Source organism: Mya arenaria, chromosome 11 (assembly GCF_026914265.1).
Source record: "Mya arenaria isolate MELC-2E11 chromosome 11, ASM2691426v1".
Lineage (NCBI taxonomy): Eukaryota > Metazoa > Mollusca > Bivalvia > Myida > Myidae > Mya > Mya arenaria.
This window is the reverse complement of record NC_069132.1, coordinates 49526428-49772521: the sequence shown is the minus strand read 5'-3', so window position 1 is coordinate 49772521 and position 246094 is coordinate 49526428. Positions and strand designations below refer to the sequence as shown.

Sequence of the window (246094 nt, the reverse complement as noted above, 5' to 3'; positions counted from 1 at the left end):
AGTATAAAAAATGCTATTTTAAGCCAAGTCTACATGAGCGAAGTCTATTTTTAGCCAAGTTTACATGTAAAGTCACAATTGCTTGTGATGGTTTGTTCAAATTATGCCCCTGGGGTCATTACTGCCCCCCCCCCCCCTTAAATTGGGAAATGTTAAAAACCTTTTTGTCTGAAACCACTATGCAAATCCTTGCTATTTTGAACAAGGCTTTATTTAGTGGTCCACTACCATGGTTGTTCAAATTATGCCCCTTGGGTCAAACCACAAGGCCCATACCTTTGATATTTGTTGTGGAGCATCATATGATGCAATTGAAAACATTTGAAATAATGCCCCTTGCCAAATACTAAATATTTTCCATAAGTGAATTATTAAGTAAGTCGTTAAAGTGTTAACAGTCAAAGTATAGGTTTGTTATACATGTGTATGCATTGATATTGAATAAGTGTGTCAATTTAAACAGTTGCCATGGTAACAATAGTCTAGTTTTCTTAGGAAATTGTAATTGTTGTCTAAAAACCTAAGTATTTTCAATGAGATACTTTTTTAGCATGTCCGCTTCAGTCAGTGAAATATTTCTGTTATTTTTTATTCATTTGGTCATACTTTGTATACAATTACAATTATAATTTAACCTTAAAAAATTGCTGACAATCTCATACTTATATTAAAATATTTAGAATTGCTAGATGGGTTAACGTTCACCTTTTTTACAATTGTCAGGCAAATCAATGCATATCATAATTCTCCTTTTAAACAAAAAGCGGTTTCTTAGCATTTTTTTGTATTTTTATTGAATGGTTACCATGGCAACTAATTTTTTGTTTGCCTTTCATCTTCATATTTATTATACTATTAATTGTAAAATGCAACAGTCAAGCAGTGAATGGAAGAATGTAAATGTTCTTTGACTTTTACCTTATTGCTAGCTGATTCTTCAAAATATATGGCATTTTTTAAAATTTCTTAAAACTAGACATTTTTTCATCATTTTTTTTAACGTGAAATAAATTGCTTAAAACATTGTGTAAGCTCTGATATTTAGGAATGTGTATTAAATTGATAGAAAATAAACAAAATGTGTTGTTTTATATTATTTATTCCATTTAAATTCCGAAGTTTTGAATTTGACCTATTTTGGCAGAAAAATTGATAAAAATGTAAAATTAAAATGGCCATAATTCTGTCAAAAATTGATGGATTTTAAAAAAAATGTGCATATTTGAGTTTGTAATGACATAACTTTTAAAATGATATATCACTTTACTATACTGCATAAAATTAATTTTTTACGTTGTTATTGCTACCCTTGGGCAAAAGCTGGCCCCACCCCTTTTGACTTACTTATTAATTTTTAAAGCTACAGTTATGAAATTTTGACCATGTGAACAGTTTTGCAAACAAGCATTAATGTTGTCCTCGGATGTCTTTGACCTTTGACCGACTTTTTATTTTTAAAGCTACAGAAATGAAATTTTGACGATGAGTACAGTTTTGAAAGCAAATATGTTTTACCCTCAGATTACCTGTACTTGGCACATATTAAAATAGTTCATGCAACTAATCTGCTTACAACACTTCCTGTCCTCAGATGTTGAACGTGTAGCGTTTTCAGCTAACCCAAACACTAAAAGTGAACTATATATTTACTCAAACGTACATGCTCTGGATTGAAAATGACCACAAGAGCCATGCCAGTAGAGCATAGGCCCTTTTGGGCCTCTTGTTGTTGTTTTTAAACCTACCCGCCCGTTGAAGTAAAACAAAGGATCATAGAAATATGTTCCAAATGCATCACATACTAAATGCCCATCGTACTTCCAAAATGCTGTATGTACATTAATTAAAAATATAGAATCTTTAATCAATGTTTGTCTAATTCTTTTTATTTTATTAGTACAAAAGACAATTGTCCTTTAAACACTAACTTAAAGCCTCGTTACAGGCTTACGCGCGTGCACTCGGGTCGGATTTTTCTATCCATACCGGAAACACATGACAGATACTTATACTATTGGCCTTGTTCTGAGGTTGTGAATAAACTGATACTCGGTTCTGCACCTGAAATAAATACATTCCATTTAAAGAGTATTATTGCTTTAAAATTGCATTTATCAACTAAAAGACTTTATAATCACCTAGTACACATTATAAAACCTTGATGGTTGCTATTAAGCCCGTGACAGCAGGTATTACTGAAAAACGGTCACAGCTTCAATGTTTAAACTAATGGAATAAAGCACGCAGTGTGCTACGTATTGTTTCTTGCCAATCTATTGCAATGCTTTTCCAGGGCACATTCTTCCAAGAAGCCACTGTTGCCGGTGTTCATTTCAAAGTTCTCGTAGTCAAAAGCGCAGTGATACGTGAGACCCTCTGGGCACGCCTTCTCTGTAACATCTGCCATAGTCCCCATCACAGAGTAGGACAAGCCCATCTTCATCTGTATCAAACATGTTCAGTTACACCGAGTATCCACAGGTCGAGGTACTCCATTTCAACGGACCTAGAGAAAGTGAAAGAAATGTGTATACCAGTAGCATCCCTGTGCACTTATGTTATTTTAAAGAATCACTACGTTTTATTTCTTAAACTTTCTTTTTCAGAAAATAGTTAAATATACATATTACGACCTTTCACTGTTTTTCATAAAAAATACAGTTATTAAGGTATACAACAATTATATACATAACTAGAGCTTTCACTGATTGACATGTTCAATTACACCATTGAAAAACACCGTCACATTCTCTGCATAATAACTGAGGCTTATTAAAGTAAATCAACACTTCAACAAGTAAACCCCCAGATCATTTATACTTAAATCATCTCATTAATTATTTACACATACTAACAAAATATAGGGATATAGCTTTGTACCCACTTGGCTCAGCCAAACATGAAACACTAGGAGCACAATTGCACATGTACATGCTCATATATGATTTCCATCATATCTGACCAAAATCCACCGTTAATAAAACGTCGGACCAAAACGTTGGTTTAACACTGGGGCTCCAATGTTTATTCGATGTTGGATAGTGGTCGCCGTATGTTGCATACATTGTCTAAATTTTATTGCTATAGCTTTTAAAATAAGAAAGTACATACATGTTCAGTTACACCGAGTATCCACAGGTCGAGGTACTCCATTTCAACGGACCTAGAGAAAGTGAAAGAAATGTGTATACCAGTAGCATCCCTGTGCACTTATGTTATTTTAAAGAATCACTACGTTTTATTTCTTAAACTTTCTTTTTCAGAAAATAGTTAAATATACATATTACGACCTTTCACTGTTTTTCATAAAAAATACAGTTATTAAGGTATACAACAATTATATACATAACTAGAGCTTTCACTGATTGACCATTGATATTTGTTTTCAAAAATGTACACGTGGTCCAAAGTTAACTGCTGAAATTTCAAAAATAAGAAAGTAGGTCAAAAGGTCATTCAAGGACAACATTGATATTTGTTTTCAAAACTAATACATGGTCCATATTTCATTGTTTTAGCTTTCAAAATAAGAAAGTAAATCAAAAAGGTTGTGGCAAGTGTTGACCTAAAGGGCATAATTGGACAGAATTTGTAGAGGGCCATCATGGGATGCTCAATAACAAATATCAAAGGTCTATATCATGTGGTTTGAGAAAAGAAGAGTTTCAAGGATTTCCCTACATAAGGATATAGCGAAATGTGAGCCCAAGGGCGTGGCCAGTTTTACCCCCAGGGGCATGTTTTGAACAAACTTGGTGGAGAACCACTGTATGGTGCTACATACAACATTTCAAGGGTCTGGATCTAGCAGTTTATGACAAGAAGGTTTTTAAACGTTTCTAACATGTGTCTATAGAAAACCTATGACTCCGTGGCGGGGCCAGTTTTGGCCCCAAGGGACACGATTTGAACAAACTTGATAGGGAACTACTATATGATGCTACATACATAATATTAAGGGTATGGGCCTGAAGATTTCAGACAAGAACAGTTTCAAAGAGTTCTTAATATAAGTCTTTTGGAAACTTTCGAATCCCAAAACATGGCCAGTTTTGTCCCAATGGCCTTATTTTGACGACCTTGGTGGGGGACCACCGAATGATGATACACACAAACCATCAAGGGGCTGGGAGTAGCGGTTTTAGACAAGAAGATTTTCAAACATTTCCCAATATAAGTCTATAGGATGTGCGCGGGGCTAGTTTTGAGCCACCGGGCGAAATTTGAACACATTTTGTAGAGGGTCTCCAGACAATTTCACACATAAAATATCCAATTCTTGGCCTCGTAGTTTTTTATCAAGATTTTTTTCTAGTTGCCATGACAACTACAGTTCTACATGAAATTCGTTTCTTTGATCAATTTTGAAAGGGCACTGTCCATGAAATATTTCAGTGAAGTTTCATCTGAATTGGCGAGGCGTTTAAGGAGGAGGTGTCGTTTAAAGTTAGCGACGGATGTTCGCCCCACAGTGGGCGATGGGGAAAAGCTCACAAGGCTTCCGTTAAAGGAAATGTGGTAGTAAAATACTCATTCGAAATGGGCTTAAACTTCCAAAATTGATACCTTGGGAGTACAAAGATATAGTTTATCTAATACCCGAGGTTATTAAATACTTGAATAACTAAAATAAATCGGGGCTACTCATATTTGTTGATTTTGAGAAAACGTTCACAGCATTGATCACCAATTTCATAATTAAATTGTTTAGACACGTCAATTTAGGAGAAGAGCTTATAAATTGGGTAAAATTGTTCTATACAGACATAAAAGGAATTATTCTAAATAATGGTCATCTATCGGATAGTTTTACTATAGAACGAGTCGAAAAACAAGGGTATCCCTTGTCTTCTCTTTTTCTAATATGTATTGATATGATTTCATACTATATTGAACGTTGTCTTGTAATCGAAGGTATTAAAATACCAAACGGTCATTTTAAACAAACATTATTTGCAGACGATGCTACGTTTTTCAATTATGGAAATGAAAGGTCACATAAAGCTCTAATTTGTTCAATTTAAGATTTTGGAATAACGACTGGATTAAAAATTAATTACCCAACAACGATTGGTCTACAGATAGGTAGTTTAAATGGAAAAAAAGAATTAGTGAAGGAAGTTGTTTCATCTGAACCTGTATAAGTGCAAAGGCACTTGAAATTATCTTCACAAATAATAGAGACTCTTTTTTTTACCAATAATATTTTACCAAAAGTACAGGAAGTTAACAAATGTCTTTAACAATGGCAACATAGAAAATTAACCCTGCTTGGAAAAGTTCATGTAGTTAAAACATTCGCCATTCCCAAACTAATTTTTCTGTGTTTCCGAATTTTCCAGGTCAACGGATAAACGAAATAACCGTTATACCTCTCCCGTGAAAATGGGGGACTAGGTCATCCGAATTTAAGAACATTTATACAAGCTATTAAATCAAGCCGGATTAAATGATTAATTGATGAAAGCAATTATGGGAAATGGAAAATATATTTTAATAATTTACTATACAAGAAGTGTGGAAATAATATATTTGTATGAAAACGATATCAAACTTTTATTTGGTCAAAACACCTCTTTTAAAAAAAGATCCTTACATCTTGGAACATGTTTAAAAAGAAACAAACCCAAATACACATAAGAAAAGTCATAATCTGTAACAACTACGAATTAATGTATGTATTTCTTTAGACCTTGCGGTCAAGGATAACCCGTGAAAGTGCAAGCACTTATTTCCAACGGGGTCCTTTGTTTTTGCTGAAGGGACAGCACGATGAAGAGACAGTGGTGCGATACCCTAGCTCTTTTTTCGAAGAGACCCCTTGGTTCTTTTACGTGCTCGGTGTAAAGCACCGATGCTTAACCACTAGGCCACGGAGACGAAATAGTATTAAAAAAGATTACACAGTTTCTATATAACAAACATATTCAAAATAATATTATTGTTAATATTGATTATTGTATTGTACATGCCTAAATCTTGAATAATATTTCTATTAATCTGTCAGACTTGTTTTTCTTTATCTTATAAGTGATTCCACATATTTTTTTATATTTTTTAACATAATAGTTGAAACTAGTTGAACAAAATGCTGTGTTTGAGAGACTTAAACTTCTACATTCCAGTGAAAAAAATCCAATATTGATGGTAAGGAAGTTCATCCTTCCGGTTGCATATTCTTAATGGAAACCCTCGTTCGATACTGGTACTCAGCTAGCATTCGGAGCTCCTCGGCCATTTTTATCGAAAACAACCTCGGATGTATGCCAGTACATTATTTGTAGTTGAAGAATAGTTTGTAAATTTATGAATTATATTATTCATTAAATGTAGGGTTTTAGAGTTGTATTTATTGATCTAAGTTTAAATTGATTGTCTGTGAAGTGTTTTATTGCAAACATAATTAAGATTCCCAAGAGTTAAGTCATAAAGTTTAACTGCTAAATAAAATTACTACGCGATTTACTTGCAGCGGACTTAAACGTACCACTTTTTGAGTATACATGTAAACTGTCCAAATACATCCGAGGTAGTTTTCAATAAAAATGGCCGAGGAGCTCAGAATGACTCAGGTAGTAGATAAAACCAAGGGAGATAACCGGGCACCAGGACCGCGGGCAATCTGAGATGGAACGAGACTTCAGGCCAGGAGCATTCGTGCTGAAGTTTGTTTAGGTAATAAGCCACTTTCTTTGACGTGTTATGCAGATACCTTAGAAAAAGGTAATTGTCCCAAAGAACCTATGCATGTTGATGCCTTAAATTAAGCTGGAAAACACCGCAATGGTGGCAGCGGTTTTCGAAAATAACCGTTCGGATTTTTGTTTACTCGGAAGCTCTGTGACTCAGCTGTTCTGGCTGTGTCAACTTTTCATTTTTAGCTTGCTTTTCAAGATTCAATGCAACAAATCTCTAGATGATTTATCCCACGAGAATTGCTCTATTCAATTACTTTACCATTATAATTGCAATTTGTCAATTATTTGAATTTCTTCAAGTTTAATAAAAGCAAATTAAAACAAATTGTTTTCAAACCGGGCGCCATTTTGTTTCATCTATCTTATTTTTAACCTTTAATAGTGGCTTGGACTTTCCATATTCGTTTACAAAATGAGTTAAAATGCTCATGGGAAGTGCTGTCATCGAGTAAATAGGATGTAAAGCCAAGTCTGTCAACATCATTCCATAGAATTGTTTAACAAATTGGCCTCAACTTAATGTCTCCGGTACATTTTGCACCCAAATATGTCCATAGTTGCATTGACCCTCATGTCACTGCTACTTTGACTCTGTTTTGTAATAATAGGCACCAAACATTAATAAGATCCCTTCTAGAATTCCTTAATGATGATTTGATGGGAATTGGGGTTTAGTTATTCCAGGGTGAGGAATCACGTGACTTCAACGGGGTTCTCACATGTATCACCACGGTTCAAAACCAATGTAAACAAGCAAGAAAGTGACAGTAATTCACGGTAGGTAGAAATAACCCGTTGGGTACCACCTGAAGTGGTTTGGGCACAGTCGTGAGGTCTCTCCGGATGGTAGCTACAAACCAAGTTAGTTGCCTATTGAATGACTACCGATCATTTAAAACAGTCTCAGGTGGTTGACACATTTCCTGGAACCACAGGGCAACTGGTGAAAGGGCTTGAAGAGTTTTCAGTAAATATGTTTTGGAAGTACCATGCTGGCCGAGATCATGGATGTTGGAGCTCTTTCTCTGTTACTCTTAAATGAGTGCAAGGCGTGCCATGATGAGTTGACGGAGTTGCCTTGTTGTGGGGAAGGATTGCACAATGATTCAGGAAAGCTAGGTGAAGGGGCTTTCGTGGCCAGTCCAGACGAGTTGTGCCGTCAGTTCATGGAAATAGCAGTCTGCTATTGATCGACGGACAAGGACTGTTTTGGAAGGTCTGCATGGGGCCAGGAAACGGCCGTCTATAGGGACAAAGGCATGATTGCACATTCTTGGTTACACTTACATAGATAGTGCAAAGGTTGCTACGATGAGTAACAAAGTTACCTGGTAGTGTGTGTTATTATTGCGCAGATGTTAAGGGAAAATGGGGACTTTCCTGGCCAGTGTGGGCAAGATTTGGCCGTAAAAAGCCCGGTGTGTACAGTCTTTAACTGACAATGGTCAAGACATTTTTGGAGTTCTTCCGGACCCACTAGACGTGAAAGGAGTTCTGGAGCTCAGTAGTAACCAAGCCAGAATAATGTTTTCTGGTAGTGTAAGATAAATTTTAAGGTAGCACTGTATAAAGCCTTCAAGTAGTTCCAAGTTACACTTCTGTCTAACAATGTCAAATGTCTTACTATTGATAGTCACTGTTTTCTGACAGTACCTTCTCTGTATAATCAATATGGTAGTTGTGTTGGATCTTAAGAATGCCAAGACTCAGGCAATATGGATGCTGGCCGTCTCTTGGTGGAGACGGACTCTCAATACATGTATTTCAGTCGTGGGTCTAAGACGGGACACACCTCATCTCCCGGCTCCCTTGGGGTCACTGCGCAAAGCGTTGGTGTGGTCCTCATAATACCTTCGAGGGCTGTCCTCCAGATCTACAACTGAAACACGGATCAGCTGTATCTTGAGAGACAGTTGTAATGTGGGATCTGGAGTGGTGGTTGTACCATTACGTCTTGGATGGAAATTCTATGTCCACAGTAGTTTCAGTCATTTAAGAACAATATCTATATGAAGTTAAAGTAATTGGGAGATAACATTGTAAAAATGGGTCCAACAGGCTGAGTTTTGATTCTTACGCAGGTCACACTTTAACATTGTTATACCCTCATGTTTCATTTCCATAGTCTTTTCCATTTTGATTAAAAAAAATTGTGAAAAAAATCCAAGAACAAGTGAGATAATTTGCAATAGAAGGACACTTACCGCAAGAAATACCAAGACAATCAACAATTTAATTCACACGCTGTTTACAATTGCACAATGTAGTCAATCACTATTCACACTTTCCTTCAAATCCTTCCAGTAGTAAGATATGGCAATCTGTGTTTGATGAAAATCCAATTAGAAGGGCAGCTACTTATTCAGTTATTGCGTCGTGCACGATCTATCACTTAAAATAAATGTGTTATGGACAATTTCAAATTTGTTTATAGTGTAATGCAATTCCTTCAGTACTGTTTTTGACAATTTAAAAACAAGTCATCACTGTGTAATGCTAGCAATATAATAGTCTGTTCCCGGCTTTGTTACCATAGAAGCGTTGAGTTTAGATGATGTGCATACTTTCCTGAAGACATTCACAATAGTTGTTGTTATAGAATGTTTTATGTGTTAGTTATGCCAAGAAGTGTTGTTTTCATTCCTTTAGTTATTTGACAAAAAAAAAAAAAAAAAAAAAAAAACGTGCATAATTTACTAACGTAACATATTTCTACATTCCATGTTCCATGAATGTAGCTTTTATGTGTATGGACTAATGCCATGATTCAGTCAAAAGTAATATTTTCACTATTTCCATTGCCATAGTAACCAATTTCTATTTGGATGATTAATATAGATGGCGTGATTTTCTCTTACTTTTCTATGAACATATCAGGTTTCGTGAATGTAGCTTATATACTTTTTTGAGTTATATCAAGATTCTGTGAAGAAGCAAAATTTTCCTTGTCATAGGTACCGCAATGTTTGTCAGAATGAAATAATAAAACATGTCCTTTCATACCAAGTTTCATTAACCTCGCTTGCATACTTCTTGAGCTGTAGTAGGATCCAGTCAAAAGGTGGTAAATCACTAATTTAGTTGCCATAGCAATAGTCTGATTGTACAATGATGTGCATAATATCCTAATGGCATTTTATCCGCATACCAAGTTTCAAATAACCTAGCTTGCATACCTCTCGAGTTATTAAAGTGACCCTTTTTTCAAGACATACAAATAAACGGAGCGTGAAACCGGTAGGGAACAAATAAGTTCAAAGTATAAAATGAAATCATTCTTTCATTGTGCACAACTTTACATTGCCATCTATTATATTAATCATTTTCATCTATTCTTTGTAGTATTTTTTAAAGACAAACCTTTTTAAAAGAAATTCAAAGTACAAGAGTAAATAAGTCTGCAACTATGATGCCAGAAATAATGATTTTTTCACTGTGCACAATTTCACGTCAACTCTAGTACTTATATATTCAATTAACTTCAAGTTTTGTTATCAAAACTAAACATGAGTAGATAACTTTGCAACTTTGTTAAATACCTTGATAAAATCAAGTGGACAGTTTGGAATTCTTAGATATATCTGGAGTTATGACCCTTGATCAACTGCGAAGAAAGAAAAGATTACTTTATCATATTTTTCTCCTAGAAAATATAAACAAGAGGGCCCTGAAGCCCTGTATCGCTCACCTGATCCAATTCAAGTGTGAAATAAGTGTTTTCAGGGCGAGGGCAATTGAGACAAAACTCTTCCCTATCAGCCTTAGACCACAATTTGAAGGGTCATCTTCATTTCAGCTACTTTAGATCATATAAGGTAAAGTAAGATGGTGAATTGGTTATATGGGCTTTACCGCATACCAATTCAGGTTATATGGTGCAAAACAGGACTAAAGATTTGGGTTTCACATCTCATTCACATCCAAATATAATCATTAGGTATGGAATCAAAACATTTATACCTGCTTGAATTAAAAAAAATATATTACTTAGATCCTTCCTAGTGACCAAGTTGTTTTTTTAATATCACGGATGATTTTTTCAATATCACCGATGACCCAGTTGCAAATCTTACCTTGCTGTAATAAGTACATTCTGATCAGGTTTCATATAGATAAAGTAGAAAATATAGCCTCAACAGTGTTTTAACAATGTTTTCTATGATTTGACTACATGACCTAGTTTTTGAACTCGGGTTATCCAGTTTCAAACTTGACATAGACTTCATAAACACAAACATTCTGACATAGTTTCATGGTGATTAAAGAGAGAATGCAACCTCTACAGTGTTAACAAAGTTTTTCTATGATTTAACCTAATGGCCTGGTTTTTGACCTCTAATTACCCAGTTTCAAACTCTACCTAAAGATCATCATGAATAACATTCTGATGTTCCATGAACATATGGTCATAAATGTGACCTCTAAAGTGTTAACAAGCTTTTCCTTCAATTTAACCTGGTGACCTAGTATTTTACCGCACATGACTAAGATTCGAACTTGGCCTAGAGCTAATCAATAAATACATTCTGACTAAGTTTCATGAACATACAGTTATAAATGTGACAGTGTTAACAAGCTTTTCCTTTAATTAGACCTGGTGACCTAGTTTTTAACCCCAGATGACCCAATATCAAACTCGTCCAAGATTTTATTGAGGGTAACATTCTGACCAAGTTTCATTAAGATTGTGCCAAAATTGTGACCTCTAGAATGTTAACAGCAAATTGTTGACGACGGACACAGGGCGATCACAATAGCTCACCTTAAGCACTTTGTGCTCAGGTGAGCTAAAAACGCATCAATATGACGTTTTAAGCATGTACTTTTGTCTATGGAAATTTAGTTCCAGTTAATTTGAATACCTTGAACATTTTTTTTCAATTATTGCATAGGTTAACAAAACGACGACACCATATCTTTTATAATACTGTTATAGGCATAAAACCAAAAAAACGAGCTTAAAAATTGTTTGCATTCGTAAGAAGTGGTATATTTCTACTTGTGGATAAAAATTGGTATATGAAATAAGTGAAGAATAATAAGAGTTGTGTTCTGTGGTTCTATGTTTCTGGATTGTGATTGTTTTTTGTGTTCTATGGGATTATGTTTAATCTTTCAGCTACTGAGCTTATTTCTGTAATTTTTCATATAAATATTGCAACGACCTACCCAGCCAAGGCAAACTTCTAAAAAGCCAGGGAGATGTGAAAACACAATGAACACCGAGATAACGAGTAACAGTTTATAATGTATTCGTATATCTTCGAATCATGAACATCAAACACATGTATAGTCATCAGATAACAGATTTAAGTTACATGGACTCTCATGTTTTTATATTTGGTAACAATTAACTATCTATCGTTAAATCAACTTGTTCTTTATATAAGGTCAAACTACCAGACCTATCTGATTTACGGGTACTCTCAAGCCCTACCAAGCTATTCAACGTCAAAAGTCAAGCTAGCTAATCTGGGTGTGTAAGCTTATTTATACTCGCACTCGGGCTTTGCCCATTGGGTGAGTGCTCCGTTAAGATTGTTAGTAAATTTTAGGTTGTTGGAGCATAGTGCACTGACAGAATGTAACCCTGGTTAGAGCTACCTGGTTCTTTAACATGTATAGCACAGTCACACGGGACCCCCATTTTACGTCCCTCCCGGAAGACAAATTGTTTGGGTTTTTTAGTGATGCAACGGGAAATAGAACCTGCGACCCTTGGCTTGATAGTCATGTGTTACTACTAGACCACAGATCCGCCACAATATAGCTAATCTCGTTGTTGTTGTTGTTGTTGAGTTTATACAGGTCTGTCCGCGCACTATTATGGCTGCATTATGGCTTGACCCTGTCACATTCCAAAGTGTGACTTAAACAGGTTTTTGAAGCCAAAAGGGGAGTTTTACTTCCATCGGTTAATGGGAAATTCGCCAAAGGAGCAATTTCGTCTCTACGGGGCGGGAGGTCGTGGGTTCGATCCCGGCGGCCGCGTCATACCGAAAGACGTTAAAAGCTGGTACAAGTAGCTCCCTTGCCTGGCGCTTGGGATTTAAAAGGTAGTGCTTGGAAAAGTGGTGTACTCAGTACTGGGTCAACCCAGGAAAGTTGTATTCCGTGTATCGGTGCTTTACACCGAGCACGTTAAAGAACCAAGAGGTCTCTTCGCAAAGAGCTAGGGTATCGCACCCAGATCTCTTGTATCTCACTCTATATCTTCTAGTCTTCCAAAGTCTGGATTTGACTGCGAATTGCTGTCACTTCTATCTCATGTCACTTAAGGCATTAAACACAATTTAAGTCGTGATAGCGTCACGGCGGGGTCAAGCGATAATGCAGCCAATGGGCGCGGGCAGACCTTGATAAACTCATATAAACAAACAAACAGTACTACCAGTGCCCACCGGGCGGTCCGGCAGCCATGACAGTTTGTTCATAATATTAAAAATACATCTCCAAGACATTAAATGAATCAGAAACGAAGTGGCTCAATTTATATAAGGTCAACTATGAATAAATAATGATTATCTAATTAAAAGATGATGAAACAGTTATACATATACTTATCAATTCAAATACACTCAACACATACATGTACATGTAAGGTGGGTGGAGACCCCCTTGTATGCAGAAAGCAACAGAAATAAAATGATTGAATAAGATATTCATGACCCAAGATAAGGTAAACTTTAAATTATCAATTTATAAAACATATCATAGTCTTTTAATATATCTCAGTACTTTATATTAGTTCCACATAAGGATGTCAAGTAAATGGCCAAGTGAGTAGCCTGTATAATGATATGGTCATTTCACAAATGAATAAAGACCACTTCATTCGTTTAGAAAAGTCTCATCTCGACAACAACATTCTCATTCATTAGGTTAGATTATGATAAACTAACACATGTTGTACGCATAGAATCATCATTCTGATGTACATAATGAATGACCACATACATGTACTAAACATGTCAGTAAATAACTTTAATAATATGCAATCCAAAAGTACAAAATTTGATAACATAAATGTCTTTATTATTTATCAGTGAAATGATAATGAAACTTCACTGTTTCAATTTTTTTCGCTGTTTTCAATTTAAGCCTGCTCTCACATCCCAAATAAAGCCAGGGTTCACTGGGCTTATGCAGAAATAAAATTTGGCTTGCTTATTTAAAAAAAAAAACCACACTATTAAAAGTATTAAAATGCGTTCCTTTTTACGCATACAATAAAAAAGAAGAAAGTGATTCAGTATAAATAAATTTAACCCCTTGAACACGAAACGTAAGTATTTCACATGTGTCTATCCCTCTCGTAAATATAGCTTTAGGTGCTTACTAGGGGAAATATACCACGATTTTACACCCAAACAAACTATTATCCTCTTATAACATATCACTCAATTTTAAACAATGGCACAATATGATCCAATCTTCCACTGTCTCCACTAAAACTAGTCCAAAATATGTGAAGCTGCTGTCCACTTGTTGTCAGGCCTTCAATGATGGGAATCCAGGGTATGAAGCGCGTGTTCTTGACCAACTCGGTTGAGTAGAAGGACTCTATATTTCTTTGCAATGCACCACACAAAAAGTCGACATGGAAGGAACCTGGTAATAATACAAATTTTAACAATATTACATAACATGTAAAGCAGACTATAAAGCAAGTGTTTATTGATTTCATTAAGAGCAATTGCTGCTAAGAGAATGTGAGAAGATTTTGTTTCTTACTGCTATCGACACCCAGCTTTGGTGTTTCCTGTACTAAACAATTCATTCCAGCTGTAATACCCTCACTCGTGTTGGAATACTCTGAAGACTTCACTTGTATATTACTTTGCAGAAAATGCAGAACAACTTGTTCCTCTTTGTCCTCATCTATTTTGCTGTATTTTATCACCTGAACAAAAGAAAAGAATCAACAATGTAGACTTATATACTTTTCAAATCGCAGAGCTTAATTAAATTTTAAACCCTGGGGTTCATGTTTATTCCAACAAACACTTTCCATTAATCAAACTAAAATACAATAGATGTCATATTATACATGCATGTAAAATTCGGTATTCGTATACTGAGTATTTCTAAATAAACTGATAGACATACATAATTTAAGGAATGAATTGCGGGGTTGATGTCATTATCGGGGTATGAACGCAATTGGGTTGGTCAATGTATGTGGAGTCCAAAGGACTCCACGCGTACTTTGACCAACCCAATTGCGTTCATATCCCCGATAATGACATCAACCCTGCAATTCATTCCTTATATTTACACCAATAGATCAATATTTCATTCAAGAATTGTTAAAAAAATACTTCATTTCATTTAAGAAAACCTTTCAGTAATCTGTTCTTACCCATTCTGTAAATAGAACGACCCGACTATAACCGGAAACATATTTTTGAAATGACGTCACAATAACGCGGGAAAAGATCAACCACTTGAAATCACTTAAAAACGTAAAATTTCAACACTTCTGGTATCAATATATTTGAAATATAATAAACTAACACTTTTAAAAATGTTGATCTATATTTTACGGGACCTGCAGACACAATACAACCAATAACAGGACCAATAGCTTTCATGTATATTGTTATGTAATGAATTGCGATCCGAACATATCCGAAAATGTTGCGTTCATCGATTGATGAACGCAATTGCCGAAATGACGTTCATATAAGCAATGGAAGTTGAGGTGTAAATATAAATGGTTGGCATGCAGTTAAAATGAATATAAACAAAAAATATACATCAGAAGACTTACTTGTTGTACGTAGTCATTTACATTTTGTATAATGAAAACAAAGGCTGCTAATCGAAGCCTATACTGCAGACCCTCGTCTCCACACAGTAGGACACTAACACTCTGGTACAGGCAAGAGTTTTCATTCCCACTTGTCGTGTAGGCAGTGAACTGAGAAGGGACTCTGTACATAGAAAATAACAGATGATACAGCTTGATAAAGGTAAAATAATGTGTACCGGTAACTTAAATAAAACAATAGTTAAACATATTTGTACCATTTAAGAGTGTTTAATTTGTGTTCGTCTACTCCATGAACTCCCATATCAGAACAGTAACAAGCTTGAAGTAACTTAAAGCATGTTATGTGTGGTCAAATAACAACACTATTCATCTATATGCATGCTAGTTATTGTCTCGCTTGAAAACATGGTGCATAACACTGCTACTGCACTGTCCAAAGTGGTTTAAATTGAATATATGGGCAATGCGCTAGAGTATAATTTCATTTACTCGGTTCTTTGTGCAGTAACTATTACATTTCCAATTATATAAGACACGAAATTTCTCAAAAACAATAAAACATCCCTTTTAAATGGTTTATAACCAGCTTGTTATAGCTTTTAAAGTGACACTCTTTTTCAAAATAAATACAAACACATGAATTACAAACATAAATTTTGACTGATAACCCTTAAACTACTTACTTAAATAATGCATATACGAAAAATATTAACTACTGATGACAAGATTGTAACCGGGAATGTAATACTGGAGGCGCTAAAATATTAAATAATTGGTGAATGCTAAAAGTAGTGGTCTACTATAGTCTTATAAGGTAGAAATAACGTTGAAATACCGTTGATTTATGGTCATTTCTTTCAAATGAAACTCGGTTTCCTTCATTATAACCATTTTTTCTGACATTTATTAATCCATTTTGGAATATTGAAACAATATTAATTGTGGTAAATCTTATTTGAGAGTAAAAGTGCATCTTTAAGATGAAGCCTGTTTAGTTATAGGACGTTTCACAACAAAACAGGCATTGCTGTTTCATTAAAATAATTACATGATAAATCATTTAAGACCCTATGGTATAATGTTACATAGCTCTGCATTGGAGTAAATGAATTCTCATTAGTTACCCTGTGCAATCCTGGCGCTCTTGTTTTATCTGTGTATGAGAAACAATCTCAGTTGGGAACCTAAGCAATTCCAATAATTCCACTCCACGTGTTTGAGACGTTTCTTGTAACCATTTCAAAACTGCAGGCCAATTACATTGGTTATAACCTTGCTGCCGAATGACTTTCTGGAGGACATCTTTAGCGATTTGTTCCTATAACACAAAATTGATAATAAAATGTATCAAATATTACTGAATGATATTTGTTAACATATCTACTGGTGATTTTTTTAATATTTTTATTCTACTTGCTAACATTTCAATAAGAACATCATAAGGAAAGAGTCTTCAGAGGCAAAAGGTATATGAATAGTAGCAGTCTTTGTCTGGTTGTGTTTGATAGTAATGGGTGCAACACTGTAAACTAGCAAATGTCAATTATATTTGACAATGCAAGTTGCCAAATGGGGCTTAACGAAATAGGTGTTCCAGACACCATGAACAAAGGTTGCGAAAGGGTACCACTTTTAAAAGCGCTGTTTATTCTGTATTTTGAACACTTGTGCATTCCAGTTATTTTTTAATTTAGACTTAATATTTGGAGTAATATACATCATACATTCCAAAGCACACACATACCTTAACTTCATCTGTTATGGGTTCTGGTGTATCCTTCTGTATGTCCCTCTCCTGTGGTATGTCCGCTACAGGAGAAACTGTCTTTGACAGCCCACCTGCTACCCTGTGCATATTTCCCATCATCTCACCAACAGCAGGTTCATCTTCTTCACCGTGTTCAGTAACACCATGCCTTACTGCTTCTACATCAGTTTCTTTGCCTTCTGTATTTTTACGTTGTTTATTGGGTATGTATGTGGTTTGTTCATGAGAATTACTAGGATTTTCATCGCAATATTGCTCTTCATTTTCCAGTGTTTGTTTTCCAACTTCACTTTGATCATTCTGTATAGGCTTGGAAAAGATATCAAATTGTTCCGATTGTGTACTCAAGTCGTCTCCGCCACTCACATCAGATTCACTGTGTAAAGGTTTTCCTGGAATAGAGAATCAGAGCATCATATTGCTTTATTTGTTCCTTGAGTCCTCAAGTCCTATCATATCATTCACTTGATGCATGAATGGTAGCACTTGAATAATTGTCAGTGAAATGAACTGAAAAATGTAATAGCACTTTGTTCAGCATTTGATTAAATACATAAGGAATAACGTAACTTTCTGATTCCAATAATCAAATGGAAATAAAACTTTTTACGATATCTCCAAAAATATGACTATTAAACTATTACGATATCTCAATAATTACATCTGCTATGTGGCATTACAATGATATTGTAAATGATAAACACTGCTGTTATGGTCAACTTCCATAATGAGGCTTGAGGCAAAATGTAACACATACCTGAAGTAAATACTGAAGAAATTCAAAAGTCTGCATAACTAGTTGTAGGAATGATACAAAGTAACATATATACTTTTTTAACTCTAAGGCCACACCAAATTGATGTGTCGTTCTGCAGATTTACCGCACCTATTTCTTTAAAAACGTAAATGTCTTTTATGTGCGTCCACATATATAATTTTTAAGTGAACCAACGTTTTGTGTTAATAAGCTTTCTAGTCGAATGCAATATATTTGATTATAATTTTCCTATGCAGTTACATATCTTGTAAAAGAAAGTAACCGATGTGTTTTATACTGTATATCGACTGGTCTAGCATTGGTATTAATAACAAGAGGCCCATAAGGGCCTATGCTCTACTAGCATGACTCTTGTGGTCATTTTAATCCAGAGCATGTATGTATGGGTAAAAGGCAACAGACATATAGTTCACGTTTTGTGTCTGGGTTACCTGAAAACGTTGCACGTTCAACATCTGAGCCCAGAAAGTATTGTAAGCAGATTAGTTGCATAAACTATTTTAATATGTGCAAAGTAAAGGTCATCTGACAAAAAAAATGCTTTCAAAACTGTACTTATGGTAAAAATTTCTGAAGTTTGAAAAATTAAAAAAAGTTTGTCAAAAGGTCAAAGTCAAGGGTATCTGAGGAATACATTGATGCTCCTTTGCAAAACTGTAGACATGGTCTAAATATCATTGCTGAAGCTTCAAGAATAAAAAAGAAGGTCAAAAGGGGTGGGGCCAGCTTTGGCCCAAGGGGCATATTTTGAGCCTTGTGATGGCTTATTCAAAATAGCAAGTGTTTGCAAAGCTGGTTCCAACAAAAATATTTTCAAACATTCCCAATTTAAGTATACCAAACCTGTGAACCTGGGGTATGGCCAGTAATGACCCCAGGGGCATAATTTAAACAAACATTCACAAGCAATTGTGCTGAGGTGGATGCACAAACACACAAAACAGCTTTTCAAACCTTTCCCAATTTAAGTTTACCAAACATGGGAACCCTGGGCGTGGCATGTAATGACCCCAGGTGCATAACTTGAACATTAACATTCACAACCTGGAATTTTGTTAAGATTAATGCGCGAACTACAGACACTTAGAATAGAGCTAAAAATGGCTTTTGGGCTTTCAACGAGAACAAGGCACAGTAATTCACAAAATCAACTGCAGAACCAAAAAGCAAATTGTCTCCCTTAATCCTAGACTTGACTTTACATGTAAGTGTAAACTTGGCTAAAAATAGAGTTGGCTCATGCAAACCTGGCTAAAAATAGGTAACTAAAAATAGCATTTCTTTAAAACTTTCAAGGCCCATAATCTAGGCATGCATGGGCGGATATGGCTGGTTTTCGAAAGGAACCAAGCTCTAATTGATATCTAAATACTGTACAAGTTTCATCGAGATACAATCAAAATTGAAGACTGTATCGTGTTAACAAGAAATTGTTTACAGACGCACGGACGCACATACTACGTACACATTACCATCGCTAAATATCAAACAAAATGGCAGTATCTGGTATACATGTTTCGTAATTTGATAACTGAGGTGAAATGTTGTTTTCTCACTTCACCGAATTCATCTTGGAAGAAATTTTTCAAAAGACAACATTTGACTGTGAAATGTTTGTTATTATGTATGTGTACTATTTTGCTACAGAGGCCATAATCTGATTCAAGCCATGATACTTACGACTATGATTTGACCTGAAGACATTAATGATGTAGAATACATTATTTTCATTATTAAAAATGATATTTCAAATTTGTAATTTACCAAATACTGACAAAACCAACAATTGCCATAGGTAGACTTTGATATCTGTTTTCTTATATAACATAATCTGGGATCATGAATAATACAACTACCAGACCTTAATAGAATTCTGCAAATACTGTACATTTTGGTAAAAACAGACCATTGAATATTCAAGAAATTCAAAACAGAATTAAATGAAGTGTTTTTGTACTCATAAATTGGTTGATGCTGCCATGCTAACGGACTTGACCAATCTTCCCACCAAGGTTTAAGATCATAAGTCCAAACCTCTAAATATTGGTATGACGAGGTTTTTTTCTCTTTAAGGTTGCTGTGACCTTTAACCTACTGACCTCAAAACCAACAGGGACATGTGCTCATCATGAAAAACATGCTCATCAAGTTTGAGAACCTTAGGCCTAGGCATTCACGAGTTGTAAATCAGACAAGCTGTGTTCAAGATAACTGCGCCTGTAACATTTGACCTACTGACTTCAAAATTGAGAAAGGTCATATGCAGGTCTTAACCAACCACCATACTATGGTCTAAGGAACAAATGACCAAGTATCACAAGTTCTTTGTGTTCTAGTTTCCATGACCAAGATTTTTGGCCTACTGACCTGAAAATCAATAAGGGTCAGCCACTGGTCATGATCAACCTCCCTTCCATATTTAAGGACCTTAATCCAAAGCGTTTTCACTTATCACTTGGACATGGTTTGGTCTAGCAAAAAATGAGCCGACATGAGCAAAGCAATATACACCAAGTGTTTCACAGGGGGCATCCACTGGTCATAACCAACCTACACACCAATTTGAAGACCTTAGTCCCAAACATTCTGTAGATATCAATCTGACAAGGTTTCCGGATATACTGACTGACTGATGAACATGTGGAAAACAAAATTACTCTTTTTTCGAAAGGGGGCATGAATAGAGTATATTTTGAAGTATAATACAATGAAATTGTTCTGCACTGCGTTACCATGGTGATTTAAATGTTTACATTTCATTTCATGTTTATTATTTTATCTTTAAACTCTTATCAGTCTATGAAATAATTATTTTGGTTTACAATGACCATCTAATTACTTCTCCTAGGTTATTAAATGTTGGTTTTGCTAGATAAGTGTAGGCTATTTTGGATCACCCCTCATACTACCTAAAATTTCATGGATAGTCTCTTCCAGATCTACTCTCTGTACGCATTTTGCTACATCGATCAGCTTTTGTATCAGAGAGTCCCGGGATGTGCCTTTTTTCATTTCACGATTACGCCACCTTCAAATACAGACATGCACATAATAAGAATTTGGTTGACAACACATACTTTATAAAACAGTAACATTGCAGAAATCTTATTTCAAAAACTAAAAATATTGAACAAGAAATATATATCACAATGTCTTAATCAAAGTAAAAAAATTCTTCCACCATCTTATGCTTCACTGAGCATGGCGTTTATTTTACAATGTCAATGGAGCAATTATTACTATGATAAGATTGTGGGGCATAGTGGTCATAGAAAACAGACAGAATGTAAGCCTGGGTTTCTTTAAAGTGCATCAGTGAGACTGTTACCGGATCACTGTTTCACATTTGGAGCAGAGTTAGGGTTAGTATTTCTGTGGTGAGGCAGAGGGTCGTTCCTGTGACCTCTAGGTTGACACCACGGATAAACAACATTTTATTGAGCAAGGGTAAGTCCTGCATTGATAAAAGTGTCTATAATTGTGCATTATCAAAAATTATTTTGTTTTCATATCAAATGATACTGTTCACTTGTAACTTACATAATCAATGCATGGCGAATCTGGTCTTGCACATGAAAGGGATGATCTCTCTGGATTTGTTCAATTTGGACCTGTGTAATGTTGAGCTCTAATACAAATGCTTCCCATTCTTTTCCAAGGTTGTTGGATATGGCAGAGCATTCTCGATCTGTGATTTCTATGAAAGCAGAAATAATAACTAAAGCTATCACAGACGTGATGACAACCCCTACACATTGCTTTGACACAGGATGTTATCAATTTATAATTACTCAGGCAAATATTGAAATAACAAGAGAAGAGTGTCACATAAACAGCATACTCCATTATTACACTGCTTTTAAGTTTAAGGATTGCAAAGTTTTGGTGAAACATGCATGGATAATTGTAAAATTAGATTACACCAGAATTCTAAGTGAAATAATGATGGGGCAAAAATTGCATTACCTATATTCAAGACAACGTTACCATGTAGAAACTTTCAATGCAAAACATGATATGTGCTGAATTATTGACATATATGTGCTTACATGCAAAATCTTAACCAGAATTTCTAAGTCAAATTTAGTCCATACTTTGCAATTTATGCAATATAGAATAATATAACTGGGTTATTTGAGTAGAGTGGGCTGAGCACTTTTGCTTAAAGTCTCAATGTAATACATGAAGTAGTTGCCTGCATATCATTTAACCTATGTGTCCTTACATGCAAAGTTGTATAATAAAAGCCCATAATTTGCTTTATATTGAAAGTACTGTTAAGAGTATTGGATAGTTGAGAACACATATACAAAGTTTCAATGCAATACATGATGTATTAGCTGATATAATGACTTAAAAGGTGCTTACAATGCAAAACCTTAACTATATAATATTATATACTGACACCAATGGTAGGATGAGTAATATAGCTCTCTTTATTCTACCAAAAGTAAATCTAAACATGATAAATAGAAGATAATTTTAAGATAATATCAAGGAGAGTGATTCTTATTTGCCACAAGATCAATCTAAAATAATCATGAGTGTTTAACTGATGTTCAAGGACTCTGTGACCTAGTTTTTGACCCCAGATGACCCATATTCGAACTTGAGCTTGAAATCATCAAAACAACCTTTCTGACATATTTCCAGGATATTTGAGCTGAATATGTTACCTAAAAGTGTTAACAAGGTATTTCCATATTTGGGCTCTGTGACCTAGTTTTTGACCCCAGATGAGCCATATTTGAACTTGAGCTAGAAATCATTAAAACAACCTTTCTGACAAATTTCCAGGATATTTGGGCTGAAAATGTTACCTCTAGAGTGTTAGCAAGGTTTTTCCATATTTGGGCTCTGTGACCTAGTTTTTGACCCCAGATAACCCATATTCAAACTTCAGCTAGAAATCATTAAAACAACCTTTCTGACAAACTTCCAGGATATTTGGGCTGAAAATGTTACCTCTAGAGTGTTAACAAGGTTTTTCCATATTTGGGTGCTGTGACCTAGTTTTTGACCCCAGATGACCCATATTCAAACTCGTCTGAGTTATTACTGGGACAAACATCCTGACCAAGTTTCGTGACAATTGAGGCAAAAATGTGACCCCTAAAGTGTACACAAACTAAGTGTGGACGTACGACGGACAATCGTTAACCCTACAAGCTCAATCTCAGCATACGGCTAAGGTGAGCTAAAAAATAAAAAATAAAATAAACATGGGCCATAATTTGTATTTAGGGTTAAAATGGAGTTATGTAACGTTATTGTAAGATGGTCGTCATTAACTTAGGTGATAAACAATGGACAATGATCATCACAGTCCGATTGCAAAAAATATCACTGAATTTTCTTTTCTTAGATTGTTTTCAGCAATTGAGATAAATAGGTGTGTGAAGTTATATCAAATGCATTATTCTTATTATGACATTTTTTTTAATAATTTAAATATATGTTTAAAATGATTATTTTATTGCATATGACCTGAAACAAACTGCATCCACAAATAAATATGTAAAAATAGAAATCCCCTACCCTGGTGTTCATTGAGAACATCAAGATCTTTTTCAGGGTTGAGATCATTCTGAATGGGCTGGTGAAGTGGGCTGGATTGTTTGGTTGGTTCATGTGTTGGCACTAATGGCTGGTCCTCTTCATCAACAGGACAAACTCCATACTCAGCAGAGACTGGAACTTTTCTCTGAAAGATACCCTGCATCATTTTAGAGTTATATAATAGGTTACACTGTTTCAAATCATCCGCTGAAGAGCAGACCTTCAATGTTCTAAAGATTAAGCTCTACCCTCAAAGCTATTCAAGCTTGTGAGCCAAGGAGTGGATACATGTAAGTGTGTAATATTTAATCTAAAAAAAAGATTTTGGAATCCGAGCAATTAAACTTCATAGCAGCTAGCGACTAAGCGTAAAAAGGTCTCTGATTGGCTGACAGAAAGTTTACCAGAAGTTTATAAACTTTTTTGGGTGCACCTCAGATCCTAATGGCAGAATGTATATAAGGATATGATTTTAATCAGCCTTCTGCTTCAAATGATATTAAATGAAGAAATGTCATAAACTTACTTAAAAACAATATTTGTTGTAATTTAGGTTGAAGTTAGGGTAGAAGTGGTACCTGTTTTTGTAACTTTAACTAAATTGCGTACTTTTGAAAGATGAGATATAAGGAAACCAGTATGAAATGTGGTGAAACTGACTAAACTCAAGAATTTTGTATTATATCTGGTACAGTGTGTTCTTGTCAAGTAATATGAACATTTGCCACTACCTTTGCTTAATATCCTTTTTTGCAGAGTACATGGCGTGTGTGGCTTTTCTTCCAATTTAGGATGAAAGTGGCATTTTCGTAACATTTTAAATTTTCAGAAAAATATTCTATTCTATTAAAATTATTGCCATAGCATTCAGCCAAAACTCCAGCTGCCCTGGGCAATCGTCAGTGACCTGCCACAAGCGTGACAGTGGCCAATCCAGAAGACAAACAACCGCTGTAAAACGGTCTATATAGGAAGGGTCCATTATTCGATCAGACAAGAAATTGTTTTTTTATAGATGCATATTTTGAAATAGTTTATTGAATTTTGTGATGTATTGTTAAGTTCTTTTAATTTGAAACAAAATCTAAATGAAGCACATTAAGTGATTACAAAATGAAATTGAATATAAATGATTGAGTATAATGAAAGTGTAATGAAAGAACGAAATCATGAATGAAATCATAAATGAAATCATAAATGAATGAATGAATGAATGAATGAATGAATGAATGAATGAATGAATGAATGAATGAATGAATGAATGAATGAATGAATGAATGAATGAATGAATGAATGAATGAACAAACGAACGAACAAAGGAACGAACAAACAAACGAAAAAAACAAGCAAAAAAAACAAGCGAACAAACAAGCGAACATTGGACACCTTGTAGGAAATGCACAGTGATGTGAGTTACAGTGTATTCTTTGATAAAGTGATGGTGTCAGTCAATCCCTGGATGTTTCGAACCAGTTGTTCCTTGGAAACAGAAAATGGCCCATTGGTACCAGCTGGTTACTAGTAATGGTTTTCACACAGTGACAGGAGAGGATGTGTTCCGACCCTGCTGCTTTAGAGTCTTGGACTGAGTAATGGTCAGAATAGGCAACAGTTTGCCCAGTCAGGATATGGGGATTTTCGCTGAAGATCTCATTAAATCAGCACAGCAAGAACAACAAAAACGTACTGTGGAGCATGGTGCCATGTATGAGTTCTTCCACTAAAGATATTGACAAAGACATAAGGCAATACATCAAGACATACCTGCCTAGCATCATGACACAAGGAAGTCTTAAATACTTGATGGTGCTTTACTTTCAAAAGAAAAGAACTGATGCACTTGTTTAAACAGGTGGCAAATGAGTTTAGGGTTTCTTTCTGTGGCTTCTTTGAATGAACTATGAATTTACTTTTGCTCGTTTATATTTTATTAAAAAAGTTGAGTTGAGCTAACAGTTTAGATAGTTCAAAGGTTGAGTGTTCTTGCGTTATTCTAATTTGATTTACAGTTAAAAATGCAAATACACATGTTCATGTATTCATAATAAAAACTGTTTATGTTTATCCATGATCAATATTTGTCACAAATTTTGTGTAATGTTGTTTACATGTATTTAAATGTTTAATTATACTTTAATAAATGCTAAAATGAAAATTCTCTACATACTTAAAACAAATCAATTTATTAAAATAATCCACATGATTATGCATGAAAAATATTTATCTGAATTTTAGCCATTTTAGTCTTAAAAAAAAACACCTAAAATTATCCTATGCTCATCCTAAAAAAAACAATGCACTAGGACCTCTGTAGGACGTCCCATCTTCATATACTTTGAGCGCATCACTCTTAAACATTCTGACAATGGTCCTTGAGTAACACTTAATCTTAAAAAAATACTATTCAACACTAAATGACCATTAGCCCAATGAGTTTTGTACATTTCAACAAAAAGTTTTGTGACTTTGTTCACTGACGTCATGGCGTGTAGCAATTTTAGATCACGTGAAAAAGTCCATAAAAATCACCATTTTGACAACTTTTTAAATGTTTTAAAGTCGTGCATACTATATTTAGTTACCCTTTTTTTATATGAAATACTGTCCTTTTAATAAACCATACAATAAAAGAAATAAGAACTGACTTATTGGTCCTCATGACTCATCTGCCAATGGATGTGCCAGATGTAATTTTCCAGCATGGCTAGATTCACCGGAAATATGGTGCAATAAAGTGCATTGCAGAACATCATAGCATTGCATGCCTTAACAATTCTTGAAAAAAAAAACACATTCAGAATCCCCCTTAAGCCAATGCTAGGGGCAATGCTATTGTAACTGTCCATGAGCAGTTCATCTCACCTACACTGCTGTTCTATACTCTGGATGTTGACTTCAGTGAGATAGAAATAAACAAAATACAATAAAAACAAGAGCTGTCATAGGACAGTGTGCTTGATTTTACTCAGCTTTGTCTTTGAAATAAATGCATTATTAATGTTATATGTCCCTGTCCAAATAAATCAAGAAAATTTGGCTATAATTTGTATTTATGATAATATTGAGTAATGCTATTAAACAACAAAGACTGTTTGAAGCCCATTGAATGAAACTTATTTGAAACTCAAAGTTGCCCTATAACTTTAACCAAACCTTATATCGTTATAAGCATATCTAGGTGCATAATCTGTATTTATGGTGTGATGGCCGTACACAACTAAACCCTAAAACCCAAGTTGCTCAAAATCTTTCTTAGTCGATAAAGGGCCATAATTTGTATTTAGCTAAATATGTAGTTATGTAACACAATTGTGTGATGGTCTTGCACATCTGTGTTAAGCATGAAGTCCATTGAATGAAAAGTTGAGTTATAAGTGAAAATGCCAGGTTTGCTTAAACTTAAACCATTCTTTCTAAGGTGATCAAGGGACATTATTTGTACTTAGGATAACATGAGGTTATGTGACCTAATTGTATGATGGCTGTCAACAATTGTATGAAGTATGAATTGAATGAAGGCTATAGGAGTTATTAGTGAAATCCTAACTTGCCCTAAAACTTGAACTTGACAGTAAGTCAACCAGAGGCCATTATTTGTAATTAGTATGAAATGGAATTATGTAACCTAATTGTGTGATGGTCCTGAACAACTGTGTGAAAAATGAAGTGAATTGAGTGAACAGTATTAAAAATATTTATCCTTGTTCTTTGAATAGTCAAGCTAACATGAGCCCAATGGAGTGAAACACCAATGCTCAGCTAGGTTTTTTTTTAATCGAAAATGAGCAAATCACAACACTACTATGCCCAATACTTAAGTTTCAAAACTAAGGCTATGACAATCTGACACCCTGTATGTGATACTATTGGTAATAGCATGTGTATGTATCACCATTGAAATTTAAGGTACTGTAGTTGTTTTTGCTATTGTTGTAACAAGGAACAACACTTCAAGGCAGCATCAAGCCACAGACATTTATCACAATTTCAATACAATAAATTAACATGTATAATTTATGTTTGCAAAACAGTAACCCAAACTATTCAAACCTACCTGTTGGTTTTGTCTTCTATTTATTTCTGGAGTGTCATCAGGAGTCTCATGATGGATATCATCATTCAGCTCATTCTTAAAAAGATTTGTGAATGACAGGTTCAATTGAGACTTATAAACAAAACCTAAGTTACAGTCTTGGGACTTACATAATTTAATAATAGTGAATTTCACAATAAAAAAATGTCAAAGACTCTTAAATTAACACTTTGCCTGTGCTTAACAATATACTTAACCACATTGAATCAATTTAACTTTTCCAACCAAATTTACTATTACATCATTTGCAACATAGAAAAGTACATACACTAAACAAAATTCCTAACCAGCCACCTAAGTAATCTTCTAATATTCCTTTCCCTTTGAAATAAGCCTAATTACAAATTAGTTTTAAGAAAAGACCATTACCTCGTACACATGCTGTGAAAACTTGGTTCACATATTTTGCTTTGTAAAAAAAATACAGTGTCTCAAATGACAACACTCTCAATCATAAAAGTCACAAAATATAACATAGCGTGTAAAGGAAGAAAAATAAAAAATACCACCCTTAATCACTTTAAAATGATATTACATCATATGTGAGACTGAAACACAGTCATCAACGGCTTAATTAGTTCAAATGAATGTTCAACTATAACATTACCATCTATGTGAAACAAAGCCTGAGTCAAAAGATTGCTAAAAATACAAATACAATGAAAATTTTGATTCCCTATATATGGAATTTGCATTGTTATTTCTTTTCCTTGTGACTTTTGGATTTGGGAGTCATTAAACGGCATATGAACTGTGTTTTTTCTGCCGTTTATGCTTCGATTTAGCTGAAATTTTCAAAGACTATTGCCACGAGATAGCGGATATCGAATACTGAACTGTATATTTATTATACTTAATGCAATTTTCAGGAAGGTTACTTTACTAAGTGGCCGGTTAGGAATTTTGTTTAGTGTATTAACGTTTATGTTATATATAATGACAACATATTAAAAGTTGATCAAGTTAAAGAATCTAAATAATATGAAACTTATTAAGTACAAAATTTTACCTTAATATAGACTTTGCCACCCTCTGTTTTTATATAGTCTCCTTGAACATGTATCTCTGTTTTATAATGGACAGACTGAGATGCATTTGAGCTGCCACAATTTTGCCCTGAAGCCCCATTGCTTGCACGTGGTGTTCTTGAATCAGGTTCTGCAAATATGATAGTGTATAAAGATGTGAAGAAATTAATAGCATTTATACATACCCTATATAATATATTATAGCCATTAGTGTTTCAGTATCTAACATATTTTCATGGAGTCACATTCTACTTAAAAATAAAGTTTGTAAATATTAATAAGTACCGTAAATAAAGGGTCACAATTTGTCTTTTAAATCATATAAAGATCATATGAGTAAAAATCCAGAGTTTAACTAAAACTTTAAGCGAAATCCAACATGCATGTGTAATTGTTTGTCTTTTTGTGTCTTATAAAATCTTTCCCAACTGCAATTCATATTGAAATAAAAATACATAGTCTTTATATGAAAAAATGCTGTCAATATGATTCAACATTTGAAAACTTAATTAAAATTATTAATAATTAAAATTTTAGAAATTTTTTTTCATTGTATCAAACATTTATTTGAATAAACAATGATCATAACAAAAGACTTACATTTACCTCAATTTTAGTTTCCAAATTAATTCCAAAACTACCAGGATTTTTCCACATCCCAAAATACTATCATTTTATCAGTATGAACACAACTCAGTTTCAATTTATTTAATAAAGTCATCAAAACAATGTGCTAGCATTTGTTAAGGACACAGGGCTCTCACTAGGCTGAAAATTTTGGGAGAAGTGACTTCTTCCTTCAGGCAATTTAGGGAGAAGTGGGGAGACTTTAGGGAGAAGTGATACTTTTTGTAACACCTGATACAAAAACTATGCCATACCACTCACCTAAGTTTATATTCACATTAAAATTGATTGTTATAACTATATAAAATGTTCAAAAAATAATGTATCATTTTTGGCTCAGCAAAAGTGTATTTGTCAATATCACATAGTTTATCTCAAAAAAGCATCTAAAATGAAAAAAAGGAGAGCTAAAGATTTGAAATAATCAAAATTACCTTATAAATGAACTGTCAATATAGTAGGGGGGCGAATTTTGTTTTGGTACGTTCGGGATAGGGTACGAATGTCACATTCATCTATGCTGTTATTTACTTGTCTCTAGCTAAATAATTTTAAATATGCTGACATTTAAGAACCAAATGACATTTAAATCAGTGTCCTTGATGAAAAATTTACCAATACATAATGGGAGGTTGAAAAATTAACTCAGAAAATTGTTCTGACAACATGGCGACCTCGCCGATTTTTTTTGACATCGGTCCGGAACTATGACAGGAGAAAATTACTGTAAGTAAACTCTTCATAAAGCAAAAAAAAAATAAAAAAAAATGTGTTTACAAATCAATTTTTATCATGAACAATTCACTAAAACCAATCAAATATTTGGTGATACGCCATTTAATTTATTTTCTTAGCGCCTACTTGCCGATGGCCGGAGATGGCTAAGACCGTCTGCTTCAAAAGCAACAATGTTTAAATGCCTTGCATTGTTTATTCAATACATATATTTTTTTTACTTCATTAATGCTTGACAAGGTTTTTTTTTATAATTATGTCGCCTTTTCTATCTCATTTTAACGAACTTATATCATTTGATCAGGGTCTTCTCAATGTACATTCTGATTGGGTAACTTTCAATAGCTCCGCCTGCTGGTGATGTCTTGGTGACACGGCCCAATTATCGGATTAGGAGATTACCAATTTGTATGAATGGCTTATTGCGATGTTTTGACTAATGGGACAGTGGCCAAATACTGGCTGATTGACAGATTTACAATGTGCTAAAATTTTCGGCAAAGTCAATGTCGCTTTGATGATACAAATGGGCGAAGTCTGGGAATTTTCGGCGACCACTTTGCCCAAGTCGCCCCCTCGCGAGAGCCCTGCATTATACAAAAAAACTTGATACAATTCATGATTGCAATTCAGAAGAGTTATTTTTAGAGCAATAGAAATTGTTATGTGCCCTCAATGTGTCTCTAGGGCACTGCAGATGACCCATATTTGAATTTGAGCTAGAAATCAATGAAAACATATTTCTGATAAATATCAAGGATATTTGAGCCGAAAATGTTACCTATAGAGTGTTAACAAGGTTTTTCCATATTTGGGCTCTGTGATCTAGTTTTTGACCCTAGATGACCCATATTCGAACTTGAGCTAGAAATCAATGAAACAACCTTTCTGACATATTACCAGGATATTTGTAGTGCAAAAATAACCTCTAGTGTTTACAAGATTTTTCTATTCATGGGTCATGTGACCTAGTTTTTGACCCAAGATGACCCATATTTGAACTCGTCCGAGTAATTACTGGGACAAACATCCTGACCAAGTTTCATGACAATTGAGGCAAAAATGTGACCACTAGAGTGTTTACAAACTTAGTGTGGATGGAGAACAGATGACATTCATTGATCCTAATACCTCACCCACAGCCTATGGCTAAGGTGAGCTAAAAATGGAGAGAGGTTCTAAATGAGATGTGGTGCGACTGTGCAGAGTTGTTTTCAAATATTATTTTTCCCATTAGTCTAGATACTGTATGCTATTATTCCAAATATCAAGGATGATAATTTAACCAAAGAAAGTCTTGTTTTAATTTCTCAAATTCTTTTTGTTCAATCTTAACTGAGATTTCAAAACAATAAGGTGAAAAATATATATATGATCAGGAAATGTTTAAAAAAAAGCATTTAATGCATTTAAACACAACCATTTTACCTAGCATAACAACTCGACCATCTCAGGTAAACTTCGAGAGACCAGTCACTTTTTGTATATATAATCGTAACAATTTGGCCATGGCCAAAAGGCTCCGATTGTTGTAAATCTATGCACCCCAGCCTTGCAGGTGCTCTTCATGTATAACAGTTTATATCATTATGTTTTGACAGTATGAAATGAAAAAAAACACTCATCAAACTCATAATAATACGTCAGTTTTTATTTTTTGTGTACATCACTCATATTTTAGATATTTATCTGACCCGGAATCCCAATCGGAATAGCTACCCACTTTTGGTAAAAAAAAAATTGTATGTGAAGGATATGCCATTTCAAAATTTGTAAAAAGATCAGTCAAGTTACTATTATTTGAACTAGTGCTTCAAGTGTTTGATTTATTGTCTTTATAATGTATAATGCACCTGTCAATTGTAGAGCCAAGCTGGGAACTGCCTAAAAATCAGTTAACCGGTTAGCTCAGTTTGACAGATCTCCATGCAAGTGTTCACATGGTTGTCCATGGGTTCAAGCACCATACCAGTAGCATCTTTTCTCACAGGTTTACTTTAGAACCCATCATCCAGGGGTTGACAATTATGATTTTTTTTATTAAATATTACAGGCCATGTTCTTTTGTAAATTTTCAGATTGAGAAGTGCCTGGATACAGGGCTAGTATTGCTAACATCATTTGATACAATCAACTGGAACAAAGCTGAAATAGCTACCTGACCTGACTTAAAAATCGGATTGCAATACATCAGACTGGAAGATTATAAGTATTGAGATGGACAAAATGAAATCTGAGCCTGCCAAAGCTGACAGATTGCACAAGAAACACATAAATGCAGGTATTTGCTGAGATATTGTAATTATTTTTTGAAACTTCTCATTCATTTAGGAAGTTCAGTTGAAACAGTCAGTTGGCAAAAAAAATGAACAAAGGTATATACATTTTGAATTCTAGTTAAAATGAGAACTTAAGTGGCCAGCACAGAATGGTAAAATGCTAGTCTACCAATATGAATGTGCCTGGTTTGAATCAGTAAAGCTGATGAATGTACTGGTTGTGTAGCCAGGATGTGAATAGGTCTGCAGTTGGCTGAGGATGCATATCACTTTAAATGTTTAAGCGGCACTCTCACAGATTGTCTGTTTTACCAACTCTTTTTTTTATTTCTTGGTCTTGTAATGATTTTTTTATGCGAGTTTCTGAACACTGGTCATAACAGACAACTGGAAAAAGTGGATCGCTGCTTTCTTATATTAATTCAGTCAAAAAAGACCAATTTATGTGAAAATGCATGTTAACCATTCATATAAGATTGCTGACAATAAATTAGTCAGAAAATGTGTATATTTAAGTTCAAAATGTTTTATGCATTTTTCTTAAACCGTTAGTAACCCTTTAAGACATAAAACCTTAGTTTTCGACCTGAAATATGGAAGTCTGCAATCTAATATTTTGTCAGTAGTCTTATATAACTGATTTGCAGATATTTACGCAAAAAATAGGTAATTCAAAGACAAAAAATACAAAAGTTGTAAAAATAGTTAATTTGTGAAAGTGCAGCTTTAAATGACTATATGTTTTGATTTGGCTTAATTCTCACCTAAAATCCTATAGTTTTGTGACATCTAAATGGTTTGTTTTTAACAACATTACATGTGCATATGTATAAATTTGTTCTTAAATTTGAAATTTAGATTGGAAGATTCATTCTCTGGAAAGTAGAAAAGGGCATGTAACATACTGTTATCACTGCCATGACAGAAACCATATTGAGGAGCTGGTCCACCTGTAGGAAGAATTGCGCTATTGGTTGGAGCAGCACCATTCCCTGGCCTTACACCAGCACTTAGTTTGTCATAGGGAGCATTTCTGAGCAGTTATGGAGACCACTAACTATGCAGGTATATCATAATCAAAATCTTTGTTTATATAAAAAAAAATAATATAATTTAGCATCTGTTGAGAAGAAATTTATATTTCTTATTTTAATGCATTATCATGCCTAACTCATTTGACTTCAATGATCAAAGCAAAAGAAATGCAAATTATCAATCTGCAGATATACAGATGTAAGCTTTTTAATTGGGGAAATTGTTGCCACTTGTCTATTAATTAAAGAACACATTTATAATTAATAATGTTTAATCTGTACACAAATCATATGCCTTCTTTGTTTTAACCATCAGTGTCAAAGAGTCCAGCATGATAATGCATTAATTTATATGAACCCTTTAAACTTTTAAAGACTCCCTAAATCCAATAAAAATAATTGAACTTTTTTGCAGTTGTTGCAGTGAAACTTGCACAGTGTGTTTTCTGTGGAGATAAAGAGATAGTGTCCATCAATGAAGACCCAACTCAAGATCTGACCTTGTAAGGCCAATATGAAATAACTGTGTGGGAAAATGGGAAAAACCTGCAGTCAGGAATGCACAGAAATCATCAAAAGAACAGTGTTAAATTGATCTTGAATAACTTGACATTTATTTTGTTTGACATATTTATACATGGTGCAGTGAAAACATGCTTTTTTCTCATGGTTACTTAAATTTAGAATTGATAGGAGGGAACAATCACTATGTAGTTTCATGTTCATAGTCAGATCAAAACCCATGTACATGCCCAATTGAGCATTCGAAAATATAAAAATGGTACTTGATGTATGTAGTGTAAGTTAATAAACATAATAAACAAAAATGTTTAATCAATTTCAATTTATTATGCCCCCTTCAAAGAAGAGGAGTATATCGTTTGCACATGTTGGCCACTACGTCCGTCTGTCTGACAGCAGACCAAAGCTTTTCCGGGTGATAACTCTACAATTCCTAGACCTATTGTCAAACTTGACATGCAAGTTTGGTTTAACCAGTAGATGACCCCTTTTGATTTTATGGGTAATATGTTCAAAGGTCACAGTGACCTTGAACAGGAAGGTGTATTGGGTCAAAGTCAAGGTCACAGTGACCCTGATTGCTTTAAGGTTGTACTAATAATGACTGGACAAAGCCTGCATCCATAGGCCTTTAACAACTTGACTTTGGTGCTGGGCCTGACCAGTAGGTGAGCCCTATTGATTTGTCACAGAGACATTGAACGCAAAAAGATTGCCTGTGTGACAACTCTACAAAGTCTGCACCCATGGCCTTCAAACTTGAAATTTAGGTTTGGGGTGACCAGCAGATAACCCCTTTGGATTTGGAGGTCAAGGTCACAACTCCAGTAATGGTCATTAAAACTATGTCATTTACTTATTCCCTGCTGCTAAGAGGATACATGTTTATCAGCAAATATCAGCCATCATCTGAATGCGATTGAAAACTGTACCAACTACCCTCATACTTTAAATAGCATAATCTTAAAACTGCCTCAAAGGCATCTTTTGTCAATGAAAAACCAGCTGTCATTTCGGTCCATGCATATTTCATTCAATTGTCCAGATATTCTTGACAACATGGTGCTAATTAATGCTGCAGGTTTGAAATTTAAGACATTAGTTTTTTTTCTTCAGCACCATGCAGATTTATTAACACTTTTATAGTAAAAACACACTAGAAAACAAATTTAAAGATATTAGTTTTTTTCATGGTATGATGCCACAGCACCATGCAGATTTGTTTTCACTTTTATATCAAAGAAAGTAACTCGTACACAATTTTTGTAGATATGTGGACTCTGTTGATAGAAGTTCTGGGAGGCATTTTTAGGCTTGAAAGAGCATCATTTAAAGTTATATTTTTAGTATGTCCCTTGAATCTTGGATATAGTTGTATTGTATTTGCATTTTAAAGACATTGGCTTCAACAGACCCTAATGGAATGAAGGAATGTAATTGCTTGCTGAAACTGTTATAAGTGACGTCATAAATTGAAGCAATTTTAACATAATGAATATGCATTTAAATAATTTAAAGCAGTTCAAACTTAGGAAACTTGAATTAAGAATCTTGTAGGCCATTGGATACATGATCAAGTAGGGCCAATATATTTGTGCTTATTATAATCACATTTATCTTTCTTCATCTACCTTAAAGAGTGTTCGTCATTTGCATGAAATCATTTGATCACGTTTCATTTGAAAAAACTTTGCAGTAGTGTTTGCTTGCTTTAGTTACATCACTGACAGTCTTGCAGCGCTTTCAGCGCTTTGATAAAGATTGTCAAGCTTATAAATCTTATTTCAAAATTTGACAATGTTCTACTATATCCAAAATGTGACTTCCACTTGTTGTTTTACACCATTCTCTAACATAGCATCTTAATCTGCCTGCTACCAAAATTTACTTACATCGTCTATTGCCAATAAGGTCAAGCTCCCATCCTTGGGAAGTTTTTCGCAATGTCATACATGCTCAATGTGTTCGGATCACCATTGGATTAGCCTCCCCTGATGATTTTGTTCGAAAACATGGGACTATTTAACTTTGAACAGTCATCTATTTCTTTGGCCAATTTAGAAACACCATCCCTGCTCAAAAGTTTAGTGAATGACTTGTTATGATTAAATAGATGACTATATTCTCATTTCATTCTTATCTAATAAAGTCTTTTCAGGCCAACTTAATTTGCTTATTTGTCTGTCCCATAAGACCCAAAACATCATTGCACGTATATATAAGTTAACTGAAATGGTCCCCCTGCGAGAAAAGTTCTAGAACTAGCATCAAGTTCTTGAACGTTCAAGAACTGTTCTAGAACCTTAAGAACTGTTCTAGAACTACTGTTTTTAGTTCTTGAACTGGCGTTCTAGTACACAAATGGTTCTAGAACTCGGGTTCAAGAACTCAAAGTTCTTCAATCTTGTTCAAGAACCTTTCATGTTCTAGAACATCAGTTCTAGAACTAAAAAGTTATTCAATCTTCTTCAAGAACTGTATCTCAAAGAAAAAACAAATTATTTATTTTGTAACGTTAACAGATAAGTGATTTTGTATTTCCTTTTCTTAAGCGAGGGACTGAACAGGTTAGAAGATGACTATAGATCTCTGAGGCACATTAATACCGCAATCTAGAAGAGAGAATGTCTAAGCTAGAAGGAGTCCTGAAACCCAAGCAGAGCCAGTCACCCAGTGGACTGGATTAATATTAAAATAATAAATGAAATTAAATCAGGTTGTGCTAAATGTAAGATAAGATATAAGGGTTAGTTTGGATTCTGGTTACATTATTCATACATGCTATTCTGTGGGTCGATGGGGGACAGGCCCTTTTGTACTCTGTTAGTAGGCAAAGGGCGGCTGGCCCATTTGAAGCTTGTGGGAAATATGCATTTTAAGGTTCCAAGATTACATTTAAACATAGCTTTTCTAGTTGTTAATGTACCAGTCAGACAATTGTAACCACGCCCCCCCCCCCCTCCCCCATCCCGGTACACCAGGGATTGAGAGGGGATGTTTTTACCTTTCTTGTTTATCAACTTCGTTTACAGAAGATTTTTTCATAAACGCAAACAACTGGTTCTAAAATATTTTTTGAATCGGTTAAGAAATAGTTCTCATACAACTTATAACTGATAGGCATTTATAGTCGTTTATATGACTTTTAAACTTCACAATGGACTTACGTTTTGTTTAAGCAAATGTCTGGAGTCTTTGGTTTGCCATGACGTCAATGTACCAAACAGTAGTTTTTAATCTCCACTATTAGACAGCGTGAAAATGTAACACATTGGCTGATAGCTGGTAAGATCATTAATCTATGTGATTTCTATCCTCTAGAGCAATTCAAAGTCCATTAGTTGTCTTAATCACTGACAAAATGTGTACAAACAACTGAATAACAACAATAAGCCGCCATTTTGAATTGAACCGGAAGTACACTTCTGCAGACGATAATGGATGAAGCTTTCAATTTTTGTGTCGTTTATTTGACCACGATGGCAAACTGGTGAGTTTTTACCTATCACTTGTAGACTATTGTTGAACTAAATTGGTTTTGACTCCTTACTTAATGTACAAAATTATTCAATGACAATATAACGTGACTGTAATTTCTAGAAAGAGAATGTCAATCGTCAGTTTGAATTTTCTTTTATACTTAATTTAAATTCTTATAATTAAATATTTAATTTAAAAAAAAAAATCATAAGCACTTAATGCAATTTCGTTTCATCGCTTTGAAATGGTTTTACTTGTGTAATACTTTCATTTGATCGGAAAAGAGACAATTTAAAGAAGTCGCGAAAATATGTGACAGTTTAGACTTCATGATTTGTGACTGCATTCATTTAATGTTCTTGGGTGATTGGGTAAAGAAACCATGTGTTACTCATAATTGTTTATGATATTCACTGAAATATTTGTCCATTTTAGACTCAATGGAGACGAGTAATACACAACCAGACCGTTCAAGTGAGGATGTTAATTTTCCCTGTTTCCGGTACGCCTGACCCCTGATCACTAGGACACCGTACAGACCCCGAACCCACCAACATGTCCTGTACAATTTCTGCAGTTGTTCACTTGTTTATGACACCAGAGTTATTGGTAAGGATTTGAGTTAAGATAATTTTAAAATTTATGAAGTTTTTTTCTTGTCATGAAAGCGTCATAGTGGATTTTAATGGAACCAATATATATTTGACAGAAGTGAGTGTAGCTGTAAATACAAAGTCGTACATTTATGGGGGTTTTCTGGGAGGACCCATTTCTCTCAAACATAGCCATTCTACTACGAGAACAATGCCTGTTAACTGTCATATGACTTGACAGTAGATAGTTTACTTTTACTTTGAGGCTTATGTAAATCGCCCTGTACCTACAATTAATACTAGTGAATTTTGTTTCAACTGCAAAGTAAAACTTCAATGTGAACAACTTCAAATTTCATCAATTCTATAATCTTGAGTTCAAATAATTTACAATTGGCCTTATTTAAAGAAAGAAGACTTTATTTTAAACTTGCTTCTTATTATTAAAATCTAAATTCAATGTCATATATTTTTCAGGGAAAACGGACTTAAAATAGAGGAAGACAACTGCCATTTGAAAAAGAAAAGGAGTACATGGGCGATACATATTACTGCACTGTGCACAGTATAGAATCTACCAACTCCATGTTAGTTGCTGTGGGCATCAACATTGATACAGATGCAATTTTGGAAACTGTTCAAAAAAAAGAGTTACTCTATCTTAACTAATGCAGAAGTAAAAACCGTTCCTGTATAGTGAAGGACTTGTTTACACTAACAAGATGCTAAATTTTTTCTTGCAAGTTGCTGTGATTAAATAAATTACAAACTTACACATCAACCCTAAAGAAGAACCATCATCATCTACAATGATGTAATCATTTTGCAATGTGTATATACTCACAACAGTGTTATGTGTTATAAAAAGTGGAAGTGTTATAAATGGACGACTCCCTGACAAAACCATAGAACTGTCATATTTTCTAATGATTGGTCTTGTTTCATTATAACTTCTTAAACCATTATTAAAATTTAATGAATTAGTTTTATAAATTAATATGTGTTCAATTGCATTACTTAGTTTTTTTTAAATTTCAAATGTTTTTGTTCTTTAAGATTTTGTTCTGTAATGCTGTTGATTAAGCCTGGAAGTAAATATGTTGTAACATGTAATATGGATATTGTTTCTAATTAATGTCACAGATTCTAGTGGTATTCCACTAAAAGTTTACTGCTGGTATACCACTGAAATACCATTGGTATACCACCAGCATGCAGCTGGAATTCCACTGACATTTTTACTGGGGTATTTCAGGCAATTTTTTGTTCTGGAACTGTTCTAGAACTTGGGAGTTCTTCAAGAACTAATAGAACAGTTCCAGAACAGTTCTAGAACTTGGAGTGCTTGAGGACAAATGTTCAAGAACTAGTTCTAGAACTAGTTCTTGAACAACAAATGGCCTCTTAGATATTCAAGAACTTTCTCCAGAACTTCTAGAACAAGTTCATGAACTCATCTATTAAGAGTTCAATTACTATTCTAGAACTGGGTTCTATATTCTAGAACTGGGTTCTAGAACAAAGTTCTAGAATTTGGTTCAAGAAGTTCTAGAGAAAGTTCTTGAACATTTAGTTCTAGAACTGCCATTTAGAGTTCAGTTACTATTCTAGAACTATCTTCTAGAATCTGTTCTAGAATAATTCTAGAATTCCTCGCAGGGGTCATTTCCATGCTTGTTTTCAAGTTTTGCCATTTTATCCACAACCTGAGACAGAATTGTGCCTGCTTTAACAACAGATGTTTCAATATTTTTCATTTTCTTGTCTGTGGTCCGAGCAAGTGGGTTTATTGAATCTCAAATAAACCGGTTTGTATATACCACACTAAAAACCATCTCCAACTTCAGTAGCGTTAAGTCTTTACGCCATTATCTTAAACCTACTGTTATTATTTTCATCGCCACGTTTGCCTTCTTCAGATCCTGTACAGGTATTGTCAGACTTTTCTGAACAAACTACAGTCTGATCCTGATATTATCCATAATATTCACCTTTTTAATCTTGTATATCTTCAAATGATGCAATTCTTGCAGCAAATTCCATGTACTTATTATTTTGTTAATTCATTTAATATTTGTCAAATTCAGACATTTTTGCTGTTTGTTTGTTAAAAGCAGTTTGCAAGCCATAAAGGGCTGTGAGCAATTTTTTTTCATAAGGGGAGTTTCATTGTACACGAAGGACTTCTTTACAGACTGTTTGCCTTTTCCCTGTTGACTGCTTTTTGTATTCGTTTTATCATTTTCATTCGCAAAAACCAGAACCACCTTCTGGGTCAGCCATTTTGAATTTTTCATACATTGGCGGGATTGCCAATATATATTTGTTGTCAAAAATGCTTGACACTTCAAATAGATGCAGCCAACCACTGACTCATATATTTATGAACTACATTTACCAACTCATTTCTTACACCTTTGTGCTTTACAATTAAAAATCAAATTTTAAAATCGCCCAAATTGTAAGAACAACTATATTGCCATTATGTTTGTAAAGCACTGCTCTGTGCATGCGCAAAAAATCTCATTTAAGATCGAACAAAATTCTATATATAGTCACTAAAATGCAGCTTTGCCAAAACATTTCTTGACAATGTTTATATTATCAATTCAAGTGCATTGCATAATGAGTTCCCTTTGTGTACAAGTAGACTTTACATACCTGTATTCACTTCTGAATACCGGTAGGTACTGTCCCTTCGATGCCGTACAATTAAGTATCTTAATAGGCATGGTCCAAGTGGACCGTACTTGCAGCTTACTGAAATAAATATTAGTTTATAAAAGCAAGGTTAATTTATTTGATACTGAAGTGTAAAATTGTAATAACAATCACACATTGTATATGTGGCTCCATTTACATTTTTAAAATTTGATAATGCAAAATTATAAAAACTGATGTTTTTAAGCAATTGATAAGTTTCTATCTATAATGGTTATTTGTACTTACCAATTAATAAGATCATAAGAGCCAGGATAATGAGTACAGTAAAACAAATTCCTATGATTGCTGATGTCCCCAAAATTGATGATTCTATTGGAATGGATTGTTTATCTGAAATGAGACAAGTACATTGAACATGATCTGTCTATAAAATAGCCTGCTTGAAAAAGACAGCCTAGCAAGCTTACCATACCATGTCTGTTAAATAGCTGACTTGCCTTGTCATGTCTGTAAAGTATACTGCTTGCCCTGTCATGTCTGTAAGATAGCCTGGTTGCCTTGCCATGGTTGTAAGATAGCCTCCTTGCCTTGTCATGTATGTAAGATAGCTTACTTGCCTTGTCATGTCTTTTAGATAGCCAGCTTGCTTTGCTATGTCTGTAAGATAGCCAGCTTGCTTTGTCATGTCTATAAAATAGCCTGCTTGCCTTGTCATGTCCGTAAGATGGGCTTTCTTGACTTGCCATGTCTGTAAGATAGCCTTCTTGCTTCGCCATGTCTGTAAGATATCCAGGTTGTTTTGTCATGTCTGTAAAATAGCCAGCTTGCTTTGTCATGTCTGTTAAATATCCTGCTTGCCTCGTCATGTCTGTAAGATAGCCTTCTTGCTTTGTCATGTCTGTAAGATACCCAGCATGCTTTGTCATGTCTGTAAAACATCCAGCTTGCTTTGTCATGTCTGTAAAATAGCCAGCTTGCCTTGCCATGTCTGTAAGATATCCTTCTTGCTTTGTAATGTCTGTAAGATACCAAGCTTGCTTTGTCATGTCTGTAAGATAGCCTTCTTGCTTTGTCATGTCTGTAAAATACACAGCTTGCTTTGTCATGTCTGTAAGATGGCCTTCTTGCTTTGCCATGTCTGTAAGATATCATTCTTGCTTTGTAATGTCTGTAAGATACCAAGCATGCTTTGTCATGTCTGTAAGATAGCCTTCTTGCTTTGTCATGTCTGTAAGATAGCCTTCTTGCTTTGTCATGTCTGTAAGATGGCCTTCTTGCTTTGCCATGTCTGTAAGAAACCCAGCTTGTTTTGTCATGTCTGTAAAAAATCCAGCTTGCTTTGTCATGTCTGAAAAATAGCCTGCTTGCCTTGCCATTTGTGTAAGACAGCCTCCTTGCTTTGCCTTGTCTGTAAGCTACCCAGCCTGCCTTGTCATGTCTGTAAAAAATCCTGCTTGCTTTGTCATGTCTGTAAAATAGCCAGCTTGCCTTGCCATGTCTGTAAGATATCCTTCTTGCTTTGTCATGTCTGTAAGATACCCAGCTTGCTTTGTCATGCCTGTAAGGTAGCCTTCTTGCTTTGTCATGTGTGTAAGATACCCAGCTTGCTTTGTTATGTCTGTAAAATAGCCAGCTTGCCTTGCCATGTCTGTAAGATAGCCTTCTTGCTTTGTCATGTCTGTAAAATAGCCTGCTTGCCTTGTCATGTCCGTAAGATGGGCTTTCTTGCCTTGCCATGTCTGTAAGATAGCCTTTTTGCTTTTTCATGTCTGTAAGATACCAAGCTTGCTTTGCCATGTCTGTAAGATACCCAGCTTGCGTTGTCATGTCTGTAAGATAGCATTCTTGCTTTGTCATGTCTGTAAGATAGCCTGCTTGCTTTGTCATATCTGTAAGATTCTGTAACATATCCAGCTTGCTTTGTCATGTCTGTAAGATAGCCTTCTTGCTTTGTCATGTCTGTAAGATACCAAGCTTGCTTTACCATGTCTGTAAGATACCCAGCTTGCTTTGTCATGTCTGTAAGATAACATTCTTGCTTTGTCATGTATGTAAGATACATGTAGCCTTCTTGACTTGCCATGTCTTTAAGATTCTGTAACATACCCAGATTGCTTTGTCATGTCTGTAAGATAGCCTTCTTGCTTTGTCATGTCTGTAAAATAGCCTGCTTGCCTTGCCATGTCTGTAAGATAGCCTTCTTGCTTTGTCATGTCTGTAAGATAACATTCTTGCTTTGTCATGTATGTAAGATACATGTAGCCTTCTTGACTTGCCATGTCTGTAAGATTCTGTAACATACCCAGATTGCTTTGTCATGTCTGTAAGATAGCCTTCTTGCTTTGTCATGTCTGTAAAATAGCCTGCTTGCCTTGCCATGTCTGTAAGATAGCCTTCTTGCTTTGTCATGTCTGTAAGATACCCAGCTTGCCTTGTCATGTCTGTAAGATAGCCAGCTTGCTTTGTCATGTCTGTAAAATAGCCTTCTTGCTTTGTCATGTCTGTAGGATTCACAGCTTGGGTTGTTATGTCTGTAAGATAGCCTTCTTGCTTTTTCATGTCTGTTAGATACCCAGCTTGCTTTGTCATGTCAGTAAAATAGCCTTCTTGCTTTGTCATGTCTGTAAGATAGCCTTCTTGCTTTGTCATGTCTGTAAGATACCAAACTTGCTTTGTCATCTGTAAGATACCAAGCTTGCTTTGTCATGTCTGTAAGATAGCTAGCTTGCTTTGTCATGTCTGTAAGATAGCCAGCTTGATTTGTCATGTCTGTAAGATAGATAGCTTGTTTGCCCTGTCTGTAAGATTATTTAGCTTGCCCTTTCATGTCTGTAGACAGCCGTCTTGCCTTCTCATGTCTGAAAGATAGTCACTTGCTTTGTTGTGTCTGTTAGATAGCCTGCTGGCTTTGTCATGTCTGTAAGATTCTGTAAGATAGCCTGTCTGCATTGTCATGTCTGTAAGATAGCCTGCTTGTCTTGTCATGTCTGTAAGATAGCCAGCTTGCCTTTGTATGTCTGTAAGATGGCCTGGTTAGTAACTCTTAATATTATGTTTTTGCATAATTATAAAAAATGTGCAAAAAATATAACTCCAAGGAGTCAACAATGTACTTACAACAAGGCTTGATACCAGTACTTTAACCATTCAATGTGAAACGGTCATAATTAACATTAAATTCTGTAAAGAGTTATTTAATTTTAATGACAGACATTGCTGAGGACTTTGTTGGAATTTTTTAATCCTATGATATAAGTTAAAATTGGTTACTTTGATATATGGACATGATGAAGACTTGCAAGCAAGTATTAAACTAAGGTGCCGCAGCAATTATGATTGCAAATGCAGACACAGATTAAGCAACTCATTTCATTTTGAGATTGCTCAGGTGTGGAAATTTAAATGATTTTTGACAAGACTTAGTTAACAATTTTAAAGAAGTCAGAAGACTTATAAACACCTGGTCAGGACAAAATGCACGTTCTCCATGTGGTGTTTTAATAACACTGTACATAGCTTTATAACCTACTAGTGCTTTACATTGCTGCTTATCTTTATCTCTTTTATATGTAACCTGTAATAATTATTATCAGTTGTGTTTCTTGTAAAATTAAAACTTTGAGTAATATGTATCTTCATTCTCAATTCATCAATTTGTTTTTTAGACTGCTCTAAGTTTCATGTTGTTTTGTTTTGGTAGTGTTGTATTATAGAATGTATAAATGTCTAAGTTATAGAATATTCTTAGAAGTTACATAACCTCTATATATTTTTTTTATTTTTTTAGCATACTTAACATCCTACATTTAATTTTATTCTAAAGTGCTTTTTTATTTTTTTTTGTCACATTTTCCTACGATATGTCTGTGATACCATGTCCTTTGTACTGCTTGGTGTATCTTATTTTTTATCTGCCTTTATATCAATATTATTTGCATATTTGGATTTTAACAATCACTTTAACAAACTATTTTTCAATATTTAAATCAGACATAATCACATCGTCTGAATAATCTTGTAATTATAGTATTAATAGACAAATCTTCTTCTCAAAAGTTGTTTATAATGTTCTATACAACAAGTAGCTGCTTCACAAGAGAGGTCAAAATTAGAGTGAAAAACATTGAAGTGTTTGATAATTGATGGGTTTTTGATTGATTTAATGCTTTTGATTGGATTTTCGGGAATACTTATTGCAAAAATATAATTACAGGAAATTAAAAATGTGTTGTTTTAATACATGTTATTCTTTGAAAAATTTACAATGTAAATTAATAAATGACATAACTTTTTATTTATTTTCTCTTCTTGAATATAGTATCTACTATATAAACCCCATATTACCAATATATATACAGTAATACCTGTACATGTACATAGGAGAAATCTAATGAATGCAACCACTTGACCATTCACAAACCTTATTATATCAGCACAAACTCAGTAATGAGACCACCCCACTATTAAGACCATTTTATCAAAGTTAGGTGGTCTGAATAGAGAAACTGTAATCAAAATATTGTTTATGTTAATGAGATGGTCATGTAAGAAACTTAGTTTTGTATAAACCATCATAAATTATATGTTATGTATAGCTATTGCTCATTTTTGTTAAATTAATAATTTAACATTCTTTTCGTCTGTTGAAGGCCGAATAGTAAACATGATTCAATTAGAATTTCACTAATTATAAATAAATATTTTTTATGTTATAATGAAACCACCAATAAATTATATGATATTATGTTCACTTTTCTTCATATCAGGCGATTGAATATCAATAATGATTTTTCATTTGAATAAATGTATATACCAATTTTCAGAAATTCGCTCACAGTCGCGTTCCAACTCAACAAAATTTGGTTAATATATTCAGAAGTAAAATAATAATCAAAAGTTGTTAAGAAGCAGAATTAATATCCTTTCTGTTCATAATATATCTCAATAATTCATTGAACTCAGTTAGAACATGAGAGTTTTAAAGAGACTGGCCCCTAGTGCTGTTTTAAAAAGGCCAACGGAATGTTCTCCTGATCAGGCATAAACCCACGACCCCTTGATGGAGAGGTACTGTTAGACACCTACTCTCACCCTCCTTGAAATCTTAACAAATTGAAAACCTGAGGGAGATAGTTTCATCAAGAAAAAATGCTGTTTTACTAGACCAGAATAATTTGGCCAGGAAAAGCCAAGCCCCTACCTGTACTTGTAGAGGGGAATGTAACTACTGGTCGGCCATGTGTGGACTGGCTTGGGGTTTGTACAGTCGTGTTCCGTGTTGTAGGTGGCACAGATGGAATAGAAACAGAAGGACTGAAAAACAAGGACTTAACACATACAAGTTTGTAAATATGCACTTTATTTGTCAAGTTATAAGATATATTTATAACAAGAGCTGTCGTGAGACAGTGCGCTCAACTACGCTGCTTTGACTTAGAAGTGAATACAATAACAATGTAATATGTGCCTGTCAAAAGCAATAAAACAATCAAATTAAAAAGTGAATAAGAATCGCAACATGACAAAACCAGGTTTTTAATGATAAGCAGAAGAGATTCAGTTTCAACTGCTTTCTTCTATTTTTTGTAACAGTGACCTTGATCCTAAGGGCCCCAAACACAATCCCATGAAAATCTGCCATAAACTCTTCCTACATATTAAGTTTGGTCACAGTCAACCATAACTGAAAGAGTAATCTATTTTTAGTAACAGTGACCTTGACCCTAGGGGGCCAAAAGGCAATCCAATGAATGCTCTGCATAAACTTGTCCTATATACCAAGTTTGGTCACACTATGTCAACCCTTACTTGAGTTATTCAGTACTAACAATATTTCTTTTTTTAGCAACAGTGACCTTGACCTAGACCATAGCTCTCGGGGCTCAAAACACAATCTGATGAAAGGTCTCTATAAACTCTTCCTATATACCAAGTTTGGTCACAATAAACAGACCCTTACTTAAGTTATTCAATACCAACCCTTTTTTGTATTAATAGTTACCTTGACCTTTATCATAGGGGCCTCAAACACATTCCCATAAAAGGTCTCCATTAACTCTTCGTATATACCAAGTTTGGTCTCTTTATGTCAAACCTAGCTAAAATTATTTGATACATAAGGTGACTTTATGAAAATGGGGTTAAGAATATAAAAATGTGCCTTTAAAAAGAAATTAAAAGAAAATTTAAAAAAAAAAGAAAAAAAAAATACTCAAGGGCCAAAACTTGTATCTAGGGATAAAATGGAGTTCTGTTTCTTGTTGTAAGATAGTCGTCAATAATTTTGCATTTTATGAAGTGCATTGAATGAAAGGTATAGAAGTTTTTTTTATTAAAATCCCAACTTGCCCTTAACTTTAACTTGCCCTAAAACCTTAACCTAAGTCAATCAGGGGTCATAACTTGTATTAAGGATAATATGGAGTTATGTAACCTCATTGTGTGATGATCCTTAACAATTGTGTGAAGTATTAAGTCAATTAAATGAAGGGTATAGAAGTTATTAAAAAATATCCCAACCTGCCCTAAAACTTTAACCTAAGTTCCATAGTCAATCAGGGGCCACAATTTGTATAAAAGATAATATGGAGTTATCTAACCTATTCATGTGATGGCCCTGAACAACTGTGTGAAGTATTAAGTCAATTGAATGAAGGGTATTGGACTTATAAGTGAAAATCCCAACTTGCCCTAAAACTTTGTCAGACGCCGACGCTGGGGCGAGTAGTATTGCCCTCGTTATTCTCCGAATAGTTGAGCTAAAAAGTGATTGTTCAGAACTCTGAACGTCCAATACAAGCATCAAGATTATGCAAAATAAATTCAGCTTAAGGTTAAACAGCCATAGAAATAACATCATCCCAGTTTTTTTAGACCATACCTTATAATCCGTGAGCACTCTCTTGAGGTCTTGTCACGGTAATACCCTTTTGGACAGACAGGAACACAACTGTAGTCTGTGAATATCAACAACATTTTTCATAGTTTAATTGATAACTTTATAAATATTTTATTTAGTATTATGTTGTGAAACAATGCAGTTTTTTATATTACCAAAAGTCGCATGAGGGCCTGAGCTGTACTTGCTTGCATCATTTGGTCATTTTCTGTTACAAGATCATAAGACATTTGTTAGCAATTAAAGTAAATGTACCATATTTCCGACAATTTCAATCCAGTTATGTATGGGCAAATTTTTCTGATAATAAATAAAGTCATGTTCGCAAGATCAATTATAGGCATTTTCCTTATTTTAAAGGGCCATACTCCAGTCATGCATGAACAAATCTGGTTGGTTTTCAAAAGGAGCCAAGCTTTTATGAATATCTTGCTACTGTATAAGTTTGGTAAACATTGTATAATAAATGAAGTTTTTAACCTGTACACAAGGTCAATAATTGCAATTTTGACTAATTCAAAGGCAATCAATCTCATCATGCATGGGCTGATCTAGCTAGTTTTCAAAAGGAACCAAGCTTTAATTGATATCAGCTGCAAGGATGGACTCTTTTGACCAAAACTTAATATAAACAGTGAAAGTATGTGTTTTCTGTGTAACAAATTTCCAGTTTTAGGAATACATGTACAGTAAAAATGCAATCACTCGAGGACGACGAGGGCCGATGAAAATCCTCAAGAGGTTGGATGTTTTGAAAGACTGAAGTTTCCATTTTAGTCTGCTAGAAAATGTGAAAACAGAAAAAAAAATCAATAAATGAATTAATAGCTAAGTTTATTTTTTACAAAAAAGCATATTTTCAGCATGTATCAACTTTGGAATACGACATTGCAAATCATGGCATTGGTCAGATTTAAGTTCAACAAAATCAAGGGTGGATAATTGGCGCATCTTGCCTGTCTTGCAGAACAGTTGAATCATAAGAAGTAATTATTTTCAGAGATTCTGATGTTGGACCGCTACTACGATAGTGCTTTATTCATATGTTAATTACTCATTTACCTTTCTCACAATTAAAATCTTGTTATTAACTTCTCAGAATTACCTCCTTAAATGCCCTAATCAAGTTAAAATGGTCATGCCAAAACAGTGATAATAGTTTGTCACACTTAATCAAATTTCCTTTCAAATGTCATTGCAATTTTTACAATTGCAAAATTTTTAACACCTGGCATTTGTTACAAACTATTTTCACTGTTTTGGTATGACTGCTATAACTTATTTAGTTTTCGATCCAGCGTTAGAATATTGTATATAACAAGAGCTGTCACAGTATGTGACGAATGCCCACGAATGTGACATTGACCTACGAACAAGGTCAGTACATGAAAAGTTGATCTTGCCTTTACGTGTCAAATACATATGGCAAGTTATTTTAAATTGCCTCTGAACATAAAAAAATACCACCCATACTTGACAACCTACACTGTTATGTCCTTATATTCAGAATTCCCTTGTGAATAAACACTTAGTGTATCTTTCACCTTAGAGGTAGGGACATGGGTCATGCACACGACATGTCGTCTTCGTATGTGGAACACATGTAGCAAGTGATTTTAAAATCTGTCCATACAAGGGAAAGTAACAGCCCTGACACGACAACCTATAATCTATGACCTTTGAGGTAGGGACAGGGGTCTTGCACGCGACACGTCGTCTTGGTATGTAGAACACATGTGGCAAGTTATTTTAAAATCGGTCCATACAAGAGAAAGTTACAGCCCGGACACGACAACCTATACTCTATGTCCTAATATGCAGCACTCCATTGTGAATAAACACTAAGTGTGACCTTGACCTTTGAGGTAGGGACACAGGTTTTGCACACGACACGTCGTCTTGGTATGTGGAACACATTTGGCAAGTTATTTTAAAATCCGTCCATACAAGGGAAAGTTACAGCCCGGACACGACAACCTATACTCTATGTCCTTATATGCAGCACTCCATTGTAAATAAACACTTAGTGTGACCTTGACCTTTGAGGTAGGGCCACGGGTCTTGCACACGACACGTCGTCTTGGTATGTGGAACACATGTGGCAAGTTATTTTAAAATCCGTCCATACAAGGGAAAGTTACAGCCTGGACACGACAACCTATACTCTATGTCCTTATATGCAGCACTCCATTGTAAATAAACACTTAGTGTGACCTTGACCTTTGAGGTAGGACCACGGGTCTTGCACGCGACACGTGGTCTTGGTATGTGGAACACATGTGGCAAGTTATTTTAAAATCTGTCAATACAAGAGAAAGTCACAGCCCGGACACGACAACCTATACTCTATGTCCTTATATGCAGCATTCCATTGTGAATAAACACTAAGTGTGACCTTGACCTTTGAGGTAGGGCCACGGGTCTTGCACGCGACACGTCGTCTTGGTATGTGGAACACATGCGGCAAGTTATTTTAAAATCTGTCCATACAAGAGAAAGTCACAGCCCGGACACGACAACCTATACTCTATGTCCTTATATGCAGCATTCCATTGTGAATAAACACTAAGTGTGACCTTGACCTTTGAGGTAGGGAAACGGGTATGTGAGTAAAAATTGACATAGAAAACACATTTTTTATACATTTCGCCAAATAGCTCGTGTGACATCCAGCATGGCTAAATTCACTGGAAATGCCTGTCCAGTATGCAAGAAATACAGTTCTCTAAACATCAACTGAAGTTCACCACAATAGTATTATTTCATTTGCATTGTTATAAGAAGAGAATAGGGAACTTGCATTTTGATATAAAGCAACTTAGGCCAGAGTTTTTTTATTTTTCGTTTTACGGGAGCGCCGTACCTAAATATTGCAAAACCCAAAAAAGAAAAAGATTCAAATTCCTAACTTTATTTTTATTTTTTCCGCCGCCCGTTTCTTCGATCTCCGATAGTAAATAAAATTTAGTGTTATTTAACCTAACGCTAATTTCACAACAACAAAACATCATCGCGCACAGTTTCCAAGATGGCGGAAGCCGGCGATTATTGCTTACAAAGTTAACTGAAATATGTTTCATTGTTTTGTGATATCACATGCATATTATATGCCATGATGAAAATAAAACTTGAGACTTGCTAAATATCATTATCTTAGCGCTTGTAAGGAATATGGCTGCCTTTTACGAAATTTTGAAGTGGATTTAGTTTGAAGACTGATAGTGATATTGTTCATAAAATCGTGGCGTTTTTTTTGTGATATCGGAACAGAATGGTATTTTCTTTATATCGAAGCATAAAATAACTTAAATATTTCTGTGTGTAGACCTGTTTACACGGGGACACACTGAAAATTGGAATTTGCTGTACAGTTTCTGACTACAGAAAAAGACGAGAATGTGACATTGGATTTGGCTTGTTTGTCTAAAAGACAATAAAGTTATACCAACATATTGCATACCATTTTAAAGGGCATTGACTCCTCTTTTCATGTCACCTTTTTTAAAATGGATTGTTTGTATGTTGATTAAGAAACTTAAAAAAACTGGACTCGACCGTGAAATCTGGTAAGTTTGAGTTACATACCTTGTTTCTTTCTTGTATATCAGACATTAAATTTCCTCAGATGTGTTGTTTATCTCATTATATATACCCAAAATGATATTAATCAACATTTTAGACACAAACAATGAGTCAGATGTCTTTGGTTTTGCCAGTGCAAGTTTCAGTGACTATTAAAAACACTACAGAAGTGTAAAAGCACATATTAAAATCATGCACATATATATACAGAATTGATTTAATTATCATCATGTGAAAATGACAGCTTGTTTTGCTTTCATAAGTACTATTGTTGCATCATTTAATCGATTACCAGTTATTTGCAAATATTTAGGTCCTGAGTGAGAATTGTTTATATTTATATATGTTAAATCTGCGTTAGGATTTTTTTCACTAAACATTTTTTTTTTCATATAACCAATAATTATGGCTGCCACTGTTTCTGCTACAGCAGGGTTGGCCAGTTCTCGGCCACCGGCCAAATGTCAGGTTGAAAGTTGGCTGTTTTATGGCCGTTTCTTGGCCAAATATGGGCCGCTCTGTTTAGACACCGGCCAGAAAACGACCCAGCCAATTTTCAGCCAGTTTATGGCCAAATCCATGGAAATTGCTGGGAGATGGCATTCTTGTTTAGGTTTTCATTGAGACAAGCCGCATTTTTAGTTTTCTATAATTATTTTAATTACTTTGGATTTTTAGCGAAATGTTTAATAATTTTACAAAGATTTAAAATGAATAACATTTATGCTGCGGATGCCATTTTATTTTCTACGAACTTGGAACATTTTTGCATTTATTCTTGTTAAGAAATACATAACTTATAGATAGTATTTAATTTTCTGAAAGTATGGACACTTCAAATATATTTGAAGAAGTTGTAATTTTTAAAATGATGCCCTCTAACAGCTGTGGCGCAACACTATTATACAACAGGCAGTATGGAGGACAAAACAAGTGTGCACAATTTCAAAACATGCATTGTATAAAAAAATTCAAAAAAAAGGAAAAAAATATGGAAAATCCATCTTATTTTTATTCTTTTTTCTCGACGCTCATTTTTTGACATCTTTTTCTTATTTTTATTCCCTCCTCCTGGTGCTTATTTTTGAAAAAATTCCTGTAAAACGAAAAATAAAAAAACTCTGGCCTTAACATACATGTAGTAACCAAACAAAACAAACAAACAAAATTAAGTGCAATTATAAACTTTTTTAATTGGATTAAGGGAAACTTACTTGATACCAACTCCTTTCCTGGTGGACATTTCTTTATCACACACTCTTCCTCTGAGTAAAAGCACATAGGAACATTAATGTCCCCATTAAAAGGGGCATAGCCCTGTTCATAGTCACACCTACAGTATCCATCTGACTCTGTTCTCTCCTCCCATGGTATTCCACAATTGATTTTATGGTTCTCAGGAGTGCATCGATTCCTTTTCTCAAATGTACAGGTATTGTATGTGTTTGAACTGGTACTTTCATCGCTGTTGTAGTACATATTGTCATTACACTTGTCGCATACTATCATCCACTTGCTTGTTGGCAATTCTATTGTGTTACCATACAACATTACATATGGCTGCTCCCCTATCAAAGACAAACAAATATGAACTGTGTACTGTGAATGGCCCTGAATGATAGCATATTTGAAATGGGGTGCAATCTGAAGGCATGTTATTGAGTTTATAACCAAGAATCTATCTTTCACTTGTCATCAACAGCTCAGAATTCCAAGTGTACAATGGGCCATACATCTGACAATATTTAAGCATGATTTACATAACTTATCACAGGAAGCTTTTTATTACTGAGCAAGTATGGGAAGTTTGGATGAATAAGGGTTTTAAAGATGCACTCTTACTCCCAAATAAGATTTACCACAATCATTTTAAAATCAAGCCAGTGGATTCTGAGGAGAACGATTTCAAAGATTGTGACGGTGAAAAGAAGCCCGGCCCACTTGCGGCCACGTTCTATCAGGAATCAACATGGGGTAAAGGAATTTAATACAGGGTCACCTAAGGGACATTACCGTAAATGACTGGGTATAAGACCAGTAACAAGATTTTGAAGATTATTTCAGGCCAAGCGTTTGTTTTGACTTATGTAGAAGGGGATGTTACTCGCGTCATATAGATCGAGTATATACAGGTTAAAACGGCAGTTGAAGATCAGGTTTAGGTATATCGTAAGACGTTTATAATTTAAAACTAGAAGCGCCGCAATGCGACGAAACCAGGTTTTTGTTATGGGCAATCAGAAATTATAGCCAATTAATTTGTTGTATGACTTGTTACCCAATAAAGTAAGAAAGTTTTGTTTTTCTATAAATCAACAGAAAAATTAACTTACCATGTAAAATATTCTCAAAAAATCAGTTGTCTGCTTTTTGAAAAAAACCTTAAGTTTTTAACTTACACTCAACAAATCAAGTACCTTGACCTTCTTCCCCACCCTCAAAAGCAAGTTCAATCTGCAGCTTCATATAAGCTGTATTCACACTAAGATTCATCACTATCCATCAATTCTAACCAAGTTATTGGGCAGAAACCATTTTTCTATTTTTAGTAACAGTGACCTTGACACCACCCCCCTCAAAAGAAATTCCAAGCTTGCTCTTCACATAAGCTACTAGTACCTACACACAAAATTTCGTCAATATCTATCAATCCTAACTAAAGTTATTGGGCAGAAACCATTTTTCTATTTCTAGTAACAGTGACCTTGACCTTAGCTCCACCCCCCCCCCCCTCAAAAGCAATCCTAAGCTAGCTCTGTACATAAGCTACTTACACACCAAGTTTTATCAATATCTATCGATGCTAACTAAAGTTATTGGGCGGACACCATTTTTTAATTTTTAGTAACAGTGACCTTGACCTTAGCCCCACCCCCCTCAAAAGCAATCCCAAGCTAGCACTTCACATAAGCTACCTACACACCAACTTTCGTCAATATCTATCAATCCTAACTAAAGTTATTGGGCAGAAACCATTTTTCTATTTTTAGTAACAGGCGACCTTGACCTAAGCCCCATCCCCCTCAAAAGCAATCCCAAGCTAGCTCTTCACATAAGCTACCTACACACCAAGTTTCATCAATATCTGTCAATGCTAACTAAAGTTATTGGGCAGAAACCATTTTTCTATTTTAAGTAACAGTGACCTTGACCATTTTTCTATTTTAAGTTATAGTGACCTTGACCTTAGCCCCTCCCCACTCAAAAGCAATCCCAAGCTTGCTCTTCACATAAACAACTTACACACCAAGTTTCGTCAATATCTATCAATGCTAACTAAAGTTATTGGGCAGAAACCATTTTCTATTTTTAGTAACAGTGACCTTGACCTTAGCCCCCCCCCCTCAAAAGCAATCCCAAGCTAGCTCTTCCCATAAGCGACCTACACACCAAGTTTCATCAATATCTATCAATGCTAACTAAAGTTATTGAACAGAAACCAATTTTTGATGCCCGCACGCCCGTCCCACCAACGACAACCTCATTCTAATAACCCGGTTTTCGTTGAAAACCTGGTTAAAAACATATTGTACAATTAAAATTATTCAATATTATTTTGAATATAACAATAATTAAACATGCATGTAAAGAAGCAAAGCTGCTTGTACGATAAGGTGTGAAAAACTTGCACTGCCTTTAAAGCTGTTCTAACATACCAATACTACAAACTGTTGCGATAATGGTCTTGTTTTTTCGCACTTTGCCACGTTCTATATTATTTTCTGTAGGTGTTGACATTTTGAGAACAAACCCGTAAAATATAAGGTTTTTGCATTACATTTCATTCTTGATAGGTTATCGTTTACAATATACTGTCAGAAAGAAATTTTACAAATTGTCATAAAAGCTGGGAATAAGATTTTATTGGTCCCAGCTAGATAAAAGGTACTTTTCAGTGCCATCCAGCTACAAATTTTAAATGATTATTTAAGTTTTATATAACATGAAACGAATAAACAATGAAACATATTTTGCTTTGTATTAGTATTGTATGGTTTTAAAAATTACTTGCCATTTTCACAAAAAAAAAATCATCACTGTCAACAAACATGGTGGCCAATCACAGCAGATGATTTTAACATTTTTTCTATGTGTCCTATAACCCAAAACATTGATTAAAACTTTTTTCCTTGGATTTTTCACAGTTTTTTTTTGCCTACATCTTATACCCCCTATCGTCTTATACCCAGTCATTTAAGGTATTGTGAAATTATTTTGAAATCAGGCCAGTGGTTTCTGAGAAAAAGATTTTCAAAGTTGTTTTTTACTTTTGGTTGCCCAGTTCTGCTTTTGATGAAGGAATCTGGATGAGGAACATCCAAGGATCATTCCTATGAATTTTGGTTGAAATTGGTCAAATGGTTTAGGAGGAGAAGTTTTTTGGAGGGAAATGTTGACAACGGAGGAGAGACATTTATTCAATGTTCACAAGATTTTTTAAGCAAGTTTACAGTTTTCATTACACTTGCTCAAGATTTCATGCAGACAGTCAACTAATTTACAATTTAATAACTCTATGCATATCCAATCAATGAAGCATAGCAGCTTGTTAAACTCAGGGTTGGAATGTTCAAGATATACAAAAGCCACCAATAACAAGATATCTCAACAGCTGTGTTACAATCATGGTTCTCAGGAATCAAGTGCTGTATGTAACCACTGTCCACTACCCACGGCAAAACATTGAAAAATGATGAAAGACCATGTTTTCAGTTTGTCTAACATACTACTGCTCTTGGGGTGACCTTTTTCTAACATATATACTACTCCTCTTGGGATGACCTTTGTCTAAAATACTACTACTCATGGGAAGACCTTTGTCTAAAATACTACTGCTCATGGAATGACCTTTGTCTAACATACAAATGCTCTGTGGATGACCTTTGCTAACATACTACTGCTCTGGGGGTGACCTTTTTCTAACATATATACTACTCCTCTTGGGATGACCTTTGTCTAAAATACTACTACTCATGGGAAGACCTTTGTCTAAAATACTACTGCTCATGGAATGACCTTTGTCTAACATACAAATGCTCTGTGGATGACCTTTGCTAACATACTGCTGCTCTGGGGATGACCTTTGTCTAACATACTACTGCTCTTGGGATGACCTTTGTCTAACATACTTCTGCTCTTGGGATGACATTTGTCTATCATATTACTGCTCTTGGGATGACATTTGTCTTACATACTACTGCTCTTGGGATTACCTTTGTCTAACATACTACTGCTCTTGGGATAACCTTTGTCTAACATACTACTGCTTTTGGGATGACCTTTGTCTAACATACTTCTGCTCTTGGGATGACCTTTGTCTAACATACATTTACTCATGGGATGACATTTGTCTATCATACTACTGCTCTGGGGATAACCTTTGTCTTACATACTACTGCTCTTGGGATAACCTTTGTCTAACATACTACTGCTTTTGGGATGACCTTTGTCTAACATACTACTGCTCTTGGGATGACCTTTGTCTAACATACATTTACTCATGGGATGACATTTGTCTATCATACTACTGCTCTGGGGATAACCTTTGTCTCACATACTACTGCTCATGGGGATGCCCTTTGTGTGGAAAAAAATACAACTCTGGGGATGACCTTTGTCTTACATACAACTGCTCTTGGGATGACCTTTGTCTAACATACTACTGCTTTTGGTATGACCTTTGTCTAACATACTACTGCTCTGGGGATGACCTTTGTCTAACATACTACTGCTTTTGGGATGACCTTTGTCTTACATTCTACTGCTCTGGGGATGACTTTTGTCTAAAAAATTACAACTCTGGGGATGACCTTTGTCTAACATACTACTGCTCTGGGATGACCTTTGTCTAACATACTTATGCTCTGGGGATGATCTTTGTCTTACATTCTACTGCTCTGTGGATGACCTTTGTCTAAAAAATCACAACTCTGGGGATGACCTTTGTCTAATATACTACTTCCTTGAGAATTACCTTTGGCTAACATACTACTTCTCTGAGGATGACATTTGTCTAACATACTACTGCTCTTTGGGTGACCTTTGTCTAACATACTACTTCTCTGGGGATGACCTTCATCTAACATTCCACTGCTCTGGGAATGACCTTTGTCTTACATACTACTGCTCTGGGAATGACCTTTGTCTAATAAGTTACAGCTCTGGTTATAGCCTTTGTCTAACATACTACTGCTCTGGTGATAACCTTTGTCTTACATACTACTGCTCATTGGAATGACCTCTGTCTAACTAAAAAAAACAACTCTGGGGATGGCCTTTGTCTAACATACTACTGCTCTTGGGATGACCTTTGTCTAAAAAATTACAACTCTTGGGATGACCTTTGTCTAACATACTACTGCTCTGGGGATGACCTTTGTCTAACATACTTCTGCACTGGGGATGACCTTTGTCTTACATTCTACTGCTCTGGGGATGACCTTTGTCTAAAAGCATACTGCTCTTGGGATGACCTTTGTCTAACATACTTCTTCTCTGGGGATGACCTTTGTATAACATACTTCTGCTCTTGGAATTACCTTTGTCTAACATACTTTTGCTCTGGGGATGACCTTTGTCTAACATACTACTTCTCTGGGAATGACCTTTGTCTAACATACTACTTCTCTGGGGATGACCTTTTCTAACATACTACTGCTCTTTGGATGACCTTTGTCTAACAAAATACTTCTCTGGGGATGACCCTTCATCTAACATTCTACTGCTCTGGGAATGACCTTTGTCTAACATACTACTGCTTTATGGATAAATACAAAATATCAAAAGTGGAAAACAAACCTTTTTTGCAATTTTGAACCTCAGCCCAAGTTTGCCTATTCTCGGAGCGATTATGGTAATTTAGAGCACAGTGGTACTCGGTTCCATCACGATGACCAACTTGGTGGGCAAGGCGTTGGGCGGCGCATTGATAGTCACAGTGGGTTTGTGGGCAATTTCCATTAAACTTCCAATCTTTCTGGGCAACACACGTACCAATACAGATGTCATCAACTTCTATGAACACTCCTTGTGAGTGGGCCTTCTGAAATTAGAATTAAAAAACAAAAGATGTCACAGAAACATGGCAATTGCCCCCAGATGGCCTTGTTGGACAGATAGCCATTCATATTTTGACCTGTCTGTACAAATAGCCTTCATTATCTAACATATTTTTATGGTGACCTACCCTACCTTTCCATGAAGTTTGTAAATATTTAAAAGTCAATAAGGCCACTCCTTTTTTATTTTTTGGTTTACAAGAATTTTTGGGAAAAATGTCCACCGGGCGGTCGAAAAAAAAGAAAAAAAGGTTAAAAGTCACAAAACATACTCTTAAAGGGTAAAAATCAGAGAACAACATAAAAACATTGAAAATTTATATCATTTACATGACATTTTAAATTTTTAAACTGCTATTAATGCATGTTTTAATACACTCAAAGTTTCAAATTTCTAATTGAACATACAGTTTAAATCTTACATACTGTGCATATAAAACATCAATGAAATTGACTATAAAACATGTTTACATGTATAAACTACACTTTTTATCAAAGATACATTAAATATCACTCAGCAAGACATTTATTAAGCTTCAAGGGTATGCTAAAGCAAAAGTGAATGCAGAACACTAAACTGAACAATATTAAATTGAAAAAAAAGAGAAGGCGATTTTACGCATTAAAATACAAAAAAAATGCACTGTATTAAAACAATACATAATATTTTCTAAACATTGTTTCAGTTATTTCAATATTGGAAAATGCCAATAAAGTGAAATAATTACCAATTTTGTAAATAAGGAAGTAACATTTTATGAAGACGTTTGAGCTTTAACATTGTGAAAGCAATTCCTGAAAAACTAAAAACCAAACTAGACCTAGATTTGAGTTTTAATAACCTTTACCATGGTGGGTCCTAGTTGTGTGTAACCCAATCCATGCTAAGTTCGGATATTTTCTGACCGGGATATTTACCATGGGATGTTCACCAAATCCATTTCAAATTCAAATCTTGCATCAAATTACCACATCAGTACATAAAAATCACATAACAAAATAATAAATCTAGCATGTGACTTAACTTTATGTACCAATGATAGTAACAGAGAAATCCATAATTATGTATCGGATATTTTCATCTTCTCCCAACTCCGCCATTTTGTGTATACACGAGTTCACAGGGCATCTATACTTCATGCTTGTTTATTTTTCATTTTAAAGAGTATTCCTTGGTTACAACAAGAAATCTCATTTATAGTGAAATATCAAGTTCATTACAAATTGAAATGGACTTATTCAAAATAGTTTTCCGTGTAGTTTTATCTAAATGTTTTGCACACAACTCATGGCATTAGTATTAAAATGTCATCGAGACATGTGTTCAACTCTTTCATTGTTTTTACTACATGAATAAACATGTAATCTAGAATAAACACAAGCTTTACATGACTCAATAACAAGTATTTCCAAACCATTTTGTGATTTCAAATCCATAAACACCATCGACCGAACTTGTGAAATTAGGTCACCGGTATCAACTTAGAAATTTTACTTTCAATTTCACCACTCACACTTAGTGCACTGTTATTTGATATTTAACCATAAAATGTTATAAAATGTTTTTCTCACACATAATTTACAGATATTTGTGTCTACTAATTCGATGGCAGCCGCTGACAATTTTATTTTTTATCTATTAACAACAATATTTTCATGACCTAAATTGGCGGGGAATAACAACAATCACGTGACAGTTATTGTTTGTGTCGGCTGTTAAATTTGCCAATGTTTATTGCTATTGTTATTTTAACAACTCCTGCATATTTTAATTAATTATTTCATACAAAGAATGACTGCTATCGTCAGTTCCGCCATTGCCATCGGCGCTGCCATAACAGTTGACTGGCTCACATGCTATCACTATAAATTGGCAAATACGGCCACGGAACAACAAACCAGTCCAGATCTACTGCATTCGTACTCTTATCTGTGCGTTTTTCTTTCCTTTCGCACCAAAATCAATACGGTCGGGAAAATAATTTTTTATTTTTTTTGTACTTTTCGGAAAATTAGACCCGCCGGTTTTGTAAACCAATTTATATAAAAGTAGTGGCCTAAAGGGTCACAATATGTATTCAAGATCAGAGTTAGATTATGAGTCAATATCCCGACTTGAACTTAAATTTTGAGCAAATTCCGATATACTTGTGTAATTGTTTGTCTTTTTTGTATCATATAAAACACCTTCCCCAACTAAGATTTATATTGAATTAAAATACATAGCCTTAGTCCGTTTTATCAATCAAATAAAAATAGATTTCAACAATAATCAATATTTGAAATTATGTAAAAATGCTGTCAATATGATTCAACATTTTAAAACTTTAAATGAGAATGATTATAATTTTCAAATTACAGTGAAATTTAATTGTATCAAAAATTCATTTCAATACACAATAATCATAACAAACAAGAGCTGTCACAGTATCTGAGGAATGCCCCCAAATATGACATTGACCTATGAACAAGGTCAGTACATGAAAAAATAAAGATCGAACACTGACCTTTGTTGAATGCATGTGGATCTTGCATACAACACACAATCTTTATATGCCTAACACATGTGCCTAGTTTTTGTTGTAAATTTGTCATATACATGACAAAATTACAGCCTGGTTATGACATCTATGTGCACATATGCAGCATTTCATAATAATATAAAGCAAGGAATGCTTATGAACAAGTGGAATAATTATAACAAGAGGGCCATGATGGCCCTAAAACACTCACCAAAAAAGGTCACAATTCTGTGATGAAGCATTAATAAAAAATGTTTTAAATATACCTTTACAAATGATGATGCCTTATTTTATTTTTGTAAAGGGTCATGTAATGAAGCTACCTAGAAATTTTCATTGAATTTGGCCTTGTAGTTTCAGAAAAAAAATTAAAAGCAAAACAGTAAAACGACCATTTTGTTGTTGTTGTTGATCAATCTCAATGCCTTGTTGTATTTTTGTACAGGGTCATGCAATGAAGCTTCCTGTAAAGTTTCAGTGAATTTGGCCCTGTAGTTTCAGAGGAGATTTTTTTTTAAAGCAAAACAGGAAGTTTGCCAGATTGTTGTTGTTGTTGATCAATCGTGACCCCTTGTGATATTTTTGTAGAAGGTTACCTAAGGAAACTTCCTGTAAATGTTCAGTGAATTTGGAGTGGTAGTTTCAGAGGAGATGAATTTAAAGCAAAACAGGAAGACAGACATTTTGTTGTTGCTGCTGTTGTTGTTATTGTTGTTGATTAATCGTGAGCCCTTGTTGTATTTTTAAAGAGGGTTACACAAGAAAGCTTCCTGTCAAGTTTCATTTCATTTGGACTAGTAGTTTCAGAGGAGATGGGTTTTTTAAAGCAAAACAGGAAGTTGGCCATTTTTTAGCTGTTGTTGTTGTTGATCAATCATGACCCCTTGTTGTAATTTTGTGAAGGGGTCACCTAAGGAAGCTTCCTGTAAAGTGTCATTGAATTTGGACTGGTAGTTTCAGAGGAGATGTTTTTTTTGAAGAAAAACAGGAAGTCGGCCATTTTGTTGGTGTTGTTTTTGATCAATCATGACCCCTTGTTGTATTTTTGTAGATAGTCACCCAAGAAAGCTTCCTGTAAAGTTTCATTGAATTTGGAGGGGTAGTTTCAGAGGAGATGGTTTTTTTAAGCAAAACAGAAAGTTGGCCATTTGGTTATTGTTGCTGTTGTTGTTGATCAATTGTGACCCCTTGTTGTATTTTTGTAGAGGGTCACCCAAGGACGATTCCTATAAGTTTCATTGAATTTGGACTGGTTGTTTTAGAGATGATTTTTAAAGCAAAACAGGAAGTTGGCCATTTTGTTGTTGTTGTTGTTGATCAATCTTAACCCATCATTGCATTTTTGTAGAGGGTCACCCAAGGAAACTTCCTGTAAAGTTTCATTGAATTTGGACTGGTAGTTTCAGAGGAGATGTTTTTTTAAAGCAAAACAGGAAGTCAGCTATTTGTTGTTGTTGTTGCTGTTGTTGTTATTGCTGATCAATCATGACCCCTTGTTGTTTTTTTGTAGAGGGTCACCCAAGGAAGCTTCCTGTGAAGTTTCATTGAATTTTGCCAGGTAGTTTCAGAGATGTTTTTTAAGCAATTGTTGACAGACGGACTGACGGACGGACTGACATACGCCGGATAAAGACCAATCACAATAGCTCACCTTGAGCACTTCGTGGTCTGGTGAGCTAAAAACACTAATTACCTGTAATTGATGTTTTGAAACACCTCATGAGACCCATGCATGGTCACTGTTATATGTCAGTGTTGTTGTTGGTCTTATGCCAACTAACCCAGAGATATAGATATGGTCAAGACAAGAACCTAATACATGGGTCGGTGTGTGAGAATACTGGCGAAATCCTCTTTCTATGAGCATCTGGCATATTAGAGGCATTGGACAGGCTATTGCATTTTGGTTAAAATCACCAGTTATAACAATTGACGGTTGACTTTCTTTCATCTGTATCTGGTTTATTTGATCTAGCAGGACAGTTTCCATGTGCACATTTGTATTTCCTGATGAGGGCGAGTTGTACACTGCTATCACATAAATTGTGTCCTTTGATGTCATAACAAGTTGACACGTAAGGGTTTGTAGTAAATGGTCTGAATAAGAAGTTGACTTGGTACAAGTAAATGCAGTTTTCTTACATTGTCTTGGTATGTCGAACACATGTGGCAAGTCGTTTTAAAATCTGTCCATAGAAGGGAAAGTTACAGCCTGGACACGACAACCTATACTCTATGTCCCTATATGCAGCATTCCATTTTGGAAAAAACACTAAGTGTGACCTTGAACTTAGAGATAGGAAACGGGTCTTGCAAATGACACGTCGTCTTGCTATGTAAAACACATGTGGCAAGTCATTTTAAAATCTGTCCATTCATGAGAAAGTAACAGCCCGGACACGACAACCTATACTCTATGTCCTTATATTAATATGCAGCATTCCATTGTGAATACCACTAAGTGTGACCTTGACCTTAGAGGTAGGGACAAGGGTCTTGTATGCGACACGTCGTCAAGATATGTTGAAAACATGTGGCAAGTTATTTTAAAATCAGTCCATACAAGAGAAAGTTACAGCCCAGACACGAGTTATTGAGCCGGACGCACGGACGGACAAGCAGAGCTTCGGGGGCATAAAAAACTTATTTTTATCCCAATTTTAGTTTCTAATTAATTCCAAAACTTCCAGGATTTATCAACAAAACTGTATTAAATAGAAATATAGGAATTTACACCCTAGTTACACATAGTTTTAGACTAACAAGCAACCCCCCAACAACCCCAATATGAGGCAACCAACCACAACCTCTCAAAATGCTAAGGTTGGCAATTGGTCCTCTGATCAATTTGTAAATGGTGTCTGATCATCAGTAGCTGTTCTAGCAATATCGGCAACTTGTAGGCTACTGATTGGCGACTATTAAATGACAATCAAAGACTGGTTGGCAAGTGCTTGCCAATGACCGTACAATGGTCATCAACCTGCTCAACAACCTGGACAAATCTCGCAATATTCAACAAGCTTACATTCATTCCAAGGCAAGGGCAGTTGTCAATGCCCTCTCCCTTCTATAAATTTGATCTGCATTTGTTGAAGAATGATATCTGGCTGTTGGTTACATTTTGACGATTGGTTGTCGTTAAGTTGCTCGGTGGTCAGTTCCTGATCAAAAACCTATTAAGCCACTATCAGAAACCAGTCTGGGATCGTTGGCACCAATGGCATGAAGACCCAAGAAAACTTTTTTGAGGATTACTTTGGTTGGCAAATTTGTCTTACTTGCAAAATCAAAGACCTTCAGGTGACTTAATTGATATAAAAACCAGTCTCAGATAAATAAATACTTGAAGAAAAGAATCAGCATCCTTTTAAAGACTCCTAGCAACCACAGGTTATCAGAGGTCATGAGTTGTTCATAAGCTATGTTTTACTGATGTTTTATGCAATTGCATAGCATACCACACTACTGGTACTTACATCGAAAATCAGACTTGAGATGAGAAAATATAACATCACTAAGTTCAGTGTCGAAAGGTTGCATCTACTGCTGCCTCCATCCTGAATGAAAACCAAAAACAAAAGTTAACATAGATTAACATGCACATGTTGACAGCTAACTTTGGTCATCATAGTTTATCACATGATTAAAACACCAATCTTATTCCAGGAACATGCTTTTTTGATTTGATGTTGAAGAAAAACAACATATCTCAATTGAGTAAACTGTCTGATGTAAGTACTCTCTTTAAACATATATTTATTATTTAAATCATATTAATTCATATTAATAGCAGCTAGAAAACTATAAATCTAGAAGCTCAAATATCATTCCCATCAATGACAATTTTTATTTTAATTAACAAAATCTTGTGAAGAGTCAAGATAATGTCCTCAACGGCTCCAGTCAATATGGCTTATGAGTCATGGTCACCCTCAATTACTACAAACCATGTGGCTTATGAGTCATGGTCAACTCCTCCATGGCTCTGGTCAATATTGCTAATGAGTCATGGTCACTTCCTCAATTGCTACAGTCAATATGGCTAAAGAGACAAGATCATACCCTCAATTGCTACAGTCAATATGGCTAAAGAGACAAGAGCATACCCTTAATTGCTACAGTCAATATGGCTAAAGAGACAAAATCAATTTCTCCATGGCTTCAGTCTTTATGGCTTATGAGACAAGATCATACCCTCAACTGCTACAGTCAATATGGCTAAAGAGACAAGATCATACCCTCAATTGCTACAGTCAATATGGCTAAAGAGACAAGATCAATTTCTCCATAGCTTCAGTCAATATGGCTTATTAGACAAGATCATACCCTCAATGGCTAATCAATATGGCTAATGAGTCATGGTCACTGCCTCAATGGCTGCAGTCAATATGGCCTACAAGTCATGGTGTCCTTAATGGCTCCAGTCAATGTAAGTTTATGAGGCATAGTCAGTTATTGAATGACTACAATAAATATTGCTTACAAGCGATAGTCAATACCTTAATAGTTCCAGACTACATAGCTAATGAGTCATGGTCAATTTATCACTTGCTACAAATAATATTGCTTATGAGTCATGGTCATTTCCTCAAAAGCTACAGTCCACATGGCTTATGAGTCATGGTCAATACCTCAATGATTACAATATGGCTTATCAGTCCTGGTCAATACCTCAATGATCACAATATGGCTTACGAGTCATGGTCAATACCTCAATGATCACAATATGGCTTACGAGTCATGGTCAATACCTCAATGAATACAATATGGCTTATCAGTCCTGGTCAATACCTCAATGATCACAATATGGCTTACAAGTCATGGTCAATACCTCAATGATCACAATATGGCTTATCAGTCCTGGTCAATACCTCAATGATCACAATATGGCTTACGAGTCATGGTCAATACCTCAATGATCACAATATGGCTTACGAGTCATGGTCAATACCTCAATGAATACAATATGGCTTATCAGTCCTGGTCAATACCTCAATGATCACAATATGGCTTACGAGTCATGGTCAATACCTCAATGATCACAATATGGCTTACGAGTCATGGTCAATACCTCAATGATCACAATATGGCTTATGAGTCATGGTCAATACCTCAATGAATACAATATGGCTTATCAGTCCTGGTCAATACCTCAATGATCACAATATGGCTTACGAGTCATGGTCAATACCTCAATGATCACAATATGGCTTACGAGTCATGGTCAATACCTCAATGATCACAATATGGCTTATGAGTCATGGTCAATACCTCAATGATTACAATATGGCTTACGAGTCATGGTTAATACCTCAATGATCACAATATGGCTTATGAGTCATGGCCAATACCTCAATGATCACAATATGGCTTACGAGTCATGGTCAATACCTCAATGATCACAATATGGCTTATGATTCATGGTCAATACCTCAATGATTACAATATGGCTTATCAGTCCTGGTCAATACCTCAATGATCACAATATGGCTTATGAGTCCTGGTCAATACCTCAATGAATACAATATGGCTTATGAGTCATGGCCGTTTCCTCAATGGCTAGATTCAACATGGCTGTCATTGTCAATTCCTCAATGGCTATAATCCATATAGGCTTCCGACTCCTGGATAATTCCTTAATGGCTACAGTCAATATGGTACATGACTCAATGGCCCCTTCCTAATGGGCAAAAGCCTGCATGACTTATGAGTCATTGTCAATTCCTCAATGGCTACAGTCAATATTTGCCTATGAGTCATGAATAATTTCTCTGACACATGACCGATTCCTCAATGGCTACAGTCAATATTGGCCTATGAGTCATGGTCGATTCTTCAATGGCTACAGTCAATATTTGCCTATGAGTCATGGTCGATTCTTCAATGGCTACAGTCAATATTTGCCTACGAGTCATGATCGATTCCTCAATGGCTACAGTCAATTTTGGCCTACGAGTCATAATTGATTCCTCAATGGTTACAGTCAATATTAGCCTATAAGTCATGGTCGATTCCTCAATGGCTACAGTCAATATTGGCCTACGAGTCATGGTCAATTCCTCAATGGTTACAGTCAATATTGGCCTATGAGTCATGGAGGATTCCTCAATGGTTACAGTCAATACTGGCCTATGAGTCATGGTCGATTCCTCAAAGGTTACAGTCAATATTGGCCTATGAGTCATGGAGGATTCCTCAATGGTTACAGTCAATACTGGCCTATGAGTCATGGTCGATTCCTCAATGGTTACAGTCAATACTGGCCTATGAGTCATGGTCGATTCCTCAAAGGTTACAGTCAATATTGGCCTATGAGTCATGGTCGATTCCTCAATGGCTAAAGTCAATATTGGCCTACGAGTCATAATTGATTCCTCAATAGCTTCAGTCAATATTGGCCTACGAGTCATGATTGATTCCTCAATGGCTACAGTCAATATTGGCCTACGAGTCATGATTGATTCCTCAATGGCTACAGTCAATATTGGCATACGAGTCATAATTGATTCCTCAATGGCTACAGTCAATTTTGGCCTACGAGTCATGATTGATTCCTCAATGGCTACAGTCAATATTGGCCTACGAGTCATGATTGATTCCTCAATGGCTACAGTCAATATTGGCCTATGAGTCATGATTGATTCCTCAATGGCTACAGTCAATATTGGCCTACGAGTCATAATTGATTCCTCAATGGCTACAGTCAATATTGGCCTATGAGTCATGGTCGATTCCTCAATGGCTACAGTCAATATTGGCCTATGAGTCATAATTGATTCCTCAATGGCTACAGTCAATATTGGCCTACGAGTCATAATTGATTCCTCAATGGCTACAGTCAATATTGGCCTACGAGTCATAATTGATTCCTCAATGGCTACAGTCAATATTGGCCTACGAGTCATAATTGATTCCTCAATGGCTACAGTCAATATTGGCCTACGAGTCATGGTCGATTCCTCAATGGCTAAAGTCAATATTAGCCTACGAGTCATAATAATATTGGCCTACGAGTCATAATTGATTCCTCAATGGCTACAGTCAATTTTGGCCTACGAGTCATAATTGATTCCTCAATGGCTACAGTCAATTTTGGCCTACGAGTCATAATTGATTCCTCAATGGCTACAGTCAATATTGGCCTTCGAGTCATGGTCGATTCCTCAATGGCTACAGTCAATTTTGGCCTACGAGTCATGATTGATTCCTCAATGGCTACAGTCAATATTGGCCTACGAGTCATGATTGATTCCTCAATGGCTACAGTCAATATTGGCCTATGAGTCATGATTGATTCCTCAATGGCTACAGTCAATATTGGCCTACGAGTCATAATTGATTCCTCAATGGCTACAGTCAATATTGGCCTATGAGTCATAATTGATTCCTCAATGGCTACAGTCAATTTTGGCCTTCGAGTCATAATTGATTCCTCAATGGCTACAGTCAATATTGGCCTACGAGTCATAATTGATTCCTCAATGGCTACAGTCAATATTGGCCTACGAGTCATAATTGATTCCTCAATGGCTACAGTCAATATTGGCCTACGAGTCATAATAATATTGGCCTACGAGTCATAATTGATTCCTCAATGGCTACAGTCAATTTTGGCCTATGAGTCATAATTGATTCCTCAATGGCTACAGTCAATTTTGGCCTACGAGTCATAATTGATTCCTCAATGGCTACAGTCAATATTGGCCTTCGAGTCATAATTGATTCCTCAATGGCTACAGTCAATATTGGCCTTCGAGTCATAATTGATTCCTCAATGGCTACAGTCAATATTGGCCTTCGAGTCATAATTGATTCCTCAATGGCTACAGTCAATTTTGGCCTGCGAGTCATAATTGATTCCTCAATGGCTACAGTCAATTTTGGCCTTCGAGTCATAATTGATTCCTCAATGGCTACAGTCAATTTTGGCCTACGAGTCATAATTGATTCCTCAATGGCTACAGTCAATTTTGGCCTACGAGTCATAATTGATTCCTCAATGGCTACAGTCAATATTGGCCTACGAGTCATAATTGATTCCTCAATGGCTACAGTCAATATTGGCCTACGAGTCATAATTGATTCCTCAATGGCTACAGTCAATATTGGCCTACGAGTCATAATTGATTCCTCAATGGCTACAGTCAATATTGGCCTACGAGTCATAATTGATTCCTCAATGGCTACAGTCAATATTGGCCTACGAGTCATAATTGATTCCTCAATGGCTACAGTCAATATTGGCCTACGAGTCATAATTGATTCCTCAATGGCTACAGTCAATATTGGCCTACGAGTCATAATTGATTCCTCAATGGCTACAGTCAATATTGGCCTACGAGTCATAATTGATTCCTCAATGGCTACAGTCAATATTGGCCTATGAGTTGTAATTGATTCCTCAATGGCTACAGTCAATATTGGCCTATGAGTTATAATTGATTTCTCAATGTCTAAAGTCAATATTGCTTATGAGTCATGGCCATTTCCTCAGTAGCTACAGTCTTAATGGCTTTATGTGTGTTGATTAATTAATTCTTAATGGCTAATTCCCGATATATTTTTTTCAAAAGCTACAGTCCACATGGCTAATATTTAGGCGTACAAGACATTTAGGGAAGGTCAATTCCTCATGACACGATCAGATAAGACTTGTTGTAAGACAAAATAGAAAATATGTTTCTTAATCTCACAAAAATGTTAAAAATTCACTTATTCATTCTGTAAATTACTATGTACCCTTCAACAATGTTTTTACTTTCAACCCTCAACAGTATCATTTACTTACTGTTAAACCTTCTTGGAATACTGGCTTGTCTCTATCACAGGTTTTATTATCACAGCCATTTGTCTTGGATTTACTGCTGAAAAATGGAAATATATTAAACTCATCATGATTGATTATTATGCAATGACACTCTTAAATTGATCATTTAAAAACTATTTCGAAAACAAACTAAAAATACTATAATCATAAGTAAACACTATTACCGTAAATGACTGGTTATAAGACGCACTATTTTCCCTCAGATTTCGATGCAAAATTGACTGCGTCTTACAAACAGTAACAAGCTTTTTTTTCTGAGGTCGATTTCAGGCCAAAAGTGCTCTTCAGAGATATAAATGATGAAAAAAATGGCAGTTGAATATCGGGATACGGTGTATCGTAAAATGTTATTTGTTTAATTTTTCATTATTGTATAAATAAAATTATTCCATTTTATTTTGTATAAAACAATAATTTAACATGCATATTATAAAAAAGCATAGCTGTGCACTGTCGAAATATTTTTGTAAGTGGTATGATAAGGTGTGAAAAACTTGCATTGCCTTTAAGCAGTTAAACATACCAATAGTATAAACTGTTGCGATAATTCACAATTTGCCACAGGTATTGACATTTTGAGAATAAACACATACAATATAATGCACCAGTCAATTGTAACCACGGCCCCCCCAGGTCCTGGGGTATACCGGGGATAGCTGTGGAAATGGGCCGTGTTTTCACCTTCCAGGTGGCCCTGCAGTGTAGCGGGGTAAATATAGCGGGTAATTGGCATTATCTAGGGTCCCTTGGGTGCCGGGGCATTTGGCGGGGGTTTTACCAGCACATCCTCCCTGCAGGGCGGAGATTTTGCCTGGGCTTGGCTGAACCGAAAGTCAAAGTCCCCGCTATTCCCCGGACCTGGGGGGGGGGGCGTGGTTACAAATGACTGGTGCATAAGGTTTTTGCTTTACAAAACTTTTCATTCTTGACAGTTTGTTTACGATACACCATCAGAAAGAATATTTTGCTTTGTATTAGTATTGCATGGTTTAAAATAACCATTGCCATTGTCACTGTCAACAAATATGGTTGCCCCATGGTGGCAGATAATTTTAACATTTTTTCAATGCGTCCTATTACCCATAACATAGATTTAAAGTTTTTTTCTCAAGTTTTTCACAGATTTTGGCCTGCTTCTTATAACCACTATCGTCTAATAACCAGTCATTTATGGTACAAGGAAGCCAACATCATTTACATTAAGGTCCAACAATTGTCATCTATTTGTGCTCAATAGAGTTTACAATCAGTCTCATTCTATTGTCTTCACTGGCAATGTGCATTTGTACATTTTTTTCACTAACAAATAATCATCTTATAAAATTGGACATTAATTTGAAACAAGAGCTGTCTCGAGAGACAGGGCACTTATATGACTATTCCGCCGCTTTTAAGCTTTTGTGAAACATACATCCATCAATGTAAAATTTGATTACATGCAAAACATTAAGCTGAATTTAAATAATATTTTTTTTTTTATTATTTGTGAGACAGATTATCATACTTGATTGTATAAAGTTTCAATGCAATACATCAAGTTCTTCCTGAGTTATTGACTTAAATCTGCTTACATGCAAAACCCTAACCAGAATTATAATAATAATGGGGAAAAATATGAATCATTTGCGAGAAAGAATTATCATACTTGATTGTATAAAGTTTCAATGCAATACAGTAAGTAGTTGCTGAGTAATTGACTTAAATCTGCTTACATGCAAAACCTTAACCAGAATTTTTAAGTCAAATAATAAAGGACCAAAACTGGCATCATATGCAAGTAGTTTTCCCCCAGGATTTCTTTAAGGGAGGTCGGACTGAACGGGTGTTTTTTTTAGTATTTCACTCACCGATGGTGCAATTTTATTTATGTATCATATTGCTCTATGTGAGGACCTTCCATGGAAATCATATTAGGAAAGTGTTCAGGGAGTAAATTAGAAAATTTCTGCTTTCAGCTGTTGTCTGCCCCAGTTGTCCCTTGCTTGGATGGCGTCAACGGAAATGTTGGAGCCGACATCCGTTGAAGGTTGCTAACTTCTGTTCATATCTTGTTTGAGAAATAAGAAGCTAAAGGACCTTAATCTTAAGCTTTTCGCTTCAATATTTTAAAGACGAATGGCCAGTCTTTGGGAACATCAACTGTTGCTCAGCTTTTGTTTTCTTACAAGATTTTCTTCATTGAAGGTGAAAATAATCAAATTAATTAAAAGATCAGTCGGCAAACTTATTAAATATACATTCTTTGATTTAAATTAATACAAATATTTCACCTTCAATTTCAAATATCACACATACTGTTTTCTCAGTTTGAAGATATCTGATGTTACATTTTGCGCTAACTAATCGATTAACACTCAAACTAAATGGAACACCGCTGATTGATCAGTTAACACTAGGGATGCAAACGAATATTCGATCAAACGTTTGGTATTCAAATGTCAAAATTGGTATTCGAATATTCGATGTTTTTGGTAAACCTCATTTCCGCAAAACACCCTACGCTCGTAGGGTCGGGATGAACTTAGACTCTCGGCCATGGAAGATTCTTATAATGTAACTTAATTACTTAAGATTTAACTTTAGTAGGTTGGATAATTCAAAGCCCCTCTACAAAATTTAAATGCAATACATGATGTATTTGCTGAGATATTGACTTACATGTGGGTACATACAAAACCTTTACATGAATTTCTAAGTTGAATATAAAGAAACATATTTAGCATTAAATGCAAAATAAATGTAACTTGGTTATTCAAATAGGTTGGTTGGTTGAGTGCTGTTGTGTAAAATCTCTATGCAATATATGAAGTTTTTGCCGAGATATTGACTTAAATGTGGTTATATGCAAAACCTTAACCAAAATTTATAAGTCAAATAACAAAGGGCAATAATTTGGGTAGATGAATTGAAATTTAGTTATTTTGTAAGTTTGAAAGTCAGGGAACACATGTCTTTAAAGCTTTAATGCAAAATATGATGTTTTTTTTCTGAGATATTACCTTAAACTAGATTACATGCAAAACTTTAACCGAAATTTTTAAAACAAATTTTAAAATAAAGGGGCATAGTATGCATTTTATGAGAAATAGAGTTATCTAACTTAGATATTCAAGCAAGTTGGATGGTTGCCTACCATTGTGTTTAGTCTAAAATGCAATACATGAAGTGGTTGCTGAGATATTGAACTTCACTAACTAAGAAGGTTAGATAGTTGGGAACACATATCAAAAGTTTTAATGCAATATATGATGCATTTGCTGAGATAATGACTTGAACATGTCTTCCACAATGACTTGTTCTGGACAAAGGGTCTCACTAAACTGATTCTCTAAAAATAGCTGTGTCCACCCATTCAAAACCATAACAAAGGTGTGATGCTGAAGCTGACGGCGACATTGATACCACAGTGAGTGGTATAGCTCTTCTTTAATTCTTCTGAAAGTCAAGCTAAAAAAGAAAAAAAGAATGCTGATTGTTTCACCATTACTGTTAATACATGTATATAAAAGATACTTTCATTTTGAACTTTAACAAATCTAAAGGTAAACTGTTACAAGTTAACAATTGTTTTATTTTCCTCTCCTCATGACTACATCATCTCTTCAAGGTCTGAGTAACTATAACCACAACTTATGAAACCCAATGTCTTTCTCAGTTGAAAAATAAAGGTTTCTGAACCCCAGATTACTTTGTAAAAATAATGGCGTATCACCTTATGGCATTGAGGTCCTCGGTAACATGTGCATGTACAGTCATGTATTCCACAAGATAAAGAGTCAGGAATATTTAATATTCTATAATAAAGCTACAACACTAAATATGAACAAATGTGAAGTATTCGGCATTGAAATAAGAACGTACTGAAAATAACAATTACAAATATTGGTCAATACATTTTAACACCGTTAATCTGAATACGTTTTTCCGAAATCATCGATATTTAGAATTTATTTTTCGTTCTCGATATTACTTCTTTTGTATTAAATTAAGATGTTCATCAATAATCCCAAATCGCTATTTGGAAATTATCGCTATTATGAAGTTAAGGTCCTGAATCAGTATTTCATACCTATTTATCAATCATTGTTTTATACTCTTGATCTCATAGTTTTCACAACATACAGCAATAGCACGCAGGCATCAATTTGAGGTGATAATGAAGCACATTTAAGGGTTGTTAAAAGAAAACATTGAGCATGCTTATGTAACAAACATCGATGTGAGATAATAAGCAATTTATTTTGGGGGGTGTAGAGTGTATATAATGGCTCAGATTTACTCAATCTGAACAGCATTTGAACTGTCTCAAAGCTCGCCGACCAATCTGGAGTAGGGCCCGGTAACCCAACCAGGAGGATAACTGGATCAGAAGTGAAAGGGAAGGGTCTTAAGTAGTGTTGGAAATCGGTTCTGGTTTGACCATCGATGATCGGTTCCACTCAAGTAAACGGTTATCAATAGTACAATCGGTTTCTGACAGTACCCTATCATTGAAGTTTTAATCTTGTACAATAACTTATGATCCCAAACAATGCTTATGTTATGTGTATGTTTTAAGTTATTAAGTGTTGTTGTTGCTTTGGGCCATATTGTTAGCAATAACATCTGAACACTTGGTAGAAATTAAGCAAACACAAATGAAAAAGAAAAAAAAGAAAAGAATAATAAGAACTTGCCTGTTGAATTGGTGATCAATTATGATCAAATACAATCGATTGTTGCTGATTTCAGGCCCAACCAACCATTTTTCGATTATAGTCCATCACTAGTGTTAGGCAGTGCCACAATTCAAAAACTTATCAGGAGAAGTATGAAAACAAAGTCCAGCGAGAAATAACATCTTAACTAAAAAAATAACTGCATGTATATTAAACGATGCAACATGTTGGTAACATGTAGCCAACATTGCAATCTTCACAACTCAGTATTTTACGTCACCAATAATTCATGAACGCTGTCATTGTCATGTAATTTTCTAATAATTGTTCATCCGAAATATCGTTATTTTGAAGTTTTTATCTGGGTCTTGACGACTTCGGATTAACAGTGTTTAAATGTATGTCATTATAAATTTAACAATGAGCCTAAGGCTAAAGTTATCATCTAAAACAATTCCTGTAAAGAAATATGCAACACATAATAGAAAACCAGATGTTACAGTCCAGGCATATTAAGGAGAAAATGGCTGACTGCTAAAACTAATGAGTACATGCAGAAAATATTAATCTTTAGATACAAAACTACTGGGTAAGTCCACAGTGGTACTACAAGGACCATTCAAAATGTTTTGCTATAAAGTTAAAGCATATAAACCACAACAGATACACCAAATAGCTTTGCTATAACCCAATCATACATGACCCTGAACTAGTGTTCTCAATAAGAACCAGCTGCCGGCCAAAAGTGACGGGTCAAATGGCAATTGGGCCGGTTTAAATTTGGAAAAATCAATAAATTTTAAGTAAAATAAGTAGTAACTCTTCGGTTACTTTACTATTTTAGACTGTTCACCCGAATCTTATTGAGAACCCTGCTGAACTGAAAGGCTATTTTAAGTCTTACTAGTTACTCTGTCTAAAGTAGTCAGGGAAGTCTGCTCTACGTAATGTTTTTGGCACAATGAAATAGAAACAAGAGCTGTCGTAGGACAGCGCGCTCGGCTATACCCGGCTTTGTCATTGAAATGAATACAATAATGATGTATTATGTGCCTGTAAAAAGCGATAAAAAAGACATTAAAACACTAACAAGAAATTCAGAATATTTAACACTTTTCAAAATTTAAACCAAAAAACAGTTAGTACCTAACATGAAAAAAGTTATTATTTGCAACCCAACAATATTCTTAGGATACCAAATACTATTGATGAAACAAATCAGCCACAGAAGATGTTGGCATTTCACATGCAGGCATGGAGTGTATCTTCAACATGCATTTCGCATATTTATAGCAATTCTGTGTGAAAAATGATCAGTACATACAAACAGGATTTAATTAGAATTTAATTGGACATGAAGTTATGGATACAAATACAGTAAGACCAGTGGTGTTCAATAAGAAATACATAATAAATATGTAAATAATATTTCAAACATATTGTATCAGAATATCGAAGAAAAGAAGCAAAGTGAACGAAATCAACATCAACTTTTCATGCAGCATTTCGTGAGAGGCTACGACAACCATGTAACAATGATTAATACCTATCCAACCAATGATTCGCGGAAATATCTGAAAATGTTCACAAAAGACATTTATGATTCAATCAAAACTGTGTATACAGCACTCAACCTGGGGAGTATATAGTTTATATTGGTTCTAAATCTAACATTGCAAGAACTTATACCATTAATATAATTAACCTTAGCCAACGTAAGACATGCACAAGAACTTGAACCAAACTGACATATATATATACATGGTACGAAAAACAAACACATAAACGTTACAACTAATAACAAAATCAAACTAAAAATGTGACGTGAACATTTTATGTGCCTTTGTCAGGATATGAATATGTTTCTAAAGGCAAACAACAGGGTGTTAAAATAACTTATAAGTAAATAATTAGATATACATGCACCTTTCAATGAATAAATATAAACCGCCACAACAAAACTAGCAAGGGTGAATTAATATAAATTAACAACACCTTTACATACAAGCAGACTCCGAAATGTTCCATTCGCACAGTTAGCGTATGCTAAAATACATCATAGTCTTCAGGTAAACAACTTATTATTGAAGTGACATATCAGCCCAGATGTGGCTTATATAAGGAGGTGATTAAAAGTATAACAAGGCAGAGTCTGTAGTTCATGGAACTGGCAGCATAAATTGCGCGCAAACAAAGAAATTAAAGATGGCATTCAAGAATTAAATGGCTGCCATAAATTGCTAATTTATTATAAATGTTATGTTTGAATATGGCAATTTCTATGAACAGAATAAGGATCACAGTTGCCATGGATATTATTCCTCTTATAAATTACATCAAATTGCATAAAACATTGACCACTTCAAAAAATACCCCCAAATATGACTTTCCTGTATAGTTTGACCTTATACAGCATATGTCCAGTTAAATTTTATATAAAATTTTGCAATCATGTTAAATGTTGGACTTTTGTCTAACAATTATGTAATCTAGAAAGCTGAAATGCTATTTATTCTGCTTTTTTTACTTTTTTTCCCCATCAAATCTTGCAAAATTGTCCGTCTACAGGTAAAATGCTGACAAGAGGGGCCAGAAGTAAAAAGGGCATATTTGGCTGTAAAATACTCAATTCAGAATTTAATATTAAACTGCATGCAAGATCCGACTATATTTCAAAACCAACTAAAGCCAGTCAAGGGAAACATAAAAAGTTATAGCATTAACATTAATGTAAGTTACCTAGTCTTTTCAGAAATCTTGGATTTCAATGGTGGATGAGATGAAGTTCTAAGATGGCAAACTAGAGTCTTGGACCCGGCAATATGTACATCTAATCCTCTGTACATGGAGTTGAGATCTTGATTATATCTGCATGAGCAATTTCTGAAACAACAACAGGCGTGGTCATGAAAATGGTGATTTACTCAAATATGTAATTTAAGCAGCTATTTAAACTTAAAGACATTCAAGAAAAACAACACTAGAAAAATTATACTCTCTATTTAAGAACCATAACTTTTAGTTTGTTACAGTTATTGCCCTTTGTTACTTTTTATAATCAGGAGCATAACTCAAACAAGAACCATAACGCTTATTTAAGCCATTTACAGAGTAATTGCCATTTGTCCCGACTTTGACATAGTGGATTTCGACTGTATTTACTTTGCAAGTTTCATTTCAATATCTGAATACTTGTCAGACAAGCACCCCTTATTGAAAAATATCAGGGTAAGAGATGGCAAAGGGGAGAAAAAATAAAACAATGCAGGACAGGATTATGGTTGTTATGCACTGCACTTCCTCTCATTGCCATCTATCTATAATTCAATAAGTTTCATTTCAATCCCCTTAGTAACCTTCCAAAATATGGCCTGGACAATCTCTCTTTCAAAAACTATCAGATTAAAGAGAGTTTCAGGGGAGATAACTAAAATCATTCTTAGGTTCTACACTTTCTTTTGTTGCCATATATCTGCATTTCAATCTCTGTAGAATTTTCCAAGAAACGGCCTAGACAAGAACACATTCTCTAAAATATCAGGTAAAGCAAAAATATATCCAAAATTATGCAGGACAGGATTATGGTTTTTGTGAACTACACTTCCTCTCATTGCCATCTATCTATATTTGAAGTTTCATTGCAATCCCTTTAGCAGGGCTTCTAAAAGTTTGGAGACTCAACCGGTCCAGACCCGAGGACATCGACCCCCCCCCCAAAAAAAAAATCCCCCTCCCCCCACCGCTATCCCCAAAAAATTTCCTAGAAATGTCCGAAAAATTATTTCACACATTTTCGCGAAGCGCCAATTTGTAACCATTGCTTTAGAGCTATCATAACTGATTTATATGGTAATTGATACAAAATTATTCCTGAATGAGATCTCATCAAATTCTGCGGCAGTCCTATCAAGGAACACTGCGATCGTAGTTAATTGCGACCGGCGAAAAGTGGTCAGACGACAAAAAGTGAAACAGTGTTATAATTTATTTGCATAATGCTACTACAGTGGATCAACATTCAACTGTAAATCTTTAATTAATCTAAATCAGGTCTTCTATAAGTTTGATATCGACAACGATTTCCTTAAAATGATATAAGCGACGCTTTTCAGCTTTCAAACTCTGTAATTAATCAATTTTACGAAAATGTGAATTTGAAATATAAAGATCCATACAGTTATATATTTAAACGTATAATAGACTCTTAAAATCAGCTGGATTCCCAATAAATTTGGGATAAACTGACCCAAATACAAGCGACTATATGCTGCTTAGTCTTATATATGAATACAGGTTTTTAATGATTCACAGAAGAACCTCAGCCTTTGTTGTGAGATTTTGTTTTAACTGGGGGGTTTTCTATTTGTAGTAACAGTGACCTTGACCTTGACCCTAGGGGCCCCAAATGCAATCCCACGGAAATCCTCCATAAGCTCTTCCACAATATGTCCACCCTAACCAAAGTTATTCAGTACCAAACAGTTATCTAGGGCTTACATGCAAAACCTTAACCAAGGTGTGACGCCGACGCCGCTGACGCCAACAACAGGGTGAGTAATATAGCTCTCCTTATTCTTCGAATAGTCTAGCAAAAAATGTGCCTGTCAAGGGCCATCATTTGTATTCAGGGTTAATATGGAGTTATGTTACCTAATTTGTGTGATGGCTCCTGTGTTATGTTTGAAGGCCATTAATTGAGCAGTTGCCCAAAAACTTTAACCCAAACTTTTTAAGTTGATCAAGGGCCATATTTTGTTTAGGATAATATGGAGCTATGTAACTTGATTGTGTAATGGCTATATACAACTGTGTGAAGTATTAAGCCAATTGAATGAAGGGCAAAGAAGTAATTAGTGAAAATCTCAACTTGCCATAAAACTTAAACAGGACACAATGTGCCCTAAAATTTTTGCCTTAATTTCTAAGACAATCAAGGGTCATAATTTATATTTAAGATAACATGGTGTTTTCTAAACTAACTGTAAGATGCCTGTCAAAAATTGTATGAAGTATGAAGTCCACTAAATGAAGGGTACAGAAGTAATTAGTAAAAATGCCAACTTACCCTAAGTTTTAACCTGACACAATGTGCCCTAAGACTTTCACATAAGTTCCTAAGCCAATCATAACGCCATAATTTGTATTTAGTATAATATGGAGTTATTTACCCTCATAGTGTGATGGTCCTGAACAGTCGTGTAAAGGTTTAAGTGAATTGAAAAAATAAGGTATTGGAGTTATAAGTGCCAACTTGCCCTAAAACTTTTACTACAGCTAACACTGACACAGACACTGGGGCACGTAGAAAAGCCTCCCTATTTTTCGAATAGCCGAGCTAAAAATGTAAAAAGAAAAAAAGAACAAAGTGACAAACACCCGTAAAAAAAATCCAGCATGAGTCAGATATTGAACAAAAAAAACAGGAAAGGCCCGTAACTCTTTAAAAAAATACAGCATACACCCCTTTGCTTGGTACCAAACACTTCTAAAGTTTCATTTAATTCGGCCATGGATTTTGCAGATGAAGCTCGCAAAGGATTGTGTCTATAGACAGACGAATGGATGGACAATCTGTGTTCAGTAAAATCCGCTTACAACAGTGTTCTGCAATGTGTATAAAGATACCCAGATCATTAATAGATAAATATATATATATTTTTCTGTTTTACACATGTATTATATGGCGATACCAGCAAGTAATAGCAGTGTGTATACCACAAGATAAATTACGTCATATATGCGTCGGAAGGTGACATTTTGCTTAAAATACAGACTAAAATCAAAGATAACTATTCTTTTACTAAACCATTTTCAATCAAACAAAGGGCAGTCTAAGTTTGATAAGGTGATTAGTTTCATCAAACACTTCGACAAACCAAAATGTTTTGACAGTGCCACGCCAGGTTTGTCGAAGTGTTTTAAGAAACTAAACTCTCAATAAAACTGCGGGTAAAAGACCAAAGACAGGGCTCCGTAAGGGGCGTAGTCAGCGCTATGTTTCATTTAAAATGATGGAGAGATAGTGAAGTTAACTTTGTTTAAAGCCTTCTTTCAAAGCAAAATACTGCCTTCCCAGGTAGCATTTATGAAGCAATTTATCACGTGGTAAAGTAGTTCATTTTCCATTTAAATCATACAAGTGAAATGTGATTTCCTTGATTTCATGTAACACATTCTTCCTCACTTCCTGTACAGTCGAAACCCGCTCAATATTCCAGGGACCAGCCAAAATACTTTGAGCCTTGAGAATATCGAGCCAAGTGGGATTTCTTACTGAATGTGTACTTTTCTTTGATATGTTAAAGTATTGTTGACCTTGTTTGTTATTTGCTATGTTAGCTCTGCAAGAGAAGAGCATTTATTGGACATTTACCATATACACATCGTACAGTTTTGCAACATTACGCATTCTATACTATGAAAATATCATTTGATTTTTTATTTATTTTTATTTATGCAATAGAAATAACAATATAAAAACATCTATGCAAAAACAATAAACAAGCTATCTTTATACAGTGAGGAACACATATGCATAGCTTATGTTGTACCGGGTCCTTTTCTAAATTGCTCAGTATTTTACATTTTTATGTATTGGAGAAACATTCAGAGCAATTTTTTTATGTGAATGATGCCTTATCAAAATGCATTATGATTCATACATGTTATAAAAAAATTAAACATTAAAATTTTGTACTCGTGCCAATATTAAAGACAAAAATTAAAGTGATGCCATGTTTGCCAAAACTGTGTAAATTTGATAATAATTATGATACCAGTCAAGCAAATCTAATCGATTAGCCCCTTGTGTTAAATGATGCCAAGCAAACAAATCAAGGTGTAAAATTCTTACTAGGGACCGCAAAGATGACATCGAGCTTGGAGAAATATTGACCCTCAAGATATCGAGCCGTCTGATTGAATTTTATATGATTTATACATGTTATAAAAAAAATTTAAATTTATACTCGTGCCAATTTTAAAGACAAAAATTAAAGTGATGCCATGTTTGCCCAAACTGTTTAAATTTGATAATAACAAGAGTTGTTGGTCAAACATTATGCCCCCCTTGAGCGCCATGTTGTCAGGATTGTTTGGACAACTGATCGAAATATGCATGGACCTCCACGTCAAGTTTTAGGGCCATGGGTGCAGGCAGTGTCAAGTTATCACACAGACAAGCTTATTGCGTTCAAGGTCACTGTGACCTTGAACTGATCACCCCTTAAATTAAAAGGGGTCATCTACTGGTCAGGCCGAACCTCCAAGTCAAGTTTGAGGGCCATGGGTGAAGGCATTGTCGAGTTATCACTTGGACAACTTTTCATCATTCAAAGTCATGTGACCTTGACCTTTGGCCAGATGAACCCCAAAATCAATAGGGGTCATCTACTTTTCTTTGAAGGGGGGCATAAAAAAATCAGCCCTTTTAAACCTGTCCAGGCCAAAGAGGATATCCAGACTTAAGCGATATCGAGCCAATGAGTTTTGCCCGTATTTAAATTACAATTTCATTTTCAGCAAATGAAACAGCTCATCAGCCTTCAGCCGGCTTTTTGAGCTCAGCCTATTCAAAAGTGTTACCATATTTGGAAATGTATTATTCCTGTCCATTATATAGTTACTTCCCTTTCAAAACATGATGTGCAGTTTCATGTTTACATTCTTTCAAAATAAATTTATTTGTGAGTTCTCTTTTAGCCCTTGAAAACAAAATAATACATTAAAAATATTAAAATTGTTTTGTTTTGTTTAAATAATACATTTGTTTCTTAATATACATTTGCAAATGTTGATGGCATTGGTTTTTAGTTTTCATTAAAAAATGAATCTACAGTATAACAACAAACTGGAAAAATAATAGCAACTGATGATTTGTTATTTCAAATACATGATAATTAATTGTCAAACAGTATAGTACCAATAAGGAAATGATCAAACATTTTGTATACTGCAGTCTTAGTGAGCATTGCATGAACATTATTTTTTCATATTAGAATCACTATAAACAAAATATATACTGGAAGGATGTGGAAGATATCAATCCTTCAAAGTTGAACTGTTGTTAAAATAATTAAATTAAACTCAATATCTTTTTTGCCATCCTGTTCAAGAATTACTTTCACAGTATGGTTACACACTGAATCAATATTTTGAATTCAATGCGTATTGGCCAATAAAAAAATAGGTTACATTCTAAGTTGATTCTCCACGCGCTCAGCCCTTTCTTAATGAAATAAGATTTTGCTTAATATCTACTTACTATTGCTCAAACAGGAAAAGACGTCATAAACATATCACATAAATATGATGTCATCAAACATGTGATGTGTCCTCTTTTTCGGACACCAAGTTTGGTGATAAGTACTTGTAGGTTAAGCCAAATTTGAAAGCAGACACTGTTAATAAAGTTTTCGTCAATTCATGGGTCATAACTCTGGAGTGATAAAGCCTTCTTAAGTTATTGATCTGACAACATACTGGACGCCGCATGCAAGCCCCCCTGTCTGCCTGCCTTTACGCCAGAGATAAAACTATAATATGCCACGTTGTATGATCAGGCGAATAAAAAGAAAGCAAGTTTCATTAAAATTATTTTGTTCATGTTTTGATTCCACCAGACATCATCTCAGTATTCATTCTTAATGGAATTAAAAGGTCAGATATACATATTTTGTCTTAAGTTTTTTTGAGTACTCCATTTCTGCAATGCATGTAGCAGGGGAAATGGCATTGCTTTGTCAGTTTGTGGCTTTCAATCATCATCAGCACGGGTGAAACAGGTAAGTCTTTCTTGTTTTGTTTTTTTTAAAGCAAAAAAGTCTGTGATGAAAACAATCTGTTATTCATCATAATATATGTGTTATACACAATTTTATTTAACATGTCCAGGAAATATGTTAGTAAGCTCACCATAGTCTCGCTTACAAACAGATTTCCTGAATTAAAATGTATTATATGTCTACTTATAACAGATCCTAAATATATATATAAACATAATTGTTATGATACAGTGAATATGTTGGTTTTACCTCGGAGTAATTGAGCAAATACAGCTACTGGTGAGTTGGTCATCACCAGCTCCTCCTATCACCATCTCTAGGCACCTAGCTATACTGTCCCCACTCATTGTAATGAACAGTAGGAGACCTCTTCCACGTCCACAGGCAGCTATTTATGAATGTTCTGAAAAATGCATTATGAACTGAATCATTATTTTTCTTTTAATACACCTCCTGACAAACTGATTTAGAAACAAGTGTCAAAGTATGATCCTGCAATGGACTACATACATCACTTAGATTCTTTCACCTTAACTATTACTTCCACAGGGCGGGACACTAATATTTTTATCAGGTGACCCACAACTCCCAAAAATTGGTGACCCGTTAAAAAAACAGGGTATCCTGCAAAATTTGGCAAAAAAACAACTAAATAATTTATTGTTTTAAAATAAAATTTGGCAAAAAAACAACTAAATAATTTATTGTTTTAAAATAAACTAAGAATCTGTCTATAGTCTTTCAGTCTTTTTAAAGCCTTTCCTCACCAAGCTTTTATTTCTATGTGGGAAATGGCTCTGGAGCACCGCTTACAAATTGCCACATCATGAAATATTAATGACATAATTCACATCGCAAAGAATTGTTTTTATCTAGTGACCCGGCGGGTTCCCTAGCAAATTGGCTGTGGTAATCTTGTCAGAAAATTGGGTGTCTTGGGTCATCGGGTTACCGTAAGTGTTGCGCCCTGGTTCAAATCAGTCACAGTCAGTTTGAAATGCAACAAATATACACTGCTCATTTAAATTATTATTACAACTATCTATAGAGTGTCACTTATGACAAGTAATTCAATAGATTTGGACTCCTGAAACAGAGTCAGCTCAAGTCAAGAATCTTTTACAATCCATACAACACAATAGATGGTTGCAGGCAGTTTACAACCATAAGTGAATATTGGTAAGAAGAACTTTCCACAAAGAGCAAATGGCCCAAGAATGTGAATCTCAAAAGAGCTGAACAAAACCAAGAATAATATGAAGGCCTTAAAGCTGCACTCTCACAGATTGAACATTTTACAACTTTGTTATTTTTTGGATTGGAACGAGCCAATTTTCGCGATAAACCATTGAAACCAGCTACATAAGACTGCTGACAAAAAATAAGATCACAGATTTTTATATTCAACTTCAAAAAATAATTTTTATGCATTTTTCTTAAACTGTTAGTAACAGTTTAACTTTAAGCAATAAAACATTAATTTTTGAACGGAAAAATTCAAATCTGCGATCGGATCTTTTATCAGCAATCTTTTATCATTGGTTTGCAGATATAAACACAAAAATTTGCTCTTTCCAAGACAAAAAATCACAGTACCCCTTGATCAAAAGCTGTTTGCGATTGCTATCTGTGAAGAGATCAGTTTATCATCACGTAAAGCTCCAATCAAGACAAAAAAAAATCTGCAAAACTTATTAGTTAAAAAATACAGAATACTAAGTAGAATTGGTGCGAAAACCGGTATGGGCAGAAACACCACGGTGAAGGTTAATACAAAAAGCATCCAAATTGAGAAAATTGGACGTTTTAAAGATGTAGCCAAGCAAAAGAAAAAGGTGATAAGAGTTCCTTTAAGGATATGACAATTCTCGGAATATGCCCAGGGTAAAGCGAGCCTTTGTGAAATGCAAAGATGGAGAGAAAAGCCAAAAGAGAGTAACCCTAAACGGCATCTGTCATTGTTGTACTAAAAAAGTGAAAACCCTGGCATCTAATATTATTCACTTCTTAATGCAGTAATGTAAGATTTTAGTGCCTGGGTACCCCGTAATTTTAAACCATGCAATACTAATACAAAGCAAAATATGTTTCTTTGTAAAAAAATTCATGTTATAAAACGTTTTTAACAATTTGTAACTGGATGGCACCGTATACGGATCTTAAACTGCCGTTTTAACCTGTATAAACTCAATTGAGATGATATGAGTGACATCCTTTTCTACATAAATCTAACCAAACTAGTTTTTTTACCATTTATTTCTCTGAAGAGCCAATTTCAGACTAAAATGTCAAAAGCTTGTTACTGTTTGTAAGATGCAGGCATTTTTTTACATTGAAATCTGAGGGGAAAAAGTGTGTCTTATAACCAGTCATTTATGGTAATATTTCTGAAATGGGAGTAGGGTAATAAGTTTGAAATAAATTTATTTTTTTGTTTGGTTTTGAAGAAAATCATACACAGAATTTATCAAACTGTTCATAGTTTGAAATAATATTACAACATTAATTAACTGTTTTTTTTCAAGTATCTATAACCTAAATCAAAAGGTTTTATGAAGCCCCTTAATCCCTTAGGAATTTATGACACGTGTCACACGTGTTGCCCATTGATTGGTGTGCGAGTGCCAGTGTTGAAAAGCTCCCTTCATTCCGTTCTTTAATCATTGCATAAAACAATACAATGTTATGCTGAATTCCTGATTCCTCTACAAATGAAAATGAATTCAGGCACTATCAACACATTTTAAAACCATTCAGCACTAGGTGTTAAAAGATTTGTGAAAGTTGTAATTTGAAAGCATTTGAAACACTATGTGTTATTCATGATTTTCAGAGTGTTTTATTTTTTGGTGTGTTTGTTTATATTCCTCCACAAGTAACATGGGGTTGAATGCAATAATATATACAGTGGAAACTCACTAACAAGGTCCTGACTGGGCAAAATTTCCGGTTTAGTGAGGATTCCGGTTTAGTGAGGATTTGATGTACGGAGTAAGTTTACTCAAAATATTAACTGAGTTAACCTTTAAAGGCTTTTGTCCTCCAGGGACAGTTCAATTCTCCGACGTTTAGACTGTGGTTGAGACGTGATTAATGCACTTGCAAAAGTGATAAGCATAATTAAACATTTCTGCGTTTTTCTTTTCTCCAAGTCTTGAAATAAAACAACTCGCGTAATTTAATGCTTGTTTAGTATGTTTAATAGTTTAATTAATGCACCGATCTAATTTGATTCAATCATAGCAATCTTTAGATAAAACAACCCTCCAAAATGATCACTAAATAACCGTTTCTAGTTCTTTATTTTCTGCAACAAACAAATTAATGTTTCAATCAATTTTCTTTTCACAAGTTTGATTATCGCGCGACAGTTAATCCACAGCGCAATCATCATTATCGATTATCGAGTAAACACAACACCACAGGTGTTATATTTAACGACGCACCGGCTGTCAAAACAAAGTGACACGTTATTTGCGAATTCCTAATACACAAAATTATTTTGACATGTTTGAACAAATAAATGTCCGGTTTTGTGAGGTAAAATTACGTTGACAACTAACAAATTTTCTCGATTTTTTGTCCGTTATCCGGAATTCCGGGGTTCCGGTTTTGTAGGGATTTTTTCACATTGAAAATAGAAGGGAAAAACCGGGACTCTGAAAAATGTCCAGTATACCGAGGATTCCGGTTTTGTGGAGATCCGGTTTAGTCAGTTTCCAAGTTGTAACATCAATAATCGTTTTGATTAGGTCATGTACTCAGAATGTTAAGATATTGTTTTATTGTTGTTTCAATACAGGCTCTTTCAGGGGTCAGTTGAAATGATAACTGTAGGGTGGTCGTAACCGGCCCGTGCTCCAACCACTCGAACAAAACGGTTACTTTCTTTTTGCAAGAATTTGTATTCTGTCACTACCAAGGGTTACCGTAGAGGCGACGACAATCAACCTTAAATTCAGCACCCCCCCATCCCCCTCCATCAAAAAAAGAAAGACCTGTTCAAAAGTCTGATTATATAGGAATGTCACACATTTTTGCGATGTCTTTTCTGTCAATAAGTTTTTGCAATGTTGCAATTTGTAAGAGGGCTCTAGAGCCAGCAAAGCCGATTCAGATAGTCATTGATAAAAGCTTAATTCAAATGAGATTATCATTGAGTTCTGTGGCGTTTCTAACAAGAACGACTGCGATCGTAATTAACTGTGGCCGGTCGGAAGCAGTCAGACGACAAAAAATGAAACACTATTATGATTTATTTGCTAAATGCTTCTACAGTGGTCAACGTTCAACTGATACTCTTGAATAATAATATATATCTAGATTTATAATAGGGGCTTCATGCTTTAAGTGTGATATCAACAACGATTTTTTCATTACTGCGAATTAAAGTGACGTAAGCGGCCCACTCTGCTTTCAGACTATGAAGTTAATCAAGTGTGTCGCTGTTTATATCCTTTATATGACTAGGTTTATTAATTCAGATTTTTAATGCTTTCGCGGATTAACAATGACAAATGCATTTATCTTTAAAACCGTTTTTAACCAGCAATGGTTCTTTATTACAATTTCAATTTAACAGTTTGGTACTCAACAAACGGATATATCGTGTAATGACCGACGACGACATAGCATATTGCCATATGAAAATATGGACCGATTTTAACACTTAATCAGGATAGCTGCAAGCACATAATTAACACATAGTTTGTTTAATTGTGTCTTCTGGGACCTACTGATACACGTGATTGGACCGATCGCAAGCGTCTGCGTAGCAGAAAAAGCAGCTGGTTGCATTGGTCTGATGGTAACTAAGACACTTTTATGACCTATTGGGGGTAGTTTTGAATGTGTGAATAACCCATGAGTTTCTACAACTTGTACTGACTTAGTCATTTTGACCGATCCAGGTTTTTAGAAGCCCTGGTGGGGATGATGGCATGATGAATTCGACCTTCATCATCAGACACAGACACACGTGTACAAGAGTTGTGGGAGCAGAACGAGGCACAGGATATTTTGTGCAATTATTTCCTCAGGGATAGGGTAGATCTATGGCTAAGCTTTTAACGAAACAGCTAAGTAAATAAACAGTTTTTTTTTTTTCCATGTACAGTATATATTTTATGAATTCTTTTATTATCATTTGTTTCAAGTATGTATATTTGTTGTGTATTTTCTTTGAACTGTATGCTTCTATCTTGATTTTGAAGGGGGGGGGGGGGGCTGAAAAGTCCTAGCGCTTTTAGGGGTTGAAATGACAAAGGAATTGAACTTGATTTCACAAATGAGTATGGAGTTGAAAAGTCTTGGGGTTGTAATAATATATGTTAAATCTGACAGCCAACATGGTGATCAACTGATTAGTCATATAAACAGCCGCTTCAAAGTCTTTGACGATTTTTGTTTTGACAACTACGCGTCCATATCCCACTTGTTGGTTTCCTAGCCAAGAATGACAGATCACAGGGCTAAGTATATTGAGCGGAAAGATAACAGGTACCTGCCAGATGGTTAAAAAATTGGCGATGCTTCGTTGACAGATCAATCTAAATTTGAGTTTCATGAAACCTGGGAGTAAGATTACTGTATTATTGGTCCCAAATGAAACACTCAAGTGTATTTATGAGAAAGCCCAAGGTATTGGCTAAAAATAATTTATGTTTAACTTAGGTGGTTCCATTTAACAATGTAGTGTTAAATATGGTGGATTTACAGTTGAAGAATATATTTTACATTGGGATGAATCAGTCGACTTGTGGCGTTTAGGGAACAAAATGAATAGCCAAATGTTAAAAATGTTCACTATACCCAGTACGCACATTATTGTGGCTACTAGTCTAAAATAATAGACGTGTTATACGGGATTCCTCCAATCCGTAAAGGATTTGCCATATCAAAATCTAAAAAAAATCCGTCAACGTACAATTATTTGGACTATTGTGGCCACCTGCTGATGATTTATCAAGTGGGACAGTTTAATCAACTGGTATAATACGCAACATTTTACATTAACAGTATTTCACTATGTGACTTACCTATAATAAAATTTAAAAAAATAAAAACATTGAATTAAAAAGAAGTTTTCAAGCTGACATCATATTCTCTATTTTCGTTTTCAAGTTGGATTTCCACGGCCAGCTATAAATAGAAATGAGCGCAGCCAATAAGGGGCGATACTATTTCCCGGTCCCGGTCTCATCCGGTCTCTGTTTTCAAAATTTTATAGTAGGTATCGGGCGTGATCGTGAAGGTGTGAATGACCGCGGGAGGTAATAGGATTGCAAAAGATTACAGTTGATTAACGTTGTTAAGAAAACAAACATTAGATATTTGATGATAATTATTTCATTTTTTATATCAATAAAACAAATAATAAATTAAGGCAAAGATAATAAAACCCATAAAATATACACATGTACTAAAATTAATGTCATCAATAACAAACACATTGTTTTTTTTGTTGTTGTTGTTGTTTTATTTTTCTATATTAAATTCAGTTATAAGTATACTAATGATAAAAGTAATACAAATGTAAACAATGCATGAATACAAGTAAATCAATTTTGCAAGTCAACTCAGTACTTCAGAAATTCTAACATTTTTTGTTGAAGTGACACTCGTATTTGTAACCGATACAAACACATTCATAACAAACATAAATTTTGAGTAATAAACCTTTAACTTTTTACTAAATAATATATTTATGCAAAATATAAATAACTGATAACAAGATTGTAACCGTGTAGCTGAGTACGCAAAACTATTAAAAGACTGGTGAATGCTTAAAGATTTAAAGTGGTCAACTATCATAACATAAGGTAGGAATATCGTGTTTTTTTCACTTTTCTTTCAAATTCAACACGGTGCCAATTATGAGATATGTATTTATCATGTTTGGTAAGTTCAAAAACAACAACATGAATTGTAGTATAAATCATTTGGGAGTAATAGTGCATCTTTAACTAATGATTTTGTTGCAGGAGATGAACTGCCACGACCAGTTGTCTAATGTATTTCTGCCTGATTGTCTATTTTTAATTTTTATCCCGACGTATTTCATGTGGACTCTTTTTTTGCATTTTCAATTATCGCAAATAACTAAACAAACGACGAAATCTAGCATTTCAAATGAACATAATGTTTTTATTTTGAAAGTCTTAGGGATACCAGAAAACGCTGCCGATCGCGACTTCTCATCTTTTTAGGAAACAGATAGACACTAACAACGAACTTGACATTTGTATTTACATAGCCATTCTTAAAACAAAATTCAACAGCAGTTGCAAAGACACCACAGTCATGTACATTTGGTTGTTGTTGAACTCGCAGAACCTCATTTGCTGAGATTTGTTACTTAAAAAAAATTCTGTTAGTTGTATTTGAATATTGTTCTTGGGTTCTTGTGTAATTTTATGTTTTCACCTCAATTGTAAAAGTAATAACTGCTTTCTTTGGTCGTCTGTATGCTAGTTGTCAAGTGATTCGTGCCATCAAAGAGAATTTGAACTGAGGATGGTTGTTGTTTCCAGGTCATTCATGTCGGAAAAATTAGCTCATTTAGCTAATGTTTCTTGATAAAAAGTACTCGACTTTAAATAAAGATTCATGTATCTTGTATCTCTATCATTTATAAAATAGCCTCCCGAATATTTCAGTAGGTAATTAATTATTACTATACTTATTATATTTTCTCAAGGAACTCCTCATAACAGGTTTATTACAATACACAATAATTTCATACCATAAAAGGTGTCAATGCATTAAACAACGCGTGTCAGGGATTAGCGCCTGTCCCTAGTTAAGGACATGATAAACGGATAAGCCAGTTTTATTACACACGCACGGCTACTGTTCGGTTCATATATTTAGTTATGCCTATACCTATATTTTCTCGAATTCATATTTAGTATAGAAATATTGTTGTTTATTATAAAGGCAATGATATAGAATAAATGATGGTTATGCAAAGGCTCTAATGAAGTTTAAAAATAATATGATTTTAACATATAGCCAAATTTGAAAATAAATAATACAATCAGCATCATATTTCTTAAACAGTAGAGATCATTGCAAAGTTCCAGTAGACAAATAAAATATATTTTGCTTAAGGTGTGTTATAATGACGAAGGCATTCGTATTTATTCAATGTTAGCGAATAGCACGAAAAATGGACACGTAATAGTTTACACCTATAACAAATTGCATAAACAGTTTACACCTATAACAAATTGCATAAACAGTTTACACCTATAACAAATTGCATGAATTAAAACATAATGTTCATATATTTTATTCCATTTTGTTACATATAAAAGCAAATAAAATTGTCAAATTAGTTTAACATACATCGGCAACACAATCCGCTGCCCGAGGCCATAAGTTATGATACGGGAATTATGAGACCGGATGAGACCGGATTTTACGAGGAGAGACCGGGAAATAGTATCGCCCCAATATAAGCCGGGACCCGAGACCTATTTTAGGAAAAGACGGGACTATCAATATCGATCCCGGGCAGGGAACAATTAAAGTGCTATATGACGGGAACATCGGTATCAGTGACTGTTGACATTGGTCTCGGGATGGGACCGATAAAGTGATATGTGCCGGTACCATCACAGCCGGGACTTCGAGATAGATGTTGATGGGGAAAAGTTATGGTATACTAATATACCCAATAAATGACCTTTGAATAATGAACATGAATATATCGCTGATGTTTGGCACTATTGCTGTAGCAAAATTAAGTGAAAAGTTTTCACCTACAATGCACTAACTAGTTTTGATGTGATAAATCGTCTTTTCATACGATTTATATGATGAAGTGTTTGAAAGCATCCCACTATTATAGAACACACTCTTAACTACTTGGTATAATGAATGAATGCACATAGAAAATAGAAGATTTAACTTAATGTATTTACAATCACGTACGTTATACATAATGGGACCCAACTAGCAGAAATTGCAGAAATTGAGATACTTTCTAGAAAGTAATATGATGAAGTGTTTGAAAGCATCCCGCTATTACAGAACACAATCTTAATTACATTGTACTTGGTATAATGTATAATTGCATACAGAACTTTAAAAATTTAACTTAATGTACTTGCAAGCAGCAAGTTATACATAATGGGAGGCCAACTAGCAGAAATTGCAGAAATAAAGAGACTTTCTAGAAAACGAACCACTATATTAAATTTTGCTTTTGTTTATATTCATTTATTTTTAATCTGATTTGTTCTATGTCTTTGGCGTTTACCCTGTGCCATTAAATTAGGTTTATGTTTGAACTTTAGCTACTAAGCTTGTTTCTGTAGTTTTTCATATAAATATTTAATGAGAATGAATGCATAAAAGTATCATAAACATTTAATAAATAGCAGCACAGCATAGAAGACACAACGTTACAATAACGTGTTGGTTCGTTATTTTAGGCATGTACAAGTTCCGGAAGTTTGGAAGGTGATAACATCTTAAAGGGACTGTGTCACAGATTGGCACCAAAAAAGTTTTTTTCTGTAACGAATCTCAGGACAATTATCTAATAGAATGTGTTACGCTTTGATATCATAATTGTAAAAAAAGTACCAAAATGTAAAAAAAAAATTGTCTCGGAGACCGGGTTCGAACCAGCGTCGCCAAAATTGTAGTCCAGCGTTTTACTCACTGCGCTACAACAGCTTATTCTATTGTATTAAGCTATACACCTACCTCGGTAATATCACGTGATAACACCGACTAGCCAATCACGCATAAGGAATGAATTCTACCTGGTTGACATACCCAGTAATCTTTTTTAATGGGAAAATACGAAATAACTGCTAAACTTAAATATAATTTAAACTATATATGTGATACTTCAGTTAGTAACTTTCAATGCATTGTACACATCGATTTTATCGAGTTTATGTCATTTTTTGACAATTTTATTTTTTTTCGCTATTTTATCATCTGTGAGACAGCCCCTTTAAAGCAATTTTAGTGTTAATAAAAGTCAGTAATATTTGTTATTAGTAGTTTATTTTGGTAAGATAGTTATTCCTGTGAGAGGGGAATTTTCTATACACAATTAAGACGCCCTGGCCAAGATTCTTTGGGTGTCAGTTTTCTTCGAGTAGGGGTCTTTTTTCTATACCGAGGGTCATTAATCTATAGGGGTCATTATTTTTTTTCTGTAATTTTTTAAACAAAAATATAAATACAAACTCCTAGGAGATTTGCCTTTCAATATTGATCATTTTCTCCTGTTATAATGTTGATGAAAGTTTACCTCTTTGAATAGGTCAAGTAGTTCAACTTACAAGAAACAAGAAATTTAATCGTATTTTGTCGTTATTTTTTGTTGGTCTAAGATTTTTTTTATTTAAAATATAAGAATGACGATAAATATTAATCTAAACTGCCATAATGCAGTCCAAGACGGCCGTGTAAATATGGCAGAAGTATTTAAAATTCTTCAAACAAACTCTATGTGCACGGCGACAGCAAACATTAAGTTTGTTCCTGTAAATACGAATTATTAAATACTAGTTAAAGGTTTAAACGATATCCGAGTCTCATATGTATAAGGTATTAAATATGTTAATAGCGAATATATAAATACATGGTAATTTAAGCAGTTGTTGAACGAGCATGGAATTGTTTATTTTTTATTTATATCGTTTTATTACTTTATTAACTTGCGAAAATGTAACGAATTTACAGACATATTAAAAGTACTTACAACCCTGACATAAACATGTTAGAAATTCAAAGCAGCAGAAGTGTTATATTAATTTTAAATAACATTTTGCGATTGTAAAATATTTATTTTGTATCAATAGCAATAAGTTCAGTATATTTCTTACTAGATTCAGATGTTTTGCACATAACCTAAATATTGAAGAAATAGGATATAGAAACTAAGGAGAGAGGAAATGTGTTAAATGCGTTATGAATGTTGAATTGTGCTTCATACTCTCCTTCTTACGATAAAATAGTATACCTTTATTTCATATATATATATTTCATTCAATTTATGTTTTCATCAAATGCTATAGCTGCAATGGGTCGAAGAGTTTTTGACGGGTCGGTTCGGGTATTTTTTCTTCGAGTAGGGTATTTTAAGTATGGAAGATAGTTCACGAAATAACAGGCTATAATAAACTAATACTACACTAATAAATTTTATTTCGGAAATGTCAGAAAGCTCATTGTTCATTAAAGAAGGTAAGTAGGTTATACACTTATATATGTTCTTGATGTGTTTTTTTTTTTAAGAATGCTTGTAGTATAAGACCCTAAACAGAATACGATCTATTTTAAACTCAAACTCGAACTATTCTTTTTAACTTAAAGATGCACTCTTACTCCCAAATAAGATTTACCACAATTAATAATATTGTTCTAACAGTCCTTAAGGATGAATAAATGTCGAAAACAATGGTTTTTATGAAGGATACCTAATTTAATTTGAAATAGATGTGAATAATACACGGTAATTCTACCTTAAAAATGTAAAGTAGATCACAGTAAATCTTTTAGCATTCACCAATCATTTAATATTTTAACGCTTTCAGCTGTTAAATACACGGTTACAATCTTGTTTTCAGTAATTAATATTTTCCATAATTGCATTATTTAGTAAGTAGTTGAAGGTTTATCACTCAACATTTATGTTTGTTATACATGAGTATGTATTGATTTTGAATAAGAGTTTCGCAATTTTATTTCGGATTGTTTGCTAATTACTTTTTTAAGTAAGTTTATTTTCGGAAATATAAGATAGCTATTTTTCCTTAAAAGGAGTTAAGTAGTGTATAAACTTCTGTTCTTGTTGTATTTTGTTAAAGATTTTTTAAGTATTAGACCTTTAACAGAATACGATCTATTCCATTCTACTTAATTTATGAAAATTTATTTGGAATGGCTTTTAACATCATCATAATCTATCATTTAGTTGGTCAAGAAATAAAAAAGTACACACACTTTCAAGCAAATGGTCAAAATGTTCTAACATCCTATTAGAGTAAGCATACGTGTGTTAGTAAATGTGTTGTTGTTGTTTTTTAATCAAAAGAGTCTTGCACAAATCGTCTTTAATATAGACCTAAATCTTGTCCGCATGACGTTAATCATGAACCAACAGTAGCTGTGTGTATCAATAATCGTGCTAATCCGTTTGTCATGTACTTAACGAAGGGCAGGTGCTAATATCTGACACGCGTCCGTATAATAACAGTCATAAAAGTTTATTGGTGTGCACCTGTCATAAACAGAATAAGAATATTGAAGAAAATAATAAAATATTTTGTAGGTTTTTTTTAACAATGTATTATTACTTACAGGGCAACGTTATCAATAAATGACTGTTTCACAAAAAAAATCATGTACAAATTTACGTAGTGTCGATAATTCAGAAATCCACATTTTGATTCAATTGCAGGTGATGGTTGTAATGACTGGTACCTATGACAGAGAATGCACCGAGGTATGGCTTTGTAAACCGATAATATAAGTGAAAATGGACTTTCTCATATTACTCAAAATACTTTATGTTAGTTTGAAAAATATCCGCAAAATATTGTAGATAAGTGTTTTTGTATACAAGACCGGCAATCAGTATATTTCGACGTATTCATTGTTGTTCGTGCTGCACTGCATGGTTATTCGGTGCATAACCTTATAATAATTAATAATATTTAGAAAATGAATGTGTAGCCGAATTTCCTTTTGATAATATGAACCAATGCGACGACTTCAACAGATGGTACCACAAATATTGTGTAAATGCACCATTCGACGTTTCGCTAGCAAATGCCGAGTAAATGTTGGTCTTTGTAAATAAATTTAACAGAAATGAGTTAAATAGACTTGATTAAATATAAACTGATATACGTTATTTATTATTTCAATAATTATTTATACGGTACATAAAATCCCCGAGTGAATTCTTTATCCCACCGTGATTATTTCGTAATTGCGCCATGTGTATCACGCCTTTCATATACGGTAATAAAGTTTACTTTGTTGTGTATCATATTTTTCAGTACATTTTTTTTCATATTCATTATTTCATCTGTTTATAAATATAATGTCAATTTGTAGCATTACCTTTATATATCTGCATTTTTGGCAAACAAATTTTTCGATATGTGAGATATTAATATACCAGGTATATAACTAGTTGTATAACACTTATATGTTTTGATATTTGTGTTACTATACTTGTTATTTAAAACATAAAACTCTTGAAATATAATGTTTTTACCATACTTTGTTAATACTGTTATATAAATGTTATTACATGTTCGTTCTTCAATGTTCATACTAATTTCTGTAAGTTATTACTAAACAATAGCTAGTAACGCAAGTAAACGAAGGGTAAACGAAGTATCTTCTTATTGATAGACAGATCTGGATCGTTTCCATTTAGATTCTAAATAAAAGTGTTCTGTTATGGGTTACTTCATAATAGAATCCAAAGTTAGTTTGTTTAATTAATTTTGCAACTTCAAAAATACCTCCGTCATTTGTTTATATATTTTTTTACAATAAATAGTTTACATTTCTCAAAAATCTCTGTCATTATGTTATTTTTGTTAAGAATAACATTTGATAAATGAATTCAAAGGTTTGTTTGTTTGTTTAATAAATGACACTTGAACCCCGTAATAGGGCCATTAACACCTTTTCTCAATATGTCTATATTGGCTGTGTAACCGCTGCGTTTTCCCTACCAGTATGTTTATATATTGATTGCGTTAATCGCTGCGTTTTATACCGACCCATTACGTACGCCTAGAGTGGTTGGTGAAGGATAATGTCAAATACAATATACAAGTTTATTACAAGTTTATTTCTCTTTTCCCAGAAGGTCATAGACCCATGTGGTACAATTTGCAAAATATATGATATGGCAAACGTGCATCAATATTAAGTTGACATGATCTCATACATGCATTACGGTAGCACCTTTTACACTTATATGATGTACATGTTTATAATAATTCACATTTTCGTCGTATGTGTCAAAAGTATATGTGCAACATAAGACTTAAAAGAATAAAGAAGTGTGACAAAAATCCAGTTGTACTGACTTTACATACTGTTAGTATTAGATTAGACCTATCACTAGTGCTGTAGATAATTTGACAAATTAAAACCTTTCTCATTTGAATATTGAATTTAAATTACATTGATAACGAAAGTGTGAATTTTACATACATTTTTACATACTGCATACACCATTTTCGACAATAGTAATATTTAAAGAATTTATTTAACAAATTTGATTTGATTGTGCACGGGAGATAATTGCTATGGTCTTATCACTCGACCTGTATATCGAGTTATGTAACATCCGCCGCACTATACCTTTAACAATGTATTGACATAGTTACAATATAATTATTAACATAATTGACTGCAGTTATCTAATAAAATGGAACAAATTTGTATATAAATGTGTATTGTCCACAAGTTGTCTCTAACAACATAATCAAAGGCTTTGCTAAAATCAATAAAAGCGCAATATAATTTTTTACCGTTATTAATCATATGAGAAATCAAACCATGCAAAACAAATATATTATCTACCGTGCCCATTTTTTGCCTGAAGCCTGACTGGGCCTCAATATATACACCATAATTTCTGCCCATTCTACCAGTCTATTATTTAAAACACGTGAAAATAATTTACCTAATGTACTCAATAATGTAATTCCTCTATAATTGTTTTCATCATTGATATTGCATTTTTTATGTAGGGGTATTACAAATCCTTCAGACCAACTTTCTGGGAAGTATCCTACTTCAAAAATTTGTTAAACAGGTTTAACAAAAATGGCATTAAAACATGTTTACCATTAATAAAGAATACGTTAAGGTATTTATCCGGACCACTACTTCTATTTGTCTGTAGTTGACGAATTGCTTTTAGTAAGTACTGTTCAGTAATAGGGACATTCAATTCATGAAACATTATATTAAAATCATTTTGTTCATACCTCTCTATAAAATACAAAACATCTTCATCAGGCCTAAAAAAGTGATCGTCTGGGTTATTCACAGACTCAAAATATTTCTTAAATACATCAATTTGAATATTAGACTGTTTAACACCAGCACAAGTTTTAAGCATTTTCCAACACAACTTAACGTTTTTATGTTTTGCTTCGGTTAATTTTGCCGTTTCATTGCGGTCATAATCTATTTTACATTTGCGTATACATGATTTATATTTCGTACGTGCATGAACCATATTTTGTCTATTAAAATCAGATCTATTATTTCGATAGACATTTAACATTTTGTGAAAAATAGTTCTAAGTTCAAAACATTCTTGCGTATACCATTTACAATCAACAATATGAGTGGCTGAAGTATCGCTATCAGCGTTTAATGTATGTTTAATATCCTTTTTAAACAAAGGGGACGCAACCCGTCAATAATATTAGAAAAATCATTAATCACTCTGTCGTCTATATGGTACAGCTGAATGCGCTCTTACTTTAGACGCAGCACGTGGATTACGTGCATGCCCACGACTCTGCCGTTGTGTATAATCAGTCTGTATAGATTCAGATGCCTGGTTCACTTTCTTGACACTCAATGTTTTTGGAAGTGTTTCATGTACAGACTCACTGTGAAGGCATTTGACATGGGTTTCATGGATATTTTGGGAATAATGGTTTGAGTTAGAGGACAAACTAAGGGACTCGTGCATATTCGTTGGCTTAGGATTCGGCATGGATTCTGACTGTATAGAGTTAGTCTGAATGACATGAGTGGATTGGTGCACTGTAGGGTGTAGTTGTGTAGGAACTACTGGGTTGCCCGTGGTATCAGTACTAAGGTTGTGTTGATGAGGGGACATTTCGGAATCAGGCCCAGTCTGTCTGTATGATTGAACAGAGTTATTGCCACCGCACACAGGGACATAGTTTGGTGGAACAATTGTAGGGTGCTGGTACGGTAGCGGGGATTGCGTATTGGACATAGGATTTAATATGTTGTGTGAAGGTGCAGGATTCGGACTGGAGTTAGTATATCCTATACAAGTGTTTGGATTCTGTTGGATATAATACTGGGGATTAACCGTGCCGTATGGATTACTTGAGGGAGAGTTACCCACAGGAGCCTGTACCCCGTAGCCTAGTAAGTTTGTCACTGCATGTTGCATGTTTCCAGATTGCGTCATCGCATGTTCACCAGTCTGCATGGGAATATTACCATACATAGCACTTTGAGCATAAGCACCACCCACAGGGTCCAGACGATTGGCCCTGATGTAGGAATTCCACTCGGATAACTCGTCGCCCATAAGTTTACCGTCCATGAGGAGTTTAGCCGGGTATACCATTACGATCTTAGCCTGGGGGTTCTGTCTTTTAAGATCTTTCATGCGGGGATACAAACGGGATCGGGCTTCTTGTATTTCCTTCGGGAAATCATAGTCAATCGAAAACCCGGTATTTTTCAGCAACGTCACATTTTTCATAATGATTTCCACATCGCAGAATTCAGTGAAATTGACAATTATAGGTCTGCGCTGTATATGTTTTCTACGATCCTTCATGCCCAGCCTGTGAGCACAATATAGAATTGAACAAATAAAAACATCGATTTGTATTAAGCAAAAGGGGAGGTCACTGTGTTGGTTCAATTCATTTGTTTGTGATGGTTACCGGATCATGCGCGTTTTAAACATGTAACATTTTACCGGTATTACAATAAAATGTTCTGTCGTAGGATTCGCTCATAATTGTAAGGTTACGGGTTTGTACATTTTAATGTTTTCTTTTAAATTTAATGATTCCTATAGAAAAAGTTACAATAATGGTTGTATAACAAGTCACTAACAAAAACTTTATCAATATTATTTAAGTATTTTAAGCGGACATTAAACATCTGAATGTGTGACGAAGCTTGATGCTTTTCTAGACTAAAAAATGAGCATGGAACATCATATTAACTCAGTTTGCATATTAGAATATGGACAATTATGTCAAATAGGCCACATCAGGAAATATCTTACAGATGCTTCAAAATCATTAGTAAATTCTCTCATCATGTCACTCCGTGATTATTGCAATGCACTCTTGCATGTAGTCCAAATAATTGTACGTAGACGGATTTTTTTAAATTTTTGATATGGCAAATCCTTCACTTACAAATTGTTTAGTATCAAAAGTGGGTAGTTGTTCCGATCAGGATTCCGGGTTAAAGCATATAGCGTCTATAAAATATCATAAAAACAAGAAATATTACCAGACAATGTTATTTTATATTAGTTCTGTACACAAAAAATAAATATCCAACTTATAATTATGAGTTTGACGGCTTTTCTTCATTTCATTCTGTCAAAACATAACGATATATACATGAAGGGCACCTGCAAGGCTTCAGGGCACAGTTTTAAATTGCTCGGAACATTTCGGCCATGGCCGAGTTGTTACGATTATGCAACGAGGTTATCTCAAAGCTTTGTCGGAGGCCAGGGTACCAGTCGTGAGGTAAACATATCCCCGGTTCATGTTCGCGCGTAAAGTTGAAAAGCGCATGCCGGGTCTGGCCGGTGTGCATAGTTAAAATTACTGGCGAGGATCTGTGAGTACCCACTGGTCTGACTATTGGACTCATTCCCAAAGCAAAATATAAGGTATTTTTCCCAATCTTCAGAAAAAAATCCCAATCAAAAATAATTTTTTTTAGAAAGTCTTTTCACATGTACTGGTTCATTTTCAACAATCCTATTTAAAAAGTGATGTTTTTTTGGTAATTGAACTCGGAAATCATTGATTTTCATCACATTCAGATATATGTATGAAATATTATCTGTCATGATCGATTTATTGCAATAGATATTTACACCCAAGGATTGATATTTCAGCCATTTTGGGTCTTTTAAAGGGAAATAAACTAATATAAAATCATTTCCTAATTTGCAGTAGACTAGACAGCTTTTTCTTATAACTGTAAAATTTCCCAATTTCGGCATTTTCACGACGCAAAATTTCCCAAAATGTCTAGGGTCTTTTTCCCAAATTGGGCAAAAAAAGCCCTGTATCATTGAAATACCTGGCCCACGTATGCAATGTGTATTGTATTAATAAATAGGGTTTTAGGTTCACATCTAAGGTACCATTAAAGTTAACCTAGGAGGAAAAGTGCGCCCTGTGTGGGGCTCGAATCCACGACTGCCAGAACACTAGCACGGCGCTCTAACCATCTGAGCTAACCGGGCGGCTGGTTCAAACACACACACACTTCACTCCTCCCCCATTAACCTTTAAGCCCGACAGATGCACTCCTTCTGTTTACCGCTGCCACCAGTAAAGTTAACCTAGGAGGAAAAGTGCGCCCTGTGTGGGGCTCAAACCCACGACTGCCGAAACACTAGCATGGCGCTCTAACCAACTGAGCTAACCGGGCGGCTGGTTCTAACCCACATACTACACCATTCAGACCTCAAAGTGCACATCAATCCTCACACCATTGTGAGAAGGATGCACCTTTGGAACTGACACTTCAGATTCAAGTGAAAAACTGTGCAAGAAATACTTTCAGTACGGATTGAAAATCAAACAAAAAAACCTTAAGGCCACAACAAATTGACCATTTGTTCGTCACATTTGCCTCACCTAAAATTCAAAAAACGAAAAAAAAAAAAAAAATTGTGCCCGCCGAATTTGGCTGGCGGATTATTTTTTGTTGACTTCTGAATTTCCCCTATTTTCTGAATTTCTTTGTCTTAGAATATAAACCTGCCACGTCGACTTCAACTTTTTTGAAGGATTTATATTGTTAGCGAGCAAACGTTCCTCGTGTTAGGACCAAATCAGGTCTGGGTAACTGCAAAACAGTTGATATTTGTTGACAGTCGTTTTTGTCCAGAATATTTTGCAGGACCCACCATTGTTATTTATTTCGGTATTAATTTTCAGTTGACTTTTAGTTTTCGTAATGTAAAATACATGTTTTTAGTGAATATCAGTGTCATAGTCAATATGTTATAGTCTTCAGTAAACAACAGCAGTTTCACAGCATCAAAAGAAACAATTAAATGTGTGTTTTAAGTAATTCATTGTTTAGTACGTTTTGTAAATTTAGTGCTAAAAATAACTAGATCAGATTTTCAGTGCAAAACTTATATTCAAATTCATGGACACTTGACTTACAACCATTGAACATGTTTTCTTGAGTTATTTTTTTAAATTCTAAAATGCATTTCTCAGTTTTCTTACACATGAGTCATAAGTGTTTAGCGATAATGAGCGATCAGGGATACTTTTTATATTATTTTGACATTCTTATGTATCCCTGTAACGCTACGACTCTACCATTTAACACCGGGCGAAAAAATATAAAGTAATATTATGCATCAATGTTGAATAATAATGACAAAATGGTTCAATATGTATACGACAGTGATCTAAACTGGATTGAATTTGTCATTAGAGTCGTTATTTTCACATAAATATATTCTGGGTCACGAATACCATTTTATACATGTACAAAACCTGTCAGATTTGTTCCAGATTAAGTCCTTTACAGATATCGGGATAATTGATAAACAATCGACACATGTGAGAGTGTTATATCTAAACATGTTTTTTTTTGGCAAAATGACATAAATAAATATGTGTGTATTAGTAGGCAATAATATTTTTGTAGAAATTTGAATTTATAACGGAGATAATTTCAAAATTGTGGCCGCGAGGATTCTATGCGCAAGGACCGTTCGCTACTTTTTGCTGGGATGGTGAACAGCTCAAGTCTGCCATAGTAAAAAAAATTCGTCAAAAGACTCGTTGACGCTCATTTAGGTGGACTAATAAGTGTTTTAAACAGATAGAATTGTAGGACTTGTAAATGTTTTAAAAAGTTGTCTGTATTTACACAATCATACAGTATATAATAACATCAGTAAAATCAGAAAATAAAACTGAAAGTAAAATGACTGTTTTAAATTTCTCAATTCTTTGTTCTTATTGCACTTAATTTCTTTGATCGATTAGTAATAAAGTGGCCTGTTATAAAAGTGGTCTGTTTCTTACAGGCATTGAAGCCATGGAGGCTGTCATGTTAATTGTTATTCTTTTTCAAGGCACAGACCTATAAACCATAGGTTCATGGTCAAGGCGAAATATTGAAACCGAAACATCTTTAATCCACCACCTGCACTTAATATAATGATCAGTGCAACATTTTTTGTAGATTTTTTGATACTGCTTCAATTATATTGTCCCACAATTCAATCCACAGTGTCTTTATTTTAGAAATGTTCTCTGTGTTATTTACAGTTTTCGATCTTCAACCATGTCAAAGTCACTACAATTTTTATCATGTGCTTCAGGAGGTCCAAATTTAGACCTGACCCAATATTTGGAAATGCTCAATTGGTGAATTACCCTTACTAGTCAAAAAAAAAAATGTGATAGTAAGTTAAATTAGTATGGAATGAATACAGTTGTTGTTTGTTTTGGTCTTCGAATAATTGCACGTTACCTTTTGGAATGCTGTTGTTAAAATATATCCATGTTTAAATTGCTGATGCAATGAGAGTATAGATTAGTAAAGCACTTGATCCTATTGCCATTTGTTAAAGCAACTGCACCAGATGATCAATTTGCAAGAAATAAGAAAATTGTCGAAAACTGTCATGAACTTTGTATTTATGTGTACAATGCATTGAAACTTACTAAGTGAAGTACCACATAGTTTACAATTTATTTAAGTTTAGCAGTTATTTCATATTTTTCCATTAAAAAAGATTACTGGGTATGTCTACCTACCGGTAGTAGAATTCATTCCTTATGTGTGTTTGGCTAGTCAGTGTTATCACGTGATATTACCGAGTTAGGTGTATACATGTAGCTTACTATGTCACTCGATTAGAGTAAGCCGTCGGAGCTCAGTGGTTACGACGCTGGACTGCAATTTTGGCGACACGGGTTCGAACCCGGTCGCTGACACAATTTTTTTTTACATTTTGGTCCTTTTTTTACAATAATGATATCAAAGTGTAACACATTCTATTAAATAATTGTCCTGAGATTCGTTACAGAAAAAAACTTTTTTTGGTGCCAATCTGGTGTACAGTCCCTTTAAATATTGAGACAGATTTTCATGTGATACAATGAAAACCTTTATTTATAACTGTGAACCTATTTTGCAATTAAAAAGCATGTCTTGACATAATTGTATGATAAATTTGGTAAGAAATATACATTTTTTTATTTATTTTTTTAATTTCTCTTTGCGCTCACCTCTGATTTGCCTTAAATTTAAAAAAAAGTATTTTTATTTTTTTGTTGCTTGTTTGCTCCCACTTTTTTTTTGCAAATTCCATAGATCAAATGATCAATTTGTCGTGGCCAAAATCAATAATTGGAAGTAATCAGAGTGAATAATATGATCAATCATTGATTTCATAAAATTAAAATTGAAGACGTGCTTGAGAATGAGCAGTTACTAAATAATTTCCTGGCTGATATTCACCAGTGTTAGAAAATATCATCCAGCCATTCAGAAATATCACTTTCACTTATATATAGTAATGATACTACCGTAACCGTGAAACATTTCTACTGTATTTACTTTTTTGTTAGTGTCCGACTTTTAGGCACTGACAGATTTAGCACAATGCCAATTAAGTCAATGACTGTCATTGGTAATCAAAATCATTGAGGAAGCTCTAATGTGTTAAAAACTTTATTTTGATAATTCTCATAAGTAAATTTTATTAAGTAATTGCAATAAAGATTCTGATATATGATATCAATACATAATTGATTATCCCGAACTTTGGGTCAATCACTCGATTTTTCAACAATACTTGATCATCGCTTTATCTCTATTTATCAGATCAATGAAACAGTTTAAACAAATTATAGTTGTATATCAAATATTTTACCAGCAAATGTCTTTGACTTGAAACAATATAATCTTTTTAATAGTATCTCATCAAAATCAATTGCTATTTAGGTGGATGAAAAGCATTAATCATCATCAAACTTCATCACCATTATTTTGTTAACCAATATTTAACCAGTTCCTTCCTTTTTTTCCTTCACATGTTTAAACTCTTTCAGATGACTCAGGCCACGATGATAATTCGGCAGACTTCAGAACTTGTTCCCTTGATGTCTGCTTTGCATTCAAGAACATTTCGGTATGGACAGTTCTTTCATATTTACAGAGACTGGATGGAACAGATTATCCACATATTTTTTTATTCTATGCATGGAAAGAAAAATAAAAATTAGTGAAATACACAATTAACATGACACTGATTGTTAAAACTGTAACATTCATGTATTTCATGGGGATTTCATAACTTTTAACTCATCTAATTTTTGAAAAAAATGACGAGCAATGTTTTGAGTTTAGGTCACTTACATGGAAACTATCAAAGCTATTACTTTGGAACTTAGCGAACTTGTTTATTGAATAACCTTCTTACCATAAAGATGCTGAGTCTCACCTGTTTTTTGGGGTAAAAAACATAATTTTGATGGATTTCGAGAATTGGACTTGGCTTCTATAATTTTTTCACAGCCAATAAATAGAAAATGCACTTCAATATATGAAACAGATTTTTGAGTCACTCATTTGGAAGGGTAGGTGGAGGATCGGCGATATTTGAGTTTTTTTGGACTTTGTAATTTTTAGCTAGTCAGATTTGTGCTTGGGTCACTTAAATGCAAACTATAGAAGCTATCTCTTTCAAACTTTGGAATACCTGTTCACTATCAAAATGAAATAAATAAATTGTTTATGCATTATCTATAATATTACATTGGTTAGTATAGACTAAGAGGTGAAAAAAATAGCGTGCAAATGGATTTCAATCATTTTCAGATGTTCACACTCTACATGTACTTATTGCTAGTATTAAAGTGACAATGTGGTACAAAACAATTACCTGACCAACGGCCCATGTAATTAAAACTTTCAATGATTCTGATAGTGGATGAAGTTACTATTGCTTGCCAGTTTTTGTGCCAAATGTTGTGACTGATTCTTATTTAGTCAAATTATTACCAGTCAAAAAGCAGATTTCTTATGAAGCTTGTTATACCGCAAATAATTTCATTTTTGACTAACCTATCTCACCTCCACATTTCAGGACGTCATGCTGTCTGCACGAGCTTCGCAAGATGGCGAGGGTGAAAATTGTGGACAACAGCGTGCTTGGCCGAGACTCTCTGCTGAAGGGAAGACAACCCCGAATCATCCAGGTGTACAATGGGCCGCAGTTGGGCCGGCTCGGGGACAAGGTGCTTGTTAGTGTTTGTGGGGAGAAGAAAAAGGGCTACATTGTTGGCTGTGTCCAAAAACAGAAGGCTAATGTTCCGAGGTTTGACACAAACAATGTGGTGCTTGTGGAGGACACTGGTTTACCAACAGGAACAAGGATCAGAGTGCCAATACCGTCATGTCTTAGGGGAAAGGAAGGAGACTTTACTAAAATTTTGTCAATTGCTACAAAATTTGTATGAGAGTGTGTAAAAAAGATGACGTGTTCAACTTTTGGATATTTGTTCTATAGTAATAAATATTATTTGAATATTATGCAATTATGTGTTAGTTATAGAAAAAAATACTTTTATGAAATGGAGAACACTTTTTTCAAGCTAGAATTGTGGTACAATTTACCGGATACTGAATCCTTTTAACTTAATTAGCTACTATGATGATGATTGCCTATTCAAGAGTCAATTTCAATGATTCATTTTAAAACTAGAACCAGTCCAGTAGGGGTTTTTAGTACCGATACACTGTTGAGACTGTTTTGCCTCAGTGCAAAGCTCCTGTAATGAATACATACTAGTAAGCCAGTACAATAATGTGAAACAGGTGACTGTTCTTTGTACAGGAATTTAAATTGGAACTGATACATTCAATGATCAATAGCCAAGCAGTTGGTGCATTGGCCATTGGGACAGAGGTTCTTGTCTCGAGTTCAGACTCAAATGGCAAAACTGCAAATCTTCAGTTCAGCTCAGTATTGATGTAGAAATACACTGACTGTTTGAAATTGTACAATTATTTACATTTTTTCTTGTAAAACCAAAATAAAAAATTATTCTTTGCAATTTTATGGAAGTGCTTTTCTGAGTCAGAGTCTAGACCGACTTGAGACTGTTACTAATCTTGGGCCGGCCCAGTATGGTAAATGGTCCTAAATCACATGTATACAGCAGATTTAAAACTGTATATTTGATTGTGCTATGAAAGCTTTTCAGAGTTCATCTTAATTGTGTATCATTTCAATACAAAATATATTTTAGGCCAATAAAAAAATGGTTTGGTTAGGGTTACATCTTTTTCAAAAACAGGCAGGGGAGGTAGGCTTTTAAATTTCTATTAGGATCTATGTAAGAATTACCATCATAAGACAATTGTGGTAAAGTAATCTTCTGTTTAAAGGTTTTAAACTACTTATTGAAACACAAATATTTTTTTTAACAACTGACTATAAACATGGTAGGGTCGGCGGCTATTTCATGTAGGGTAGGGTAACCTGAACCAGATGCATTTTGGTGCATATGGTTAGTGGCCACCAAGCCGGACAAGTCGATTTTCTCCGGGCACTCCGGTTTCCCCCACAACACAACACCACACTCTCGCGCAACATCGTGCCAATGAGAGTGATTAATATAAGTTGCAATAGCTTCACAATCGTTGTAAAATTAAATGAGTTTAAACTAACTAAATGCATTTTTTAGGGCTTATTTATATTATCCCTGGGCACATAGGTTTGCATATGTTTGGCAGTTGGTAGATATTGTCCTGTACACGCAATGACTAGGTTTTGTTTTATGTAGGGTCATTAAACGTTATTAGTAAGTTGCCCCTGACAAGTAGATGACGTCATTCTTTTTGGGTAAGTAGGTCACGGTCAACAGTCTGAAAACAGTGCATAATAACTTGGGAAAAGTTTGCATAAGACCATGAAGAGGTAGGTTGCCATCATATGACCTCTATTGTTTTGGGGGTCAGTAGGTCAATGTCAGTTGTTTTTTTGGAATACCAACGTTTGAATATTGTATCATGAAACACACTGTCTTTAGGGTTAGAAAACAGTGTCCACACAATAACTAGAAAATTGTTTAACCTAGGGCTATAACTCCACAAGTAGATTGCCCTACTGTAGAGCAGTAGATTACGCCCATTGTTTTGGGGGTCTGTAAGTCAAAAAACTAAAATGATATTTGTAAAAAATGTGCATCTTCAAAATCGTATGATGTAGGATCTCGATTTATTGAAAAGTTGGAGCATGTTCATTGTTAATATTTTTGTGAACCCACAGTACAGTTAGAGTAATATCAGTGAACAATGAGGTAATATAATGCATTCATTTAAAACTTCCAGCAGTTTATTACATAAATGATTAGCAGTAAGTGATGGATAGACCTGAAGTGCCATCCAGGTCAATGGAATATGCAGTTGTTAATATGCCTATATTCAGCAAGAGCTATCATAAACTATAAGCATATACTGGCCCCCATTATGGTAGACATCAAGTTGTGGAAAAGTGATACAGTAACAGGTAGGGATATGGGTCTTGCACCCGACACATCGTCTTTATGTACTAAACATCTTAACATATCTCTATGCATGACTAAGTTACAGTCTGGAAAACAACTAGACTCTTATCTATGTGTATATTAAATGAAGCATTCCATATTGATTGGACTCTTTAGTGTGACCTTAAACTTTCAGGGACGGAGGTGGGTCTTGCACATGACACATCGCCTTTATGTTCTATACAAGTGCCAATCAATTTTGAAATCACTCTTGCATGACAAATTCATAGCCCATACTTTAATTCTATATGTGCATTTATGCAGCATTCCATAATGATTAAACTCTCTTTGAAGTCGGGTCATTGGTCTTGCATCCGACACATCACCTTTATGACCAAAACTGATGCGCCAATTTATTTTAAAAGTCCTCTATTCATGACAAAGTTACAGCCCAGACATAGACAACCATACTGTATATATATATGCATATATGCAGCATTCCATAATGAAAAACCTGTAAGTGAGACCTTGACCTTTGAAGTCAGACTGTGGGTCTTAAATGTGACAAGGCATTTTTATGTACCAAAACATGTGCCAAACAGTTTTGAAATCCCTCTCTACATTACAAGGTTTCAGCCTGGACACAGAAAACAGGACAGAAAGTGCAATTTTAATATCCCCACTATCAGTGGCATAAAATAATAATAATAATATTAATACTTCAGATTCCTACATCATTAGAAATAATATTTATCAAGATGACTATAATTGAACTAGCTGCTAATATGTTATAATATATAACAATTAACAATGATACCATTCAAGGGACTAGACACCAGATGACAAAATTGCAAGAAAAAAAGAAGAATGTCAAAAACTTAAATAAAATTGAGATCGTTGAACAAATCTTACAAACAATTCGATATTTCCTTAAAAAATGTGACGGTATATTTATCTGTACTCATCATGTGACTTTCACATGCTAAAAATACACACTGCTTGGCTTCCCCAAAGAAAAGACATTGCAAGGAAGCCGAATACTGCTGCAAAACAATGTGGACACAAAGCCCTACAGATCAACATTGATGAAATTTATCAATGGAAACTTTTGGGAGAGGTTTACACTGCTGAAAATGAAAGCAAGTTTCAAAATGCTTATTGACAATAAAGTGTGTGAAACGATCACATGACTTGAAAGGTGTTCGGAAAAAACATTCCATGTTTTTTTTAAACTGGAATACCAGGCCGCATGTTGACAAAAATTGATGCTACAAGAATAATAACCCTAACCCATCATGCGTTACAGTATATTTAAACGGGGAAGCGACATGATTATTGCGTTTTTTTATCCTGTAAAATGATGTATTATTGGCCTCATTCTAGCTCGCATTGACAATTCTAGGCTTGTTTTGGGGAAATACTGTATTTGCCGATTTGGGGACCATGTGGTGGCTAGTCCCTTTAATGTTTAGGCCTAAGAATAGAATGTTACATTTTACCATATATTACTATGAAACATGTTTTACACAGAACTGAATGATACAATGATAATAAAAAAATACATATATAAATTGCTTATATGAAATGAATACAATTTAAACACACATTATACGATCACAATATAATGCATTTTGAAAAAATGTAGATTTCAAGTAATAACAGCACAGGATAAAGCTTCTGGTGGCCCATTTTATTGCATTTGAAAAAAAAGAACAACGAACAAAGACTCTTTAAATAAGAACACACATAAAATAAGTTTCTATATAACAAATCTATTAATTTCTCTGATACATGCATGTTCCTGCTATTGCCTCATAAACTCTTTATTTCCATCCAATGGCCATCCAAGTACACCAATGCCAGGCTACTGATGTAATAAAACCAGTCAACAAAAGTAGTTAAAGGTTAAATAATACATTTTTAGAGTGTTGGGCCTTGCAACACATTCAGGTGTTGTATCATTGGTAACATGATTGTTATCCAAGTTTCATGTAAATATTTTGATCATTATTTTTTTTATAAAAATGTTTTTTCTTAAAATTAAAGTTCTTGCATGTATCCTAAAGTGAGATAACACAACTCACAATATAAAGGATTTGTTTCCTTTTATAAACAGACTAGTTTAGGGTATATCAGATTAAAAAAATATTTCTATAATTTGGGGGTTCCAACAGATGATAAATGACAATCCTAAAAAATGGCTGGGGGTATGTCTGAGTATGAGGGATTCATTCCCAAAGCAGGGTAAAGAGGCTAAGACAGCTTTTTAGAATGTTTCCAAAGTCATTCATATTCATTTCAAGGTACTTCATACTGTTTTTGATGCAAATGTCCAAGCAAGAACAATCTACAATGGTCTAAATTTAAAAGCTTGCAATCCTGATTTCAGGATTTAACCTTTTCCTGAACTTTAACCCTCTGATGATTGCTCTAGCAATACGTAACAGTTTTACAATGGACATTTCCTGTCACGTTTCACCTTCCTGATTTTGCAGGGAGATCTGTAGCGAGAGTTGTCTATCAAATTCGTCCACAAAATCGGGGTTCACCTCCCTCAGTTTGATCAAGAAAGTGTTCTTGTCAGCATGTGACCAAGTGTCAAACCACTGTTTAAATAGTTTGATCTGACACTTGAAGATGTTGGGAGGTTTGTCCTGTACGTTCATTGTCTGGAGAGAGTCGAACAGCGAGTCAAGGTGACACGGGATCGCTTTGTCCAGCAGCTCTTTGAGAAAGTCCCGCTGCTGCAGGTGCGACCATTCTGGAAAATTAAAAATGTAAATCATTTTGTTTTAGCTGATATGGCTAAGTGTCATATTAAGCAAAATATTTTTGTATGTTATTCTACAGTTAGTGTACAGATATTCGAGAGCTTACATTCGCATTCTTGATAGCCTCTAAAAAACCAAGATAGTAATCTACCAAACCTTGTGGGTATATGTAGGTTCACACACATTTTGATTTGGTGTGTTGTATTAATATTATGAGATTTAAGTATTGAAAGACTTCTCTGACTACTTCAATGATGATGAAAAACATACTGTTTAATATACCAGTATATATATGGGAAAGTCATGCCAAAGCTATGTTTTCAAAACTTGACATTTATGATTTCTGTAAAACAATACCTGAAAACCAGTGAACAACACACTGTATTTCTTTTTCTGTTGGTGTGAAGGACATCACAATAAACCATTGACCATAACAAGTTTGCACAAGAGACCTGAATAAAAATTAAAAAGGCTAATTAAATAAGAAATGACAATGAACTAAAGATGTAGGCATTTTGTGAGATAACTAATTAAATAAAAAAAAACAAAGAATTATTATCATTATGTATCTATAATGACCATCATATCATAAACATGTATATATAACAAAAATTAATAACAAATCATAACCGTTACATAATTTATGCACCAGTCAATTGTAACCACGGCCCCCCCAGGTCCGGGGGTATACCGGGGATAGCCGGGAAAAAAGGGCCGTGTTTTTACTTTCCAGGTGCCCCCGCAGGGCCGGGTGACCGCCGTGGTTTTGTCATAGCCAAATTTAGCGGAGATTGGGCCTTATATAGAGTCTCTGGGGTGAGGGGGCATTTGGCCGGGGTTTAACCATCAGTTTGTCCCCGCAGGGCGGGGATTTTGCCCGGGGTTGGCTGGACCGAAAGTCAAGGTCCCGGCTATTCCACGGACCTGGGGGGGGGGGGGGCGTGGTTACAATTGACTAGTGCATTAGAGTCATTGCATGCTTATTCATTTTGCCACCATCATTTAAATGTATAAATACTTTTTGCATGGTGTGGTCCAACAGACGTAACCAGATTAACAGCTAGTCAACATACACATCAACATAGTGTTAAAACCTACTATATAGCTACAGATAGTGTCTTTTTGACAATTAAAACAAATATCAAAATGTATCAAAATGTTTCCCTAATGCTTAAGGCAATGGGTGCAAAAGACTCGTTGACGGCCATTTGGGTGGACAAATTTCTATGGCAAAATCCATGGCCACCTTTCAGCCTTATAAAATGTACAAGTTAAATGTACCAGAGTTGCATTCTATGTCAGTGGTATGAGTGCACCAAGGCACCTGCAAAGACCACTAGCAGATCGGGGGGGGGGGGGGGGGGGGCTATCCCAGGTATACCCTGGGACCTGACAATTGACTGGTGCATAATATTACCTATGTTTTCCTGTTTATTTATATCAGTAAATGTACATGTAAACCACTATTGACTAGGAGTAGGAACATGTAATAGACTAATACCAAACATTTTATTATACATGTACATAGGTCTCTAACGGTCCGCTGTAGGCGGATGTGCGTTCATAATATTCCGTATAAAACGGAAGTACGTTCGTAGTACGTATGTTAACTTGGTAATATGCAAATTAGCAAAGCCGGGGATCTGTAAGAATAGAGAAGTTAGTGTATATAAAGACCAGTGGACCTCTTCAGGGTCGAGCATGCTTTTCCATGAAGGGATCTGCTGGTGTTTGTTTGGCTCGCACGTTACAAATGGTGGCAGCGGTGGGATAATGACAACTGCCAGAACGGAGTTGCCTTACCCATAACTTAAGATTCCCAGTCTAAGACTCGGGACGAATCTTCTTGGAGGGGAAAGTAATGTAACGGTCCGCTGTAGGCGGATGTGCGTTCATAATATTCCGTATAAAACGGAAGTACGTTCGTAGTACGTATGTTTACTTGGTAATATGCAAATTAGCAAAGCCCGGGATCTGTAAGAATAGAGAAGTTAGTGTATATAAAGACAAGTGGACCCCTTCAGGGTCGAGCATGCTTTTCCCTGAAGGGATCTGTTGCCAGTGTTGGTGTTTCATTGACGTCGCACGTTACAGACCTGTCCTCGTTTATATTCAATGATTGTAATGAGAAAGCTTTTAATAGGCCAATATATTTGAAACAGTGAGCTATAAAATCAGTTAGAACAAAAGCCAAAACAACCATTATTGAATTAAAACTAAAAAAAACTTACGCAGGTTTGAACAAAAATGAAATAAAAGAGCTAATGTGGCGGACAACAGTTCCTAAAGAAAACTGTTGAGTATTGTCTGCTACCTTCGAAAATGCAGCAGAACGTGGGACAGTCACAAAACGTTCTCGTCTCGGTAAAAATAAGAAAAAGGCGTGGAGAAAAGTTGATATTAATGATGTAGAGGAAGCTTTAGAAGACGAGAGACTACAGGAAAGAACCGGGTATGTGTCAATCCTTTAACCTTTTGTTCTCTTGAAAGTTGATTATTACTTCGGATACTCGAAACATTTCGGATAACAAACGAGTTAAAGCCCTTTCACTAATGTATGCATATACAAATGTAGAGTGTTCGAAACCTTACAAATTGTCAGTTTTAAAAAATCTTTATCTTAAATGAAAAAGTGGCAAATGAGAAATGCATGTGAACTGTGATTTGCTATTCCATGACTTTTCAGACTCGCGCGTACTGTAGTTTACCCCTAACAAGTATAAACCATTCTAAGCCATCACAATATTTTAATCATATATGCTTTTATCAGTATCTTTCGATTACATGTTTGTGTAATAATTGTTTTATCAAAAAAATAGATATTTTATGGAAATAAAAGTATACATTAAAAAACAATTATGTCATTTATTTGTATCACTATTTTTAGTTTTTTTACATGTAATGTATGAGCTAATAAATATGGAATGGATTTTTCTTTTGAAAGTGACTTTTGATAAGTTATTTCTCTAAAGTTGCATTAAATAGTGAAGAATTTCTAAATCTATGATTAACACTGTTTTCTAGCTAATATGTAAGGGTTCATGTGTGCTTGACCATGAATAATAGATGTATGGAAGTATTGCCATATTAAAATCATAAAAAAAACATATTGACTGTACTTGGTGCATTGGCCAATCGAGACCCTCAATGTAATTTCAAGTGTTTATTTTTGCATTACTTATGCCAAGGGTGAACCACAATATATGCTGACCTTCACTGTAACACTTTCTCTAGGACAGAATCAATGCTGTGAAAATCATTTTTAAATGCAAAGGATATGCCATTGCAATTAATTATTTCTGTACTCAAATGTGTTTCCATTTGTGTTGTAGAGGACTGCTTGAGAAGAAGGAAGATGCTTCTTTGTTTTATGTGGATAAGAGTGTGTCACTGCTGGATGTTGGTAAGATCATGTTATTTAATTTGAATGATATTCTTGATAATAAATATGTATATTAGCTTGTCTTTTGGTTTTACGGCCCTTCCTGACCTGGTCACGTACAGATTGTGATTGATACATGGAGAGGAAGTACTGCCAATTAGAGGGCTTTCCGAATCTTTGATGTCAGACTGGGTGGGTGTTTGACCAAAAGGCATTTCCTGTATTTCTGGCTCTGAAAATTGACCATGGCAGGGCTCATTGGTCTTCAATAGATCCCGCCTATTTCGTGTGCACATAGACCCATCTGGGCACTGACCAGTGTATGATCTTAAATTTAACTTGTCAACTACAGTGGCTGGTCTCCAAGTTTTATTTAATTGTTGGATCATTGTATTTTCTCCATATGTTAAGGGCTCTAGTGACCTTGCTTGTCTGTCATAATATTTCTTCCCCTTCTGTTTGTTATCTTGAATACCCTGCCTGACTATATTAGGAGATATCACCTTGGGCATCAGATTTTCGTTAGATGTTGGGAGGATAGAGCGCAATTGTCTGGCCATGTTTAACTGCGCAGGGCAATACCCTGACTCAAGAGGGGTGGTCCGGTATTCTAATATGCCAATAAAAGGATCACGCCCAGCTTCCTTAGCCTTTGTAAGGAGTTTCTTACAAACTGACACATATTTCTCACCTAGACCATTTGACTGACTGTGATAGGGACTAATTGTCTGGTGATTGAAGTCCCATTCTTTTGCAAAATCAGCGAACTCCTGAGAGATATAACAGGGACCACCATCAGATATAACCTTCTCACTAATTCCCCATCTGGCCATTATGCCTTTCATTCTGTTTATGACCGTGGTGCTTTTCATATTGGGCAATTCCTTGACCTCAAAATACCTGCTATAGTAATCCACTATCAGAAGATAGTTCCTGTTTTCCCAGGTGAATAGATCAGTGCCTATAATTTGCCATGGATAATCAGGAATCTCAAGGGGAATTAATGGCTCCTTTGGGTTTGAGTTTCTGTGTTTTAAACAGGTGTTGCATTTTAACACAAGATTGGTAATATCGGCCGATATTCCTGGCCAAAACATAACATCCCGGGCCCTTCTGAGACATTTCTCAACTCCCATGTGACCTGTGTGAATGAGTTCAAGCATCTGAGACTGCATTGATTTGGGGATGATTATTTTATTTCCTTTCATGACTAACCCATCAATAGTAGTTAACTCATCACGGAAATTCCAGAAGGGCATTATCTGGGACGGACACATTTTTCTAGAGGTTGGCCAACCTTGAAGTATAGTCTGTTTCAACAATACTAAAGTCTCACCTTGACTTGTTTTGTCCTTCAATTCATTCAATTTTCTGTCAGATACAGGTAAATGAGACATAACCATAAATTATGTACCTGCATGTCCATGCCTTGTGACAATTCAGGGAACGTTTCATTTAGAAAGTTCCTGCTCAGTGTGTCTGCAACTGGTACTTGTTTGGATGGATAATGTTTGATGTCAAGATCATATTTCTGTAGCTGTAGTAGCATACACTGCAATCGTGCAGCAGCTGTGTTTATTGATTTTTTTGAAAATAGAAACTAACGGCAAATGATCAGTTTGCACGTTGACTTTGTGACCATAAACAAAATGGTGGAACCGCTTGCAGCCGAACAAAATAGCAAACATTTCCTTCTCAATTTGTGCGTAATTGACCTCAGTTTGTGTGAGTGATTTTGATGCATATGCAAGTGGCTTCCCGTCTTGCATTATTGTTGCTCCGAGACCAAACTTGGAGGCATCAACTTGCAATGTTAATGGCTTGCTTTTGTCATAATAGGATGACCTGATTCGGGTCTGTGATGATTTGTTTCATTTTGTCAAATGCATCACTTTGTGCAGTTTCCCAACAGAATTCAACTTCTTTAGACAGTAATTGTCTCAGAGGGGCTGTTACATCTGCCAAGTTTGGGGCAAATCTAGACAGATAGTTTACCATACCTAATATGGTTTCAAGTTCTGATTTATTTTTGGGTGGCTTCATTTTCTGTATAGCCTCTGTCTTTGAGGTTGATTTTTTCAAACCTTCTGATGTGAGAAGGTGACCAAAGTAGTCTACTTCTGATACCCCGACCTCGAGTTTGGTTTCGTTAAAACGAATTCCTTCATCATGAGACCTCTTTAGGACTGCTCTAAGATTGGAGTCATGTTCCTTTCTAGATGACCCATACACTAGTATGTCATCCGCGATGACAGCTACGCCACTAAGACCTTCAAGACAAGCATCAATCTTGACTTCAGACCAAAGGGAACTCGGACATATCGGTACATTCCATATAAGGTGTTAAAACATGTAAGGAACGATGACTCTCTCTCAAGTTTCAATGCCCAATAACCACTCCTAGCATCAAGCTTTGTGAAGTACTTTGCGCCTGAAAGCTGAGGCAATATATCATCCAGAGTTCGTAAAGGGTAATGTGGACGTTGAATGGCCTTATTCAAGTCACGCGGATCCAGACATATACAAATTTTGCCATTCGCTTTTTCGGCAATGACCATTGAACTAACCCAGTCAGTGGGTTCATTGACCTTTTCGATGACACCTAATGACTCCATGCGGAGTAACTCATCCTTGACTTTTTCTTGTAATGCTATAGGGACCTTTCTTGGGGGATGCACCACAGGCTGGACAGTGTGATCAATGTGAATCTTGCATTCACCGACTAGCAGACCAATGCCATCAAACACTTCCTTGTATTCCTTTAATACCATGTCCTTACCTTTAATACCATGTCCTTAGTGAGGGGGTTGACCTGGGAATCTGACATAACTGTGTATGTGAGATTTATGAGTTCAAAGTCAAGGGATGATTGAAGACTTAGCAAAGGACTTGAATGTGTGTCAACTACGTGAAAGTAAACATCCTTTCTTTGGCCAGTTCCAGGATGATTACACCTTAAAGTAATGCATCCCTTTACATTTAACATGCTTCCGTCATAGGCTGAAAGCTTTGAATATGAAGCTTCCAGAACTGACTTTACGCCTATGTCTCTAAAGGTTTTGTATGGCAATATATTCACTTGACTACCAATATCAATCTTGAACTGTACGGACAAATTGGAAGGACCTACCTTGAACTCTGCAAACACCTGCCCATTCCTAACAGTGGACTCCACATTGTCAATCACTAAATCCTTGAAATCGTGAGTACAAGAATTGTCATTGTCAATAACTTCATTTACACTTCTACACACTGATGCAAAGTGGTTCCATTTTTGACATTGTTTTCCCTTTGCGGGACACTGGTGTTGACGTTGGTGTTTCCGCCCACAATTTTGGCAAGTCCGGGTAACGTCTTCTCCCAAAGTGACGCGCTGTTGTCTTCTCTTCTCCAACTGGCCTGAGGAATTGTGACCAGGCTGGCCTGAGGTGTTATGACCAGTAACCCTTCTTGAATGAACCACATTAATGGCTGCTCCTTGCGATGGTGCCTGCATTTCCCGCAGTTGTGCTTGAGCATATTCAAAGCTTTGACATATTTGAATAGCCTTGCTCATGGTCAAATTTTCTCCCATATTAATGAGTTTTTCTCGGATTTTTTGTGATAATATTCCAAACACAATCCTATCCCTGATCATGTCTTCACTGTCCTCATAATTGCAATCCTTCACCATTACTCTCAATTTGGTCAAGAATTCTTCAAAAGAAAGTTCTCCCTGTGTCATATTGTTGAAACGATACCGTGCAAAAACGGGGTTGATCGTTGGCTGTAGGGGTTTTGTAATCGCTTCACAAATTGCTGACAAATGTTCTGTGTCGGACGCTGACAGTTCTAGTGTTTTGTACAGGTCCCAACCCTTTTCACCCATCCAAAGTTGCAAATAGGTGATCAATGTGTACATCCTCATCCTGCCCTTTAAGTGGACCCTTAAAAATAAGCTCACAGTGCTCTGTGAACTTCTTCCAAGCTTCCGGAAGATTTAAGCTATTCCAATCCATGCACGGTGTTGGAACACCACTTAACTCCATTCTCACAGTGAACAGTTTATTAGATGCTTAAGCTATTAATTAACGATCCAATGTTAAAAATAATCCACATTTAATACTATATGAGCGATGAGTTCTTTTCTGACACCATGTTATGTTATGAAGAACGACTGCATGTGTTCTAACTATTTATTATTGATACATATGATATTGGTGAGGATGGTACAGCTCTGACTGCTAGAGATAAACTGACCGCCTGTGTTGGCTGGCTGGCCTTATCATACCAGGTGAACTATAAATGGAGGGAGGAATTAATTCATTGCCGTATAATGTTACATTTTGTTTTGAAGAAAAAGAATCGGGGTTATTGGGATAGCCTTGGTGTTGTTTGCAGTGTAGTTGTCATTGTGATTATAGTGCAAAAAACAATACTTTGGCCATAACTAAAATTACATTCAAGATATTTAAATGAAACCTGGTGCATATGTTGTCAGAGACAAAGAGGATCTGTCAAGAGTCGTCATATAATAAACAATTTCATTCAAAGAGTTCAGGAAATTGGTTAGTAAGCTTGTCTTTTGCAAGCTTACTAACTTTTTTTCCTGACAAGTTGAATAAATTTGTGTGTTATAATATGATGACAAGTGTCTGATTCTTTTTATCTCATGCTTTTTTTTACAGTAAAAATATCAAAAAAGACCTACTTGTTTACCTGTGCTGATGATGAGCAAAACCCACAAACTGACAAAGCAATGCCATGTCCTGTGCTACATGCATGGCAGAGTTTTGCCACTTGTTTATGTGAAAGAAAAACACATAATAGAACCGCATGTGCTTTATATCATTGGTACTTTTCTTTTCACTCCTCTGTTTGAGGTAATTTCTATAAAAAAAGGTTTCTTTCACTTTATTTCAATTTTTATTTCTATTTGTACTTTCAGAGTCCTTTTTGCATAGCATTGAAATGTGTTGGAATTGGAATTTTTAAATAATAACATTTTTTTATTCACTTTCAGATAAGCCAAAACAGTCTAACAAACGCAAAGCTCAAGAAAAGCTGAAAGAAATAGAAGTTGCATTACAGCCACCACCCCCAAAAAGGTCAGAGATTGGCATAGCTCTTCTTTATTTGTTATTTGTATTTGTATTATATATTTGTTAATAAATAAGTGATTTCATATTGGCCCTGTTATTTGTCCGAGCGCAACAAATTTTTGGCCAGAAAAGATAATTCCTTTTATTCAGAGTTTCTTTATATCCAGAGTACTTTATATTTATATTTTTTAGGAAAATCGGGCCAAAAATATTTGTTTTATATCCAGAGTTTGGTTATATGGGAAATTTACTGTATATAAGTTTTCACTGTGGGTTATAAGTATTGTCTACAGTAAACTTTCACAGTGTTCCCAGGCTGTTAAGATCAAACTACTTTAAGCATATGTAAGGGTACCAAGTTAACTGTGGTATCATCATTCCCATTTCACTCTCAGGAAGGACAAGCGTGCTCGTGCTGTGATTGACCGGGAGCGGAGTGGACAGCCTACACTGACCCAGAAAGACTCAATAGAGAAGAGGAGGGCAGCCAAGCAACAGAGTTATGCACGCACCAGAAACCGGGTGAAAATGCCGATCGCTGATGTTGATATCTGGGCAGGTACTGTATAAGATATTAATAAAATATGTTTTCATTGCTCTTTCACTAGTTCAATTACAATTAAAGGCAGGTTGATGCAAAAAAACATATTTTTTTTATGCATTATCATGTGCTACTCATATGCCTTTAATGATCAAAACAAAAAAGCATATGATTTGTATAGAGATAAAAAACATTAGCAATATGTTGCCTCTTTTTTAACTGGGGAATCTGTGGTCACGTAGCTATTGATTAAACAAAAAGAATTGAACACAAATCCTATGCTTTTTTGTTTACAATCATTTAAGTAAAAAATACATTAAAAATATAAAAAAATGCATGATCCTACATGTGCCTTTAAGGCATTCTGGTGTGTAAGTTTAAGGAATGTTCTTATTAAAAACATTTATTTATGTTAAGTTGTCCGTCTAATAACAGATTCTCGTCCAGATCATAATTGCATAATTGAAATTCATCTATTATTTCATAATACTAATTGTTCTTTAGCAGAGCAGCTAACTGACAGTAAACCAGATGATGACCACTTTCTCACAGTTACCAAAAAAAAGAGAGTAAAGGTAATTTTGTTTAAAAAAAACAACATACATTGTTTAGTTGCCTAGTTTTCCTGTGGTTTCATTAAAGAAATAACAAGTGATATTAATGTTTTTTTTTCTTTAAGCTTGTTTGTTTTTCAAAGAAAAAAGTTGAATTATAATCATAATGTTTGAGTACACATGTGACCAGTGAGTGTTTTGACAAAACACAGACAATACACAGGTGTAGCAAGGCCCATAACTCTGGCTATAGACAAGTTGTGCCCTAGATCCATTGAGAAAAACAAAAAAGCTTTCGCAAGCTTATAGTTAAATGAACTACTTGTATGTAAGTAGAATTTACAAAAATATGTCCATTTGTGTCTTATTATTTCAACAACTATTATTCCTGTAAGACTGCCAAACAAGGTGATTATTACTAAAAAAAAAATTTAATTACATTGCATGACTTATGCGTGTTTTGTTTTTATACTTAAAAAAATACAAATAAAAAATAAAGTCAGTACAGATTTTGAAATGGAAATGGAAATAACACAAATTATATCAAGATATGACTCGATTTTACATATATATATATATATATATATATAAATATTAATATAATTTTCCCTCACTGTTGTGTAGGCCCCTGCACGCCTGACAAAGTCGGTGTCAGATGTGCCAGCAGTGGAGACCCCCCACCCTGGGGCTTCCTACAACCCAGCGTTCGATGAATATCAGGTGGGTATGAGAACAACACTGAAGTAGCGAATAAAAGAAACATGTTTTGTTATTGTACACAAAATTGAAGTTTTCTCAAAGAATAGCTTTTTCTAATTTAAAAAAATGATATGACAGATCAATGATCAGGATTTTGTGACATTTGCTTTCTGTGGAATAGCTTCTCTTAAATATGTTTTATTAAATTTTGGAAGCGAATATGTTTATTCATAAATATTAATGTCCATTGAATTTGATAAAATACAAGTACTGTAATAACTTATCTTTATGGTTGCAAATTTATATGAAAATATAACTTTCCTCCTGTGTTTCACCCCCATCATTTGATTACCATGTTTATCTGCAGGCTCTCCTGAAGAAGGCCAACAGTCGCGAGATGGGACGGCAACGGGATGAGGAACGGATAAAACGAGCCCTTGATGAGAAATTCCCTGACGCAAGTGAGGCACCAACAGAGGTAGGCAGAGTTAGATGTAGACCATGTAGAACATATGTTTCATATTGTATAGATTTTTCAAGTTGTTTTAATCATGTGACAGGGAGTCTGAAGCTAGCGTTAGAACTGTATTATTTTGTATGATGGTGAGTATCACATCCCAATTATTTCATGTTGTGTCACTGGCACTGTACAACCATATAGATTACAAGTTAGGTTCCACTCGATGTCTGAATATAGATTACCAGTTAGGTTTCACTGGATGTCTGAATATAGATTACCAGTTAGGTTTCACTCGATGACTGAATATAGATTACAAGTTAGGTTTCACTCGATGTCTGCATGTAGATAACAAGTTAGGTTCCACTCGATGTCTGAATATAGATTACCAGTTAGGTTTCACTGGATGTCTGAATATAGATTACCAGTTAGGTTTCACTCGATGTCTGCATGTAGATTACCAGTTAGGTTCCACTCGATGTCTGAATATAGATTACCAGTTAAGTTTCACTGGATGTCTGAATATAGATTACCAGTTAGGTTTCACTCGATGTCTGCATATAGATTACCAGTTAGGTTTCACTCAATGTAAAGATATAGATTTCCAGTTTGTTTCACTCGATGTCTGCATGTAGATTACCAGTAAGGTTTCACTTGATGTCTGCATGTAGATTACCAGTTAGGTTTCACTTGATGTCTGCATGTAGATTACCAGTTAGGTTTCACTCGATGTCTGCATATAGATTACCAGTTAGGTTTCACTCGATGTCTGCATGTAGATTACCAGTTAGGTTTCACTCGATGTCTGCATGTAGATTATCAGTTAGATTTCACTCGATGTCTGCATGTAGATTACCAGTTAGGTTTCACTTTATGTCTGCATACATGTAGGTTACCTGTTATGTTTCACTCAATGTCTGCATGTAGATTACCAGTTAGGTTTCACTCAATGTAAAGATATAGATTTCCAGTTTGTTTCACTTGATGTCTCCATATAGATTACCAGTTAGGTTTCACTTGATGTCTGCATATAGATAACCAGTTAGGTTTCACTTGATGTCTGCATGTAGATTACCAGTTAGGCTTCACCGGATGTCTGCATATAGTTTGCCATCACCCGATGTCTGCATGCAGATTACCAGTTAGGCCTCACCCAATGTCTGCATGTAGATTGCCAGTTAGGCTTCTGATGTCTGCATCTAGATTGCCAGTTAGAGTTCACCCGATGTCTGCATGTAAATTGCCAGTTAGGCTTCACTCGATGTCTGCATGTAGATTGCCTTTTAGGCCTCAACTGATGTCTGCATGTAGATTACCAGTCAGGCTTAACCTGATGTTTGCATGTAGGTTGCCTTTAAGGCCTCAACCGATGTCTGCATGTAGATGATCAGTTTGGCTTCACCCAAGTCTGCATGTAGATTGCCAGTTAGGATTCATCCGATGTCTATTTGAGTCTCATATTTAGTCCATTATTTGAATGATAAACATATTTCCCCTTCAGGTGACAACTCTCCAGGAGATGTCAGCGGGGCTGTTTGAGGGTGTTGACAGTGATGAGGAGACCCCTGACCCCGATATTTCTAACCTGTCTGTCAACCCACCGATCCGTAGAGAACACAAGAAAGATGAACGACGGAGGAAAAAAGAGAAAGCAAGAAAACAGAAGGTAGTGCTATACATAAAAAATATCTTCTTCTATTTGAGTGTTAATCTGTCTTATTGAATGATCTTCATCTGTATTTTCAAATATTTCATACTCCTAAATCTTTATGGTAGGTTTATTGTTCAGCATTGGACTGTGTTTTCTTTCTTATTTTAGCTCAAAGAAAAGGAAAATCTTAAGGAAAAGAGGAAGAAAGATAACAACATTTTCAGGTAAGAATTTTTTTGTTTTAGCAGTACATTTCAATTACAAAGTATGTGCACCAATATGATTGATAGTGTAAGGGTTAGGCTTCAATCTGGTATAACATGTATTATGTATTCGCAGTGTTGCCAGCTAAACAATGATTATGTTTCCTATTACATGACTAGTATGAGCCCTTGTTTTGCAGGTTGAAGTCCATCAAGGCAGAAATACGAAAAGAGACTGAGGAGGCTGGGAAGAAGGCAGAGGAGCGGGCAGAGAAACGAACGCGTGATGGGATGCGGACACGCCGCCTTGCTAAAACAAAGTAAGCCTCTCTGTCTTAATATTACAGAAACATTCAACAGTCAAACTTTTGCAATAGTGTTTTGACTGCTTCTTATTTTCAGACCTGTCAGCTTCTGTACATGTACTTGTATCTGTAAGGATGTTATCCATTATTAGTTTACACACTTTGACATGAAATCAGCTGCATTCACACCATTGGTTGAAGTTTTGGCAATTTCTGATTATATTCAAACACACCATGAAATATAAGATGTGACACACTCTGTAGTATTAACCACAATGAATGGAGCATGTGTTTGCAGGTTTGAGGAGCCGGATATGGAGGTGAAGTTGAGTGACGAGCTGGTGGGATCTCTCCGCGAACTGCGGGTAGGTCAGACAGTCTGGCATGTAAACAATCATGTACATTCATGACCTGTATTGCATGATACATTGTACAATGGTTTATAAGTGTGGTTCCAGTTTTCAGCTCATCTGTTATTCAAAGAAAAGATCAAGGTGTCATAGCTTAGTGTTGTTGTCATTGTCTGCTTTGTCAGCGTCAGGGTGTTCAAATACTTTAACCTTTTCTGAAACCATTCATGATATTCAAATGAAAATAAATGTACATATTGCATGAGACAATAAACACATTCGTATGAAGGCCAATAACTATTGCTGCATCCATTGTTTAGTTATGTCCCTTGATAAGTTAAAGAAGTCATGCAAGACTATGACATAGCCATAACTTATTAACTGCTCAAGTTATTCATATGGAAATTAGTACACAAGTTACTAGTTATAACATGTACACGTATAGTGAAACATATACAGTAAAACTGGGATCGCTCGAGGACGCCGGGGACCGAGCCAAAACCTCGAGGGAATCGATGTTTCGAACGACCCGAATTTCAATTTTCCAGTCTGTTATGAAATATCTTTCAGTGCATTTTAAGTTTGAAGTCGTCAAACCGACTGTTTACTAAGACACCGATTATGTGTTGCGTTGTCGAAATCGCTGATATGTTTAAAGGCTGTCGTATACTAGATGTATACTAAATGTAAAAGAAATATCAATAAATGAATAAATGGAAATGTTTATTTTTACAGAATTGCCCTATTGCAAAGCAAGAAGGAATTCTTTTCAGAAATTCGGATGTTGAATCGATATAGAAGTGTTAATTCATATTTTTATTACTCATTTACATTTCTCACAATTAACTTCTCATAATTATCTTCTCAAATGCCCTTATCAACTACTGTCCTGCGTAAACAGTGATAAACGGTTTTTCACATCTTATCAAATTGCCTTTTAGAACTGTCATTGCAATTTTTACAACTTGGGGAAAAAACACCTACCAATTGTTTGTGTTTTGGAACATGCATTCGGGGAAAAATTTGAAGTTATGACCTTGAGGGAGCCATAAGGTTTTGTGCAAGGCTTGTGTACTTTGGACCGACTGTTTTTTGCTCGACTCCTCGACATATTTAGGTTTCAATGCAGCGTAGATGTATTTTCCCGTATATGAAATAGATGGAATATAGTTGGGGGCCAAGCTCCGACCTCGAGGGACTGCTGGTTCTCGAATAACCGCTTGTTCGAACTACTGCAGCTTTACTGTAACTGAAACTGATAATTAATGTTCAAGAAATGCACCTTCATAGATAAAAAAAAGTCATTCAAATGCTAAATTGATCACAACTTAATAACCCTACAAGGTATTGACATGGTTCTTGGTAGACCTATTATCCCTGTATAAATGTACATGTGTTGCAAGGCTTCATTAATCGTTGAGTTATCCTCCTTTTTGGACTCAAAAACAACAGAGAAGTCTAATAATTCCTTTGGTGGCGTTTGTCTTTTCAGAATGCTTAGGGAAACAAAAGTAGAAACACCATTGTCACAACTTCATAATCATATAATTTTAGAAAAAACATCTTTATTCTAAATTATTTGGTTTTACCTATATGAAGTACCACGAAAAGTACATCAGTATTGGACCAAATATCGCATTTGGGTGGTACCTAATACCTTAGGCAAACATGAGATCTCCTGTTGTTATATTTCAGCCAGAGGGTCACTTGCTGATCGACAGGTTCCAAAGTTTGATGAAGCGGAACAAGCTGGAGCCGCGTGGAGCTCCTGGCAGGTACTGGGTGTTTAGTTTTATATCAGGTTGTAGTGATAATAGGAAGGGATGTGAACAGTTATGTATAAACAGAATTATTGTTTTTTGTTGGAAATATGATTCTTAAATAACACTTCTAATAAGACATATACATTTATTTAGCTTGTCTGCCTCTACTTTCTTCAAAAGCAGAAAGGCTAACGTTGTCATGGCCTTGTTTACTTTGTCATGGTTGTTGTGCCAAAATCCATTCAAGATACTGAAATAAAACTGGTTACACTTGTTGCCAAAGACAATATGTGCAAGAATAGCAAGGGGCATAACTCTGGCTTTAATAGATGAACTTGTTGAATTATGTATCTTTTTTACTAATACAAAAACTGACAAGCGTTGTAATTTGCTTCTCGGCGTACTTGTTGTTGTCTTAATCGTGACTGCATTAGCACCGCGGCGCACTTGTTGTCGTCAAAATCATGACTGCATTAGCACCATGGCGCGCTTGATGTTGTCACAATCATGACTGCATAAGCACTGCGGCACACTTGATGTTGTCACAATCATGACTGCATTAGCACCGCGGGGCACTTGTTGTCGTCACAGTCATGACTGCATTAGCACGGTGGCGCACTTGATGTCGTCACAATCATGACTGCATTAGCACGGTGGGGCACTTGTTGTAGTCACAATCATGACTGCATTATCATGGTGGGGCACTTGTTGTCGTCACAATCAAGACTGCATTAGCACCGCGGGGCACTTGTTGTCGTCACAGTCATGACTGCATTAGCACGGTGGCGCACTTGATGTCGTCACAATCATGACTGCATTAGCACGGTGGGGCACTTGTTGTCGTCACAATCATGACTGCATTATCATGGTGGGGCACTTGTTGTCGTCACAATCAAGACTGCATTAGCAGGGCGGCGCACTTGTTGTCATCATAAACATGACTGCATTAGCACCGCGGTCTTGTCGTCATAATAATGACTGCATTAGCAGGGCTGCGCACTTGTTATCACCATAATCATGACAACATTAGTTCAATTAGATTTCATCAGACATTGCAGTCTTGTAAATTTATGTTTTTCAGAAAGCAGAAGCGAAAGTACAAACCTAAAGTGTTTGAGAAGAAATCTCACAAGGATGTTAAGTAAGTTTAATATTTTTCTCTGCTGTACAATAGAGACATCAGAACACAATTATGTTTTTTCATTTGTTCAAACTGATGACTTGTGTCTTTGATCTGTTGTTGCTTTTTTGAAAAAAAAATATTTTTTTTGAGAAAAAGTCCTTGTTATTAAATTATATATATAATAATATGTGATATGTCGCTTGTAGTGGGTGTGGAATTTTGGGAGTCAAGTAGGTGGTTTTGGCATAACAAGTTAGCATTGAAATGTAGGTAGCTTATGTGAAAACTAAGCTTGGGATGGCTTGTTGGGTCGTAGCATCAAGTTGAAGGTAGCTGCTATTAACAATAGAACAATAGATCTATGATTTCTACTCAAGTACTTAAATTGTAAATAATTTAGCATTAAAACTCTGTATATATTCAAGCTTATGTGATGATATACATTACATTTGAAGTTAATGGAATCAAGCTCAAGGTGGCTGTAAGGTAGAAAATGATTTAAGCTAAATAGCCTTTGTTAGAATTGTATGGTGGTGAAATATATTGTGTATTAAACTTTGTAACTTAATTTCTGGGGGGTCAGTATGCTGATAGTCGAAATAGCCGTTACCATTACTCAAACAAAATGTTTTCTGTTTGAAATGAAACTTTTAACAGCAATTTCATATGAAGTTGTACTTTTAGGATAATATAACATGTTGTAGATAGTATTTGGGGTCACTGCTTGTATTGAATGTGCCGTATGTACTGATTGCACTTATTAAACACCTGGTTTTGTTGCATTGCAGCATTTCTGGTTTAAATAATACAGTTATTTGTATAAACAAGTGATTTCAATACTTTATCCAAAAAATAAATTAGTATGAATTTGTCAGTATGGTTGGCTTCTTTTTTCAGGTGACCAGACTGTCTACGCTGTCTTCTGTATTGTTGCTGTTTGTGTATAATAAATGATAAAAGAAAATAAACAGTTATTTCAGTTTTGGTTCAATCTGTTCATCTTACCATTTTCCTTATCCTCCCTATGAAATTAAAGGATATTAATGGCATTTAAGAAATACATTCTACTCATACATTCTACTCATCAGAATCTATTGTGTAGTAATGCCTGTATAGGCCCTTCATTATGGACCGATTCCTGTTAAGGTCACTGCTAGGTCCAGGGTATGAGCCCTGCATTTTAGACAAAGTCGATCAAGGCCACTACTAGGTCCAGGGTATGTGCCCTTCATGGTAGACAGTCAAGGCCACTGCTAGGTCCAGGGTATGAGCCCTGCATTGTAGACAGTCGGTCAAGGTCACTGCTAGGTCCAGGGTATGAGCCCTGCATTGTAGACAAAGTCGGTCAAGGCCACTGCTAGGTCCAGGGTATGAGCCCTGCATTGTAGACAGTCAGTCAAGGTCACTGCTAGGTCCAGGGTATGAGCCCTGCATTGTAGACAGTCAGTCAAGGTCACTGCTAGGTCCAGGGTATGAGCCCTGCATTGTAGACAGTCAGTCAAGGTCACTGCTAGGTCCAGGGTATGAGCCCTGCATTGTAGACAGTCAGTCAAGGTCACTGCTAGGTCCAGGGTATGAGCCCTGCATTGTAGACAGTCAGTCAAGGTCACTGCTAGGTCCAGGGTATGAGCCCTGCATTGTAGACAAAGTCGGTCAAGGCCACTGTTAGGTACAGGGTATGAGCCCTGCATTGTAGACTAAGTCGATCAAGGCCACTACTAGGTCCAGGGTATGTGCCCTTCATGGTAGACAGTCAAGGCCACTGCTAGGTCCAGGGTATGAGCCCTGCATTGTAGACAGTCAGTCAAGGTCACTGCTAGGTCCAGGGTATGAGCCCTGCATTGTAGACAAAGTCGGTCAAGGCCACTGCTCGGTCCAGAGTATGAGCCCTGCATTGTAGACAAAGTCGGTCAAGGCCACTGCTAGGTCAAGGGTATGAGCCCTGCATTGTAGACAGTCAGTCAAGGTCACTGCTAGGTCCAGGGTATGAGCCCTGCATTGTAGACAAAGTCGGTCAAGGCCACTGCTCGGTCCAGAGTATGAGCCCTGCATTGTAGACAAAGTCGGTCAAGGCCACTGCTAGGTCCAGGGTATGAGCCCTGCATTGTAGACTAAATCGATCAAGGCCACTACTAGGTCCAGGGTATGTGCCCTTCATGGTAGACAAAGTCGGTCAAGGCCACTGCTAGGTCCAGGGTATGAGCCCTGCATTGTAGAAAGTCAGTGAAGGCCACTGCAAGGTCCAGGGTATGAGCCCTGCATTGTAGACAAAGTCAGTCAAGGTCACTGCAAAGTCCAGGGTATGAGCCCTGCATTGTAGACAGTCAGTCAAGGCCACTGCTAGATCCAGGGTATGAGCCCTGCATTGTAGACAGTCGGTGAAGGCCACTGCAAGGTCCAGGGTATGAGCCCTGCATTGTAGACTAAGTCGATCAAGGCCACTACTAGGTCCAGGGTATGTGCCCTTCATGGTAGACAGAATCGGTCAAGGCCACTGCAAGGTCCAGGGTATGAGCCCTGCATTGTAGACTAAGTCGATCAAGGCCACTACTAGGTCCAGGGTATGTGCCCTTCATGGTAGACAAAGTCGGTCAAGGCCACTGCTAGATCCAGGGTATGAGCCCTGCATTGTAGAAAGTCAGTGAAGGCCACTGCAAGGTCCAGGGTATGAGCCCTGCATTGTAGACAAAGTCAGTCAAGGTCACTGCAAAGTCCAGGGTATGAGCCCTGCATTATAGACAGTCAGTCAAGGCCACTGCTAGATCTAGGGTATGAGCCCTGCATTGTAGACAGTCGGTCAAGGCCACTGCAAGGTCCAGGGTATGAGCCCTGAATTGCAGACAGTCGGTCAAGGCCCCTGCTTGGTCCAGAGTATGAACCATGAATTGTCGACAAAATCGGTCAAGGCCACTGTTAGGTCCAGGGTATGAGCCCTGCATTGTAGACAAAGTCGGTCAAGGCCACTGCTCGGTCCAGAGTATGAGCCCTGCATTGTAGACAGTCAGTCAAGGCCACTGCTAGGTCCAGGGTATGAGCCCTGCATTGTAGACTAAGTCGATCAAGGCCACTACTAGGTCCAGGGTATGTGCCCTTCATGGTAGACAAAGTCGGTCAAGGCCACTGCTAGATCCAGGGTATGAGCCCTGCATTGTAGAAAGTCAGTGAAGGCCACTGCAAGGTCCAGGGTATGAGCCCTGCATTGTAGACAAAGTCAGTCAAGGTCACTGCAAAGTCCAGGGTATGAGCCCTGCATTATAGACAGTCAGTCAAGGCCACTGCTAGATCCAGGGTATGAGCCCTGCATTGTAGACAGTCGGTCAAGGCCACTGCAAGGTCCAGGGTATGAGCCCTGAATTGCAGACAGTCGGTCAAGGCCCCTGCTTGGTCCAGAGTATGAGCCATGAATTGTCGACAAAATCGGTCAAGGCCACTGTTAGGTCCAGGGTATGAGCCCTTCATTATGGTACAAAGTTGGTCAAGGCTGCTGCTAGGTACAGGGTATTAGCCCTGCATTATGGAACAAGGTCACTGCTAGGTACCAGATGTGAGCTCTGCATTATGGAACATAGTCGGTCAAGGTCACTGCTAGGTCCAAGATATGAGCTCTGCTTTATGGAACCAAGTTGGTCAAGGCCACTGCTAGGTCCAGGTTATGAGCTCTGCATTATGGAACAAAGTCAGTCAAGGCCACTGCTAGGTCCCAGATATGAGCTCTGCATTATGGAACAAAGTCGGTCAAGGTCACTGCTAGGTCCAAGTTATGAACTCTGCACTATGGAATGGTAGGTCAAGGTCACTGCTAGGTCCAGGGTATGAGCCCTGCATTGTTGACAAGTCCGTCAAGGCCACTGCAAGGTCCAGTGTATGAGCCCTGCATTATGGAACATTTTAGGTCACTGCTAGGTCCAGGTTATGAGCTCTGTGCTATGGAATGGTAGGTCAAGGTCACAGCTACATGTAGGTCCAGGTTATGAGCTTCGCATTATGAAACTGTCGGTGGGTGCATGTCCTTGGTATGAGTCCTGTATTACGGAATGAAGTTTGTCAATGCTGACAGGTCCAGGGAATGCAGCGAAAAATGCCTAAAACTGGGTTGTGAGGTTTCGAACATATCTCAGCATCCCTGCACTTTCCGCGGCTGGCACCAATTTTGCCATTTAGGGGACGCTATTCGATCACCGCGGTTCCATTCGCCTACAAGGCTATTTTACACTCTGAAATGAAGCGAAAAATGCCTAAAACTTGGGTGTGCGCTTTCGAACATATCTCAGCATCCCTGCACTTTCTGCGGCTGTCACCAATTTTGCCATTTAGGGGACGCCCAAACCTACAAGATGCACCTGCCGGGGTGATCGGGATGATTATTGGGCACCGTTTTCCAACGCGTCACAGTATGACCAAAACGCGACATTTCGTCCTTTTTTCACGTTACCAAAACGAACCCGGTACGGAACTGCGAATCCCGTATTACTCCGGTACCAATATGGCTAGGAGGTTGGTTCTGGTGTTGAAATTTAGGTCTCTCGATTCCCTTCAAGAAGAACCCGTCGGTGCCTGGAATGATATTGGATCGCCGGTTCCATTCACCTACAAGGCTATTTTACACTCTGAAATGAAGCGAAAAAGGCCTAAAACTGGGGTGTGCGGTTTCGAACATATCTCAGCATCCCTGCACTTTCCGCGGCTGTCACCAATTTTGCCATTTAGGGGACGCCCAAACCTACAAGATGCACCTGCCGGAGTGATCGGGATGATTATTGGGCATCGTTTTCCAACGCGTCACAGTATGACCAAAAACGCGACATTTCGTCCCTTTTTCACGTTACCAAAACGAACCCGGTACGGAACAGCAAATCCCGTATAACTCCGGTACCAATATGGCTAGGAGGTTGGTTCTGGTGTTGAAATTTAGGTCTCTCGATTCCCTTCAAGAAGCATCCGTCGGGGTGCCTGGAATGATATTCGATCACCGGTTCCATTCGCCTACAAGGCTATTTTACACTCTGAAATGAAGCGAAAAATGCCAAAACATGGGTGTGCGCTTTCGAACATATCTCAGCATCCCTGCACTTTCTGCGGCTGTCACCAATTTTGCCATTTAGGGGACGCCCAAACCTACAAGATGCAACTGCCGGGGTGATCGGGATGATTATTGGGCACCGTTTTCCAACGCGTCACAGTATGACCAAAACGCGACATTTCGTCCTTTTTTCACGTTACCAAAACGAAACCGGTACGGAACTGCGAATCCCGTATTACTCCGGTACCAATATGGCTAGGAGGTTGGTCCTGGTGTTGAAATTTAGGTCTCTCGATTCCCTTCAAGAAGAACCCGTCGGGTGCCTGGAATGATATTGGATCGCCGGTTCCATTCACCTACAAGGCTATTTTACACTCTGAATTGAAGCGAAAAATGCCTAAAACTGGGGTGTGCGCTTTCGAACATATCTCAGCATCCCTGCACTTTCCGCGGCTGTCACCAATTTTGCCATTTAGGGGACACCCAACGTACAAGATGCACTTGCCGGGATGATCGGGATGATTATTGGGCACGGTTTTCCAACGCGTCAAAGTATGACCAAAAACGCGACATTTCGTCCTTTTTCAACGTTATCAAAAACGAATCCGGTACGGAACTGCGAATCACTTATAACTACGGTACCAATAGGCCTAGCTAGGAGATTGGTTCTGGTGTTGAAATTTAAGTCTCTCGATTCCCTACAAGAAGCACCCGTCGGGGTGCCTGGAATGATATTCGATCACCGGTTCCATTCGCCTACAAGGTTAATTTACACTCTGAAATGCAGCGAAAAATGCCTAAAACTGGGGTGTGCAGTTTCGAATATATCACAGCTTCCCTGCACTTTATGAGGCTGTCACCAATTTTGCCATTTAGGGGACGCTCAAACCTACAAGATGCACCTGCCGGGGTGATCGGGATAATTATTGGGCACCGTTTTCCAACGTGTCAAATTATGACCAAAAACACGACATTTCGTCTTTTTTTAACTTTACCAAAACGAACCCGGTACGGAACTGCGAATCCCGTATTACTCCGGTACCAATATGGCTAGGAGGTTGGTTCTGGTGTTGAAATTTAGGTCTCTCGATTCCCTACAAGAAGCACCCGTTGGGGTGCCTGGAATGATATTCGATCACCGGTTCCATTCGCCTAAAAAACTATTTTACACTCTGAAATGCAGCGAAAAATGCCTAAAACTGGGGTTTGCGGTTTCGAACATATCTCAGCATCCCTGAACTTTCCGCGGCTGGGACCTATTTTGCTATTTAGGGGACGCCCAAATCTACAATATCCACCTGCCGGGTTGATCGGGATGATTATTGGGCACCGTTTTCCAATGCGTCAAAGTATGAGCAAAAACTCGACATTTCGTCCTTTTTCAACGTTACCAAAACGAACCCGGTACGGAACTGCGAATCCCGTATAACTCCGGTACCAATAAGGCTAGGAAGTTGGTTCTGGTGTTGAAATTTAGGTCTCTCGCTTTCCTACAAGAAGCACCCGTCGTGGTACCTGGAATGATATTCGATCGCCGGTTCTATTCACCTACAAGGCTATTTTACACTCTGAAATGCAGCGAAAAATGCCTAAAACTGGGGTGTGCGGTTTCGAACATATCTCAGCATCCCTGCGATTTCTTCGGCAGCACCAATTTTGCCATTTAGGGGACGCTCAAACCCACAAGATGCACCTGCCGGGGTGATCGTGATGATTATTGGGCACCGTTTTCCAACGCGTCAAATTATGACCCAAAACGCGACATTTCGCCCTTTTTTAACGTTACCAAAACGAACTCGGTACGGAACTGCAAATTCCGTACAACTCCGGTACCAATAAGGCTAGGAGGTTGGTTCTGGTGTTGAAATTTAGGTCTCTCGATTCCCTACAAGAAGCACCCGTCGTGGTACCTGGAATGATATTCGATCGCCGGTTCTATTCACCTACAAGGCTATTTAACACTCTGAAATGCAGCGAAAAATGCCTAAAACTGGGGTTTGCGGTTTCGAACATATCTCAGCATCCCTGCGATTTCTTCGGCAGCACCAATTTTGCCATTTAGGGGACGCTCAAACCCACAAGATGCACCTGCCGGGGTGATCGTGATGATTATTGGGCACCGTTTTCCAACGCGTCAAAGTATGACCAAAAAACGCGACATTTCGCCCTTTTTTAACGTTACCAAAACGAACTCGGTACGGAACTGCAAATTCCGTACAACTCCGGTACCAATAAGGCTAGGAGGTTGGTTCTGGTGTTGAAATTTAGGTCTCTCGATTCCCTACAAGAAGCACCCGTCGTGGTACCTGGAATGATATTCGATCGCCGGTTCTATTCACCTACAAGGCTATTTTACACTCTGAAATGCAGCGAAAAATGCCTAAAACTGGGGTTTGCGGTTTCGAACATATCTCAGCATCCCTGCGATTTCTTCGGCAGCACCAATTTTGCCATTTAGGGGACCCTCAAACCCACAAGATGCACCTGCCGGGGTGATCGTGATGATTATTGGGCACCGTTTTCCAACGCGTCAAAGTATGACCAAAAACGCGACATTTCGCCCTTTTTTAACGTTACCAAAACGAACTCGGTACGGAACTGCAAATTCCGTACAACTCCGGTACCAATAGGGCTAGGAGGTTGGTTTTGGTGTTGGAATTTAGGTGTCTCGATTCCCTACAAGAGGCACCCGTCGGGATGCCTGGATTGATATTCCCGTATCATGTTATTATTGAACAAATTTGGTCAAGGGCACTGCTACGTCCCAGATATGAGCTCTGCGTTATGGAACAAAGTCGGTCAAGGTCACTGCTAGGTCCAGGGTATGTGCTCTGCACTATGGAATGGTAGGTCAAAGTCACTGCTAGGTCCATGGTATGAGCCCTGCATTGTTGACAAAGTCCGTCAAGGCCACTGCTAGGACAAGTGTATGAGCCCTTTATTGTAGACAAAGTCGGTCAAGGCCACTGCAATGTCCAGTGTATGAGCCCTGCATTATCGAACATTTCAAGGTCACTGCTAGGTCCAGGTTATGAGCTCTGCGCTATGGAATGGTAGGTCAAGGTCACTGCTAGGTCCAGGTTATGAGCTCTGCATTATGAAACTGTCGGTCAAGGTCACTGCTAAGTCCAGGGTATGAGCACTGCATTATGGAACATTTCAAGGTCACTGCAAGGTCCAGGTTATGAGCTCTGCATTATGGAACAAAGTCGGTCAAGGCCACTGCTAGGTCCCAGATATGAGCCCTGCATTATGGAATGGTCAGTCAAGGTCACTGCAAGGTCCAGGTTATGAGCTCTGCATTATGGAATGGTCGGTCAAGGTCACTGCTAGATCCCACATAATTATGAGCTCTGCATTATGGAACAACGTCGGCCAAGGCCACTGCTAGGTCCAGGTTATGAGCTCTGCATTTTTGAATGGTCAGTCAAGGTCACTGCAAGGTCCAGAGTATGAGCCCTACATTGTAGAAAAAGTCCGTCAATGCCACTGCGAGGTCAAGGGTATGAGCCCTCTTTTGTAGACAAAGTCTGTCAATGCCATTGCTAGGTCCAGGGTATGAGCCCTGCATTGTAGACTAAGTCGATCAAGGCCACTACTAGGTCCAGGGTATGTGCCCTTCATGGTAGACAGTCAATGCCATTGCTAGGTCCAGGGTATGAGCCCTCTATTGTAGACAAAGTCGGCCAAGGCCACTGCGGGGTCCAGGGTATACGCCCTGCATTGTTGACAAAGTCGGTCAAGGCCACTGCGGGGTCCAGGGTATGAGCCCTGCATTGTTGACAAAGTCCGTCAAGGCCACTGCAAGGTCCAGTGTATGAGCCCTTTGTTTATTTAAAGTCGGTCTAGGCCACTGCTAGGTTCAGAGTATGAGCTCTGCATTATGTAACAAAGTCGGTCAAGGCAACTGCTAGGTTCATTGTATGAGCTTCGCATTATGGAACAAAGTCAGTTAAGGCCACTGCTAGGTTCAGAGTTTGAGCCCTGCATTATGAAACAAAGTCGGTCAAGGCCACTGCTAGGTTCAGAGTATGAGCTTCGCATTATGGAACAAAGTCAGTTAAGGCCACTGCTAGGTTCAGAGTTTGAGCCCTGCATTATGAAACAAAGTCGGTCAAGGCCACTGCTAGGTTTAGAGTATGAGCTCCGCATTATGGAACAGTCAGTCAAGGCTACTGATAGGTCTAGAGTATTAGCCCTGTATTAAGGAATGAAGTTTGGCAAAGCTGATATGGACAGGATTTGAGCCCTTTTTAGCAGCAAAACAAATGACGTTGCTAGAAACAGAAATATGATATACATGACCATTCAAGTATTTTAAGGCAAAATTCTTCATCAGTTCTAACTTGAGCTGTATACATGTTCCTTTCATGTGAGGTCAGGGTCAAAGGTGGCCTGTTGAACATTTGTGACCAAGCCTCAAAATGAAGATGTCACTGTTGAATAATTTTGATTTGTTGAAACCATTTCATAATCTCTCCCACCAGGGATGATCAGATGTGTTTAAAGGCTGGCTTAGTTCCTGGTCTGATGATATATGTTACAAAGTTCAATGTGTACACCAAAGAAAACAAGAGATGTTTGTCAAACATTATGCCCCCCCCCCCCCTGAGCGCCATGTTTTCAGGATTATATGGACAATTGAATGAAATTTGCATGGACCGAAATGACAGCTGATTTGTTGCCGAAAATCCAGAGTCATCAGCTGGTCACCAGAAACCTAAATGTCAATTTCGAGGGCCATGGGTGCAAGCATTGTCAAGTTATCACACAGATAAGTTTTTTTCGTTCAAGGTCACTGTGACCTTGACCTTTGACCCGATGACCCATTAAATCATAAGGGGTCATCTACAAGTCAGATGCAACTCCAAGTCAAGTTTGAAGGCCATGGGTTCAGGCATTGTTGAGTTATCACTCGGACAACCTTTTACCATTCAAGATCACTGTGACCTTGACCTTTGGCACTATGAATCCTAAAATCAATAAGGGTGATCTACTGGTCAGGCTTCACATCCATGTCAAGTTTAATGATCATAGGTTCAGGCATTGTTGAGATATCAGTGGGGGAAGATTTGTTAACTTTTTTGCATTAAAGGTTACTGTGACATTGACCTTGGCCTGATGACCCCCAAAGTCGATAGGGGTCATCTACTGGGCAGGCCCAACCTTCATGTCAAGTTTGATGACCATAGGTCCAAGAATTGTCGGGTTTGCTTTCAAGGTCACTGTGACCTTGACCTTTGACCCCCAAAATCAATAGGGGTCACCTACTGGTCAGGCCCAACCTCCATGTCAAGTTTGAGGGCCATGGGTGCAGGCATTGTTGAGTTATCACTTGGACAACCTTTTATCATTCAAGGTCACTGTGACCTTGACCTTTGGCCCAATGACCCCTAAAATTAATAGGGACAACCTTCTGGCCAGACTCACCCTCCAACTCAAGTTTGAGGACCATGGGTGCAGCCATTGTCAAGTTATCACTCGGATAACCTTTTACCATTCCAGGTCACTGTGACCTTGACCTTTGGCCCAATGACCCCTTAAATCAATAGGGACCATCTTCTGGCCAGGCCCAACCTCCAAGTCAAGTTTGAGGGCCATGGGTGCAGGCATTGTCGAGTTATCACTCGGACAACCTTTTACCATTCCAGGTCACTGTGACCTTGACCTTTGGCCAGATGACCCCCCAAAACCATAGGGGTCATCTCCTGGTCAGGCCAATTCTCCAAGTCAAGTTTGAGGGCCATGGGTGCAGGCATTGTTGAGTTATCAATCAGACAACCTTTTACCATTCAAGGTCACTGTGACCTTGACCTTTGGCCCTATGACCCCCAAAAACAATAGGGGTCATCTACTGGTCAGGCCCAACCTCCAAGTCAAGTTTGAGGGCCATAGGTGCAGGCATTGTTGAGTTATCACTCGAACAACCTTTTACCATTCAAGGTCACTGTGACCTTGACCTTTGACCCATTGAGCCCCAATAAAATAGGGTTCAGCTACTGGTCAGGCCCAACCTCCATGTCAAGTTTGAGGGCCATGGGTGCAGGCATTGTCACGTTATCACTCGGACAACCTTTTACCATTCAAGGTCACTGTGACCTTGACCTTTGGCCTGGTGACCCCCAAAAACAATAGGGGTCATCTACTGGTCAGGCCCAACCTCCATGTCAAGTTTGAGGGCCATGGGTGTAGGCATTGTAGGTTGAGTTATCACTCGGACAAGCTTTAAAATTATTTTACCATTAAAGGTCACTGTGACCTTGACCTTTCACCCGATGACCCCCAAAATCAATAGGGGTCATCTACTGGTCAGGCCCAACCTTCATGTGAAGTTTGATGACCATACATCCAGGAATTGTTGAGTTATCACTCGGACAAGCTTTGGTCTACCGACGGACCGACCGACCGACATACCGACATGCCTGTGCAAAGCAATATACCCCTCTTCTTCGAAGGGGGGCATAATAAATATACTTCTCAAAATTGACTTAGGATCCCCTAAGGCTACTACTAACATATCTAAGTAGAAATGATCCACTGGCAGTACTGATACAAGACTTATTCGTCCAGTTCAAAAGTTTGTCTCAAAACTACAGTACTTTTATCAGAATTTTTTTTTAGAAAGTTTAAACAAGCATTTTACATTTCCTTGGAACAGCTATACATTTTGAAACCGAAAATGTGAGTACTTGTATATATACACATATTGGGAAAGAAATTAATTGAAACTGAAAGTCAAATTTGCTCATGATCTTTATTGTATTTCTCTGAATAGAACAGATGTACAGACATTTAAAACATAACAAAGAATGAAGAGCACATTTCTGTGTACTTACAGAACCTAACACAGTCACCTTTCGCAACTCTGTGGCAAACTTACTTAAACTTCCATTTCTTGCCAATTGTGTTTGTGATGTAAAAGTCAAATGTATGTCTAGTATCACCATTTTGACAGAAATCCAAGTGCTTCATATATGTTTGCCTATATCAGAACCATGTTAAACTTAAGTGCAAAGTTAATCCAGATTTGAACGACTCAATCTATTGTTAATTTCACACACAGCTGATGCACCAGCCAAAACCACATCTGGGAAGATCACTTGTGGACATGCAGAACTTCCAGTACTATAAGCCTGATGGGTTTGTGCCTTTTATGATGCTGGGTATGTGAATTTGATTATATCAAAAGCCAAAATGGCTTGTGCTCAAAAACTTGTATGGTACTGACTGTAGAACTAAGATAGAAATGCATTCGGGAAATCTTAATTTTTCATATTTACTTCAATTCATCCATTATGTGTTCGCTAAAAAAATCAAAGAATGTTATCAAACTTTATTACCATGAAAGTTGAAAGATCAAATTTTTTAAAAATCGCCAAATTTGATTGAATATTACTTTCTTAATACATGAACAATTCTAAATGTATGCGAGACAAACAAAGATAACAATTGTGGCACCTGAAGCTGAAGTCTCATGAAGTACTTGCTATCTTAACCAATCAACGTATCCTACAATGGCTTTTTTAAATTAGTACTTCTGAGTAGTATTAATATATCTTTTTCACAACTATGAGCTTTACTCGTCAGATGAGGAAAAATTAATTCAATTGTTCAAGTAACAGGTATAACTGTCTGATTTTTGACACTAGTATAATTAAAACCAATTATTTGTGTTTTCTTTAATAATAGTTTTTTTTATAATCTGATGAAGGCCTTACTCCAAAACATTTAGATATTAAAGTTTTAAAAAAACATATCATGTTTGTGTGATTTTTCATATATCATAAATATTTAATGTTTATCTTGATCTTACAATATTTTCCCATATGCTTGTTGCTGATGGCCCTACTCGGTATTTGCAAACTATACATGCAGTGGGATTTCCCAAGAAACTTAATGATGTTAACTACATGTATACATCTGTCAATTTTGACTTTTCTGGAAACCATTGATTTGTTATTGCGCTTGGATTCAGCATTTCCAACATGTATAACATGCGTGGATAGCACACCACAACCAATAATGATTTTGTCAGCTTTTCCATTGTAATTAGACAAAAATAATTTGCATCATCATGAAGGCAAGCAATATTGTAGCCACACTTTGAAAAAAACATACATGTACACTGTACTATCAACTGTCCGTCCATGCTTTTTGTGTAACTTTCTGTAAATGCCTTTGATGTGAAACTTTAAAGCATTACTGGGTTTCAACATGTGCATGTTACACTCAACTCTTTAATCATAATTTGATATAACCTGATATAAAGTGAAATTCATTTTTCAAGGTTGATTTCATTGCTCAATTTAATTTCAAACTTATCAATAAAACAATTCCTTCATGACTTAAAATTTTGAGAAAAAAAATCTTTGGCATACTGGAAATACAATTTCTCAAGACTGAACTAAAATACATAGTAGGTACATGCAGGTACATTGTAGGTACATGCAGTCAAGAACTGGTCCTGATATCCTCATTCAAATAATGCTGTGAAGTCCCTACGACAGATCAACACCATCTATGGTGTTTTACACAATAGTGACTCAATTACATTGTGATGCAGCACTAGCAAAACTTCACAGAATGACCAAAACAAGTAGAAGCTTCAATATTAATTAGCTACTCTGTTTGCGCGCATGCTGGCGGTATGTTTTTGGCGGTAAAGCTGGAATATCACTGTTCTCTCCGTTGAAATTAAAAATGTTTTCATTATTATCACTGTTGCGAGAGTCTCTTCCTCCAAAGTAGCGTGGTAATGTAGCACTATGAATCTGCCCTCCATAGCCGGATGTCAACTGTGCCGCACTTTGAGTGCGGGCCTGTATAGGAGGTATTGAGGCTGTCGACGAGCGTGAATACACAGTCTGTGACACTAACGTGGGCGTACGCGGCTGAGTCACGGGGGCAGCCGGAACTTGACTATGGCTATGACTACGACTTAAGGAGTTTGTATTGTACATGGAATCGCGCCGGGGTGGGACGGGTGGCGGCTGATCGTGGTCCGCACGGGGCGGAACCTCCGGGGGCTCGGGGGAAAACGACCGCATGAACACATGATCACTACTAGCAATGCTCGATACAGAGTCTCTACTACTAGCAGTTGTCCGCCTGCGTGGGGGCAGGGGAGGGGGCTGCAACTGCAGCTCAGAGTCTGTTGCCAGGGAAACAAGCTCAGCAGTTGGCACATTTGCTTGACTAACAGTAACTGTGGAACTAGACCCTGAAATAAATTTATGGAAAAGTAAGATTTTATTTTTAAGTTCAAACAAACAAGAACATCTGTACGTAAAATGTGTTTTTAGGAACTTATTTTTCATCACTTAGAACTCTTTATTTCAAAAATGTTTTCACTTATGTCATAACCAAAAACATTTAGGACTCACCCTGCCCTACGGTTACATTAGCAAACACCCCATTATCCCCTCCCACTGTGGTTGCTATGGAGACTGCTCCAGGGCTAATGGGTGTGGTAGGGGTGGGCGGGGTCAAACACTGCGGGGATGATTGGGACTCTTGGTCCTCCTCGATCCGCTGGTACCCCCCACCAAATGGGGTGAAGGAAAATGTGTGGCCGCGAGTGGCATTGTGGCGATCACGTGCCTGGGGACGAATTCCTGGTGACTTTAAGGAATAGTTGTACTTTTTGGGCTGAAAATTATTATTTTCAAAGTACATGGACATGTAGAGTAATGTGATTTGAAAGATGTCTATTCTCAGTAACAGTCTAAAATTCAGATTAAATAACAATGACTGTCATATTCTGATCATATCATTATTACTACTGTGAAGAATTATAGTGCTAAATACATTAAATATTGTTAAGAATTATTACACTTGTATTACATTATTTCTTGAGTCTTTTATGATTTAAATATGTATATTTGTATACATGTTTATTCCGATAGCAATCCCCAACAGTAAATTTAGTAAAGCCAAGGGTAACTTTATAAGGCTTGGGTTAATAAAAGCAACAAATGTTTCAACACTTACAAATTTGGGCACCTGGCGACACCCTCGCGGCTCTATTTCGAGAGAGCGACCGTACAGGTACTCGTTAAACCACTTCTCATCATTCTCCCCAAGGGGCTCCAGATTCTCAATGAAATCCTATCAAAAGATAACCACATCAAGCATGGATTGTTTTAAAGTTTTTCATACAAATAACAGGCATTTTTTTCTTTAAAATATATTGTTATAACACTAATATGACTAGTTCTAATGTTTGCTGTGTCTAATAGGTGAAGAAAACTATCTCTCACTCAATGTTTGTAAGGCATAAACGAAAGATTTAATTGTACAGAAAATAATAAGACTACTGATCCTTCATAGGAAGATCATGTCCAGCCTTCTCTTATAATAAACATTATGTTAATTTATAAAATCACAGCATAACTACTACAATGAATTAAAAATATAAAGGAAATTCATATATTATGAAAATTAAGACTTAGATGAATGTAAAACAAAATTAACAACAAGAGTCCATTACCCGGATGCTTGGTTCAACAGTAAGACAGTATGGCTGGTTCTGGTATTGCTGTATTTCTCCCGTGATCTCTGCCACCTTGCGCCGCTTGCTGAAGTTGACCAGGCCTTCCTGGTTCCGCTTCAAGAAGTCTGGGTTTCCCTCCTCTGTCTTCAAGATGTTTGTCAGGTACATGCCTGCCATTGGAGGAAGAATGGGAGGTTAGTTACACATCATTATTTCTACTAAGGTCAAGCAAAATGGACACTGTCTCACCCAATGTCACTGCTACTAAATAATTTCCAGATATTTGGTTGTTTACGGTAACTTGGTGTTAAAATAATTAATTCAAAACAATTAGTTGTCAATGTAATTCATCTTGATATCTTAAACTTACTTACGTATTGTTAATTCAAGCCACATAGTCAAATGAAATTCAAAACCATTGTGTCTCATGTTCAATGGGGCCACAACAACAGTTTGATTTAAGAGGAATGATAACAGACAGAAAATCCCGATTCTGTTGCTTTTCATAGTTTGAGTAGAAGTGATTCAGGCCAAAATAAGGGTATGTTCACTTTGTCCTCTTGAAATTGTTTGCAGAGCCATTTATATACATTTCAAGGTACTTCTTACTGTTTTTAATGTAAATGTCATGCAAAAACAAACTTTACAACTATTTGATAGTCTGAAATTGAAAGCTTTTGATCATGATTTCAGGATTAATTCTTAATGGCATCATGTCCTTTGGAAGAACTATCAAGAAGATTAATTTCATTGCACTTCTTTAGGTGCACCAATGCACAGGAAGTAGCACAGGTGTATACATGTTGAGCTCTTACCGAGGAAGGGTACACACGGTGGGTTGATGGACCGCAGTTTCTCAATGTACTTCTTGAAGTGATCCGAGTTCAGCTCCTTGTTGTCATTCATCGCCTTCACTAGACGGTGGTTCACTTCCTGCAAAGAAAAACAAGGCAATGCACCCATAGATTTTAGTGCTTACCAACTTCCCTTGCCTCAATTGTGATGAAACCTGTCTCGACTCTTGACTCCAATCCCTGGGTAAGAACCAGTACTGTTGTCTAAAATAAGAAGCCATGAGAAATTGCCCAAGGTTGGGCTTGAACCAACAACTTTTTGGCTGAAAGACAGACACCTTTACACCTAAACCACCAACAAGAGAGCCAACTATCATAAAATACTCCTGTCCTCCTATAAGGACACCAAATTAGGTGACAAGTGGATGTACATTCAGACAAAAAGAGACTGAGATATTATTCTATATTATTTTATGACCAAAATTGGTGATGATAGGACAAAGGCTTGTAAAGAAATTGATTAGACAAGATAACTTTTAGGCAATTTCTATAATTAAAGGACGATAACTCTCCAGTGACTTGTGCGATATGGCTGGTTGTTGAACTTGTCCAAAATAATATGCCCATATACATTCTGACAAAGTTTGGTGATGATTGGACAAAGGCTTCTTAAATTATTGATTGGACAACGTACTTAATGCCGACCGTACACCGCAGGTTCCTTGTTGTCTTTTACAGGCTACAGCCCTGCAGATAAGGTGACTGAGTGGCTATTCCTCATACAGGCTACAGCCCTGTAATGGTGACTGAGTGGCTATTCCTCATACAGGCTACAGCCCTGCAGATAAGGTGACTGGGTGGCTATTCCTCTTACAGGCTACAGCCCTGTAATGGTGACTGAGTGGCTATTCCTCTTACAGGCTACTGCCCTGCAGATAAGGTGACTGAGTGGCTATTCCTCTTACAGGCTACAGCCCTCTAATAAGGTGACTCAGTGGCTATTCCTCTTACAGGCTACAGCCCTTTAATTAGGTGACTTGAGTGGCTATTCCTCTGACAGGCTACAACCCTGTAATAAGGTGACTGAGTGGCTATTCCTCTTACATGCTACAGCCCTGTAATTAGGTGACTGAGTGGCTATTCCTCTGACAGGCTACAGCCCTGCAATAAGGTGACTGAGTGGCTATTCCTCTTACAGGCTACAGCCCTGTAATTAGGTGACTGAGTGACTATTCCTCTTACAGGCTACAGCCCTGTAATTAGGTGACTGAGTGGCTATTCTTCTTAAAGGCTACTGCCCTGCAGATAAGGTGACTGATTGGCAATTCCTCTTACAGGCTACTGCCCTGCAGATAAGGTGACTGAGTGGCTATTCCTCTCACAGGCTACTTCCTCTTACAGGCTACAGCCCTGTAATTAGGTGACTGAGTGGCTATTCCTCTTACAGGCTACAGCCCTGTAATAAGGTGACTGAGTGGCTATTCCTCTTACAGGCTACTGCCCTGCAGATAAGGTTACTGAGTGGCTATTCCTCTTACAGGCTTCTTCCTCTTACAGGCTACAGCCCTGTAATAAGGTGACTGAGTGGCTATTCTTCTTACAGGCTACTGCCCTGCAGATAAGGTGACTGATTGGCTGTTCCTCTGATAGGCTACTGCCCTGCAGATAAGGTGACTGAGTGGCTGACAGGCTACAGCCCTGCAGATAAGTGGCTATTCCTCTTAAGTAAGTATTGTCTGTGGCAACACGTGTACCTAACTTTTTCTATGAAAAACAGATGAGCTAAAAATCACTAAGCTATAATAAAATCACAACTATTTTCTCTCCACCAACATAATATCCAAGAATCTGTTCTGGGAAAACTCTTGTCCTATAGCCAACTTGTTACACTTGTGTATACTCACACTGAATGTGTGTTCCAGTCTGTGTACAGAGGCAGAGTTGAGGGCGCTTACGACCTCGAGAACGCCATTAAAGTTGTTGAGCTCGTGGAAGACAATCATGACCTCTATGCACCGGCTCACCATGGCAACACGCTCCTCCAGGTTCTCTGCCTCTACTATACACTTCTCCAACCAGTACGTAAACTGTCGGAGAGATTCAAATTATATATGACAACAGTTGGACTTAAATCCAAATTCTTCATAAAAGCAGCAACCAATCATATAAAACAGGTTTATTCATTGGTTTGTCAGTTAGCCAAAATGTTTATTCATTGGTAAAAATGAAGGATGCAAACGAATATTCGAATATTCAAATATTCGATCAAATGTTTGGTATTCTAATGTCAAAATCAGTATTCGAATATTTGAAAAAAAAGTTGAATAAATACATTTTGCCTACGACTCTGTTGATGTGTATAAAGTTTGTTTGTCTTGTTTTTACAGCGATGGGCCCATAATACCAGAGGTGTGAATGTGATGACAAAACAGTATACACACGCCACATGTCATTTAGGGACATATCGTCCAGCACTATAAAGTCCCCTTAATTTTACAGTAACTGGCTATTAGACAAGTGGCATAAAAAGTTTTTTTTCGGTTAATTTAAATGCTGTTGCCAATTAAGGTTTTAATGAATCGGCCTTCACACCAATGTGTTGTCTTGGCTGCAAATTAAGCTGTGCAACATTGCTCAGATCACCGTGATGATATAAATGACGTGCTACAATAATGTAGTTACATGTGCGTGCTTTAAACAGTTTTCCATGTTTCGATTCAATGTTCGTGCTTTAAAACGTAAATGTATAGTAAAGTGTTATAGGATATTGTTTCTCTATTGATTAACAATAGAAAAGCCAAAATCCACGTATGTTTTTGTTTTATTATTTTACTAGTTCCCGAGATGATTTAGTTTTTCCATAGTTATATTTAGTATAGGTCAATCCCAGAACGAGGCAGCATATTCCACGGAAAGACACTCAGGACCAGAAATCCTTCTAATTTCACATTGTTTACAAATATGAAGGCAGTGGAATTGAAATTATTTGATTTTGTTCTTGGTTTGTTCATAATGTATTGCTTTTTTTCTTTTTGAAAATGGGGAATTTCAGAGGCTTATTTGGGGAAAATCAGGGTCTGTCGCGCATACTGACTATGACAGGGTCAAATGCCCCAGCTATTACTTTAGCGAATGATAATAGTAGTTATATTTTTCTTCAACCTCTAAAGGTTGTATGTCAACCTCTAAAGGTTGTATGTGCTATTAAAGCCAGAGTGAATTTAAAAATAAAAAATCCTTCTCACATTATTAGTGAACTCAATCATCTTGAGGAGGTTGGGGGAGGTTTTACTTTTCTCCTTCTTCGTCCACACGCTGCCCACAAGCTCTGATGGTTTAACAGCCCGGTACAGATCAAACTCCAGCAGTGTCACCTGTCGTGCTATCTCTATAGGATGCAGCTGGGGGAGGGAAACACTGGCATGTCAAGGCATTGAACTTTTCAAAGAGAGTTATCTTATTTATTATTTTCCACTTACTGAACAATTTTTTAACATGTACAAGTAGTAACATTGACCTGAGAATATCAACATTTGAAATCTACTGTCATCCTCTTCTTGTTTCCGGTTGCTTTTCATTAGATTATTTAGTATAGCAAATAACAACTTATCTTTCTAGGACTTAAACACATACTTAAGTAACAGGGAGCATGTAACATTGTTAGAACACTTACTGTAAGGAGGTCAAACTTCTCCTTGCTATTCACCAGGTGCCACTCTATGGGAGGGGGCTGCTTCTGGTATGTAAACTCTCGCTCCGTGTTTGGCTGCTCAGTCTGTAATGTTATTGATATTCAAATACTTAAAAGGGCTTTTGCATTAGCACTATTTGTGTTAATGAGTTTTAAAAATGTTTTGCCTTTACTTGATTAACATTGAATTATTCGCAAAACTTAAGAGCAAAAATATTTATTACTTACAAATTTAATAGATCACTGCGTGAATAATAAGTTCATTTGAACTTGAATAATAGCGTGTGAATCATTGTTCTAAAGTACAGTTATATTTTCGTACATTACAGCCACATACCCTTCTGTTGATGACCTTGAGGATGGAGTCGGCCATCTTCTTCATGGCCTTGCCCTTCACTGTGTCGAGGAAACTCTTCAGTTTCTCAAGCAGGCCCACATCGCGTTCAAAGTCATAGAAATGGTCGTTCACCCAGTGACGCAGCACATTCACCACTCTGGAAACATACCACAAACTTGAACACATACAGCATTACTAGAACCTTTAATGTTAGACATTAGTCAAGAAATGCCATATCATTTTCATCTAAAATACTGTTATATCATATTTAACATCTTAAGAAAATTAAACATTTATATATAAGCAGGATTTCCTGCAAGAAAATCAATTTATAACATAAACGATGATGCCATCATCATATAACTTCATAATAATTTTTGATAAATGTGATAACTTTTATAAATGAATAGCATTTTAATTATTTTTTGTGCGTTCAATTGTGCTGTTTTATGTATTTAACACTAAAATCAATAAATTAATATTAATGATATTAATAGAACATCATCAATTATTCTTGCCCCTATCACACCAATACAATTACACACTTACCTGAACTGGACGGGTTTCACATACTCCTTCCGGAAACGTTTGAGGTCGTCACGGAGCTGTAGGTTCTCGCTGTTGTCCTCGATGACGTTTGCATCTGTTTCCTGGTCTGGCATGTCGGGGATCTCAAACCTAGAAAAAAAAACATTTCAAGTTTGGAAAGGCCCTACAAGAAAAATAATGTTGTGGTTTCTGCCATATGCTGGAAAAAACCAGGCTTTATACCAAATATGTACATGTATATCATTAAATTCTAAACTGTAGTGTTATATGTACAAATAATAGTGACACATGGTTATATTTCAAATAAATATTGTTAATGGTAGTATGTTTTTAAATCTAAGATTAATGTACCGTGTGTATCTTGAAAGTGTTGTTTTAGCTCAAGCCGACTGCATCAATAAATTGACTCTATCTCAACTTCTTTTCTTCAACTTAATGTTTGCTCCCAAGGTAAGAACAAAATGATGCAGTTATTGTCTTACTAAAATAAAAGTGTTTTTTCCCAAAGCAGATATAGCACTCACCTTTCAATAAGAAGGTCTAGGAGTTGTTGTGGACTGCAGAAGGAGCGGTATGTTGTGAGGAAGGTTCGTACAAACTTGGGGTCAGCATACATGTGATAGGTGAGGCGCTCTACCAACTTGAGAAGGGTCCCGCCCTTGATGAGAGGACTCTCCCCCGGGCCAGCAGGGGTGTCCTCAAATACTATGTTGTTTTCAGAGTCCTCTATTGCAAACCTGCAAATGTGAATAAGAATCATTATACATGTGTTATCATTATTTGCAGAAGAAAGCACAAATACCCTATGTCCATTACATGTTGGCGGATGCAAAGCTTAAGGAGTTATAGTATTTCGAAATAAACAGAGTATATTTCATTAAAAGGAAAGGAAGGAAGGACGATGAGGATATATATTGAAAAGGGTAAAACCATCTGAACATGTTATTCCCATAAAACATGTAAATAAAGTATGCATGTTAAAGCTTGATAAACCTGTATTCGCTGGCGTCAGGGAGTTTGAGCGGAGTCATCTGCTCCTCCTCACGGAGGATGGCATCCAGCTGCCGTTCGAGCATGGACTTGGTCTGCAGCGAGATGAGTGCGGCCATCCAGTTGCTCTTTTCCTCTGGCGTCTTTGCTACAAGCATCACATGCACACTGTGGTCTCGACCTTGCAGTTCAAATGCATTCTTGTACTCTGAAAACATACATAATCACAGGGATGACAAAAGATGGAAAACCCAAATCCTGTTTATTGGGTATGAGGATGAGGAATTCAGGCCCAGATCTGGGTAAAGGGGCTTAGGCCCGTGGTAAATGTACTAAGAAAGCCATTTATTTTCATTTCAAGGCCCTACTTCCTATTACTAATACAAATGTCTCACAAAAAACAATAGTTACAAAAAATAATACGGCAATCGTGAAGTTTCATCCTGATTTCAGGATTAGTCATGAACTTAATCATTCCTGAATGAATCATTTCGTTTAGTTTCATTGATTTGTTTTGTACATCAGATGTAATTCTTATGTTGAAAGGATCCCTTTTCAAGAGGGTGATATATTCATTATATAAAAATCAAATAAAGTGGACTTTTTACAATTAAAATGCTAATATAATACAAACTTACCGTGATTTCTTAATGCGACAATATTTTCATTAATCTTATAGTTTATATTTCTTTTAAATATAAGTAATATTCTGTATCCTGGTTAATTTTGAAAAACAAATCTTAAGAAACTGCCTTGAAAATGTTGAAATGTCCAATTTTGACCAAGTCCGCAACAATGAAGAAAACATTCAAACTGAGTCAAAAGCAGGCAATTTTAACATATTTGTAAACAAAATGGTTCAGTTGTAAGATATCTAAGAAATACATCTAAACACAAGTGGAGAATTTCATTGCCAATTACCGACTTCCTCATTTAAGTATGCCAATCACAATTTCATTTCTACGTAACTAAATACTGTTTGCCAGTTTGTCAACAATATAAATATCTTTTTTATCTATATATGGAACTCTTTTCCATGAATAGAAAAATCAGTAAAATCATACTTGATCACAACACATTTCCGTCGTGAAAGAGAGCACTATTTAAAACTAAACATACAATTGAGAATATGACAGAACGCCTTTCTGACGTCATGTATCACAGAGTTAGGTGTATCAACTCGTATTGTTGTCGCCAGTGAAGCAGTAGATAGGATGCATGGTTATACATCAAACAAGACATGATATAGAGTAAGAAATGCATAATATTACTTATCATATGTCTCCTTTGATTAATTCCATATTTTAATCAAAATTAAATGTACTGTTGCAGTATAAGAGAAGAAACTACACTTAGCTATTATACAACATTTCCCAGAATTTCAAGCATTTATCTTCTAATTGCAAAACTTTGTATTCATTGTTCATTCTGTATTTTTGGAAGTCCTGGTAAATTCTACTCGTCTACAATATTTCAAGATAGCAGCTGATTTTGAGTAGCCTTTAACGTGTGTTTTTACTGTGTTCATAATTGTTATATGCAGGAACCACAGTTACCAGTTACACAGTCACCAGTCGTGAGTTGAGCGTTACAGCCATTTAGATCATTCAGTTCCATAAACTTGTATGTGTACATGTAGCTGTGAGTGTCATGTACATATTGGTGGTGTTGTTTATTGATATGGGCCACTAAGCTTAAGCAGTATATCATATGAGATGAGCATATTATTAAAACTTTTGTATGATGAGTGTTAAAATAAGACATTTACATTTTACTAATTATAATTTATACTTAAGTTCACAGTATTGATTAAACAATATAGAATCTCTGGAGTATTCATCATATTGGATAGAATGAGAGTAAATTTTGGAAAACGACTTCTCTTTGTGAGACAAAGCCATACATACAACACTATTCCTATGAACTGAATAAACTACGACCCTGCTTGGTCTTATATCGGACTTAGGTCAGGGGTCAGAACTAACCATTATGGGCAAATCGATAAACAAACTTGAGGTGTCTGAGGAGTGACGAATAACCTTGAATGCTGCCTGGTCACAAGAATGGTTAACATTTTTTTGAAGAGAGGCCATCACTTTGAGATTATTGTACATTGCATTTCCACACGCGGTGGTAAGGGTATCACTGTGACATGGTGGGGTTATATTCCGCGGTAACCAACGCGGTGGTAAGGGTATCACTGTGACATGGCGGGGTTATATTCAGCGGTAGCCAACACAGTGGAACGGGTATCACTGCGTTCATCTGATGCTACCATACTAAAACATGCACCCGGCATGTGATGTAGGTATTTTAACAGGTGCTGCGGGTGCAAAAAAAAGGATAATTATAAAAAATTAGAAAATAACACGGTGTGCTGTATAGTGAAGGAAATATTAAAAAGATAACATCCAATGTAAGAATAAAATAGGCAGATTATCAAAATCTGCAAAAAAATCGTGGTTGTAAGTATATCATGCTTAACCAATGTGTGTTGTTTAATTAAAATCAATAAAGTCATTTATAAGTTACGCTGCTAGCATTAAAAATAACAAAGGGCAATAACTCTGTAGTAAGCTGAAATAGTTAATGTTCAGGTACACTGGACATCCTCTCATTGTGCTTAATCTTTGTATGAAGTTGAAATAAATTCTATCCTTTAAATTCATGTTATGCGCAGACAAGAAAAAGGGCAATAACTCTGTAGTTGAACTTAGTGATGTTCCGATGATCAATTATAATCGAAAATTGATTCAATGGTTGGGCCTGAATGCAACAATCAATTGTATTTGGTTTTAATCGATCATTGAAAAAAAAAAAGAGTCGTCGTAAGACAGCGCGCTCGACTACGCCGCTTTGACTTAGAATACAATAACGATGTAATAATACCAAGTTCTGTCTCTTTATGTCAAACCTAACTAAAATTATTTGAAACATAAGGTGACTTTGATGCTGCCCTCCCACCAGCCCGCCCAAACAATGACACAAGTCATTCAAATAACTTGATTTCCCATTATGAAAATGTGGTTAAGAATATACAAATATGCCTTTCAAAGGAAATTAAAAAAAACAACATGGGCCATAACTTGTATTTAGGCTTAAAACGGAGTTATGTTTCTTGTTGTAAGATGGTCGTAAATAATTTTGAATTTTATTAAGTGCATTTAATGAACGGTATAGAAGTTTTTTTTATTAAAATCCCAACTTGCCCTTAACTTTTACTTGCCTAAAACTTTAACCTAAGTCAATCAGGGGCCATAACTCGTATTTAGGGTATGGAGTTATGTAACCTCATTGGGTGATGGTCCTGAACAATTGTGTGAAGTAATAAGTCAATTGAATGAAGGGTATCGAAGTTATTAAACAATATCCCAACCTGCCCTAAAACTTTAACCTAAGTTCCATAGTCAATCAGGGGCCATAATTTGTATAAAAGATAATATGGAGTTATCTAACCTCATTATGTGATGGCTCTGAACATCTGTGTGAAGTAAAAAGTCAATTGAATGAACGGAATTGGAGTTTTAAGTGAAAATCCCAACTTGCCCTAAAACTTTAACCTAAGTCAATCAGGGGCCATAACTTGCATTTAGGATAATATGGAGTTATGTAACCTTATTGTGGGATGGTCCTGAACAACTGTGTGAAGTATTAAGTTAATTGAACAAAGGATATAGAAGTTATTAATAAATATTCCAACTTGCCCTAAAACTTTAACAAGTTCCATAGTCAATCAGGGGCCATAATCTGTGTAAAGAATAATATGGAGTTATCTAACCTCATCATGTGATGGCCCTGAACAACTGTGTGAAGTATTAATTCAATTGAATGTAGGGTTTTGGACTTATAAGTGAAAATCCCAACTTGCCCTAAAACTTAAAGCGGACGCCGACGCCGACACTGGGGCGAGTAGTATAGCCCACCTATTCTTCGAATAGTCGAGCTAAAAATTAATAAAAGAAAAATAATGAAAAAAATATTAGTAAGTGTTCAGATGTTATCTTTAACAAAATGGCTGACGAAAGCCACAATGAGCAAGAAAATGAACTATTTTTTATACAACAACACTTAATTACTTCAGTCATAGACATAAGGTATATGCATATAATGATTCAGAGTTTAATAATGTGCATGAATGAAACTACAATTCAGATTCTATCTAGTATTTTATAAAAACAATTGTACTATTGAATATTGATAATCGGTTACTTGAGTGGAACTGATTATCGATAGTAAAATTGGAACCAATTCCCAACACAAGTTGAACCAGAGTTATGATTCTTGTACACTGCACTTTCTCTCATTGTGTTTTACCATAGCAGTTTAATTAAATACCATCCAAAAGTTATGCTCTGGAAACAAACAAACAAAGGGCAAAACTCTGTAATAAGCTAAAATGGTGTTCTAGTTCTTGAAGACTGCACTCATTGTGCTCTCCCATCATATGAAGTTTAATTAAATTCCATCAAGTACTATTCAAGTTATGCTCCAGACAAGAAAAAGTAACAAAGGGCAAAAACTCGGTAATTAGCTGAAATAGAGGTATGGTTCATGTACACTGCACTTCATTTCATTGTGCTTTACCATCACTTGAATTTAAATTAAATTCCATTCTAAACTTTCAAAGTTGTGCAAAGACAAGAAAAAGTAACAAAGGGCAATAACTTTGTAATTAGCTTAAATAGAGGTATGGTTTTTGTACACTGAACTCCCACTCATTGTGCTTAACCATCGTATGAAGTATAATTAAATTCCATCCAGTAGTTTTCAGGTTATGCTCCGAACAAGAAAAAATCAGAAACAATGGGCTCTGTTATTTGCAGAAATATAGTTAAGGTTCTTGTACACTTCAACAGGCTTTACTATTATAAAAGAAATAATAAAACTCCATCCAAATTGATTCTTTGTTTAGTGTATGGTTCCAAGTTGTTAAAAAACCTACAAGGCAGGAAACACAAACTTAAGATAAAAAAAGAAGCTTATTATACTTAATTCAGCCTTTATGTGATATCTTAAAGATAACACTTAACAGTTGCAAGTCCAATAATTAATATTAACATTACTTTATATGCTAGCATCAAATTTAGTTTTCTTTGCAAAATGTTGGGGTATTTTCCAACATGAGGTCTCTTATTGTATTGAAACTATGCCACATGTATATGCTGTAGTCCTACAAGCCCACGTTCTTGTGAGAAAAAAACTGCTTATTGTCAAATAAAAGCAATGGTGTAGATCACTCCCCTGTATGACCTGTCTTACATACCATCACAGTCTTCCTTGTCACGGACCTCCATCTTGCGTATTTGAAACTTCTCCTTCAGCTTGTACTCCCCCTGCGGCCCAGACACGGACGCCCGGCGCAGGTTCTGCTTACACAGCACGATCAGTGCGTCGAACAGGAACACATGGCGCTCTGTGTTCTTCCCCTTTGTGTGCTTCATCAACACACCGTCTGTGAAAATGAAATGAAGGGGGTATATAAGCATTTCCTGTGTTAACTTTAAGCTTCTTTCAGTGTTTGCTAAGAAAGTTACCAAATGAAACAAGAGCTGTCATAGGACAGCGTGTTCCACTTTATGAGCCTTTGTCTCAGAAATGAAAAAAATAATGATGCTATATGTGCCTGTCAAAAGCAATAAAAAAAGTCATATAAAAAAGTAAACAAGAAACGCCGCAATGCGATAAAAAACAGGTTTTCAATGATTGACAGAAGAACTTTAGCCTTTGTTGTGAGATTCAGTTTCAATTTTTTTTTCAATTTTTTGGCAACGATGACCTTGACGTTGACCCTAAGGGGCCCTAACGCAGTCCTCCATAAACTTTTCTTACAAGTTTGGTCACAAAATGTCAACCCTGACTAAAGTTATTCAGTACCAACTGGTTATCTGTTTTTAGTAACAACTAGATATTGCTTTTTTGAAAAAGCGCTTGTCTCCCCAATTGTGTGCTGAGAATTAATCAATGATGGACATGAAATTTGTACTTTTGGACTGTAGAGGAACCAACAGTGACCTTGAAGTTTGGCCTATTCACCCATATTTAATAGTGAACATCTACTGCATAATATCAGTGATCTCAAAATCAATAGGGGTCATATACTTATCATGACTAACTTGCAAACCAAGTATGAAGTTCCTGGCTCCAAACGTTTCTTAGTTATTGAGCAGAAACCATTTTTAAGGCTAAGGTCACCACCAACATATCGTTTTTTACTTTAAGGAAACAGCGACCTTGACCTTTGACCTTTTGATCTCAAAATCAATAGGGGTCATCTACTAGTCATGAACAACAAGCATACCAAGTATGAAGTTCCTGGACCCAAAGGATCTTTAGTTATGGAGCGGAAACCGTTTTTTCACCTCAAGTTTACCGCAACCTTGACCTTTGACCTACTGATCACAAAATCAATAGGGGTCATCTTCTCGTCATGACCAACCAGCATACCAAGTATGAAGTTCATGGGTCAGAGTGTTTTATAGTTATTGAGCGGAAACGAAGTGTGACGTACAGACTGACAGACTGACTGACTGCCTGACTGACGGACAGGCAAAAAACAATATGTCTCCCCATGAATGGGGGAGACATAATGACCTTAACCCTTAGCCCATAATGCAATCTTATGAAAGGTCTCCATAACCCCTTTTTATATACCGAGATTGGTCACAATATGTCAACCCTTACTTAAGTTATTCAGTACTAACCATTTTTCTATTTTTAGCAACAGTGACCTTGACCTTGATCCTAGGTGCCCCAAACACAATCACATGAAAGGTCTCCATAAACTCTTCACATATACCAAGTTTGGTAGAAAAATGTCAACACTAACTAAAATTAATTGATACTATAGGTGAGTTTGTCCAAGCCCTCCTGCCGGCCCATCCGAACAATGGCACATGTCATTCTAAAGGTTTCTCTTTGTGAAAACCTGGTTAAAAATATGTGCCAATAAAAAACAAAACAGTAAAAGAAAAGGCAATCAAGGGCCTTTATTTTGTATTTAGGCTTAATATGGGTTCATAGTTGGCACAGTGAGCCTAAAAAATACCTGAAATCGAGTATGAACTTGCTGCATGATTGCCCAGCCCTCACACACTATGAACTTGCTGCATGATTGCCCAGCCCTTACTAACTATGGACTTGCTGCATGATTGCCCAGCCCTTACCAACTATGAACTTGCTGCATGATTGCCCAGCCCTTACCAACTATGAACTTGCTGCATGATTGCCCAACCTTCACCAACTATGAACTTGCTGCATGATTGCCCAGCCCTCACAAACTATGAACTCGCTGCATGATTGCCAAGCCCTTACCAACTATGAACTTGCTGCATGATTACCCAGCCCTCACCTACTATGAACTCACTACATGATTGCCTAGCCCTCACCCATTTTGAACTTGCTGCATGATTGCCCAACCCTTACCAAGTATGAACTCGCTACATGATTGCCCAGCCCTCACAAACTATGAACTTGCTGCATGATTGCCCAACCCTTACCAAGTATGAACTCGCTACATGATTGCCCAGCCCTCACCAACTATGAACTTGCTGCATGATTGCCCAGCCCTCACCAACTATGAACTTGCTGCATGATTGCCCAACCTTCACCAACTTAAAACTTGCTGCATGACTGCACCGCCCTCACCAACTATGGACTTGCTGCATGATTGCCCAGCCCTCATCAACTATGAACTTGCTACATGATTGCCCAGCCTTCACCAACTATGAACTTGCTACATGATTGCCCAGCCCTCACCAACTATGAACTTGCTACATGATTGCCCAGCCTTCACCAACTATGAACTTGCTACATGATTGCCCAGCCCTCACCAACTATGAACTTGCTACATGATTGCCCAGCCCTCACCAACTATGAACTTGCTACATGATTGCCCAGCCCTCACCAACTATGAACTTGCTACATGATTGCCCAGCCCTCACCAACTATGAACTTGCTACATGATTGCCCAGCCCTCACCAACTATGAACTTGCTGCATGATTGCCCAGCCCTCACCAACTATGAACTTGCTACATGATTGCCCAGCCCTCACCAACTATGAACTTGCTACATGATTGCCCAACCTTCACCAACTATGAACTTGCTGCATGACTGCCCAGCCCTCACCAACTATGAACTTGCTGCATAACTGCCCAGCCCTCACCAACTATGAACTTGCTGCATGATTGCCCAGCCCTTACCGAGTATGAACTCGCTACAAGATTGCCATATGTCTCGTCCCTCCCAGCCGTCGATGCTCTTTTGCAGCTCCGACATCTTCTGAACTACGGCCTGCCTTCCAGTCCGACCCTGCATACGTAATGTTGTCTCCCTGAAAATACAGCAAACAATGTGATAAGTAATTATTATCTGAAAATTTCAAAAGTTAGATAAAGATCTGCTTATAAGTTAACAAGTAAGAATTGAATACTTTAAGACTCAAACATTGTTTAATTAATGTATATTTTCAAGTATGAAAATTAAAACAGCATATTCTGTACATATGCTCTCACAAGAAAAGAAATTCTGTCAAACATACGCTCTATTTTGTACAAATAACAATCCTTGAACATTGAAACACATCGTGGTTCAGTGAGGCATACAAGCAGCAATACATTTTCTGGAGCAACAACTAGGCATGTTGAAAGTATCTAGAAAATTTATGCAATCAGATAACATACCAGGGTTTTTTCTTGGCAAGGTTTCCAGCGAAGATGTTCTCAAGCAAATATTTGAGAGTGGACAGGAGCCCACTGGCCTGCTCCAAACACTCCCCGTCCTCATCGTTAGGGCTGTTTGCTGTCAATGCCTGGAGAATAAATAATGGTTCATACACATGTATATTCAGGCAAACTGGTACAAGGCGTTTTACAGTAAACTTAACTTATAATGAACCATTTTGTTGAACTGACAGCAATATCAGCAAAATCACACATATTCACTTTTTACCTGACTCTGGACTCTTGTAAAACTCAAAGATAAAAGATGAGGGCATGACCCTGCTCTTCAAAAACTGACTGTTTGGACTCGCTTTCCAAATTAAAGCAAAATCTCATACTTAAAAGAAGGCATGGCAACGAGTAGTAAAATCGGTACTCAAGTACTCGGATAATCCTTCGATCATGAACTCAAAAAAACTTAAATTGGTGTTTAATATAAATATATCTCACTACAAATATAGAGCATGCGAAATAATATACTTGTCAAAAATAATACAAGTCATGAAATCAGCATATGAACAACACTGAATGATATTAAAAAGAACAAAAATCATCCTCGACACATGATTTTGTCTTAAAAAAAATAATTCATCTATTGATGGTGCTCTTCTTGCTAGTCGTTTGGAGTTGTTTCTATTCATGTTTCAACTGCAGATAATTGAGCATGCTTCTAGATTAACTCTACCCCGTACATTTCATTCAATTTTGTCAATTGCTGTCAATTCCCTTTCAAAAAAAAAATATTGAATGACTCCATAAAAAAATATTTAAGAATGAAATTTCTTCATACTATAATATTAATGTTTACCTTATAAATATGGATAATTCTCAATTAAAGACATCCACAAATCAATGGTGATGATCATTGTAAAAATACACTCATAAACCAGAATTTGCGAGTCAATTTTTTGGTTTAAAGTCTCTAATTGGTAAACAATAGAATTATGCAGGAGATGTACTGCTATCAAAACTAATTGACATCAGTGCAAATTGCAAATATGAGTCCATAGTTGACAGTTTTTATAACCTCACAACAACTGTCATTAAATTTGATAAGGTGATTAATGTACGTAGCGGGGATAAGAGGGTCTGTACATTGTGTCTTGGTGGCAACGCACCAGTGCTGTTACATTGTCTGTATGTAGTCTGTACATGTATATCGTGCATAAAGTGCAGTTAAAAATAATTTTGTTTTTTGTTTTTATCCGAGTACTCCAGTAGTAAATAAATATACTCGGATCATCCATCGAGTACTCGGGTATTTGTTGCCATACCTACTTAAAAGCAATTCTCTGCGGTCAGTTCCAACTAAAAAATACTTTTAAATGCTTCAAAATGTTACGTTTGTAATTCTAAAATGAAAATGAAATACTCTGCTGATGTCTTACTTTAATAACTTCAAAGTAATGTAGGCAGTGGTATATTGGCCCTAGTAGCAGCTTTGGTAACACATACTTCATGGAATCCTTGAAGCCACACCCATAACCCTGAAGTATAAGGTCAGAAAGCATTAATAGCAGCACAGTGGGAAAGGTTGAACATATAATGAACTTACTCCACACACTCTGCTTCTATGTTAGATAAATCAAAAACTTTGGTCAACATAAATTATTTTCCCTAGTATAGCAAAATGAAAATTTGTCTAATCTAGAAGACCAATTTACTATTTGACAGAAACTTTGTTAACTTTCTCAGTACCATGAGAGTTTCACTGATGTCCCTTCTCTGTAGGAGGGTGTTGAGCCGATCCTTGCCATTGGGGGTCATCACATCATTAACATACTTCTTGTACACCCCAAACTCCTCACCCTGCAAAATAACAGTCATCAATTAAGACTTCATTTATTATTAAGAATTTATTTTACAGATACACTGAAGAAAAATGGTGTGCTGACAAATTGTATGATGTAGAAGAAATACAGTCCAAACTCGTTGGCTCGATATCTCATGGCTCAATATCCTCGTTTGCTCGAACCAAATTAAAAGAACCAATTTGTTTTAAACTCTATGTTCATATAAAATACAATTTGATGGCTCGATATCTTGAGGGTCAATATTTCTCCACGCTCGATGTCATTTTCGTGGTAAGTAAGAATTTCACACTTTATTTTGTTTGCTTTGGTCGAAGTCATTTTCGCAGCTTCAGGTAAAAATTTCACACCTTGATTTGTTTGCTTGGCTTCATTTACATGTAGCACAAGGCCCTAATCGATTAAAATTGCTTGATTGGTATTATAATTATTATCAAATTCAAATGGTTTAACAGTTTGAGCAAACATGCCATCACTTTAAATTCTGTCTCTCTTTGAAATCCATGTATATATAAATTTCAATGCATTTTGATATGGCAACATTCACATAAAAATATTGGGCTGTAAATAAGTCATGTTGCAAACTGTATGATGTGTGTTCAATAATCATGTCCAGTAAATACTCTTCCTTTGCGGAGATAGCGTAGGAAATAACAATGAACTCTTTGTAATGTCAAAAAAAAAATTCAAATCACATTCTGTAAGCAATCTCGCTTGGCTCGATATTTTTGATGCTCAAAGTATTTTGGCCGGTCCCTAGAATATCAAGCCATCGAGTTTCGACTGTAGTGAGATTCAAGATATCAAAGCTCTGCAAATAGACTTCTTGGTTCTTTAACTTGCTTGATTTAAACACTAATACACAGGATACAACTTCTTTAGGATAAGACCAGTAGTAAGTACACCATTTCCAGAAAAAAACTTGTCCCTCCTGTTTCTCAGTTCTTACCTCAACATTCTACAAGGTCTATAAACTTAATAAACAAGCCCCAGAAATGACAGCAATACGACCAACATAGCTTCCTCATGCTAACCTTGACAAGGTGTGTAGACTTTACAAACAAGACCCATAAATGACAGCACTTGAGACTACCACAACCTCCTTATGCTAACCTATACAAGGCCTGTAAACTAAACAAACAACACCAATAAATGAGAGCACATATGACTTACACAGTTTTAACACTCCTTATTATTTGCCATACTTTATTTCTTAATGTAAAAAAAGGTCATCTGACGAAAAAAAATATACTTGCTTTCAAAACTGTACTCATAGTCAAAATTTCATTTTTGTAGCTTTAAAAATAAACAAGAGGGCCATAATGGCCCTAAATCGCTCACCTGAGTAAAAGAGTTTAACCTTTGTAATCAATATAGCTTGATATTTGTTCTCAAAGAATATTGAAAAACTTTCTGGTCAAACATGTTGCCTGGATAATCACTGACAGGACTTGTCACAGTTGCCTGCTAACTGACAGGACTTGTCACAGTTTCCTGCACACTGACAGGACTTGTCAATTGACTGCACACTGACAGGATTTTGTTCAGCTGCCTGCACACTGACAGGACTTGATGATTGACTGCACACTGATAGAATTTGATTCTCATACCTGCACACTGACAGGACTTTGTTCAGTTGCCTGCACACTGACAGGACCTGATAATTGACTGCACACTGACAGCACTTGGTACAGATACCTGCACACTGACAGGACTTTTTCAGTTGCCTGCACACTGACCGGACTTTGTTCAATTGCCTGCAGACTGACAAAACTATGTTAAATTGCTTGCACACTGAAATAACTTTTAGTATAGATACACAATTAACTGACAGGACTTCGTTCAATTGCCTGCACACTGACTAAACTATGTTAAATTGCTTGCACACTGAAAGAACTTTTAGTATAGATACACAAACAACAAACAGTTCACCATCCAATAAAATTTAAATAATTTGCCTTAAGCTCTAAAAATCAAAGAGCAGAACACATTCATATTCTATTATTGCTTCTTCCATCTAGGACAACATCACCATCCTTCAAATATTGTTAATCAAATTTTTCTGTATAAGGCTTATTCACTATTCACACAGAAGATAATATTGAAGCTTAGAATAATCTACATGAAGTTTACAATAATATACATGAAGTTCAATGGAAAAGTATGATTATTAAATTTATCATTAAGTAAAAATGAATTTTTTCTAAAGAATAAAGTGTATAATAATTATTTTAATCTATGAACCTAAAAATAGAACAATAATTACCTTAGAAGTGACTATGTTGAAGACTTAATAAAATTTAAAATCTATTCCCTTGTTACTAAAAATAGAAAGTTATAGCCATATAGCAAGACTTGCTGCCCTTGTTTCAAGAGTAAACTTGACATAACTATCAAATTTTAACAAAATGTATTTATTATGAACTTGTAACCCACTGGATGAGGCCAATTTTTCTCCAGGGGCATTATTTGAATAAACATGGTAGATAACCAATAGACAATGTTACACACCAAATATTTAAGCACAAGGCCTGATAGAATTTGCCAAAAAAATTTTTTTTTATTTTTTCCTTTTGGTTGCCATGGCAACCAGAGTTCTGCATGGAATTCATTTTTTTGAACAATTTTGAAAAAGCACCCACCAAGGATCACTCCAATGAAGTTTCATTAAAATTGTCCAAGCGGTTTAGAAGATGATGATTATAACCAATTGTTGACACTTTTCCTTTTGGTAGCCATGGCAACCAGAGTTCTGCATGGAATTCATTTCTTTGAACAATTTTGAAAAAGCACCAAACAAGGATCATTCCTATGAAGTTTCATCAAAATTGTCCAAGGGGTTTAGGAGAAGAAGATGATTATAACCAATTGCTGACGCAGCACGACGCATGACGGATGACCGACACCCGACATAGACCAATCACAATAGCTCACCTTGAGCACTTGTGCTCAGGTGAGCTAAAAAGTTGGTCAAATGGTCAAAGTCAAGGTCATCCGAGGACAACATTTATGCTCATATGCAAAACTGTTGACATGGTCCAAATTTCATTGCTGTAGCTTTAAAAATATAGAGTTGGTCAAAAGGGGTTGGGCCAGCCAGCTTGGCCCCAGGTGCATAATTTCAACGGTTTTTCTAGGCGGTCATCATATGTTGCTCCACAACAAATATCAAAGATATGAGCCTTGTGGTTTAAAACAAGACGATTTTGAAAATATTTCTTAAATAAGTCTCTAGGAAACTTGTGACCCCCGGGGCAGTACCAGTTTTGAGGGGGCATAATTTGAACAACCATGGTAGCTGATCACTAAATTATGCCTTATTCAAAATAGCAAGGGTCTGCATAGCTGGTTCAGACAAAAAGATTTTCAAACATTCCCAATTTAAGTATACCAAACCTGTGAACCCTTGAGTGTGGCCAGTAATGACCCCAGGGTCATAATTTGAACAAACTATCTACAACCAATTGTGTTTAGATGGATGCGCGAACGACACACTGGCCAATAGAGCTAAAAATGGCCTTTGGCCTTTCAACATGAACAAGGGAGAGAAATTCACAAAATCAACTGCAGTACCAAAAACAGACTTCGCTCATGTAGACTTGGCTAAAAATAGACTAAGCTTTAACAAACAACACCCATAAATGACAGCACAAAAAACTAACACAGCTTCCTCGTGCTTACCTCGGCAAGGCTTGTAAACTTAACAAACAAGACCCATAAATGACAGCACATAAGACTTATATAGCTTCCTTATGCTAACCTCTACAAGGCCTGTAAACTTGAACAAACAACACCCATAGATGACAACACATAAGACTAACACGGCCTCCCCATGTGAACCTCTACAAGGCTTGTAAACTTAACAAACAAGACCCATAAATAACAGCACATAAGACTAACACGGCCTCCCCACTTGAACCTCTACAAGGCCTGTAAACTTAACAATTAAGACCCATAGATGACAGCACATAAGACTAACACAGCCTCCCCACTTGAACCTCTACAAGGCCGGTAAACTTAACAAACAAGACCCATAGATGACAGCACATAAGACTAACACAGCCTCCCCATGTGAACCTCTACAAGGCCTGTTAACTTAACAAACAAGACCCATAAATGACAGCACATAAGACTAACACGGCCTCCCCATGTGAACCTCTACAAGGCCTGTTAACTTAACAAACAAGACCCATAGATGACAGCACATAAGACTAACACGGCCTCCCCATGTGAACCTCTACAAGGCCTGTAAACTTAACAAACAAGACCCATAGATGACAGCACATAAGACTAACACAGCCTCCCCATGTGAACCTCTACAAGGCCTGTAAACTTAACAAACAAGACCCATAGATGACAGCACATAAAACTAACGCGGCCTCCCCATGTGAACCTCTACAAGGCCTGTTAACTTAACAAACAAGACCCATAAATGACAGCACATAAGACTAACACAGCCTCCTAATGCTAACATCTACAAGGCCTGTAAACTTAACAAACAAGACCCATAAATGACAGCACATAAGACTAACACAGCCTCCCCATGTGAACCTCTGCAAGGCCTGTTAACTTAACAAACAAGACCCATAGATGACAGCACATAAGACTAACACGGCCTTCCCATGTGAACCTCTACAAGGCCTGTTAACTTAACAAACAAGACCCATAGATGACAGCACATAAGACTAACACGGCCTCCTAATGCTAACCTCTACAAGGCCTGTTAACTTAACAAACAAGACCCATAAATGACAGCACATAAGACTAACACAGCCTCCTAATGCTAACATCTACAAGGCCTGTAAACTTAACAAACAAGACCCATAAATGACAGCACATAAGACTAACACAGCCTCCCCATGTGAACCTCTGCAAGGCCTGTTAACTTAACAAACAAGACCCATAGATGACAGCACATAAGACTAACACGGCCTTCCCATGTGAACCTCTACAAGGCCTGTTAACTTAACAAACAAGACCCATAGATGACAGCACATAAGACTAACACGGCCTCCTAATGCTAACCTCTACAAGGCCTGTTAACTTAACAAACAAGACCCATAGATGACAGCACATAAGACTAACAAATCCTCCCCATGTGAACCTCTACAGGGCCTGTAAACTTATCAAACAAGACCCATAAATGACAGCACATAAGACTAACACAGCCTCCCCATGTGAACCTTTACAAGGCCTGTAAACTTAACAAACAAAACCCATAAATGACAGCACATAAGACTAACACGGCTTCCTAATGCTAACCTCTACAAGGCCTGTTAACTTAACAAACAAGACCCATAAATGACAGCACATAAGACTAACACGGCCTCCCCATGTGAACCTCTACAAGGCCTGTTAACTTAACAAACAAGACCCATAGATGACAGCACATAAGACTAACATGGCCTCCCATGCGAACCTCTACAAGGCCTGTAAACTTAACAAACAAGACCCATAGATGACAGCACATAAGACTAACACAGCCTCCCCATCTGAACCTCTACAAGGCCTGTAAACTTAACACACAAGACCCATAGATGACAGCACATAAAACTAACGCAGCCTCCCCATGTGAACCTCTACAAGGCCTGTTAACTTAACAAACAAGACCCATAGATGACAGCAAATAAGACTTACACAGCCTCCCCATGTGAACCTTTACAAGGCCTGTAAACTTAACAAACAAGACCCATAAATGACAGCACATAAGACTAACACAGCCTCCCCACGTGAACCTCTACAAGGCCTGTTAACTTAACAAACAAGACCCATAGATTACAGCACATAAGACTAACACGGCCTCCTAATGCTAACCTTTACAAGGCCTGTAAACTTAACAAACAAGACCCATAAATGACAGCACATAAGACTAACACAGCCTCCCCATGTGAACCTCTGCAAGGCCTGTTAACTTAACAAACAAGACCCATAGATGACAGCACATACACTAACACGGCCTCCTAATGCTAATTTCTACAAGGCCTGTTAACTTAACAAACAAGACCCATAGATGACAGCACATAAAGCTAACAAATCCTCCCCATGTGAACCTCTACAGGGCCTGTAAACTTAACAAACAAGACCCATAAATGACAGCACATAAGACTAACACAGCCTCCCCATGTGAACCTCTACAAGGCCTGTAACCTTAACAAACAAAACCCATAAATGACAGCACATAAGACTAACACGGCTTCCTAATGCTAACCTCTACAAGGCCTGTTATCTTAACAAACAAGACCTATAAATGACAGCACATAACACTAACACAGCCTCCCCATGTGAACCTCTACAAGGCCTGTTAACTTAACAAACAAGAGCCATAAATGACAGCACATAAGACTAACATGGCTTCCTCATGTGAACCTCTACAAGGCCTGTAAACTTAACAAACAAGACCCATAAATGACAGCGCATAAGACTAACACGGCCTCCCCATGTGAACCTCTACAAGGCCTGTTAACTTAACAAACAAGACCCATAGATGACAGCACATAAGACTAACACGGCCGTCCCATGCGAACCTCTACAAGGCCTGTAAACTTAACAAACAAGACCCATAGATGACAGCACATAATACTAACACAGCCTCCCCATGTGAACCTCTACAAGGCCTGTAACCTTAACAAACAAAACCCATAAATGACAGCACATAAGACTAACACGGCTTCCTAATGCTAACCTCTACATGGCCTGTTATCTTAACAAACAAGACCTATAAATGACAGCACATAACACTAACACAGCCTCCCCATGTTAACCTCTACAAGGCCTGTTAACTTAACAAACAAGAGCCATAAATGACAGCACATAAGACTAACATGGCTTCCTCATGTGAACCTCTACAAGGCCTGTAACCTTAACAAACAAGACCCATAAATGACAGCGCATAAGACTAACACGGCCTCCCCATGTGAACCTCTACAAGGCCTGTTAACTTAACAAACAAGACCCATAGATGACAGCACATAAGACTAACACGGTCCTCCCATGCGGACCTCTACAAGGCCTGTAAACTTAACAAACAAGACCCATAGATGACAGCACATAAGACTAACACGGCTTCCCCATGTGAACCTCTACAAGGCCTGTAAACTTAACAAACAAGACCCATAGATGACAGCACATAAGACTAACACAGCCTCCCCATGTGAACCTCTACAAGGCCTGTTAACTTAACAAACAAGACCCATAGATGACAGCACATAAGACTTACACAGCCTCCCCACATGAACCTCTACAAGGCCTGTAAACTTAACAAACAAGACCCATAAATGACAGCACATAAGACTAACACAGCCTCCCCATGTGAACCTCTACAAGGCCTGTAAACTTAACAAACAAGACCCATAGATGACAGCACATAAAACTAACACAGCCTCCCCATGTGAACCTCTACAAGGCCTGTTAACTTAACAAACAAGACCCATAAATGACAGCACATAAGACTAACACAGCCTCCCCACATGAACCTCTACAAGGCCTGTAAACTTAACAAACAAGACCCATAAATGACAGCACATAAGACTAACACAGCCTCCCCACGTGAACCTCTACAAGGCCTGTTAACTTAACAAACAAGACCCATAGATTACAGCACATAAGACTAACACGGCCTCCTAATGCTAACCTTTACAAGGCCTGTAAACTTAACAAACAAGACCCATAAATGACAGCATATAAGACTAACACAGCTTCCTAATGCTTACCTCTACAAGGCCTGTTAACTTAACAAACAAGACCCATAGATGACAGCACATAAGACTTACAAGGCATCCCCATGTGAACCTCTACAAGGCCTGTAAACGTAACAAACAAGACCCATAGATGACAGCACATAAGACTAACACGGCCTCCTCATGTGAACCTCTACAAGGCCTGTTAACTTAACAAACAAGACCCATAAATAACAGCACATAAGACTAACACGGCTTCCTAATGCTTACCTCTACAAGGCCTGTAAACTTAACAAACAAGACCCATAGATGACAGCACATAAGACTTACACATCTCCCCATGTGAACCTCTACAAGGCCTGTACACTTAACAAACAAGACCCATAAATGACAGCACATAAGACTAACACAGCTTCCTAATGCTAACCTTTACAAGGCCTGTAAACTTAACAAACAAGACCTATAAATGACAGCACATAAGACTAACACAGCCTCCCCATGTGAACCTCTACAAGGCCTGTAAACTTAACAAACAAGACCCATAAATGACAGCACATAAGACTAACACAGCTTCCTAATGCTAACCTCTACAAGGCCTGTAAACTTAACAAACAAGACCCATAAATGACAGCACATAAGACTAACATCGCTTCCCCATGCTAGCCTCTACAAGGCCTGTCAACTTAACAAACAAGACCCATAAATGACAGCCCAAAGACTAACACATCTTCCCCATGCTTACCTCGGCAAGGTCTTGAAAGCATATGCCGACCTGTGGGGTCTCGTTTTCAGCAGCGACCTCCATCTGCTCTTCTACGGAGGAGAGTAGCTTCGCAGTGAACTGGTAGATATCCAGGATGTTTGAGAATATATTTTCCAGGTCCTAGTTTACAAACAGAGAAAAATCAGTGACGCAATCTCCTGGGTTAAATAAAAACTTGTTTGGGAATAATTTAGCAAAGTCTATATCTGTTAAACTGATTCCCCATGAAGAAAACTATAAAATACAGACCAAGCTGCAAACTTATTACAAGATGAATTCCAACTTTAATCAACGATTTTAGCCATTTTGTAAAAGGAACTGTACTCATAATAGGGAAATATTTTGGCATGTCTGGAAATTTAGAATTTCCATTTCAAAAAATAACAATTGAGTTTGTATAGGTGCTGCAAAAATCCAGTCAAGATATTCCCCATTAACATAATGGTAAAACAATGGGGATTTTTTCTGATTATAAGGAAAGATATTAGACTGCATTATCTTTTAACCTACCTTGCTGTTGGGAAAGTGCCTAGCAAATGGAGCCCGAAACACCTTTATGATCATGTTCAGGTCGTGCAAGTACTGGTTCTCTTCCAGGATAAAGTCCTTTACAATGTCCTCATACGTCAATGACTCTCGTCGTGTGGGCTCGTCTACCAGCGGCAGGGAAACCTCAGTCTCCTCTTGAGAAAACATGTCCATCAGCACCTGAAGACAATATATCAGCATTTCTTCATCAATAAAAGATGCATTTAAACTCTTAAAAAATGCTGTTATCATCAATGCAGGACTCTTATGTCATAGAAAAGATATCATAAAGAGAGATTATAGATTTTACATCAAGATTGAACATTATTAAGTAAATGCTCAATTCACAACTCAACACTGAGAAAAGGCAACCAGTAAAAGGGCAGTAATGTTCAAGATTTTGTATAACCTGTGTTACCTGATCTGCACATATTGCAACTTTTATATCCTGCTGCGTGATTTCAGAATGCTTGATATTCTTCACATAGTTGCCTGTCAACTGGAATACATATTTAAGGTTTATAATCTAGAATCAATAGTGAATTATAAGAAAGTGTTATTTATTTAAGGTTTTGTCGTAGTTTTTCTTGCATTTATGCTGTATAGTATGTATGCAGTAGGGCATGCAAGCAAGTTCCATGAAGTAATTTGTTCCCTTGCTGCACTGTGTTCATACAGCATTAACGCAAGAAAAAATGTGATCAATACTTATATTAACATTTAAATCATTTTTCATTATGATTTTGCGATCAACTCAACCAACCATAGGTCATTATTGAAATAAAAAATGATGTCATAACACCTTATTAAATTATTCAATATGAACGTCAAGTGTTTTCATACAAAGGACATGGCGAATGTAAATATTTGAGTTCGTTTCACATCAGATTTTACCAATTAAACTGCTGGAAATAATTTGACAATACTGGATAGCATGCACTGTAACACATAATTCATTTCAACTTACCCTTCATTTCCTATGAGGTATTTCAGTAGTCAATTGCAAGAAATATGATAAAATCAATTGATTTCAAAGATGTGTACCTTGAGAATATCTGCAGCGATGTATTCCAGTACTGCCACTATGTACACAGTGACAGTGTAATCTATCCGGTACCCAAGCACCTCCTGCAAGCACAATCAACACACACAGAATAATTATATAACTAAATGTTTTGAACAAATATAACCTTGCAGTACATGACAGTATTAAAAGCAAATGTTAATATGTAAATTGACGATTATCATATGCATTGATTTTAACTCAATGTATGAAACACTGAACAACCCATACACAAAAAAAGGAAGGAACAAAAGACAAACCATACAGATAATACCTAGATAATACCCTACCTTGACTAGAAGAGGGTGGATCTTGTCCACAGGTAAAACAAGAGTTGATTGTTTCTTGTTTCGGCTATCGAAGTTCTTGATAGCCCTATCTGCATCCCGGACGGCCCACTTGTCGATTGGGTCGGGGTATGTTTTTCGAACACGATCTTCAACATCCTGTACAATATGCGGCTCAGAAGCACACAAGGTGGCTAGGAGCTGGATGATTAGGTCTTCAATGTACTCAAGTGCATCTGTTTGAGCTTGAAGGGAAGGATGCACCTGCTTGTGAACCTAAAAAATGAAGTTTATCTTCTAAGTATTACACAATTAGCCAAACTTATTAATATATCTAGTGATAAATTGACAAACTGAAAGTTCAGCATGGACTGATAGAGATAAAGTATGTAGTTTCTTTATGTTTTTAATAAGCAATTCAATTGAAATAAAATACATTAAATAGGATGCCTTTTGATAAATCATGATCTATTCATTACTACATATTACAAAATAATCATAAAATGTTTTTGTTCTAAATATTTCACTCTAGCCATTCTATGTAAAGTTACTTTATCGGGTAACAATTAATCAATGTAGTGATTAGTCTAAAATAATAGACGTGTTACACGGGATTCTTCCAATCCGTAACGTCTAAACGGGAATGTGCAAAAAACGGGGGTGTTTTAAAAATATTGAAATTGTTTTAAGTGAAGTATTTTATGGTTGAAATTGATCATAAAGAGTTATATTCATATTTTGCCATGTAAGTGAAATGTTATTTTGCACTAAACAAGCATTTAATGCATTAAAACAAGTTGTTTACATTTCCAATAAAACGACAGTTGACCGACACAGAAAACAATTATGCGAAGGGGAACAACTCGATACAATCGTAATAACTCGGCCTCCTCCGACAAAGCTTCAAGATAGACCTCGTTGCACAATCGTAACAACTCGGCCATGGCCGAAATGTTCCGAGCGATTTAAAACTGTGCCCTGAAGCCTTGCAGGTACCCTCCATGTATATATCGTTATGTTTTGACAGAATGAAATGAAGAAAAGCCGTCAAACTCATAATTATAACTTGGATATTTATTTTTTGTGTACGGAACTAATGTAAAATAACATTATCTGGTAATATTTCTTGTTTTTATGATATTTTATAGACGCTATATGCTTTAACCTGAAATCCTGATCGGAACAAGTACCCACTTTTGATACTAAACAATTTGTACATGAAGGATTTGCCATATCAAAAATCTAAAAAAATCCGTCAACGTACAATTATTTGGACTATGTAATGATTTACACTTACGTAGAAGAAAATATGCGGTTGACACTATTCTTACCAGCAACCTAATGACATATTCATGCAACTGTTCTGTTTTTTGATAGTTTATAAATTATCTTTGACAGCATTTTTTACAATAATAAAAAAAATATTACCAAATTCAAAGCCCCAAGAAATATTGACTTCCATTTTGGTCTGTTTTCTTCTGAGAAGAAATCGTAGTTATTAGACATGTTTAGATAAGATTTAAGTCAGCAATGCTTCACAAAACAGTCCTGTGGAGTCTGGTGAAAGCATCTTTTGGTGAGATCCTCATCCTGAGAGGAGAATCACTGGTGTGTGACCTTCAACTTATTCCCCCATTTAGAAGAATGGAGTCAGTAACGCAGAATGTCCATTTAATAAAGAGCATAATGAAGTACACAGCCGAATGATTATTAAGTCATGGCTCAGACGGCAGCTGTCTAACACTTTGTTTTTGTTTACAATTTTCTGTTTCTTCCGCATCCAGCACCGGAAGTAGGCTAGAAATTGTACGCATGCGCACTCTACTGTCGTAAAAAGATATACAATATTTTGTAGAACTTTGAAATAATATTTCGAAGAGATAAAGTAGTCACAGTATTGAATTGCCATTTTACAAACTGCTCTAAACGCTATGACAAATTTGTATTTGTTTATTAGTTTACGACTGTAAGGTACAATTGCCGTTTTACGTTAAAATCTGTCACTGGTAAAGTGATATGACATTTTGTAAACAAAGTGATTTATTGATGATTTACAGCTTTGTAAAGGAATTCGGTTTATTATGCGCTTGAAATGAACGATTTTGAAGATGAGGAACAGGTTGTCACAGCTTGGTATAAAGCTTTCCGTGCAGGAACCGACCATGATCTGTGGGGTCAGCCAGTAGAAGCCATAGAAGATTACAAAAGGTGTCTCTTCATTACATCTGTAATATTCTGTAAAACAGGTATTTAAACACCTGCTTCTGCCAAACACTGCATGCATCAAACATAAAACAATATGAAAATGCTACCAGAAGTTTGTTTTTAGAGCGCAGTACTGTGGAATATGCAGTTTGCGTAAACCAAGTCAAGTTTTATCGAACCACGGGTTATATTTTAAATAAGAGTAAAGGTAATTTACCAAGGCCCTTTATACATTTGTACTGATGGCCAAGATGTGAGCAATAAATAGTGTTTCAAAGGGACCCAGGTTTAATCCCCATGAGAAGCTATATGCCTTAGTCTAAAATGATAGACGTGTTATACGGGATTCTTCCAATCCCTAATGTCTAAACGGGGGTGTTTTAAAAATATTGAAATTGTTTTAAGTGAAGTATTTTATGGTTTAAATTGATCATAAAGAGTTATATTCGTATTTTGCCATGTAAGTGAAATGTTATTTTGCACTAAACAAGCATTTAATGCATTAAAACAAGTTGTTTACCTTTCCAATAAAACGAAAGTTGACTGACACAGATAACAATTATGCGAAGGGGAACAACTCGATACAATCGTAATAACTCGGCCTCCTTCGACAAAGCTTCGAGATAGACCTCATTATACAATCGTAACAACTCGGCCATGGCTGAAATGTTTCGAGCGATTTAAAACTGTGCCCTGAAGCCTTGCAGGTGCCCTTCATGTATATATCGTTATGTTTTGACAGAATGAAATGAAGAAAAGCCGTCAAATTCATAATTATAAGTTGGATAAAAAAAAAAATGTGTACGGAACTAAAATAAAATAACATTATCTGGTAATATTTCTTGTTTTTATGATATTTTATTGACGCTACATGCTCTAACCCGAAATCCTGATCGGAACAACTACCCACTTTTGATACTAAACAATTTGTACGTGAAGAATTTGCCATATCAAAAATCTAAAAAAAATCCGTCAACGTACAATTATTTGGACTACTATATGCCTATGATAAATATTGGTTATTTCTCAGGAAAGGTAAAATGATTTTTATACGCATATATGAATATTGTCGCACTATAGTGCTAGTTTTATAGCGATGCATTAGAGTGTCAGTCTGCAGAGCGAGAGGTCGTGGGTTTGAACATTGACAGGTGCACATAGCAATTTGTGCAGTCTGTTACATTTGGCAGCCAACGAGGGACCCGTGTTGCATGAGCCTTGAGGTCATTGCAGATTGACCTTTGTCTCTGAAATTTGAGGACAAATTTCTCTGAAATTTGAGGACGAATTTCAAATGGGTAACAGTGTATTCAATATGTATATACAGCGGCACTTATACTGTCTCACTATGGAGCTACCTTTTATAGCGTCTGCCTGCGGTGCAAGAGGTTGTAAGTTCGAACAGGTGCACATAGCAATTTATTGCAGTCTGTTACATATACAAAGTAGAATTAATATATATATATATGTTCATGGGTAAAAAAGCTAGGGCTGGACAACAAATGAGTATTGTCAAAAGATTTATCTTTTTCTTCCAAAGTCTGTGATAATAAATCATGATTTACAAATGTTGAGTATGGCTGCTATTTGCAAAAAAATTCTTTAAATTTTCTAAATAGAAATTTTCTTAATTTATGAAACTAAAACATAATATCAATAGTTTTATATCATGACCAATAAGGCCAGAGTGTAGTCAAGGTGTGCAAAATTATTCAGATTGTCATTTTTTATAAAACTTTTTAATAAATATTGTACAATTGTTGGTAATATTTCTTTTAACTTTAACATGAATCAGTTACGATTATGAAATCAATGATTTATCAAAATGGCCTATCTGATTATTTCCAATTTATGTCCACAATGAAAGGTGCTATGCTGTTAACAGCAATAGTTTATGGTTAATGTCTGATTTTTGATACCTATTATGACAGCTCAGAGCTTATTTATGTTACTTTTTTTCAAAGTGTTGTAATTTTTTTTTTAAAAAGGACAGGTACCTGCAGGACGTATATTTTGGAGTGTACCTGATGAACAATTTTATTACTTGGTACCCAACTGGTATAGTAATACCATCTAATGTTTGGTGCTTTTTTGGTGTTTTATGTCACCCTTCTTGGTTCTTCTTGATGTGCAAACCTTCTTCATGGATGGCATTCCCCACCTTTATGAATGAGTTGACATGAACAGAGACAGCATTTTGTCTTTTCAAATATATTTCATATGCCAAGCAATAAAAAGCTTCCAAACTTGACATGGTTGTTAATTTGATATGCAGTGTATATTTTGTAGACGGGTACAAGTGAGTAATTGACAGCCAGCATTTCTTCCTGTCAATGCCCTAATTACCTTTGAATTGAAGTCTTTTTGTCAGTCTCTTTTGCTATTCATAAACTGCCAAAAAAGACCCAATTGTTCCGTCATGAGTTTTTCAGGATTTCAAAAATTATATGCATACATAAGTGTACCAGAATCATGAAAAAAGGTATTGCACACTCTTTTTGAAAAGAGTATAAAAATGATTTTGTTCAATTTCCACATGAAAGGAATACTGTTTTATTTATTATACAATTACATGAGTGTGTGTTTCAGGTTGTCAAAGCAGTTCCAGAAATGCTCGTCATCTGACATTTCCAACTTTAGCGATGAACAAAAAGTAAGTTATAGATAAATAGGTCATTATACTATTGATACTTCTCATATAAAAACATATTTCTTTAATCCATCATGCTTTTCCACAGTTATTATGCTTTCATTAAAAAAAAAGCAGTGAGGATTGAGGCTGAATTCTATTTTATTTTAGTTCACTGATAATTTTCTTAAACACATGAATGCAAAGTCCATACATAAGGAACAAGCTGCACATGTGCATCTATTAACTAGCAAATGCAGGTACCAACACTTTTCTTTTTTTTTCTCCAGAAAATTGTGGGCAAGATAGCCATATGTCTGGAACTGAGGTGTAGATCCTTACAGGTAAATGTTGGTTCTTTCTTTCAAAAGCTTTGACAATAGTACTGGGAAGCTTGAAATACTCAATACTGGTTGAAGGTAACTTTCTCTTTCGTTGTGCTTTCTCTTTATCAACATCCAAAGGACCCCTTTAGAAATAAGGAGGAATGGGTATTGGCAAAACTGTACGTATTAGAATACCTCAGCAGCGTATTTGTATACCTACCATAATATATTTATTGCCAATGAAAATGGATGATTTATGGTAATTATATTAGTTTTAATGTTAATATTATCATGATATCGTTTTCTGTTTTGATTACACTGTATATGTGATAATGATAATGCTGATTATATTATTTATGTATTTAGTTGTCACATCTGGCTTTGCATCTCTGTATTGTGACAAATTTGTCTGCCGAAATGCCCTAATCACAAGCATAATTATTAAACAGATTTACGGTAATGATGACTATTGATTTCTTTCTTTAAACAAGTTATTGTGTTCATTATAAAAAAACATTTCAAAAAATAAAAAGCTATCAAGCACAATTAAAATGCATTCAAAACAGTCATGCAAACTATATGAAGAGCCGCCAGGGTCAGTTTTATTAATATGATGGGGAGAAGTGATGTTTAAAAGAAACATTATTTTGTGTATGGTATTTAAAAGTTATTTCCATTGATTATTTTTTTTACTTACCTTCATAACTGTTTTTGTTTTTGAGGTATTGACTTCGACTGTACAAAAGAAACATTAGGATCATTAATTTATTTGATGCCTTCATACTGACTTAGTGCATTTGAGGAGTGTGTGATACTTCTTATTACAAGAAGTTGGTGTTGTGGTGTGAAGTACCATTGGTAGGTGTGTTGTGTAGGACCATTGGTTGGTGTGTTGTGTACGACCATTGGTTGGTGTGTTGTGTAGGACCATTGGTAGGTGTGTTGTGTAGGACCATTGGAAGGTGTGTTGTGTAGGACCATTGGTTGGTGTGTTGTGTACGACCATTGGTAGGTGTGTTGTGTACGACCATTGGTTGGTGTGTTGTGTACGACCATTGGAAGGTGTGTTGTGTAGGACCATTGGTAGGTGTGTTGTGTAGGACCATTGGTAGGTGTGTTGTGTACGACCATTGGTAGGTGTGTTGTGTACGACCATTGGTAGGTGTGTTGTGTAGGACCATTGGTAGGTGTGTTGTGTAAGACCATTGGTAGGTGGGTTGTGAAGGACCATTGGAAGGTGTGTTGTGTAGGACCATTGGAAGGTGTGTTGTGAAGGACCATTGGTAGGTGTGTTGTGAAGGACCATTGGTAGGTGTGTTGTGAAGGACCATTAGTAGGTGTGTTGTGTAGGACCATTGGTAAGTGTGTTGTGTAGGACCATTGGAAGGTGTGTTGTGTAGGACCATTAGTAGGTGTGTTGTGTAGGACCATTGGTAAGTGTGTTGTGTAGGACCATTGGAAGGTGTGTTGTGTAGGACCATTGGTAGGTGTGTTGTGTACGACCATTAGTAGGTGTGTTGTGTAGGACCATTGGAAGGTGTGTTGTGTAGGACCATTGGTAGGTGTGTTGTGAAGGACCATTGGTAGGTGTGTTGTGTAGGACCATTGGAAGGTGTGTTGTGTAGGACCATTGGTAGGTGTGTTGTGTAGGACCATTGGAAGGTGTGTTGTGAAGGACCATTGGTAGGTGTTTTGTGCAGGACCATTGGTATATGTGTTGTGTAGGACCATTGGAAGGTGTGTTGTGTAGGACCATTGGTAGGTGTGTTGTGTAGGACCATTGGTAGGTGTGTTGTGTACGACCATTGGTAGGTGTGTTGTGTACGACCATTGGTAGGTGTGTTGTGTAGGACCATTGGTAGGTGTGTTGTGTAAGACCATTGGTAGGTGGGTTGTGAAGGACCATTGGAAGGTGTGTTGTGTAGGACCATTGGAAGGTGTGTTGTGAAGGACCATTGGTAGGTGTGTTGTGAAGGACCATTGGTAGGTGTGTTGTGAAGGACCATTAGTAGGTGTGTTGTGTAGGACCATTGGTAAGTGTGTTGTGTAGGACCATTGGAAGGTGTGTTGTGTAGGACCATTAGTAGGTGTGTTGTGTAGGACCATTGGTAAGTGTGTTGTGTAGGACCATTGGAAGGTGTGTTGTGTAGGACCATTGGTAGGTGTGTTGTGTACGACCATTGGTAGGTGTGTTGTGTAGGACCATTGGAAGGTGTGTTGTGTAGGACCATTGGTAGGTGTGTTGTGAAGGACCATTGGTAGGTGTGTTGTGTAGGACCATTGGAAGGTGTGTTGTGTAGGACCATTGGTAGGTGTGTTGTGTAGGACCATTGGAAGGTGTGTTGTGAAGGACCATTGGTAGGTGTTTTGTGCAGGACCATTGGTATATGTGTTGTGTAGGACCATTGGAAGGTGTGTTGTGTAGGACCATTGGAAGGTGTGTTGTGTAGGACCATTGGTAGGTGTGTTGTGTAGGACCATTGGAAGGTGTGTTGTGTAGGACCATTGGTAGGTGTGTTGTGCTGGACCATTGGTAGGTGTGTTGTGTAGAACCACTGGAAGGTGTGTTGTGTAGGACCATTGGAAGGTGTGTTGTGTAGGGCCATTGGTAGGTGTGTTGTGTAGGACCATTGGTAGGTGTGTTGTAAAGGACCATTGGTAGGTGTGTTGTGTAGGACCATTGGAAGGTGTGTTGAGTAGGACCATTGTAAGGTGTGTTGTGCTCAGCCATCACTTCTTATCAATCTATAGAAAATCAATTAAACTGTGCATAAGTGTCAAGCACTTAGGAAGGTGTGTTGCTCATAAAATGTGTCCTTTCATCTCAAATGTCAATTTTACGCAAGTTAATGCTGCACAATATAGATTTCAAAACAATACTTAATGTTTCAGCCGCGTTTGGAGGTCAGTGTTTAAACAACATGGATTTCACAGCTTAACTTTCTGTCTTGGCCATAATTTTTAACTATGAATGGGAATTCAATCAAATTTTCTAGAATTGTAGAGCAATTCTTTGTTACAATGAATAGGATTTTTATCACATAATATGTTATATACAAATAGCTATCTGTCTGACAATTTTCACATTCCTGTGACAGCCCCTGTTCAATTAATCATGCAATTATACAGTGTACTATATGAGTAATAAAGTAATACTGCATTTTTCTCCAGAACCCAGGAACCTGTGAGGGTATTTCCCTGGATGATCTTAAGAAAATTGGTGCAAGTAAGACTTATTCCATATATAATCAAAATATAACAAAAAGCGAAAGAGCATGATTATTTTATGATTTATTTTTTTATAGAAAAATGAACACTGTAAATCATTTTTTGCTTGTATTTCAAGAACTATTGAACTACCATGTTTATATATTCTCTGCAGCTCTTCAGAATCTCTTAAAACAGAAGGCCAAGGACTTCCCGGTGGACGTGCTGGCAGCTCAGTTGAACTCGCGTGAGAGAAACATAGCAGAGTAAGGGCAGGTTATGAAGTTCACAATTTCAAGTACTTGTCTGAATTTCTATTTTCTTATGTAAAGTACAAAAAACATTCCTCTCCAACTCTACATTATTCCTAAAAAATACTTTGCTGAACACAGTTTCATCAGGTTTTTACATCTGGGAACTGCCAATTTCTATCCCTGTTTGGATTTTGTGTAGTGTTGTGTTGATATATAGGCCAGAGAGCAACTTTAAAAACATATTATTAATCTTTCGGTCCTTGAAGACTTGAATGTAGTGTCTTGAAACCAGAAATGCTAACTTATATAAATATAGCATACTCAGTACTTAATAAAGCTGTTTGAATTATGCATGGACAGGTATGTTTTGTGTATTATGCATGGACAGGTATGTTTTGTGTATTTCAGACTACCAGACTATGACAATGATGAAGACAGGCAGCCATTACGAGGTTTGTAATGGTATTTTGTTTGGGTATAAATTTAAAACATATTGACATCTTTTATTTTACCTGAATCATCATCCTTTAATTAATGAAGTGTTAAACAGTTTTAAGAAAATAATTTATAAACCCAGTAAAAGTCAAAATACCAAAAGCACACAGTCATCTTTAAACTTTGAGTGAGGTAATTGACCTTGCATTCTATAAAATGCTTAGATACATGTATAGTGATGTATAGTAATAGAGCATCTACAGGTTACTAATTGCCTGTCTTTTAAATACTAATGTTTGCACCACCCAGAGCGAGGAAGCCTGTTGCCAGAGCCTGTTTCATTCGGAGGCCGGCCGGTGCTGACCATCAGGATCGTGAAGATCGGTCTTAAAGATGCCAAACAATACATCGACCCCTACATGTCCATATATGTGAAAGGTTGGTAAAGTGGTCTATAGACAATACGGTAATAATAATTAAACTTGTTTACTTAATGGGTTTTTAATTTCTGTAATAACAGAATAATTATTAATATGCCTTTTAGATTTTTTATATAAATGAACTCGAGTTGTCATCACATTATATGATTTTGAATTGTGCACTGCTTTTACCCATATCAAATTAATGTGATGATTTTCCTGTAAATGAGTTGTTTTTTAAGCTGTATATCCATCACGTTTTGCAGGATCTTTATATAACCTGAATTTTCATTACATTATGAGGATGTTTTGTGACTTCTTTTGTGCTGTTAAATTTAATACTTTATAAAAATAGAAATTTGTTTTAGAACTGTTAGAAATTTGTTTTAGAACTGTTAGAAATTTGTTTTAGAACTGTGCTTTAAGCAGGATTTAAGAATAATTTAATATTAATGATATCCATACAGCGAGTTTATGTGCTGCACATTTGTATTGTTTCATTGCATGTTTGAGTTTGAATATATTTTTAAAAGAAAAATTCAAGATTTGAACTCTTGATAATATTTCATCTTGTCATTATAGCAGGGCATCAGTTTCTATGACTCATGTCAGTTTTTCTATTTCTCTTAATCACAGATTGTGTATACCTTTATGTTTACCAAGGAGGGTTTCAGCCACTTGTTTATTGCAGACAGTCAGGGTGCTGATCTAACGAGTCACCAGGACACGCCAGTGGCGAGTGTTAAGGAAGACTCATATGTGATATTCAACGTTGATGTACACATACAGAAAACTCTGGACAGTCTACCTCCTGGTATAGTAGTTTATTAATTCACCTTTAGTCTTTCCCACAGAAATAAGATGTTGTTGCATCATATTTGCCTCGCAAAATTAACTGTAACAGTTTGAGTGTACAGAAGCCCTATTAAAAGATTTAAACTTTTCACCTGACATTACAAACAGGATTATCAAGCAGAAAACAGAGTTATTAGAACTGTCTATATTTAGCACTGTCTAGATCACAAAGTGAAAAAGGGGCTATATAGGAATCACACGCATTGTTATGTCTGTTCCATCTGTCTGTCCCACTTTTATGTCTCCTCAATAACTTTGTCATTCATGGCGGGATTTTGAAATAATTTGGTAAAAGTGACAATCATTATATGACAATGTTGTGCCCAAGTCTCCTGTGTCTCTAGTGTGAAGGTCACTGTGCGGCTCTGAGTTTTGCGATATAAGCCTTATTGATGATAGTGGTTCATGTCTGGCCATGCTTGGTTAAATTCAGAAATAATTTTGCATATATATGACCACCAGAAGATGACACCTGGGTTCGTAAGTTTCACTGTCAAGGTCACTCGCTTGACTGGGTCAAGGTCTCTGTCCATGTTTGAGTTATGTGCCCTTAAACATCAGTTTAACACTTGAGCTATATTGAAGATTTTAGATTTATCTTGTGGTAAATAAGAATTTTATTCCTTCTTATAATCTTAAAACATGTAATATGATTTTTTTTTCAATTTTTGCCTGAGTTAAGCAATCACATCCTGTGTAAAGGCGGCGTGTGAGGATAGTACCGTAAATGACTGGGTATAATACGATAGGGGGTGTTAGACGCAGGCAAAAAAATCCGTGAAAAATCTGAGAAAAAACCTTTGAATCTATGTTTTGGGTTAAAGGTAATCACTTCTGTGATAGTTCTAGTTCCTATTATATTAATAGAATTTCACATGGGATCTACATGTGTATATTCAAATAGTTAACAAAAAAAGTATTTTATCATTCTCAGTATGCATTGTTTAAGTAAATGTTTCATTTTTGTTTGTACAGTCACTTTGGCAAGATGGTTATTATATTTCTTAACATTTCAGCACGAACTCAGATTGTGGTAATTTTTTTTTTCATCTGCATTATTTTCATTTTGTATGATTCTTTTTTATGTAGACATTTTAGGATGTGATGGTGTTGTGACTTTTTCTTTATAAATGTGGTGGTGATCAGTGCGAAGATATTTGCTCCATCTTTGGGTTAAATATGAACATCACTTTACCCATGTTTATGTATATGTGTATGTATATATATATATATATATGTATAATGTGACTTGAAAGGATATGTATATTGTATTAGTTGGGGTAATGATTTATTGGTTAAATGGTTTTTATATTAATTTTATCATTCAGTATTTATCCATTATTAAAATATTTGTGTTAACATTATACAGGTGTAGATACATATATAATTTTAGTATATACTCGTATTAAAAGTTTTATTGTCATACAAAAGTCTAGATAAACTTTTCAAGCCAAACACTTATACACATGGCCGTCAATATGAGCAAGTATATGTGTGTGTAAAAGTATATGTGCAAGTATATGTGTGTGTACAAGTATATGTGCAAGTATATGTGTGTGTACAAGCATATGTGCAAGTATATGTGTGTGTACAAGTATATGTGCAAGTATATGTGTGTGTACAAGTATATGTGCAAGTATATGTGTGTGTACAAGTATATGTGCAAGTATATGTGTGTGTACAAGTTAATTTGTGTGTACACATACATGTGTGTGTACAAGTTAATATGTGTGTGCATGTGTATATATGTCCGTTGTATGTATTTCAGGTTATGCAGTTTTCTTTGAGTTCAAGCACTACAAGCCGAAGAAAGGGAGCGTGAGCACGCGGTGCTGGACAGTCATGGAGAGTGATGAGATTAAGGAGGGAACAGCCGTCCTTGAACTGTGAGTGGCATAGTTCATGTTGTTAGGGGGTTGCTTTTCATTAATAAAAACGACATTTACATGCAAATACTTTCATATGTAAGAAAATAGGTAGGATAAAAGTAAGAAAAAGGGTTCATCGCTAAAAAGGATTCATTGCTTTATAACAGCTTACTGTTTGTTTTTTTTAACTAATTAAACAGAAGCATCGATTCAGGAGTCGAGTCAACAAAAAATGCAAATAAGGAATTACTGAACTCTTATTATCAGAATATTCCTTTCATGGGATGTTTATTCAAAATATGTATTTAAATATTAAGCCTTGTACAGTTCGATGATTTGCCTGTTGCTATAATCATGTTAATGCCAAGAGGCCCTTAGTGGTGTGTACTAGGTCAAATACAGTGATTTATTAGTTTATATGCAGTACTGAATATCAAGGATAGTATTGGTGACTGGATAGTGACCTTATGTGAATGTATTGCAGGTATAAGAAGCCAGCCAACTACAGAAGGAAGAATGTTCAGCTCTTCACTGTCAAGCCGCTCTTCCTGCACTTAAAACTCTCCATCAATCTCTGATGTTAACTATCACCGCATTTCATAGTCCCAAGTGTTCCCACCGTCCTGAATGTTTACAAGCTCATATTTTAGACCTTTTTGCATAGAAATAGCTAGGCTCCCTAACATCTGCTTTAAGAGTAAAACACATTTTAGAGCCAGTGATTTACATGTTATGATATGGCCTCCCTTGTCATCGTTCAAACGAAGTCTGCAATCTACATGCAGGAATCTATTTCATGCGCTTTGAACAGTAATTAAGTCCATAAAAGCACAAGCATTATTCACCATCTCTGAAAGATAATAATGACATTAAATCCTACATGGGTTTTACAAGAGAAGTTTGAATGTTAGATAATTATGTGATGGCTTTCTTTCAAAGGGCTTCTTGCATTCCAACCTTAAATCATAGTTTATCTTATTATAAGTCATAGGTGTCAAATGCATATGAATTACTCTGACTTCCTATGTTAACTGTGATGCATGAATACAGTGTCTCATCATTCAATCAAACAGAATGCTGTTTTTGATAACCAGTGTGATATTTATTTGTCTCAACATAGTTTTACAGTCATATAGCATAGTTTTAGTCACTAACATTCTCATGTATTGCATTTAATACCAAGGTTCAATTAACTTATACTGTGATATGAAATATACTTCAATACTAAATACTAGTATATCGTTCAATTACTCACATATTCTACTACATGTGAACTACTACAATGTTAAAAATACTGTTCAGCACACATGTGAACTACTACAATGTTTAAAATACTGATCAGCACACATGTGTACTACTACAATGTTAAAATACTGTTCAGCACACATGTTGTCACCTTAGTGCAAGAACTCAATATCTGCTTCTATTTTTATATGCAGTTATTGAGTTATTGCACTAAGGTGACAATGTGTACTACTACAATGTTAAAAATACTGTTAAGCCCACATGTGTACTACTACAATGATAAAAACACTGATCAGCACACAATCATGTGAACTACAACAATGTTAAATATACTGCTCAACACAGTCATGTTATGTACCTCTAAAATGTTCAATATACTGTTCAACACGTGTTATGTACTACTACAATGTTAAATATACTGTTCAGCACACGTGAGAAACACCTACAATGATAAATATACTGTTCAGCAATTATGTGTACTACTATAAAGTTACATATACTGTTCAGCACATGTTATGTACTGCTACAATTTTAAATATACTGCTCAGCAATCATTTGGATTACAGCAATGTTCAATATACTGCTCAGCCAACATGTGTACTACTACAGTGTTAAATATACTGCTTGAGCAAACATGTGAACTATTACAATGTTAAATATACTGTTTAGCACACATGTGGATTACTGCAATGTTAAATATACTGTTGAGCACACATGTGGATTACTGCAATGTTAGATATACTGTTTAGCACACATGTGGATTACTGCAATGTTAAATATACTGTTCAGCACACATGTGGATTACTGCAATGTTAAATATACTGTTTAGCACACATGTGGATTACTGCAATGTTAAATATACTGTTATCTGAATATCTGAGTATAATACTGTTCAGCACAAATGTGTAGTTTTACAATTTTAAATATTTTGCTCAGCACACATGTGTACTCCTACAATGTTCAAATAACTGTTCAGCACACATGTGTGCTACTACAATGTTAAATATACTCCTCAGTACACATGTGTGCTACTACCATGTTAAATATACTCCACAGTACACATGTGTACTACCACAATGTTAAATATACTGTTCAGCACACATGTGTACTACTACAATGTTTAAATAACTGTTCAGCACACATGTGTACTACTACAATGTTAAATATACTCCTCAGTACACATGTGTACTACTACAATGTTAAAATAACTGTTCAGCACACATGTGTGCTACTACAATGTTAAATATACTGTTCAGCACATGTGTGTACTACTACATGTTTAATATACATTTTAGCACACTTGTTTACTACCACAATGTTAAATATACTTGTCAGCACACATGTGTACTACTACAATGTTATATAATATATATATAGAGAGAGATATCGTTTTGCGCTGTTGTGAAGTTTGTTTAAGTGTATAGTATTATTTGTTTATATTGTAACTGAAGGTTGTATATTTACATGTTTTTAATTCCATTTTGTTATGTAACACAGGGTTCAAAACCACACATATACTAAGCTAAGGATCTCAGTTACTATTTGTTTGATGTGACTATAGTTTATTGCCAAGTTTTGTTGCATGTATCTTAGCTTGAGACTAGTTACAACAAATACACTTTACTATTATGAATTGATTTAGTTTGACTACTGAATATCTGAGTATAATACTATTTTGACGTGGTAATGCAGGTAAAACTTGTGTTGATCAGAATTGTTAGAACTGATTATGTCCATGAACGATGAATTTGAAAGTGTCATCATGGTCTACATGTATGTTTAAAATGAAATAATTGTAAGTGGTTTTACTGTTGCAGTCAGTAAAAAAATGTGTTCAAATTCTCTTTGATAATGAAATATAATAGTCCGGTATTATTATTGTTGTTTATATTTTTGGAGCTTAATCTACATACATTTAATAAAATCAAGAATTAATAAACCAATCTGAACTTTTTACTGAATACTTTAAGTATTCTCATCATTGAACTATTTTAATAAGATATTATTCCACTCACCTATATAGAGTATAGATACATGTAGTATGATACAAAATTATATATTAAAATAATGTAGCCTTGCTTATACAGTTGTATACATGTATATTTTATTTGAATAATACTAATAATAAATAATAAGACATGAAATCACGTTGATTTTTTCCCTTAAATGTTTGAACTTTTAAAGTTCTTTTTGTTGTGTTTTTAAAGAAAAAAAAATAATGTGTATTGTTACAGGCTTGTTAAGTATCTTGGACACTGCTGGTCTAGACATACCTGGACGAAAGAAGATGTGTGAGTCTGTCCTGCTAGGATTTGCATGAGCATGTTTTGTGGCATGTCTGAGACAAGAAAAACATGTTTTGAAGTAGGCCTACAGTAACTACGCGTAGCAATGCCGTTAAAAACTTTAACATCAGCCATATTTAAGGATAATGATTGATATGTAAGTTCACATTAAAACAAGTTATGCACCCCAAGTATGTAAGTAAAAAGCATTCACGGCAACAATGGGAATGACTCCTGTCAGTTGCCTAAGCGGTATTCATTTTTAGTACACCCAGGCCCCACCTTTCATCCAAGAGGTTTTGGATTCAATCCCAACCAAGAGTACTTTCACAAGGCATCTCCAAAAAGGACACCATGTCTGGTTTCTACCCATGAAAAGCAATCGAGAGTGATTTTTGTCAGCTTTTAGCTGTATTTGCAATCTAGATAAGTTTTAGTATAGACTGAAATACTCACAATTACAGATCTGAATGGTGGACGAAGGCCAACCATTTTCAGCGAACCCGAACAAACTATGGACAAGTCTGAAGCACAAAATACAAGTATGGATGCATTATTATTTTAATTGGCAAATAGCAGCCTGTATGCACTCTGTATTAAGGGCAGTACTGTTGGTTCTTTATGAATTCGTCTAGAAGGTAAATTTGAATTGAAGTAGAAACTCATGGTGTCTAATGTAAACGCTTCACTAATATGCACATCGCATTCATTTTATAATGCTTTATAAATCTGTTTTAAATCACATCCTGAATCAAACACTCTGTAGTAGGATCTGATGCTCTAGCGAAGGAGGTCATATTCTGATGACTATATTCATTCAAAGCTTGTGTCACACTTATCTCACCTAAAAACGTTTTTAATTGTTAGGATTACATCACCTGGGATTTTTATGACACATGAAGAACGCTTAGTCTCAGGGATTTTAAACTTTTTAGGAAGGTAAGTCATGACCACGATAATTATGAATTCTATCGATTTTGAGGTCAGTGGGTCAAAGGTCAAGGTCGTGGTGACCTTCAGTTGAAAATCGCTTTGAATATCTGAAGAACGCTTTGGCTTAGGGATCTCAAACATGGTAGCATGATTTGTCATGAACAGCCGGTGAACCGAATTGGTTATGAGGTCGATACATCAAAGGTCAAGTTGTTGGTGACCTTATGCTGAAAATCGGTTTCCGATCAAAATCACCTCCAACTTTGTAGGCAGGTTGGTCATGACAAGCAGTTAAACCCTATTGCTTTTGAGGTCAGAGTGCCAATGGTCAAGGTCGTTGTGACCGTACGCTGAAAATACGCCCGTTCCTATCAATAATTGCCTAGATACCTCGATATTGACAGAGGTCCCTCAAACATGACCAGCACCCTTACTATCTTGACGTCAGTTCAAGGTCGTGGCGACACTGAGCTGAAATTCCGATTTCGTTCAATAACTGATGAATGCTTGTGTTCACAGGCATCTGTATCATTGTTTGTCACTTAAATGTTGTTTAAAACCATTTTGGGTACATACAATGAGATAAACAACACATCTGAAGATATTTAGTGTCTTTGATATACAAAAAAGAAACAAGCCAAAATGGTTTTAAACAACATTTAAGTGACAAACAATGATCCAGATGGCTGTGCTTGTGTTCAGGTAACTCAAACTTGGTATGTGAACTGCATCTGCTTCCTTTCAGTCATTTTCAAAAACATTCGCAGCGTCCGTTGATGCCTTGCATTAAAATTAGTCTTGTTATATTACTGAATATATTTCTTAGTGAAAAGATAACATCAATAAACCACAAGAAATTTTTGATTGAGCAGTCTTGGATATTTTGTTGACGAACTTTTTCTTCAAACTTTATAAAACATGAATTTTGAAAGCATTGTACTTTTCGGCCAGCTTAAATACACACAATCTTTAATTTGTTATCAGTCATTATTTCAGCCCGAACCGTTTCTGTTTTGTTAATTATTTAATTGGTTTAAGCAATGATTTTAAGCTGTCAAAAACACGCGCTTTGTAGATGTGCGTTCAACTCTGTGTAACTAAGGGTTTAAAACAGAGTTTAATCAATACTGCACAAACTACATAAGAGTTACGTGCATAATTTTATGCTACAATATGCGAATGCTGTTCGTATCATATGAGTGTACAAGGCAACCATGTGAACTATCGGGGGAATACTGTGTGAGGAAATACGTATACATGTTTCTCATTAATACATATCTCTATATATAGCGAACTTGTTAAAAATATAAAAAATAAGATCTCAAATAGTTAAGAGCATGACCTACATTTCTATCGAAGCCAAGCATGTTTCACGGTCGATAAGACTCATTGACTCATCGCGAGTCAAGATTAAACTTTAATATATCAGCGTGGTTACAAACCGAAAGTTGTTTAAAGTATAGAAGTTTTAAGATGGATGAAAAAGCATACATTGAAAAAGCGCGAATTTTGCACACCAATTTGAAAACATATATAAAGGATGAAATAGAAACAGGTAGTGACCAGTACCACGCGTTTGTTGAGAGTATGAAAGGATATGGCGTCCCCAAAGGAAGATTAGCAAACGCCAAATCATTGTATGATAAATTTGTGTTGTTGGAAAACGTCGGTAAACTTGGTGTAGGAAATTATGACAGCCTTCGCCAGATGGTTAAAAGTAGCGGACTTGACGAGCTTCTACCGAAAATAAACGAGACGGACAATGAAATCAAGAAGCTGCGGGCTGTTTCAGGTATAATACTTGTTCTTTTTAGCAGTACTTTAGCCAATGTGAGGTTATTACTTGGTCTTTGGCTTGATCCTCTAGTTACCTAATTATAATAGCTAGGTATGTTGAACAATACTGCCCTCAATCAAACTCGTCTTGTAAAACAAACGCTTGTAAATATAACTTCCTGTTTACTCTAACAAAGACGATATACCATGATAGGCCTTAGTCTTAGTAATATCGTTATGTACACTTAAAAACTCGTTTTCAGGTGAAAGTACGGGCCACATTGCCCGGAAACGGCAGCATGACCATTCAACAGGAGACGCAAGACTCCCAGGTAGAATTTTTACAAGCGGGGGTTAATTTAACAATGCTGTATAAACTACTGAACAAGCATTTACACAGGCTTACGCCTTTGATTTTAAACATAGCAATATCTCCCTTTTTCAACATACAAAATAGTCAGAAATATATGTCTTGAACGATTACCATTCTTCATGTTGTTCGTTCTCTTTCCAGAGGCGAAGCAGTCCCGTGTTGATACAGGTGGGTTTTTCCTAGTACACAACCTATATATATATATATATATATATATATATATATATATATATATATATATATATATATATATATGTATATATACACACACTTTAGTGATCGAAGTTTGTAATTGTGTCACATCTTTAAAAACGCAGGACTGGGGAAAGAACACATGTTATTCAAATCTCTTTAAGTTTCTTCGTGTGTTTTACACATACAATTATATACTTGAAACCTCGGCTTTGAAGGTAGTACTGGGAAAGTAAATTGGAGAACTCCGGAAAGTTGTATCGTGTGTATCAGTGTTTAACACTCAGTGTGTATATACCACGTGATAAATTACGTCATGCATATATATCAGAAGGCAATATTTTGCTTAAAATAAAGACTTTAATCAAAGAAAACTTTTCTTGTACTACACCATTTTAAATAAAACAAAGGGCAGTCCATGCCGCTTAAGGAGCCCCACCTTCGTTTTATTACCAAAGTTTGATAAGGTGATTAGTTTCCTCAAACACTTCGACAAACCTGTTTCCAAAATAATGTTTTGACAGTGCTACGTCGTATTGTGAAAAGGTTTATCGAAGTGTTTTAAGAAACTAAACTCTCAATCAACCTCTGGTAAAAGACCAAAGGCGGGGCCCCGTAAGCGGCGTAGACTGCACTATGTTTCATTTAAAACCTTGGAAAAATAGTGAAGATATCTTTGTTTAAAGTCTTCATTTTAAGCAAAATATTGCCTTCCGATGTAGCATTTATGACGCAATTGATCACGTGGTATACACACACACTGAAACTGGGCACGTTAAAGTACCAAGCAAGAGCCGGGGTATTATTAACTGGACTCCCTTGTTTATCATTCTCTTTCGCTCTGTTGCCATTAATTTAAGCTGCTATCAAATCATTGTGTGGGAACGGACACCGGATATAGCTCAAAAAGTGATAAATCGATAAGCGTTTGATTTTGACACATGGACCGTTTTCTATCATTTTTTTTTGTATTTTATGGTGATATATTTATCAAAATCGAAGAGTTTTGAATTACTTGATACTGTGCAATATACGACTATGATGGAAAGGTGTCTCCTCTTTTGTATAATAGCACAATTCTCGCCGAAAGTTGAATGATCGCTCACAAATGTTCATTTATGTGGTACGATTTCAAACATAAATCAACAAATTGAAAATAAGAATAAAAACTGAATCGAGCGATTTCATTGTAATTACATAATCTAGTAATGTGTAAAATATCAATATGATATATATATTGCTGTTAGGGAGATATTCATACCTGTTGATACCCTGGCAGTGTACTGGGGATAGATGAAGCAAATAAATAATTGCACAGGGGATAGCTATTAAGTGGACTGAGGATAGTAACGATGTATTAAGAAAAACGAGACTGTGATAATGATTACGGCTATTATCTATACGCGAGCTCGAGGGAAATTGTTCGAGGTTGTCCATATCGAGGGATGAGAGCAAAAACATGTTGTTGTTCTTTGTATCTGTATGCACTTAAAACTGTTTCATTCATACATATTAGTCAACCATGATGTGTTTTTCACAAGCATCTATATATTTGAAATACGCCGGTAATCTGATTTATTGAGTAACACAAAACATATGGCCGTAGAATGTATGTGGTGTTTGCTATTCATATTTATAATAATGCTTTGTAAATCAAGTAGGTACGTTTTTGCAAACAGAAAGTCACCAGTAGGGAATGAGATATTGTGATCAAATTTGGAACACGTAAAGCTTTTTTCTAAGCTTGGGTCGATTTTGGTATTAATTAGAACAGAATAATGGTCTCTGCTCGTTCACTTCAGTGAGAAAGAATGTATTGTGACCTACCCTGATATTTACGCAGCTTGCATATATACGTTCATTTAGGAGAGCATGGATCAAACTCATGTTAACTAAAGTTTGCTCAATAATTTCTTTCAAATTGTACTATCACTTTTTGCTGATTATTTGAAAGTTCGAAATAGACATATACATGTATAATGTATATTAACAGTGTTACTATCAATTTTTGTCCCATTTTACATGTTATCACCAGGACACACATTTCTCAACTTTGAAACTAGCCCCAGTATATTATACGGCTATCCCCAGTACAGTACTGTAAACATTTCTAAGGGCATATCTTTAACTGTTTAAAAGTTACATTGCCATTTCTTACAATAAAAATAGTTGAGCTTATTGTGAAATCCTTCGATTCAGATTTTTTATTTATTCGATATATTTCCTAAAAATAACAATACTTGTCGAAATTCAGAAAGTTTTGAGGTGATCATCTCAAATTTGAAGAAACATTTTACGAGGTCTGCTAAATCGTAAGCACTTTAAAGTATACCATAGGCCAAATTTAGCATTCAGCTATTAGTTCAAACACTTGCTTCATTTGTGGATACGGTAGATAACACAGCAAGATCAAGATTACCTCTGGTAAATTAAAACAACTGCATAATTGTCTGTTTACTTATCACTTTTTGAGCTATACCCGGTGTCCCTTCCCACACACTGAAAATGATGTGTTTAAATTGTAGCTGAAGACGACCCTCTCTGGACGCGAGACAGTGAAGGAAGAGGACGCTACGACACCAGGGGCAAGAAAGGGTACCTTCTGATAGTCAACTACAGCGACAATAGAAAAGGTTGGAAAATACAACATTTAAAAGCAGAAATATAAATTCATTAAAATCAACAAACAAATGCATGAACGTACCAATGCGTGACAGTTAAATGGATACAGTTTTTTATAAGATGTGTAAGAAAATCTTATTTTTATATAGATTCCATTATTTCAAACAAACCTTTGGTACAGTGTACGTTGCACGTGGGATACACTTATTCGGAACCAAATCCTTACCAGGAAGATGTAAGATGTGTCCGACCAAGATTATACGGGAGAAACATAACGTGTTCAAAACGAGACACATAAAATACGGAGTTTATCAAGGAGCGCTGGTTATAGACCTTTTTAGACCCCGTTTTAGAAAACATGCCAAGTAGGAAGTGTTACATATATCAGTTTCTAAGAAAAGTATGCGGCCTGGCCAGGTATTAAAGCTGTGACGCCCTGAGAGCAAGTAAGGTGCTCTACCGACTCAGCTTACCAGCTAACCGACTCTGATAACTAACATTCGCCTTGATCTTAGCGAGACTTTACCTTGACAAATACTCCTAACTCATATTAAAAAACAAATACTAGTATCTGCATTTCAGGTTCGACACGTGATGTCGAAATTCTACAATCCTTCTTTAGAGAAGTGGATTTCGAAGTGGACGTAGCTTCTGATCTTACTCTGCGTGAACTTGAACAAAGATTTACTGACGTGAAACAGCGACTTAATGACACCATTGCCAAAGACAACTTGTACTGCTTTGTATGTGCCATAATGAGCCATGGAAACAAGGTGCGTCCTAAAAATCATGCAGAGTATCCAAATAAAATATATATTACTAATAGTTTGCTTTTCACTATTCAATCATGTTTAATCTTATTGTACTGAAATTTCCAATGAATTACAGGATGGAATAGCCACTGCTGATGGTAAAATGATTTCGGAGGAGACAATCAGAAAAAGGTTCACCAACAACTATATTCCTAATTTTGCAGGTATTAAAAGAGCAATACAAATAAATTTTTAATTATCTGTAGTGATTTAAGAAGTCCAAAATACACTTATTGTTTTATACCTGTGGTTTGAGTTAGTACATAATTCACGTGCCTTTCCATTAAATAATTCAATGGAGCACTGTCGCCAAACACTCAACAGCCAAACACTCAACAAATACCTTGCTGGGCCTATTAGACACTCAACAAATACCTTGCTGGGCCTATTAGACACTCAACAAATACCTTGTTGGACCTATTAGACACTCAACAAATACCTTGCTGGGCCTATTAGACACTCAACAAATACCTTGCTGGGCCTATTAGAAACTCAACAAATACCTTGCTGGGCCTATTAGAAACTCAACAAATACCTTGCTGGGCCTATTAGACACTCAACAAATACCTTGCAGGGCCTATTAGACACTCAACAAATACCTTGCAGGGCCTATTAGACACTCAACAAATACCTTGCTGGGCCTATGAGACACTCAACAAATACCTTGCTGGGCCTATTAGAAACTCAACAAATACCTTGCTGGGCCTATTAGACACTCAACAAATACCTTGCTGGGCCTATGAGACACTCAACAAATACCTTGCTGGGCCTATTAGAAACTCAACAAATACCTTGCTGGGCCTATTAGACACTCAACAAATACCTTGCAGGGCCTATGAGACACTCAACAAATACCTTGCAGGGCCTATTAGACACTCAACAAATACCTTGCAGGGCCTATTAGACACTCAACAAATACCTTGCAGGGCCTATTAGACACTCAACAAATACCTTGCTGGGCCTATTAGACACTCAACAAATACCTTGCTGGGCCTATTAGACACTCAACAAATACCTTGCAGGGCCTATTAGACACTCAACAAATACCTTGCAGGGCATATTAGACACCCAACAAATACCTTGCTGGGCCTATTAGACACCCAACAAATACCTTGCAGGGCCTTTTAGAAACCCAACAAATACCTTGCAGGGCATATTAGACACTGAACAAATACCTTGCAGGGCCTATTACAAACCCAACAAATACCTTGCTGGGCCTATTAGAAACTCAACAAATACCTTGCAGGGCCTATTAGACACTCAACAAATACCTTGCTGGGCCTATTAGACACTCAACAAATACCTTGCAGGGCCTATTAGACACTCAACAAATACCTTGCACGGCCTATTAGACACCCAACAAATACCTTGCTGGGCCTATTAGACACCCAACAAATACCTTGCAGGGCCTTTTAGAAACCCAACAAATACCTTGCAGGGCCTATTAGACACTGAACAAATACCTTGCAGGGCCTATTACAAACCCAACAAATACCTTGCTGGGCCTATTAGAAACTCAACAAATACCTTGCAGGGCCTATTAGACACTCAACAAATACCTTGCTGGGCCTATTAGACACTCAACAAATACCTTGCAGGGCCTATTAGACACTCAACAAATACCTTGCAGGGCCTATTAGACACTCAACAAATACCTTGCAGGGCGTATTAGACACTCAACAAATACGTTGCAGGGCCTATTAGACACTCAACAAATACCTTGCAGGGCCTATTAGAAACTCAACAAATACCATGCAGGGCCTATTAGACACTCAACAAATACCTTGCGGGGCCTATTAGACACTCAACAAATACCTTGCAGGGCCTATTAGACACTCAACAAATACCTTGCAGGGCCTATTAGACACTCAACAAACACCTTGCAGGGCATATTAGACACTCAACAAATACATTGCTGGGCCTATTAGAAACTCAACAAATACCTTGCAGGGCCTATTATACTCTCAAAAAATACCTTGCATGGCCTATTAGACACCTAACAAATACATTGCAGGGCCTATTAGACACTCAACAAATAACTTGCAGGGCCTATTAGACACTCAACAAATACCTTGCAGGGCCTATTAGACACTCAACAAATACCTTGCAGGGCCTATTAGACACTCAACAAATACCTTGCAGGGCCTATTAGACACTCAACAAATACCTTGCTGGGCCTATTAGAAACTCAACAAATACCATGCAGGGCCTATTAGACACTCAACAAATACCTTGCGGGGCCTATTAGACACTCAACAAGTACCTTGCAGGGCCTATTAGACACTCAACAAATACCTTGCAGGGCCTATTAGACACTCAACAAACACCTTGCAGGACCTATTAGACACTCAACAAATACCTTGCTGGGCCTATTAGAAACTCAACAAATACCTTGCAGGGCCTATTATACTCTCAAAAAATACCTTGCATGGCCTATTAGACACCTAACAAATACATTGCAGGGCCTATTAGACACCCAACAAATAACTTGCAGGGCCTATTAGACACTCAACAAATAACTTGCAGGGCCTATTAGACACTCAACAAATACCTTGCAGGGCCTATGAGACACCAAACAAATACCTTGCAGGGCCTCTGAGACACTCAACAAATACCTTGCAGGGCCTATTATACACTCAACAAATATCTTGCAGGGCCTATTAGACACTCAACAAATACCTTGCAGGGCATATTATACACTCAACAAATATCTTGCAAGGCCTCTGAGACACTCAACAAATACCTTGCAGGGCCTATTATACACTCAACAAATACCTTGCAGGGCCTCTGAGACACTCAACAAATACCTTGCAGGGCCTATTATACACTCAACAAATACCTTGCAGGGCCTATTAGACACTCAACAAATACCTTGCAGGGCCTATTAGACACCCAACAAATACCTTGCAGGGCCTCTGAGACACTCAACAAATACCTTGCAGGGCCTTTTATACACTCAACAAATATCTTGCAGGGCCTATTAGACACTCAACAAATACCTTGCAGGGCCTACCAGACACTGAACGAAAGACGAGAAATGTACGATCAGTACAGACAGACCGCACATGGATCAATTTACCTTTTAGAAGTCAATAAATGTTGGGGTTACCTACTTGGAACAGTCAGCGAAAAGGAGTTCAGAAGGGTTGAAACTAGTTGCTGAAAACTCAACCTCTGACTCGTCCAAACTGTTAGTTTATCAATTACTGGACAATTAAGCGATAATAAGCCTTATCGAAGCCAGTATTGATCAGCTGGAAGACAATCAAGAATAAATTCAAACAAATCATCAACATGTCAAATGTGACAATGAACAATTTCTCAACGACTCTCTCATTATAAAATGCTACGTTTATCAATATTTTGATAATAGATACAAAACGCTTTTACCAATCTCTCTTTGATGTAACTTCAGGTAAGCCAAAGGTATTTCTGATACAAGCCTGTCGTGGGACGGATTTGCAGGATGGCGAGCAGGTTGAGGATGACGACATCAGTGACGTCACAGCCAAGAACAATGATGTCATTGAGGATGATATCATTGTTACTGTTCCGAATGACGCAGACACACTTATTGCCTTCTCATCCACACCAGGTATGTACATGCATATTGGAAATACTTCAATCGAAATCAACAAAGTATGGCTAGTTTAATGGCACATGATATGGCCATCATGAAGAAACGAAACAAAAGAACCAAAATAAGACATAAACATAATAAATGGTCTAATTGTAGGGTCCCAAACGTGTGTACAAATATCCGTAAAGGAACTACTTAACTACTTAAATGTAAATGAACAGGTCATTTGGTCAATATGAACTTGTTATAATAAAGTTACGTATTCTGAAACTGTATGCACACTTAAACACTAAATAATTTTCTTGAATGTTCACAGGATATAAGTCAACACGAATGACGGTAAGCGGGAGCTGGTTCATCACCACATGTGTAGAGGTGTTCAGGCAGTTCTACAAGACTGACCATCTGGAGGACATGCTGGTCACTGTCCGGGAACGGGTCGCACAGAAGGAAAGGGAGCATTCCAAGAAACAGATGCCGTGTGTGTGGACCTCGCTAACCAAACGATTGTTTTTCAAGAAAACGTCTTAAATGCTTACACACAGCTGGTTCTTCAAGCTATATAAAGAGGGGTAGTTTCTCATTTATATGTGTTCCTTTCAAGCTCAATGAAAACATCGAACGATCTCAACGCTAGTAAGATGGTCAAAAGAGGCTGAAAAGACTCCAAAGTCAAGGATAGGAATAATTTTTAAGTAAAATGGTATGCGAAGTCTTTCACATGGATTTGATAATGTAAAATCATTCAAACAAAAAGCAATCTTAAAACATTTTCAATTCTTTAAGCTTCGAATCATTTATGGATGCAATTAACTGTATTGTTTATTTTTTGTACTTCATATCATATTGCACTTATTTGCATAAACATGTTTATGATGAAAAAATATTGGTCAAACCTATGATTTTAACTAAACCAAAGGTTTCTTAGAAGTTATTTTAGCGACTTACACCTGTGTACGGAACTTGCAGTGGGAAAATGTACACAGACGTAAACAGCTGTAGATAGTGTACATAAATATATATAAATATTGGATTCATTAGTATGTGATCCCCTTTCGGTGGTGCACGAAATACTTTGTATGAAAAAAAACACTCTTAAAGGTCAAAAAGGTGCGATATAGCGTCATATTACATGTACTTAAAATAACGCAATAGGGAGTATATATATAACAGTACAGCTTTAGTGACATACCACACCACCATAAAGGCCCAACTTGAACAGTACAACTTTGGCGATGAACCTCACCGTCAAGTACTTGTAAGCGAAACAGTACAGCTTTTATAATGAATTTCACCTTCAGGCCCATATTTAACAATACAGCTTAAGCGACAAATCTCGGCATCAGGCCCGAATTTAACAGTACAACTTTAGCAACAAATCTCATCGCCAGGCCCTAATTTAACATTACAGCTTTAGCGACAAATCTCGGCATCAGGCCCGAATAAAACAGTACAGCTTAAGCGACAAATCTCGGCATCAGGCCCGAATTTAACAGTACAACTTAAGCAACAAATCTCATCGCCAAGTCCCAATTTAACATTACAGCTTTAGCGACAAATCTCGGCATCAGGCCCGAATAAAACAGTACAGCTTAAGCGAAAAATCTAACCGTCAGGTCCCAATTTAACAGTACAGCTTTAGCGACAATTCTAACCGGCCATCAGGTCCCAATTTACCAGAGCAGTTTTAGCGACAAATCTCACCGTCAGGCCCCAATTTAACAATACAGGTTTACCGATAATTCTCACCATCAGGTCCCGATTTAACAATACAGATTTAGCGACAAACCTCACCGTCAGGCCCCATTTAACCATACAGCTTTAGCGACAAACCTCACCGTCAGATCCCAATTTAACAGTGCAGCTTTAGCGACAAACTTCACCGTCAGATCCCAATTGAACCATACAGCTTTAGCGACAAACCTCACCGTCAGATCCCAATTTAACCATACAGCTTTAGCGACAAACCTCACCGTCAGATCCCAATTTAACCATACAGCTTTAGCGACAAACCTCACCGTCAGATCCCAATTTAACCATACAGCTTTAGCGACAAACCTCACCGTCAGATCCCAATTTAACAGTGCAGCTTTAGCGACAGACCTCACCGTCAGATCCCAATTTAACCATACAGCTTTAGCGACAAACCTCACCGTCAGATCCCTATTTAACAGTGCAGCTTTAGTGACAATTCTCACCGTCAGGTCCCAATTTTACAGTACAGCTTTAGCGACAAACCTCACCGTCAGGTCCCAATTTTACAGTACAGCTTTAGTGACAATTCTCACCGTCAGTACCCAATTTAACAGTGCAGCTTTAGTGAGAATTATCACTGTCAGGTCCCAATTTAACAGTACAGCTTTAGCGACAATTCTCACCGTTAGGTCCCAATTTAACAGTGCAGCTTTACCGACAAACCTCACCGTCAGGTCCCAATTTAACAGTGCAGCTTTAGTCAGAATTATCACCGTCAGGTCCCAATTTAACAGTGCAGCTTTACCGACAAACCTCACCGTCAGGTCCCAATTTAACAGTGCAGCTTTACCGACAATTCTCACCGTCAGTTCCCAATTTAACAGTGCAGCTTTAGTGAGAATTATCACCGTCAGGTCCCAATTTAACAGTACAGCTTTAGTGACAATTCTCACCGTCAGGTCCCAATTTAACAGTGCAGCTTTAGCGACAATTCTCACCGTCAGGTCCCAATTTAACAGTGCAGCTTTAGTGAGAATTATCACCGTCAGGTCCCAATTTAACAGTGCAGCTTAAGCGACAATCCTCACCGTCAGGTCCCAATTTAACAGTGCAGCTTTAGCGACAATCCTCACCGTCAGGTCCCTATTTAACAGTACAGCTTTAGTGACAATTCTCACCGTCAGGTCCCAATTTAACAGTGCAGCTTTAGCGACAATCCTCACCGTCAGGTCCCAATTTAACAGTGCAGCTTTAGTGACAATTCTCACCGTCAGGTCTCAATTTAACAGTGCAGCTTTAGTGACAATTCTCACCATCAGGTCCCAATTTTACAGTGCAGCTTTAGTGAGAATTATCACCGTCAGGTCCCAATTTAACAGTACAGCTTTAGCGACAAACCTCACCGTCAGGTCCCAATTTAACAGTGCAGCTTTAGCGACAATTCTCACCGTCAGGTCCCAATTTAACAGTGCAGCTTTAGCGACAATCCTCACCGTCAGGTCCCAATTTAACAGTACAGCGTTAGTGAGAATTATCACCGTCAGTACCCAATTTAACAGTGCAGCTTTACCGACAAACCTCACCGTCAGGTCCCAATTTAACAGTGCAGCTTTACCGACAATTCTCACCGTCAGTACCCAATTTAACAGTGCAGCTTTAGTGAGAATTATCACCGTCAGGTCCCAATTTAACAGTGCAGCTTTAGCGACAATTCTCACCGTCAGTACCCAATTTAACAGTGCAGCTTTAGTCAGAATTATCACCGTCAGGTCCCAATTTAACAGTGCAGCTTTACCGACAAACCTCACCGTCAGGTCCCAATTTAACAGTGCAGCTTTAGCGACCATTCTCACCGTCAGTACCCAATTTAACAGTGCAGCTTTAGTGAGAATTATCACCGTCAGGTCCCAATTTAACAGTGCAGCTTTAGTCAGAATTATCACCGTCAGGTCCCAATTTAACAGTGCAGCTTTAGCGACAATTCTCACCGTCAGGTCCCAATTTAACAGTACAGCTTTAGTGAGAATTATCACCATCAGGTCCCAATTTAACAGTGCAGCTTTAGCGACAATTCTCACCGTCAGGTCCCAATTTAACAGTGCAGCTTTACCGACAAACCTCACCGTCAGGTCCCAATTTAACAGTACAGCTTTACCGACAAACCTCCCCGTCAGGTCCCAATTTTACAGTACAGCTTTAGCGACAATTCTCACCGTCAGTACCCAATTTAACAGTGCAGCTTTAGCGACAAACCTCCCCGTCAGGTCCCAATTTTACAGTACAGCTTTAGCGACAATTCTCACCGTCAGTACCCAATTTAACAGTGCAGCTTTAGTGAGAATTATCACCGTCAGGTCCCAATTTAACAGTGCAGCTTTACCGACAAACCTCACCGTCAGGTCCCAATTTAACAGTGCAGCTTTAGCGACAAACCTCACCGTCAGATCCCTATTTAACAGTACAGCTTTAGTGAGAATTATCACCGTCAGGTTCAAATTTACTGGGAATCAGACTAATCTCTGACAGTGAGGTGTGATTGAAACCCCATGTACATGACAGTATCATTAAACAAACTCAAAAACTTGGAAAACTATTTTCAATTCAATGATTATTCACATTTGTTTTCCTTACACGGTCGTCCTTTCGTGTATTAACTGTTCTATAATTGGAACATAGATGCATAAATATGTCAATGCTAAATGTTCAAAAATTTCTTTGCCCTCAAACACGAGTAAATAGCTATATACCCACTTTGTTGTACCGTATTTATTGTATATACACTCGTCTGTACTGCATTGTTTGCAGACACGTTGACATTGATCATTAAAACATGTTTTGTTGACGATGTCCATTGCACAAGTCTAAATAAACCGTCTGTCTGTCCTATAATCCTCGATAGCTTATACGGGAACACTCCCGACTATAAGAATACAAGCCCCATTTCGTCGTAGGTTTGAATCTCGCCACCACCAACAAATTTTGTAATTGACCATCCGCGAATCGAATATGTCGCCTGTAGGGAGCGACCATCATTGAACAAAAAATGGCTAATCATGGAACATGGTCCTGAGCTTTTATATTTTGAATTTTAGGGAATATTTGACAAGCGAGCGTAACGTGATGTGTTCCATAAAATTCAAAATATGGAAGATTACAACGTGCAATTTGACCTCTCAATTCTCATTGGTCCACAGGAAGTGCATGCACTAAGAGCAATGGACTCTAAAGAATGACAATATAAACTGTATTGTAATTAATTTAGATTTTTTTATAATATATAAACTTTAAATATAAAAAACTAATAAACTGACTTCACGTACTCGTCAACAAGATATATATAGGCATCACCGGCAATGGAATGAGTCCGGTATATGAGTCCGGTATATAGTCATCATCGGCAATGAAATGAGTCCGGTAAATAGGCATCACCGGCAATGGAATGAGCCCGGTTTATAGGCAACACCGCAATGGAATGAGACCGGTATATAGTCATCATCGGCAATGGAATGAGTCCGGTAAAAAGGCATCACCGGCAATGGAATGAGCCCGGTTTATAGACAACACCGCAATGGAATGAGACCGGTATATAGTCATCATCGGCAATGGAATGAGTCCGGTAAATAGGCATCACCGGCTATGGAATGAATCCGGTATATAGTCATCACCGGCAATGGAATGAGTCCGATATAAAGGCAACACCGACAATGGAATGAGTCCGGTATATAGTCATCACCGGCAATGGAATGAGTCTGGTATATAGTCATCACCGGCAATGGAGTGAGTCCGGTATATAGTCATCACCCGCAATGGAGTGAGTCCGGTATATAGTCATCACCCGCAATGGAGTGAGTCCGTTATATAGTCATCACCCGCAATGGAGTGAGTCCGGTATATATTCATCGCCGGGAATGAGTCCGGTATATATAGTCATCACCCGCAATGGAGTGAGTCCGGTATATAGTCATCACCCGCAATGGCATGAGTTACGGTATGTAGTCATCACCCGCAATGGAGTGAGTCCGGTATATAGTCATCACCCGCAATGGAGTGAGTCCGGTATATAGTCATCACCCGCAATGGAATGAGTCCGGTATATAGTCATCACCCGCAATGGAGTGAGTCCGGTATATAGTCATCACCCGCAATGGAGTGAGTCCGGTATATAGTCATTAACGGGAATGAGTCCGGTTTAAAGTCATCACCGACAATTGAATGAGTCATGAAACAATATGTACGTTTTTTGTGTTATTAGACAAATTCATTTCTCTTTCCCCGAGCTTGAATGTTTGTTTTTGGAAAACAATTTCCATCTTAACTATATTGTATGACGTTTGATATTTCTAAAGCGTGAAATTGTACCAATGTTGAGAAGTTTCCGTAACTCTTAATCGAGGTCAGCCTTGCTACAAAATGAATTACGTCCCTTACACGGGAAACGCAATTTCACCAACCAAACAGTGACCGTCAATATCAGTATCGTATATTAAAGACGAAAAATATGTTTTTTCCCTTTTTAGCGGCCATTTATACGAAACAAATATTTCATCATTAACCTGATGACAGTAGATGAAACTGCTGCATATGTACCTGATGATTGCGGCCTAGCGGCGATCACGTACATCTGCTGTTCGGCATGTCACTGAAATATCCATTGCGTTATTACAATCAGAAAGCAAAACGGAATGCTCGGCTAGATATGTGCATGCGGGGTTATCTGCAATGCAGTAAAATGCTGTTTAACACATTTACTTGCTAAAATTATTTTATCTTATTATTATTGCTTTACACATGCAGAAACTGTGTACACCGTATTTGAAATGTGTCGTTTGAATTTCATTAATTGTTTTTATTTATTTAAAAAATAGCCAATACTTAAAAAAATGAATAATACACCTTATTTATCTTTTATAAAATTATCGAAACTGTCTAATAAAAGTATTTTTAAATATATTGCTTAAAAAGTGAAAAGCGTGGCATTAAATTAAAATGTTTTTCTTCATGAAAAACGAATGCGTCGTTGCTGAGAAATTAAACATAATTGTAAGGTGGCCTCAAGACATTCTCATTTTGTGAGCTGTGTGAAGTTAGCTTAACATACGACATTGGACATTGGACATTCAAAATCGAATGTTGTGCTGGCACGACATTGGACATTGGACATTCAAAATCGAATGTTGTGCTGGCACGACATTGGACAATGGACATTCAAAATCGAATGTTGTGCCAGCACGACATTAGACATTGGACATTCAAAATCGAAAGTCGTGCTGGCACGACATTAGACATTGGACATTCAAAAATGAACGTCGTGCCAGCACGACATTGGACATTGGACATTGGGATTTGAAAAAAATAAATGTCGTGCTAGCACGACTTTGGACATTGGACATTCAAAATCGAATGTTGTGCTGGCACGAAATTGGACATTGGACATTCAAAATCGAATGTTGTGCTAGCACGACATTGGACATTGGACATTCAAAATCGATAGTCGAGCTGGCACGACATTGGACACTGGACATTCAAAAATGAATGTCGTGCTGGCACGACATTGGACATTGGGATTTGAAAAATGAATGTCGTGCTAGCACGACATTGGACATTGGGATATGAAAAATGAATGTCGTGCTAGCACGACATTGGACATTGGACATTCAAAATCGAATGTTGTGCTGGCACGACACTGGACATTGGACATTCAAAATCGAAAGTCGTGCTGGCACGATATTGGACATTGGACATTCAAAATCGAATGTTGTGCTAGCATGACATTGGACATTGGACATTACAAATCGAAAGTCGTGCTGGCACGATATTGGACATTGGACAATCAAAATCAAATGCTGTGCTGACACGACATTGGACATTGGACATTCTAAAAAGAACGTCGTGCCAGCACGACATAGGACATTGGACATTCAAAATCAAAACGGTTTGAAATCATCCGCTGGATACTCATTCATTACTTAGATCTGTTCACAAAATGGCCGATTCCTTTTTAATTGGTCACCAAAAGTATGCAAACCTTGTATAAGTTATTTTTCAAACAAAAGTCTTTGATGATTATAAAAGTAATAAAGTGTGAAATGAAAGAGCTAGTTAAAGCGTTATTGTTTCTGTGGATTATATTGAGCAATACAAATATAACACCTTTACTGAACATATTCCGGCTCTCAGCAGGGTGTCCACCTTTGATGGATTAAAACAAATTGAAATAAGACGTGCTGTATATCAACAATTAATGCAATCAACACAATTTATTAGTAAAAAAAAAGAAAACACAATCGATTCCAAAATTGCGTCCCACCAAACAATTACTCATAATAACGTTATACAATAACAATTGTATAGAATCATTATGTAGTGATATATCTACTGCCTTTATGTATACAATGACTATAATTATGTTCAATTTGGATTTCAATTTATTGGTGCTAACATCTGCAACATTTCATAAATATCGCGCTCAATAATTGTTCAAATATAAAACAAACAGTTAAATTCGACAACAGGTCCCGTATTATTCAGCTCATGGACGCGTGAACTGCTTAAATCTATCTTAAAGGATCATTCGAAGTCTCTGTCTATCATGGGTCCAAAATTAATATTTATTAGCTAGACAACTAACCAGCACGACATATTTTGAATGCCCAATGTCGTGCCATTTCGATTTTGAATGTCCAATGTCGTGCCAGCACGACATTCATTTTTGAATGTCCAATGTCGGCCAGCACAACATTCAATTTTGAATGTCCAATGTTGTGCCAGCACGACTTTCACTTTTCAATGTCCAATGTCCAATGTCGTGCCAGCACAGCCATCATCATCATCATCATCATCATCATCATCATCATCAATATTACCTTCTAATAACTGTTAAAGCTGAAACACTCAATATTTGCTATTTCATATAGAATCTGCTGAATAAACTGCAAGATTTAAACAACAAAAATGTACTCTGGCAAACCCCGAAAAAATGATTTCTGTTTTTTCTCATTTTAAAATTGTTGAACAAAGTTTGTAATTGCTGTATCCATTTTGAGTTTACATCTAATGTTTTCGAAAAAGAAATACAGGTTTTATTAAGAAAGATGCATTTTTATATCTTCGAAGAAAGTTACGTTTCACTCTGTTTTTATTATTTAAAGGGACTCGCTCAAGTTTGGGAAGGAAAATGATTTTTCCCGGTGAATGATCTGAAAACATTTTTATCTTAATCATTTTAATATTTGATATCAAAATCGCAGAAAAATGCAACTAAAGTATAAAAAGCCTGGTTTTAATGGGGATCGAACCCACGCCTGTACAGTGAAGAAAATACGCCGTAAAAAGTGCATGTTACAACACTATAATGAAAAATACAGGGACAAGCTCAGCAGTTGAAAAATACAATTCATGAAATAACCCCTTTAAATGCGTTTCCTTTATTTTATTAAGTTTTCAAGTGAGTAAAAGCCGCTGCTGAAAGCAATATCACTTCGTGTATATTGTGTTGAAATAACATGACATATTATCACTGAACCCTTTCCAGACATCTGATTTGTGATGGATGTAGGCCACCCCATATTTCACTGCCGTATAAAGCTCTCAGTAACCCGAAACTTGGTAGTTGAAGGTAGGATTCCGTCTTAAGCAATAACTCTGTCCGTAAGACCGATAATTGAAGCAAAACGCAGATATATGTGTATATATATCCATTGTTTTGTTATGTTTAATCCTAGTTGTAATTTATTAACATCAACATATTCCGAAATATTGTCCGTGCACATATTTCTTTTTCTTCAGTTTTTACTACTTTGATTAAACACAACAGCATTGCATGTCGGAAAATTAAATATATGTCGTTCTCTTATTTCGTGAATTATGTTCCAAATTATTCAATCAGTCGTCAATAAAGAACAGATACAAGCTCGGGCTAATTCATTGACCTTTGTGAGTCTTACCACGTTAAACCGGGAACTGGTCGAACAGCATGTCCGCCGCCGCGATAGGACAGATGCTGATTTCTAGCTAATACTATGCTGGGGTTGATTTCTCCGGTTCTAAAAATATTTGATAAGTACATCTTTCAAAATTGAAAATTGAAGGTATTTGAAATAAAAATAAAATTCTATTATTTTTATTTAAGTAACTTGTGGTTGCCGCTTAAATGCTTATTCATCAAAGTAACAGTTTTATCGAATATGTCAGTTTTAAAAGGGGCTTAAACCTGGTTCTTCCATTGTATTGTTATCGTAGTAATGCCATGAAAAGCACAAGACCTAGTACTATAAAGGGAAGTAGCCGCTGCGACAATCACCACCAGAACCACAAGGCCTGTGGCAACCACCAACAGATCCACAAGGCCTGCGACACAAAACCACCAGACCCATAAGGCCTGCGAAATCCACCGTAAGACTCGCAAGAACTGCGACAACCACCAGCAAATACTCACAAGGCCTGCGACAAACAACACCAGACTCACAAGGCCTACGAAAACCACCATCAGACTCACAAGGCGTGCGACAAACACCACCAGATTCGCAAGGCCTGCGACAACCACCACAAGACGCACAAGGCCTGCGACAACCACCGCCAGACCCATAAGCCTGCGACAACCAGCACCAGACCAACAAGGCCTGCGACGACCAGCACCAGGCTCACAAGGCATGCGACACTCACCACCGGACCCACAAGGCCTGCGACAACCACCACCAGACCCACAAGGCCTGCGACAATCACCACCACACCCACATGGCCTGCGACAAGCTCCACCAGACACACAAGGCCTGCGACAACCAGCACAATACTCTCAAGTCCTGCGACAAACACCACGAGACCCACAAGGCCTGCGACAACCAGCACAAGACTCACAAGGTCTACGTTAACCACCACAAGACTCACAAGGCCTGCGACAACCACCATAAGACCCACAATGCCTGCGACAAGCACCACCGGACACACAAGGCCTGTAACAACCACAACCAGACCAAAAAGGCCTGCGACAACCAACACAAGACTCACAAGGCTTGCGACAACAACCATCAGCCCACAATACCTGCGACAACCAGCACAAGACACAGGCCTGCGACAATCACCACCACACCCACATGGCCTGCGACAACCAGCACCAGACCCACAAGGCCTGCGACAACCAGCACCAGAATCACAGCGCCTGCGACACTCACCAACAGATCCACAAGGCCTGCGAAACTCACCACCGGACCCACAAGGCCAGCGACAACCACCACAAGACTCACAAGGCCTGCGACAACCACCACCAGATCCAAAAGGCCTGCGACAACAACCATCAGCCCACAAGGCCTGCGACAACCAGCACAAGACTTACAAGGCCTGCGTTAACCACCTCCAGATCCACAAGGCCTGCGAGAACCACCACAAGACTCACAAGGCCTGCGACAACTATCATCAGCCCACAAGGCCTGCGACAAAAAACACAAGACTCACAAGGCTTGCGACAACCACCGCAAGACCCACAAGGCCTGCGACAACCACCACCAGACCCACAAGGCCTGCGAGAACAACCATCAGCCCACAAGGCCTGCGACAACCAGCACAAGACTCATAAGGCCTGCGTTAACCACCACAAGACTTACAATGGCTGCGACAACCACCATAAGACACACAATGCTTGCAACAACCACCACCGGACTCACAAGGCCTGCGACAACCACCACCAGACCTACAAGGCCTGCGACAACCACCACCGGACTCACAAGGCCTGCGACAACCACCACCAGACCCACAAGGCCTGCGACAACCACCACCGGACTCACAAGGCCTGCGACAACCACAACCAGACCCACAAGGCCTGCGACAACCACCACCCGACTCACAAGGCCTGCGACAAACACCACCAGACTCACAAGGCCACTGACAACTACCACCACACTCACAAGGCCTGCGACAACCACCATCTGACCCTCAGGGCCTGCGACAAACACCAACAGACTCACAAGGCCTGTGACATCCACCGCCAGATTCACAAGAACTGCGATATCCACCAGCAGACTCACAAGGCCTGCGACAAACAACACCAGACTCACAAGGCCTGCGACAAACGACACCAGACTCACAAGGCCTGCGACAATCAACACCAGACTCACAAGTCCTGCGACAATCAACACAAGACTCACAAGGCCTGCGACAAACAACACCAGACTCACAAGGCCTGCGACAACCACCACCAGACCCACAAGGCCTGCGACATCCACCGCCAGACTCACAAGAACTGCGATATCCACCAGCAGACTCACAAGGCCTCTTTGTTATATTGAAAACTGTTTTGATAAATTAATGTTCGCGTAATATATAAAACGCACCATAACTTTCCTGGTTTTTTTTACTTTGTGACAAATACATTATTTTATTCATGTTTTTACAAAACACATGTTCATGTTTAAATCTTGTATATTAGCATGTCTCGTATATCATGTAAGTAGTGCACGCAAACCAATGAGGCCACATCTCAACTGATTTATAGGATTGGTATTTGGACCTCAGCATGCCGTGCAGAACTCTTTGAAGTAAGTCTACCTTATGTTGCACGGGATCATAGAAATGTTTGCCTATAAACATATTGCCTTAATATTTATACAATCAAAACGTTGAAAATGTTTCAGAAATAACTGTTTTCAGTCCTAAAAGCTGCATGTGTTAACCTGTAATTACCTGGTATGCGGGGTTGTTTGATTTTCCAAATTATAACTTAGACGTCGCAGAAAGTTAAGAAAAAGGTAAAAAGGCAATTAGAGTATTGCCTATTATGTAAAGGTATCGCAAAGAGAAGTTTGTTTAACCCTGTATCATCACAAAACTCATTTTGTAAGGATTTGTTTGCTTTGAAAAGATACGGGGTCTCAATAGGGCTGCGGGGTTTTCATCGAAGCTCGTGAGAAATATTGTGGCGACTATCATTAATTGTGAGCAAACATCCTCGTATTTTTATCCGCGACAATTGGGTATTGATAGTTCTTGTCTGACTCATTGCCAGATATTTCGGATTACATAACTTGATAAATACAAGTAAACTAGTTTGTCTCCAGTTCGGAGAAATACTGACGAAGATAAATTGGCCATACTTAATTTTTTGTTTGCAGCGGCACAATGAGTTTATTGATATATAGTCTCTACTCGATCTGTTTTCTTCTTGCCTTGTCCATGAGTATCCATTTCTTTTACATGTTGCTGCTCTAGTGTGTTTTGTTAAACTAGTTTACGACACACTGAAAATATACCTCGGGGTCTGCCTATAATAATGTCATAATATACCACGGAAAGCTGATGCATACTAATAGAATAAAGTAAGTGGGCGTAAAAAGCAATCTTAATACGGTCACATGCTGTTTAACTGCGGGATATATTAATATATTAATGCATCTCATTTACACGTCTCCATGAATACGGTCTGTCCCTCTGCATATACGTCTCCGCACCCGTGGTCTGTACCCCTGGACCTACTTATCCAAACCTGCTGTCTGTCGCCCTATACATTATGCGACTTCGCCCCCCCCCCCCCCACCACCACCACCACATGCACACATGCGTCACCAAGCATGTTGCTTATTCACACATGTAGTATGTCCCTCTGAACATGCTTATCCACACTTGTTGTCTGCCCCCCCCCCCCGCCACATGCACATGCGTCACCAAGCATGTGATCTGTCTCCATATACAGGTGAATCCACGCATGTGGTCTGTCCCCCTGTACTTGCGTCACCACAAATGTGGTCTGTCCCCCAGTGCATGCGTCACCAGACATGTGGTCTGTCCCTGTGCATGCGTCTCCATACCTGTGGTATGTCCCCCTGTACTTGCGTCACCACACATGTGGTCTGTCCCCCTGTGACTGCGTCAGCACAAATGTGGTCTGTCCCCCTGTACATGCGTCACCACACATATGTCCCCTTGTTCTTGCGTCACCATACAAACGGTCTGTCCCCATGTACTTGCGTTACCACAAACGAGGCTGTCAACCTGTTCTTGCGTAACCACACATTCCCCCTGTATTCGCGTCACCACACATGTGGTTTGTCCCCCTGTAATCGCGCCACCACATCTGTGGTCTGCTCCCCTCCCCATGTTCATTCGGTAATGTCTGGCAGACCAAACAACCTACAAGTGTATGCAAGAACTTCTGGTTTCCTGCACGCGGACGTGAGCAAGCGGACCACACACGGGTGGCGGAAGGCGGCGTCGGCGGAGGGGAGGCAACTGGAGGCCACATACTGCCGCCATAAGTAGGCTGTATAGCTTCCACATGAGGCCCCAATTACCCAGCTTTCACAGCCGGCTGGAGCTCAGGCGATGTTTTCTCATACAAATCATTGGATAATTAGTAAAACTATCGTTTTTTATCTAATCCAGAGCCCTATGTTTCCTTGCGCAAATATCTTGTGAATCGTTTCATGTTGGGTAAATATTCTTTTCCAAACAAACTATTGCTGCTTTCGTCTCTGGCACCGAACTAACACGGTGATTTGGTGATAGAGAGATTATCTTGGCGTACATCTACAGTATGAAGTTACGTAACGGCGGTGAACAAATATTTTTCAAAACAGAAAAGGCTTCTTTTCAAGACTCAACATATCAAAAACATCTAGTGCAAAAATCTTGATGTAATTTATTTTTGTTTTGAAAAGGATGAGATGTTTTTAAAAACGGGTGCTTATAGCTCTTAGGAAATTGGCACGCATGAATGTGTACAGTTTTATATAGTCAGACCTCACAAGGACGGTCTAAAGCAATACTATTTTATATTTATTTTTTTATATATAATCAGCAAATCTAACGATAGAAAAAAAGATGTGTAGCAGTTGTCCATGTATCACAGGTCATTGTGTTACATAGTCACAGTGTACAGTAAACAAATAACTTGATTATGGGTAGGAGATTATCAATGATATTTGTTTATCAATTTAAACTTATTTTTGGTTAATATTTAAGTTTGTAGTATATGCTTATGCATTGAATCATCTGAACACACTGTGTAGTGTGTTTATTAGTCCACATGGACCATGGCCATCTAAATAGTTTGCTAATAATAAATCTTGAATCTATGAACTTGTCGTTGGGAGCAATAACAACCAGTATATCGCCGCTTCAGACGGATTCGTCAACGTTATTCATATCGTTGATGTGTAAAATACGGAAATTGTTTGACCTCTTTTTGCGAAAAAAACAACAAAACAAGTATTATCTTCTAAAAAATGGTAAACGGTGTAGCTGGAATGAAATGGTATACCGTATATAATACGGTGTAACTGGGATGATAAACGGTGTAGCTGGAATGATAAACGGTGTAGCTGTGATGATACACGGTGTAGCTGGGATGATAGACGGTGTAGCTGGAATGGAATGATAAACGGTGCAGCTGTAATGGAATGATAAACGGTGAAGCTGGAATAATAAACGGTGCAGCTGGAATGGAATGATAAACGGTGTAGCTGGAATGATAAACGGTGTAGCTGGGATGATATACGGTGTAGCTGGGATGATAAACGGTGTAGATGGAATGATAAACGGTATAGCTGGAATGTAATAATAAGCGGTATAGCTGGAATGTAATAATAAACAGTGTAGCTGGAATAATAAACAGTGTAGCTGGAATGATAAACGGTGTAGCTGGAATGATAAACGGTGTAGATGGAATGATAGACGGTGTAGCTGGAATGATAGACGGTGTAGCTGGAATGATAGACGGTGTAGCTGGAATGATAGACGGTGTAGATAAAATGATAAACGGTGTAGCTGGGATGATAGACGGTGTAGCTGGAATGATAGACGGTGTAGATGGAATGATAGACGGTGTAGATGGAATGATAAACGGTGTAGCTGGAATGTGATAATAAACGGTGTAGATGGAATGATAGACGGTGTAGCTGGAATGATAAACGGTATAGCTGGAATGATAAACGGTGTAGATGGAATGCTATACGGTATAGCTGGAATAATAAACGGTGTAGCTGGGATGGTTAACGGTGTAGCTGGAATGATAAACGGTGTAGCTGGGATGATAAACGGTGTAGCTGGCATAATAAACGTTGTAGCTTGAATAATAAACGGTGTAGCTGGAATGATAAACGATGTAGCTGGAATGATAAATGGTGTAGCTGGGATGATAAACGGTGTAGCTGGCATAATAAACGGTGTAGCTTGAATGATAGACGGTGTAGCTGGAATGATAAACGGTGTAGCTGGGATGATAAACGGTGTAGATGGAATGATAGACGGTGTAGCTGGAATGATAGACGGTATAGCTGGAATGATAGACGGTGTAGCTGGAATGGAATAATAAACGGTGTAGCTGGAATGATAGACGGTGTAGATGGAATAATATACGGTGTAGCTGGAATGATAGACGGTATAGCTGGAATGATAAACGGTGTAGCTGGAATGTAATAATAAATGGTGTAGATGGAATGATAGACGGTGTAGCTGGAATGATAGACGGTATAGCTGGAATGATAAACGGTGTAGCTGGAATGATAAACGGTGTATATGGAATGATAGACGGTGTAGCTGGAATGATAAACGGTATAGCTGGAATGATAGACGGTATAGCTGGAATGATAGACGGTGTAGATGGAATGATAGACGGTGTAGCTGGAATGATAAACGGTGTTGCTGGAATGATAGACGGTGTAGCTGGAATGATAGACGTTGTAGCTGGAATGATAGACGGTGTAGCTGGAATGATAGACGGTGTAGATGGAATGATAGACGGTGTAGATGGAATGATAGACGGTGAAGATGGAATGATAGATGGTGTAGCTGGAATGATAGACGGTGTAGCTGGAATGATAAACGGTGTAGATGGAATGATAGACGGTGTAGATGGAATGATAGACGGTGTAGCTGGAATGATAGACGGTGTAGATAAAATGATAAACGGTGTAGCTGGGATGATAGACGGTGTAGCTGGAATGTAATAATAAACGGTGTAGATGGAATGATAGACGGTGTAGCTGGAATGATAAACGGTGTTGTTGGAATGATAGACGGTGTAGCTGGAATGATAGACGGTGTAGCTGGAATGATCGACGGTATAGCTGGAATGTAATAATAAACGGTGTAGCTGGAATGATAGACGGTGTAGCTGGAATGATAAACGGTGTAGCTGGAATGATAAACGGTGTAGCTGGAATTATGTTCGATACATATAGAATACAATCAAACAACAAGGCAGAACTGTTACAGTTCGGCAAGAAAAGTTATCCTTGTTTGAAGTCTTCATTTTAAGCAAAATATTGCCGTCCGACGTAGCATATATATGACGTAATTTGTCACGTGGTTTACACACACTGATATTGCATGGTAAACACACCTTATTCGCTATAAATTGAAAAAATAACATGCTGGTGTTTAACAAACCGTCTCCGTGGCCTTGTGGTTAAGGTGTCCGCCTACTGAGCGGGAGGTCGTGTGTTCGATCCCGGGCCGCGTCATACCGAAATACATTAAAAGTTGGTACAAGTAGCTCCCTTGCCTGGCCATCGGCATTTAAAGGGTAGTGCCTGGAAACGTGGTGTACTCAGTACTGGTTCAACCCAGGAAAGTTGTATCCCGTGTATCGGTGCTTTACACCGAGCACGTTAAAGAACCAACAGGTCTCATCGCAAATAGCTAGGGTATCGCACCCGGATCTCTTGTATCTTACTCTGTTTCTTCAAGTCTTCCAATGTCTGTATTTGACTGCCTGTATTTGACTGCGAATTGCTGTCACTTCTATCTCATATCATGGCGGGGGTCAAGCCATAATGCAGCCAATGGGCGCGGGCAGACCTTGATAAACTCAAATAAACAAACAAATGGTGTTTAACAAGCTTCAGGAGCCACACCGAGGTGTTCCAATCAGCTATCAACTGAACGGAACACATACACGTTTATTATTATGTCCAGGCTCCCGTAACAACATTCAGCCAAATCACAAAATAAAAAGTAGAGTTTCGTGGTTATTGTCAAGATAAAATTACTTGACAATTTTAAAATTAAATGACAATTTTATACAAACGATGCCAAAACAAAATTGAGTCCTGTTATAAGGGGCTTAAGATTGTTCAATGAATTCGGACCAGTTGAAAATACACCGACGATTAAAATACCTAACACGTGAAAATGGCAATAAAGCAAAGAAATGCATTCAACAGACATGTTTCATTTTGAGTCGAAATGCGCCAGGGTGAGGGTTAGGGTTATGTGGTTTTCAAACAAAATAGAGACACTCGGTTGCTCAATCTTGAATACTGTTGAATTTGTTGTTGTACGGTATTGTTTGATATAATTCTGTAAATATATTGATGTATATGCGTGTAAAATTCCAACGGGGTAAGCATTATCTTTCGATGACATTTAACTAAAAACATACTATTAATAACTCAACATATTATTTAAATGTTTATACTGGCATCCAGTGTTTATTGAGACCTGGTAGACACATGTTTTTAAGACTCTCAGTTTTGGGGCCTCATCACTTTAAATATAAACCAACAAAAATGTTTCACTTGTCTGTGTATTTAAATACTGCGATTAATTTAATTGGTCCAAACCCATCTTATACTGCTACGCCAAAAAAGGATATTATAGAAGCACGTATTTACCAAATCGAATAACTTTAATGAAAAAAGAAGTTGATTCTGGCGTCTTTGTTTACAAGGCAGCGGAAAACTCTCAGCGGAGGGGCGGTCGTCTTTATTTCAATTATCCAAGATTGGTAGACACAAAGTGAGCGGCTTTTCGCATTACCCAAGGGGGATAATTTGTAAATTAATCCAAACTTAATTTATGATTTATATGGCTATATTTATATAGTCTCGCTTATGATATGGAAGAAGAATTGCCATGGGAATATTATGACGGTATTTTTGCTAATACAAAACCTTAAGTAGAAAGAATAAGTCTCTGTATTGTGACAATTTTGATATTTCAATATCTTTAAACGAGGAGAAATATTTCCAGCGTAACTGATAACTTGCGTGTATTGCAACTACTTGTCCTCCGTTTTTGCTTAATTCAGTAAGATTTAAACGTGGCGCGTGAAAATTAAAATATTTCACGCGACAAAACATGAAACTATAATTCGGGCACGTCAGGCAAGTTCCATCTTAAAAATCGCCAGCATAGCTGCGTGTAATGGAAGGCAAATTAAGTAGCAAATAATTTTCGTTTATTTACCCGGAAAATGCTACCATTTTTCACATTTACAACCATTATTTGATAAGACCCCTGCCGTCTTAGAAACCAAAATTAAATGGTCTCATGAGAGTTCGGATTACCGGGACAATTATCTCAGAATTATCCTTGTCATATTTTCAGGGAAGTAATACCCGTCGCAGCGGTAATAATACCCATAATAATAGGCGTCCAGTCATTAAACAATATTTATGAATCTTTATGGACCTATGCCGAGAAATGTGACAGACTTTGTTCACAAATTTAAGATAGAAATAAAAGCATTTCGTTTCTAGGCTACTTTATTCTAGAAATCATCGTACTCAATTTATTATGTAATTTCACTACATTTACTTGATTAAGTTTTAGATTGTTTTTACAATAGATTAATATGAATATCTTTTTGCCATTTTCCTATTTATTTATTTGTCATTTATCAATGGTTGGTTCATTTCTTGCTTGATTGATAGCTTGATTAATTCATTCAATTGATTGTTTGGTTAAACAATTATTGAGTATTTATGTATGTTTTGTTTATTCATTATTCATTATTTATTTATTTATTTATTTATTTATTTATTTATTTATTTATTTATTTATTTATTTATTTATGTATTTATTTATTTCTTCAACTACTTTCCATTCATTCATTTACTCACTCACTCACTCACTCACTCACTCACTCACTCTCTCTCTCTCTCTCTCTCTCTCTCTCTCTCTCTCTCTCTCTCTCTCTCTCACTCACTCACTCACTCACTCACTCACTCACTCACTCACTCACTCACTCACTCACTCACTCACTCACTCACTCACTCACTCACTCACTCACTCACTCACTCACTCACTCTTTCATTCATTCATTCATTCATTCATTCATTCATTCAGTAGTTCATTCATTTATTTTTATGCATTTATTTATTAATTAATTAAATTTTTTTATTCATTTTGTCGTTCGTTTGTTCGTTCAATCTTTCATTGATTCTTTTATTTATTGATTGATTTATTGATTTATTTGTTCATTTTATTTGTGTATTTATTTGTTTATTTATTTATTTATTTATTTATTTATTTATTTATTTATTTATTTATTTATTTATTTATTTATTTATTTATTTATTTATTTATTTATTTATTTATTTATTTAGTTATTAATTAATTTATTTATTTATTTATTTAGTTATTTATTTAGTTATTTAGTTATTTATTTAGTTATTTATTTATTAAGTATATTTTTTATTTATTTATTCGTTAATTAGTTGGTTGATTGATTTATTTATTTACCTTTTTATTTATTCATTCATTCATTCATTCATTTGTTCTTTCCTTCTTTTATTCATTAATTATTAGTTTTAGCTGAGCGATAAATTTATTGTTGAATTGTAAACTATACTTTTCTGCTACTTATATTTTGGTTGGTGAACAAAGTGAAGTATTATAATTATGCTCATGAAGTTATATTTTTGCCATTATAGTGAAGCAAAAGTACACACAAATAACTTGAATTTAATTAAATACGATATGATTTTCATGTGTGAATATTATATCAATTTTAACTACTTAAAAGTCCATAAATATTCCTATTTCTTTCATGGAACTTTCTATTTTAAGTGTCACAATAAATAGGGGAAAACCTTACGACGGAAAAGTGACAATATTTTAGACAGTATAAGTATAATACCAAACATAATAAGTCAGAAGCTTAATTTTAGTCCATAATTTTAATAATAATTTTAATAATAATTTGAGGTTAGTCTATTGCCCGTTCCACTCAGACGTCACGTTGTCAACAACAACGCAGTGTCCTCAGTGGTCAGCGACTCCATTAGATATCTTCCTTAATTATACAGTGTCTACTCTAGAGGTGGTGTCAGACTTCAGCGCGGATCGCAATAAACTCCCTTTATCATGGATCCTCGGGGTATTATCTCGTTGTAGAAGCTCTGTATAAGCCGCTTACCCATGACGGACAACCCTACACTCCTGGCATTATCTCAAAGACTTCATAATTAGACGGATTCCATTCTTGGATGTTTTCTACTTAAAACTTTTTTGTAAAAAGATAGTTTCATCTCGAATACCGTCTGCTGACATATAGGTTTTAACTCTGCCTGATAAAAAATAGTTTCAATTTCATTTTTCTTAGGAAAACTTGTCATTATTGAGAGGTCTATCTTGTATAGCTTGTAAAGCATGTCAATGAAGTAATATACATATACATTTTCTTTTCTGTATCCCGTATTCACTGTGAGACTGTTTTACAGTCATGCAACCTTGCTGTAGAACTGGGAGACTTGTAGAACCAGTCCTGTAGAACTAGGACACCTGTAGAACCAGTCCTGTAGAACTAGGGCACTTGTAGAACCAGTCCTGTAGAACTAGGGCACTTGTAGAACCAGTTCTGTAGAACTAGGCCACTTGTAGAACCAGTCCTGCAGAACCAGGACACTTGTAGAACCAGTCCTGTACAACTAGGAGATTTGTAGAACTAGTCCTGTAGAACTAGGGCACTTGTAGAATCAGTCCTGTAGAACTAGGAGACTTGTAGAACCAGTCCTGTAGAACTAGGGTACTTGTAGAACCAGTCCTGTAGAACTAGGCCACTTGTAGAACCAGTCCTGTAGAACTAGGGCACTTGTAGAACCTGTCCTGTTGAGCTAGGCCACTTGTAAAACCAGTCCTGTAGAACTAGGGCACTTGTAGAACCAGTCCTGCAGAACCAGGACACTTGAAGAACCAGTCCTGTACAACTAGGAGACTTGTAGAACCCGTCCTGTAGAACTAGGGCACTTGTAGAATCAGTCCTGTAGAACTAGGAGACTTGTAGAACCAGTCCTGTAGAACTAGGGTACTTGTAGAACCAGTTCTGTAGAACAAGGCCACTTGTAGAACCAGTCCTGCAGAACCAGAAACACTTGTAGAACCAGTCCTGTAAAACAAGGAGACTTGTAGAACCCGTCCAGTAGAACTAGGGCACTTGTAGAATCAGTCCTGTAGAACTAGGAGACTTGTAGAACCAGTCCTGTAGAACTAGGGTACTTGTAGAACCAGTTCTGTAGAACTAGGCCACTTGTAGAACCAGTCCTGCAGAACCAGAAACACTTGTAGAACCAGTCCTGTACAACTAGGAGACTTGTAGAACCCGTCCTGTAGAACTAGGGCACCTGTAGAACCAGTCCTGTACAACTAGGAGACTTGTAGAACCAGTCCTGTAGAACTAGGGCACTTGTAGAACCAGTCCTGTACAACTAGGAGACTTGTAGAACCAGTCCTGTAGAACTAGGGCACTTGTAGAACCAGTCCTGTACAACTAGGAGACTTGTAGAACAAGTCTTGTAGAACAAGGAGACTTGTAGAACCAGTCCTGTAGAACTAGGGTACTTGTAGAACCAGTCCTGTACAACTAGGACACGTGTAGAACCAGTCCTGTACAACTAGGGCACTTGTAGAATCCGTCCTGTAGAACGAGGACACTTGTAGAACCAGTCCTGTACAACTAGGCCACTTGTAGAACCAGTCCTGTAGAACTATGGCACTTGTAGAACCAGTCCTGTACAACAAGGAGACTTGTAGAACCAGTCCTGTAGAACTATGGCACTTGTAGAACCAGTCCTGAAGAACAAGGAGACTTGTAGAGCCAGTCCTGTAGAACTAGGGTACTTGTAGAACCAGTCCTGTAGAACTAGGGCACTTGTAGAACCAGTCCTGTATAACTAGGGCGCTTGAAGAACCAGTCCTGTAGAACTAGGACACTTGTAGAACCAGTCCTGTACAACAAGGAGACTTGTAGACCGAGTCCGGTAGAACTAAGACATTTGTAGAACCAGTCCTGTAGAACTAAGAGACTTTTAGAACCAGACATTTAGAACTAGGACACTTTTAGAACAAGTCCTGTGGAACTAGGGCACATTTAAAACCAGTCATGTAGAACAATGAGACTTGTAGAACCAGTCCTGTAGAAATAGGACACTTGTAGAACCAGTCCTGTAGAGATAGGACACTTGTAGAACCAGTCCTGTACAACTAGGAGACTTGTAGAACCAGTCCTGTAGAACTAGGGCACTTGTAGAACCAGTCCTGTACAACTAGGAGACTTGTAGAACCAGTCCTGTACAACTAGGGCACTTGTAGAACCAGTCCTGTATAACTAGCAGACTTGTAGAACAAGTCTTGTAGAACAAGGAGACTTGTAGAACCAGTCCTGTAGAACTAGGGTACTTGTAGAACCAGTCCTGTACAACTAGGACACGTGTAGAACCAGTCCTGTACAACTAGGGCACTTGTAGAATCCGTCCTGTAGAACGAGGACACTTGTAGAACCAGTCCTGTAGAACTAGGCCACTTGTAGAACCAGTCCTGTATAACTATGGCACTTGTAGAACCAGTCCTGTACAACAAGGAGACTTGTAGAACCAGTCCTGTAGAACTATGGCACTTGTAGAACCAGTCCTGTAAAACAAGGTGAATGTAGAACCAGTCCTGAAGAACAAGGAGACTTGTAGAACCAGTCCTGTAGAACTAGGGTACTTGTAGAACCAGTCCTGTAGAACTAGGGCACTTGTAGAACCAGTCCTGTATAACTAGGGCACTTGAAGAACCAGTCCTGTAGAACTAGGACACTTGTAGAACCTGTCCTGTACAACAAGGAGACTTGTAGACCGAGTCCGGTAGAACTAGGACATTTGTAGAACAAGTCCTGTAGAACTAAGAGACTTGTAGAACCATACATTTAGAACTAGGAGACTTGTAGAACAAGTCCTGTGGAACTAGGGCACATTTAAAACCAGTCATGTAGAACAATAAGACTTGTAGAACCAGTCCTGTAGAAATAAGACACTTGTAGAACCAGTCCTGTAGAGATAGGACACTTGTAGAACCAGTCCTGTACAACTAGGAGACTTGTAGAACCAGTCCTGTAGAACAAGGGTACTTGTAGAACCAGTCCTGTACAACTAGGAGATTTGTAGAACCAGTCCTGTAGAACTAGGGCACTTGTAGAACCAGTCCTGTACAACTAGGAGACTTGTAGAACAAGGAGACTTGTAGAACCAGTCCTGTAGAACTAGGGTACTTGTAGAACCAGTCCTGTACAACTAGGACACGTGTAGAACCAGTCCTGTAGAACTAGGTTACTTGTAAAACCAGTCCTGTAGAACTATGGCACTTGTAGAACCAGTCCTCTACAACAAGGAGACTTGTAGAACCAGTCCTGTAGAGATAGGACACTTGTAGAACCAGTCTTGTACAATTAGGAGACTTGTAGAACCAGTCCTGTAGAGATAGGACACTTGTAGAACCAGTCCTGTAGAACTAGGGCACTTGTAGAACTAGTCCTGTAGAACAAGGAGACTTGTAGAACCAGTCCTGTACAACTAGGAGACTTGTAGAACCAGTCCTGTAGAACTAGGGTACTTATAGAACCAGTCCTGTACAACTAGGACACGTGTAGAACCAGTCCTGTACAACTAGGGCACTTGTAGAATCCGTCCTGTAGAACGAGGACACTTGTAGAACCAGTCCTGTAGAACTAGGCCACTTGTAGAACCAGTCCTGTAGAACTATGGCACTTGTAGAACCAGTCCTGTAAAACAAGGAGACTTGTAGAACCAGTCCTGTAGAACTATGACACTTGTAGAACCAGTCCTGTAAAACAAGGAGACTTGTAGAACCAGTCCTGAAGAACAAGGATACTTGTAGGACCAGTCCTGTAGAACTAGGGTACTTGTAGAACCAGTCCTGTAAAACTAGGACACTTGTAGAACCAGTCCTGTACAACAAGGAGACTTGTAGACCGAGTCCTGTAGAACTAGGACAATTGTAGAACCAGTCCTGTAGAACTAGGGCACATGTAAAACCAGTCATGTAGAACAATGAGACTTGTAGAACCAGTCCTGTAGAAATAGGACACTTGTAGAACCAGTCCTGTAGAACTAGGTTACTTGTAAAACCAGTCCTGTAGAACTAGGACACTTGTAGAACCAGTCCTGTAGTACTAGGTTACTTGTAGAACTAGTCCTGTAGAACTAGGGCACTTGTAGAACCAGTCCTGTAGAACTAGGGCACTTGTAGAACCAGTCCTGTAGAACTAAGAGACTTGTAGAACCAGTCCTGTAGAACAAGGACACCTGTAGAACCAGTCCTGTAGAGCTAGGGCACTTGTAGAACCAGTCATATGGAGCTAGGACACTTGTAGAACCAGTCCTGTAGAACTAGGGCACTTGTAGAACCAGTCCTGTAGAACTAGGAGACTTGTAGAACCAGTCCTGTACAACTAGGAGAATTGTAGAACAAGTCCTGTAGAACAAGGAGACTTGTAGAACCAGTCCTGTAGAACTAGGGCACTTGTAGAACCAGTCCTGTAGAACTAGGGCACTTGTAGAACCAGTCCTGTAGAACTAGGACACTTGTAGAACCAGTCCTGTAGAACTAGAGCACTTGTAGAACCAGTCCTGTCTAACATGGAGACTTGTAGAACCAGTCCTGTAGAAATAGGACACTTGTAGAACCAGTCCTGTAGAACTAGGCTACTTGTAAAACCAGTCCTGTAGAACTAGGAGACTTGTAGAACCAGTCCTGTAGTACTAGGTTAGTTGTAGAACTAGTCCTGTAGAACTAGGGCACTTGTAGAACCAGTCCTGTAGAACTAAGAGACTTGTAGAACCAGTCCTGTAGAACAAGGACACATGTAGAACCAGTCCTGTAGAGCTAGGGCACTTGTAGAACCAGTCCTATGGAGCTAGGACACTTGTAGAACCAGTCCTGTAAAACTAGGAAACTTGTAGAACCAGTCCTGTAGAACTAGGAGACTTGTAGAACCAGTCCTGTACAACTAGGAGAATTGTAGAACAAGTCCTGTAGAACAAGGAGACTTGTAGAACCAGTCCTGTAGAACTATGGCACTTGTAGAACCAGTCCTGTAGAACTAGGGCACTTGACGAAACAGTCCTGTAGAACTAGGACACTTGTAGAACCAGTCCTGTAGAACTAGAGCACTTGTAGAACCAGTCCTGTAGAACATGGAGACTTGTAGAACCAGTCCTGTGGAAATAGGACACTTGTAGAACCAGTCCTGTAGAACTAGGTTACTTGTAAAACCAGTCCTGTAGAACTATGGCACTTGTAGAACCAGTCCTGTACAACAAGGAGACTTGTAGAACCAGTCCTGTAGAGATAGGACACTTGTAGAACCAGTCTTGTACAATTAGGAGACTTGTAGAACCAGTCCTGTAGAACTAGGGCACTTGTAGAACCAGTCCTGTACAACTAGGAGACTTGTAGAACCAGTCCTGTAGAACTAGGGCACTTATAGAACCAGTCCTGTACAACTAGGAGACTTGTAGAACCAGTCCTGTAGAACTAGGGTACTTATAGAACCAGTCCTGTACAACTAGGACACGTGTAGAATCAGTCCTGTACAACTAGGGCACTTGTAGAATCCGTCCTGTAGAACGAGGACACTTGTAGAACCAGTCCTGTAGAACTAGGCCACTTGTAGAACCAGTCCTGTAGAACTATGGCACTTGTAGAACCAGTCCTGTAAAACAAGGAGACTTGTAGAACCAGTCCTGTAGACTTATGACACTTGTAGAACCAGTCCTGTAAAACAAGGAGACTTGTAGAACCAGTCCTGAAGAACAAGGATACTTGTAGAACCAGTCCTGTAGAACTAGGGTACTTGTAGAACCAGTCCTGTAGAACTAGGACATTTGTAGAACCAGTCCTGTATAACTAGGGCACTTGAAGAACCAGTCCTGTAGAACTAGGACACTTGTAGAACCAGTCCTGTACAACTAGGAGACTTGTAGACCGAGTCCTGTAGAACTAGGACATTTGTAGAACCAGTCCTGTAGAACTAGGGCACATGTAAAACCAGTCATGTAGAACAATGAGACTTGTAGAACCAGTCCTGTAGAAATAGGACACTTGTAGAACCAGTCCTGTAGAACTAGGACACTTGTAGAACCAGTCCTGTAGTACTAGGTTACTTGTAGAACTAGTCCTGTAGAACTAGGGCACTTGTAGAACCAGTCCTGTAAAACTAGGGCACTTGTAGAACCAGTCCTGTAGAACTAAGAGACTTGTAGAACCAGTCCTGTTGAACAAGGACACCTGTAGAACCAGTCCTGTAGAGCTAGGGCACTTGTAGAACCAGTCCTATGGAGCTAGGACACTTGTAGAACCAGTCCTGTAGAACTAGGGCACTTGTAGAACCAGTCCTGTAGAACTAGGAGACTTGTAGAACCAGTCCTGTACAACTAGGAGAATTGTAGAACATGTCCTGTAGAACAAGGAGACTTGTAGAACCAGTCCTGTAGAACTAGGGCTCTTGTAGAACCAGTCCTGTAGAACTAGGGCACTTGTAGAACCAGTCCTGTAGAACTAGGACACTTGTAGAACCAGTCCTGTAGAACTAGAGCACTTGTAGAACCAGTCCTGTAGAACATGGAGACTTGTAGAACCAGTCCTGTAGAAATAGGACACTTGTAGAACCAGTCCTGTAGAACTAGGTTACTTGTAAAACCAGTCCTGTAGAACTAGGAGACTTGTAGAACCAGTCCTGTAGTACTAGGTTACTTGTAGAACTAGTCCTGTAGAACTAGGGCACTTGTAGAACCAGTCCTGTAGAACTAAGAGACTTGTAGAACCAGTCCTGTAGAACAAGGACACCTGTAGAACCAGTCCTGTAGAGCTAGGGCACTTGTAGAACCAGTCCTATGGAGCTAGGACACTTGTAGAACCAGTCCTGTAAAACTAGGGCACTTGTAGAACCAGTCCTGTAGAACTAGGAGACTTGTAGAACCAGTCCTGTACAACTAGGAGAATTGTAGAACAAGTCCTGTCGAACAAGGAGACTTGTAGAACCAGTCCTGTAGAACTAGGGCTCTTGTAGAACCAGTCCTGTAGAACTAGGGCACTTGTAGAACCAGTCCTGTAGAACTAGGACACTTGTAGAACCAGTCCTGTAGAACTATGGCACTTGTAGAACCAGTCCTGTACAACAAGGAGACTTGTAGAACCAGTCCTGTAGAACTATGGCACTTGTAGAACCAGTCCTGAAGAACAAGGAGACTTGTAGAGCCAGTCCTGTAGAACTAGGGTACTTGTAGAACCAGTCCTGTAGAACAAGGACACTTGTAGAACCAGTCCTGTAGAACTAGAGCACTTGTAGAACCAGTCCTGTAGAACATGGAGACTTGTAGAACCAGTCCTTTAGAAATAGGACACTTGTAGAACCAGTCCTGTAGAACTAGGTTACTTGTAAAACCAGTCCTGTAGAACTAGGACACTTGTAGAACCAGTCCTGTAGAACTAGGTTACTTGTAGAACTAGTCCTGTAGAACTAGGACACTTGTAGAACCAGTCCTGTAGAACTAAGAGACTTGTAGAACCAGTCCTGTAGAACAAGGACACCTGTAGAACCAGTCCTGTAGAGCTAGGGCACTTGTAGAACCAGTCCTACGGAGCTAGGACACTTTTAGAACCAGTCCTGTAGAACTAGGGCACTTGTAGAACTAGTCCTGTAGAACAAGGAGACTTGTAGAACCAGTCCTGTACAACTAGGAGAATTGTAGAACCAGTCCTGTAGAACAAGGAGACTTGTATAACCAGTCCTGTAGAACTAGGGCACTTTTAGAACCAGTCCTGTAGAACTAGGACACTTGTAGAACCAGTCCTGTAGAACTAGGACACTTGTAGAACCAGTCCTGTAGAACTAGAGCACTTGTAGAACCAGTCCTGTAGAACATGGAGACTTGTAGAACAAGTCCTGTAGAACTAGGACACTAGTAGAACCAGTCCTGTAGAAACTAGGACACTTGTAGAACGTGTCCTGTAGAAACTGGGCACTTGTAGAACGAATCATGTAGAACTAAGAGACTTGTAGAACCAGTCCTGTAGAACTAGGACACTTATAGAACCTGTCCTGTAGAACTAGGGCACTTGTAGAACCTGTCCTGTAGAACTAGGACACTTGTAGAACCAGTCCTGTAGAACAATGAGACTTGTAGAACCAGTGCTGTAGAACTAGGGCACTTGTAAAACCTGTCCTGTAAAACTAGGGCACTTGTAGAACAAGTCTTGTAGAACTAGGAGACTTGTAGAACCAGTCCTGTAGAACTAGGACACTTGTAGAACCAGCCCTGTAAAACTAGGGCACTTGTAGAACCAGCCCTGTACAACTAGGAAAATTGTAGAACCAGCCCTGTACAACTAGGAGACTTGTAGAACCCGTCCTGCAGAACCAGGACACTTTTAGAACCAGCCCTGAACAACTAGGAGACTTGTAGAACCAGCCCTGTACAACTAGGAGACTTGTAGAACCAGCCCTGTACAACTAGGAGACTTGTAGAACCAGCCCTGTACAACTAGGAGACTTGTAGAACCAGCCCTGTACAACTAGGAGACTTGTAGAACCAGTCCTGTACAACTAGGAGACTTGTAGAACCAGCCCTGTACAACTAGGAGACTTGTAGAACCAGCCCTGTACAACTAGGAGACTTGTAGAACCAGCCCTGTACAACTAGGAGACTTGTAGAACCAGTCCTGTACAACTAGGAGACTTGTAGAACCAGCCCTGAACAACTAGGAGACTTGTAGAACCAGCCCTGTACAACTAGGAGACTTGTAGAACCAGTCCTGTACAACTAGGAGACTTGTAGAACCAGCCCTGTACAACTAGGAGACTTGTAGAACCAGCCCTGTACAACTAGGAGACTTGTAGAACCAGTCCTGTACAACTAGGAGACTTGTAGAACCAGCCCTGTACAACTAGGAGACTTGTAGAACCAGTCCTGTACAACTAGGAGACTTGTAGAACCAGCCCTGTACAGCTAGGACACTTGTAGAACCAGCCCTGTACAACTAGGACACTTGTAGAACCAGCTGAGCACTTCTTAGTATATCACGTTAACAAAGCAAATACGTGTGACGTTTGAACATATACTATGCGAACTCTTACTTCGGCTCGGTACATTTTACAATAAAATATTGACGCTTTCAATTATGAATTACTAAATTTGTTTTTGATAAAACATCTACTTAACTACCTCTTTAAATTCCAAACGGTAAGACTTCGTTTCGAAGAGCTTATGATGACATTAATTCAAACCGGTTAAACCATTATATATATATGCAAATCTGTATCACATTTTTAACAGCATCCTAAAAAAAATACCACGTTGAACATATGAAACGCATTCCACACGAAAACGTTACGTTTGTTAACTGTTTTACGGTTATTGCGGTTTTGTTGATGGTCCAGGTGATCCGAAAGTAAAGAAATTATATCAACTAACCACTAGGGCACATTAACTGTATCAACATACAAACATGTTCACTGGGAAACCTCCCCGGGGGGATATTGATACAAGCCCATCCTCATTAGCTCGGCCTACGATGGAAGTCTTGTTTGATTTACCAGACACTAATGCGGGTCTTGGCAGCATAGTTCAAAACTTTGGAACAAATTAGCTGAAAATATGTATACTATGTTTCAAACTTTCAATAGTTTTATTGGAAGTCCACAATGAGCTTTTTTAGCCTAAAAATCTCTCCTGTTTGCGATGCTTACAAACACTTGTAACGGAGTTGCGTGGTAAGGTTTTTCATTCATGAAAGGAAAATATTATTACATTCAAACATATCAATTAATGGTTAAGGATAAGATAAATATTGATTACTGGCCCAGGACAACACACAAATATTTCAATCATATAATTTCTTCTTCTCTTTTAATTATCTACTTTCAATTCATCACCGTGTGCAAAATTGTGGTGGTTGTTTATGCTTTTCTTTTAAATGATGGTAATAGTCATAATTGAATTTGATCATAAATTGGAATCTTTATTTTCAGCCTTTATCATCATTTCAACATATACTGAGAGTGTCTGATTGATATTTGGCGTTTGGAACGTTTTCTCCTAACCTGGAGCATCCTAGTTGCTGGCCAATGTGCTTGTCCATGCTGTTTTGTTGCGTCGTTACTTTACAGAGTTGAAACATTTCAAAAGCTTAAAACATTCCAAGACATGTGTAAACATATATCACTTCATCTCTAAAGAATCTAGCTCAAATAAATACTTATCAAACCATATTTGTATAAAGGTTTTGTTGCCAATGCATTCTTCTTTCTTTGACTTTCTATTGTTGAAATTATTAAGCAACTTATAAAGAATACCATTTTGATAATGTTACAAATGATTATCAAACATTAAAATAATGTGGCCCATTTACTACTGGAGAAATCTCTAAATATGTCAAAAGAGAACTACACCTCATGGTGTTAACTAAATATTATACCGATCCCATACCTAGGTTAGATGTGAAATTATTCTAAAGATTAGAAAATAATTACTATGTGTGTAAAATGACATCAGTGAAATAACTTCATGCATTGCCCGTATCAAAATAAATAATTACTAAAACGATAATTATTAGTTTGAGTATACCCTCATGTGATATCATATTGTGGCAATGTCAAGCTTGGAAATTTGAAGTCTAAATCGCCTCGGGGAGTATATATTAATACACAGTTCTCCGTTTTTGTTTCCCTTGTCCTCCCTGGCTCTGTGCGATTGTATAGACGTGGTCCACTGATGTCGCCAGGGCTCGAGTTGCGCCCAATCTTAATTCAAGCCACAATAGCCAAATTAAGACTCATTTCGTGTCAAAATATTGTCAACGATAATTCTATTGTGGATATCTATGGTGCATTACAAATTCCTGGATTAATTGAAATGTTTACTAGTTGGATGAAGGTCTTAGCGGGCAGTCATCATATTGTACGACTATTTATTCATATGATATTTTCTGTACTGATTAAATGATGTAATGCGTTTAAATTATTTTGAAACATTGACCAAATTCAATGTGACACGAGCTTCTATGTAAACAAATGCTAAATGCTTTTCAAGTTGTATGTACATGTTTGGAGACGATTATGTACACTATTATTACACTTGGAGTGTTATGATAAAGTAGCCCAATAATTTGACGATTACTCTCGGAAATATACAAACAAAACGAGATAACGGCGTTAATGCGCTTACCATTGTCTGTAAATCGAAAGTCATTATCCAAACAAATGTACAATCACAAGATATTTAAAATATATTGACTTCCAACTTAAGCTATTTTTATTATATTACATGAAACTAAAGCGCAGTGTCGCAGGACCTTCGTAAAATTTAATTCAGTTACCTGTCCATTTGGTGAGCACACATTGCCCTATGATGTCTTGTAAATTAGCTCTTTGAGCTGTATTAATACTTTGATAGGCAGATGAATCATCAAAACAACGTCTTTTCGCTAATGACGGACTGTCTCCCTTTAAAACTACTAGGTATATACCCCGTTTATGTGGCCAAGATTTACCCCCGGATGTATTTTGGGACGCGTTTGTAAACACGGAATATTTTCAATAAAAAGCCATTAATTAGAGTTTGAAACTTACATAACTCATATTGATAAAACATTTTCAGTGATCTGTGTTATAAAATATTTATATTTAATAATATTTGGTTTCGCGTAAGTTGCTTCATTCAGTAGAACATTTAAAGGGATTCATAATAAAGCCCCGTGTGTCCTCTCATTCAATCAATGTAAGACTGTTAGAAACTTTAAATTCATATGTAAGTTTTTCATGTATGTTTTACTGCCGCAAAAAGAATCGAGTATGTTTTTAAAATACATATGATAAATGGTGTGTGTTAGCTTTTAAAGATTTTATGTTGAAACGATAGAACTCCAGTGTGAGACTTGTTGTATACGAAGGAAAATCAGAAATAAACTTTTTAATAATTATAAGTTAACAAAATATTTAATAGAATAAAAATATTTGATTTTTTAACAATTTCCTTAATATATACTTTTGTAATTGTATCGAAAACTTATTGAAAACCCTTGCCAAAATCAAAACACCGCCGGGGGCCAATCAGGCGTGTTTATGACATGAAATACATATATACAGTGTGGCAAATTTACCGCACCGCAAATATGAGCTCAAAGACAAATCTCGTGACAAACACGTAACATTATAGTAATTTTCATTAATATATTCTGAAGCGATAAATATGGCTACTATCATACTATGTAATGATGTATCTTGCCGTCTAACATGTATGTATACATAAAAATGTATCATCGTACAATATATTGTTTGAATTTTTTTTTTGCTTTGTCTCAAGTTTAAACTGTTATACAATACCTTTATACAATTGCGAATGCCTTTCAAGAATTTGTCCCCCTCCAACCCCCCAAACTGTTGGTACGCGATATTTAGGGCAGTGCTCTGGACTCAAGCTCCATTATTTTGTATCGCAATCAGGTCTTTTTATCCCATTTTCCGTTTTAAAAACATGCAATTAAAACTCTGAATTACACAGTTTCAGACTAGGGCTGTGTAAACTATTGACCTAGGGCTCTCTATGAAAAAAGTTTTCTTTCATCAAGCTTTGATGTCAGTTGTTCTGTTCTAGATTGGTTCAAATCACATTCCTATTTATGGGGTTAGTCCTTGTGCGTTAGCTTGATGTCATCAACAATGTATATTAAACCTTGCGCCAGGGTTAAGAATTGGTCCCAACCCATGGTTTATTTTTAAAGTCTTATACTAGTTGAATTATTTTTGACTGAAGCAAGCCCAATATGATAATTGAGTATGAGAGTGGTCTAGCAATATGGGTGCAATATTGGTGTCCGCCTCTTACCTGAAGAGGTTGTGGGTTCGAGCCCCACTAGTGGTACTTTTTATGGTCTGTCAAAAAGGACACTAGTACTGATCCTACCCAGGAAACGGTCTCGAGAGTGATTATATAAGCTAACATCACACATTGTAACTTGTTCAAAACATATTTTTATTAGTCTGACTAGAGGTCATTGTTTATATGCATAAAATGTCATATAACCTTTAAAATATGTTTTCTGTCTGAAACTACAAAACACATCCGTTTGACACAGACCTCAACAACATCACAGACCTACAGCATCACAGGCCTAAAACATCATAGGCCAACAAAATCACAGGCCTACAGCAGCACAGGCCTACAGCATCACATACCTATAGCATCACAGACCTACACTATCACAGACTTACACTATCACAGGCCTACACCATCACAGGCCTACAGTATCACAGGCCTACACCATCACAGACTTACACTATCACAGGCCTACAATATCACAGGCCTACACCATCACAGGCTTACACCATCACAGGCCTACAGTATCACAGGCCTACACTATCACAGACTTACACTATCACAGGCCTACACCATCACAGGCCTACAGTATCACAGGCCTACACCATCACAGGCCTACAGTATCACAGGCCTACACCATCACAGGCCTACACCATCACAGGCCTACACCATCACAGGCTTACACCATCACAGGCCTACAGTATCACAGGCCTACAGTATCACAGGCCTACACCATCACAGGCCTACACCATCACAGGCTTACACCATCACAGGCCTACAGTAGCACAGGCCTACAACATCACAGGCCTACAACAGCACAGACCTACACCATCACAGGCCAACATCATCACAGACCTACACCATCACAGGCCTACAACAGCACAGACCTACAACATCACAGGCCAACATCATCACAGACCTACACCATCACAGGCCAACATCATCACAGGCCTACAGTATCACAGGCCTACAGTATCACAGGCCTACACCATCACAGGCTTACACCATCACAGGCCTACAATATCACAGGCCTACAACATCACAGGCCTACAACAGCACAGACCTACACCATCACAGGCCAACATCATCACAGACCTACACCATCACAGGCCAACATCATCACAGGCCTACACCATCACAGGCCTACTGCATCACAGGTCTACATTATCACAGGCATACAACATCACAGGCCTACAACATCACAGGCCTACACCATCACAGGCCAACATCATCACAGACCTACACCATCACATGCCTACAGTATCACAGACCTACAACATCACAGACCTACAGCATCACAGGCCTACAACATCACAGGCCTACAGCATCACAGACCAACAGTATCACATGCCTACAGAATCCCAGGCCTGCAACATCACAGGCCTACAACATCACTGGCCTACTGCATCACAGGCCTACTGCATCACAGGCCTACAGAATCACAGGCCTACACCATCACAGGCCCACAGCATCACAGGCCCACAGCATCACAGGCCTACAGCATCACAGGCCTACACCATCAGAGGCCCACAGCTTCACATGCCTACAGCATCACAGACCTACAACATCACAGTCCTACAACATCACAAGCCTACAACATCACATGCCTACAGCATCACAGGCCTATGACATCACAAGCTTGCAACATCACAAGCCTACAGTATCACGGGTCTACAGCTTCACAGGCCTACAACAGCACAGGCCAACAGCATCACAGGCATACATCAATAAAGGCGTACAACTTCACAGGCCTACAGCCTCGCAGGCGTACAGCATCACTGGCCTTCAGCATCTCAGGCATACAGCATCACTGGCCTAGAGCATCACAGGCCTGCAACATCACAGGCCTACAGCATCACAGGCCTACAGCATCACAGGCCTATTACATCACAGGCCTACAACATCACATGCCTACAGCATCACTGGCACACAGCATCACAGGCCTACAGCATCACAGGTTTACAACATCACAGGTCTACAACATCGCAGGCCTACAACATCACAGGCCTACAGCATCACATGCCTACAACATCACTGGCATACAGCATCACTGGCCTACAGCATCACATGCCTACACCATCACAGGCCTATAACATCACATGCCTACAGCATCACAGGCCTATAACATCACATGCCTATAACATCACATGCCTACACCAGCACTGGCCTACAACATCACAGGCCTACAACATCACTTGCCTACAGCATCACAAGCCTACAGCATCACATGCCTACAGCATCACTTGCATACAGCATCACAGGCCTACAGCATCACAGGCCTACAGCATCACAGGCCTGCAACATCACATGCCTATAACATCACAGGCCTACAACATCACATGCCTACAGCATCACTGGCATACAGCATCACAGGCCTACAGCATCACAGGCATACAGCATCACAGGCCTACAGCATCACATGCCTATAACATCACAGGCCTACAACATCACATGCCTACAGCATCACTGGCATACAGCATCACAGGCCTACAGCATCACAGGCATACAGCATCACAGGCCTACAGCATCACATGCCTATAACATCACAGGCCTACAACATCACATGCCTACAGCATCACTGGCATACAGCATCACATGCCTACAGCATCACAGGCATACAGCATCACAGGCCTACAGCATCACAGGCCTACACCATCACAGGCCTACAGCATCACAGGCATACAGCATCACAGGCCTACAGCATCACATGCCTACAGCATCACTGGCATACAGCATCACAGGCCTACAGCATCACAGGCATACAGCATCACAGGCCTACAGCATCACATGCCTACAACATCACAGGCCTACAACATCACATGCCTACAGCATCACTGGCATACAGCATCACAGGCCTACAGCATCACAGGCATACAGCTTCACTGGCCTACAGCATCACATGCCTACAGCATCACAGGCCTATAACATCACAGGCCTACAGCATCACAGGCCTACAGCATCACTGGCCTATAACATCACAGGCCAACATCATCACATGCCTACAGCATCACTGGCATACAGCATTACAGGCCTACAGCATCACAGGCCTACATCATCACATGCCTACAGCATCACATGCCTAGTTAGTGTATAATTGATTAATTTAATGGGTAGAATCAGATTAATGCTAGTTGGTTTATTATTCTACAACACTTGATTAGTTGGTCCGTATTTTTGTTCTTTGCTCTTGTTATTGGTGTTTCTGTTGTTTTAGCCTATATGTATTATTCATTTATTTATTTACTTTTTATAATCATGATAAAAAATTTACCAATGCGAGAATATGAATTCGCCATATATGTATAATTGTGTTTATACTGATTCATTTCCATGCATACTTTTAATCGCAAAAGACATTGCATTTGTACTGTGTAGAACTAGACCCGTCACTGTGATGATGGGTATGACCGTGAATGGTTCCCGCTTGTCTAGTCCTTGTTGCACGGCCGTGCTAGACTAAACTAGAAGAGGTAATAAGTATGTACCCCTTTATACATGTGGTTAGGGTTATAAATGGGTGTTATTGCAATATATTTCAATAATTTATTAAAACGACTACCTCGATTTCAAATTAAATTATAATGACTGTTGTACAGCGGCAGAGAGAGTATCATTTATAGCCAAATTATTATATTGAGAAAACACATGTGCTGTCTTGTAAGATTGTAGTTTCATATCCCATTGTTCGATGAATATTTTGCTTTTGACTGATAAAACTATTCTAGAATCGTGATCAGAATAGAACACAAAATAGTAAAAGAGCGAACACATCAGTCCAACAGCCATTTGAATTCCACACGGTTATGTCGGAGTTCTACGAATACCTCCTGATAGAGCGACTTCTGAAAACGGTACTGTTGTCAATAATTGATGGAATAATGGAATTATGGAACTATTATTTTGATATGCTTGGGTATACTGTTATGCATAAATCAGTGAAATGTTTGAAAGTCTATTTAAGATAAATTAAAAGCAATGCTCAATTATTTGAAATATATTTTTATTAGTAAATTTATTCTTGTCTGTCTGATCACAAAATTACTTAATAAGCCATGTTAGCTTTAAACAAGACATACTGTAACAAGTTTAATTCATGCAGATTGATGACAGCTCGTAACATCGTGACTACTAAATGATGTTTTGGAAGTGTTTACAGTGGCTTCCAGTTATAGGCCCTGTGAGTATTGTAACGTAAAAACAGCCATTTTGCAGTAAATCAAATATATTCAATTGTGTTCATTGCAAAAAAGTTTTCATTTTGGCGTGCTTGCGCACCTTTTTTCATTGTTTTAAACTAGTTGCTTAAATAGTCAAGATTTAATTACGTTATACAAATTACATGTTTTAAAATTTCTATAGAAACAACACTACTTATGGCTGATGTATCACGTCGAAAGGCGAAAATGCAAAACCCCGCCACATGCTACAGCGAAAATGTGCCAGCCCAGTGGCGGTCGGAGTACTTTCGCATAGCAACTTGAACTTGATTTTCAACCTTTTTACTTCCGGTACGCATGCGTGGAGCGAGTTGCGGGGTAAAATGCGAAATCACAAACATTGTCCAAGTGGCGGAAAATGCTCCATGTGATGGAGTCAAATCCGTGAACACGAATTGGCGTTGCAGAAAGCATTCGCATTATTATTTCACATTTTCGCCCCGCCCCCTTGATATATTTTTGCCCTGCCACTTGTCGCATATTCGTGTTTTCGCATTTTCGGTGCAAAAATGGCGAAAAGAAAAGAAATGGCAGTAATCAGCCTCCATAAAAACCCGTTCTAGAAATCAAAAAGGATATCTATTTAATATACCTAAACATTGATACAATTTCTGATTTATAACCGAAGATGCATATATTATATAAATGTATCGGTATAAGAACTACATATTTTTAATTGGAAGTAATTGGTGTATGTTGCAAAACAAGTTCAAAGACAATATATAATTAGAATCAAACACTACATAGATACGAAAACATACTGTACGGACCAGTACCATGATCATCTAAGAACAATAGGTACCCGCAATGGGGCACATACCATATGACGCATTCCTCGTGAATCGATGTAATAGGAGGAGATTTGAGAGGAGTACTGACACCAATTAGTGTCACGGACCGCTCTAACATCTTCATTCAAAGAGGCCATTATTATGAACTAAATACACTATAATTCAGTTTCATTTATAAAATAGCTAAACATTTCCCTGTTTCTATTCTATTCGACTATAACCACTTGATTTTGCAACTGTCAGACAAATTTACACGCACCTAAAGTTCGGTTTGGTATACCACAAAAAGTGCCGATTTTTTCTGTATTATAGAAGGGGAGGAGTAGTGTTAAATTTCTACTCTTACATATTGACGATCAAGCTTTTGTGTGTCCATAAAAAGGTTAGAATTGACACCAGAATATTTGTGCTATAATACCGCCCGTGGCATCCCGTGATCTACCTAGATTGGAAAATACAATTACGTTTCAATAAGAACCAACTGTCATATTAAACGCGTCTAAATGCCTTTCCACTTAAAATAATTTTGAAATCGGAAGTGGCTGAGAAGAGCGCACTTGTTCAATATTTATAAAACGTATAAATTGCATTATACGGCATAGCTTTTTTCATTTTTATTTGCTCTGTACTGGCGATATACGGTGCCGCGTTCTTTACCAGCCTCCGTAATTAATTCATTATACGTGTTAATTGATTTAAAAAAGCGCGTCTCTAATTTCTAGCTGTGATATAATAAACATAATTCAGCGCCAGTTCTGTTCAATTGTCAAGTCAAAGATAAAATTGGTATGATTTTAGACGGGTTTTTAAGTATTTCAATACCATTCCAGCACCACAATGCAACACAGGGTGTACTTTAGGCGTATGAATGTAAGCAAGCTTTGATTACTCGTGACGAAAACCTTAGCAACACTCAAACGATGAGAGCACGAACACATAAATTTGTAATACACTTTTGAAAATAGAATATTATTATTGTTTAACATTGGTTTTATTAAAAGGAAAATGTGTTGTTCAAATTTGACATTGAAGCTGGGTGTAACTGCTTGCCCTAGTTTAGTAAAGCATTGAAAGTGATTACGGAATTATCACTTCCAGTTATTTCAGGAACATAATTACATGCTACTTTGTCGCAGACTTTGACATTTGTTTTGGTTAATCATTTTCTCCGAAGTTATGTTAAAAATAAAATCTGATATTACTAATTGCAGTAAAATATTATATACCGTTTTCTGGTTTGGCTTATATAAGTCAGAAAGTTAGAAAACCTTATTGAATTATTGTGATACCAAGTTAACACTCACATGTATCACAGAATATTTTCCTTTGCTGGTTTCGGGCGTAGAAGACGATTGTTTCCAAGCCCTTAAGCGCGAAACAGTAAAATGATACTCGTCATTCCACTGGTTTAAGCGGTGTATATTATGTTTGTTTCACGGATAAGTGTCTATAGCATATAATAAACAGCCTATATTAGTAGGCTAGGCTCATATAGCGTAGTCTCTCGTTTACTTTGAACACATATTGCTGTTGCATGGAAGAGGACGGGGCCGTTATTTATTTATTTGTAAATTGGTGAGAATTCTGTCCAAATTATGTTTATACACTTTCTTATTTGTAATCAAGTTTACAATTTAGTAAATAATATGGAATATTCGTGTGGGCCACATTCAACTAATAAGTTGACTTGGGACAAGTAGTTGATTCCATGATAAATAAGGTTACGCTGTCGACCTAAATACTGTCACTGTCACTCCCCTCCCGACCCCACCCCTCCAGGTATTGGCTTAAACTTCATTCTGTTCGGAAGAATCAATAAGTTATATTCAATGATTCTGAAGGAACAGATAATAAGTGAATAAAATTTGCATTACCCAAAGTCTTGTAAAATGTCACTAATGTCATACATGGACGCAGAGGAAGAACTTTACAAGAGTAACAAGCAGCATTACTAGATGTGGTTCCCAGTAACACATTAGATGGGGGTACAAGTAATATATAAGATGGGGGTCCCAGTAACATACTAGATGGGGGTACCAGTAACACATTAGATGGGGGTACCAGTAATACATTAGATAGGGGTAGTAGATGGGGGAACCATTAACACATTAGATGGTGGTACAAGTAATATATAAGATGGGGGTCCCAGTAACATACTAGATGGGGGTACCAGTAACACATTAGATGGGGGTACCAGTAATACATTAGATAGGGGTAGTAGATGGGGGAACCATTAACACATTAGATGGGGGTACCATTAACACATTAGATGGGGGGTACCAGTAATATATTAGATGGGAGTACCAGTAACATACTAGATGGGGGTACCAGTAACACATTAGATGGGGGTACCAGTAACACATTAGATGGGGGTACCTGTAATATATTAGATAGGGGTACCAGTAACACATTAGATGGGGGTACCTGTAATATATTAGATAGGGGTACCAGTAACACATTAGATGGGGGTACCAGTAACACATACCATTGGGGTACCAGTAATACATTAGATGGGGGTACCAGTAACACATTAGATAGGGGTACCAGTAACACATTAGATGGGGGTACCTGTAATATATTAGATAGGGGTACCAGTAACACATTAGATGGGGGTACCAGTAACACATACCATTGGGGTACCAGTAATACATGAGATGGGGGTACCAGTAACACATTAGATTGGGGAACCAGTAACACATTAGATGGGGGTACCTGTAATATATTAGATAGGGGTACCAGTAACACATCAGATGGGGGGTACCAGTAGCACATACCATTGGGGTACCAGCAATACATTAGATGGGGGTACCAGTAACACATTAGATTGGGGTACCAGTAACACATTAGATGGTGGTACCTGTAATATATAGGATAGGGGTACCAGTAACACATTAGATGGGGGGTACCAGTAACACATACCATTGGGGTACCAGTAATACATTAGATGGGGGTACCAGTAATATGCTAGATGGTGGTACCAGTAATACATTAGATGGTGGTACCAGTACTACATTAGATGGGGGTACCAGTAATAGATTAGATGAGGGTACCAATAACACATTAGATGGGGGTACCAGTAACACATTAGATGGGAGTGCCAGTAATACATTAGATAAGGGTGCCAGTAACACATTAGATGGGGGTACCAGTAACACATAAGATGGGGGTACCAGTAACACATTAGATGGGGGAACCATTAACACTTAGAAAGGGGTACCATTACCACATTAGATGGGAGTACCAGTAATACATTAGACAAGGGTGCCAGTAACACATAAGATGAGGGTACCAGTATTACATTAGATGGGGGTACCAGTAACACACTTGATGCGGGTGCCAGAACCACATTAGATGCTGGTACCAGGCACAAATTAGATGGGAGTACCAGTTATACATAAGATGGGGGGCAGTAACACATTAGATGTGGTCGCAGTTAAACATTAAATGTGGGTATCTCTTAATATTTAAATGAGGGCACCAGTTAACAATAACTAGGGGTAACAGTAGAAATATGTTCCGGTAAAATAATAGATGAGGGAAAAGACTAAACAGGGCTACATTCTACTCAAAATTTACATTGACAGCTCATTCTCAACAAGGTTTTCTTCTCTTGAAGCAAAATAGCATGGTAAATTCGTGATAAATAGATTCTCGGTTTGTCGTAGAACTCAGCTGGTCACAGTCGGACCAGGACTGCTGTGACTATATTAAGGGTTTATGCTGTGCTTCAAGGGATCTCATTCCCTTTTCGTTTGCCTCGAAATCATTTTATATGCAATATAACTTTCTTATGATCTTAGAATGAAAACATCTATTTTGTTTATACAGAAAATATAATAATTTAATAATTAGAATGAGAAACGATGAAAGAAAAATAAAGAATATTTTATTTTCACCATAAACTGAAGAGCATATTAATATGCAGCGCATTTTAAAAACATTTGACAACACACCGTAAACTTTTGGTTAACATGAAACGGACGAGCAAGTGAAATTCTAAATGAAAAAAACACCAACAAATAATACACATATAATACACATATTTATAAACGCATTGAAATACAACGAAAAATACATATTATACGTACAACATAAAATATCATTGTTAATATTTAAATGCAAATTACAGAAGAAAGAAAGAGAAAAAAAATATGTTCATACGCTAGGAGGGTGTGCTGATCAAGCATAATTACCAATGACTGTATATCCCTATCCAGCATAGTTCAAAAGACATATTCAAATTTATTTTTCGCCAAAACAATAGATCTCGCTTAATCGAAATAATGAATTGAAATTGAAAAACAAGGTTAAAGCAGTTGTATATAGAATGCTTTAATGAATGAATATATACATACACTGTTCATTGTTCATGTACAATGTACTTACACTAATACATATATCTCACCACAAAGTGTTATCCAATACGAAACTCATGAACATTCGACTTATCTGTTAAGTAAATCTACGCCAAAATGTCCTCGTTTATTTATTACAAAATTACAACATATAAAACAAATCGACCATTTCTTCAGACTTTTAAGTGCAATCACCTTAAGCATTTACATTTGCATCACATAGAATTGATTGAACATCAAATCAAGCAATTAATGTCTATTGGCTTTGAGTCTCTAGTCAGCCTGATGTGAACCATTATACAAAATGTATATTTAATCATTATTGATAGGCTTATATTTTAATTTGACAAAATCCAATTCGGTTATTTCAACTTAAATGTGCATCAGTATGGGAAAATCATTTTGTATTTGTGTTAGACTGGTATATATGAGCAACGCATTCATGGTACCTCATAGTACATCATAGTGCCTCATTGTTCCTCATTGTACCTCATTGTATCCCATTGTACCGCATGGTGCCCAATGGAACTTCATTATTCCTCATTTTACCTCATGGTACCTAATGGTAAATCATGGTACCTCATTGTACCTCATTGTATTTCATGGTACCTCATGATACCGCCACCCAATCATTTGGGCCATATAAGGTATCCTTTAGGGCGGGAGGACATGTTTGCATTCATAGAGCGACTGCAAAGAAACATATTGTAGTACTCTTTATTTACAGTTCACCCGCCGGTACCCTTTGTGATGTCAATACGCGGCGAAAATCATATGCAAATACCATCATCATCATCATTCTTGGGACAGTTCTGACTTCTGCAAAAAATACCGGTCTTGGCGATTTTTGGTGTGCCATTCGCTACTTTGTCGCTTCGTTCAGGTTCAAAGGAGTGTCTAGTACCCAGCGTACTCTGCACAACAAGAGTACGATAATGAAATGGTAAGGGCAGGTTACCCAGGCTAGTTCAAAGGATCGCATCCAAATTCCACTCAAATGCGCCCATCATAGTATTTAATTCTCGTACCTATCACTTTATAGTTCTTTTATTGAGTAGAGACTCTGATGTAACTTCCTCAAGCGCTTCAAGAATTTCAGAAGCGCCATTTTCTCGTCTAGCTTCAACTTGAATGTACGCAATTCGTTCAACGCATGTCAGAGTGAACGGTACTTCCGCCATGACGTTACGAAAAATTACTTTACATGTAAATAACGTCACGTTACTCGAATTTTTCCCTCGCAAAAGATGCAATGGTCGGCAATCGTGTCCTATATTTTACAGTGTATGACATAATAAAAAATGAGATAGGACTCGGTTATTTTTTACTTACCCTGGTAATATTAAATATGTTTTCAACGAGGCTTCTTTAATCATGTTTCTGTTGAGTTTATCTTAACATGTTTCCACAGGGCATATCTAAATATGTTTAATTAAGAATATTTAGGTATGTTTCCATTGAAAATTACCCTATCTAAACATATTTCCAGAGGGCATCTCTAGACATGTTTCTTCTGAGCATATCTAAACATGTTTCCAGAGGGCATGTGTGTTTAACTGGTATATATATGAGCAATGCATTCATGTTACCTGTTAGTAACTCAGTGCACATTTTTTCATTAAGCATATCTAAACATATTTCCATTGGGCATAAATATGTTCCACATGACATCTTTATACAGTTTTTCATTAAGCATATCTAAACATATTTCCATTGGGCATAAATATGTTCCACATGACATTTTTATACTGTAACAGTTTTCCATTGAGCATATCTAAATATGTTTCTATTGAGCATATCAAAACTTGTTCTCACAGAGCATCTCTCAACATGTTTCCAGAGGGTATCTTTAAACATGTTTCCAGAGGACATCTCCAAAAATGTTTCCATTAATCATCTTTAAACATGTTTCCACGGGGCATCTATGAATATGCTTACATAGAGATTCCTTAACGATTTGCCTGAACACGTTTCCACAGGGGCATTTCAAAAACCATGTTTCTATCGAATGTCTAGGGACATGCGTCCACTGGACGTTTATGAAAATGTATGAAGTTCAATAAGACAAATAAGAAATGTATATGTGAGTGTCTTCAAAGTCATTTAAACAGTCTCGAATTTAATTAAAAGCGGAAAGTTCTACAACAACGAATTGTCCGTCGTAAACCGAAAAACACAATGCAGAACGTTGAATAATTATACTGGTACAAAACTTACTATCGGTACTATACTTGATTATTATTATGATTAAAAATTGTACAAAAATGACAATGCTGTAGTCTGAATAACAAAACACACACTCTGCATACAGGCCGGCAATATGATACATATTTCAGAACCTTCTCCATTCTCCTCATATGTGCGTCGTCAATATTCGAAATTATTCATTACCAGCTAACGAAATTTCTGATCTCGATCAGCCCGTCCGCCCGGGAGCTCGTTAGGACGCCGGATATCATCTGATTATTTTGCCCATGAATACGTAGCATCGCCATCGAATACACTGTCATTTCGTTATCATATTTATATAATTAAATCCCCCGGGAGAAAGTCATTTAAGACATTCTTATTTTATTGTCCTTTGATCACGCCGCCCAAGACTTTACGAATTGGTTTCCAATATATGAGGTTTTGTATGATATAATAACTTATAACAGGAGAATAAATTGCCATGTATAGAAGACCGATTTTCTTCATGTGGTTCAATTTAAATAATATATAGATAAGAATAATGCGAACATAAAATTTATTTAATTACGGTTACGGAAACATCCATTATATATTAATTGCGTTTAAGTTTGATGATATCGTGACACGTTATTAAAAGCATCTGCTACATTATACTATTAAAATGATGCGTTCATGTTTTGTTTGATAATGTGATAAGTCTATTTCTTCCTAAAAATCTTCAACGACATCTATAACACTTGTAATGTGAATATTTCCAGAACCGACATAGTTTTCTTGTTGTTGGCTTTTTAATTAAAGCGTATATGATCAAAGCAAAAAGACTGCCTTGCACTGTACACATTCACCAAGATCTCCAAACCTTTTGTTTTCTGATATGAGCATACGTATTTGTTGGTGGTGCATGTCAACCCATGTAGTATTCGCCGTCGAGTCACTCCTCGTCCCCCGGTGGGTCGGTCCATTATCTACACACTGTGGCCGCGGAGATAATCACAACCACACTCATTTTATCATAGAGAACATTGTCATCTTGCTTTCCGACCGGCTCTGTATTAGTTTCGTCAAGAAATCGCACAGCAAGGGTCCTGACATGCTATATGAGGATCCCGACAGACCCGCGAACAACCTTCACCAAGTACCAGCCATTTGCTGTCATTAAAAAACTGACTGACACGATGTGTGAAAGCTAGGCTCCTATTTTGTGGAAATTATGGAGTAAATTGCCGTGAGAAATTGAGATTTATATGCGTAATACGGTAGAGATAATATCTTAACTATGTCCATGATAACTGGATCTCTTTAACTAGCCTGTTGTTGTGCAAACCGCCATCATGTTGCTTTATACTGTCATCACCTACTAGTTCCTTCTACCAACCGACCTCTCATGTTTGTTGTATACCCCTGCAAGCATCCTTGAACAATGATTGGTAGACTAGTATGGTAAGAGTTAATAATGTAAAGGATCAGACTCAAATATTCGGGTATCTCCTTATACTCAAATTTGATAAAAAATAAACGCTGTTCCATGTTCGCTCCTCCATTTCAGCAACATAACACAATCAATTATCATTAAATACATGTAGCAACTATTAATACTAATACTAAAACTGCTGTTGCTGCTTCTACTGCTACTGCAACTGCTACTGCTACTGCTACTCCTCTTACTACTACTACTACTACTACTACTACTACTACTACAGCTACTGCTACTGCTACTGCTACTGCTACTGCTACTACTACTACTACTACTGCTCTTTAATACTACTACTACTACTACTACTACTACTACTACTGCTACTGCTACTGCTACTACTACTACTACTACTACTACTTCGTCGTCGTCGTAAAATATACATTTTATATTCAACAGGTATATAGAGTAAAGCGTGCAAATCACAGCACCTGTGCATTTTAGACATAAAAACATTATTATGAATAAGCATATATTAAATGCGAGATATCATTGCGCAGGAACTTGCGTCTCAAATGTGACACCGTTGGAAACTACTGGTACACATGAACGGACACTTTTAAAGTCGAAGTTTAACAAACTGAAGTTTACTGTAGGTACACAAGTCATTTATGTAACCAATGATTTTTTTAACAAACATGTAAGTTTTAGTTCGACTCGTGTGGACCAAATTCAGTGATCACTTGGTTTTGTTGTCACACAGCTAGACATCCGTAGATGTTTGCCATGTCCATGTTTTGCTTGATTGTGAATTATATTGTTTTATTAATGTGCACTCATATGTATGTCTGCATTATGTCACTGTGTGCAACAACGATGTGAAACACTCCACCAAACCATCAATACTTAATAATTAATACAGTATGTGGTTTTGCTGACACAAATTCAAAAAGTGTTTTGTCTGCAAAAACCTGCCCCTGTAGTTAGTCCACCATCTTGGCCGTGAAACTCACGTTTCTTTTATATAAAAAAATCGAAGTAACTTATCCACTAAGATAGTATCACTCAATTAGCGGTTTAGTGATCCGGAATTATTGAATGTATGATTATCTCTGAGCTAATGAATTGTGAACGTTTAATTGACACCAGTCCCGAAGACGGGCGATTCGCTAACGCCGCAATGGGAAACGATAGGTGTCAGTGTGCAAGTTAGATTTCATCACAAGATCTTCCATCAATAGCATTTTAGTGTCAAACATGGTGCAAAAAATAAACCGTGTCTAGTTTCAATTTTAGAATTTTGAAATATTTCTGACTGTCGCCATTAATTCACTTGAGCCGTTTCAGAGGGTAAACAAAGAGCAGTGCGAGTGCTTGTTAATAAATAGATTAGTGAGCAGAACTATAAAAGCACTAACGCTGGTGGAAGACCATGTAAGATGGTTGGTTTTTGCTCCGGTTTGCAGAATTTACAGATCGCAAAGCGGAGTACAGATGGTGGAGCCCGGTCGCTAGCCGGCGGTCTCCCGTTTCGCCCCCTAGCCATCCACTTACAATATGCATTGATCACCAATACTCATACCAGAGATTGAAATCCGAGAAATTTAAACAATTGACAGCTCAACGACGTCAACACGACAGATCCCCCGTTTTAGGAGATTCAATGCTATCCTTTTTAGTTCTTCGAACGCCGAAATGCGATTAATTTTGCGCATGCGTGCTTCTGCAAACAAACTTACAATTTGTAAGAGCCAATGGCGGAAATGTGATGAAGGAGGAGGAGCGCGAAATATGTTACCAGCAATACGTGTATAACAGTCGCCGTCTCGTCCTTTGTACTGATATAATTTGAAACATTACACCTGAATTAATATGCCAGGCGGTCTATCTCGCCATAGAATCACATTGATGAAAATGGCCTATGCAAATATAACAAATCGTTCGCAAATAGGTTGTTATTGATAAAATTAGATATACACCGTCATATTGTAATACAGAAAACATTGATGTCCACAACAGTAAGTGTCAGCGCCAACAATGATTTAACAGGCGGACGATGGAAATGACGTTGTTTTGATTTCATTGAGCTATATGCATTAATAAACTTGCAAAAAGTTTTTGTCTAAAAATATGAGTTATCTTTCTTGGAAATGTACATTCTGCGTTAAACGACCATGCCGTACTGAACAGATTTGATAATACATTATGAATATACGTGATGTCGGCCTTTAGTTTTTTATTTGTTAATTATAATGTTATCATGGAATGTGTCTTTGTTTACCATCAACATCGCATTTGGAAAAGACGACTTTCACGAACCAAATAAAACACCATAGGCTTCTCCTGAAACATCGACCTTCAAGGCTGGCTGAATATCGTGTTTGATATTTACGAACCAAGATCCACAATGGTGCTCGTTAGCAACTATTCATTTTTTCAATCACTTAATATTCAGGCGATCTTTTACAAACCTAGGAGATATCATTTACTGTACATTGTACTCAATTCAAAGAAAATTCTCGTGCTATTCACAGACCTGTAATCCATCCAACATTCATGTCTTCAAGATGATCCTGAAGAGTTGGAATCTATCCGGGAAATTATCCCATATGGCGGTCATGTTCGTTAAGAAACAGAAAGCCTCTTTCGGAATACGAGGACCGGCATCTCTGCGTTTTGTACCTACTCAGCGGACAGACCCAGAAGAATGGCACCAAATTAAATAAACACTACATCTGTGGCTGAGGACTGGAGGATAATGGTTAAAGAATGGTATCATTAGGATAGAGCTCTAATCTTTGTCCAAGATTGTCCCTCATTATCCCCCGTGATTCTGATTGGATGGGACACGGTGATTATCCCACACGGAATATGTCGTCTGCTTCCAACTTCACATATCTGCTACCAAGTTCAGACATGGCACGGAACTGTTTGGAAGACAATGAACACGCAGTTCAGGCAGTTCAGTGGTTTATGGGTCCTTCATGTTTAAAATATACTGTACTTTGACTAATATACACGACTACTGATTTAATTTGTATATTTGTATTAAAACATGTTAGTACTTGACTTATAGCCACTGGAAGTTTTGTAAACGTTTCAAAATCCCTGAAACAAAATTGCCACTTGGCACTGGACAAGAAAAGAGGAAACTATTTAACAGGTAGTCTGAAAACAGAAGAAAGATGACATTGAATCATTCGCCGTGTATGGAATGTGTACGGGGTGCACATGAACAATTTCATTTATCGTGATGCAGATAAAATTTGCCATATTTGTGTCGACATTGATTGTTTATGCATAACGAAACAATGAACTGAATTTGGAAACAAATAAATTGGTTTCAATGAAAGAAATGTACAAGCGGTGACATGGCAACCGACTTTGTTTTGGGAGGTCGGTCAAAACTTTTTAAAACCGGAAATATTTTTTAAAGAAATTGATTATTCATTGTTGTAGTTGATTTCATA

At 37.0% G+C, this 246094-nt stretch overlaps 8 protein-coding genes across 14 annotated transcripts; 5 read left to right on the top strand and 3 right to left on the bottom strand.

Moving 5' to 3' along the window:
* Positions 1–11926: 11926 nt before the first annotated feature.
* On the bottom strand, positions 11927–89099 carry LOC128208763 (uncharacterized). 5 transcript variants are annotated; one of them, XM_052912338.1, is made up of 21 exons: positions 89004–89099; positions 83215–83368; positions 76922–77065; positions 69486–69561; positions 64174–64254; positions 57913–58156; positions 52329–52682; positions 47515–47590; positions 45835–45947; positions 40920–41024; positions 40632–40730; positions 28682–28830; positions 27634–27708; positions 23559–23724; positions 21561–21717; positions 20930–21048; positions 17219–17634; positions 16599–16792; positions 15472–15634; positions 14433–14601; positions 11927–14309 (listed from the first exon to the last, which is right to left on the bottom strand). In XM_052912338.1, the coding sequence occupies exons 2-21, from the start codon at positions 83310–83312 to the stop codon at positions 14095–14097; spliced, it is 3213 nt and encodes a 1070-aa protein (XP_052768298.1). In that variant the 5' UTR covers positions 83313–83368; positions 89004–89099; the 3' UTR covers positions 11927–14094. The 5 variants fall into 5 exon arrangements, with proteins under 5 accessions (XP_052768298.1, XP_052768299.1, XP_052768301.1 ...); XM_052912339.1 differs by having other exon boundaries at positions 69486–69558; XM_052912341.1 differs by lacking the exons at positions 83215–83368; positions 89004–89099 and adding an exon at positions 75729–75756 and having other exon boundaries at positions 76922–77061.
* A 10582-nt stretch (positions 89100–99681) lies between these two features.
* Positions 99682–107057, top strand: LOC128207543 (39S ribosomal protein L14, mitochondrial-like). Of its 2 annotated transcripts, none has more exons than XM_052910523.1 (3): positions 99682–99717; positions 105048–105127; positions 106085–107057. In XM_052910523.1, exons 2-3 carry the CDS (start codon positions 105048–105050, stop codon positions 106455–106457), a joined length of 453 nt encoding a protein of 150 aa, XP_052766483.1. In that variant the 5' UTR covers positions 99682–99717; the 3' UTR covers positions 106458–107057. The 2 variants fall into 2 exon arrangements, with proteins under 2 accessions (XP_052766483.1, XP_052766482.1); XM_052910522.1 differs by having other exon boundaries at positions 99692–99729.
* Positions 107058–110157: 3100 nt separating this feature from the next.
* LOC128209105 (uncharacterized protein C14orf119-like) lies at positions 110158–113533 on the bottom strand. The gene is made up of 3 exons (XM_052912960.1): positions 113491–113533; positions 111617–111711; positions 110158–111249 (listed from the first exon to the last, which is right to left on the bottom strand). Exons 2-3 carry the CDS (start codon positions 111669–111671, stop codon positions 110957–110959), a joined length of 348 nt encoding a protein of 115 aa, XP_052768920.1. The 5' UTR covers positions 111672–111711; positions 113491–113533; the 3' UTR covers positions 110158–110956.
* A 59-nt stretch (positions 113534–113592) lies between these two features.
* LOC128207625 (ribosome biogenesis protein NOP53-like) lies at positions 113593–128348 on the top strand. Its single transcript, XM_052910665.1, has 14 exons — positions 113593–113711; positions 114592–114662; positions 119644–119728; positions 120118–120281; positions 120768–120838; positions 121442–121537; positions 121884–121994; positions 123475–123639; positions 123793–123848; positions 124028–124147; positions 124431–124497; positions 126178–126257; positions 127327–127386; positions 128266–128348. Exons 4-14 carry the CDS (start codon positions 120251–120253, stop codon positions 128267–128269), a joined length of 861 nt encoding a protein of 286 aa, XP_052766625.1. The 5' UTR covers positions 113593–113711; positions 114592–114662; positions 119644–119728; positions 120118–120250; the 3' UTR covers positions 128270–128348.
* Positions 128349–139123: 10775 nt separating this feature from the next.
* On the bottom strand, positions 139124–171888 carry LOC128208799 (son of sevenless homolog 2-like). Its single transcript, XM_052912400.1, has 23 exons — positions 171516–171888; positions 170091–170363; positions 169782–169865; positions 169156–169236; positions 168720–168917; positions 168189–168329; positions 159658–159768; positions 159348–159446; positions 157921–158048; positions 157441–157571; positions 154505–154693; positions 149245–149449; positions 148776–148988; positions 148252–148380; positions 147703–147859; positions 147348–147449; positions 146920–147075; positions 145579–145761; positions 143696–143813; positions 142878–143050; positions 142379–142495; positions 141772–142036; positions 139124–141608 (listed from the first exon to the last, which is right to left on the bottom strand). The coding sequence occupies exons 1-23, from the start codon at positions 171591–171593 to the stop codon at positions 141004–141006; spliced, it is 3936 nt and encodes a 1311-aa protein (XP_052768360.1). The 5' UTR covers positions 171594–171888; the 3' UTR covers positions 139124–141003.
* Positions 171889–172016: 128 nt separating this feature from the next.
* On the top strand, positions 172017–185654 carry LOC128210032 (axin interactor, dorsalization-associated protein-like). 2 transcript variants are annotated; one of them, XR_008257100.1, is made up of 11 exons: positions 172017–172295; positions 174882–174945; positions 175212–175265; positions 178419–178473; positions 178630–178720; positions 179117–179160; positions 179453–179581; positions 180254–180376; positions 181434–181450; positions 182186–182303; positions 182770–185654. XR_008257100.1 is itself a non-coding variant. In XM_052914339.1 (10 exons), exons 1-10 carry the CDS (start codon positions 172180–172182, stop codon positions 182861–182863), a joined length of 888 nt encoding a protein of 295 aa, XP_052770299.1. In that variant the 5' UTR covers positions 172022–172179; the 3' UTR covers positions 182864–185654. The 2 variants fall into 2 exon arrangements, 1 of the variants encoding a protein (XP_052770299.1); XM_052914339.1 differs by lacking the exon at positions 181434–181450 and having other exon boundaries at positions 172022–172295.
* Positions 185655–187903: 2249 nt separating this feature from the next.
* LOC128207595 (caspase-3-like) lies at positions 187904–197132 on the top strand. The gene is made up of 8 exons (XM_052910632.1): positions 187904–188540; positions 188788–188856; positions 189039–189065; positions 191615–191722; positions 192294–192484; positions 192600–192687; positions 195939–196118; positions 196420–197132. Exons 1-8 carry the CDS (start codon positions 188222–188224, stop codon positions 196632–196634), a joined length of 1197 nt encoding a protein of 398 aa, XP_052766592.1. The 5' UTR covers positions 187904–188221; the 3' UTR covers positions 196635–197132.
* A 9755-nt stretch (positions 197133–206887) lies between these two features.
* LOC128208599 (histidine-rich protein PFHRP-II-like) lies at positions 206888–208075 on the top strand. Its single transcript, XM_052912152.1, has one exon. It carries the CDS (start codon positions 206888–206890, stop codon positions 208073–208075), a length of 1188 nt encoding a protein of 395 aa, XP_052768112.1.
* Positions 208076–246094: the final 38019 nt, after the last annotated feature.

What these genes read in the sequence shown, in the direction of transcription:
- LOC128207625 (XM_052910665.1), top strand. Translation starts at nt 120,251, where the DNA reads ATGCCGATCGCTGATGTTGATATCTGGGCAG. An exon ending in TGATGTTGATATCTGGGCAG is followed by an intron (nt 120,282 to 120,767) that starts GTACTGTATAAG and finishes ATTGTTCTTTAG; the next exon opens with CAGAGCAGCTAACTGACAGT. An exon ending in GATCTCTCCGCGAACTGCGG is followed by an intron (nt 124,498 to 126,177) that starts GTAGGTCAGACA and finishes GTTATATTTCAG; the next exon opens with CCAGAGGGTCACTTGCTGAT.
- LOC128210032 (XM_052914339.1), top strand. Translation starts at nt 172,180, where the DNA reads ATGAACGATTTTGAAGATGAGGAACAGGTTGTCACAGCTTGGTATAAA. An exon ending in CATGTCCATATATGTGAAAG is followed by an intron (nt 179,582 to 180,253) that starts GTTGGTAAAGTG and finishes TGTTTATTGCAG; the next exon opens with ACAGTCAGGGTGCTGATCTA. An exon ending in GGAACAGCCGTCCTTGAACT is followed by an intron (nt 182,304 to 182,769) that starts GTGAGTGGCATA and finishes AATGTATTGCAG; the next exon opens with GTATAAGAAGCCAGCCAACT.
- LOC128207543 (XM_052910523.1), top strand. Translation starts at nt 105,048, where the DNA reads ATGACTCAGGCCACGATGATAATTCGGCAGACTTCAGAACTTGTTCCC. An exon ending in TTGCATTCAAGAACATTTCG is followed by an intron (nt 105,128 to 106,084) that starts GTATGGACAGTT and finishes TCCACATTTCAG; the next exon opens with GACGTCATGCTGTCTGCACG.
- LOC128208763 (XM_052912338.1), bottom strand. Translation starts at nt 83,312, where the DNA reads ATGAGTGGGGACAGTATAGCTAGGTGCCTAGAGATGGTGATAGGAGGA. An exon ending in GTGGCAAAGTCTATATTAAG is followed by an intron (nt 27,709 to 28,681) that starts GTAAAATTTTGT and finishes AATCTTTTTAAG; the next exon opens with AATGAGCTGAATGATGATAT. An exon ending in AAAGCTGGGTGTCGATAGCA is followed by an intron (nt 14,310 to 14,432) that starts GTAAGAAACAAA and finishes TATTATTACCAG; the next exon opens with GTTCCTTCCATGTCGACTTT.
- LOC128208599 (XM_052912152.1), top strand. Translation starts at nt 206,888, where the DNA reads ATGGCCTGCGACAACCAGCACCAGACCCACAAGGCCTGCGACAACCAG.
- LOC128208799 (XM_052912400.1), bottom strand. Translation starts at nt 171,593, where the DNA reads ATGTCTAATAACTACGATTTCTTCTCAGAAGAAAACAGACCAAAATGG. An exon ending in TTGTAGCGAGTTCATACTCG is followed by an intron (nt 154,694 to 157,440) that starts GTAAGGGCTGGG and finishes TCATTTTCACAG; the next exon opens with ACGGTGTGTTGATGAAGCAC. An exon ending in AGAAGTTTGACCTCCTTACA is followed by an intron (nt 147,076 to 147,347) that starts GTAAGTGTTCTA and finishes TCCCTCCCCCAG; the next exon opens with CTGCATCCTATAGAGATAGC.
- LOC128207595 (XM_052910632.1), top strand. Translation starts at nt 188,222, where the DNA reads ATGGATGAAAAAGCATACATTGAAAAAGCGCGAATTTTGCACACCAAT. An exon ending in AGGAGACGCAAGACTCCCAG is followed by an intron (nt 188,857 to 189,038) that starts GTAGAATTTTTA and finishes TTCTCTTTCCAG; the next exon opens with AGGCGAAGCAGTCCCGTGTT. An exon ending in GCAGTCCCGTGTTGATACAG is followed by an intron (nt 189,066 to 191,614) that starts GTGGGTTTTTCC and finishes TTTAAATTGTAG; the next exon opens with CTGAAGACGACCCTCTCTGG.
- LOC128209105 (XM_052912960.1), bottom strand. Translation starts at nt 111,671, where the DNA reads ATGTCCTTCACACCAACAGAAAAAGAAATACAGTGTGTTGTTCACTGG. An exon ending in TGTTGTTCACTGGTTTTCAG is followed by an intron (nt 111,250 to 111,616) that starts GTATTGTTTTAC and finishes TTAATTTTCCAG; the next exon opens with AATGGTCGCACCTGCAGCAG.